A 237,471-nucleotide genomic window follows, 5' to 3' on the forward strand; every position below is an offset into this window, starting at 1 on the left:
ATTAGTAAGCAGAGAGGGACACATGCTGGTGCTCAGCTCACTTTCTCCTTTTACTCAGTCCAGGATCCCAGCCCATGGGATGGAGACACCTGTATTCAGGTTCTTTCCTTTCAGTTAAACCTTTCTGGAAACAGCTTCACAGAGGCTCACACAGACGTACAGGAACATGATTATAATCTAGTTGAGTTAACAATGAAAAATAACAATCACAGAGGGAGAATAAAAGCATGTGGGATGAAAGTATGAAAAATAATACTAAGAGGAAAACACAATAAAACCAATGCAGAGCCAAATGATTAAAAAAAAAAAAAAAACACTGAAAAGAAAAAGTCCATACAGGTTAGACCAGGATGGACTTTTTGCTAGCTAAGCCTTCTTGTAGTACCTGCTGTAACATGGCAGTGAAACCAAAGGCTTCTGTGTTAGGGTGGTGAGGCCTAGATGTAGCATGAATCTTAAAAGTTCTTATTAATGAAAGCAAACATGGAGCCAGGTATTGGGGTTAAAGCTGGAAGATCAGAGAAGCAGAACAAGCCACAGATACCTCACCTTGCCAGTGCCTCAACTGATCCAGTTCCCTCAAACTGGAAGCCTATGTGTTCTCATCTGAATGGATCTCAGCTGAACTGCTGCTAAAAGCCTAAAAGCTTAACCAGGCTATAGTTCCTCATCTTCACATCCTAAATACCTTTCTGCCTCCTGCCAGTACTTCCTGGGATTAAAGGCGTGAGTCACCATGCTTGGCTGTATCCTTGAACACACAGAGGGCCAGGCAGATCTCTGCCTCTAGAATGCTAGGATTAAAGGCGTGTGCTACCACTGCCTATCCTCTACGTTTAATATTGTGGCTGTTCTGTTATCTGACCCCAGATAAGTTTATTAGAGTGCACAATATTTGGGGGAACACAATACCACCACACCTAGATACCGTGTGATCCTGTGTGCCTGGCCATGAAGTATATGTCCTAGCTTATGTTCACATAAGCCTGATCTTACTCCGCTTCCTAGAGGCAGCATTTTCCAAATGTAACCTTCATCTGTGCATCAGAGCTCTCATTTCACACCATGTAAACCTAGCTCCCTGCACCTACATCCAAATCATAGCCAATTTCTGGGCATCAAACCAATTATCCCAGTCATGTTTATCCATGATGAGTACAGACCTGCAGATCTTGAGATATAAAAGTGAAAGCGCCAGACCTTTTCCTGCTAGAAGGATTTTTACTGCAAACTCACTGTTTTGTTTGTTTTGTTTTGTTGTTTTTTCAAGACAGGGTTTTTCTGTGTAACCCTGCTATCCTGGAACTTGCTCTGCAGTCCAGGCTGGTCTCAAACTCAGAGATCCACCTGCCTCTGCCTCCTAAGTACTAGGACTAAAGGCATGTGCCACCATGCCCCAGCTTATAAACTCTTCTTCAGGTGGCTCCCAACCATGGCCCTAGAGAGTAAGCTAGGACATGCAGGCCTTTTTCTCCAGCATCTACTCACTGTGTAGACCATATATCTCCCATCTTAAACTACATTTCTGTAGAGTATCAGATTATCTGTCTGAGGCTCTCCTTTGTTCTTTCTTAAAGCCCTGCAGAAGAGCATCCTCCCCTTTCCCACTATTTTATCTACTGCCCAATGTTAAGATTCATTGTTTATTTTACAAATCTAAGGTTAAACCTTTCTGTATTTCATGTGGTCTTTGTCTGATGTTCACAGTTCCACTCCTGTGTCTTCCTACACCGCTCATGTTCCCCTATGGTCAAGCACTTGATGATCATTTCAGATTTGTAAAGAACCCAGAAGCTCCCAGATGTCTTATCACCTTCTTATGCAATTCTTTTAAAAATGCATAAATGTCTCTTCAATTTTTCCTTTAATGCTGCTATTACTTCTCAGAGAGTACGATACTCTTCCTTCCCCCAGTGTCTGTCTATCTCATTTCACTAAGGAGAACTCAGCTTGGGCTCTCCTCCTTCATAGACTTTCCTTACAACTCTCAGCCCACATCCATCTTCTTTTCACCTTGCCATTATTTAATTACTATGCCATGTTTTTTTTATGCTTTAAATATTATCATTCACTCTATCCTACAATTTGATACTCTAATAAAGTATTTACTAATATATAATGAATATATTATTTCTTCAGGCAGACTGTAGATCTCTGTGGGCTGAGAGACCTGTTTTGAACTTTTTTGTACTTAGGGGTAGGAGTCACACATATACTGTGACATATAATTGCTTGTTAATTGGGATGTTCTGTTCCACTGATCCCTGAAGATATTTTCAGTAGAGTACTCCATGCTGGTTACATAAATCAATTAAAGTCAAGACAAATGTACCCACCATCCCATTTACAATTTCCTTAAGCCAGCTAGTAAAGATACAGGCCAAGTGAGGCCACAGGTATCAGTCGGGTGCTAGTTCTGACTAGGTTTCCATTTCTGCACTCACTCCACCATCTCTAGCTGGAACATGTTACTACCATGACGGTCATGCTGTTTTAGTAACACTAGAGTTCACATATAAAATGTATTACAGAACTCTGCTATCCCTCCAATTACTGTTCCTGCTCCTATTCCTATCCTGAACTCTCCACAAATTAGTGAAATTCACTTACTTCCTATACATTCAGTCAATCACACAACTGTTCAGATCGTGCAAAGTGTTGTTTAGATTTCAAATGATCGTGATGACTGTTTCTATGAAGATAATTATATCCTCTTGGTTGTAAACCAAGGAAGGTACAGAGCAGAATGAACCAGAGTTTGTTCATTCCAGGATCCCAGAGTCAACTGTAAGTTAAATCCCAGAAAACTACAGTTTATTAGATGAATTGTTACCACAAGACATTTCATTCTTCTAGCCAGAAGAAAGTCAAGCCAAGTCTGCCTTGATAAATGTATCCAGGAGCACCATATCCATTTTATGAGCATGATTTATAGGAGATTAAGTGCTAAGACACAGGGCCACTAATGGAATAAGAACTCCAAAAAGGAGATTTGTGTAGCATACACTCAGTGAGTAAGGCATGATGGAGGAGGTGGTGTTTTATCTGAAGTGTAAGATTAAATTAGGTATGGAGATGGGGGAAACATTCAAGGTAGGGGAGAGAATAAGTCTCATGAGTTTAAAGACAAGAAAAGAGAATATTCTTTTTGAAGCCAGGGGAGGAATTTTGCTGGTGAGGGTCAAAGTTTAGATAGCCAAGGTGTTTTACACTGTTCACATCTTCTTTGTTTAGTTGTGAAAGCTTCACACTGGACTTTATAATAAAAAAGGAAACTTGAGGAAGGAGAAAATGAAAACCTGCCATGTAGAAGAGCTTCTGGGCAGTCTAATTACTACTCCAAATATGCAGTTATGATCAAATTTCAGATACATTAGAGAGCAATGATATTAGCCACAGTAATACTTATAAACTGTGTAGCAAACTGTCTTGTTGATATACAAAACATTCAAAATATTGAGGGGATTCATCACTGTATCCAAAGAAGCCATTCAAGGCAGGGAGATGGATTAAGAAGTTCGACAAACAACGTAAATTAGAGGTAAATCAATTCCTTTATTTTCAGATGTTCTCAGACGATAAATGTCGTGAAACAGAATTGGGTTTCATATAGTTTCTGGGATCAACCAATCATTCTTCCTCCTACTTCTTCTTACAATGCTGCCTCAGTCAATGAACTCTGTACTCTGTGCCTTCCTTGGTTTACAACCAAAAAGATAAAATTATCCTCTTAGAAACAGTCATCACATTCATTTGGAATCTAAACAACATTTTGCATGGTCTGAACAGTGTAGATGTAACCGTCTTGTTAAATAAGAAACACAGCCAATTGCAGAGTTAAAAGCCAAGAGGTCAGAGCAATAGCAAAGAGCTGAAAACCTTACCCTGCACTGCTGCTGCTGTCTTTCCTCTCCACCAGAGCTACTTCTGTGTGTTTTTTCTCTTTTATAGACTTTCTGTTCTGCTTTCTCATTGGTTGTAGACCCAGCCACATGACCTCCTCGTCACTGCCTGTCTGTACAGACCTCCAGGTCTTCTATGGTTGGTATTGAGATTAAAGGCATGTGTCACCATGCTGGCTGTATCCCTGAACACACAGAGATCTGCCTAGCTCTGCCTCCCAAGTGCTGGGATTAAAGGCGTGCACTACCACCGCCCAGCTTCTGCTATGGCTTGCTCTGGCCCCAAGGCAACTTTATTGATATACAAATAAAATCACATTTCAATACAAATAAAATATCACTATAGAACAGTTGTGTGATTGGACTCATACTTCTCTATGGCAGTTCTATCACTTAGCATTGGTTAAGTGCCACATCAGCCAAGCTGTCCCCGTGTGCTTTCTTTCTTTTATTTAAAATTTTTCTTTTTTCTTGGGAATCCATCTCCCCCAAGACCCAGCTGTAGCACTCTTGGGCATATACCCAAGGAATACTCAATCATACCACAAGGGCATTTGCTCAGCTATGTTCATATCAGCATTGTTTGTAATAGCCAGAACCTGGAAACAACCTAGATGCCCTTCAACTGAAGAATGGATAAAGAAAATATGGTACATATATACAGTGGAGTACTACTCAGCAGAGAAAAACAATGACATCATGAGGTTTGCAGGCAAATGGATGGATCTAGAAAAAATCATCCTGAGTGAGGTAACCCAGACTCAGAAGGACAAATATGGTATGTACTCACTCATAGGAGGATACTAGATGTAAAACAAAGATGACTAGACTGCTACACAACTCCAGGGAGGCTACCTAGAAAATGGGACCCTAGGAAAGACACAGGGATCACCCAATGACAGAGAAATGGATGAGATCTACATGAACAACCTGGACGAGAGTGGGAGAAATGAAGGGCAAAGTTTGAGGGAAGGGAGGCTTGGGGGAGCAGGAGATCCCAGCTGGATCAAGTACAGAGAGGGAGAACAAAGAATGGTATACCATGATGGATGATGACCACATGAGAACAGGAGTGGGCAGAGTGCTGGAGAGGTCCCCAGAAATCCACAATGATACATCCTCTGTAGACTGCTGGCAATGGTCGAGAGAAAGCCTGATCTGACCTAGTCTGGTGATCAGATGGCCAAACACCCTGACGGTCGGGCTGGAACTCTCATCCAGGGACTGATGGAAGTGGATGCAGAGATCCTCAGCCAGGCCCCAGGTGGAGCTCCATGTGTCCAGTTGTGAGAAGGAGGGACTGTGGGAGCGTGAATTGTTGAGCCCAGGATTGGAAAAAGCACGGGGACGAAAGGCCAGATGAACGGAAGCACATGAATTGTGAACCAAAGGCTGTGGAGCCCCCAGCTGGATCAGGCCCTCTGGATAAGTGAGACAATTGAATAGCTTGAACTGTTTGGGAGGCACCCAGGCAGTGGGACCCGGACCTGTCCTTAGTGCATGAGCTGGCTGTTTGGAACCTGGGGCTTACACAGGGACACTTTGCTCAGCCTGGAAGGAGGGGACTGGACCTGCCTGTACTGAATCCACCAGGTTTAAATGAGTCACCAGGGGAGTCTTGGCCCTGGAGGAGATGGGAATGGAGGGGAGGGGATGGGGGGAAGGTGGGGATAGGTGCGGGAGTGGGGAGGACAGGGGAACCCATGGCTGAAATGTAAAATTAAAACACAAATATAATTAAAAAAAAAATTAAAATTTTTTTTTTCTTTTTTCATTTTACATCCCAGACACAGTTCTCCCTCTCTCCCCTTCTCCCGCTCCACCCCAACTCTACCCTCCATCCTCTCTTCAGAGAGGGTAAGGCCTCCCTTGGGGAGTCAACAAAGTCTGTCATACCAAGTTGAGGCAGAACTAAGTCCCTCCCCCCTGCATCAAGGCAGAGCAAAGTATCCCACCACAGGGAATGGGCTCCAAAAAGCCAGTTCATGTACCAGGGATAATCCTGGTCTCACTGCCAGGGGCCCCACAAAGAGATCAAGTCACATAATTGTCACCCACATTCAGAGGGCCTAGTTTGTAGTTGGCCCTCCTCCCACCCTCCCTTGCTGTATGCTTTCTCCAGGTATCCAGCCAAGGTCACTAGCACCCTCCTGTTTAGTGTCCAGATTCAACAGGTGACTGATTAACTTGTCCTGGCTGTTGGTAAAACCACTTTTGTTCTAGTGTCTATTGAGAGAAGTTGAGACTGGAAAAGGAACCTTAATAAAGTTTGAGAGAAATAATGCAGACCTTTAAACAATGTGTCATAGACCACAGTTTCTCAAACTGCTGTGGTGACCCCATGTGAAGTCAACTGAATGTTGGGGTGGCAAAAACCATTAGCAACAGCAAAGGGTTTTTAATATGCAATGACCAAAAGTTAGTTTAAAATCAAATGCATACTGAATCCGGGGTGCTCAGAGCACTGCTTGTTTGTGTTGTATCACATGACTTCATTGCAACCTTGGTTCTGAATACAACACGCATAGTTCACACTGTGTGTACTGTCCACCACTAGCCACAAGAGGAGATACAGATAGAAATATGTACTATTAGATAAGAAGTCAAATAAATGAGGCCTGAAAGTCATGAACTGGCAATATTTGTCAAAGTATTTCACTGGGCTAGTGTAGAAGGAAGCCAGACTATGGTGACAAAAAACCAAAAGGAACATTAGGGAAGCAGAGACAGTCATAGGTTATTCTTACTAGCAGCCTGACTATAACACAAAAATTTCAATAACCAGTAACCACAAATAGTTCCAAGGTTGGGTGATGTATTTAATTGATTATCTTATTATTCATTCATTGTCTCAAGCACATTTATGGCTGCGGAGAAGCAATAAGCAAAAGAGTAAGCATTTTAAAAATAGGTCAAGAGTATGACTGAGGAAACAACACCCAGGAGGAAGAGCATGAATTATTTCTTAGAGAGCTAGGCACACACAGAGATGAGTCCCTAAATGTAGAGATGAGTATCACACACTTGGTAGCTCAAGTTTATTTTGTAACATGAGGAGGGCAGGATTTGGGGCTGAGACATCTAGACACTAAACTATGTAAAGAGTCCTCATCCTCTTCTCATATTTTCTTTGAAATAGTCTATAAACCTTACTGATGTTACCTTAAAAAAAAGGAGCGTGTGTTTTATAAATAGAACACCCTCTTATATAAGTGACCTTTAGAGTTGCAGACAGCAAAACTGGACTTCTTTGTCCTGCACTCCATTCATCCTGATTTCCAGTCACAAGAGGAGATACAGATAGAAATATGCATTGTCTATGCTTGTGCACATATGTTGCACTTTTCAGGGTGATGACATGTGGAGTACCATCAAAGGAATCTTTTATGGTTGCATAATGAAAAATTCAAAAGCTGTTCTTTTTATTCATGCAGAAATCTAAGTTCATACTTTCAAACTCTTTAACTCAAATAATTTATGTAGGCCAAAATTCTTGGGCACATCCTACCTAGATAATTATGAGTTTTCAGTTTCCTACTCCAATCAGAACAATCTCATTCAAAGATGAACTTAGAACTCGAAGGTAATGATCTTTGTTGACTAGTGCAGCAAAAGGCCACTGGCTTCCATTTCAGGCTTCAGGATTCAGAATCTCTCTTGATGAATCCCGAGGGTCAATTGCATGTAGAGACCTAAACTGGATTCTTAATCTATGTCTTCTCAGAACTGGAAGGGAGAAAAGGATGTGGGCCAGAAACAGTTAAACACATAAAAATATCTAATCTCTACTTTGAGTTGTATTAACTGGTATAAAACACTATTTTAAATTTGTAAACAAATTAATAGCTCTATATTCACCAATTCTCAACTTAATCCCTTCCACACATATTAATCCATTTTTTTCTGTGTTAAGATTATCTTTTCTCAATATTTCCCAGGGCACTTGAATATTAAACTAGTTTTTTAAAGCTACAAAGGTATCCAATTCCTAAGGAGACTTGGGAACTTTCCTGACACATCATGAACTTATCGGACACCTAAGGAGAAGGTGTAAGAGCCTTATCACCTTGGAAACAGTGCTTTTGCTGTTAGTTCAAATTCTGTGACACTGCAGGAAAAAGTCAATGCTTAGCATTTTGAAACACACAAAACTGTATTGTAGTGCTGGAGAAAAACCCAGGGCCTCATCTTGCTAGGCAAGCTCTCTGTCACTGAGTTAATCCACAGTCCCTGCATTGCTTCACTTTAAGATGCAAGTAGGAGGAAGCAGATCAAAGGGGCTCAAGAGAAAAGCTGGTGAATTGTTTCAGATAATTCATTGTAAAGCAAGGAGCCTGGGTTGTGCAAAGCTGGACTCAACTGTTGCACAACCTATGTCAGTAGCATTTAGTCTTTTCTTCTCCATCTCCTCTGCATCCTTCTCTGTGTCCACTTTCTTCTCAACCCATCTTTCTTTCTTGATTGGGCAGTGCTGTACTTACTTCTATTCCTCCAACTCACACATGAAAAAAGAGAATTTCCAACTAAAGTCTTGGACTGTTGCCTCTAAACGCATAAGCTTTGGTCAAATCTCCAGCCCCAACCGTAAAGACAGTATGATACTTCAAGGGAACCTTTTGTCCTAATCACACACGAAAGTGAGTAAATGCCCCATAAGCAAAACTGACAGATATCTATCTAATGCTGCCTTCAAATACACTGAGCTCTCTAAAAAGGCAGGTAGATTCCTTGCAAAAATCTTATAGGAAAGCAGACTTCAGCTCACCTTTCCACCGAAACATCAGCGATTGAAACTGGCTGTGTATGTGTGGTAAATGCAGGTACAGGCAAGACTGACAGCTGTCTGGAAGCAGTGCTGGGAAGGAATTCCCAAGTCAGGCAGAGCTTAGCCGACATGACTCATAAGGTCACTTTTGACTCCACAATTCTATTATCCTCGTTAATTTCCCCAATTCAATTTGCAGTACAGGATAAACAAACCAGCCTAATTTGATCTGGAACCTCTGCAGGCTATCACAGGTCATTTAATCTAAAACACATGGCCCTCACCATCCCTGCATTTTCCAAAATCATCTAACAGACCTTGTCTTCACAAGACTCCATGTTATTGGTTTCACTGGTGGCTTTTTCCAGCCTCTTGCTTATTTGACGATTGCCTTTTATTCTCCTTTAGATTGGGGTAGAGGGAACATAAAAGAGTTTTCTCCTTTCTAAATTTCTCTTCTTAAGTCATATGAATAGTGAGTCCAGATTAATATTACATTGCTTACATATTTACTTCACAGTGCGGCTTTCTCTTTTCAGGTTTGAATCTGAGAAATTGGATACAGGCTATAGATAATCACAGGTCTGGAAAAGTCTACTAAGGCAAAATTTCAGAGATGAATGGTCAGATTTTAAATTGTGATATTAATATAATTCATAAAATAAATTTGAAATACTGCAACCTTGTTAGAATTGAGGTACTAAAACCACTTGAGTCCCATTCATTAAGAAATGTACCCATAGGCCAGTCAGATGGCTCAGTCACTTGGTTTGACAACCTGAATTTGATTCCTGGGAACCACATAATAGAAAGAGAGAGCCAATTCCCCAAAGCTATCATCTGACCTTTATACAGGTGCCAACACATGTACATGCCCCCCCTCACTCACACACATACACAAAATAAATTAAAATGTAATTTATAAAGGAAATACGTGTTAAAGTTATATATCTTAACATTCTTTACATATGCTTAACTAAAGTGTCTTCACGGTTGAAAGCAACTCCCATTGTGCACATGCTCCATTTAATTAGCAACTGCCATATTGCAGAATCCAGCTTTAAACATTTGGTTTTTCCAGTATATGTCCACATTTATAACTGATGCTATTTCTTGTCTTTTGCAGTGAATGTTGTGTCAATATTACAGGAATTTTGGGAAAGTAAGCAGCAGCAGAGAGCCACGTTTTCCAGTGAAGGCCTCGTGGTCTATGAGTCAATGCCCTCCTCTGGGCCTCCCTTTGTGAGCTACGTGACTCTCCCTGGAGGGAGCTGCTTTGGCAACTTTCAGGTAAGAACAGTCAGCCTCTGTTAGCAAAAGATAACCGGGCTAGAGCAGTTACCTTATTACAAAATAGCTGTGAGTTTTCTTGGATATAGTAAATAAAGCTGAATAATAGCCTCAAATATACTGGAAAAATCAGTCAAATGCCCCAATTTAAAAAAAAAAAAAAAAGAGGGGCTGGAGAGATGGCTCAGAGGTTAAGAGCACCAACTGTTCTTCCAGAGGTCCTGAGTTCAATTCCCAGCACCCACATGGTGGCTCAAAACCATCTGTAATAAGATCTTGCATCCTCTTCTATATACATAATGAATAAATAAATCTTTTTTAAAAAAAAGAAGTGATTTATATTGGAATGTGACCTGATACTTCTACAGAAAACAAATTTTTATTGTATAGCCTTTCATTTCCAAGATAACTGTTGCCTTTTCCTCAAAAAAAAAAAAAAATTGGAATAAAATTGTATAGAACTAAAAAAAACAGTGACAATGCCTTCCATCAGGGCCTTTCTATCAATTGAAAGGCTGCAGTACCATGATTTTGTGTAATTAAGTATTAATCAATTTGGTCATGCTTGTAGCATGTGCCTTTAATCCAGCACTAAGGAGGCAGTGACAAGTAGATCTCTATGAGTTCAAGGTCATCCCAGTCTGCATAGAGAGTTCTAGGCCAGCTAGGGCTACATAATAACTGTCTCAAAACTAGCTAAATAAACAAATAAATATTTATATAAAATATATAAACCAATGCAATCAGTCTACTCCACACCAAAGAATGGACCAACAGCAGAAAGTTGAGAGCTGAGATCAAGTACCTGTCTTTATCCCAGATTCAGCCTCTGTCTACTTGTAATCCCCTGGAAAACTTATTTAACCTTTCAATTTTTCCCAGCTTTGAGATGGGAAATATCCACAGGATTGGCCAGAAGTCATAGAAAGTACACTCTCAATGTGTTTAGCATGATATATCTGCTAGACTGTAGGCTTTCCAAATATCATTACTATAGTACTCAACCATTTTGTTACACTTTTTTCTCTTTGTGTGTAAATGTAGACATTTCTAATTGTATATTGATGCAAAGCATTGGTCTGTATTACAATCAGCATCTGGTTATCCAGTGAGTCACCAGGGAATATCAAGCATGCTGAGGATATGGTCTATACTCTTAGGAAATCAATGTAAAAAAAAAGTTGTAGTAATTATGGAGTTATATTCAAGGGTCACTGCAAGCACAAGCAAGGGAACTTCTAAAATTACCAGTCCTTCTTGTAAGTTCTCCTTTAGTACAATAAACCATCCCTCACTCAGGAACTAACAGCAGTGCTTCATTTCTGACATATGGAAACACAAAGCCAAGTTTCCTTCTAAGCCTTGGTAGCTAGAAACCCAGGTAAAAACTTTCAGTGTATGTATTTATCATGTATGTGTACAGGTGTACAAAACTCAATTTTTTAAAAGCTACCTTCATACTTGGTGTTATTTTCACCTATATTTTCCCTTTGAATTAATTATTTCACTCCATTTTATCTTATTACCTGATATATCTGCTTTATACTGTCTCAAATTCTTTGTACAGCAAGGGAAGATTATAATGTTTTTAAGCTTTTAAAACTTTTACAATATTTGTGTGTGCGCGCATGCATGTGCATGTGTGTGTAAATACATGTGCTTACATGAAGGTGGGAGAACAGCTTGTGGGAGTCAGTTTTTTCCTGGGTCTCAAATTCTGGTCATCAGATTTAGTGGCAAGCACCTTTACCAGCTGAGCCATCTCACTGGCCCAATAAATGCATAATTTAATAAACAGGCTAGAAAATCCATGCAGTGTAGATGTTAGGGATTATTGGGGAATGTAAGCTGAAGCTGAGGTGTACAGTTGAAGGTATTTTATCCATATGGGAAAGATAAAATGTTCTCATTATAAGGAATAGCATGTGCAAAGGCATACCAAAGGAGGAAACCTCAGCATTTTCAGGATTATCAAAGTGTAAGTGTGGGAAGAACTGTGGAAGATAGCATTTAGATACTTGGCCATCACACCTTGCAAAGGGGTACAGGTTCTATATTAAGTAAATCAGAACCCTGAACGTGAACAATATATTCAGATGTGTTTCCTGAAAGACTGCTCTGGAGGCCACATGAAGATGCTTTAGAACTAAATGAAGCTAAGACCAAGAGCGTCAGGAAGTGAGTGAGTCATGGACATCTACGGTGGTAGAGCTGCTTATGCAATGTCATCAACAGAGAACATAAAAGGACTTAAAGGTGGCTGGGAGTTGGGAGGTTGGGATAAAATCTCAATTTTATCTCTAGCTACTTGCCAAGATGAGGCAGCAGCAGAGACTCCAGAAGATGTGGACAGAATGGGTAGGTATGGGAATTTTGTTTAAAAGGTAGGGTATTTTTTGATACTGCATTTACCCATTAGTTTATTTTTTTAATATATTGAATATATTGAGTGTACAAGTAGCTTTCAGGAAAACTTTAAGGTCAGTGACATTAAAATGGGTCAAAACCCAGCAAATTTGATTAACAAAACCCAAACCTATGTCTTTGAAAAAATAAATCCAGGCAGTGATAGCACTCACATTTAATCCCAGCACACAGGAGGCAGAGGCAGGCTGATCTCTGTGAGTTCAAGGCCAGTCTGGTCTACAGAGTGAGTTCCAGGACAGCCAGGTCTACACAGAGAAACCCTGTCTAGAAAAACAAGGAGAAATGAAAGAAAGAAAGAAAGAAAGAAAGAAAGAAAGAAAGAAAGAAAGAAAGAAAGAAAGAAAAAGAAAGAAAGAGGTAAATAAGAAAGACGTCTCTTTGGAATTTCTGATTAATAAAAAATAAAATAGAAATTTTGAAAAGTTCTCGATACTTATAAGACAAGTCATACAGTCATAGGAGTATAATACAAGCATACTACAAAAAATCACTATGTTAAAAAAAAAAAAAACCACAAGGGATCTGTAGAAATGGCTAGGTGATGAAGAGAAGGAAGTGCTATTTCAATGGATATAAATTCAATTCCGATTACCCTCATCAAGTGACTCACAACCACCTATGACTCCAGTGGGATCTGATATCTCTAGCCTCTGAGAGCACCTACACTCACATGCACATAGACACACACACACACACACACACACACACACACACACACACACTCACTCTCTCTCTCGATTAAAAAAATAAAACTAATATATTTAAAAGCCTGCAGAAATATGAACCACTCACTTTCTGACTAATAGGAAACTGTATTATTTATAACTTTTTTCCAAAAATCATTTCCAAAGAAAAAATTTGACTAGAGAAGAAAACTGGTGGTTACCGTTATCTTATTGAAGTCTAAATCCCTCTGCAGCAATATACTATTCAGCAGTTCTCATCCAGGCTTTATCTCCTAGAATCCCTTTCCTGACACTGATGCTTTGGCCTAACTCCCCCACACCCCATGTCTGGATCTCTTCTAGTCATCCCCATACTCACACTGTGACCTAATAGTCAGTCCTCCTGCCCCACTTTCTAGGCCTCCACACAAAAATATTCTCCATGTATATGCTCTGAATAGTTTGTTGGAAACGGACTACCTCTTCAGATTTCCCAAAGAGGTTATTTGCTCTCTATTAACACCTTGTGCTAAGGTGATGTACGCCTGTGTTTTCTCTCTACAATAAAATATAGACGCTTCATGGATGGGACCCATATCCCTAAGACCTTCATAATCTCAAGCACTGCTGTTTTCACACAGTAACAGCCTAATAAATTATGTTAAATCAATACTCAAATGAATGAATAACAAACCCAAAGAACTTAAGGTTTTTACTCTTTTATGTAATCAGTAGTCTGCAAAGATATCCACTTAACTTTTCATGTAGGGCTACAAAGGCTCAGTAACCCTGAAATAAACTGTTGTGGATATCGCTCTGTGTAAATAAAGTTCTGAGACGCAGGAAGTATAGGCGGGACAAGAGAGAAGGGCATTTTTGGAAGTAGAAGGCTGGAGAGAGACACCGCCAGCCACTGCCATGAAAAGCAACATGTAAAGACATTGGTAAGCCACATGCCATGTGGCAAAGTATAGACTAACAGAAATGGGTTAATTTAAGATAGAAGAAGTAGATAACAAGCAGCCTGCCATGGCCATACAGTTTCTAAGCAATGTAAGTTTCTGTGAGCTTTCTTGGTTGGGTCTGAGGGACTGTGGGACTGGCGGGTAAGAGAGATTTGTCCTGACTGGGCCAGGCAGGAAAACTCTAACTACAGTAAACTAACATTATCTTGTTTGTATCTATGGCTAAAGTACTGGAAGTGAATCAATGAGAAATAATTGATCTAGGACCCCCTCATTCTCTCTAGATTTCATTTGTGCATAACTTTCCTCTCACTCGACTCTCATGGCCATGAATAACCAATGATGACTGTATTTGTACCCAGGCATGCATTATGTTTACAGTCAATAAATGCACTCATTATAATCTATCTAAAATGGAATGCATTTGCCACATAAAAATACTTCTCGAGACCATGAATCTAAGAATTTTAGTGCTCTTGTTTTTTTTTTAAGCTACTATGAGAATTATGAATTTTCCTATTGTCTCATAAATTTTGACTCAAATGATAGGACTTCCCTTAGGTGGTGGATCCAACATCCTCCTTGGGGTCTTAAAAAAAAAAAGAAAATGAAAACTCAGCAGGGAGGCCTCTGAATGACTTCTCTGATCATTTCAAAGTCTCCTTTTCCTTGTGTTTAAATCATCATAGTTTAAGGTTCTCAGGAGGATTGTTAACATCCTTGCTTTAAAAGATCCAGAACTTCCTGAGTCAAATAAATTTTGAAATGTGTTTGGGTGGTTGGCAACCCCTTAACACATTTATCCCTCCAAAACATAATTGGGGGAAAGAAAAAACAGGAAAGAAAAGAGGATTAAAAATTTCTTTAGAGATGATGTCTTACACTGTTTCTTTGTCAGTTCAAAAACCATCTTTAATGTTCTTTTTACGATATAACATTTAACCATGTTTTCCCAGCATCTGTCCTATAAGAGCCTGTGTGCTTCTTCCTGATATGCCTTTTCACATGACCCAATGCCACCCCTGTGCACCACAAATCATCTCATGATGGATTATTAATGCCAAGGCCATGTGCTGAAGCGTGGAGAAATCATTGTGCCAGAGTAGGCTTCTTGCTGTGCCCTGGACATCACTTCCAGTCGTGCCAAGCAATGCAAAAGACTTAAAATGGAGTGTGGGCTGGGTTACAGAACTAACCACACTACTTCCAGCAGTCTCATGAAAGCTGTGAGAAATCATGCTCATTCATTCAAAACAGTGGTATTCAGAATGATCTTTCGTTTTCTGACTAGTAAAGGGAAAGCTGTCCAAGGCTTTGATTGTCACAAGCTAACACTGTTTTTTATACAATGCACCTCTCATTGTAGTAAATGGGAAGCTTGTGGCCATGAAGACTAATTAAGAAATTTTCAGTTAATCTTGATGACACAGTCCTCCCCCAACAAAATGCAAATAGATGGGAGAGAGATAGGAGTGGGAGGGAGCAGTCCTTCCTTTTGTCAGACCTTCATAAATTACTATAGTATGAAAAAGAGAGGTGAAAATATGATACTATTTTTAAATATCTAAACAATAAACAAAACAACCTACTGATATGAAGGTTTTCCCCAGAAGTTACACGAGATTTGTGCATTCTGGGTGTATTTTCATTATATCTTTTTTTTTTTTTGTCTAGGAAGTTAATCCTTCTCTTGCCATACATCACAACCATGAAAACCAGAAGCATTTCCCAAATTTTACCATAAAAACAACTACAGCCACAATTCATCTTGCAGCCTCTCATTATGAGTGCAGAAAGAAAGCCATTCCTTGTTCCAGCAGCTGTTTTTTCCCTAAACCCAAAAGAAATCTTGAATATCATATTTTATATTTTTATTTAAAAAGTTTATAATCCAATTTCTTAAAAAAAAGTCCATGGTTTGGTCTTCTGTTTAGAATTGGCTAGGATAATTTGGAATTAAGAATAGTATTCTTGGATTGGAGAGATGGCTCAGAGGTTAAAAGCACTGGCTGTTCTTCCAGAGGTCCTGAGTTCAATTCCCAGCACCCACATGGTGGCTCACAACCATCTGTAATGAGATCTGGCGCCCTCTTCTGGCCTGCAGGGATACATGCAAACAGAACACTGTATAAAAAAATAGTATTCTTCTCTTTAGTAAAAGCAAATTTCCCTTATGCAATTATTTACATATATGGATTATGATGAATGAAAAATGTAAAACATTGATGTGATATTTTGATATATTTGAAATATGTCTAATTTATTAGGATATTATATTTTTCTTAACTATGTGGGGGCTATTGTTAAAAGTGTTTCATAGAAAATGAGCACCTGGGGTTGGGGATTTAGCTCAGTGGTAGAGCACTTGCCTAGCAAGTGCAAGGCCCTGGGTTCAGTCCTCAGCTCTGGCAAAAATAAATAAATAAATAAATAAATAAATAAATAAATAAATAAATTTAAAAAGAAAAGAAAGAAAATGAGCACCCATGTTCAACAATATAGTGTGATTCTAAGACCAGTTGTATAATTCCAGGTACATGAGGCTGAAACATTTGGCATCTCTACCAGCAGACTCTTGATTGGCTCCCTCAATCCATTTTTAACTCATATCTGGTTGTACTGGGTGGTTTTGTGTGTCAACTTGACACAAGCTATAGAGTCATCAGAGGAAGGAGCCTCAGCTGAGGAAATGCCTCCTTGAGTTCCAGCTGTAAGGCATTTTCTCAATTAGTGATCAGTCGGGGAGAGCACAGCCCATGGTGGGTGATGTCAGCCCTGGGCTCACAAGTCATGGGAAGTAAGCCAGTAAGTAGCTCCCCTCCATGGCTTCTGCATCAGATTCTGCCTCCAGGATCCTGCCCTGTTTGAGTTCTTGTCATGGCTTCCTTCAGTGTAGAACAGCAATGCTGAAGTGTAAGTCAAATCAACTCTTTCCTCCCCAACTTGCCTTTTGGTCATGACGTTTTGTCACAGCAATAGAAACCCTGAGACACTGGTGTTGTGCGATGGAGTGTACAGTAGGAAGCCAAAGAAAGAACACTCAGAGCAGATGAGCCTTTGTGAAGCTCTGTCTCTACACTTAATGTCCTCTAATTATTTTTGCCACTCTGCTTTTCAAAGTCATTGCTTATGAAAATACCTAGGGAAACTACTTTTACAAGTACTGTGCTAAGTACAAGGAAAATAGAAGTGTGGAATGTTGTTTTCTTTTACTTACTTAAGGTGATAAGCACACTTTACCTGTATAATCAGACACAAAAACATGTTTTATACTTTCATAAATTGCATGAGTCATCTCAAAAGCCAAGAAAGTAAAGGTATATTTAGATCACAATAAAAATCAGTTAATAAAATTGAGGTTTTCGCCATGACTGAGAGAATATTTAATCCGATCATGTGATTGACTAAATGGAACTGAAATGCTTTCTTTGCTAGTGATCAAATAAGCCTTCACCTTAGCATTCCATCCTCTAGACAGAAGTGAAGTTCCCGGCACAAAATCAAGACTATTGTCAGGCACCAATGTTCCTTTTAATCCTAAATATTTCTGTTTCAAACAAACAAACAAAAAATCCTTGGGTTTTGTTTTGTTTTCCTGACTTTGGAAGTAAGCTCAGATGCATCACACACCCAAAGATAGGAAGGTTAGTTATATATAACCCCATTCCATTGGAAAGGCATGCAGCTAATCATCAGTCTTTAATGCCCTGTAAGTGTCTTAAAAATGTGTACTGTTTTCAGAAGACCCTTTATTCCTTCTTCCTTAACTCTAATCTGCTTCTTCTCTTATTAAACAAAGTGAGTAGAGAGGCTTGACTTCCAGAGAGAATGGTAGCATATAGAGAAAGGAAAGCTTAGAGAAGACCCACAGTAAGCTGGGCGGCGGTGGCGGTGGCGCACGCCTTTAATCCCAGCACACGGGAGACAGAGCCAGGCAGATTTCTGTGAGTTCGAGGCCAGCCTGGTTTACAGAGGGAGATCCAGGACAGGTACCAAAACTACACAGAGAAACCATGTCTCGAAAAACCAAAAAAAAAAAAAAAGGAAGAAGAAGGAGACCCATAGTAAAACATGGATGTCAGGATATCTCCACAGGAGTCTTACAGCCCTTGTAATACACTGTGGGAAGATGTTCATCATCTTACTAAGGTGCTAAGCAGGTAAGATTGACTTTCTCTCCATCATCATCTCACATCCCTCTCACACAATCCATTTACACCAAAATTACTATAAAAATAAGCCAAAAGAAATATTTTTTAAGAATTCTCTTTTTTTAAGTATATGTGTGTGCATGTCTGTATGAGTGTTATGCCATGTGTATACAGGTGCCTTCTGAGGCCAGAAAAAGGTGTTGGATGCCCTGGAACTGGAGTTACAGGTGGTTATGAGCCATCTGATGTGGGTGATGGGAAACAAACATTGGTTCTCTGGAAGAGCAGCGAGTGCTCTTAACTGCTGAGCTACTTATCTCTGTAGTCTCCAAATAAGCCAAACATTTGAGCTTTGATTAATTCATCTTGTCTTCACGTAAACTTTAAAATAGAAAAAGATGAAGAGAGAGAGAGAGAGAGAGAAGAAAAAAGAAGGAAGAAAGGCTGAAAAGGAGGGAGGGAACCTTGAAGAAGCACAATACAGTTTGAGATTATAATAGTTACCAGGGACTTTGGTCTAGGTACATGTGTAGAATAGCACTTCAAGCAGAGGTAAACGAGGAGGGGAGCAGGTGGTTTATATTATGAAAAAACATTCTAACCTACCATATGCCTGAAATGTTCCTCTAAGTTGACAGGAACTGTTGAATTTTCCCTGAACACTGAACTCTCAAAGCAGTCCCCTCCCCCATGCCTAGCAGAGACCTCTGTTCTCAGCACACACAGGGACTGAATTGTCCCCACATACTTACTTGCCTCCAGCCTGACCTGCAGAGATGCTATTAACCTGAGTGATGGAAACTCAGCAGCATCTGGAAGGGGCAAATGCTAATACATCCACAACCAAATATATCGGAACACATGCAAATGTTCATGCTCTGACCTGGGAGGTCAAATCCTTAAAGAACTGAGAGCAGCAGGGCCTGGCTTGTGGAATTCTTTTTGTTGAAGGCTTGTTCGATGTCAGGATGAAATGGAGGTGTTGACGACACTGACCAGAGCCCACAGGCCATACACATAAACTCTCCAACTCACTTGCAGAAACTCAGACCACAGGTTGCAAAGGAAAAATGTTCTCAACCACTTGAATAACAGACATTACAACATTTAAGATTAGGACAAGAATTTTCACCTCTCACAGCCAGTTTATTTGGTTTGCCACTTGCAAAAATCTTAGTGTGGGAGAGCTCCTTGGGTACAATGTACTGTTGAGTGAGTCCTACCTAAATATTACTGATCTGTCCTTGACCCCATCGAACATGAATCTTTAACCTGAGTTCTCATGTCCTTACAGTCATCAGTAACACTATTACATTACTGTTATTCAAAACCTTGCCTTTTGGGCCTTTACAGCTCTCTAGCTACTATTCATAGGCACTAAGTAGAGTGTACTTAATTTGACTCTATAGATTTCAGACTGGAAGAACCTTGTTCTTAATCTTTAAAGCACATGGATGAATAATTGCAGAAAGTCTGTTAAGATGGAGTTAGGTTCTTTACCTTGATGTCTTTCCACATGCTTCCCAACAGAACCTACCATATCTAGGATATATGTTCAATAAAATCTTGTGTGTAAAAATGATGACTCAACACATGCCTCCTGCTTATTTTTTAAAATAAGTTATGGATAAAAATTAATCCATTGACAGATACTATGACAGTTACTCTTTATTCTGAATTGTGTCAGATTGACAAGAAGATGTCCTATAAGGAACACACCTATAAACAGTTTTTAAGTGTTTCCTAAATTATTAAAAATGATACTAATTTCTTATTAGGCATTTCACTTAAAATTTGTCTGTGATTACCAAATTTTATTTAAGTTATTTTAAGAATGTCTTTGCATTCTAAAAAAAAAAATGACTAGCTACTATTTGATTTGTAGACAACCTACAAATTAATCTTGATTACATCTTGACATTGTATAGTTTACCATAGAAGAAATAAAAACTCCTGAGAAGAAAATCAGAACATCAATGTAATTTAGAAAAGCCAGCAACTTTTAGAAGAGCTAGCAAAGAACTTTTTGAATATTGCTTTGCTTTATTCTTAGATAGAAATAGTTCTTCTGTTGGGAAACTAGCACTGTTCTATGCTTACAGCACAGGATTTACCATGAAGATAAGGAGGCTTCTACATAGGCTGGCTGAAAGCATTACATCAACATATTTTATTTGGATTTTTACATTGTCTTTCTTCTAATAATGGGTCTAGGGGCTTCAGAATCACCTGGAAGTCTTATTTAAATGCATTTTGGGAGGTGGGGTGCTGGGTCAGTGGATAAAGTATTTGTTGTAGAAACATAAGGTTATAAATTTGATCTCCAGTACCCACATTAAAAAAAAAAAAAAAAAAAGCCAGGCATGGACACATGTACCTATGATCCCAGTGCTAGGTCCTTGAGATTATTGGCAAGCCAATCTAACTAATTGATGATCTCTGATTTAGTGAAAGATCCTGTCCCCAAAAAATAAGGTGGGAGGCCAGCCAGCAAGATGCCTCAGCAGGTAAAACAGCTTGCCAGATGTTGAATCTCTGGGATCCAAGGCAGAAGGAGAGGGCCATCTCCCAAAATTTTCCCCTTACCTCTAAATGAATTCTCCAAAAGGATTGTCCTCTGGGAACATTCCATGGTATGCATGTGTTGAAATCAGCCCCCCCGACACATATACACACATACACATGACACATACATGTATACTGTTCACGATGACTCACCCATCTGAAGATATTTTGACTCAGTCAGTTTGGAGCTGGGAAATACACATATTTAACAAGTTACCAGGTAACAACAACATGAACATGAAAGGTTTTGAACTATTGGATTTGAGTCACTGGGTGGGTTCAGTGGGGATCTTTATTGGGTCATCTGTGAGATCCTACTGACTAGATGATGACCTAAACTCCAAAATAAAATACAAAGCCAAAAGGGGCTGGGCTTGGGAAAATTTTCTTATCCAGTAGAATTTGGAAATTTTAATGGAAATGACTTTTATTCTTAAAGAGTTACCAACTCCTTCTTAAAATTGTTGATCAATACTTATGTTACAACATTTAACCCCATGGTATCTATGAGGGCATATACAACCAGAGACAGACAAAATGATACTGTTCTTTGATCAAGCCATAGCCAACCCTTCTATCTCTGCCTTCCCCTACAGTCCAGAAAAGCAGAGAATAGGAAAGAGAACATTAAGGTGACCATCAGCACGTTGCCCTTCCCAATGAGCTACATTTTCTTCACTTTTTTTTTTAAATGAAATCAAGTTTGGAATCTTCTGTCAAAGTGAGCTGTGGAATATCAAAGTGAGAAATCTTTCTGGAGTACTATAAAGGTTTAGGGGTGGTATGTGACTTTAGCTAAATTTGAATTAGCAATCTTATGAAGTACACAATAAACTACTGGGTAGATACACTTGAGAAAGGATCTTTATTTGTTTACTTCTTAAGTCCCATGACCTTGGGATACATAACCTTTGTAAATTCTGTTTGCACAATTACAAAATAAGGGTAATAATAATACCAGCCTCACAGGATTGTTGTAATAACTAGATGTGATATTAACCATAAAATGCTTAGCACAAGGCCAAAGCACTCAGGGTCAGCAATAAGATCTCTGCTATTGAGCTCTCCCCCAAGAGTGCGCTAAAAAAATTCTCAGTTAGCTGAAGCAAGGAAAGCCTCTGTAATAGTTACCTTTTGTTGTATAACAAATTGCTTCAAAACTTACAAACATGTTCAGGACTCTGGAATCTGGGCATTTCTGGCTCACCACCTGCTGGAGGTGGCAGTCAGGCAGTCAAATTAGATGCTGTCATCGGGAGGTTGGATTGGGTATCCTTTGAGACTCATCGAGGTGGCTATTAACAACAAGCTTTTTTTCTTGGCATGTGCCTTTCCATACAGCTGCTCATATACATCAGCTAACTTTTCTTCATGCAGGTAATCAGAGAAAAGGCAAACAGGACCACGATAGAAGCCATGGGGTTTTTATAAACCAATATTAGAAAAATATACTGTCACTTCTACCATGTGCCATTGACTAAAACTGCTCTAGAGTGGAGAGGAGTGGGAAAAAGAATGGGCCAGTGAGGGCTTTTTGGTTTTTTTTTTTTTTTTTTTTTGTTTTTGTTTTTTTTTTTGACCCACCATTGCTTTTAAATGGCTTTCCCAAAAAATACAACATTCTGTGTTTTGTTTGTTTGTTTTTGTGGGGGGAGGGGTCATCAGGGAGGAGACTTTTTGTTTTTTCTTTAGTATTAGAAGGCATTAATGATTATAATAGTTTACAATCTACTATCAAATAAAAGACACCTGAGTAGTAAGACAAACACCTGAGTGGGGTCTGCTGGCCACTCACAAAGCATCTAGTTTCGAATGCCTAAAAAGTCCACAGATGACTTTGCTAAAGATTTTGACTGTTGAATATTCAAGCTCAGAACTTTCATAGAATGAAAAGGCTGAAAGCTGTCTGTGTGTATTAGCAAGTAAGAATGGTCAGCACATAAGGCACAGTTTACAGATCTGTATTTACAATGGAGTCTGGTGGAAAATTAGCAAGAATAAACCATACAAAGAAGTCTAATTCTGGCAGGAAGTTGCTCTGAAATAACATCATACTTCACTCACCCCCATCTGATGTCCTTGATAACCAGTTTGGAAAACAATAAAATGCCCTGTAACTTGCCATGTTTTATTTTCGTACAGTGGTTCCCATTGTTTGGTGGTTGACACTGAACGTGCCTGTTCTTACAGGAGCATCTGGACTGTGTGGTTTTGACACTCCAGCCAGACTGCAAATGAGCTAAACTGCCTGCCCAAGTACATGTTCCTATGGGTGAAAGGTTCTCCTTAAGCCTCTCAAAAGCAAAACAGGTGGCAGTAGCTGGCTCAGAAGAAAGCAGCTGGCTGACATTATGCACATTCTGAAGTGCTTGTCTTTCAGAAATATAAAGAACAACAGAAAGAAAAGTTCTTTGATGGATCAGAACTTATTTTATTTTATGTACTTTTTAACAGGCACACTTTCTCCCCATTGGAAGAAGAAGAAAAAAATCAAGTACTCTGAAACAATAAAATAAGTAAAGACAGGTGTCTGTTCTCACATCTTGAGATTAGCTGAGTCTCCCACCTTCCTTTTCCTTGCTTCTCTGGTAAAGGCCCTGCCTGTTGCCTGCTTGCCTGCCTAGGTATCCTTTGATCTGTGAGGCAGTGCCATGCGGCTATAATGTACATGCTGCCTTTGATCTAGTGCTTAGCTGCTCTTATTTAAGTGGATCGCTTCTTTTGACTGTGCAGTGTTTACTCTGTCTCACTCTTCCCCTCTCCCTGAAAGTTGGCTTCACTGCTGTTATTTAGACAGGCAGATATTTTTGTTTTTTGAGAATTTAAAACTGCTCTGACCTGAATCTTATTCCCTAAATTCTACAGTCCCAAAGCTCTGTTGTAGACTTTGTAAAGCCAAACTGCATTTAGGATGAGCTGCTATTATAGATGTTGTGTAATATTGGCAAAACCTTTCTTTATAACGGGAGTTTATTCTTTTCAAAGAATAACAAATGTATGCTACACATTGGCAAAAATGCTCATATCAGAGTCTAAATCCTTAGGAATAATTAGTCCAGGCTTAATATATTTTCATATTGCTGAATTAAAATACCATATAAAATATATAGGAATAGTACTTTTTAAGAAAAAGAAGTATATATACATTTTTTCTTGAAAGAATTTCTTGCACATTTTTTCAGGTGTTTTATTGATTTTCTACTGAGTTTCCTATGTTTCAGCCCATTATTCATTCAGTAAATTGTAATAGGCAGAGATGCAAAGAGAATTACATCAAAATTATGTAATAGGGTAGGAGCACAAAGAAAATTATGTAACAATTAGGGCATGCAGGTAGGAGACAGCAGGCAAAGATCAGCAAACAATTACATTCAAGTATGGTCAGTGCCTTCATCCTGGCTTGAGAGTGGTAGACAAAGCTTCCTGGGAGAGGAAGCATCTAAGCATTAGTAAAGGACAATTGACTCAGATCTCATGGCCCCGTGTACCGCACAAAATAAAACTGTATGTAGAAACTCTCTGACTTAACACAGATAGCCTAAACCTTAGAAGATGTCTAAGATTTGAAAGGCTTCCTATCTAAAGCTATACCAAAAACCTTTTGCTTATCATCCAACACTAAAGAGACCCAGCTACCCAACATCCACTGTTTTTCTGCACACATTTTAGAACTTCAGCTTTATTCATTTAAAGGTGTGTTTGTCATTTACCTTCACTATACCAAATATCTGAGACAATCTACTTTAAGAGAATAAAAGTTCATTTTTTTTTATGGTCTTAAAAATTCCATAGTCATTTGGCTCTTCTGCTTTGGGGCCTGTTGTGAATAAGAGCATTATGGCAGAGAGCATGCATGGTTGAGCAAAGCTGTTTTCCTCTTGCCAAACAGGAGACAAGAGAGAGGGAAGAGGTGCTGAGGTCCCAGTGTTTTCTTCTGGGGCATGTCTCTAATGATTTAACTTTCTCTCCTAGAGGCCCCGTTTCCTAAAAGTTCCACCACCTTCCATAAGCTGGAGTCCAAGCATTAAACTTTCTCTCCCTCTCTCTCTGTCTCTGCCTCTTCCTTTGTCTCTCTGTCTCTGTCTCTGTCTCTGTCTCTGTCTCTCTCTCTCTCTCTCTCTCTCTCTCTCTCTCTCTCACACACACACACACACACACACATACACACACACACCTTGCCCATTGTTTTAAAAGTCCTTTTAATTACTACCTTTTCCATGCCCTTATGGTACACAAGCACTGATCCTGGTTTGGACATTGTGAAGACTGTTGAAGCATACAAAAATCCCAAACACAAAAGTTTTTTTGGGGGAGGGGTGCAGTCAAAAGAAGTGATTACTTTACCTACATGATTGTTATACTAGAGAGTTCCTGCTATTTGGAAAGTTTGGAGACAGGAAACCTGATCTCAGGCATTCAAACTGGGTTGTGGACCTGGGAAGGAGAAACTAGGCTCTAAATGATACAAGGTGATAAGTGCCTGGAGACTGGGCAGAAATGTTAGTATAGGGTAAAGAGTGTTGCAGAAAGCACACAAGAAAGATTTTTGAATGCAATCCTAATTAGTCTTATCAATAAATACCCAGAGTCAGATATCAAGGGTGAACACTGAAAGATAGAGAAGCAGAGTGAGCCATACTCACTTCTTACCTCTACAAAATCTCAGACCAAACTGGGGGGTCCTGTCCTATGAATCCTCAAGCTGATTGGGGCAAGATTCTGTCTCTATATTCCTTATATTCCTGTCTCCACCTCCCAAGTGCTGGTATCAAAGGTTTGAGCTTCCATGTGCTGACATTAAAGATGTGTGCCACCACCGCCCAGCTCTGTTTATCTTTTAGACTCAATCTCATGTAGTACAGGATCTCCTTGAACTCCTGATCTTCCTGCTTCCTCCTCCCAAGTGCTGGGATTAAAGGTGTGTGCCACCACAAATGGCCTCTATAGCTAACTAGTAGCTAGCTCTGCCCACTGGTCTCCAGGCAAGCCTTATTTGTCAGAACACAAACAAAATATCATACAACAGGATTTGGGTTTTTCCTGTTGGGGGAAAAGAAACTTTGAGGCTGTGAAACTGAAAAATGAAGTGTGATCCTTGATACTTTTCCTATTCTTTCATACCATGCATCATTGTGTTTCTGAAAGCCTCACATACTAGGTAGTAGGAGCTGTGCATCAGAAAATAGCCCCCAAAGCTCAGGTGGATTAAATCTTACAAGCCTGAGCTGCCTGGCTACCCCCACTGACTTATCTTGGGCCTGGACTTCTTTTCACAAGACTAGTTTCCCACTGGGAACCTTAGTGTCTATAGCTCTGTGTTCATAGGAGCCTCTTGCGCAGCAGTCATATGTCTTAAATGCTCTAAGGGTATACGATTTTATTCTAGCTCTTATAGGACTTCTACCTCTCTCTGGACCCCCAAACTCCACACCAAAGTAGAGCTCAAAGAATGGGAATTTTTAGGTATTAGGAAAAGAGACAGAGTGAACAGAATGGAAGCCAGATACTCAGACAAGCCCATGTGAATAATGAGGGAAGCAGGCTTGGAGGATGGAGACTAACATTACATTGGGAGCACTGGAAAAAATATTTTAAAGTATTGGAACTCAAGCCCAGGCCTTGTGCATACTAAGCAAGTACTCTACAACTGAGCTAAAGCCCCACAGTCTCTCTAGCCTAGATTAGCCTCAAAATTATCATAGCTTCAGTCTTTAAAGTACTGGGATTATAGGGTGTTGTCACCGTGCCAAGCTTGAAAAAAAATGTATTTAATAAGTTACTGAACATAGGCAGACTGTGGCACCTAACGTTGGGAAAACCAAATGGGTTTGATTCCTACCCAAACTACATGAGCAAAGTATAAAGGGCAATCATCAAGAAAATCAGGCATCTATTGCTAGAAGAAAGGTTGGGAACAAATGCTGGAAAAGTTAAATGCATTATGTACTGACAGTAGTGTCCTTGCACTAACTGGTATGTCCTAACAACTATCATAATGGTAAAATATATGTGACTGATATGCTTTCAATGGAACATGATGATGTATCATGTACCATGACCATTCTTGGTGCTTTCTTCATATCAATTAATCAATTTCAACTTCAAGCTTGGTATTATTTTACTAAGTAGGACATCGAGGCACAGAGATGAATAATTGACTTGTTCAAAGACTTACATACTAAGAGATGAATACCGACAGTCTGAATCCAGAACCCATATAAATGTATAAGTAGAAATGCACAGAGGTCCACTGCTGCAGTGTTGGAATGACAAGATGCTGACTTCTTTTTTAATTTTATTTAAAATTTTATTTTTTAATATGGATATTTGTATTTTAATTTTACATATCAGCCATGGGTTCCCCTGTCTTCCCCTACACACACCTTCCTCCCAGCCCCTTCCCCCATTCCCATCTCCTCCAGGGCAAAGACATCCCTGGGGATTCAGCTCAACCTGGTAGATTCAGTACAGGCAAGTCCAGACCCCTCCTTCCAGGCTGAACAAAGTGTCCCCATATAAGCCCCAGGTTCCAAACAGCCAGCTCATGCACTAAGGACAGGTCTGGGTCCCACTGCCTGGGTGCCTCCCAAACAGTTCAAGCTATTCAATTGGCTCACTTATCCAGAGGGCCTGATCCAGTTGGGGGCTCCACAGCTTTTGGTTTATAATTCATGTGTTTCCATTAGTTTGGCTATTTGTCCATGTACTTTTTCCAATTGTGGTCTCAACAATTCTCACTCATACAATCCCTTCTCTTTCTTGCCAATTGGACTCCTGGAGCTCCACCTGGGGCCTGGCCAAGGATCTCTGCATCCACTTCCATTAGTTATTGGATGAGAGTTCTAGCACGACTGTTAGGGTGTTTGGCCATCCAATCACCAGACTAGGTCAATTCAGGCTTTCTCTCGACCATTGCCAGTAGTCTACAGTGGAGGTATCATTGTGGATTTCTGGGGGCCTCTCTAGCATTTTGCTTCTTCCTGTTCTCATGTGGTCTTCATTTATCATGGTCTGTTATTTCTTGTTCTCCCTCTCTGTTCTTGATCCAGCTGGGATCTCCTGCTCCCCTAAGTTCTCTTTCCCTCGAAACTTACTCTTCATTACCCCCACTCACGTCCAGGTTGTTCATGTAGATCTCATCCATTTCTCTGTCATTGGGTGGTCCCTGTGTCTTTCTTAGGGTCCTGTTTTCTAGGTAGCCTCCCTGGAGTTGTGAGTAGCAATCTAGTCATCTTTGTTTTACATCTAGTATCCTCCTATGAGTGAGTACATACAATGTTTGTCTTTTTGAGTCTGGGTTACCTCACTCAGGATGATTTTTTTCTAGATCCATCCATTTGCCTGCAAACCTCATGATGTCATTGTTTTTCTCTGCTGAGTAGTACTCCACTGTATATATGTACCACATTTACTTTATCCATTTTCAGTTGAAGGGCATCTAGGTTGTTTCCAGCTTCTGGCTATTACAAACAATGCTGATATGAACATAGCTGAGCAAATGCCCTTGTGATATGATTGAGCATTCCTTGGGTATATGCCCAAGAGTGGTATAGCTGGAAGAAGTCAAGCTTTCCCTATTTGCAGATGACATGATAGTATACATGAGTGACCCCAAAAATTCAACGAAGGAACTGGTACAGCTTATAAACACCTTCAGCAACATAGCAGGATACAAAATCAACTCAAAAAAATCAGTAGCCCTCCTATATACAACAAACAAACAGGCTCAGAAGGAAATCATCACCCTTTACAATAGCCACAAATGATATAAAATACCTTGGGGTTATGCTAACTAAGCATGTGAAGGACCTATATGACAAGAACTTTAAGTCCCTGAAAAAAGAAATTGAATAAGATATCAGAAAATGGAAAGATCCCCCATGCTCATGTATAGGCAGGATTAACATAGAAAAATGGCGATCTTACCAAAAGCCATCTACAGATTCAATGCAATCCCCATCAAAATACTAACACAATTCTTCACAGACCTGGAAAGAATAATACTCAACTTCATGTGGAAAAACAAAAAACCCAGAATAGCCAAAAGAATCCTGTACAATAAAACAACCTCTGGAGGCATCACGATCCCCGACCTCAAGCTCTACTATAGATGCTGACTTCTTTAATAACCATCTCTCTCCTTTCTTCTCAAGTGCTGCTTAAGCAGAGCAGAGGCCAGGCGGGATGCGGCTAAAGTGGCGCTCATCAACTCTCTCTTCAACGAGCTGCCCTCCCGAAGGATCACCAAGGAGTTCATCATGGAGAGTGTTCAGGAAGCAGTAGCCTCCACCAGTGTGAGTACCAAAGGGAGGCAAGAGGTGGCCTCTGTGAGAATGTGAGGACATTTAAGCAAATGTCCCATTTCAACAATATTCAGGTTAAATCTTTACCCATCTACCCATAAACGTTTAGCAATATGGATCCTTAGGTTAGAAATGAAGGTGGGACTGGCTCCCCATTGTGTATTTTGCTAATACTCTTAATATACCAGGATCAAAATCGATTAAGCTTCACTCTGAGGAAGATCACATGATCACACTGATTTCAATGTTTGCTTTTTGAGGACTATAGATATTTTTTAGGGTCCAAGAATGTATGCAGTTGAAGAATGATTGATAATCTAATGATAAACTAGCTCTAATTTTCCACAAACTTAACTAATTATGCTAAATATTTGAAGTCCTTACTGTAAATAATAATTCCTCAGCCAAGGTGAAGCCTTGCAGTTCATAGTGTTAAAAACTATGAGCTGCTTAGACAGCTCTGTGTGTTAGAATAATCATGGCTCCTACCAGTTTACATCATCTGGTGAGCTTTGAAATTTTCTATGACAGATACAATGAATACTTTGAGAGAAAAATGAAAACAACAAAATGTGTCTTTAAAAGGTAAATAGGAAAATTTCTCCACAATCCAGGACTAGATATTTACTTGTCCAATAAATGGCTGAGAATTCCTGTCTAATATTTCCAACTGTAAGCTACAGAGAAAATCTGGACCCCACCTATAACAGATGTTTTCTGTGTGTGCTTAAGGGAAGGAGTTTGAATCACAGAAGGGCAAACTCTGCCACTTTTCTTGTTTCTCCCCCTAATCCCCTTTCTTAGACAGGCTCTTACTATGAAGACCTGGCTGTCCTGAAACTCACTATGTAGATCAGGCTGGCCTCAGACTCATATCTGCCTGCCTCTGCCTCCCAAATAAGTGCTGTGATTAAAGGCCTTTGTGCCAGCACCCCCTCCCTTTTTTCCCTCCTGAGCTGAATTGACAGGCTCTGTCTTTCCAGGGCAGTTGCTCATGAAGGAGATGATCAGACTGTTGGGGACCCTTTCTCCTTATAAATGCTCTTATCACTTGGACAAGAGATGGGGCAGCAGGATAGTAGAAGCAGTAGCCTGGCTAGGAGAAAGTGGAGAGTTCTGCACTCTATCTGATCTGAAGATAAAAGGAAGTCTTTCTTTTCTGGTCCTGTAAATTACAAGTGCCTTAGAGGAAGAGAAGTCAGGAAAATGATGCCTGATTTATATACATGTGGAATTTACTTAGGGGCAGGAAAGGGCCCTCAATGTAAATGTAATTTGTCATTTTTTGTGTGTGGAAATTTCTAAAGAGAGAAAATATATATGGCTTGCAGGCTTCTGGGTGGATTTCCCCTAGGATATTTAAAAGGCCAACATAAATATTTCAGGAGCAGTGTGTTAATGTTATTGAATTCAGAGCTATTCATTTCCTGCTGCCTGACGCTGACAGTTGTTTGTTCAGTCTCACAACGTTGCTATTGCCCACCATCGTGGGAGTCCAAGCCCATGGGATACTGAGGGATGCCCGAATGCCATTCCAGAGCTTAGTGTCTTTCCTCACAACCAAGCTGAAAAAGAATCTCACTTCTACCTGTCACCCACCTTGTTTCTTAAATATAAAGTGGTCTGAGAGTAAAAAAGAATATATAAACCAATACCCGTGTTGTCAACAGCAGCTTATTATGAAAACTTCCCTTTAAGAGTCAAGCAGAAAAAAAGGAATGGGCCACAGGGCTGTGCAGTTATTTCAATTTGTATTATACAGTCTTGCCTGAAATCAGGCTAAGGTCAATGCTGTAAGGTTTCAGTAAGCCACAGTGACAGCCATGGAGAGCAGCCACATAAACATTAATGCATCATTGACAAGAAAGCCTTAAAAGAAAAACGAATTCTTGTTTTGGGATTATTATTCTATCAGCAGTTATACAATCTGCTAGCATTTTAAGCAAAAGCTACATTCAAGCTGATTATAAAACACCCTTTATTTGAGTCTTGGTGAGGTTAAGTATCTTATCCAAGAGCAACTAGATATCAATACCTTTAGACTAATGATAGGATTAGGTCCTATTCATTCAAAGAAGGGAAGGAATTATCAGTGACATTTTCTTTATTTGTTTCTTTTCCCAAGGGCACTTTAGATGATGCGGATGATCCCAGCACAAGTGTCGGAGCGTATCACTACATGTTGGAATCAAACATGGGGAAGACTATGCTGGAGTTTCAGGTGCCTAACTCCCTGTCAGTTATTTATTTAATGATCTAATCCAGAAACCTAGGAGATGTGCAACTTTTTATTTTATTTATTTTAAATAGTGTGTGTGTGTGTGTGTGTGTGTGTGTGTGTGTGTGTGTGTATGCACATAAGTTCAGGTGCCTGTGGAGGGCAGAGCATCAGATCTCCCTGGAGCTAGAATTACACTTAGCTACTGAGGCATCTCTCCAGACCCAAGACATGTAACTCTTATCATTAGCACTAGTATCTTCTGTTCCAACAATCTGTTTTTTAAAAATTTACCCATTTAGAATTCAGCCCGGTACCTGCATTTTAGCCACATTCACTAACCCAAATCAAAGAGTAATCATGGCACATTCTGCTCTCGTGAAGCCCCCTGCCTCAAAACTTCAGGGCCTCTGTCTTTCAACAAAAAAGGAGAACTATAAGGAATCTATATTTTTTCCAAACAAAACTATCCTCAAACAGAAGAAAATAACAGGGGAAAGAGGATGGCACAAGAGAGGAGACATGTTCATTTAAAACCATACAGACTAACATATGGTGTCTGTCACTTCACAGCTCTTAGAAACAGGTGAGTAATGCCCGTTTTACAACCCAGTAACACTTCGACAGGTCTTCAGAACTAAGATTCCCTTTAAACAGAATCAAATGGTTAAATTTTTGCTGTGACTGTCTCTTCCTTTATTACAGAAGTCAGACAAGGGCTTCCATGGGGGTACATTCAAAAGTATTACTTCAGGTCTGATATTTCTATTAAACAAGATGTGCCTCTTCCTCCTATCAGGGAGACCAACATTAGCAACATGTCATCGACATCTGACAAGCAGTAACAGCTGAGGGACTCTGTTACTTATCACACACAATCCTCAGTTTCTGATTTCCCATTTTTATGTAGGCATGAAAACAACACTGTTCCATCTCCAGTATATTGCTCAATAAATCACAGAAGATATTTAATACTATATTATAAACTTTTGCCTAACTGCAGGCCAACTGTTAAGTGTTTTGGGCATGTTGAAGATACACTCTGCTAGGCTGGATGGTTCACTGGGCTAACTGCAATATATACATTTTTGGCTTACAGATGTCTTTTAATTAAAATTGGCTTAGTCTATCTGTATTTATAAAGTATAAAATAACATTAATGACAATGATATTAGTATCTGATTCTTGTTTGATACTTTCTTTGGCATAATATTGAGTATTTGACAATTATTACTATAATTTAACCCCTATAACAGTCATATGAGGTAGTCGTTATTATCCACATGTTATCCAAGGAAGATTATCTTCACTTAGCAAATGGCTGAGCTCTAGGCTTTAGACCCATGCAAGACAATCTCTTTCCTTTTCTCATATATCTAATTCTTCTTATATACTGGTCTGGTTGGATGAAAATTCAGTAGTGATTTGGCAGGCAATGTGTGCCCCTCTAAACAGCTAAGCTTGAAGGAAGTAAAATATCCAATGACAGAAAACGAGCAAAAATTAATATGGAATAGTAAGTCTTACTCCTAGTACTTCTGTTTTCTTATGTTTGACTTCAGAAAGTAATCAGACTTACAAAATTTTGTGAACAAAAATGTTTGTCATGGTAAAACTTAATCTTTGTGTTGCAGCTAGTGCCTAAAGCCACTAACTTTTCTCTGTAGTGGATGAGGATTACAGAATAGGCTACCTGGTTTTAGTCTTTCTCCATTCCTTATCTCTAAATCTGTTTCTTCACTTGTGTATAAGTCTGAGGAAATATCAGTACTGCCCCATAGTGCCAGTGTGAAGGTGAACTAGGACATGATGTGAAGAGTCTAGAACAGCTTGGCACATAGTAAACTCTCCATGAAAGTTAAGGATGACTCCGAAGGATTGTGTTACTTGAATCATCAGAGGCTGCTTGATGGATGGATTCCCCCTGACACCTTTAGGTAATCATAAGCTTCACAAGAGGTTAGGTAGTTTCCTGCCAAAAATGCTTCACAGTCCCCTGCCTTATAATAAAAGGGGGAAACTATAAAGGATCTATTCCCCCAACACACACAATCTAACCCCAAGCATAGGAGAAAATAACTGGGAAAAGAATGGCAGAAGAGACAACACATGTACTTAAAACTATACAGACCTATGTGTGGGTGCCTATCAGTTTACATCTGTGAGTGTGCCCATTCTGAAACTCATTTCTATTGTCTGCAAAATAAAAAGTGTCATTTTATAGAGCCAAAGACCTGGACATTTATAAATAATCCAGAACAGCTCTTCTCATAAGGGGGAAAGTCATTTAGCTTTCTTCTTTAAGGAATATTCTTTAACTTCCTTTTTTATTTATTCTTTGTGCCTTTCACATCATGCATCTCAATCCCACACATCTCCCGTATCCTTGCATCTGCCCTCTGCCCCTGCATGCCCCCCCAAAACAAAATAAAATTTAAGAGAAAAAGAAAAAAGGGGGCAGAGGAAGAAAGGAAAAATCTTTTCACAGAAGCTGCATGACACAGTGGGTCATGCAGTAAACCCCTTTATTCATACATCTTTTGCCTTTCCTGGATCTCACTCTGTAGACCAGGCTGGCCTTGAACTCACAGAGATCTGCCTGCCTCTGCCTCCTGAGTACTGGGATTACAAGCGTGTGCCACCACCGCCCCGCCTTTTATCCATACATCTTTACACGCAGGCGTTCATAGCATAGAATTATTGATTTGGCTCGAGGTCCCTGGTCTCTGCTACACTATACACACTGGTTCCTCCCTGGGACTCTTCCTGGACATCTCGTTGCTGCCCTGTGCTGTGAAGATCTTGTAGCCCTGGGTTCTCAGGGCACCCTTCTCCACCCCCATTTGCCCACCCCAGCTCTAGCAGACACAGATGGGATGGGTGTTAGGGTAGGCTAACACTTAACCCTGGTTTGGGGCCTGAGTAGTTGCACAGTTGGTCAGCCCTCCAGCTCTCCCCTGTCTTCATCACCAGGGTGAGTTCTCCAGCTTTGCTCTGGCTAGTTCATCCTTTGTAACTAATTAGCAAGGGATCAGGTCAGCTCTCCCACCATCTCTACTGTGTTGCCCAGTCAAATGTAAGGGCCACTCTCCCACTGCCACCCCTGGAACAAGAAGTTGTATGTGATTTAGTAGCTATTTAAAAATGATTTTGGGGGTTGGGGATTTAGCTCAGTGGTAGAGCGCTTGCCTAGCAAGCACAAGGCCCTGGGTTTGGTCCTGAGCTCAAAAAAAAAAAAAAAAAAAGATTTCAAACATAGTTGGCTTAATCTACCAAAGCTGGTGATGTAAGAATAAAACAAAAACAAAGAACACCTCCTTCCAAGTACTACCAAAGGCTCTACTCAACCTCCCCTCAGTATCAACTTTAACCCTTGCCTTGCTGGTCTGCTTCCTGTGTGGTCTGTAGTAGGTATTTAAATGATGATCACTTAAATCACAATTTGGAAATGCTTCACAAAGGAGGCTGAGGGTAGGATAGGGACAAAGGAAAAAATAGAAGGCAGGGAAAACCCTCGGGTCAGGAGGAAGGACCCAGGGAGCCGAGTTTTTCCTTCCGCCTGCCTGCTGGGGCCCAGCAAGTTTTATAAGGTCTGAGCAGATGTCTCAGCTTGTGTCTACACATAAAGGGAAGTGAATACAGACTTGGGCTATTTCTGCAGAGGCACAATTCAGTGCTTCTCCCCATCCTGGGGGGTGTCACAGAGGAGCGTTTGGATGTAGGAATGGATGACTACAGCGTAAAAAAAAAAAAAAAAAAAAAAGACTGGGGTCTCCTGACTGCCCTTGGGTTTTCAGCGGGTCTTAATAGGCTTCTGCCTACCTTCACTTCTTGGGAGAGTAGAGCTGCCTGTTTTGAGGTAGGCTGACAGGAGAGAAACTGCTTGCTGTTAGGGGAAGGGACAAAATGGCAACCCGGCAGGCGCTGGGTCTTGTCAAGGTCAGATTCCAGGCAGAATTTGACTGAAGCTGGTTAATATATTTATTCTGAAGACTAATGCAACCCAAGGAAGAGTTGTTTATTTACATCCGTGCTAAATTCCCCAGGTCCCCTTTTAAAGCCTCATCCCATAAACAAATTTCCTCTTAAACTCATTCTCTTGGGTGGGGAGATGATGCCCACCTGTTTTCCAAGTTCTCCATTTACAGTGTTTGTTTTTCTTATTTCTGATAAATCACAGAGCCAAGCCAGTTTCCCAAAGTTCCAGAAAGAGGCAGTGAGCCTTTTCTCCTGCTCAAAGTAGCTGAACAGCCATTGTCTCTAATAGGTGAAACCAAGCAGGCTGTTTCCCAACAGAGCCCAGTTGTTGCAGGATTAAAGGAATTGAATGACAAAGTAAAAACAGGGAGCTGTAGACTGCGGATGGAAAGCAGCAACTGCAATTTTCCCCGCAGAGCAAAGAAAACACAGACTTTATTCACCATTCAGTTTACAATTTACTTTGATGATCAAGACCAGTTATATAATTTGTGGGGCCCAGTGCAAAATAAAAATGCAAAGGCCTTTGCTCAAAAACTGTTAAGCTTAGTATCAAACCAAGGGCAGTGCCTTCAGGGCTGCACAGACCTCACAAGTAAGAAGCCAGGCTTGATGCCAGTACAGATTCAGAAGATCCCAGACAAAGAGAGGAAAGTAATGCATCTGTCTTGGTACAAAAATGCAAGATGCTTTTAAAAGCTCGGTGATTAAAATATATAATATTATACTACAGTTTTTTAAAGCTCAAAATAAGAGCAAAAATCCCTCCTAATAAACAAAATACAAAAACTTAAGTTTTTTTAAAGTAAGTTTCAGTAGGTAGTCCAGGCTTGCCTTGAACCCACAGAGATCTACCTATTGCTGGCTCCCTAGTACTGAAGTTGAACATGTGTACTAACTGCCTGGTACAAAATACCAATTTTTAAAAGGTCCAGAATACTCAAGAATCAGTTTAAATCTTGCCTCACATACCTCACCCTAACAAACTAGCTTCTCACTTTCCTTTTCATTCTCCCCAGACTTCAAGATTAGACTATCCAACAAACTCCACAACATCTGATGGCAGGAACAGGCCATCATAGAGTGTCTGCAAGTTTCTGTACAAGTCAGGAATTATCAGGCACAAAGCCAGGATAAAAACCAGGCAACAGGAATCACGGTGAAACCAGAAAACAGTTCCTTACAGACATCCTCTGCAACATTGCATGGATTTCCCTTGAGTCTGACAGAGTGTAGAGGCACTGGATTAAGCACCAACTCAGAGAGACTCCCCTTTAATCCCAACACTTGGGAGGAAGAGGCAGGCAGATCTCTGAGTTTTGAGGCCAGACTGGTATACATAGCTGAGTTCCAGGGCAGCCAGAGCTATATAGTGAGACCCTGTCTCGAAACAATCAAAACAACAACTAAAAGAATTTGGTCTCATGAAAGGGAATAAAGAAGTGGGACAGGAAGTATGTATAATTAGGTGTACCTTATACGATGATGACAAGTGTTTCTACACAGTAGGGCAAAGCCTAGTCCAGGATAGAATGTGTAAGGATAAGAAGGAAATGTAAGAACCAGAGTCACACTGAGGAGGAAGTACTTTTAGACAAATTAGAGCAGCCAGGAAGTAAATGACCTTCCTCCCAGAGGCAAGAACAGTTCAAGCCTCTTCAGGAAACCTTTGAGAGATGAAGGTTGCCAAGGGGCATGAGAAGGATTTCTGATTCTGTTCACAGCATAACTGTGGATTTTCAAATTCTGGGTGATTTGCCAGGAGGAATGACAGCAGTGCATCTACAAGAGGCAGCCATAGGTCATAGATGAGAATGTGGCTCCAGAAGATTCCGAAGAAAGAAGAGTATACCCAAAAGCTGTCAGAGATAGAATCAAGAGCTATATGAGCAATAAGTTGTTTCTCAGACAGAATCACTTCAGGACAGTGCTAGGATGCCTACTAGAAGCTGCAACACAGGTCCAGCTTGTCTCTTTTGGTTGCCAAATTTACATAGGGACTGAGTATAAATCACTTGTAGGAGGCTTGCCAAGTATGTGCAAGGTCTTGAGTTTGATCTCCAGAATTGAAAGAAAATTAAATTTAAAACCAACTGCAGATTTGAGGTCGTGAGGAGTCAACTGAAGAAACAGAGTGACTTTTTTTTCTTCATTAAAAAAAAATAGAATAGGGCTGGAGAGATAGCTCAGGCTAAAATGCTTGCACACGGACAAAAGGACTTAAATTCTATCCTCAGCATCAACAGAAGAAACCAGACATGGTAGCTCAAAGTTGTAATCACAGCACCAGGAAGATAACTAGAGCTTGCTGGACAGTCTAGACAAATCAGTAAGCTCCAAGTTCAGTGAGACCTTGTCTCAAAAAATACAGTGGTGAGCAATTGAGGACACCCACTGTCAACCTCTGACCCCTACACTCAAGCATACTCATGTACACATACCCACACCCACATGAACACATATATATAACACACAAACAATATAATATGTAATATTACATATGTATAATGAGTGCAAAATTCAAGTAGAATTTTTTATATAAAATCAGAGAAACATCAAATATTGGCCTTTTATTACAACATAGATCCTGTTCTTTATCAAGGCATAGAGAATTCCTTTGCATTTTTGTGGCTACAAAGTATTGCATGAGTGGGTTTGAAGGGAGCATTGGGGAAGGTAGCAGAAATTTACCCTCCTGAGCAACTGGGAATACTTGGATGAGTGGATTGACAGGCACAGTGACGAGAGCCCACCCTATCAGGTGAGATTTAGTCTGTTGAAATGCTCCCGGTTTTTCTTGTTAGTGTAGTGATATGTTGGAGTGACATGCACAGGACCAGGGAGAAGAGGGGCTGTGACAGCGCAAGTCTCTGGGCATTGGATTTGGGAAGCTGAATAGTGGGATCATTGTTCGGTGTGGAAGGAGCAACTTGTTTAATATTTGTGTTGATTTTAGCTGACAGAAACAAATAGTTTTGCTTTTACTGCTTGCTCACTGTCTCCTGGGCTACTACTCTTATGGTGGAGTACAGACAAAGTGCCAAACTGGATCTTGGGATGAAAAGCAGCAGCACTAACTCCTAATAGAAGCTTCAGAGCTGAGATTCCTGCTACTCAGTCCTCTGATAACCCCACAGTTTTAAGATCCACCAGATAATTTTAACATGCCTGCAACCTAAGACTATGAGTCTCATGATTTTCAGAAGAAAAACATGTCCCTGAGAAAACAAAAGTTAAAACAGCCCATAAAAGACTGTTGTTATAAATAGTCAATAGCACATCTGTCTAGATGCTAAGTTTTCATAACTATTTTCACACGCAGAAAGTTCCTTAATTATATGGAGTTATTTTCCAATGATTATATGGTTGTGGTTTATGGTATTGATTCATAATTGACATCTAATTTTAAAAAAAAGAACAAAAACAAAATCCTTGAATAGGTGAGACACTGATAATTTCAGTGGAAAACTGCTAGCTGTGACCACATTAGGAAAATGAAAATGTTCAGCTTGCTGATCCTAGATCACATAGGGAAATGGGAATAGAACTGACAAGTTGTGCTCATTCAGGGCTAAAGACACAGAATGTGGAACTCTTTATTTTAAGGTGAATACAACCATACTGTTCATATTTTAAGGCATTCTTGAAACAGAGAGACTTCCTTCTCTTTTTAGGCTGGCTAAAATATCTTCCCCCCTCTCTCTGTGTCTCTGTCTTTCTGTCTCTCTCTGTCTCTCTGTCTTTCTGTATCTCTGTCTCTGTCTGTCTCTCTGTCTCTGTCTGTCTTTCTCTCTCTCCCCACCTTTCTCCTTTCCCCATGTCTCTCCTTTCCTCCCTCCTTCCATCCCCCTCCTTTTCCTGTGTCCTGAAAAAGTCAGGTAGATAATCTATTTCAGCTTGCTGACATGGAACTTTAGCATGGGAGAGTCTACTTTGGTTTGGTCCATTTTGATTCATGTATTGGAATGAGCTTGTTCCAAAGCAAATGGACTCCTATAAATTTTACATAGTAATATAGACATTTATTTTTCAGTTTAAATTATTAAATTTTCAGTTGTTTTCTTTAATGTCACCTAGTTACATGATTTAAAACCCAAAACCTTTTCTCCAGAATTCTGGAAAGGATTTCTCCCACTCCTTTCTCTCAAGTCAAACGTATTACCAGATCAATTTTGTTTTTTGCTTTTGGAGATGGAGATGCAAAGTTGGGTCCTGCATGCTAAGTACTTACTCTACCACCAAGTGAGACCCTCTATTACCAGGTTCTTTTGTATCTTGTAAGAACTCTTCTAGGTATTTACAAGCAAATGTATATATAGGAATCTTCTATTCTTTTAAAATAAAACACAAATGACACACCATTGTGAGCTTTTCTCTTATTTTAACAATACACTATAGATTTCTTTGTATAACTTAGAGGTTGTTAACATCCTTTAAGTATTCAGTGTTCAGTAATACAGATATATCATACATTAATTGTTCTCTAAATATGAACATTTAAAATGTTTCCAGTCTCTGGCAATTAAAAAATGATACAATGTATGTATAACATTGTTTGTAAGTTATTTTTCCTATGTTTCTAAAAGTAACTTTTGGGTGTACTGTAGCATGAATCTTAAATGGTCCTAATTAAAAAAAACAAACCTGGAGCCAGGTATTGGGGTGAATGCTGGTTCCTCAGCTGATCCTGTTTCCTCAGACTTGAAGCCTCTGAGTCCTTATCCAGAATGGATCTCAGCTGAACTGCTGCTAGAAGCCTAAAAGCTTAACCAGCCAAATGCTTCTAGTTTCTGGTCTTCACACCTTATATACCTTTCTACTTTCTACCATCACTCTCTGGGATTAAAGGCATGAGTCACCATGCTTGGCTGTATCCTTGAACAGATGGATTTCTGCCTCTGGAATGCTAGGATTAAAGGCGTGTGCTACCACTGCCTATCTTCCATGTTTAATATTGTGGCTGTTCTGTCTCTGACCCCAAATAAGTTTATTAGGGTGCACAATATTTTGGGGAACATAATACCACCACAGTGTACGATTATTTTAACGTATTTTTAGTGCCAAAAGACACTTGTCAACCATTTAGTAATTTCATATTGAAAGTAGGTAAAAGCAGCAGAATCAATGCACTTCTTCGGGGCCTTGGCACTCTGTTCTTTGGAAAGTCCCAAAGTTTCTGACAATACCACATATCTTGTTTCCTTTATTTCTCTGGGGTCAGACATGTCTGCTCAGTTCTTACTGACATTCATTTCTGCTTTAAGATCAATGACAGATGTTTGGATTTTGTAGGAACTGATGACCATTTTCCAACTATTGCACTGGAATGGAAGCCTGAAAGCCCTCCGTGAAACAAAGTGCTCTCGACAGGTGAGACTTTCTGGTTGAAACAGGTTAGCTTACTGAGGACAAGTTCAGGAGCTTACCAAACTTTGAAGAGGCTTCCTTTATTCAGATGCCTCTGTTTGTGTAACCACATCGACTGAAACTTCCTACGTTTATGCATGTCTTTGTTTTAAATGTATATTTACCTATTAAGTAAGAGCAGGGACAAGTGAAGAAATAGAGTCAAGGACTGCCACACACAAAGAATGTTGGTGCTGCATAGGATTGATCAGAACATCCATAATACTGAATGCAGAATGAAGCAACCATAGACAGTGTTGGGTTCTAAGTGAAGTGCTGAACCTACCTTTTGCATCCACCCTACCTGCCTCAGCTCTGTCCCCTTTTGCATTCTCCAGTATAAAAAGAAAGAGAATCTGTTGCTTCTAAAACCTCCTCACTAAAGACAGGAAGAATTGTTGCAACAAAAGTTCTTTAAAAGCAGGAAAAAGGATCATGAAGTTGGACACACTGGCATTTAGCCACCTTAATGTTTTTTGTTTGTTTGTTTAGAAATTTCTTCTTTGTTTTCCAGAAGCAAGGTCTCAGTATTACTTCATTACTTACAATAGGAACTCCTCCTCCTTTTAATACTAAGCATAAACTCTGTCCTGTGTGTTTAATGCTTTTTTCCTGTTGCCCTCTGAGATTTATCCTTTCTTTACCCATCGTTAGAACTTGAAGAACAATAGTTTATTTTTGAGAATTTCCTACTAAGAATTTGTATGAAGAGCTAAGACTCTGTAGTAGGCAAGATGAGGGTGAAGGGAGACACTGCAGACTCAGTAATTTCTAGTTGATCTTTGCTTAGAAAGTCTGGCTTTCAAAATGTCAAAAATGGAAAAGAAATGAGTAGCTGAAAATGGCTTTGCTATTTTTTCCTTTCCTTTGATTTTATGAAAGTCCTTTGAAATATGTTGGGTTAGTTATAAACACTTTTCCATGATTGTTTTTAATTTGTTAAGGTCATAAATAAATGCCATATGTTCCTGAAAATAAAAATAAGCAATGCATCCATTCCCCATGATCAAACATATATACAACAGCATGATGGATTGATATTTTTTCACAGAAGAAATGAAAGGAGAGGTTAATTTTTAATTGTTTGCAAAAGTAAAAAATAGTGTTACATAAAAGTATCCTTATAGTACTAATAATGATAATGCCTCCATTCTACAATACATTTTTGAAGTTCTTTCTGTGCTTATTGTAAGCCATTTGGACATTTGTCTTCCTTAAGCTAACAAAGTGTTTACTGCTCTAAAGGCAGTGGGACTGGAGAGGATGGAGCCAAAAATGAGGTATAATAAAGTCCACTTTATTTGGAGCATCAGCCAACTTATACTCTGAGGGTTGAAGAGTCACATAAGTAAAATGTACAATCACAAGGGCAAGGTGCATGTGGTGGATAAGCTGCACGTGGCAAAAATATTTTTTTCCATAGAGGCAATAGCTAGCTGTAATGAATAATCTGGAGTAAACTCACTCCTAACCACTACACCTGGGAACACATTCCAAGAACAATTTTGTGTTTTTGAAGAAACTGAGGTCACAAACCCTGTTTTGTGTTCTTGAAGTTCTCTCACAGCACTCAAAATTCCAACAGCACAGCATACCAGCTAGGAAGTAGAGTTGTGGATTTGAAAGTCTTGTTCTAAAGCCCCCTTGACTGAATGCTTCCTCTTTCCTGTAATAAGCATGTCCAAACCTCATTCTACCTCAATTTGTCTGTGTGGCTCCTTTCCTCTTTCTGCCTTGTCAAAGTCAATGGTACTGGCCCAAGGGTCCAGGGAACAAATGAAGACTTCTTTATACGTTGTTACACAAATACATTATTGTCATTCATAGTGCTATGTTTTGACCCAGCCTGGAATGACAGGTTTTGCAGGACTAGATTAGTCCACCATTTACTTTTCAGAAGAATGTTAATTGGATTTGGTTTTAGATTTTGAAAGCTAGAGTTGTTTGAAGGCCACATGACTGGGGAAGTATGACAGGCCTTGCACACATGTGCCTTTGTTTCTGTTTATTGACACTCTGAACTCTGTTTCTTGATCCTAGGAAGTCATCTCCTATTATTCCCAATATTCTTTAGACGAAAAGATGCGCAGCCACATGGCCCTGGACTGGATCATGAAGGAGCGTGAGTCACCAGGAATTCTCTCTCAAGAGCTACGTGCAGCCCTGGGGCAGCTGGAGGAAGCAAGGAAGGCAGGACAAGAACTACGGTTTTACAAAGAAAAGAAAGAAATCCTGAGTTTGGCCCTGACTCAGATCTATAGTGACCCTGACCCTTCCTCACCCAGTGATGACCAGCTGAGCCTCACGGCTCTGTGTGGCTATCATTAGCAAGACCAGGTCTCAGGTTTCCTGAGGACTTTCACATCAGGAATCTCATTAACAGAGGCTGTCAGAGACTTTAGTATGATAGTCACTACCTGACAGATGTACTGCTCCCTACTCATTCTGTTCACAGAATGGGGAAGTAGGAGTGGTTCAGACACCAACTTGCTACTTCATGTTTGTTTTCAACCATACCCTTAGTGGTTCTACTTCATAATGAAAGAATGACAATAGAACCGCTTGGAAAGTATTATTCAGGGTTTGACCCAATCTAAAGCCTAGTTGATATGTGCCTTGTTTCACACAGAGGTCCAGTGCAAAAGCCTCCAAGAAAACAGCAGCAGGACTAGGGAAGGCAGCATGTTAACATGTATCCCTGGCTGTCCTGGAACTCACTCTGTAGACCAGGCTGGCCTTGAACACAGAGATCTGCCTGCCTCTTCCTCCTGAGTGCTTTAAAGACATGTGCCACCACCACCTAGCTGATAACAACTTTTAAAATACATAAGACTAAATAAATAATACAGATTATTTGAAAATTGTACAATAGTCAGCATATTCTTGAGCACTCCTGAAAATTATGTTCTCATCATTGTAAAATTAGTTTTAATAACAAAATTATCACATATCATACTTCTCAGACAAGAAGAAATTAAGCTACATAACTGCTCTATTCCAATATCCTAAGAAGGTAATTGTGTGTAATGTTAGATAGATTTCATCTTAAAATGTTATTTTAACAAAAATTACATCACTGCCCATAATGAGGCTAAATGTCATCTAGAAGAGAAGGAATTGGAATTTTTATTTGTTTGTTGAATAAACTTTTAAGTAAAAGAAAATTTCTATTTAATTTTTTTTTTTTTACAAAATCTTTAGCATTTTATATCTAGCACATTTCTATATGTTGGCTGTGATCTTTGTATGTGGTACATCTTTTTTGTATTTGCAGCCTTTGGCAATGTCCACCTCAAAAGGATGGCATCTTATTACATGCAAGAACAGGGCTTGGGTGGGTCAACATCAAACTCACGTTGTTTTGTGATTATAACACTGTACAAATTCTGTGAACTGAAAATGATGGAAACTGATCTTTTTCTTGGAACAGTACCAGAAGCTTCAGCAAAAGTAACAAAGGTCATAGCCGTGGCTGGCCCCATCTAATAGCAAATCAACTTCAACTAAGACATTGTGCTAACAGAGCATCACAGACACATCTGTGACACGGGTACAGAGAAGCATGGGTGAGGAAAAAACAAACACAGCCTGTCCTGTTCTCAGTACTGCACTGTGGAAAGGGACTAAAGTAAAGGAGTCTCTAAGGATGTGGAGCCCAGAAGCTGGTTGTTATTATGAACTCCTTGAAAATCAGATAAAAGGCCACAGACTAGCTCATAGCAAAATATAACAATTTTCGAATTTGTATGGACCCCATCCTGAAATACATGGATTGTCCCAGAACATCTCTGACTCTTTAGTTTGGAACTCACAATTTTAGAAGCACATGTAGTCTTATATTTCACACCAGAGACCCAGTGTATCTTAGATCTAGCCAATAGACCCTACTTCTAAGATAACTACCATCATTCTGAAATAAAGAATTGTATTATTTGGGCAGAGAGTTTAATTTTTACAAAGTAAAAATATACCATGTTGTTATAAAAATACAAGACAAAGTAGTTACTAAATGTGGGCAACTGTAACAGAATATTACAGATTTAATAAAATCACTATCCCTCCAATATTCTGAATTTGGTTACTCACTTTTTCTAAAGCTACAGTTCATGTGTTATTTTGCTCTTAATATCAACTATTTTAGCAAAGGAAAAGAATCAAACCCTTAGTTCTTCACAGTGAACTTGATCACCTCAGTCTGGACACAAACAAATGGCAAAAACCCAAAAGTTTATAATTCTCCTGTTTCTTTAGGGAAAAATGTTTTCAGCCAAAAAAATTGTTGTAGTTGACTATAATCAAGATGTTTTAGAGTTCTGATTTTTATTGTGCAGTGCCTTTCTTTATAGCCAAAGCCTAAAAGAAAACAATCAGTTTCCTTACCTTTGACTATGTTCATCGGTAAACACTAGTCCAAATATTGTCACCTACTTATTTTGTGGTATTGTAGAAACTGAAACCCAGCCTTCCACACTAAAACTTAAAGTGAATGTTGTAAGAGTGTGCCGATACTGTTTTCATCTAGGGTTACAGTGTAATATAACTCATTTTCTCTTCCCCAGTGGTTTTGGTTATGTATGTAAAATACCCCAAAAGCTTTAAAAATCTTAGTCAGACTATTCCAAGGCTGATGCAATCAGACTTTTTGGGCACATGGTCCAGGCACCAGAATTGTATATATCTCTTCAGACAGTTTTATTTACAGCAAAGCTGACAGTACTGCTTGCTTTCTCTAGTCATCACTGGCTCAAATCTGTTACCTAACCAGTAGAGTCATTGCCCCACTTGACCTTGTACCCAAACCCAAATTTGGAACTCTTCTGGGCTATGTAGGAGTATATACTTTTTCTTAAACACATTTTTTTTCCTGTAATCCAGAACTAAAATGGGAAAAGTGTACACACAGACACACACATGGGGAGGCAGGAGTGAGTTTACATTATGACAGCTAAGAAACAGAAAAGAGGAATACAGGAAGATGCCATGGCAAAATACAACCCTGAAAGACACACTCTCAGTGACCTACTCCAATTGGTGTCCATGTCCTATGAACTTCCATCAATACCATCATATTATAAATCCACAAAGGCATCAATCCATTAATTAAGTCAGAGCTGTCATGACCTAATTATTCCTGGAAATTCCATTACAGACTAACCTAATCTCCTAGGTGTTTCTCAAATGCCTCTGCAGATCCAGTTTCTGTCCCAAGGTATATGTGAAATATATAATAGGTGAACCATCTACACAAGAATCACCTGAACCAACTAGTTCCTGGACTGTATTGCAGAACTATTGAGCAAATTCTAGGAGTTCTAAGTTATTTACTATTTCCCTTCATGCTTCTGACCGCACTTCAGTCTTTGATATTCTAGCCTAAAATTGCTTAATATATCCTTCACTAAGCAATGTAGCCCTGGTCTCTCAGGTAAGAACACAGAAAGAAGGATTTTCTGGAAGCTAGAAAGTAGCAGAAGGGGTAAAGAGTTTTTTCCTCTGAAAAGAGCAACTTGGCACCAATGATCAGTATTACTTTTAACCATCCTATTAGCTTATGGGAAAAATGCTCTTCTTTCAATCTAAGTAAACCTTAGTCACATTTTTGTACTGGAGCAAAGCAGGTGTTAGGAAAATGAGCAGAACTTTACTCTGAAAACTGTTGATTTCTAATGAGTGCTGGTTTTGAGTGGGAAATACCAGATTGCTATTTGCAGGTAGTTCCTAATTTTGGCATAAATTGTGATCCATGAGTTCATTTGTAAACAAGTTAATTCCACTCTGAGTGGTGTGTGCGTGTGTGTGTGTGTGTGTGTGTGTTTAAGCGCAAGATAAGAATTGGTGATAAGTTTTTCAGGCAACACTGCTTAACTACAGAGTACCTAAAATTTTGATCCATGAAACCTAACATGGGTCTGATAAACCAAGCAGTTGGGATTTAGCTCAGTGGTAGAGTACTTGCCTAGCATGTACAAGACCCTGATTTTGTTTCCAGATCCAGAAGGGAGAACAAGGAACAGCTGTGGGTATGTATAGGGCCCCCACACTAAAACACCTTCCTAGGTCTATTTCTCACTTCCAGATTGGTTGTCTTTTTTTCCTTTCCTCAACTCCCTCCCCCTATTTAATCATGGTTTCTTCTACCAACTTTCTGAAAACAAAGCAAACAAACAAAAGGTTTTTTCTACCAGAAAAACAAATCAGGATTTGACATCTCTCCTTACATGGTTTTTCACAGGTGTGCACACACATATATGCATTATTGCTCATGTTTCAGGATATAATTTCTTAAGTTTTGGGTCCATTTTCACAATGGTGCTTTCCTATTGCAGCAAGATGGTAGCCATTCAAATGAGTCATCCCAATTAGTTCCAGTCAAAGAACCAAGTACCACTGTGGTCTACGTTGATGGTTGTGTCAGACCTGTGTTACTTGTCTGTCCTCTAGAACCAGTGGTCAAGTCAAGCCCATCTAAACAGCTTAGACTAGTGAAAAAGGAAGAGGGCAAAAATATGGATTCCGTTACCAAAGGTAAAATGGCAACTTCCCAAGACATTTAAAAATAATTTCCTCCTCAAGGACCTTCAAAGACATCAGAAGCAATAGAAGAAATGCAGTCTCTCCAAGCAGAAATTGGGAAAAAGACTTCTGGGTAGACAAAAACAACAGATGTATACTATAAATACATTGTACCATTTTCAAATATCAATTCCTTCCTCAAAGGACAAACTGCCACTATTAAAGATGCTCAGAGGGGAAATCAAAAAATGCTTCTAGACCAATCACATAGGAATACATAGATGCCCTGAGGACTCCAGAGGGGATGTTGCTCTTTATATGTAAGAGTTATATTACTGTGGAAACCTAATCACTCTTAATAATCTGCAGTCACACTTCATATATCTTCAGAACTGATGAATTGGTGTTATGCAAGTGAGTTCAGAAAATTTCTTCTGGTTTGTTTCTGCTGGGCACTGGTTTTCATTATCAGTGGCTGCTAATGAGGCTTAATAAAGGGGAAAATAGCTATCCCAACAAGTGCAAACAGTTGGAGCAAAAATGCACGGTTCAATATCCCAAGACCCTTTATTCATCCCTATTGGAGACTGAGTGATTTAAAAACCTTAAGCATGCCTCTCTAACCTGTGAGTTATGACTTAGTCATAACATTACATGGGAAACAAGTTATTCTGAGGTGATCTATTGTGTCTACCTAGACATTGTACTAGATTTCATCAGTGATTTGTTGATGACACCTGGATGTAAGTAAGTAGAACAAAGCTGGTTTCCATAGAGAAAATTTGGAAACACAGATGATCTATTAAAATTCCAGATTAAAAAGAACAAAATGTTTTACCCCTTCAGTTAATCAGTCAAATGATATGGGTTATCATCTATATCTATCCATCTATCTACCTATCTATCTGTCTGTCTGTCTATCTATCTCTACATCTAAATATTATCTATCTAACATCTATCTATCTGTCGTTTACCATCTCTACCTATCTGTCTATTGGTTAAAAAAGTGGATCACAAGACCACTAGTGCAAATGAATTAAAAAAATAAGAGAGGAGACTTCAAGTATCATAAGTATCAAAATATAGTTTCTTTTTATCATAAATGATGACATTTGTTAAACACAGGGTTTAGTAAATTAAAGCAACTTTCCTTTAACTTTGCCTTTTATTTAGCACATTCCTATTGGCAACATGTTTGGGGTCTTTTTCCATTCCTCCATGTTAATCAGGGACAGTACCTCCTTGCCCAGTTTACCAACTGTCTGTGAAAAGCCAAGGGGACATGGCTAGCACTCTATGGAAAAAGGCTTCAATGGGCTATCTTGCCACATGTGTAGGTTCATCCCAGACATTGCAGGTATCACACATGTTGACAATAGGATTTACAGGGCCTAAAACAAATGGCTCTGAATAAAGAATAAAAAAATCAGAAACTATATACCCAGTTAGAAAAGAGCATGTCAGAGTTATGCCAACAGGCTCCAGTTGGCAGTCTGCTCTGGGGTAGTTTTTATTTATCATTTGCTATTTTTCTTCTTCATAATCAGACAACCTTTATTCTCCACACATCCTCTTCCTTCTCTCTCTCCCAAAACTTGTCACCATTATCCAACTTTCAACGCTCTTCTTTAAGTTTCATATTGTCAGCTATGCTCACGATGAAAATGATTGTTTTCCTGTGAATCTCTCCTTTTTGATTTACTTCATGAATTTAATTTTCAAAATTTCAGAACAGAATGTTTGGTCTTCCTCACAATACGTACAGCAAAACAGAAAGCTTTGATTCTGAGTCTGCAACATTATTTCCCTTCAAGCCCGAGAAGCTGATTCTTTGCTGGACTCAATCTTCAGTTTCTTTCTCATGTTGTCTAGTTACACATTCCATTTATTTGATTCAAACTACTTTGTAGTCACATTTAGAATTAAAGTTCTGTAGGACTAATCAAAGTAAATTGACTTTGAAGTAATAAAGACATTCCCATTTATGTTTACTCCCAATAAAGTTAATCTCTTTCATTTCCTTCCTCCCTCCCTCCCTCTCTCCCTCCCTCCCTCTCTCCCTCCCTCTCTCCCCCTCTCTTTCCTACCTTCCTTCCTCTGACTGTTCTTTTGGCTTATTATTCATTGTTCACAAGCAAAATTACATTTGTGTGTCATTTTACAATGACCTGGTTTGCTAGAAAAGTGTGCAAAACTTGTCTTTGCTCAATATGTTTTTGCAACTTTAAAACAGGAAGTCTTTTATATCCAATATATAGTTTATAAACCCAAACACCTGCCCCAGGGCCCTGCAACCCCGAGCATGTCCAGAAGACACCCAAACACCTGCCCTGGGACCCCAGCACAAATATGATGAGCAAATATGTGATGGAGAGATAGGAAAGATGGAGTATAAATATGTGGTGGAGAGATGGGGAGATAAAGCCAAGCAGAGCTGTTCGTGCACTGTGGAGAGAGGTGGAACTGGACATGTGTCGAGGAGCAGGTGGATATGAGGAACCTGTGCAGTCACCTGAGGTGATGTCAGGCAGGGCTACCCCCAAGGGCCATGTCTGGATGATCTGTGGTCCTACCACAGCCCAGGTCTGTGTTGATGTCTGTGGTCCATGTTGCCACCAAAAGCCATTCAAGTGTCCATGGTCTGGGCTGCTACCTGAGACCACGTTGATGTCCTGGGGTGATGCTGGTGCCTGGTAGCAGTGGCCATGTCAGAGGAACAGCAGGTGGCACCTGAGCTTCAGGAGTTCAGGGCACCAGAATGCAAGGCACTGGGGGGTGAATCTTGGATAGGCAAGGCTCTGAGGGGTTGGGCTCCAAAGTGTCTCTTGCTACTGTTGTCTTTTCATGTTTGCCACTGCCATTTTTTTCTGCTGTGGAATATCTTTCTGTATGATGTGATTATGGGTTGCTCCCATTGGCTGATAATTAAAGCTGTTTGACCAATAGCAAGACAGAATAAGGTTAGGTGGTACATTCAAACTGGAGATGGAGATGAAGAAGGATGGAGTAAGGAGAGATGCCAGCCCACTGCCCAAGGAGCAACAAGATGCCAGCAAACCAGTAATGCCATGGCCACATGGCAACATATAGATTAATAGAAATGGGTTAATTTAAGATGAAAGATATAGCTACCAAGAAGCCTGAACCACAGGCCGTACAGTTTGTAATCAATATTGAGCCTCTGAGTAATTATTTTATAAGAAGCTGCAGGAACGTGCAGGGGTGGGAGAGATTCTTCTGGACCAAGGGGCTGGGCAGGATGGGAGAAACTTCTGGCTACAGATTACTATAAAAATAATTTCCTCTTCAAGCTGTACTGTTTAACTGAAGTAATGATGTTATGCAATACTAGTGTTAGTTTGAATTGAACTTTGATGAGTAAGGATTTTAACAAATGTAGTCAGAGATTATGATAGAGGTTATTTTAGTGGAAAAATTAATATAGGTAAAGGTAGGATATAGTGTCCTCCTCCCTGCTCTTGATTAAAGCAGAGGCTACAGAAGATAGAAAACAGGACCAAGGAAGTGTCACACAGCTAGGACTTGTGAGTTTCTCTTGAGGAGCTGTTTAGACTATGGTTTGGGTTAATGATTAAGAAAAACAATCGAGTCCCAGGAGTTAGCTCAAATTCTTGTTGACATTGGGAAATGTGTTCATGGGTTTCAGTGTGCATCATAGCTAAAATAAAGCTTAAAATAATGACTTCATGTAACCAAAAAACAAAAAATTGGATAGTTAGTTAAGATAATTGGACAGGACTCTAAATCTAAAAAGTGAAACTAGTAACCTGTTTTTTTGGCAATTACAAAAACTACTGCCAATGTAAATGGTTATGGCTGAAAGGCTGCTGATCTATAAGAAGTCTAGAAGCTAAATCTTTAACTGTGTGTGGATTCTTGGGGATAATTTGTTTCTCACCTATAATATGTAAAATGTTTAGTCATGTAAGGGAAATGGGAAATACACTTTTTACTTGTATTGATTGTAATCATTCACTTAAGAAATAGAATGTAACCACACTATAATTTTTATATTGCTTGAAATATTTTGCTGGGGTATACAACTGTAAAAAAAAGAATAAAGAAGTAAGAAGGAAGTCATCAGGAAAGAAGAAGAAAAGAAACATCAAGGTAGAAAAACAGAACAGAAAAAGATAGAATAGAAGAAGCAACAGAAGAGTAAAATGAAGAACTAAGCTTTGGCTCTCAGAAAAGTCCTGGTGTGTCTGTTTGTCCAGTATTTCACCTACTCTGCATCTCTTCAGTTTCTCTGACTTGATGAAGGCTTGCCTGTTCATCAGCACCTTAGGTGAGATTCTGACTTTGTGTGTGTGTGTGTGTGTGTGTGTGTGTGTGTGTGTGTGTGTGTGTGTGTTTTCCCTTTTTTGCTAGCCCCACAGAATTAAGTTTTACTCCCTCAGAAAAAAAGTCAATGGAGTGATTACTCTGCTCCACGGCCCCTCCTTCAGTTCCTTAGCTGCTGAAGCCTGGTCTTTCCAGCAGAGACAAACTAATTTGAGTGGCCTGTGCTGCCACCTGAGGCCATGGTGATGTCCTGGCCTAGGCTGCTGCTGAGGGACATGTCTAGGTCCGTGGTTCTGTTGCAGGCAGGGTTTGCATTGATGTCCGTGGCCCATGTTACCACTAAAATCCATGGCGATGTCAGTGGTCTGGGCTGCTACCTGAGGCCATGTTAATGTCTGAGCACTTAGATGTCCCACCCCTGGATAGCTGCCACATTTAGGAGAGCTGACCCAGCCCCTTGCCACACAATGCTGGCAGTGAAGGGAGTAAGTAATAGGGAGCGGGCCTTCCTCTGGAGGTGTCAGCACTTGAAGTTGATCCTGCCCCTTGCTGGCTCTGGAAATACTAGCCCCTCCTTCAGTGGTCACACAGTGGGAGTCGAGGCCCTTCGAAGACTGATCAACTTCCCTATCACCCAGACCCAGATCCTAGGGCCTTGACTTGGCCCACGCCAACACCTACTCCATCTATGAGCTGCTGGAGCATGTGAAGAGGCCGGTCCTGTGGAAGCATAGGCACAGGATTTCCCTGACTCTGAGCAGCAGCATGGTATCTGAAAGTCTTGGGGATCCAGTGTCAATGGTATCGCAGAAGCCAGAGGCTTTGAACCAGACCAATTCATTGCAAAGAACACTTGCAAGTAAAGCTGTTTGGGCAAAAGGGTCTACTGCCGTGACACACCTCAGCACTCAATGCCACTACAACAAATGAGTGTGATGGTGAGGTGGGACACGGTGGTAGGAGTGGTACAAGAACGGCGACAGCTGTGACTGGTATGAGAGAAGGTTGTGATTGATAGAGGAGCAGGTCATCGCCCAGAGGGGTCAGCGAGATATATTATTTTTATCTTATTTTTTATTTATTTATTTATTTTCTGTTTGGGGGAGGTTACAAGGTTGGATATGGAAGGACTGGGAAATGAGTGGGACTGAAGTGCATGACTTGGCATTTCCAAAGAATCGATAAAAAATATTAAAGAAAAAATAATTTTTGTAGACCTTGACAGTTTCTCTGTCTTGATAGCAAAAATACTTCTTACATTCCAACAGTAAGAGAAGATGGTTACTTTGTGTTTTTCTATTTAACTTTTACAAAAAAGGAGGAACTTAGAACAATAATACATGTGCCAAACAATGTCACTTTCTGAAATTAAACCGAACTCTGAACAACTGCCCCCATTCCTGCACCAGGCTGAAAAGTCAGGGCTTTACAGGTGGCCAGTTCTCAGATGTGAACTCTGAGGTGCTCCAGTGTGTAAGAGGGAGAGGTTCCCAGAATCCCGACACAGAATGGAAAAATGAGAATCTGCTTTTATTAGCCCAGAAAGAAGGCAAATGCTCTGTTATGGGAAACATTCAAGCACAACAGGAGTTACAAAATCAGAAATTCGAGCTTTCAGCCTTATTACTTCCCCAATCAGATAGGCAGTGAATAATTATATCTACTACTGGAGAGAGTGTGAACTCTGTTAAAATCACTGTTTTGTCCTTTGACTCTAAATACTCACTTTGACAGATTTATCCTCCAAAAAACATCTACAAGTGCTTAAGGGATGTTTTTTATTTCATTGTTCATAATGGAAAACATTGAAACGTTCCTCAGCAGGGGGCTAAGTAGTTCATAGTCTATCTTTCCCTGTGCTGTCCACTGTGTAGAGATTAGTTACCATGTCTACTAGTCATTAATGTATAGCTTGCTTTCTGAGTACATAATAGAGTTTTAAAAAAGGAAATAAATGGCTTCAGTAATAATTTGCTATGAATTTGTCTGTGTGTATATGCATGTTTTCATGTGTGCATGGTGCATGAGGTCAACACTGAGAACGTGTGTGGAGGCCTGAGGTTGGGCATCTTCGCTGGTCACTCTCCACCACAAGGTCTCCCAGATGAAACCAGATCTCAGCATAGGAGTAGTCTAGTCAGCAAGCTTGCTCTGCGGATTTTTGTCTCCACCTTTAGAGAGTTAGAATGAGGCTGGTGCAGCAGCTGTGTTATACCCACCCAGTTTTTATGTGAGAGCTGAGACTCTCAACTCTCCCTCATGCTTGTGCAGTAGGCACTTGATAGCTGTAGTCATCTAGTCCTAGTAACAATGTTTCTGTGGGCACATGCAGAAATTACATCAGATGTATTGGATAAATATATTTTTAAAACTATGTTTACTTCTTTTCACCTTTAAAAAGATTCACTTTATTAGAAGTGTGTGTGTGTGTGTGTGTGTGTGTGTGTGTGTGTGTACATGATGTGTGAGTGTGATTTAAAGTCATTCTGCTTCCGCTATCTAATGTTCCTGTTGGTAAGGTGAAACCATAGCTGAACATCCTGTAGGCAAGAACATCTCATGTTTTATGAACGTACATTTAGAAGAAGGAAAAGGTCTAATAAATTTTAAACTACTTTATCTTGCTTTTTATAGCATGTTTACATATATCCATATAGCTCTGGCTTGCATTCATATTATTTGATATTCTATCTTAGTCATTTAATGTTATTTCATGTACACCTTTTCACTTGTTACTGTATTTATCAAACTTGTCCTGAATAGTACATCATCAGCAAGTTTATTTGCTCTTCAGAGGAATTTTGTTGTTTTCAGTTTCTGCTATCTTTAGAGGCACCATCCTGCAAGCATACTGTACAAATACTGTCTCTTCCTGATTTATTTTTTCAAGTAGTAATATCCAAACTCTAATATTAAATATATTTAGTGATCTTTTTATGACATATGTTTCATGTAAATTGACTCAGTCAGTCTTTGAAATTGCGATTAAGTAAACACTCAGTTAAAATGAAACTAACAACAAACGGTTTGAATATTTTTAAATCCTGAACATGTAACAAATACTTGGCATATATTACCAGATTACTTTTCAAAAACGGAGCCAGTTACATATGTAACATATGTGCTGTAACTTCGACACAATGCCACCATTTTAAGTCTCAGAATTACTGTGATTGCTGTCCTAATAGGCAAGTTCCTTCCTGAAGTTTTTACAAATACACTTCGCTATAAAAAGCAAAAATGTTAAACCTCAAAGCCCATCCTATTATCTGACAAAGAATCTACTCAGAAACTCAATTTACTTTGTTCTTCTGGTTTTCTATTTACACTAGTGAATTTTCATTCAACCAAAGGAAAAAAAATATGTGGACAATGTTCAGAGATACATAGAGCTGAGGGGCCATTATCAACTTTATATACAGGCAAAGACTTACTACTTATAGAAGTGGCCATTTAGAAATATACTACAATACACCCATATGGCTACTATTTCTGCAAAATGGAGAATCTATTCACATTTATTGTAGTTCTCTGTCTTTTTGAAGCTTTTTCTGAAATATATAAAGCAGCCACTGTCTTCTTCACATCCTTTACCCATAAACCAGATTTTGCTGCAACCAAAGGGACAGGGAAGATATGTATATTCTGTTGCTCTGCCCTTTAGAGGAAACTTGGCCTCTATTGGAGCTGTGTGGAAAACTCAAAGCACAAATATTAAACACCCCTTTCAAATGATACCAGCAATTTTTCCTGTCTGTGCCTTCTTTCCTAGAACCAGTCAACTTGGCTTTGCCATTGTATATTTTTGCTTCTAGTCTGGGTCCCACCAAACCATTATTCTGTGTTTTGGAATAATATCATGCAGATGTTACATAATTTATAACGGCCTTTATGTGTTCTTGTTCCTTACTCACAAAGGAAAGGGGTAGACCCCGAGAAGCCAAGCAGCAACATGAAAAGAGAAAGGTTCACATGGGTTCCATGTGCTGATTACATACTTAGTTTCCTTGGCAAGGTTGACAAATGATGTCTTCAGCCAGTATCTTGAGCCAATGTGTCATTAAACAAATGAGGTCCTTCACCCTCACAATAGATTCCTTGACAAGATTCACTCAGAATTTCCCAAGGAACAGTGACAGCTGTGAGATTCCTGCCCTCTTCTCTCTTTTCCTGTTACTAATGAGTTCTGATAGTCTGGGGCTTGAACTAAACTTTGAGGGCATAAAACAAAGTTGCTTTCTGAACATAAAAGAGTTTGCCCAAGTAATTAAAAAGAAAACTTCAGCATTATGATGCCCTAGCCAAGCAAACTGAGTAAAAGCTGGTACAAGAGAACCTTTCTGACTCTTTCTGACAAGAAGAGTCTTTTCTCCTCCTGGCAGATGAAGTTAGGTCTTTATTTATTTTATTTTTGATAATTTCACATGAGTACTGTATTTATATAATTTCTACCCCATATCCCCTCTAACTCTACCTGTGTCCTCTTCTCAAGTTAATGATTTCTTTATTATTGTTGCACATATGTGTATATATATATAAATTACTGAGCCCACTTTGTGTTGCTAGTATGTAGACATGTATAGTGCTGATCGCTTGGGATAGGATAACCTATCAGGGAGCTTGTCCATAAAGAAAACCTCCCTGCCCTTCAGCTGCCATTGATTGCCTATAGCTCTTTATCTAAGGAGGGAAGCTGTTATATTTCCAAATCCATGTCGGCATGCCAAATGGCATTGTCATTAAGCAGGGTCTTTTTCACCCTGCTATATCACTGAGATTTCTTGGGTACAGCTTCTCTGCTATGTCTAGAAGAGGCTGCTTAGCAGTAGGTTTACTTTCCATCCTCTCTTCTGTGGTTTTTTTTCCCTGAGCTTTATGTGTCATAGTTGAACTGTAGGTAGATCACTAGGATGGGGCCTAAGTCTCCCATGTTCACTTATTCTTTATATTTTGGTCTTTGTAACAGTGTCCACATGTTGAAAGAAAAAAAAAAAGCTTCTTAGGCTTACTAGCCAGGGCTATAGAGGCCATAGACCCTAAAAGAGAACCTACTACTGTAATTGTCCTCAACCAACATAATTTCAGAGAAAATTTATTTCTCAGAAGTATATTACATTATCATAGGCAAATATCATCTAGCACAGAAGGTAAATAGTAGTATGGTGTCTGTTTAAGAATTGCTTAATTTGGGGGGCTGAAAAGCTGGGAGGAATTGTTGCTATTGCAGGGGACCTGAGTTAAGTTCCCAGCATCCATCATGGTTAGGTCATAACTGTCTGCGATGCCAGCTTCAGGAAATCTGACGCCCTCTTCTGGCCTCTAGGGTAGCTGCACTTAAATCTTCACACACACACACATGAATAAAAAATAAAAAATAAATCTTAAGAGAGAATTTATGTAGCTCTCATTTTATATCTAAATTGTGATCAGTTACATACCTGTATCTACATAAAGGTATGCATATGGATTTATAGAAGAGGTCCTCCACTTGCATATTTGAAAGAGTTATATGTATAAAGATGGAGATGATTTGAAAGGCATATTTACCTCAAACTGAAGACAATTTACCATAGATTAAGGAGAAAGAAAGCTATATTAAAAAGTGACTATGATGAAATAAACACCTATTGCTTAACATTTCAAGTTTTTGAAATATTGACTCAATCATGCTCTAATTATGTGCAATACAAATGTTTAGTATCTTTTAAACTTAATCTTTTAAGTTAATCTTAAAAGTTTACTTAATATTTCCTAATTCTATTAAGAATCTATTTTATACATCTTTTTGTATTTTTGTCCTTTTGCCCAAAATAATAGTCAGGGTTAGGGTAACACTTGATAACTGTAGCAAATTTGGATTCTACAAATTGCATTTTATCAAGATGCAGTGGCATGAGCCATAATCCCAGCTTCTTAGGAGGCAGAAGCAGAGAGATCACTTAAGTACAGGAGATTGAGACCAGCCAGGACAACTTACTGAGACCCATTCTTACTAATAAATACAAGATAATTTTTAAAGTTAATTTTCTATTACTTGTAAAAATACATTTTACATGGGTTAGAAGTATATTTTAATGATAGATTGTACACTTAGTATGCACAAAACTGAGTTCAATTCTCAGAAGATATATCACACATATACACGATGCACATTTTTAAAATGTCTTTCTCTGGATTCTTAATTTTTAGTATATCTATATGCTACTGTTACACTGGTTCAGTTATTTAAGGCCAAATCAAAGATGTAACCATAGATTGTTATCAATGTGTTAGAAAGTAAAATCAAATTTCTATGTTAAACATGGGTGATATTCTTGTAACTATCATTATAACAAGCATTCTAATCTCAGACTTATTAGGCATCAGTCACAAAAATTATTAAGAATAGCATCCCAATTTCAGTGAGGAGCACTCTGCTTTTCTTAGGAAGTAAGAAAAGAAATAATCGAAGTACATTTGGTGTGCAATTGGTATGTAGGAAGTTTGCTGACCTTTCCCAAGCTATCTGATAAGATGTCATAGCTGATCTACTCAAAGCCACTGAATTAAACATTTCTCCCCCAAGCTCTTCACCTGTGGGAACCAAAGTTAAAGGCTTCTAGTTAACGGTTTGAGACTCTTAATTTTCTGTTTCTATTCTGTGTTATATGAGTTTGTAAAACACAAACACCTATTTCCCTTGCTTTACATGTGCTAATGCTTTATAATTATCAGAGTTTTTGCTTTTTAATAGCTCTGTGATGTCGGAAATACTGTATTTCCAATTATAGAGTGTGAATACCGTCAGAGAGAGTAAGTGGCTTGTCCAAAAAGTTCTGGATGAAACACAAAATCTGCACATTTCCAAGTGACACTGACATTATTGATGTCATATTTAATGTCTGAAGACCATTCTTAAAGCAAGACTATTCTCAACCACATCTGTCAATTCCATGGTTCTGTCCTGACTGGAGACCAATGAGCCATGCTATGAGCTTTCTGACACATATGTTAAATGTGGAGGAAATCAAATTGACATGCTGAGTCTTGCTCTGACAATTATCATTACCTTTTATTTGCACATTAAAATTCTTTGGAATAGTAGGACCTATCGGAGTTTCTGGTCTCCTGTCAAATCCATTCCCCATCACCAGCAGAGAAAGCAAGGTTACACACCACTTTCAGTCTTTTTCAATTTAGTTCATACAGCTGCACTGAAGAACTTTAAGGACTTAGAAGTTGGTATAAAAACTCTGCTGCTTCTGTCCTGGGAGAGTTCTCCAGGTTGAAAGCTACTGACAGAACCTCAAATCCTCAAGACAATTATGCAGCAGCTGCTCTTAGCTAGGAATTAGTTTTAAAGTATGCTTACAAGAGGAAGTAAGCAGTGGAAGAACATGGCCACACCTAGGGAGGCCATATCTTCATAGTATTCATGAAGCTGTGAACTTTGTAATATATAACTTCAATTATAATTTGCATTTTAATGATCACAGCTGTCATGTGGTGTAACTTTTTCTCTCCTGTTCTACAGATAAAAGCCAAATCTAATGGTTTTATGTGAATTTATGTAAGGTCATATGAATTGTCAGAACATAGACCAAAATGGAGTCACATGAGGATAATTCTGAGTGTTTGCTTGGTGAGAAAATTCCAAGAAAACAAGACAAAAGCTTTATGACCTCAGTTTCTTCAAAAACACAGAATTGTTCTTGGATTATGCTTTCCTGCCCCTCCCAGGTTAGTGGAGTTTATTTCAGATTATTCAGATTAGCATGGTTTTGTTCATGTGCAGTTGTTCCCCATGTGCACCCTGCCCTTGTGTTGTACACCTTACTCACGTGACTCCTCTTAACCCTCAGAGTATAAATTGGCTGTTGCTCTGAATAAAGTGGGATAGTGCGTGAGACTTTAGTCCACTTCATTTATCAGCTCCATTCTCCCAGGTCCCACCTGTTGCATGAATCTTAAATGGTCCTTAAAAAAACAAAAACCCAGAGCCAGATTTTGAGGTAAATGCTGAGGGATCAGAGAGACAAAGGAACAAGCCACTAGAGAAACTTCTCACCCCGCAACTCCATGAATCCTTTGACTGAAAGCCTCTGAGTCTTCAGCAGAAAGGTCTCAGCCAAAAGGGCACTCCAGCCAAAAAAGCTTCTAGTTTCTGTCTCCTCATGCCTTATATACCTTTCTCTGCCCAGCTATTTCACTTCTTTCCTAGTGCTGGGATTAAAGGCACGTGACTCCCAAGTACTGGAATTAAAGGTTTGTGCCACTAACTACTGCCTGGCTCTGTTTCTCTCCTAGACTGAATCAATCTCATGTATTCTGGGGTGGCTTAGAACTTACAGAGATCCAGATGGATCTCTGCCTTACAAGTGCGGGGATTAAAGGTGTGTGCCACCACCACCTGGCTCCTATGTTTAATCTAGTGGCTGGCTCTGTCCTTTGGTCCTCAGGCAAGCTTTATTTGATAAACAATATATCACCACACCCACCTCCAAGTACAGTGGATAAAAATTATAATAAAAAATAGATCTGGGATTTACTTCTCAGCCCAGTATGTACCCTGCCCTATATAACTGACATTATGTCCATCTATACAAGAGCCAAGAATAAAACAAGACTGCCGTGGCTGTACATGCCTAACTTGTGAACACAGTACAAGTTTCTTAATTCTTTTAAAGCTCCTTTGCTGAATATTCAAAATGAAAATACTACTGTCCTTTCATATTTCTTTTTCATGTGAAATGTAGCAATTTTAGGGTAATAAGAATAATGTATAATATATAATAGGTGACAGGTAAACCCAGTATTAAACTCCCCTCCATTAATAGGAAGAGTGGGGTCAGAATATTACCCCAAGTTTGAGGTCAGCCTGGGCTATACAATGAGTTCCAGGCCAGCCTGGAGATTAGATCTTATCTCAAAAAAATTACTTTCTCTAAGTTTAGCAAGATTATCAGGGCCAAAAGTATGTACTAAAACCCAAGACTAAAAGTACATACTCTCTTTTACTCATCCTATATTGGTACTCCCCACGGTTCTCTCTCAAAGTCGACATTATATTAAAGTTATCTGCTTATGCATTTTTATCCATTTTAGAGTATAAACGTCTCCATGCCTTATTCAGATTTGAATTCACAGTTCATAAAACTCATTAGGCATGTAATACATGTATATATTGGCAATCAAGGCTTGAGCAGTACTGTCCAGGAATGTTGATGAGTAAAGGCACTAACTCAAGAAAGCTGCCATGTTCTATTGCAATCTGGCTTGAGAAGGTAAGACCAATATTACATTCACTTACTCCCTTAATTTAATAAACATTCACTGAGTAATACAATGGTAGGCACAACGATAAACCTTATGAGCAAGGAGCTGAAAATACAGTGGGCGTCCAGGTTACTGTATGAAAGAAGATTATGCTGTAACTGTGGCATAGGGGTCTGGGGTTTTATAGAGGGGTAGAAGAGACACATCTGGAAAGCATTAAGGAAGAAAGGCTGATCTGAGCTGAGAATTTTAATTTTAATTTTTGGTCTTTCTCAGTAACTTGGGCTGATCTGGAAGTTACTATACAGCCAAGGGGGCTTTAATCTCATGGCAATCCTCCTCCTCACTATTGCCCCACCCTACCCCTACTCCGGGATTATAGAATAGGAGCTCTGAGTTGTCTTAATAAGTGAGGAGGAGTTTCCAAGGATGATTGAACTACAGGTTTTCAAAAACTCCACCCATGAAAGCATTCAGAGTTGCTGGCTTGTGATCTCTCTCTCTCTTTTTTTTTTTAAACAAATGTGAGCCCCATCAATTCAAAGTTTCCTGACTCAAGACATAATCTTGAGTAACTTTTTTTTTTGTTTGTTTTTTGAGACAGGGTTTCTCTGTGTAGTTTTAATGCCTGTCCTGGATCTCGTTTTGTAGACCAGGCTGGCCTGGAACACATAGAGATCTGCTTGGCTCTGCCTCCCGGGTGCTGGGATTAAAGTCGTGTGCCACTGCTGTCCAGCTTTGAGTAACTTCTTAAAGACAATACTACACATTCCAAAATACTAGCTACAGGTGCAGCCAAAGGCACTGATGTTCCCACCACTACCTGGGAATTAAGACTGACAAAGAATGATGCCAGGGTATCAGGGTGAGTTTTGGTCCCTCAGCCCTGTGGGACCACTGGGCTCCTCTCTGCTTCTGCAGTTACCTGAGATCTACCCTCTGGCACTCAGCCTGTAAAGAAAGCCTTCCTTAAGCTCTGGCTGCCTTAGTCAATGCCTAGAATAAGCTCTTTTCAGTCTTTTCCCCAAAGTTAGAGTCATGAGCCCACAATGCCCAGGTCTCAAACACCTGCCTCCTCCTTACTGACAGTATAACTTCAGGTCAGCACTCCAATAAAAGCCTAAACTGTGTCATAATTCTGGGTGAGGCTTAATCCTAGGCTTGTGTTGGGATACCTGCTCACAGGCAATGCTCTCTAAGTGCTTCATATTGCTTTTGTACCTTTTCTCTTCTCTTGACCTAGATACATGAATAATGCTTCATTGTTTTAAAATGGAGAGCTGTTCGAATAAGCCTATATAGTGTTTATGAACTACGGTGTTCATGAACTACAGTTATGGACTCTCATAGACTACTCAGTGTTGTAGGTTGGACTGTAGTTTAGTACCTTTTTAACACTGGGTCAGTCCTCAACACCTACTTAATTTAAAATAAATAAAGAATATTTAACATTTTATTTCTACTGCAGGGAGCCGTGCTCTACAAGCCTAGCCCAGTGTCAGAGTGATCAGTCCTCCATGCATTCATAATAAGTAAGCAACTAGCCAAAGTACCTCATTTGAAATAAAACGAATAGTTCTTACTCATGGAAGGTGCTGGCCTCGGACGTTACAGTAGACCTCAAAAGAAGGACTGTTAAACTTTCAACACACAGAAAACTGAATCTTAAAGACAATGGTGTTTTCTTCCCACTTAGGATCCTTAAAATAGTAACAGGCATGGAAAAAGAGACAATAAAAAGAGCAGGGCATGGTGGCACAGGCCTTTAATCCCAGCACTAGGGAGGCAGAGGCAGGTGAATCTCTATGAGTTCAAGGCCAGCCTGGACTACAGAGAGAGTTCTAGGACAGCCAGTGCTACACAGAGAAACCCTGTTTAGAAAAACCAAACCAAACCAAACAAAACAAAACAAAGAAGGGAGACCACTTCTTTCTTTTTAAAGCTAGACCTGTTAGCTAGGGATCCCCAGAGACTCCCTGTCATCCCACCTGAACTGCTGTAGTCACACAAGCTTGTGGTTGTACCCACCTTTTACATGGGTGTTGAGTAGCCATGGATCCCTATGCTTGCAACAGCAAGAACTCCTACCCACTGAGCCATCTCTTCTGTCCTTATGATTCCGTTTAGCAAGGAAAGAGTAGACCTTCTATGCTAAAGACTGGTGGAACCAGTAGTGATTTTTAAAATGCAATGTCCTAGTTTTAAGTTTTATAAAACACCAGGAATTCCAAGAGACAGACCCATATAATTTAAAACTAAACGAGAGGGAAAAAAGTTGTAGAAATAGACACTTTATTGACCCAAATATTAGCAGAAAGAATTTTAAGTAGTTAATATGTTCAATGAAATAGAGGAAACAATGGTAAATTAAACCAAAGTTAGCATTTACCTCTATACAGTTGAACAGAAATACTAAAACTGAGAGGACAATATAAGAACAAAGAGATTTAGATAATTTATAAGAAGATTAATAACCCAATTAATGATCTATAAGCCAGACCAATAGATACCTTCCAAAATAAAATAAAAATATTTTATGTTCAATATTTTATTTAAATTAAATTTCATAGATTTTTGAAAATTTATATCCCCTGAGCACATCCTTTTTGAGATGGTGTCTCTTTATGTAGCTCTGGCTATCCTGGAACTCACTATACAGGTTACTAGGAATTCAGTAATATAGGTAAATCAGGCTGGCCTCAGATTCACAGAGATCTGCCTGTCTCTGCTTTGCCGGTGCTAGGATTAAAGGTGTGAGTCACCCATGGTTAGCCTTCACAGAAGAAAATATTAGAGGCTTCGCATATGCTTCATGGTACTGTCTGCTTAATAGTTCAGATTATTACACTCCTCTTGTTTTCAATTATAAATACACTTCCTGTGGAGAGGAGTGCAGGACTGTGAATGACGTCCAGTTCCCGGTGTTGCTGGGTGAGTCTCCTGAGGCTTCATTTACATGCAGGGACCAGAAAATGAGTGACACAGAACAGTTGTTGTTGCTTTAGGCTAAGATGTGGATTTGTTCCAAGGAATAAGAAGGGTTTTTCTCACACCCAACTTTCAAAATAAAGCAACTGAATCTCTCTAAAAATAATAGCAACAAACAATCTATCACCAAAGACCAGGTATCAACTGAAAAAATAAACTTCTCCCTCTCAGTGGGTGGGAGTCAAAACCAACTGTCAGATTCACATTTCTGTTTCTTTTCTACTTAATTCAGTGTCCCTTCCAGTATGTTGGAATAGTCTGGGCTGCTCTAGGTGGCAGGGAAGAAAGCCAGAAAAAGCAACCTGACTGCTATGTACAGATGATAGGACCTGGACCCAACCTTGGACAGTCAGCCTCTTTCTCTGTCTTTCCCATCCTGAAAGTACATTCCTCTCTCCACATGCTCCTCTTTTGCCATATGAATGATTTCATAAAATAGAATATGGGATAAAATATATTTCAGGCTAATTTAAGCCATTACTCTCTTGGAAAAAAAAAAATCACCCAAAGGAGCCAACATTTAGTAGGTACGAAGAACAGATAGTGGTTACCTGGCAATTCTGTTCAACTTTAAAAGCTTTTTAAATGAGATTACTTAATGAGTTGAAAGGAAAAAAGGAACATCAGTTAGAAAATGAGTTTGTTTGTTTTCAGTAAGGAACAATTAGAGTAAATGGACCAGGTTTTTCAAGGCTATTATGTTTCATGGGCTCTATTTCAAAATTTCATTAAAGAATTCTAAGGAAATAAAAACTTCAAGTATCATTTTGTCCAAGATGAAGGTGCCTGAGATCCAGAGGAGGGGGAAAGTTAGAGCACATCTGCAGGAGTCTTAGAAGTTTCATGGGCAGACAGTGTAGGATAAAGCCATAAATATCAAGAGCAAAGCAACAGGGATTCTGGTTCCAAATTATACTCTAACTTGTCCATTAAAGCATCTTGAGAGAATATTAACTGCCTAGTTTAATAAACAGTAATAACAATGGTATAATGAATCTTATAGTTTGCAAAGCAGGTCTCTCTCTCTCTCTCTGTTTCTCTCTCTCTCTCTCTCTCTCTCTCTCTCTCTCTCTCTGTCTGTGTGTGTGTGTGTATGTGTGTGTGTGTGTGTGTGACTTGGATGAAATAATGGACAAAATGACAAACCTCCTCCCACTTCTTTCTTCTATTCTTTCCCTGTCCAAGGTGTGATTTTAAGTGAAACTCCATCATTTCCTTTTCTGCCCTAACAGCTCTAATATACTTCATTATGGTCACTATAATGAATTCATCTGTCATCTCTCACTAATTAGCAAAATTTAGTAGGTGTTTGTACTCTTGAAGGTAGTGTATTCATTTAAACGCACATTCACATTAGTCCTCTACACTGAATTGAAGGCAGAGTGTGGTAATAGACTTATTATTTAAGTTAATAAACTGTTTGGGGACATTGTTTTAAAATATTGATCTTATTTTGGAATTTTAGTGGCACACTGTCTAGACTGGTTCTTCTCAAGGTAAAAAAAATGTATTATTCACTTTACAACATATTTATCTACATTTTTCTGTACCTTCAAGTGAAAGATGAAAAAATGAAACAGAAAAATAAATAACATATTTTGGATGTTTTAAATTTTTTTCTGTTTTCTTATTTTTGGTTTTATTTAATTTTGCTTTTAAAACTCACCTATTTAAAAATAGGACTGATTAGTTAAACATCTGGGGTAAAGTGACACGAGTCCATTTCAGGAAAGGCCCAGCATCAAGAGACCTGAGGATATTGCTGAACAGAATGTTTGTCTGACAATTGTGTCTCAAAGAGGCTTTGCTACTCAGAGATACCTTTCCTACCCCTTCCGGTTTGCATTCCTCAGAGTCAGATTTCAGCTAAGGGAATGGAAATTAAATAAAGGTGCATTAGAGAACACACAGTCTTCAAATAACATGATCTCAAATTCATGAACTTCATCAAACATTTAGCCAGAAGTCTTCAAGAAAATACCTCTGGGTCAATCTTCCCAAGTTTTCACCTCAAACATAACATGAGCATCATACACAAATGATTATTACTCAGCAATGTGCCTGTGTACAATACTAAGTGTTTTCATAATAGTCTTTCTCATCCAAGGAATAAAACAAATAACTCACAGAAACACATTTTCTCAGACATGTTTCCATATGAAGATTGCTTCAATTTCTTTCTTTGGGCTTCCAACCTTTTTCTCAGTTGTTTATTACAATTGTTTCCATTAGTAAACATACTACTGAGTAGCTAGCTCTACAGCAATCTCAGAGCTCCTCTGTGTGTCTGTCATTTTTAGGTAAGAGCCACTCTATGAAGACAAAAGATACCATATCCCATGAGGAAACATAAACTAAACTAAAGGGAAGTACAAGTTTTAATCAATAGCATTTTAAAGGCAAATTACATGAAATTAAATTTATGTTAGTTTTATAACCATCACCCCTCTAAACCTATAAACCCAACCAAAACACACAGAAAAATAAAACAGAAGGAGAAAGGTAATCAAATACTTGATGTGAGGTCACTATGGGTATACCTTGGAAGGGGATATTAACACCCCAGTCCTTCATTCTTTCCTTGCTTCTTAGCTGCCATAAGGTAAGCAGCTTCTTCTGTCACTTGCTCCCCCACTAATGGCCACAGGCTATTAAACAATAGGGTCAACTGGCTATATCCGTAAACCTCTAGAAATGTGACCCAAAACAAAGTCTTCATCTTCTAACTTGATTTATCTTTGGAATTTGTTATACAGTTGCCTAACATACCATTATATATCAGAATCCTGTCCAAGACTCACCACACATGGTATCCCTTTGTGCTTAAGAATGCAAATTGTTTATATGTGAAAGTTGGAACTATATGTAATGTTTCTACTGGACATTAGTTTTTTATGTTCCAAAATTTCACAAATTACTTAATGAAGTACTCAATAATTATAATTGGAGTATTATCATAGCTCTTATTAAATTCCATTGAATAAAGTCCAACGTTATAAATTTTGTACATGTTTCATGTTTGTCTTTTTCAACACTCAAGGAAAGATTGAGGTTGCTGGTTTCCAAAGAAGGTTCTTTGGTGGTATAAGGACGCGACCTATTATTTGGAACCCATTTATGTGCCTGTAAAGCAGAATCCCTCTGTCAAAGGTCCACAGATTTATAAAGTGACAATGTAATTTTCCATGATTCTAGAAAACATTCAGAAACTCTGAAGTCTTTTTTACTTGCTGGAAGTTGACTTTTTTGTTTTGTTTTGTTTTTCGAGACAGGGTTTCTCTGTGTAGCTTTGTGCCTTTCCTGGAACTCACTCTGTAGCCCAGGCTGGCCTTGAACTCACAGAGATCCGCCTGGCTCTGCCTCTCGAGTGCTGGGATTAAAGGTGTGCGCCACCACCGCCCGGCAGAAGTTAACTTTTTAAAGGACTCCCAATATGTATATCAGTTAGTGACTGTGTGAGTACTGACATAATCAAGAATGCATCATTTTTGACCCGCCACACTAGTGGAAGCCCATGAACTGTGGACTGGTGGCTGTGGAGCCCCTACGGGACTGGACTAGGCCCTCTGGATACAAAGACGGTTGTTAGGCTCAAACTGTTTGGGGGTACCCAGGCAGTGGGGTCAGAATCTGTCCCTGGTCTATGTTCAGGCTTCTGGGAATCCGGTGTCTGTGGTGTGACACCTTGCACAGCCTTGGTGCAGTGGGAAGGAGCTTAGACCTGCCTAGGCTCAGTGTGCTGGGCTCTGCTGTCTCCCCATGGGAGACCTGGATTTGGGGCATGTGGGGATGCAGGGAGGCTTGGGAGAGAGGACTGGGGGTGGGAGGAGTGAAGAGGAGGAATCTGTGATGGTATGTGGAGTGAGCAGAAAATTTCTTAATAAAGAAATAAAAAAGAATGCATCATTTTAAAATCTTGGAAATATTGCTCCGCCTACCCAGTGGAGTTCGCCCTGACCAAACTGCCCTAAGACAAAAATGAGAGAGAGCTCATGGATTATGAGAAGGGTTTACTGTCTGTAGAAAAAAAAAAAAAAATTCTAGCTACCACTGACAAGTGTGAAGTTCAAAAGGAAAGGACCGCACATATCTCCCAACGCAAATGATCATGAAAGATACCTTTTGGCCTTTCAGAGTGAAGCCACAGTAAGCCAAGCAGGGATCAATTGCAGGTAGGAGACAACAGTCTACTCTTTTCATGCAGAAAAGATCTAATTCAGGAAATCTTGGAATAACTAGAAGAACAGGATTCCCAGCTAGACTGGATTTTAGAGAATGATTTTCAGAGTAACTCCGATAAACTAGTGCATTAAGGGAACTGTGCATTAGTACTTCCTGGAATGGGAACTGCTGGATCCAGGATCTGACTACTTAAGTTGAAATTTTGAGAGGGCTGGCTGAGATGATCCAGTTTCAAAGACTACTTGAATAAGGACTTGAGATAAACCCTGAACTTTGGCAGTATGGATAACAAAGAATTTTTCCTAGAATTTGACAATTAACCCAAATTTTTCCTTTTCAGAATAAAGATACCTTCTCCCATACCCAGCAGTGAAGAAGCTGCCTCTGCACTGTGGGTTTCAAAAACACCATACCTTGAGGAAATAACTGAGGGAATAAATTTGCCCCTTCAAAACTTTAAACTCTAAATCATTCTGTATCTGCTACACTTGGACCTGCTACAATGAATGCTCCCTGCTCATTCTTCCCTCCTTTCTTAACTCAGTCTGGGCACAAGTCTTGGATCTGTACAACTAAGCAAAAGAGAATTAAATTCCTCAAAAAATTACAGCATCAAAAGAAAGTGGGGAAAGTGGTTTTTAACTTTACCTGGGAACTCTTAGTGTTCTCATTTGTATCATCAGCCACTAAGGGCAGGGCTTAGCTGTGACAATTCCTCAATCTAATTCATCAGCAATTGCCCCCTCTCTTACAGTTAAATTGTATTTATTTATTTAGTGTGTATGGTTCACAGTGTGTGTGGAGGTCATGAGAGACTCACTCACTGGCTTGGAATTCTCTACATAGGCCATGCTGGCTGACCAAAGAGTGCCAGGGATCTATCTACCTGTCCCTGCCTCCTCTGCACTGGGGTTATAAACATATGGCACCATACTCTGCATTTTCTACTGGATTCGGGGGACCGAACGCTAGTCCTATACTGGAAAGGCATGCACTTTATTGAGTGAATATTTCTTCAGCCCAAATATTAAATTTACTAAACAAAACCTAGATAGAATGTACTGATGTACTAACATTAAACATTATGTTACCAGTGTTAATATTAAAAGCAATAATAAAAGTAGTTTTCGAGTATAACTCAGGGGTGCAGCTTATTGTTGGCATGCATGAGGCCCTGGGTTCAAGCTCCACCAATTAACAACAAGAACAGGAGGAAAGCCACACTGTCATTCTTGTTTGATACCATCCCCATGTACAGGCCATTTTTCCTCCAGGAAATTCTCACGGAATGGCCTGTGCTCTGTGGACAACCTTTCCTGGACATTGTGATGTGCTGTTGACGGAGACCCCATCAGCACAGCACCTAATTACTTCCACAGGCAGGCTGCTCCAGCTCGCAGCAGAGCCCTGGGGGAAAGGCTCACCTCCTTTGCCTTAAATTCCCTTCAGCATCCCTTTACAAATATGGTCAACTGTGAGCCAAATCCCTGGCTCTGCCTATGTAAAGGCACTTTCTTCCCTTGGGCAAAAATTGCCAATCTTAATGGGTTCCAGCTGTTGCATGGTTGGTTGCCTGTTCAGTCAGCCTGCAGCTTGTTGTGGCTTTTCAAAGGGCTCCTACCAGGCCTGTGGCATGTCGTCCACCCCGCCCCCCATGCAGATGGTGAAGCTACCTTTGAAAACGTGGTCCTACCCAGTTGCTGAGCATTGCCTCCAAGGGAAAGGAAATGGCTTCTTTCCGCTGCCTGGGATGGCCAGAGAGCTAGGGAGCTCAGGTTACTGGATCACTCCGGAGGCCGGCACCGGAAAGCAGGCCTGGATCAGCTCGATTAAGGTGCCTGTTTCAACTGTGCAAGCTGGACTCAGAGGACTGGAGACAGCAAATTTTCGTCTGTAAATCTCCATAGCTCTTGGGAACTTTCACACTCCAGCACATTATAAGGTGAAAATCCTGTGGACATTTGGGCCTCATAGAGAAACGATCAGCATTCGATACTCACAGCACAGAAAACAAATGTGTATGTGGAGAGAGGAGACAGGGCAAGCATCGAATTCTGAGTTCAAATTATGTCTAGTTTCTCACTAGTATTGCCATGTTGTGGTAACTGGAAGATTCATATACCAGTTCCACCCCGGTTGTGGAGTATCACTTGAATCAGTGAACGTCACTCTTTTTCAGATTTAACTGACATTTTAACTCTACACAGCTGAATTTCTTAGAAAACTTAAGATTATTCACACTCTCTCTCGTCTCTCTCTCTCTCTTTCTCTCTCTCTCTCTCTCTCTCCCTGTCTCTCTGTGTCTCTCTAACACACACACACACACACACACACACACACACACACACACACACATCTTTAGTTAACTAAATTATTTTGTTTCAATATGAAAAAATATGCATGTTAACAATTGTCAATAAAATGACCTAAGGGTAAAAATTTCCAAGCTAAGCCATCTAGTCTGAGCGCCCAAAACTGTCAGTCCTATCCCTTCTCTGCCAGCAGAAAACTAGGTTTTTCAGGGAGAAGTAATTGAGTCATAATCTCAGGAAATGAAGAGAGTGTGCATTGTTTTGGACACTGGGCAGCAGAGGTCGTTGCTTTAAACCAGGAACTATCACACAGGACTGGGAGCACAGCTTTCACAAGAAGGGGCCAGACCCTTCAACTGTTGCTGCCTTCAGAGATTCTGAGCCAAGTTCTCACTGCAGCCTTGATCATACTCCACAGACGCAGCTCCTGGTCTTCAGCATGCCATGTGAACTGTAGTTCTGTGTTATAAATGCACTGCTCCCATTTCAGGGTTATCAATTTTTCCCAAACCAGACCAACATGAACATGCTGAAGCAAAGTAGCTGGACATCCAGAAGATGGCGGTGGAAGGATGCGATTAGATAGTAGAATTCTTATTGAGTAAGTAAGTTAAGCAACACCATTTTATAGCTAAATCATGTTGCAAGGGCTGGGGAGCCTGACAAAACAAAAGGGCTCCTATGGGGATCCTGGAAGCCATCCTTCTGGGTAGTTCTTTTTTGTGCCTAATCAAAAAAAAAGGGGGGGGGGTTTCCTGGAGGTCTGCTTTAAAAATAGCAATAAACTAATGTGCTCAGCTAGTTGGTACTAATTCACAAAAGCTTTTTCTGCAGTTAAATGTGTTTATATGTATTTATAAATAATTTCCTTAAAGCGACAATGTGGCCATCATTCTGATGAATTATCTGTAAGGGCCGGAGCCTCAGGCACTTAACAAATACCTGGAGGAGTTCTGAACCCAGGCCGGTCTGCAGAGTACCCTTCGGGCTATCGTGATTCCCTCAGTGTAGCATTATCCTTCCTTCAGCCTATACAACTGACTCCCACCTAAAGCCACTATGTCAATGTTTTAAAAAGTGAGTTAATTACTCATGTGCAAAATAATCTTCAAGATCCCCAGGCAGCCTGACAAATAATAACACTTATATTTTGGATATAGTACTTCACAATCCTCTTTAAGTGTTGATCTCAGCACTCAGTTTTAATCTTATCGATTTGCTTGCTTGTTCTCTGTCTTCTCACAGATTCTCAGATGTAGACTCCTATTTCCTACTTCCAGTTTGTGGTTTGGATCTTAAATTCCCCAAAGGCCATGAGCCTATGAGGAAGAGAACCATTTAGGTGGTGGGACCTCTGTAAAGAAAGTTAGGTCATTGGGAACATTTTTTTTTTTTTTTTGAGATAGGATCTCTCTGTAGCTTTGGAGCTTGTTCTGGAACTCACTCTGTAGGCCAAGCTGGCCTCAAACTGACAGAGATCTACCTGTGTCTGCCTCCCACGTGCTGGTATTAAAAGTGTATGCCGCCACCACCACCCGGGACATATTCTTTTTTCCTTTTTTTTTGGGGGGGGGAAGAACAAACTTTTGTTGATTTATTGATTTGTTTATTTATTTATTATTAAGATATTTTCTTTTCATTTTACATACCAACCACAGATTTCCCTTTCATCCCTCCTCCCCCCCCCTAGCTTTTCCCCCCAACCCACCCTCCACTCCCACCTCTTCCAAGGCAAGGTCTCCCATGGGGAGTCAGTAGAGCCTGGTGCATTCAGTTGAGGCAGGTCCAAGCCCCTCCTCCCTGCACCAAGGCTGCACAGTGTTCCATCATAGGCACTAGGCTCCAAAAAGCTATCTTGTACATCAGGGACAGTTCCCGATCCCACTGCTTGGGGGCCCCTTAAACAGTTCAAGCTAAACAACTGTCTGACCTATCCAGAGGGCCTAGTCCAGTACTACAGGGGCTCCTCAGCTATTGGTCCACAGTTCATGTGTTTCCACTAGTTTGGTTGGTTGTCTCTGTACATTTTCCTATCATGATCTCGATGTCCCTTGCTCACAGAATCCCTCCTCTCTCTCATTGATTGGCCTCCTGGAGCTCAGCCTGGCACCTGGCCATGGATCTCTGTATCAGCTTCCATTAGTCACTGGATGAGCGCTCTATGATGACAGTTAGGGTATTCAGCCATCTGATCACCAGAGTAGGCCAGTTCAGGCACTTTCTCAAATATTGCATAGTCTAAAGTGGGGTCATCCTTGTGGATTCCTGGGAACTTCCCTAGCACCCTGTTTCTCCCTTATTGGTGAAATTATTAAGGCCACTCCACATAGTTAAAAGGGACGTTTATTTTGTGGGGTAACTCACAAATGAAGGGGTAGGTTGCAGGGTCTGGCAAAGGTATAGCGCAGTCCAGCGGTGTTCTCTGGAGAACTCTGCTCAGTCTACCTCCAGCGTCCAGGGTCCCGGAACCAAGAGAGAGAACTCCTCTCGATCCTTGGTCTTCTGCTTCCTCCTTCGCCCTGCCTTGTGGACGTGACCATTACCGAAGCCTCAATGGGGGTTGTCTTCATTTATCATGGTATCTCTTTCCTTGCTCTCCCCCTCTGTCCTTGCTCCAGCTCAAACCTCCCATTCCCCTGTGTTTTCATCCCCCATCCCTTGCCCTCCATCACCCCCCACACACACTCCCAGTTTGCTCATGTAGATCTCACCTATTTCTCCTTCACTGGGAGATCCATACTTCCTTCCTAGGGTCTTGCCTGATAGCTAGCCTCCCTGGAGCTGTGGGTTGCAGTCTGGTTATCCTTTGCTTTACATCTAGTATCTACTTATGAGTGAGTACATACCATGTTTGTCCTTCTGAGTCTGAGTTACCTCACTCAGGATGACATTTTCTAGTTCCATCCATTTGCCTGCAAATTTCATGATATCATTGTTTTTCTCTGCTGAGTAGTACTCCATTGTGTATATGTACCACATTTTCTTAATCCATTCTTTAGTTGAGGGGCATCTAGGTTGTTTCTAGGTTCTGGCTATTACAAACAATGCTGCTATGAACATAATTGAGCATGTGTCCTTGTGGTATGATTGAGCATTCTTTGGGTATATGCCCAAGAGTGATATTGCTGAGTCTTAAGGGAGATTGATTCCCAATTTTCTGAGAAACCACCATACTGATTTCCAAAGTGGCTGTACAAGTTTGTACTCCCACCAACAGTGGAGAAGTGTTCCCCTTGTGCCACAACCTATCCATCGTAAGCTGTCTTCAGTGATTTTGATCTTAGTCATTCTGACAGGTGTAAGATTGTATCTCAGAGTCATTTTGATTTGCATTTTCCTGATGACTAAGGATGTTGAGCAATTTCTTAAATGTCTTTCGGCCATTTGAGATTCTTCTTCTGTTGAGAATTCTCTGTTTAGCTCTGTAGCCCATTTTTTAATTGGATTGTTAAGTATTTTAATGTCTAGTTTCTTGAGTTCTTTATATATTTTGGAGATCAGCCCTCTGTCAGATGTAGGGTTGCTGAAGATCTTTTCCCATTCTGTAGGCTGTTGTTTTGTCTTATTGACTGTATCCTTTGCCCTACAAAAGCTTCTCAGTTTCAAGAGGTCCCATGTATTAATTGTCGTTCTCAGTGTCTGTGCTACTGGTGTTATATTTAGGAAGAGATCTCCTGTGCCAATGCGTTCAAGGCTACTTCCTACTTTCTTTTCTATCAAGTTCAGTGTAACTGGATTTAAAGAGTATATTGAGGACTCAGGTCTCTGCCTCTCTCTTTCACTTCCTGGATGTCATGACATCACCAGACTCCTCTGTTTTGAATTCCCACCCTGGTCATCTGCCTCAACCAAAGGCCCAGAACCACATAGTCATGAAACCATGGACTGAAACCTCTGGAAACCTGAGCTAAAACAAAATCGTTTCTTCTTTAGTTGTTTATCGTAGGTATTCTGTCACTTTGATGGAAAGCCATTTAATAGCTTTAGCAGCTACCTTAGGCCTAAGGCAACCAGCCTCAAGCATCTACTAATGGTCAGAATTCTCATGGAAACCCAGCTGTGTTTGCACGATTTGAGGGGCTCCTGAGGGGCCCCACATTAGCACCCCTGTTTTGCCTAACACATAAGGATATATCACTTACCCCATGCTTCTCAGCTTGGCCAGGTCATAGTTTAGCACCTGCAATACCAAGTTGGTGTCTGCCATGGGACCTGTCGTTCATTTATACTCAGTCTTCTGCAGGGTCAAGCTTAACCTGTTATTCTGTCTTAGTCTTTTTCCTTAGACCTATATTTCTGGCATCTCTAATATCTGAAGCTATGACGTGAATAACTGAGTCTCCTGAATAGGAATAGCCCAAACTCCCGATTCACCTCTGCAGGAATAGCCCACATTGCTGACTTTGCAGGAACAGACCCCACTGCTGACTTCCTGCTGCATCTTGTCTCATCTCTGTCTAGATCTCCTAGAATTAGGCTTTTAGTTATATTGTTTCTTTTCCTTTCTTTTTTTTTCCTTTTTGGTTTTTCTAGACAGGGTTTCTCTGTGTAGCTTTGTGCCGTTCCTGGCTCTCACTCTGTAGCCCAGGCTGGCCTCAAACTCACAAAGATCCGCCTGGCTTTGCCTCCCGAGTGCTGGGATTAAAGGCGTGTGGCGCCGCCGCCACCGCCCGGCTTATATTGTTTCTTTTAGCAATGTTTGCTTCTTCCTTATATCTAGCTCTTTAGAATTATCTCCACTCTCAGTTGCAAGCCTCATGCTAGCTCTTCCTTCTTCCCTCTCTGCTTCCTGTTCCCAGAAACAACCAGCAATGTCTTGTGCTGGAAGAAAACCAGAATATGCTGCATGACCAACCACAGAAGGGAATCAGCTGGCATTCGTTTTTACCTCTTTGGTTGCCTGTGAAGTGATGCTCTTGTATTTCATGCTTCTCCCATGTAAGGACGAAGTGCTTAGAACACATCCTACATGTGTTTGATATCTTTGTAACCATCTGCTTTATATTCTTTTCTTCTAGGTTTTTCCAGTAGAGGTTGTGTCTCTCTATGACTAGCCTGTCATGCACAGACTGAGAATTAACAAGGACCTATAAAGGCCTACTGGTCTTATTTGGTTTCCACAAAATGAATCCATTCATGGGCATTGTAAATATTAATTCTGTCCTCTAGAGTTCTTGAACACAGCATTTATATATATATACAGTCAGAAAACTGCTGCAGATTTGTTAAGAAGTGAGCTACCACAATAATGCTGAGAGAAATTTAAAAATTTTTTTTAGAATTTTTGAGATTAAAATTAATATATCTCCTTTCCCTTTGACCCTCTAAACTGTCCCATATACTACCCCCATGCTCTCTTTCAAATTTATGGCATCTTTTTTATTAATTAATATATACCCTAATATATATTATCCTAAAAATAATATATCCTAAATATAACCTTCTCCATCTGCACAATGCTGTTCAGAAGTAGGTTTTCAGGGCTGACCATTTGGTATGGGGTAACCACTGATGTGCTCTTCCCTGGAGAAGACTGTTTCTCTTACTCTCCACATCCCTTAGTTGCCTGTAGTTCTTTATGTAGAGTTGAAGTTTCATGGGACTTTCCCCCATTCACTGTGGCATGTCTACTAATGTCATCCTTGTTAGGCTCACAGTTAGGCAGTCATGTTGGTGAGACCTTATGGATGTAGCTTCTGATGTTACTAGGGACACAATCTCACACTAAACTCACTGGTCCTCTGGTTCTTACAATCTTTCTGTCCCCTCTTTTGCAGTGTTACCTGAGCCTTAGGTGCAGGAGTGTTTTGTAAATGGCTCTGTTGGACTGGAGAAAGATTGTTTTCTTAAGCAAATACAACAGAATTGTACTCTGAGCATTACTTTTGGCTTTGGACAAAACAAATAACCTAACTTGGTCTTTGTTTTTCTTGTAAAATAATGGGAAGAGGCTAGAAAGTTAAGCTATATCCAAAGTCAAATTGAATGTAAAAAGTCAACCCTTGAACTTAGGCAAAAGGCTAAGATGTGATTAAACAGCCTATGATTTGGGAATCACATCACTACAGAGTGCACTTCACAGTACCAGTTACAGTAATATCAGCTGCTGTGCGTAGCATATCAGAGCCTGCTAAGTACTTTTCATGGAAGCCCTATGAGGTGGTGCCTCAGAGATGAGAAGACTTCAGCTTTACCGCAATGCACCATCACTTGCCATATGACCATAGTGTTGGTTTACATTTTTAAGTTTTTCTGTTAATGAAATTTAAAAATTCCATTAAGGTTTGTATAGACAAATTAGGAACAATCCCCATAGTGTTACATAAGTGTGTTCTTGGAGCTTATTCCTCCAGAATTCATGGCCACTTTCTTTACATCCTGTTTTTCTAAGATGCTTCCATGAAAAGTGCCATTGAAAGTTCCGAGCTGTATGGCTCATAAAATCTCTCCCATGCATTCACAATTACTGAGTTTCAGAGTCCTCATCTTTGTCCAGTGAAGTAGTGAAGTTAGATTTTATTGGCATTAAAAAAATAACATTAGCCCTTCAAAGAAAATCTAGTCCCTCTCGATTAATTAAAAATCGTCCTTATTTCTGTCCTGGTTGTTTCCCCAACACCCCACAGTCAACTCAACACAGGCTAGAATTATCTGGGAAGAGGAACCTCAACTGAGAAAATGTTCCCATCAGATAACCTGGAGTCACTGTCAGTGCCACCTCTGGGTGGAGATTCTGGGTTGTGTAAGGAAGCAGACTGAGCAAGTAGGAGGGAGCACGCCAGTAAGCAGCACTCCTTCATGGCGTTTGCTTCAGTGCAGGTCTTCAGATTCCTACTTCAAGTTTTGGCCCTGACTTCCCTCACAGCAGGAGTATGATCTAAGAGCTGCCAGGCAAAATAACCCTTTCCTCTCCAACTTGCTTTTGGTCATAGTCTTTAATACATCAATAGAAACCTAACTAGGACCATTTCTAATGTTTATTCCATATGAATCTTTTATAATAAATTTACTCCTCACTTAAATAAAACAACATTTAAAAAATATCAGTGTAACTGGTTATAGTATGGGGCTATAAACATTATAGATGCTCGAAAATCCTTAAAATGCAACATTTTGTTTTCAGTTCTATATTTCTCCAGAAAGTCTTAAATGGATCTACGGCCCAAAAGATGCCAATAACTGCTGATTTAGATATGATTATTAAATTAAGGGACTCTGAGTGCCATTGTTTTTCTGCTTCTTACCACCTAATGAATTTTCATATTTGACGAATTTGCTATGAGCAGTGATACTTGCATATTATTTGAATTAGTTTCTGGATTTTTCTTTCTTTCTTTTTTTTCTTTTATACAAAAAAAATTAAAGATGAAAAACATTAGGAATTTGTATGACGAGACAGATCTGGAAAAGGTTGATTCTAGTCTCCAGCTGGCTGCATCTGAAACTGTTTAGTTTTTTTTTTTTTCATTGTTGCCAAGCAATTCTACTTGGCATTACTAATAACTTCCTGAAGCTTAGAGCTCCTTTCTCAGTGTTAGGATTTGTAATAACCAGCTTTGTAGCAACTGATTATATTCAATTTTTATAATTATACTCACTGATAAATTGTACATATTAATATTGCATTTGCTACTGTGACAAAGTACTATGGGTTTCAGTGGTACATTCATAAAAATCCCTAAATTCCTGTATGCTTTTGAGGGTCCTTGTGATTCAAGTGGGACCAACCAGAAAATCCAAGGTAATCTCCTTGTTTTCAGGTCAGCAGATTAACAGCCTTAATTCCATCTGCAAACTCAATTCTGCTTTGCTATGTCAGGTAATAAATTAACAGGTTCTGGGATAAAGCATGTGGATGTCTTTAGGGAACCATTTGCTTATCACAGAGTAGTGCTAAATCTTAATCAGAAATAGAAATGAGAAGGCTGAGGATGCTGATCAGTGATACAGCATGTACTTAGGATGTGTGAAGCCCTGGGTCCAGACTCCAACACCAAAGAAGAAGGAGTTGAGTCCAAACTATACCTCCATAAAACAGCAAAGTGACAACATTTTTGCTTCTTCTCTGCAAATATTTCTGTGCTTAATTTGGAATCCGTGACAAACTGAATTAATAGGAATAGTTGCTACCTAGGAATGCACTTTTCTCTGAGGGGTGGCATAAAAATTTCCATCTATATATATCCTGTGACACCATAAAAATGACAAATTCAGTGGGCTGTAAACACTAAATAAAAGAATAATGGGCTATTAAGATAGCTCTGCTGGCAAAGGCATCTGTGGTCAAGCCAGAGGACCTGAGTGCAATCCTTGGTACCCATAGCATGGAAGGGAGAAACTGACTTTTTGTAGTTTGTTTTATTTCTTCCCTCAGTTTTCTGCCTCTGTTGACCCAATTTGGTGCAATTAACATTTATTTTACTACATGTGTATTCTGGCATTTTTTAAAAATGTGTTTTATAGTTCACAAAAAGTATACAAATTAAAAAACAATATGTGTACATCTGCTTAATAACCCTTCATTGCTGAAGAGCAATCCATGACTTCTAGTCTGCCTTTGTCTACATCAGGCTGAAAAAGATTTGAACACTTGTGGTACAGTAGACATACCTAGGATTCCTTAGAGAAGTCTTTCTCATCCAAAAGTGGCTGCCTAATTATGCTGTTCTCAAGCATTAAGATGCACAGTTGTCACTATTCCAAAACAGACCCAGGAGGGCATAGGTTGACATATGCCACAAACAAGAGAGTATAAACCATAGGTAAGAGTCCTTTATGCATTGAATCAAAAAGTTGTGAAATACTCAAGTCATACTCACTGAGCATTTTATTATCTTAACAGAGAAATGAGGGGCTTTTTTTTGTTGTTGTTTTTGTTTTTATTAAGAGGTATCTTGGTGTTTTTATTAAGAGGTATCTTGGCTAGCCAGGTGTGGTAGTGCACTCCTTTAATCCCAGCACTGAGGGAGGCAGAGGCAGGAGGGTCTCTGTGAGTTGGAGGCCAGCCTGGTCTACAGAGTGAATTCCAGGACAGCCAAGACTGTTACACAGAGAAACCCTGTCTCAAAAAATAAAACAAACAAACAAAACACACACACACACACACACACACACACACACACACACACACACAGAGAGAGAGAGAGAGAGAGAGAGAGAGAGAGAGAGAGAGAGAGAGCGCTTAGTTATGAGGAATAAACATCTATTCAATGAAAATATGTCATTTATTGGAAGAAAAAAAGATATTTTGGAAAAGTGAGAAGTATTCTCAGGCCTTAAGGGTTATCCTATCCTACCAGGTTTCCTGACATTAAGACAATGCTTATTAAGTTTGGGTACAGTGAGTAAATGAGTAATTGGTAGATGAAGAGACAGAAAAGCATCAGAAATCAAAGTAGATGATCTCACTGGCTCTAAGTTTGCCCATGCAATCTTAACTTACAGCTGTACTGATCTGCTTACATGTATCATTTCCACTTGTCTATTGCTGATAGATGTAGATGAATGCTCTATTGTGGTTCTTCTATGTGATGTCTGGCCTATCCATTGATCTGTTATGGAGTTCCTGGAATGTGGGACTTTTAGAGCTGAATAAGGAAAGTCTCAGGTAAAAAAGCATTCTTTCCATGCATTGCCTTGGGGCAACTTACAAATTAACTCCATAAATTTATACTCTTGTAGTCCCCTTAAGTTAATTCATTAATTCTGCCTGTGGCACAATGTCATGACATTTAATGAACCTCATTGGGTCAGCACAAATTGGTTTGTTTCCCCCACACCTGGTTTGTCTTCCTGGTTCAATCAGTCTTCACTGAGTTACAGTAAAAGCTATAGGCAGATACAAAACCCATCCACAATTCAGTGTATCAAGTTCTCGAGGAAGGGGCTATTGAAGTACTATGGACACTAATAATCCAGAGATGTAACATATTGTCCAGATGTTCCCAACAAAAGTAGTTGTCTGGGATAAGGGAAAGGAGTGAGGAAAATGGTGGGATTGCTGGGTACCCTGAGATCACCCTCCTGCCCTTGTTCTTCTCTCTTCTTTCGTCTCCTATTATGGATCACCATGGGTGGCACCATTCCTTCAGCTGGGAGTCTGAACTGTGTGAAGAGGAGAAAGTGAGGGCAGGGTAAATGTTCATTGCTTGCTCTCTGCATACTATTACAGATGTAATATGATCAGTTGCTTCAAGCCCCTGCTTCCTTTACTTCCCACCACAGTGGACTTCACCCTTGAACTATAAACTAAAATCAACTCTTTCTCTCCAAGCTATGTTGGCCAGGATATTTTATCATAGCAAGAATAAAAGAAGCTAAGACAATATGCAAAACTCTTTTGGGGGAATCCTGGCTCACAACTATTTTCCTGGCTCACAGTTATTTTCTTAGCATCATTGTTACTTTTTACTATGTTGACATTTTTGCTGATAGTGTAAAATCACCGCTGGTTAAAGCTACTGGTGCTTTAGAATGAGTTAGACAGCAACACCAAACCATACTAGTAGTTGTTTTATTTTTCAAAAACATGTAGTAATAGAAAGAAAGAAGAAAGAAAGAAAAAGAAAAAACAGATGGGTATATAGTTCTCCAAGCTATTTTAATTTTTCTGTAAACCTAAAATGTTTAAAATAAAATTTATTTAAAAAAATATTTGTTTTTTTTTTTTTTTTTTTTTTGTTTTTTTTTTTTTTAGTACAGTAGCAGCTATTCAAATCTAAATCGCCAAGTTTGTGTATTTTAAATGTTTTGCATAGTGGACTGGAAAATACTTACAGCATAGTTGTTTCTATTCATTTCTGAAGCAAATGATTACATAAGGGCATTTTACTTGCACAATTAAGATGTGATCTGAACTAGTCAAAGAACACTATTACTAATTGAAAGAACACTAACAAATCATGCTTTCTCAATCATCAGTATTGAGTGGGTACTTTCTCACAAAATAATGAAATAATAACATAAAAGATGTTTCCTGTAAAAGATGCTCTGCACTAAGGAAATGCAAATTAGAGGGATGATATTGAATAGTCAAATGTGAAAACAAATGGAAGCCCCATAGGGAAAGGGTTAAACAAACTGCAGTGTACTTATACTGTCCAATGGTGTCTGTCAAAAGAAAGGCATGAATGGCTGAAACTTGCAACCACTTGGATGGCTCTCAAGGGAACCACGATGAGTGAAAAGAGCAGAGATGGGTCACATACTGTGTAACCACTTTTTGATACTCTAGAAATCAAATTATAGATTGAAATCTGATTAGTTTTTGCTAGAAGTTAGGTTATTAGGGGAGAGGTAGAGATGGTTTCTATAGGTTGGTTATCACTATAGTTACATAAGCCTACACATGTAATAAAAGTGACACCCTGTACTACTGTCAGTCTCCTTGCTTGGATATTGTACTGTAATTATATAAGTAGTTATTAGACAAGATCAGGTGAAGAATGTATAGGATCCTTCTTGCTCCATCTTTGCAATTTCTTGTGAAACTATAATTATTTTAAAATAAAAATTTAAAAGCCTAAAAATGGAAACAAGCACTGAAAATACAGCTTAGTTTAGTTGGCAGAGTGCTTATTTAACATGCATTAATCCCTGTGTCAATCCAGCGCGTTGCACAAACTGGGCATGATGGTGCATGCCTACAATGCCAGCACTGGTGAGATGGAAGCATTTGAATGAAAAGTTCAAGAAGGTCTTCTTTGGTTACAAAGCTAGTTCAAGGACAGTCATGGCATTAAGGAGAGTAGAAATTGAGAGAAGGAAGGAAAAGAAAAAGGAAAGAATTAATCTTGGTACTTTAAGAGACAACATTTGTCTCTTATGATAACATTTGTACATCTGTTACTATATACAGACAGCTTCTCATGGTTACATCTTTTAATACTGTATAATAAGGGTAGTGACATTAGTGTGACTTTCTTTTTGATGATATAAAGAAACTAATAGCCAAATGGAAGATCTTCATAATTCTGAACAAACCTATATCAATCTATACTAATGACTAGTACATGATATTTCAAAGTGTTAATGAGTAGCAAGTTCAGTTAAAGTCTTTTGACATGCCAATGGTCTTTAAATAGAAGACAAAACATTCATTGAAATGACTTCATATTCCATTAATATTGCAATTAGTCTTTCAGATTTTATAGCTTGTGGGTCTTTGGTGATCCACAAGGAATATTAATAGTTATCTGAACCCTCCTTATCCAATTGCATATTTATATGAGGCTGGATCTTCTTTTATAGTTCAACCAAAAAGTACATGTAACAACAGACGCATGAAGAAGTAGATGTGAGAATCCAGCTGCCTTCCATTAGTTCAGACATTAAAAGAGACTTAAAAAAAATGTAAAACAATAGCTTTTTGTTTTGGAAAATGTAGTTATTTGTCATAGAATGTAATTTATGTTAGTTGGTAATCAGATTCTTCTGTTATAAAATAAGTTTCCAATTCAATATTTTTCAAAATCTTAGTTTTAATTTCAAATAGGGTTAGTATTAGTCCTAATGAATATAAATAAAATCTTACTGGTGTCTTCCATAATTTGAAGAGTGTAAAGCAGTACAGAGTACAGAGTCTAAGAATTGTTGTTCTGCTAATTGTAATTTTAGTTTTTGTTGAGATATAATTCACACACTATAAAATGTGGATAAGGTATAAAATTAAATAGTTTTGAGTTAATAAGACTGTAAAATCATCACCTGTGTCCAATTCCAGAAACATTTTCATCACCCTATAAAAAAATCCCATGCTCATTAAAAATCATTCTGCATACACCTCCTCCCTCCATCTGGCAGACACAAATCTGCTTTCAAATGAACAGTTCTAAGCAATATGTGGGCTTTTGTGTCTATCTTTTCACATTTAGCACATTTCTTTAAAGGTTCATCCATGTGGTATCATTCTTCCTTATACTGGATCTACATTATTGTCTAAATACAAGCATTTGACATAAGTTTTGATTTGTATTTTCTAGTGACTAATGATGTTCAGTATTATATGTTTAGTGTTTATTTGCATATTTTCTGTGAGAAAAATGTTAAGATTCTTTGCCTGTTTTATTCTTTAACTTTTTTTCCCTTTAAAAATTTTGTTATGTGTATTTGGTGTTTTCCTGCACATGTCTGTGTACCAGATGTTCACAGTGTCATTGGACGTCAGAAGAGGGTGTTACATCCCTCCCATGACACTGGACATACAGATGGTTGTGAGTCATCATGTGGATGCTGGTAATCAAACTCCCAAAGTGCTCTTAACCACTGGGCCATTGCTCCAACCCCTCTTTGCCTGTTTAATCTGGGTTATTTTTTCATTGTAGAGTTCATTATGAAAGATTTGGAAATCTTTTCTGGTATTCTCTGTTGTTTCTTCATTTTCTTGAAAGTGTCCTTTGGTTCAGAAAGTTTTTAATTTTGGTGAACTTTCTTTTTACCTATGTTGTCTTTCTATTTATGCTTTCATTGTTATATATTAATAATTGTTCCCTAGTACAAGGTCATGAAGTTTATTTCCATTCTTCTAAGAGTTTCATAATTTTAGTCATTAAAATTGTGGTTTTGATCCATTTTGAATTAATTTTTTATGGAACACTAGAAAGTGGTCCTAATTTATTCTTTCACATGTAGCTATCCAGTTGGTGCAAAACTGTTGCTGAGAATTATTCCCCATTGGATTGCCATGGTCGCCTCATCAAGAATCATTGTCCTTAAATGTAAGGGTTCATTTAGGGTTTTCAGTATGTGCTGTTGACCGATCTGCCTGTCCTACATTATGCCAACTACAATTTTATACTGAGGTTGAGATCATGTTAGTCTAAGTCCTTTGTCTTTCTCTTAACTCAAGACTGTTTTGGCTTTTCCAGATTTTTCGAGGTTCTGTGGGACTTTAGGATCAGTTTGGCAGTTTCTACAAAGGTGCCAGGTAGGATTCTGATAGAAACTGTATTGACTCAGGAGATCAATTTAGAGATATTTTCATCTTAACACTATTCAGTCTCCCATTTATGGGCATACAGAGCATTTGCATCTATCATGTTCTTTATCTGAGCAATGTTTAATAGATTTCAATAGACAAATCTGAGTAGCCTTCTTTTCACCCTACCCCTCTTCTTTGTTATGGTACTAGGGATTGAATTCTGGACTACATTCACATTAAACATGGACTGAAGTAATAGTCTGTGGGATTAATTTTAAAGTTCATACTAATATTGTTCAATTGTTAGTGTTTAAAAATAATACTGCCTTTATATACTAATGGTATCCTCTGCAAGCTGTTATCCATGATAGGTTTATATTTAGATTGGTTGTGGAGGCCCACAAAGGTTTCCTAGTGAGATCTGAGCTTACTTTACCCATCAGGCTGCATTAGAAGATTGCTTGACCATGTGTGTAGTCACCAGGTGATTGGAAAGGGTCTGTACTTGGCTGTGCTAGGGGGAGTTCTTTTGCTCCACCCCTTGGCATTCCTATAAATAGCCCTTTAGAAGAGACAGAAGGGGCTGGTGGATAAGGACCCAGGACCTCCCAAGGCTATCCTTTGTTTCTGTTTCTCTCCCCTCTACCCTATCTAATATCTCTTATCCCTCTCTCCTCAAGAGTTCCCTGGGGAAAATGTGGAAGCTGGGCTCCCAGCCTGGCTCCCACAGTTGGTGGGTTTGCACTTTAGGGTTTTTGTTATACGTATAATCATGTCATTTGTAATGAATAGTATTTGGTATGTTGTTTTCTAATATTCATACCTTTAATTTTTATTGACATAATTTCTTGAATAGTACTTTCAAATGATGCTGGATAGAAGTAGCTAGAAAAGACACCTTTGTTTCTTATGTTAAAGGAATACATTTCATTTTTACAGCACTAAAGATAATTTTAACTGTGAGTTTTTCATAGATTCCTTTTAAAAGTTGAGGAGGATCTCTTTTACTACTAACTTGTGTTTTTGGTCATCAAATGCTTTGTTAGCATCTGGTCAAATGCATGGACTTTGTATTTAATTCTTAGTATGATATATCACATCAGTTGGCTTTTAGATGCAATCCATCCTCTCACTTCTGGTATGTCTTTGTAGTGATGTGTAATTTTTCATGTATGTTGATTTTAATTAGCCATCACTCCTCCATTCAGTATTTTTGCACCTGTATTTATAAAGGATATTTATTTACCTTTACCAAGGGCACTTATCTGCAATGTGTGTGTGTGTGTGTGTGTGTGTGTGTGTGTCTTTTACAGTTATCTATGCAGTTAATTATGCTGTATCTTTCTTTGCTTTGGTTTTACTACCTAGAGTCTTTGTATTTCAACACAAAAAGTCCTTCTAGTGATTCATATACAATAGCTATGCTAACAACAAACTCTCAATTTTTGATCATCTAGAAATTTTTTCCCTTTGTTTTTGAAGAATTGTTTTGTGGAGCATAATTTTTTTTTTTTTTTTCTGTCACACTGTCAATATGTCATTATACTAGTTTTGGTCTCCATGGTTTCTGGTGAGAAACAGCTACAGTCCAAAGGATTTTACCATGTGGAGGTTACTTCCCTCTTGTTGCAAGACCATGTTCTGGGATGTAGTGACCCCAAGCCTGCCCAAGCCTATCTCCTTCAGAAAACCCCCTGGCCCCACCCTGGGAAGGTATCTCTTACCCAAAGTCTGAGTGTGCTCAGGGATTATAAGTCAAATTTCATGTTATCCTAGAAAACCGTAAGAAAAATCCTTGCTAATATAAAGATATAACAAGTTTTCCTCATAATAAATACTTAGTGGCTTATAAGAAATGACTCCAAGGTATGACCAAAATACAAAAGACCAAAAAACTAGCCTTTTAAATTGTGGGGCAAATTTTGTTGAACTCCTGACATATTGGCCCTGTGCATTTGGATTATGACACTGAGCCACAGTGCTCTAAAGGAGAGAGACATTTCAAGTTCAAGGTGTTCAGAAGTGAGGAATCAGCAAGTTCCACAGATATCAATAAAATAAAAGGCACAAGAGTTTGAAGCTGAGGGTAAATGGTTTACTTCAAGCTAATTCAAACTACTTTAGGAAATGGAGTTTTAAAAAACCTAGTTAGTAAAGCTAGTATTTATTCTTTTATGGCTTGTCACACATTATAGCACACCACATTGGTGGTGACAGAGTTGGAAGCTCCTGGCATTATTGCCTCCCACAGAGACAGTGCTATTTCAGTGCAATGCACTTTATCCAACCACATACAGAAAAGGGCTGCCCTTGCAAGGTCATATTTGGATCATTTAAATTAGCAGTAAGTTTAAATCATTTAATTTAGCTTCAAGCTCAACTTTACAGTAATGTACCGCTTTTTTTGACTGTGGATTCAAAATAGGGTAATTTTTTATTGAAGTAATTCTCTTCCAAGATGCAACTGTACATCATCTGCCTCTACGCTAGATACATATAAATTAAATATGTTATGTGAGATTTTAGCTAAGGTGTAATCTCTGGTACCCTTAGTCTATAAAATGGTGTGGGGACTAGATCATTCAGAAGGTTCCTTCCAGTGCTAGCAATCAGAGATCCTAAGACATTTGGCCAATTTCTCTGTGTATGACATAATTTTCAAACAATGTTTTCTAGCTAGAATCTGATTCTTTTACTGATTAAAAGCAAATAAGTTGCATAGCCATCTCACTGGCCTGTTTTCTAACTTATAATACTCTCTCAAATAAAATATAAGCAAATTCAAAGCTTAAATAGGCAAAAAGAAAAATATACTAGACTTTATTCCTATAATTTCCTAGTCATTGTATAACCTTATTCAATTTACAGGAATTATTTCCTTTTGTTACAGGATGTTAACATACAGACATTTCAGGAAGCAGCTGGTACTTGTAATCATCAGAGTTGAATTTATACTTTCTGTGATGGGTAGAATGTTTTTATAGAATGTTACAGTTCTAGATGTTTTTATCTCATGTTAACACTCCTGCAAGGTAGGTAGGTGAGAAGTATCCTAGCTAGTGGAACTAAAATTATCTTTAAGTAGGGAATAACAGGTGTGAAAGAAGTCCTGGTTCTGACTAGTGTCCCTCTGTCCTGAAGTTTTTCAATATTATAATTTCTTCAAATCATGACGGTTTGTTAACCATGTGGTAACAGCAATATCTCTATAATTTCTGCTGAAATAAAAAAATTTAGACACCCTTGAGATAGACAGAATATCAAGACAAGGCACTTACTGTGCAAAGCTGCACATGGCAACAACATGCATGGAGAATGGACATCAAAAACAAAAAGGCTTCCCATTTCCAAGATTCAGCTTATATACCAAGAACTTGTCACCTTAGTAAGTAATATACTGGCACCCTAGGTTTGTCCTGCCCTTCTTTAGCCTTTTATAAATACCCAGACTTCCGTTTCAAAATATAGCCACCTGGAGCTTGTCAACAGTTTAATTTTACTTGCATTATGTTCTTTTATAAAAATGAGTGGGAAAAATTGAAAATTACTGTAAGTAAAGGTCTTGAATATAACTCAGCTCAGCCCAAAACAAAAATAATGTGGTCTCAAAATTGCATTTAACCTCAACTAGACTTTGACCAGTTAATTGCATGTCATACACAAAGGAAAATAAAAGCACATAAGCACAGGCATTGGAAACTTACCACCAATTACCAGATTGGGAGGGGTGAATGAAATTAGTAATTGAAAGGGATGTTTTTGCTCTGATAATAAAACACCACTCTGTAGCATATGTCAACTTGTTCAATCCACACACAATCCTAAGTAAACACTGGAGGCTTTGTGTGAGTTGGAAGAGGGGAGACTTTATGAAAGAATCAAAGAAAAGCAGGCCAACATTAAATTAAATTCTTCTGGGCCATGATTTTAGGGAGAGGTTTATCAATCTCATTACCCCACCCCCCAAATCTAGTGGAATTAAGTGTTCTTTACATGTCTGAATTTTAGTCCAATTATTGTTGATATCTATGAACATAAAACATGTAGCCAGTTTTTAAAAATAAAAATCCTTGCAATTTCTGAGCATTCTGTAAATACTGGCAATGATCATAATTTTCTTTTTAAAAGGGCACAGCATAAAAGCTTTTTAAATTCCCAGAACAGGGCTCTGGGTCAGAATTGTAAGACTCATTAGATTTGCCTTTAAATGCCCAACATTAAACTCTAAAAATCACTGTAAAAGAAAACTAGTTTCCATTCCTGTATCTGGAAACCTAAAAAAAAAAAAAAAAATCCCAACTCTTATTCAAGACTTTCTGTGGATATAGCTCTGTATAAATAAAATGCTAATTGGCTAGTAGTCAGGCAGGAAATATAGGCGGGACAAGCAGAGAAGAGAATTCTGGGAACAGGAAGGCTGAGTCAGGGGTCACCAGCCAGACACAGAAGAAGCAAGATGTAAAAGTACCAGTAAGCTACAAGCCATGTGGCAACTTATAGATAAATAAAAGTGGGTAAATTTAAGATATAAGAACAGATAGCAAGAAGCCTGTCATGGCCATACAATTTATAAGTAATATATGGCAACAGCTCTGCTGGAACTCAGAATCTGGGATGAAATACAACACATATTCCGTCTAATTAGATGAATCCACAGTGTTTGTATTTAAATACTTTATTTTCATTTCATAAAGAAAGCAAGTGTTTGCAGTTAAACATGCCTTTCAATCAGTGCTGGTCATATGCAAAACAAGTACAAAGAAAAATAAGCATTTTCCCTTTACAAGTAAAACAACACAATTTGAATATACAATATTACACATACATACTATTTTCAAGATTTTTCACAAAAGACAGGTTAGAACACAAATTTAGAATTCTACCCACGAACTCGGACTGAAGGAACTGAAGGTTTCTACTGGTGTTTAAATTAAAAAAAAAAAAATAATACCTTTGTAAGTTTCCACGTAGTTACTTTCCAAAGTATTTGCAAGAGACTCTTCCTCACAGCCACAAGGAACACTTGGCTTTAATCAAGACAGCCAACTGTAGTTTGTCTCAATGTGATTTGCTGCTGAAGGCAAATGCTCCAATTATGTAGCAATTCTCATTTCACACACACACACACACACACACACACACACACACACACACACACACAGTGTATTATTGTACTGATGATTTATACAGCCGAACTTCTGGAGCATTTCTTTGAGCTAAGCCATGACCTTTACTTCCTTTGAAGTATTTCAAATTAAAAACGGTTCAAAAATATAACTAATGACTACCATGACTAACTCAAAAAAGGTGGCCCTTTCTCTTTTATTTATGATCAAAGGTAAATGTGTCATGAATAACTTTTCCTACAGCAGCAGGTATAAGTAACAGCAATATTACTAGATTAATTTTCCAACACATTCCTGAGTTTGATATGGTAAATAACACTTCTTTGAGAATTTCTAGGAGTCCTATCTATCACTCAGTGTTTCTTAAAAAGGATATGGCAAATCTTCCTCATGGACTATCAACTAACAAAATGTAAAAACAAAACAAAGCTACAATGCAGGAAGGACAGGGAGGGTATGCAGGCGCATTTTCTTCGATGCAGACAAACGTGTAGTCCTAACATTTACCATGTGGTGGTATAAGAACGCCAATAGCAAACACACAGGCTTGGGTGCAGAAGATGCACACGGAATCACAAAGTCGACTGGGATGCAGCTTTAGCTTAAATTTGTGAGTCCAACTTAACAGCATCTAACAACAGCGAAGGTGCTGGAGGCAAAAGGAAAACAGAATAGGAATGGTTCAGTTAATAGAGAGCTGGGGAAAGAGATGCAGCCACACAAAAGAGTTCTGGGTAAGAAGGGGCAAATTTGCCCTGCCATCTGTGGATGCTCTAAGATAGAAAAGGCTAGCCCCTGAGGTTCTTTCACCATCTCAGTTTAAAACAGCATTAGAATTGCTGGGTCTGATTAGTTTCCACAATGCAGCCATATATGAGTGTCTTCTCTCATCTTATTTACTGCATACTCATTGCCACTGTTCGACATGGAGACACAAGGCTCCACTTCTAGTCAGGTGCCCAAGATGTAATGAGCTTTTGTTTTTCTCCTAGGTGCATGTTAAAGGGAAACAATGACAGCAAGGGAGAAAACTGAAATGTATGTATATACATTTGTATCTTCAAGGATATATCCTAGAGAATAACCAGAATAAAAAAAAACTGCACTAGTTTCTGCTGAGTGAGGACATATGCAAGAAAGGATGCGCTCTACCATATTATGAAACTAATTTTCATTATGCCTGTTATAGTTAGGCAAAGAACTAAACACAAGATGAAATAAAAAAAAAACAAAACTATTTATGCTAAGGATAGTCTTCTATCAAAATATAAATCCAAAACAATTAAGTAAAAAACACACAACTGCTCTACTCACTGTTGCCAATACAGGCATAAGGGGAAGGGGAGAATGGGAGGTATGTCATACACCAATCCTCAATTTTGATTAGGTACCCATTTATCCATGCAAAGGATTAGGAGCCTAATCAGTACCATGAAAAAATATATTTTAAAAGCATGCACTCTATCTAACCACTACCTATCTAAGCAGTCCTCCCTCCCCTCCACTAAAAAAACCCCGATATAAAATTATTGCCTCTATAGGCAATGAGGAAAGGGAGCAGGGGACAGTTATCATACGTCTGGACCTCCATGTTTCATTATATATCTACAAATCCCAGACAAGAACTGGTGCTATGTGGAATAACATATAGAATATAGCAATTATTTATATACATCAAAATATATGTACACCCAGACCCCCCAACAAAGCAACGAAAGGTAAGTAAACAAAACATCTAGTCTACCACTGCCCACCAGGCAATGAGGGATAAGGGAGTGTGGAGAGTTTTCATAGAATCAATCTCAATGTTCATTAAATACATATAAAAAAAAATAGTCACGCCAAGGACCAGGTTCAAAATGAAGTTAACATCACAAGGCATTACAATGTAATACATACATATATAAAATATATACGTACATACATGGTTACCTTTTTCTCTAACAAGCTGTGTTATAAGCAACAAACAGACAAAACAAGAACCCAAGCCCACAATACTCATACACTACTACAGTAGGCACAGGCGATAGAGTGAAGCTAAGATGTTCCATGCCTCTGGGTATAGACTCTCACTTCCTTTGACAGTAAGTTCAAACACAAAAGCAGATTGGGAGTGAAATAATGAAATAACTGACAAACTTTTAAATACATTTAAAAAAGTAAAACCCAGAACTCTTTCACCCCATACTCCCATGCCAAAGCTACATAACTACTCTATAAGCAATTGCCCAGACAGGCAATGAGGGAAGGGTATGGGGAGATTTTTCATAGAATGAACCTCAATATTCCTTATGTACCTAAGTGTCCACAGACAGATTTAGGTACAAATGAAGTAACAACAACAACAAGATTAAAAAATTTCTATTTACATTTTAAAGTATATACATACCCACCCCTCTGGGTGGAACAGAGTTAGAAAATCTATGCTACTCTACAACCATTGCCCACAGAGGCAACGAGGAAAGGGGAAAGAGGAAGTTTTCATACATCCGGACCTCCACGTCTCATTAGGCACTTATACGCCCATGTAAAGGACTTAGTACCAAATGAAATAACACAGTATAGTAACAAAATTATCTACATTTGTAAGAGTATATCTCCTGCCCTTAGTCCCCCCTAAAGCTAAGAGAAAAAATGAAAATAAAATCCTTCCCAAATCGATGGAACAAGAACACTAGGACAATAAATTCAGAGCTCCATGGTTTTTCAGAAACTGGTTAAGTCCAAGTTCAAGACAGGTACCCAATGGAATGCAGTGACCACGGAACAAAAGCACATAGCAAAATCACAGTGAAGGCATATGTTAGCCCACCTCCAAAGCACTGCCTGTGCTACTTGACACTCACTGCATGGCCAATGTAAGAGAGGGAAGAAACCTCTTAGAGAGATCCCCAACTTTCCTCATAAACCCACCGAAAGGACAGGGAAAGCAAGGAAGTAAAATGCAGCAAAGCATGTATATACACCTAAAAAGTATATACTCTTACCCCCAAACTACTTTTCCAGACTAGCAAAAACCAACCAGCCAAACAACCACCACCCAAACCCCAAATACAACTTTCAAAAAACTTAAACTAATTTAATAATTATTGCACCCCAGACAATAAAGGAAAGGAAAAGAGGCACTGTTATACATCTGAACTCCACTGGTACCTTCCACTCTGAGCATCCAGTGAATTAATACAATACAGTAGTAAGAACATATAGACAGACATTAGGTACACGTCCCTGCACCCCCCACACTCCACTCATACAGCTATTCTATTGGCTATTGCCAACAAGCAATAAGAGGTGATAAAATGTGACTGTTTAATCTAGTCTTCCACATTTCATCAGGTATTTTCACATGCATTTCAAGGGCATAGGACCAAACAAAATTAGTAACAAAAAGTCATAGCAAACACTACTCTGCTCTCTTCCAAACTCTCCCTAGCAGAACAATTAATTATTGCCTTAAAGGGAACAAGGAAAAGGGAAGACTCTGTCATACTTGATCATAATGATAATTAAGTTATCTATGCAAAGGAACAAGTCTAAGCGAAATACATAAAAAGTAGAATTGCATTTATAAATGTGCTTGAAAGGATGAGAGGCAACCTAAGTTCCTAAGACTAGAACAAAACAGTAGGCACTATTACTATTCTGTTATTGCCAATGCATCCACGTGGACTTGCATGGTTATGCACACGTCCACAAGAATGTAAGGAGGGCAGCATTAAGTCCCAAATAGCAGCAAAATTATTTCTACACACTTTTAAAAGAAGTTGCCTTGCTCCTTCTTGAAACCCACCACATCCTTTCAAAAATTAAAACCAAATTACTCTATAGCTGTTACCTACAGTAGGCAACATGGGAAGAGGAGAGGTTATCAGAGAGCAGTATTCCACTCTTTACCAGGACAAAATTTGTAAAATTAAAATATAAAAACATAAAAATACATGTGTATGTTTCAAAAGTATATATCACCTGCCCCCCAAAAGCACCCACAAACTCTGTAAAAATCAAGCACTTATTCTGCTAATTATTGCCCAACCAGGAAATAAGGGATGGGGAAAAGAGTAGCTCTGTTATACTTTGAGACCTCTACTTTTCACTTTGTACTTCTTTGATATTTCAGAGATTTAAGAACAAAATAAAAGAACACAAAACCAGGCACACGCACACACACACACACACACACACACACACACACACACACACACACACTGTGTTTCAAGAACTATAAATGAAAAAAGACAGAACATTTCCAAAACAGAGAATTCATTTTGTATAAATAAAAGTAAGGCAAGGGTGTGGGAGCTACATTATAACTATGATCCCAATTCTTAAGAGGCCTACATAAACCAACCCACTCTTATGTGTGAACTCAACCTGGGACTGCAGTCCTCAGCAATGGTGCACCTGAGAAGTACTGTGCCATCCCTCAAACCCTCGAACACATGGTCTTATATGAGTGCTCAGCAGTCTGGTTGAAGATTACCATTCCAGGTGCTTTAGATTAAGTAAGCACCTTTAAAATCCAATGCAACAACGGGCTATCAGTCATGCAACAAATACAAGACTTAATGTTAATTTCTTGCTTCCCAATAATCAGGAAGAATTGTTTGGTACCCAGTAAACCTGATGCAGCTGGATTTGTTTTTTTTTTATACCCAGGACTCTTCTGGAAGCTTTTGTTCTAGTGGTGGCTAAAGTCTCATAAAATGAAAACACAAGTGGCAAAGAAAACCAGTTAAGTAGAACCTGTGATAGCAAGAAAGTTTGTAAACACGGAACACTGACAAACACAATTTCATTTTTAAAGACAAAATGAGACAGAAGGCACAAGTTTCTGGGGGAGAAACTGCCACTACTTTTTATTATAGTTAACTCCATATTAGCAGAATAAAATCTCCTCCAATTCCTAACTTTCAGATCTCCAAATCAATTTTTTCTTCCAAATCTAGATTTCCAATTCAATTTTTCCTAATAATCAAGATGTACCTTTCACATTATATTCAAGTACACCCTTTCTCTGTAGTGAGCAGAATGCTCATTCAATCACTACCCAATGATGTCAGATATTTGTGTGCTTACACCAAAAGCATAAGCTGGCCTGGGGCCTCAATCTTTCTTCCTAGAAGTACAGAAGGCAATGTAAATTTAGGAGGAGGAAAATCTGAATGCTACCAATATACTTATCAGAGTATAAATGCTACCTCTCAGCCTTATATTCTTAACTTTGAGTTAGCTATAAGAGGTCGCACATAACAGGCTAACAAAACATGAAAACTTACAGAATTTTGTGGGGAAATTAAGAGGAGGCCTATCAAAGTTAAAAAACAATTGAGATGAAGATTATAGGTAAGACTAAAAATATTATGGCTCCCGTATCCTGGGAATGAACATCTTCTGATAGCAGTGAATCAAGAATTACCTTTCTTTCTTTTTTTTTTTTTTTAAAGCACATATCCTCATAAGGCTTTATTTACAACATCACACACCACATACATTCACATTCATACATGAAAAAAAGTGTTATTTAAGACAAGATTTGCCATATGCAGAGTTACATAGACTTTAGGATCAATGCCAAGATGGGCAGGTAAATCTCAAGACTGAACTGATCTTGAGAAGTAGCAAAAGTTAAATTCTGTATCAAAGTAGAATTTAGTAATACAACATGGTAAAAAAAAAAAAAATGTCAACTAAAACCCACCAGAGTATTTTCCCTTCACTCTAAAAATATAAAACCCCCCTACCTTCAGTATCAACTAAACTATCACTCATTTACCAAAAGCACAAAGGAAATAAAGATCTACAATTAACTATTTCACAAAGATATCAAGATGATTCTGTGATTCTCAGGAATAACATTTTCTACTCAAAAACACAAAAATGTTTAGAAAAGACTAAATTGGGAGCAAACAGTAGGTTTAAAGCAGGCTATTTTCAGCTTGTCAGCCATTAAAATTTTGTTATATAAAAATATTTTCATAAAATAAACTATAACTTTGTATACAGCTCCACATATTCTAACTTTACAACAGCCAAATAAAAAAGTGGCCTTTCTATGGTCTGACTCTGTGGAGTGTTTTCAGTGTTCACAAATGAGTAATTCTTTTTTATGTACACGGACAGTTTTCAAACAAAATATAGAATTCTCATGAGTTATTAAGAAGAAAACTTCTCTCCTAAGAATCAAAGAAACATAACAATCTAGGAATAAGTCTGCATAGCTCAAAAAAATTCAAGTACAATATTTCTCCTTCAGAAGGAGTGAAAACGCCCGCATTCTGCTCTGGATACCCTCCGTCCCTTTTCCTTTGTTTGAGCCTTGGCCACTCTGTTTAACGTTAGTTTGGCCATAATAAAAGAAAACAAAGCTACAGTTTTTTTTTTTTTTTTCAACTAAACAAAAGCACTGTTTTTAGCACTGAAAAAAGAATTCATAGTCCACCATATTTTCAACTTATTCCTTTTCCACATTCTCATTGTCCCTTTAAGGTGCTATGGTGAACTTCAAAATAAAAAGCTTTAATTTCTTGAGAAATGCTTCTAATACACACTGTAACATAAAGTAAAAGCACACACATGAGTACAATTCACACAGTAAAGGGTATGATTTGTTAGGTCAAAAGGCAACTTAAATTACATTCTTGGTGGGAAAGTAATGACAAAAATACCAGTGCTTAACAGAAAGCTTGCCAAAAGCAAAGAAATAGTCCTCTACAGCAGAAAATCTACCTAAGCAGGACTAACCAGGTGTATAGAGTTGGGGGGTACTGGAATTCATGGATAAAATAACTAACATTAACTCAATTCAGAATACCTTCCTACAGTAGCGCCATAAAGATGAAGCAGAAAGTGTGAAATATTTGGAAAACTGAAATTTGGGGCCTGTTTGTTCAACTGTCCAAAGAAACAAGAAAAAATCTTTAGAACCTGATTATTCTACAGGGAAAATTATAATAAAGATACAGACCTTTTAAAGGACCCCCAATCAGGGCAGACCTGCACACCTGAGGTCAGTTGTCTATAGCTGCATCATGAATGCCTTTGTTACTGGACTCTTCCAGGCTATCACATTCCAAGTGCATTTATCAATAAGAATCAACAAACAACTGGCCAATCAGCAACCCTCAAATATGGTGGTTCTTATAGCAGACTTTCCTTGGTTGCACTATGTCAGCAACTCTCTGGACACTAATAAATAGAACAGAATTTCAAATATGACTTTTTTCTCCATTTGTGTGTCCAAAGAAAAATTACGCATTGTTTTTGTAGATGGTTGGTATACAGGTGAATATAATTTTGTAATAAATAACTACTTACTGCCTAAAGACATTTCAGAAAAGACATGAAAAACACAATTGGGCCCTGAGCTAACTAGAATTCCTAACAGTGCAAACAATTCAGTAGCAGGCCTGCCTTCACTTCAACTTTTGCAAAAGCAGCAGAGCCGTGGGCACCGGAAGGTCAGCCGTGAGTGCTACAGCCACAAGGTCAGAGTTTTCAGATTCCTCGACATCCACTGGATATTCAGCTGAATAACTTCCAAAGCCTCCTGGACACACCGAAGCTGCAAGGTTGCCTCGGACTGATTTTCAAAGAATGCCTGGACCTGCAAGTTCCACAGAGAAGCATTTTAAACAAGGAAAGGTTGAGGCTCCCAGATCAGCCTTCTGAAATGTTTTAACCTTGTGATGGTGGTTCCACGGTCTGACACCTTGGAAATAGCAGACCTATACTTTAACAGCCAAAGTATTTGCATTGATCAAGTGTGATAAAAACTGAAGTGATTTTAAAAACAAAACCAAACTTTTCTTCACTGCCATGTCTGTTACTTCTTTCCTTATTATTTCTTAAAATAGAAAAAAGAACTCTGAAGAAAAATGAATCAATCTAAAATTAGGCTTGAGAAATAAATTCACATTTTGAATAGAATTCCTCAAAATCATTTCATTACTACTAAACTATTTGTATTGATGAGACAGCAAACAGAGCTGAGAATGGCACCAGAACTTCAGCTCCTTGCTATACATGCAACCATTTAACAATAATCTCAATGCAGAATCATCAGCATTGATGAAAAAAGACAAAAGGGACTGAAATTAGCATGAAGAGACTCCATTGCACTTAAACAGAGCAGCCTAAGGGGAGAGGCATGCAGTTTCCCTACTAGCATTTTGTACAACCAACCTCAGACAAATGTGCCTTCGTGGAAAACAAGTGAGTTGATCCAGCAACAATACTTTGTATAGTATAGGAGCCCAGATGGAACCTGAAGAAACACAAATATTAAGAGAAAAAAGAAGCAGCTGATGATAACCAAAGCACCGTTCTAGGGCATGAAGGAAATGCTTTAACATAAAGACAGTGAGGTTTTCCTCTTGGAAATGCAGCCTAGAAGTTGGGGCATCTTTACATACTTACTGTCGCTGGGCAGGAAAGGAGATGGGTGCTAGGGGTATTCAGAAAGAATTTTAATCTGGTTCTCAAAAATCATCTATACCCAGAAAATTCATTATTGCTTTAAGAGAAGAAGAAAGCACCTACATGTGCTCCCTAGCTGACTGCGATTTCTTAACTGATATTTTGGCAATCAAGAAATACTTCTAACACATATAACTAAACAACTATTCTGAAACAGTCCATGGCTATGCTAGGATGCATAACTTATCAGGTGTCCCTGGCCTTGATCAGTGTTTAAATAGACACCACAGCTAAGTGCAAGTGGAATGCTTTTAAATATAGAGAAGCTGCTGTTTAAGAAGTGTTTCCCGCCGGGCGGTGGTGCCACATGCCTTTAATCCCAGCACCTGGGAGTGAGTTTGAGGCCAGCCTGGTCTACAGAATAAGATCTAGGATGGGCACTAAAACTATACAGAGAAACCTTGTCTTGAAAAACATAAACAAAAAACAAACAAACAAAAACAAAAAAAAAAAAAAAAAGAAAGAAAGAAGTGTTTCCCTGGGGCTGGAGAGATGGCTCAGTGGTTAAGAGCACTGACTGCTCTTCTAGAGGACCTGGGTTCAATTCCCAGTAATTACATGGTAGCTCATAACTGTCTAAAACTCCAAGATCTGACACTCCTCACACAAACATATATGCAGGCAAAACACCAATGCACATAAAATAAAAATAAATAAATTAAAAAAAAAGATTTGATTATTTGAAAAGAAAAAATGAAGTGCTTCCACACTTAGGACAAATCATTACCCAGGGAGCCTTTTGCAAATGCACTGCCTGAGGATATGAAATTCAGTCATTCTCCAGGAAACTTACTTATGTACAAGCTTATTCCAGTTTTCTTTAACAAAATCCCATGCCAGCAAGTGTCCAGGAAAGTGTCTGCCCACTGTTCTGATGATAAGTGACAACTTCTGTGTTCGGATGATATCACCATTAAGGCTACTTTTCATTAACCTGAAGAAGAAAACAGATTTAGTCTTCAAAATAATTGTTTTTGAAGTGATGACCAAACTTGTATTAGCACTGGGTTCCAATATAAACTCTTTATTAATTCAAGATAAATCAGATTGGACTAGGCTAAGATTAGTACACAAGTTAAAATCTGTCAATTGTTTGGCTCACCATGATACACATATGTTGTTACATAATGATTTATGATATATCAAGAAAAACTTCTGCAACTTACTATAATTTTGGAAACTAGTATATTTTCTGTTTTCTCAGGTCAGGAATACTTAGCCTGTATACTTCTGCATGTAAACACCCAGACTTAACTGATACTACTAAAAGACAAAGAAAAATAGTACAAAATGAAGAGACCTAAGAAATATTTTCATTTTACTCTCTATGTTCAGGTGCCGTCTGTATATTTATAATGGGAGTTTATAGGTCAGAGGCTAGCCTTTGCTTTAGAGATAATGCTTACTTACAGAGTATAATTTAAAAAGTAGGTCTGGGCTGAGGCCAGGGATATTTCTGGGACACTGTCAGGATTTAGCTGAATGAACTATGTAAATGAGAAGCAATGAAGCTAAGATGCTCCCTCTATCCCTGGTATGGCTTTCAGTGTCTATGTCCTAAAGTGCTGCATGTACCTTTAAATTTCCCTTGGACACTGAGCCTTTAACTCGGCCTCTTCCTGTTCTCTCTGCCAGTTCTTACTGACTTTCTTTTACCCACATGAAGCCCCCATTTCTAGGCTAGGTAGTTAGACATTAAGAAGTATGAGCAATAAATTCATAGGAAGATAGAATATATAGACTTCTATAGTTCTCTTTTTCAGAAGTATTTACATTTTCAAAGTGACAGCATGAACAGATTAATAGTATATAGTACCAGCAGGTTTAGCACATCATGCCAGGGGAGGACAACATTTCCCAGCAAAATGTGGATGTGGTTATGAGTATTAATATCTCCAAATCTCTCAAACAAAGTGTATTCTGCACCATCTGTTAAGGTTCAATCCCCAAGATGAAGTCTAGTTCATGCAAACTCCTGCCAGCCCTGTCCAAGTCAGGTCAAGGAAGAAGCGAGAGTGAGCACTCAAGACAAAATGGGCTCCTGTCCTAAAGAGCAACGTGCTTTTATCTCTTGGTTTCTTTGTATCATGTCCTTTGAATGGTTCCATACCAGTAAAGTTTCTGCACATCCTCAGAGCTGGCAAGAGCTTCAAGTATTTTATTTTTTTCTGCTTCACAGCCCATGGATGAATACATGCTTAAGAGGAATGACCAGCCTTTCTCGGTTCTTGCTCCAACTTTGAACACAGTGATCATGACATCAGTAGGCAGGCTACAAAAGCGATAATGAAACATGAGAATAACAAGGAGAAACATCTGACTACAAAGGCAAGGAGCTGACTGGTCGTGTTTCTAGGTTCAGGTTAAATAATAATTGTAAATCTTCATACAGTTTAGAGAAATAAGTAAGAAGTCAATTCAATGATTGCTACTTTCCTATAGTTATGACTTTAAGAACGTAAGTTGAATTTAAAATAATAATTATTTACTGAGAAGACACATGCTTGCATACTGGAGAGGGACAGAGGAAGGAATGAGACACACCCCTTTCTCTGTAGGCATTATAATACAGTGTGCTAAGTTTCATGGTATAAATAGAACAGTAAATGCATATTTGGAGGCAGGGTCTAAGAAGGGGATGAAACACAGCCAACTGCCTTTACTAAGATCTCAGAGATAGGAAAGATTTCAGAACCTTACTCAAATTCCCTGTATCAACTTTTCAAATGATTTTAATCACTGCTATATATAAGGAACCTGGAAAGAATTAATCACATTCCAAGGAATTTCTCCCAACTGATCACCCCACCAGTTATTTCACTTCTAAATTAAAGGAGACATCTATCATACTCTGAGAAATATCTGTTATCAAAAATCTCAGAACATCTGGGTTGTGAAGATAGCTCCATCATCTAAAGTACTTGCCACACAAGCAGGAGAACCTGAGCTCAGTAACTAGCACCCAAGTGTATAATCGAACTGGGTATAGGGCATGTACTTGTGATTCCAGTGCTGAGGAGATGGATACAGGTGGATAGAGATCAGTAATAGAGCATTTGTTCAGCAGGTGTGAGATCATGAGTTAGATCCTCAGCACCACAGGGGAAAAAAGTTTTAAATACAAACAAAACAAAGCAAAAAAAACTAGGCCATATATGAAAGTGCTTATTTTAATGTCAGCACTCAGGAGGCAGAGGTAGGCCAACCATAATGAGACCCCATCTCAAAACCAAACCCACCAAATAAAACCAGAAAACATGTGTTAGCAAGGTTGTAAAAAAAACTGGAATGTTTATACTCTGTTGGTGGAAACATAGAATCTCTTAATTACTAAGGGAAACATGATATCATGAAAGTCCTTAAATATTAAAAGTGGAATGCTAGGGATAATACTTCAATCAATACAGTGCTTGCCAAGAAAGCATAAGTACTTGAGTCTGATCTCTAGAACCCACATAATAAAGACAAGGGGTTGGCATATACTTGAAATCCCAACATTCAGGAGACAGAAACAGGCAGATCCCAGGGGATCTCTAGCCAGCCAATCTAGATTATTCAGTGAGCTCCAGGCCAATGGAAGCCACTATCTCAAAAAACAGTGTTTCTGAGGATTTGACACTGAAGATTGTTTTCTGGCCTCCCTACACATGGATACTCACACAAACACACATATATGCATATGGTAAAACAAAACAAATGATAAATTCTCTATGATCCAGCAATACCACTCTTGGATATATACTAAAAGAATTTAAATCAGATTTGCAAAAGATAATTGTATGCTCAAATTCAGGGCAGTAATATTTACAATGTCAAGAAGTAGAAGCAATTCAAATTTCATGAGAAAAAATTCATTAAATATGGCACGTGCATACAGTGGACTATCATTCCTCCCTTCTTTAGGAAATAATGAATGGAAAGACCCATTCAAGTCGATGTGCACTTCACCTCTGAGTTCCATTCGATGCCATCCAATCGTCAAAAAGCTTTGTGGCCACAGTGGTACAGTTCTCTAGTCTGTGGGCACAGGCAAATTCCAGCAAGGCTGACCGAAGCTCTCGCATGGATGGCGTGCCCTCATCAGTCCAAGTCTGCTGCTGGATTTGGTTCTGGAGTAGTTTATAGACTCTGTTCTACAGAGATGAAATATAATCATAATGGTATTAATAATAATTCAATCGATCAATCAGGAAATCAGTACAACTACATATCTTTTCTCCAAGATTTACCCAATAAGGAAAAATTACAAAATACTACTTATTAACTATTAACTGACACATAAAGCCCACATTTAACTGATATAAAACTACCCAATAACAAAGCTAGAGACAAATAGGACTTACGCTGTGAAAATCGCTCTGTATAAATAAAATGCTGTTTGGCCAGTGGCCAGGCAGGAAGTATAGGCGGGACAAGAGAGAAGAGAATTCTGGGAAGTGGAAGGCTAGGGGGGAGACACTGCCAGCTGCTGCCATGAGAAGCAACATGTAAAGACACTGGTAAGCCATAAGCCATGTGGCAAAGTATAGATTAATAGAAATGGGTTAATTTAAGATAGAACTAGATAACAAGAAGCCTGCCACGGCCACATAGTTTCTGTGTGTTTACTTGGTTGGTTCTGAGCATCGGTGGGCCTGGTGGGTGAGAGATTTGTCCTGACTGTGGGCCAGGCAAGAAAACTCCAACTACAGACTTAGAAATGCTACAACTCAACTCAGGAAGAGTTGATTGTGTCTTCACTACAGAGAACCTTTGTTCTGTGTGTACTTGGCTAAAAGCTACCTTCCTGTCTAAAATATCATCCATAACTGCTGGAATTTCTTCACCTGATGACTTTTGAATTGGCAAATCCATAAAGAAAAGAAAGAATACACCATTATTAACTACTTATTGGCTTCCCCTCCACCTCCAATCTAACTATATAGCCCAGGGTGGGCTTGAATGCACAATTCTCTTGCTGAGATTACAATATGTCACCATGTTCTGCTAAAATACATTTCTTTACCAATGATTTAATGTTTAAATAGTTTCAAATCCATTATTAAAAGTGTATTTAACATACCACTTAATTTGAGGTCATAGAAAATTAACCTACCAAAATTTAAAAGAAAATGAGGTCTCTAGGGAATAGTATAGTCTATATTCCCCGTTTTTAATGTAAAAACATCAAAGCTACAGAAAAATGCAAAAATAGATGTATAGTGTACATCCAAATATTATTCATCTAGATTTGTCAGTTTCTAATTCTTCATTTTTGCATAGATAATATGTATATACTTTTTTCATTGCAGTTCAATTGTTTGTAAATTATAGATACCATGATATTTCATTTATATATACTTAGTTTACATGTGATCAAAATACCCTATGGACAATTATTCAATATCATCTGCTATTCTTTTTTTTTTTTTTTTAAGATTTATTTATCATGTATACAGTGTTCTGTCTGCACATATCCCCACAGGGCAGAAGAGGGCGCCAGATCTCATTACAGATGGTTGTGAGCCACCATGTGGTTGCTGGGAATTGAACTCAGGACCTTTGGAAGAGCAAGCAGTGCTCTTAACCTCTGAGCCATCTCTCCAGCCCTCATCTGCTATTCTATCCAACTCATTATTACAGTTACTTCTGAATGAGAAGTTGTTGTGAAATATATGTGTATCATGGAATCAGTAACCCCCTTTTTCATCTCTTTCTTCTGCAGAAGCATAAAAGCTATTCAGTATGTGCAAGTCCTTCCATGTTACAAGTTATTGTGCACCACGGAGGGAGAGGATACACAAGGTTTAACAACACTGTAAGAAACATGTACGCAGAAAATCCTAGGGAGTTACAACTCTCATATAAAATGCTCAGTTGCTTTTTTTCTCTGTAAAGAATATCTTCAAGCTATAAATAAGGAGGATCAAATTAAAAAAAAATAAAAAAAGACAGATGTCCCCTTTCCTCAGCATCTCAGCACCAGCAAGTTCTTCATTATCACCACCACCATCCTACCTGTCTGGCAACTTCTATGTCAACTTGACATAGCCTACAGTCATCTGAGAGGATAGAACCTGAGAAACTGTTCCCATAAAATCTGGCTATAGGCAAGCTAGTAGGGCATTTTCTTAATTAGTGATGAGAGCTCACCCCATTGTGGGTGGCTGGTTGGTCCTGGGTGCTATAAGAAAACAGGCTGAGCAAGCCATGAGAAGCAAGCCAGTTAAGCAGCACTCCATGGCCTCTGCATTAGCTCCTGCCTCCAGGTTCCTGAACTATCTGAGTTTCTGATTTTCCTCAATGATGGCCTATTACCTGGAAGTGTAAGCAAAAAAAAAAAACCCACTTTCTCCCAAGTTGCTTTTGGTTGTGTTTCATCATAACAACAAGAAACCCTAACTAAGACACTACCTCATCCCAATCATAGAGTATCACAGATGAGTTATGAAAAAAACATTTAATTCCCAAAATTCAGCTTAAGTTCTTTCAAAAAATTATGCACTTCTTGAAGAACACTGTCCATCCTAAAGCCAAGAAGAATTGGTACAAGAAATTCTCAAAGCTTGAGATAACACATCAACTTGTCTTTGTTTGTTTGAAGACAATGAAACTAGATACCTTGTGGCATTTTGAGGTGATAGAGCTTGAGACTTACTGGGAGAGCATGGAACCAGAAGATACTCGACATGCTAGCTGTCAATGCAGGACATTCCTATTGGCTCATGAGACTGTATTGGTTCCTGCTATCTTTGACTGACTGATCCATTCAATAACATAAAGACAGCACTATCCCTGACTGCAGACACAGGCCCTAAGCTTGCTGCTTTTGTCCCAAATGAATGGAGAATCAAAGAACATTTAAAGGTACTTATAATAAGTAACAAGGAAATAATGTGTGGGAAAGTTACAGTTTAGAATCCTATCTTCAAAAACCTCAGTGGAAAGACAGCAACACAAGAAGAAATGGCACTTTGGAGCACTGGAGCAGAGAAAGCTAACACCTGAAGATGCTTAGACTAAGCTCTCAGGACTCACACCTCACAATCAGAGAGCATGATTCTGTTAGTCTCCTTATACCAAATGATTAGGAGAGATTCCCAAAATATTTTAAGTATATTTGAAAATATGATAAATATTTTACTAACATAATTCTATTTTCATAAAAATCCTGCTGTTTTAAATGTGACTATTTAAAAAAGTGATTCAGGTCATGTTTTCAATATTACTTATATTAATGAGCATAGCAGATGCTTCAAGTTGCCTTTTTCTCTTATAAAATGAAATATACTTTTCATATGGTTTCTAAATTAACCTTTTGAAGTTAAGGTAATCAAGCAACATGATCTAACACTAATTTCATAAAAAAAATGGCAAGAAGAGGAAGGGAATAAAGAGATGTGTCACATAAGCTACCAACACTGTATATGCAATAAGATGCAACAACAGTAACAGAATTATTTTAAGAATAGAACAGGAAGAGATGCTGACACTTGGTATATATTACATTTTGATTTACTGCTTTAATTTTACATCGATACACTCAGGGAGGTTCTTTCCTAAGTTAACAAGGTTTTTAAAAGTGAACTGTCAGTTTTATTGCCAAGGTTTATCCCACCAATGGTTCATATGTAAGAGAATGACAGATTTGTAAGTTATAAAACAGGAATTTGGCTAAAACCAGACATCAACTTCAGGTGTTAACAATTTAACACAATTCAAATGTACCTCCAGGCCCTACCTACCACACCACAGTATATTCCACAGAATACTGTATACATCACGTATAGCTTTCATAACAAAATGACAAATACTGTATACATCACGTATAGCTTTCATAACAAAATGACAAATATATATATATATATATATATATATATATATATATATATTTATTTATATATATATATATATTGTTCTGGTTATAATGACATAAATATTAAACAGGCATCAATATCAAATACTAATACATTTGAATATTGAACTCAAAGGCTTGGAATGCCTGCTATCCTACTTCCTAACTACAAAGTGGTTTCAGTTTGAAAGTTTTGAAGCTATCTAAATCCCCTAAGAATAAACAAGAATTTTAATGTTTACCTCTGTTATGAACTAAAGCCAACTTGGTATTTAACTACAAATTTAAGGTGTTATAGCATTAACAGGGTCCAAGTCTTAGAAACAGACACTAAGCCTCCCATCTTTACTCATCAGTTCCCTGGACCCTACTCTATATGTTCCAAACACCTGAAACCATAGAGGATGAAGATGTAACATGAAACAGGTCAGTTGAACACCAAAAAGAAAATATTCCAAAGACCCAATTTCAACAAAGGATAGCTTGAGATAATTATCAAGTGCATCCCAAGAGTAATCTTAAATAGAATGGAAAAAGGTGCATGGAAGAAGGGCTTCTGCTACCACGAAACTAACTAGCCAGATAGCTTTAAAATAGGCAGACATTCTGCTTCCTTTTAGGGTATTTTTCAAACCCTTCAAATCAGTGTCCTTCAAGAGTGGTAAAAATGAGTGATGTGCACTAGTCTTGTCTGCACTGACACCACACTGAGTAGTGCACCTTCACTCAATTCACATAACAGTATTGGGAACAGTGTCTCTGTAGATATAACCACGTGAAAATGAAGCTATACAGTGTTACTGTGGGCTCTAACCTAAGGGGTGGTATATCTATGACAACTGGCAAACTGGGGCACAGAAACACAGCACAGTGCCTTGTCAACAGAGACAGGAGAGGAATGACGTGGATTTAAGCAAGGAATGCCAAGGACTGCTAGCACTCACTGAAAGCTAAGGGAAGAGCAGGTAGTCAGTATATTATCCCTTACAAGACATTCTACCTCCCAACACCTTACTTCTGGCCTCCAGAGGCATAATAAATAAATTCCCACTATTTCTGTACATCAAGTTTGTATTAACACATTAAGGCAATCCTAGGGAACTAATATATCACCTTAGTTATTGCTGAAGTATCAAAAGCAACAGCTGAAGATTAGGAGACTGGTCTTAAGGTAAAGTCTATTACTGAGTGTAAGATTCCTTTAAGAGCTTGTGCAGACACTGCTATCTACCAGCATCATTACTGATGGGAGAGTAGTCAGCAACAACTTTCAGTACAAACATACTGCATTTTATAAAGACCACTAGCAAATTAATAGGTCATCTACTTTCTAAAAGACCTTATTTGAATGTTGTGTGTGAAAACAAAAGAGGATTCCCAGAGACCTTTTACATGGTTCCATGTGATAGCGTCAAATGTCTGAATTCTGATATTCAAACAATACTATTTCACATAAAAGCTTTACCAACTAGGGATCAGAGCTGCAAAGATGGCTCAGAGGTTAGGAGCACTAGCTGCTCTTTCATAGGACGCAGGTTCAGAGATGGCTCAGGGATTAAGAGCACTGGCAGTCTTCCAGAGGTCCTGAGTTCAATTCCCAGCAACTACATGGTGGCTCACAACCATCTGTAATGAGATCTGGTGCCCTCTTCTGGCCTGCAGTCATACATGGAGGCAGAATGTTGTACACATAATAAATAAATAAATCTTAAAAAAACAAACAAACAAACAAACAAACAAACAAAAACCCCAAAAAACAAAGAACTGGCTGCAGGCAAGCCTGTAGGGCATTTAAAAAGAAAAAAAAAAAAAAGCTTCACCAACTCTTCATTGTAAGTGTTGACATTTTGATTCAGAGTGGAGATTTTTTACAACTAGCAAAATAAAGAAATTGGAATATAACTGTTTGTTTGTTTAAGGCATGTTAAGAGGTGAATAGAATTGTGAATAACAGCATTAAAGATAGGCCACAAGAAAAAATGAAAAAAGGAAGACTTACCACTAATCTTGAGGCCAGGTCCATGTGTCCTAGTTTTTCCAAGAGGTTATAGATGAGGCCTGTCTGGAACAGGGCTTCAGTGATGGGTGCAGTGTGGGTCTCATTTCTAAGATAATCAATCAAATCAAATGCCATCCGAAGAGGCACTTTGCCAAGGCTAAAGAATAAATGAATAGGGAATGTAAATTTGCTGAGATACACATAACTTTATGTACATGGAGGGAAACTTTATAGTGAGCCAGTGAGTTCTGCAGACAAGAAACTTAAGTTTACAGTAACATTAAGCAAAGTTAGACTCATCTAATTATACTTAAGTGGCTCACAGGTAAAGATGTATTTTAACTTAAAGATATACAACAGCTCACTTTTGGGTCCAGAAGTCATCTATTATTTGCCATTGACTCAGTAAAAGCATCATACTGTCTTAGAAAAGACAACTACTATTGATTTTACTTACTAATTACTTCTATTTACCACATGATTGGGAGTGGCATACTCCCTATCTGAATCAGTATTTGATTCAGAGTCAGTATCTGAATCGTATCTGATTCAGAGTAACAGTATCTGATTCAGAATATCTGAAATCAGAAAACAGACAAATTTTATTTCTTGCTATAGTCAGTCTGCCACATTTGTTGAGACAATGTCCAATGTGAGTTTACAGTGAGTACCTTTTAAAAACTAAGCAGTTAGGCTGTGTGGGGTGTTGCACGCCTTTAATCCTAACACTCAAGAGGAAGAGAGGTGGATCTCTGTGAGACTGAAGCCAACCTGGTCTACATAGCCAGTTCCAGGCCAGCCAAGGCTACACAATGACATCTTTGTCTCAAACAAACAAACAAACAAACACACACACTAGGCAGTTTGTAGAAGGTATAGCACTAATGGCTGGAAGGACATAATGCTATGTCATATTTAAAACACATGTCAAAATTGGAAAGTAATAATGATGGGTATTCTTTGCGTTTCTAGACCTAGAATCAATCTAAATTTGTAAACTATTCAAAAGATACCTTTACAAAAGACTATTACCATTTTTGGCTTTGGGCTTCTATAATGTGCATGGTGGCTGGGGAGGCAAGCCACACACATATAAGGAAGGATGCTCCAGTCACTAGAGATGCTATTCAACCAATAGATTAGCAATTAGCTTTAGGCAGAAGCCAACTACTTCTTGAAGATAATTCTCTCATGAAATAGTCTGAAGTTTGAATTCCTACAATATTTTTACTGAATAAAATATATCCTGCATGTTGGTATCCATTCTTGAACTCATAGTTGATCATGTTTTATACTATCTATTTATTCAACATGTTTATAGCTGATGTTTCTAATAAATACATTATAAAATCTCTGAAAGCGATGAACATGCCTTACATTTTCTAAATCCTCTAAAAATGAACCCAATAGTCAATATATACTTATTATTTCAAACTATTTTCTGAATTGTTCTTTACTGCAATAACATCTTTAAAAAATGACAATAATGATTTAAATCAAGCATACTTTACCCTGCAAGTTCAAAGATATTATTTATGAGGTTGGCTCGATCTTTGTCACTCAAAACATAAGGATCTCTCTTTAACTGACTGATTAGAGCTCCCCAGTCATCATCAGCATAGTGAACAATGTAATAGCCAGTCATGTTTGTATTGACTTTGACCCACTGCACTTGTTCTGTAAGATTGATGATATCTAAAAGAGAGGAAAAATTAAAACAAGAGAGAAGATAGTAGGAGGCTTCATTTTTTTCAAAGTTAACAAGGCATATTTTCACATCCATAATTCTTTTAAGAAACTAAATGCCTATGTGCTGGTACAGTATGTTTCACATTAATGAAGATTGCTGCTCACTCATTTAAACATTATTTATTCATTATACATTATTAGCTCTTGGATAGGCACTGGAGATCAAATGATAAAGAGAGCAGAGAGACCTGTTTTTATGGTCTAATAAAAACACCTAGATACAATATCACATAAGTGTCACTGGTGGAAAAAGAAAACACACCATTCCATGGAAGCACACAGAAATATTTTACTCTGAAGGGTCTGGAGAGGCTTCATGAAATAAAAGATGTCTAAGATGTCATTATTTTAAGTGACTTCAGAATACACAAGTCTTAAGAAAATATGAATGGGAGAGGGATGGGGATGGGAGTAAGGGGATGATGTGCTGAGTGGAGCAGCAGCTAAAACAGTGTGTGCACTATACAAAAGAGGTCCCATCTCAACTTTTGTCTTTTACCACTAGTAAAGAAAAAAACAAAGTCCTTTAGAAAAGGACTATCAAAGGCTATCAAAATAAACATTAGAAAAAGCTTAAGGTTTTGCTAGGTAGAAGTTAAGAAATAGTTGAGTTAAAATAACATTATAGTGCCAAGTACTTTTTTAAAACACATATATACATACGTGTGTGTGGTTTTTGTTTTTTTTTTTTGAGAAAACTGTTAAAAATGCCTATGGATTTTTTTGGGGTGAGGAGAATGTGCAAACAAGGAACTGACTACAAAATACACTGAAGAATTTTCAATATGCTTAAAATTACTAATAAAAACAGTTTTTAAAAGTTGACAACAGGATGTAGGTACAGCAGCAGAGTCATGCTTGGAAGGACCTTGAGATGATTTGTTGGAACAAAAGCCCTATGTGCTCACTGATCCTTCACCTCTAACTTCTCAGCTGATACAGCGAGGTACAAATCCTTACCAAATGAAAAAATAAATAATGACTAAAGTTATTACAAACAGTTTTAAACTACATTAAAGTCTGAATGATATATTATCTTCTGATCTTAAAAGTATATCTTTTTTAAATTATAAATATAGTGCTGGAGACCGTGGGAGTATACAGCATATGGCAATTGATAATTCAGGTGTCATCCCACCAGATGAATAACTTTCTGATGTAGATAATCCCGTCAAGCAAGGCCTACAGGACCACAGACTCTGAAAACCGGTTGCTTGTGTATGAAATTTTTCTCATATGCCACTTCATTTCTTTCCTAAGAACTACTATGGGTGTTTTTCCACTGCTTGTAATGTTTATCTCATGTATATATTCCATCTTTTGGGCACACATATAGCTGTGGGTGATCAGGAAGATGATTTCTGTTTAAGCTATATAATTTTGATGAATAAAAATAATACTAGGATATTTTTTCATTATTCAGACTGACATAGGAAAGTAATAGTATTCTCAGTCACAAAGACAGCTAATTTGAACAAATTCAAAGCAAATGGATTGCCCCTGGAGACAAATATACAATGACAAAATCCCAGGTGTTTATTGCTGATTCAAGGTCAGACTTGAAAGCAACTTTGGTACACATAACCCCCTGAAGTAATGGACTTTCTTCCCTACCACTCAAGGTTCAGCTAACTGTTATTCTTAAATCTTCAATTTCAATGGCACTTTCTGCCTGCAGAAAGAGCTGCATGCATGGCCAAGCACTACTCAATGGCCAGTCCGTGTGACATCCCCAGCCTAAGAGAGACTATGTGACTTATCTTATGTTATGAGAATGAGTCAGGCCCTGAAAATATAACGTATAATTGTCCAGAGTTTGGCTGTGAGAGGGGGCTAGGTAGAGCTATGTAAGGGGCTGTGTTGAGCTATGTAGAGAGCTGCTGTGTAAAGAGCAGGATGTACTGAGGGAGCAGAGGAGAAAAGATGAGTACCTAGTTAGAAGAGAGAGCAAGAGAAAATTTCAAATAAAGGGTTATTTCAAGATGAAATAAAAGAGAAAGTTACCATTAAAAAATGTGTTTCCTTATTTTCCCCTCAGAAAAAGTCTAACCCTCAGATAGATAAGAATTTTTCTTAAGCCCTCACTGTATTTGTGGATTTTTTTTTTTTTTTTAACATATCCTGGTGCTGATTGGAGGCTGGCTCCCCAGTTATCAATAAAAAAGTAAACTAATCTAAAAACAAATGAAATGAGTGGAGTATATTTATTTTCCTATACTTGTTTTAATTAATGTAGTATTTCCTACAGTTGTCCTACATGTATTGATGTTCATCCTGTATCTTTACCTTGAAGACTTCCCCCACCCCTTCATTTCCATTGTCTTCATATGCAATGTTCAAATATCCAACTTTCCATTTTAGGACTTGTCCTACTCTAGCCTATCTCCTATTTTAAAACATCATTTAAAAATTTTCCCTATAATAATACTTGTATAGTGAATTATTTTTATACAAAGTGCTTTAGAAACATATTCTAAAATGAAAGATATATTAGTACATGAAGTTTTATTTAGTTTGTCAAGCTCAAAAGCATGAATTATTAAAATTTATCTGATTCCTTTTATTACTCTAATTTTGCTGATATTTTGGATGTTATGAAGATGGAAATGTTTCTAATTATGTCTTAATAGAATTGTCAGCCTTTTTCATTAAGACATTCAATATTAATTTCTGTTTTATTCTTAATATAATAACAGGTGGGAAAGATATGTTAGATGAAATAAATTCATTTCTTTTTCCAGAGAAGTACGGAGTTCTGGAAAATATTTGTGATGGAAAAAGTCATGGTTCCAGGTTAGGGAAAACAAGCTTTTAACTGATGAGTATAATGGTATAATTATCTAACTCCAAAAGTACCAATATTTTCTGTTTGGATTAGCAAGCTCCATAATGTCCTATGGAGCTTTAAAAGACAAACTCTCTGAAAGAAAGACTACACAGTCCCATCTCTACTGACCTAAAAATAAATGACAAGCATGGGAACTATTTCATTGGATAGGTTTAGGAAATGGCGAAATAATGATTACTTTCACTGATGAGCACATGCTATACTACAAATGTGGCCAACTCCACATAGTAGAGTGAAGGAATGAATCTGGGAGTATATTTCAAATTATTACTGTCATTAAGTTGCCAGAACATAAGCAACACAGCCAACAGCAGAAGAAGAGAGGAGAATTATCATTTAAAGAACAGCATAGTAGTACCTTTCTGAGTAAACTAGGATGCAGCACCTCAAAACCATAGTTATCAGAAAATAATCACTTCATACATAAGGGACCTAACTGGTTGTCAGCTCAAATGTAAATGAGATGAAATGACTTTTATATATTTTTAATTTATTATAATCATTAACAGATTAGCAGTTCATTTTTCACAGTCTATTGTATAATAAAGAGTGAGCAATTTAATATTAAATGGCAAAAACCCAGACAAAGTAATCAAATTGTGATTTTAAAAAACCATTTGTCAATAAGCTATGAAAATCAACTACTGTTTTATAAAGAAATATTGAAGTCCTGAAACAAAAAACTACATTAGAAAGTTAGAAAATATGACATCAAGTCCGTTCCAGGGGTTACCACAGTACCCAATTTACCTGCACTCCATGCAAAAAGCCCTCCCTTCCCTGTACCACTTCCTTTACTCTTTATCATACTAAGTAAGAAAATAGACCAGATAACAGCACATGAAGATATGGTAGTAAATCACCTCCCCTTCTTTTTCTTTCTAATTGCTTTTCCTTCCAATGATACATCTTTTAGTTTCATAGCAATATTTCTGGTATGGCCATACACTTTTTCAGAAACATAAACATTTCTAGTGAAAATTAAGTATCTCCTACAGTTAAAGACATTAGGTTTGGAAAATAGATAACAGAAAGGTAGGAAGGACAAGGTAGAAAATTTTAGTGTAAACTGAAAAACGATCCCCTTTGCCTTGTTATCACACACAACAATTATTCAAAAATAATGTGTATGGGAAAGGGTGACGAAGATACTAATTGAATATAACTATTACACATGCTTGAACCAGCAAGCTAAGCCCAAAGCCCTACTATAGACTTAAGCAACCAAAGAGGATCCTATAGTGCAGCAATGTATGAAATAAAATAAGCCTAAAGTCATTTTCTCTGCTACATTTTGAGGATAGAAAAAAAATGTAACCAATTTGAGAGAAATTACTATTGGGGTATCAGCAGCCAAGGAGATCCAACTGTCCTTAGGGTCAAACTTTTTCGAATAAGAGCAGAGTATTTTCAACACGCAGTCTTAAATCTAAGCTGGCAGAAATGAAATCAGCAACAGCCACAGAGAACTACATAGTTACTAACAGCATATGCTGCTTATATCAAATTGGGCCAGTTCCAGTCTCGGATCCAACAATTACATTCCTTTTTGTATATACCCTTTTACTATGAGTCTTTTCTTTTCTTTTTTTTTCTTCTCCTTCCCATCTCCCAGAGCCAGGAACTAAAACCTGCGAAACTGTGACGTGAACTAAATCTTTCCCCGCTTTAAATTATTTGTTATTCTGTTACAGTAACAAAGAGTTGACTAGTGTAAGGAATAAGTAAATTGGAGCTGTTTTATTCAGCATGAATCTCAAATATAGTGTACCACACTCACATATAAACAGAGCTTTTTAAAGAACAGAAGCAGATCTCTTATTGTCTATTTCTAATACCAGCAAAAAATTAAATACTATTAGGAAGACTGCAAATTTCCTTATTGGCTCTTTTTAAATGATCTGTTGTATTTAGACTATACTGCTATGGAATAACCATTCTGTACATTGTGAATATGCATTACTCTCATTGGTTAATAAAAATCTGATAGGCCAGTTGGTAGCTAGTATAGGCAGGACAGCCACACACAGAGGACTCTGGGAGGAGGAAGGGCGGAGTCAGGAGGGACATCAGCCAGCTGCCGAGCAAGCAGGACATATAGAAAATGAGGTAACAAGCCATGAACCACATGACAAAGCATAGATAAGAAACATGGGTTAATTTAAGTGTAAGAGTTAGCCAGTAACAAGCCTCAGCTGAGCATTTATAAATAATATTAAGCCTCCGTGTGGTAATTTGGGAAGTGGCTGTGGTTAATTGAGAAAACTCTGCCTACACTAAACTTCTGGATGCATAGAGGGGAAGGGTGTTCTTCTTCCTTGAGTACCCCTTTAGGAACTCTAATGTTTAGAGTTCTGTTTCACCAGGGAAGGCAGCACTTTTCACACATTAATCAAAGAGATGATGGAATCACTTTCTTGCTCCCAGGGCTTGAAATGTGAGACTGTCATGTAGCTACTGTGACTCTTCTGCAGTGTGTGGTAAAGCTGCAATGAAATGGCACATTTATATATTGAAGCTGATAGCTTCCACTGATATCATACAATACAGAAGAATAACTTAGTTTTCAATACCCAATACAAAAAGTAATAATCTTCAATTTTGAGAAGCACTGATAAAAAGGAAAAAAAAAAGACAAAATGGGGGGGGTAATCTTAACATCTGATATTTTATTAGGGAATATTTTTAATAAACACAATGATGAATCATGGGTATAAAAAATGAAAGACTGTCAATTAACATATATATGCTTTTAAAGGCAAGATATGGAAATCATGTGTACATGATTTAAAATAAAAATTTTAAAAATGATAAAGAAAGCACAAGAGAACTTATGATAACACTAAAAGACTATTTCCATAGTCTATGTAACGTGGATACACTTGCCTTAAAGGTTCTTTAGTAAGGGCATTAGTAATGTTGTCTAACATGGACTTAGCACATGCCAGATATTATTTAAGGTGCTCTATATAAATAAACTCTAAAAATCCTTATCACAACCCTATTTTAGAATAGGCTCAGAGCCAAATACCTCATCTAAAATCCAGTTAAGTGGTAAATGGGAGAGCCATGGTATGAACCAGGCAATTGGGTTTCACTCACCTATCAAAATTGTAGATTTTAAAACAGACCCAAATCTAATCAAGGACTTTTCCTTTTTCATAAATCTAAAGTATTCATGGCTGATTCTCACAGAACCTAACAGTCTTATGTTCTTTTGGGATGTAAATATAACAATATATGTGTAGGTATCACAGATGTATTGCACAAATGGTCAGAAATTATACTTCAATAGTTTTTTATGGACAGCTTATGGGTAAACATATACAGACAATTGTCCCTTGTCTGAAAATCCTGGGACCAGAAGTATTTCAAATCTGGGAGCATTGTACATTTTCTACCATTTGCACAGATTTTACTGGTAGAACATTCTTAACCTGGAAATCTGAAACCATTTTTGATTTAAAAATCAGAAATATTTTGAATGTTGTGTATATACTTTTTCTTGCATTAGTTATAACCCTTTTCCTTTTTTTCTTTTTATTAAAATAGAAAGGGGGAAAAAAAAAAAAAGAACCCAAACCTACTGTTTGGTTCCATGGTTAACCATACAGGAATCCTCTTGGGGTTAGAGTGAACAAATTTGTGTACCATATCCCAGGAAGCAATTCTTGTTATGTAAATAAGAGCATTTCTGTTGCATCAGGTTGCAAGTAATTTTGATTAGCTGTACAAATCTACCATTCTGTGGCTGTAGTCAGGTAAAGAGGAAACCCATGTTTTCTTCCTAGGAATGCTTTTTAGAGTTTGGTAGAAACTAGGACCTGCATATACCTCATCTGTGCTATCACTCTCCTGTTGTGGGATAATCTTTTTGTACACTGTGAAGATGTGTCTCTGCCAAGACACCTTCTGACTTGTTTAATAAAGAGCTGAATGGAATAAATAAATAAAGGAAGGAAGGAAGGAAGGAAGGAAGGAAGGAAGGGAGAAAGAAAGTTGTAATGAAACTCAATTAGGAATACTCAGCTTGTATCATTGATTTATTATCTCCTTGTAATGAAAGTACCTTGTTCTATTTTTCATCAACAAAACTGTACTTGTTTTGTGGGATAATCTTTTTGTACACTGTGAAGATGTGTCTCTGCTAAGGCATCTTCTGATTGGTTTGATAAAGAGCTGAATGTCCAATACCTAGGTAGGAGAGGATACATAGGACTTCCAGGAAGAGAGAGAAACTGCAGAGGAGGGGAGAATCTGAGAGCCAGAATATTTGCCAGGAAACACAGAGGAAGTTGGACGTACTTTACTGAGTAGAAGTCACGAGCCATGTGGCAGGGCATAGATTAATATAAACAGGTTAATTTAAGTGTTAAGAGTTTGTTGGGAACAAGCCTAAGCTAAGGCTAAGCTTTCATAATTAATAAGAAGTCTCAGTGTCATTATTTGGGAGCTTGTGGTCAAAAGAAAGTCCAACTACATACATGTCTACACGATATGTTCAAAAAGCATTTACTATAAAGCTAGGTCATAAATCAACCTTTATTATGCATATAAATAATCTATGAAATGCTTGTTAAAATGCACTGGCCCCAGGCTAGCCCTTGAAAGTAGATAACAACACTTTAAGTAAGTGCTCTGGTTCTTTTACTTATTTTAAAACATAAAATATTTACCCAGGACCTAAAAATAAAACATTGCCAAGATAGTCTCTACAATTTCTTACATCTAAAAGCCAATTCTATACATATAAAGAGTTAGTCTTATTGTAGTCAAATGTTAATTATTTATGACACTAGATTAGAGAATGAACACACTGGAAATGTAATCTATTATTTGCCTTATGGTCCAACTTTTAAAATTGCATTAATAGAATTTTTTTTATTAGAAAGGTATTAACTATTGTCACACCTGATTTCTTGTCCAGTAGTGAAACTGATCGATATTCTGAATAGTTTCTTCCATCAGTGACATAGGATATTGGAATATGCCAAAGGTAGCTGCAAAAGTAAAACATTGGAGAGTTAGTTAGTTCTCTTCCTAATATTTCAGTTAGTTATTCAGGACTTGGTTTGTGATAGCAACCGAAAGTTTCCAAACTCCTTCTAGAGAGGAAAGACCTCATCAGGTTTCACAAGAACGATGGTTATAAAACATCTAAAATCCCTATACCTGAAGGTGGAAATGACATGGGCTGGGAAGGAAGAAGGATGATACCTGGTATCTGCAGCCTGAATTTCTGCTTGCATGCTTAGAAAAAATCTTTCTTGTTGTAGAAGGAGCTGGGTCCCCTTCCTCTGGACAGTCACCAATGGGAATCCTTTCTGTAGGGTCCAGGTTTTCATCATTTTCTTTACATCTAGTGTTTTGTTTGTGACCTAGTCAATTAACAAGAATTAATTTTGCTTAATGATAAAATTAGTTTAAAAGTTTTAGTTTGATTTGCCTGTGTCTTTTCCTCTTTCCCTAATGTACTCCATGAAGATCACACAGAATTGATGCTGAGTTGAGTTTACATTTTTCATCAAGCAAAGTAAAACAAACTACCTTAGAATATAAATGAGTGTTACATAAGGCATTAAGAGTACCATTCTGAAAAGCAGCAGGTATGCTAACAACAAGTAGAGTTTAACATTAGTACTATGGATTCATAGAAGATGTAAGTGCACTTTCAACCCACAGCATTACCACTTCAAAGACACAACTAGTGAGAAGTATTATAGGATAGAAGCAATGCAACTCAATCTTGAGAAGAAGCAAGTCCATACCCCTCTTTATTCTCCTACTCTGCTTTTTCAGTGTCTATCTTTTACTTTTTTTTATTTATTCTTTTTTTTATTATTATTATATTAGTGTTTTAATTTTACACATCAGCCATGGGTTCCCATGTCCTCCCCCTCCCGCACCCACTTTATGTCCATGCCCTCCCCTCCATTTCCATCTCCTCCAGTTGCCAAGACTCCCAGGGGATTCATTTAAACCTGGTGGATTCAGTACAGGCAGATCCAGTCCCCTCCTTCCAGGCTGAGCAAAATGTCCCTGTTGTAAGCCCCAGGTTCCAAACAGCCAGCTCATGCACTAAGGACAGGTCTGGGTCCCACAGCCTGGATGCCTCCCAAACAGTTCAAGCTATTCAGTTGTCTCACTTATCCAGAGGGCCTGATCCAGCTGGGGGCTCCACAGCCTTTGGTTCATAAAACATGGGCTTCCATTCGTTTGGCTATTTGTCCCTGTGCTTTTTCCAATCTTGGTCTCAACAACTCACTCTCTTATAGTCCCTCCTCTTTCTCGACAATTGGATACCTGGAGCTCCACCTGGGGCCTGGCTGATGATCTCTGCATCCACTTCCATCAGTTATTGGATGAGAGTTCCAGCACGACTGTTAGGGTGTTTGGCCATCTGATCACAAGACTAGGTCATATCAGGCTTTCTCACGACAATTGCCAGCGGTCTACAGAGGATGTATCATTGTGGATTTCTGGGGACCTCTCTAGCACTCTGCCCACTCCTGTTCTCATGTGGTCTTCATTTATCATGGTCTGTTATTCCTCGTTCTCCCTTTCTGTTCTTAATCCAGCTGAGATCTCCTGCTCCCCTAAGCTTTCTTTCCCTCAAATCTTGCCCTTCATTACTCCCACTGTCGTCCAGGTTGTTCATGTAGATCTCATCCATTTCTCTGTCATCGGGTGATCCCTGGGTCTTTCCTAGGGTCCTGTTTTCTAGGTAGCCTCCCTGGAGTTGTGTAGCAGTCTAGTCATCTTTGTTTTACATCTAATATCCTCCTATGAGTGAGTACATACCATGTTTGTCCTTCTGAGTCTGGGTTACCTCACTCAGGATGATTTTTTCTAGATCCACCCATTTGCCTGCAAACCTCATGATGTCATTGTTTTTCTCTGCTGAGTAGTACTCCATTGTGTACATGTACCATATTTTCTTTATCCATTCTTCACCTGAAGGGCATCTATCCAGGTTGTTTCCAGGTTCTGGCTATTACAAACAATGCTGATATGAACACAGCTGAGAAAATGCCCTTGTGGTATGATTGAGCATTCCTTGGGTATATGCACAAAAATGCTACAGCTGGGTCTAGGAGGAGATGGATTCCCAATTTTCTAAGGAAGCACCATATTGATTTCCAAACTGGCTATACAAGCTTGCATTCCCACCAGCTGTGGAGGAAGTTCCCCTTGCTCCATATCCTCTCCAGCATAAGCTGTCTTCTGTGTTTTTGATCTTAGCCACTCTGACATGTGTAAGGTGTATCTCAGAGTCGTTTTGATTTGCATTTCCCTCTAATTAGGGATGTTGCAATTCCTTAAATGTCTTTCAGCCATTTGAACTACCTCTGTTGAGAATTATCTGTTTAGTTCTATACCCCATTTCTTGATTGGACTGTTGGGAATTTGATGTCTAATTTCTTGAGTTCTTTTTATATTCTGGATCTCAGTCCTGTGTCAGATGTGGGGTTGGTGAAGACCTTTTCCCATTCTGTAGGCTGTCGCTTTGTCTTGTTGACCGTGTCCTTTGCTCTACAAAGTTTCTCAGTTTCAAAAGGTCCCATTGATTGATTGTTTCTCTCAGTGTCTGTGCTACTGGTGTTATATTTAGAAAGTGATCTCCGGTGCCACTGCGTTCAAGAGTACTTCCTACTTTCTCTTCTATCAGGTTCAGAATAACTGGATTTATGTTGAGGTCTTTGATCCACTTGGACCTAAGTTTTGTGCACGGTGACAGATATGGATCTATTTGCAGCCTTCTACACATTGACATCCAGTTATGCCAGCACCATTTGTTGAAGATGCTTTCTTTTTTCCATTGTACATTTTTGGCTTCTTTGTCAAAAAATTATGTGTGCATAGGTGTGCGGGTTAATGTCAGGGTCTTCAATTCAATTCCATTGGTGCACATGTCGGGTTTTATGCCAGTACCAAGCTGTTTTCACTATGGTCGCTCTATAGTAGAGCTTGAGGTCGGGGATGGTGATGCCTCCAGAGGTTGTTTTATTGTACAGGATTCTTTTGGCTATCCTGAGTTTTTTGTTTTTCCATATGAAGTTGAGTATTATTCTTTCCAGATCTGTGAAGAATTGCGTTGGTAATTTGATGGGGATTTGAATCTTTAGATTGCTTTTGGTAAGACTGGTCTGATTCTCAGGAAGTGGCTGGGGTCTCAGGGAAAATGGGTGCGGGGGCAGGGTGTGGAGACTGCAGGGTCTGCCTGCAGTCCAGTGTCTATCTTTTAAAGACCCAGTCTTGGGCGAGAGCTGGAAAGTTATGTCAGTGGAAGCTGCAGAAAACTCTAGTCCCTTAACCAAGGCTCTTAGCGAATGACAGTAAACTCTTTGATGATCATAGAACTTATTTCCCAAAAATACATTAACTTTTCTGCAAAATCTAAAATCTGATGTCTCGGGCTATTAGACCCTCTAAGGCTCACTACATCCAAGACATCAGGTATCAGTGATCAAGAAGTGGTTTACAAAAAATGGTCTCTTTAAAGCAAGAAGATTAAGTTTATGATTCAGCTTACTTTTCTGGATTACACATATATGTAAATTCAAGCCTCCATAACATCATAAAACCTGCATTATTACATCATTAAGGAAGGCTCTACTATATGGCTGCTTAAAATACAAACGTATGGGACAATGTTCCCCAATTTCATAGAGGTATTAATCTTATCTTTCTCATGGCTCTGACTTATTTATTTCAGGACTAGAGGCTGGGAAGAAAAGCAAGGTATTTTGATAACTTTAAAGAAGAGACTAATGTACAAGTTTAATATGGAGGTTGAAAAAAATGAGAATCTTAGGAACTAGGCTGGGATGGGACAACATCATTATTTGCAGTGAGCGATATGTTCCAAATGTCACAATATATATGAATGGGAACCAAGTAAATGATCACTCTCAACTGAAATGCCAACATATGATTGGGGAAATAATAATACAGAAGCAAGTGTTAGGTAATAAGAATTAATTCCTTCTCTCAAACAGAACTTAGTAGGGAAGTTCTATCTTCTAGGCAGAAAGTTAATACTGGAAATACCACCATTCAGAATGGGCAAAGCAAGAGTAAAGGAGACACATGCAAAGCAATGGCTCCTGGCTCAGCATCCAGAAGACTCCAAAACTATGTGTGATGTCTTCCTGCATGTATGTGGTTTTCTGAGGCAAATGACAAGAACTTTTATCAGATTCTCAGATATATCTGTGATCTTGAAGAACACAAAGAACCACCAATTTAGATCAGAATAATAAACCCAGAAACCTATGAGGATTTGTGCAGCTAACATAGGTATATAGGCAAGCTAGGTTCACACACTGCTCTGAAGAATAACTTTTATCTAATTACACTGCTTGTTAGACAATGGAAGTGTAACACAATCCAAAGAGACAAACAACTCAAGGGCAGTATTTAACTCAGGGTAGTCATTTTGTGATTTATCATCATCTGAGAGGGATCTGGGCCCCCAACTCAAGAGCTTCGTAAGGCTCCATATAGCACCATTAACTGAAGGTAGAAAAACTAGAAAAGATATAGGAAAATAAGTTTTTGCAAAAAAATCAAGTATCAGAAATATGTAGTATTCATTAATATTGAGAAAAAAATTTTCCTTATCCAACCAACAAAAGGAATGGAGATTATCGTACAGAACAATTACGGCTATCCATGGCCAGATCACCTTTTTTTTTTCCCAACAATAAACAGTATTTTCATTTCTTGACTTTAATAATAAATATATATATGCTAAGCTCTATCTTCTCTTTCTTAAATAACTATCATTGGTACCATTTATATGTGTGATAGAAATATAAGCAGAGGACCTTATAGTTTGTAGACAGGATTGAATTATCCAGGTTACTTACCTCATTAAAGCTGTCCCAGAGATCATCGTTTTGAATGGATGCATAACTGTGATTATGTAGATAAAGAATGATAGCATGCTGAAACACATCTTCACTAAGGTAAGTTTTCAGCATCAACAAGAGAGAAGCTCCCTGTCCAAAAATTGAGAAAAAGAGGAGAAAATAACAGATTATTGCAAGTCATAGAATCAAGAATCTAAAATTGAAAGTGCATTATGTCTAAAACATGTGATTTCATATATACAACAAGTAATAATATATTATTAGTCTTGTTTGCACACATGTAGACCATGTTCAAATACAATTATTTAAAGATATAAACATTAACAAAGGGAGTCAGATTCCTATGCACAATAAATCTACCACGAGCCATTCTTTGTGGCCTATCAGTGTATTTTGCTGTTATCATGTCAATATTAAAATGGTCAACCTTTGTGTATTTTTAATACAAACATGACAAATCCATGGCATTTCTTCTCCCACCTCCAATGCTTAAAGTGCAAGCTGTATCCATGTACATGCACTGAGAAAGACACAATTAGTTAGCAGAGCTTTCAAAATCTCTCTACTGGTAGTAATTACATTCTAATTTTAGTCTCCCATGTTGCAGAAATAATCAGGATCTTTCTTGTTCTGGACAATGTCTATACTAATGAATGTACAGAGAAACAAACAAACACTGATTCCATAACTGGACTTGTAAGTATTCAGGAAATACTATACCCCCTCACACAAGTTACCTTTCTAACCAGGAATCAACTACCTGTTTGCTGTCTTTTCTGAATTGAGAGAGAAGTCACTTTGCCCTATTTGCAAGAGGTGAGTGCCTGGGGTTATAACCAGAGAGGCAACTGCCCCTGGGTCCCACCACTGGACACAGGCCATCCCAGGAGGAACTGCTCAACATGGCCCCAGTTTCCGGCCAATAGGCGGGCTCTGCGGGAAGGCTCCCCTTTAACAAGACTGCAGGCAGACACTGCAGTCTCCACAGTCTCCCATCTGGACAAAATAAGGAGACCCCAGGGACTTCCTGAGACTCAGAGTCCAGCCCCCCAGGTCCTATCCAGTCAGCATTCTCATCTGGACCAGCGCTCCAATCTTGCCCAGAGCGTCCATCTGGACCAGAGAGAGGCTCCCTAAATCTGTCAGCTCTCTCTGGACCAAGTACACTGATAAGACCAAGAACGAACCCAAGAGGAGATGGACAAACGTCAAAGCAGAAGTACATACAACAAAATAAAGAGCAATACAGCATCACCAGAACCTAGCCCTTCTCCAACAGCTAGACCTGAACATCACGGAATGGAAGAAGAAGAAGAAGAAGAAGAAAACAACCTTATAAGTAACATCATGAAGAGGCTAGAGCCTTATATAGAAGAAATCAAAAATAAAGTAGAGGAACAGACAAACAAAAAATGGGAAGAACGCTATTAAAAACTAGAGGAAAGGACAATTAAAGCAGAAGAAAACAATAAGTTCTTGAAAGAAAATCAGGAAAAAGCAAGGGAGACAATCCAAGACCTGAAGAGGGAAATAGAAAAAATGAAGACACTAGCAGAAGGAATGCTGGAAATAGAAAATACTTCAGATGCAAGTATAAGCAACAGAATGCAAGAGATGGAAGAGAGGATCTCTGGTGTTGAAGATACATTAGAAGAAATAGATTCATCAGTCAAAGAAAACACTAAAACCAACAAAGTCATGACCCAAAATGTCCAAGAAATTTGGGACACCATGAAAAGACCAAACCTATGAATAATAGGGATAGAGGAAGGAGAAGAATACCAACTCAAAGGCACAGAAAATGTATTTAACAAGATCATAGAAGAAAACTTTCCCAACTTAAAGAACGAAATGCATATGAAGATACAAGAAGCCTATAGAACACCAAACAGACTAGACCCCCCCAAAAAAGTACCCTCACCACATAATAATTAAACAACTAAACATACATAATAAAGAAAGAATATTAAGGGCAGCAAAGGAAAAAGGCCAAGTGACTTATAAAAGCAAGCCGATAGGAATAACACCTGAATTCTCAGTGGAGAATTTTGAGAGCCAGAAGGAAGTGGACAGATATAATGCAGACAATAAGAGAACATGGATGCCAGCCTAGACTAATATACCCAGGAAAACTTTCAATCATCATAGATGGAGTGAACAAGACCTTCCAAGACAAAACCAGATTTAAACAATACTTATCCACAAACCCAGCCCTACAGAAAGCACTAGAAGGAAATTCCAACCTAAGGAAGGCAGAAACACCCATGAAAACACAGGCAATAGATAACACCACAGCAGTAAACCCCAAAGAAGAGAAGTACACACACACTACCACCAAAAAATACAAATAATAACAGGAACGAACAATCACTGGTCATTAATATCCCTTAATATCAATGGACTTAATTCACCTATAAAAAGACACAGACTAACAGAATGGATACGAAAGCAGGACCCATCTTTCTGCTGCATACAAGAAACACACCTCAAATTCAAAGACAGACACCTCCTAAGAATAAAAGGCTGGGAAAAGACTTTACAATCAAATGGTCTTAAGAAGCAAGCTGGTGTAGCCATCCTAATATCCAGCAAAATAGACTTCAAACTAAAATCAATCAAAACAGATGATGAAGGACATTACATACTCATCCCAGGAAAGATCCACCAAGATGAAGTCTCAATTCTGAACATTTATGCCCCAAACACAAAGGCACCCACATATGTAAAAGAAACATTACTAAAGCTTAAATCACATATAAAACCCCACACATTAATAGTGGGAGACTTCAACACCCCACTTTCACCTCTGGACAGATTGGCCATATTGAAACTTAACAGAGACATAATGGACTTAACTGATGTTATGGCTCAAATGGACTCAATCGATATCTACAGAACATTCCACCCGAACAAAAAAGAATATACCTTCTTCTCAGCACCCCATGGAACCTCCTCTAAAATGGACCACATACTTGGCCACAAAGCAAATCTCAACAGATACAAAACAATTGGAATAACCTCCTGTGTTCTATCAGACCACCATGGTTTAAAGTTAGATTTCAACAACAGAAAAACTACAGAAATCCTACAATCTCATGGAAACTGAATAATGCTCAACTGAATCACCAATGGGTTAAGGAAGAAATAAAGAAAGAAATTAAAGACTTCCTAGAGATCAATGAAAAATGAATACACCACACACCCACACTTATGGGACACTATGAAAGCAGTGCTAAGAGGGAAATTCATAGCGCTGAATGCCCACATAAAGAAGCTGGAGAAATCTCACGCTAATAACTTGATAGCACACCTGAAAGCCCTTGAACAGGAAGAAGCAAAGTATCCCAGGAGGAACAGATGCCAGGAAATTATCAAATTCAGAGCTGAAATCAACAAAATAGAAATAAAGAGAACAATACAAAGGATTAATGAAACAAAGAGTTGGTTCTTTGAGAAGAACAACAAGATGGACAAGCCCTTATCCAAACTAACCAAAAGACTCAGAGAGAGCATCCAAATTAACAAAATCAGAAATGAAAAGGGGGACATAACAACAGACAATGAGGAAATCCAGAGAATGATGCAGTCATACTTCAAAAACCTCTACTCCACAAAACCAGAAATTCTAAAAGATATGGATAATTTTCTGGATAGGTACCACATACATAAGTTAAATCAAGACCAGGTAAACCATTTAAATAGTAAAATAACCCCTAAGGAAATAGAATCAGTCATTAAAAGTCTCCCAACCGAAAAAAAGCCCTGGATCAGATGGTTTCAGTGCAGAATTCTACCAGATCTTCAAAGAAGACTTAATACCAATACTCTTTAAATTGTTCCACACAATAGAAGCAGAAGAAATATTACCAAACTCCTTCTATGAGGCTACAATTACCCTGATTCCTAAACCAAACAAAGATGCAACAAAGAAAGAGAACTACAGACCGATCTCCCTCATGAACATTGATGCAATAATACTCAATAAAATTCTGACGAAGAGACTCCAAGAACACATCAAAACAATTATCCACTAGGCTTCATCCCAGGGATGCAAGGGTGGTTCAACATACGAAAGTCCCGTCAATGTAATACACCATATAAACAAACTCAAAGAAAAAACTACATGATCATCTCACTAGATGCAGAAAAGGCATTTGACAAAATCCAACACCCCTTCATGATAAAGGGATTGGAGCAATCAGGAATACAGGGAACATACCTAAACATAATAAAGGCAATCTACAGCAAGCCAACAGCCAACATCAAATTAAATGGAGAGAAACTCAAAGCAATACCACTAAAATCAGGAACAATGCAAGGCTGTCCCCTCTCCCCATACTTATTCAATATAGTACTTGAAGTTCTAGCCAGAGCTATGAGAAAACATAAGGAGATTAAGGGGATACAAATTGGAAAGGAAGAAGTCAAGTTTTCCCTATTTGCAGATGAAATGATAGTATAGATGAGTGACCCAAAAATTCACCCAAGAGACTGATACACCTAATAAAAACCTTCAGCAACATAGCAGGATACAAGATCAACTCAAAAAAATCAGTAGCCCTCCTATATACAATAGACAAACAGGCTCAGAAGGAAATCAGAGATACATCACCCTTTACAATAGCCACAAATGATATAAAATACCTTGGGGTTACTCTAACTAAGCATGTGAAGGACCTAGATGACAAGAACTTTAAGTCCCTGAAAAAAGAAATTGAAGAAGATATCAGAAAAATAGAAAGATCTCCCCTGTTCATGGATAGGCAGGATTAACATAGTAAAAATGGCAATCTTACCAACAGCAATCTAAAGATTCAACGCAATCCCCATCAAATTACCAACACAATTCTTCACAGATCTGGAAAGAATATTACTAAACTTCATATGGAAAAACAGAAAACCCAGGATAGCCAAAAGAATCCTGTACAATAAAACAACCTCTGGAGGCATCACCATCCCCGACCTCAAGCTCTACTATAGAGCGACTGTAATAAAAACAGCTTGGTACTGGCATAAAACCCGACATGTGCACCAATGGAATTGAATTGAAGACCCTGACATTAACCCGCACACCTATGCACATATAATTTTTTGACAAAGAAGCCAAAAATGTACAATGGAAAAAAGAAAGCATCTTCAACAAATGGTGCTGGCATAACTGGATGTCAATGTGTAGAAGGCTGCAAATAGATCCATATCTGTCACCGTGCACAAAACTTAGGTCTAAGTGGATCAAAGACCTCAACATAAATCCAGTTATTCTGAACCTGATAGGAGAGAAAGTAGGAAGTACTCTTGAACGCAGTGGCACCGGAGATCACTTTCTAAATATAACACCAGTAGCACAGACACTGAGAGAAACAATCAATCAATGGGACCTTTTGAAACTGAGAAACTTTGTAGAGCAAAGGACACGGTCAACAAGACAAAGCGACAGCCTACAGAATGGGAAAAGGTCTTCACCAACCCCACATCTGACAGAGGACTGAGATCCAGAATATAAAAAGAACTCAAGAAATTAGACATCAAATTCCCAACAGTCCAATCAAGAAATGGGGTATAGAACTAAACAGATAATTCTCAACAGAGGTAGTTCAAATGGCTGAAAGACATTTAAGGAATTGCAACATCCCTAATTAGAGGGAAATGCAAATCAAAACGACTCTGAGATACACCTTACACATGTCAGAGTGGCTAAGATCAAAAACACAGAAGACAGCTTATGCTGGAGAGGATATGGAGCAAGGGGAACTTCCTCCACAGCTGGTGGGAATGCAAGCTTGTATAGCCAGTTTGGAAATCAATATGGTGCTTCCTTAGAAAATTGGGAATCCATCTCTCCCAAGACCCAGCTGTAGCATTTTTGTGCATATACCCAAGGAATGCTCAATCATACCACAAGGGCATTTGCTCAGCTGTGTTCATATCAGCATTGTTTGTAATAGCCAGAACCTGGAAACAACCTAGATGCCCTTCAGGTGAAGAATGGATAAAGAAAATATGGTACATGTACACAATGGAGTACTATTCAGCAGAGAAAAACAATGACATCATGAGGTTTGCAGGCAAATGGATGGATCTAGAAAAAATCATCCTGAGTGAGGTAACCCAGACTCAGAAGGACAAACATGGTATGTACTCACTCATAGGAGGATACTAGATATAAAACAAAGATGACTAGACTAGACTGCTACACAACTCCAGGGTGGCTACCTAGAAAACAGGACCCTAGGAAAGACCCAGGGATCACCCGATGACAGAGAAATGGATGAGATCTACATGAACAACCTGGACGACAGTGGGAGTAATGAAGGGCAAGATTTGAGGGAAAGAAAGCTTAGGGGAGCAGGAGATCTCAGCTGGATTAAGAACAGAAAGGGAGAGCGAGGAATAACAGACCATGATAAATGAAGACCACATGAGAACAGGAATAGGCAGAGTGCTGGAGAGGTCCCCAGAAATCCACAATGATATATCCTCTATAGACTGCTGGCAATTGTCGTGAGAAAGCCTGATGTGACCTAGTCTTGTGATCAGATGGCCAAACACCCTAACAGTCGTGCTGGAACTCTCATCCAATAACTGATGGAAGTGGATGCAGAGATCATCAGCCAGGCCCCAGGTGGAGCTCCAGGTGTCCAACTGTCGAGAAAGAGGAGGGACTGCAAGAGGGTGAATTGTTGAATCCAAGATTGGAAAAAGCACAGGGACAAATAGCCAATGGAATGGAAGCCCATGTTTTATGAACCAACGGCTGAGGAGCCCCCAGCTGGATCAGGCCCTCTGGATTAAGTGAGACAATTGAATAGCTTGATCTGTTTGGGAGGCACCCAGGCTGTGGGACCTGGACCCAGACCTGTCCTTAGTGCATGAGCTGGTTGTTTGGAACCTTCTGGTTACATAGGGACACTTCGCTCAGCCTGGAAGGAGGGGACTGGACTTGCCTGTACTGAATCCACCAGGTTTAAATGAGTCCCCAGTGTTTTCTTGGTCCTGGAGTACATGGGAATGGAGGGGAGAGACTGGGGTAAGGTGGAGGTGGGTGTGGGAGGGGGGAGGACAGGGGAACCCATGGCTGATGTATAAAATTAAAACAGGTAATAAAAAAAAAGAAGTTAAAAACCATACGGAAAAAAAAAACACAAAGATTATAAGTCCAGATGAATTTAATAGCTACTCCACTCAGTTTTCACTCTGTAGTTATATTTATTCTATAAATTTAAGCATTTTTATTCTCACTAGTCCATTTTTTTCCTACATGAACTTTCTCCTTTATAGTACATTATTCCCATTAAAAAACACACACAGTTAAACATTTACATAATTGACTCTCTACTTTTCCTTAATTTCATGCCTCTCTTCTAGTTATCACACTAGTTCTCATTTATACTAAAATTCTACAGTCATCTACATTTGCTCTCTTCCCATGTTCTTTTATACCACAGACTAACCATTACTCCTTTAGCAATATTATAACCAAGGACACTGGTGAATTTTCTGGTGTAGGACCAATCCCACATCTCTTACTCACCTTATCAATAATGCACTGATAGCAGTTAATATGACTGATTTCCCATTCCTGCTTGAAAGTCTTTATGCACCCAGCCTTGGGATTTCACCTCTAATTCAAAGCTATAGTCATGTCTTTTTTACTGAATCTTATCTTCCCATTGACTAAAGTTTGGTGTGCCCTGTCATTTGCTCTTTAGAGCCTTGAGCCTCTTTTTTTTTTTTTTTTTTTTTGACACACGGTTTCTCTGTGTAGCTTTGTGCCTTTCCTGGGACTCACTCTGTAGCCCAAGACTGCCTTGAACTCAGAGATCCACCTGCCTCTGCCTCCCGAGTGCTGGGATTAAAGGCATGTGCTGCCACTGCCCAGCAAGCCTCTAATTTTTGCCACCTAAATTTAATTTATAGTTGTTCTCAAATCTAGGGGCTTTAACCCCTTGATTTATATATCTAATTAAATTTTACTTCTGTATTCCATCCAGACTTACATTCAACTGTTGTAGAATTTTATTTTAAGATGTGTTACATTTGTTTACGCTGTAGAACATTGTTTAATGATGCAAAGATGTGTTGCATTCTTTTATGTTCTATTTGTTTAATTGTGAAGCTGTGTTACTGTGCCTGTGTAAAACACCCGATGTTCTAATAAGAGCTGAACAGTTAACAACAAGGCAGAAAAACATAGAAAAGACAGGTGGGGCTGGCACGTAGAGAGAATAGAAGGAGAAATCTGAGAGGAAAGAAGAAAAGCAAGAGAACAAGGAGAGGAGGGCTCTGAGGCCAGCCAGCCAGTCATCCACGGAGTAAGAATTATTGTAAGATTAAAGAAGTAAGAAAAGGAAAAATCCCAGACGCACAAGGTAGATGGGCTAATTTAGCTAATTTAAAGTTAAGAAAGCTGGCAAAAACAAGCCAAGCTAAGGCCAGGCATTTATAATTAGGAAGAAGCCTCCATGTGTGACTTATTTGGGAACTGGGTGGTGAAGCCCGCAAAGAGCTAAGATCAAAGAGCAAAAACAACCAACAACAGTCAACTACCTATTTGGTATCTCCACTTGTATGCTTGATATACATCTCATACTAAACAATTCAATTTTCTTTTGCCCCAATTCTACTTATCCAGTAGTCTTCTCCATTTCAGTAAATGACAATTCTAATTTCTTGTTGGTGAGAGAAAACTTTATTATTATTATTATTATTATTGTGTGTGTGTGTGTGTGTGTGTGTGTGTGTGTGTGTGTATGTGTAAATGTGAAGGCTGGAGGATAGCATTCAAGAGTTTATGTTTGACTCCACTCATACATTCTACATATAATCTATCAGCAAATGCTACTAGATTTCTTTTGTAACACATTCCAGGTTCAACCATATCTCATATCTCATCACAATCATAGTCCATCCATGACAACTACCTAATCAGTCATCAGGACTTCATGTGATGTTAAACATAGGGCATAATTGTTAAAACAGTAAGAAATAGCATGATACTTCCCTGATCAAATGTTCTTTTTCACATAGAATAAAAGGCCCTTATTATATATTACACTTCACAATGATTTCGCTTAATAATTCTGTTGACTTCATCCATTAGTTTTCCATTGCTTATTCTATTTCAAATACCCTGCTCCTACATTATACTTTGTAGTGGATAGCCATCCCAGCATTGGCCGGGAAGTTCCAACCGGTAATGGTCACGCCCACAAGGCGGGGCAGAGGAGGGAGCGGAAGACAGAGGATCAAGAGGAGGTCGCGCGCTTGGTTGCGGGACCCTGGACACTGGAGGTAGACCGAGCAGAGTTCTCCAGAGAACACTGCCGGACTGCACTATACCTTTTGCCAGACCCTGCAACCTACCCCTTCATTGTAAGTTACCCCACAAAATAAACCTCCCTTTTAACTACGTGGAGTGGCCTAAATAATTTCACCAATAATACTTGATCATGAAAAGCAATCTGTCATCTTAAGCTGTGTGGAACTTCCTAACACCAGTTCCAGGTTAGATGCAGTACTAAAAGAACTCACAAAACTCAGCTGATAGGCATGCTCATAATTATAATCTAATAAAATAAAAACATTCAAGGCAGAATCATCTGAGGAGTAGTTACATGGGTGAAGTCTAAAGGAAGCCTTTGGTGCTATATGGTGTACACTAATAAACTTGTCTGAGGATCAGAGGACAGAACCAGCCACTAGATTAGATATAGAGGTCAGGCAGTGGTTGCACACACCCTTAATCCTACCACCATCCAATCTCTGTTAAGGTCAAGGCCACACTGGATACAGAGCCAGGCAGTATTGGCACACATCTTTAATCACAGTACTGGGAAGCACTCATGCCTTTAATCCCAGGAAGTGACATGGCTGAGTAGAGAAAGTTATATAAGGCGTGAGGAGACAGGAACTAAGGCAGTTCAGCTGAGACCCTTTTGGGTGAGAACTCAGAGGATTTCAGTCAGAGGATTCATGAAGTTGGTGAGGTAATAGGTGGTGGCTGTGACTTGCTCTGCTTCTCTGATCTTTAAGTTTTCACCCTGATATCTGGCTCAGAGTTTTAATTATAAGACGACTTAGAAATTTGAACAACAGAAGCTAGGCATCCATCTTCCTGAGCCTTCTCCTAGTAGACAGGATGTACTTCTTTCCTTTAGCAAGCTGTGTTAATGTATGGAAAACTGTTAACCAGGGTCACTATTTAAAGAAATTCAACATCCAAACTTCTTTTTTTTTTTTTTTTGATCTTGGATTAAAGGGTTGGCATAGAAGTACTTTCTGATTTGCATATATCCAAATTCCCGAGCTCCCAAGGAATAGAAGACATTTAGTGTAATGACGTTTTTGGTATAGCTTAGGCAAAGTAAATAATTTTCATCAACATTACAAACTGCCCCCCAAACCTGGACTGCCAAATACCAGCTAAGGAAGGAATAGCCTTTTAGGTTTACTGACCATTCAGGTATGGGTTTTAGGTAAGCTAACAAAGGCCAGTTCTAACACTGTGACAGTAACTCTTTTCTGCAAACAAGGTCTATATACTTTAATTAGTTCTCCCTAAAATATTTGTCCCCAGGAGCCCATAAGCCTCATTCTCAAATGGGTTACAAATATTCCCTCCCTACTTGTGGCCTTCCCCAACTATGCTATATCAAATGGCAGTTTTTGTTATTCCCATTTCTCTTCTTTCTTTCATCTCATATAGTGCCTATTAATTATTTTATTTATCTAATATCTGCCTCTACATTTGAACCATGAAATGGATACCCCAAAGAAACATTGTCCACTTGGTCTCCTGAAGAATCTCCAGTGTCTAGAACAGTGATTGGCACATGGTACTTTCCAAACCGGCTAATGAATGAAACCTCACAAGGTAAACTGTGTCAGTGGCTTGGTGACTATGAAGAACAAATATTTGTCAAACACACTTCCTCAGCCATTTGTTTCTTCTTGAACAAAATACTAAAATTATTCTGTATTCTATTTTTCTCAATAATGTTTGACATTGGCCAAATTTCCAACTGTAAAATATGTTAGTTACCATACTGTCGGGGATTAAGTATGCTACTGATCTCATGATCAGAAGGCATGAATTCTGGTTTTAGAAGATTGGTGTCAGAGCAGTTATAACATGTCTTGGAATAACAACTTTATTTAACCTCTGTATAGCAACAGAAACACATTTTAAACTTTTCCTTACTGACCATTCAAATATGGGCTTTAAAAATCACTCTAGTAAAAAACTGGAATACAGTACTTTCATTATCCACAGGGGATAATTTCCAAGACACCTAGTGGATGCCAGATACCACAAAGCACAAAACTTTACATATGCTATGCTTTCCCCTACAATACAATTTAATCTATGAATTAGATAATACAATAGTAATAATTATTAATAAGATAAATAATTGTAAACAATAACTGTAATAAGTCATGTGAATGTAGTCTCTTTCAAAATATCTTATTAATAAATATATTAGCTAGACAGACCTATAATTTTTCTTTTCTTATAAGGTTAAGAACTTTGACCTAGTCACTTAAAGGAACTACTTCATACCTTTGCTTTGGTAATAAGACAAGTCTTGTGCATTAGGGATCACTCAATGAATAAAATAAGAATTACTTGACCATAGCCCTAATTGAGTCAGTTAATCTGATAATTGAGATGGTACTTAGCAGTGAACAGGTGGGAAGCATACACAACATGAGCTTTTCCCATAACTCAGAATGACATGCAGTTTAAAATTTATGAATTGCTTATTATTCGACCTTTACTTTTAATATTTTTCATAAGATGGTTAATAATAGGTAATTGATGCCACAGAAAGTAAAACTGCAGATAAAGGGAAATTAGTGTATATATTTTTAGACCAAATTAAACTCCCAATTTCTTGTTACAAGTACTATAATTTCCTTCCTTCCTGATGAAGGCTTGAATCTGAAAAGCACTGCCTTTATCTGACTTACCCTGTTACCAAGTCCTTCAAGTTCCAAACCTCACCTTATTTTAAATCTATTCTCTTCTCATTGTTATGACTACTCATCTCAAACATCCACCACTGCATGTCCGATGTCCAGTGCCATGTCCTATTTTTGTTCTCTTCCTACTGGAATCCACTTTGTAAACTGAATCCAATCTCAGTTTTCTAAATATCAAGTTTAATCAAATCAATATTATATTTAAAAATACCCAGATTTCTCATGACACTCAGGACCTCCTGCAGCTGAGGCTCATGCTCCCTTTACCTTCCTAACTCACTCTGGCCCCATCTCTTCATAAATGTCCCAGCTGCCATCAGCACTCCTAGCTCTTCTCTGCAGAGAGCACTATTCCATCTATGTCCCACCCTGTGTTCTCAGAGGCACTTCAAACCTCATTTGTCTTCAGAGCATCTCTTCAGCATGCATAAATTCTCTGTCCTACTTTAGCATATACAACTTCTCTTGCTCTTCCACATGTATTTACCACCCAATTTTGAGCCTTTTGATGACATGGGTTCTCTTCTCACATGTTCAATGTGGTTTCTTCTCTATCTAGCACAGGGATTTACTAGCCAAGTAATCTGACAACCAAATATAAAGGGCTAATCAGGGAAAATAAATAGATAGATAGATAGATAGATAGATAGATAGATAGATGCATGGCTGATCAGTTTTAACACCGCCCTCTGAGTAACACTGACACCATACTTCCTCTGTTCCCCAATCTGCTCAGATCCCAACAGAGCTTCTATTTCCATCCATAAACCTGGTGTTTATGTCTCACAACCTGAAGGGTAGTAGTAATTGTCAATTATTAAAATAAAATTTTTAATTATTTTGGTGATCTTGATTCTGGAAAATATCTCAATTCTGAGTAATACAATGAAGGGCTTTGCTCAGGACCTTCTTTTCTCAGGACACATTCTACTTGTAGATCAACAGAAAACTAACTTTGAAAGATGAATTCTCACAGGATCTGCTTCACTAGTCACATTGACTAAGAGGGAGACAGAGAAAGAAATGTTCACAAAAATTAAGACAAAAATTTAAACAGACTTTTACATCTTTAAAATTTAAACAGTTTAAACTTTAATAGGATACTCAAATAAGCAGTACTTATTCAATTTTTAATAAGGATTAGGTTGTTTGCTGACTTATAAAGTGAGTTTAAAGTCTATTAAAAGTATATTTCTTAGCTGGATGGTAGTGCGCATGCTTTTAGTCCGAGCACTTAGGAGGCAGAGCCAGGAGGATTGCTGATATCACAACCAGCCTAGTCTACTGAGAGAGTTCCCGGATAGTCAGGGATACACAGAGAAACCCTGTCTCAAAACAAACAAACAAACAAACAAACAAACAATCACATTTCTTTGTGCACAGTAATACCTTAAAATAGGAAAGAGAATCAAACATCTCTTCTATTTGTTCTGAAGACTGAACAGATGATGATATTGGATGGGATGAATTCAAGGAATCTTTCCTCATGGTTTTAAATCGAGCATCTAAGAAGTCTTCATACTAGCAAAAAAAGTAAAGTAGTAGGAAGTCATGACCAGTATAAAGGCAATCATAGCATTTATATAAATTATGCAAATTGCTACAAAATGAAAAAACCTGCGTTCACTAAATTTTAGCATATAAACTACTGAAAATACAGTGTGTGAATATTCCTTAAATTTAAAACTGCACTTAGAATTGAGGGACATGAGAATTAACATTTGCAAAAGAAGAGTATAACTGTAGAATTAAGAATATACAATTAACAAAAGCAAATTTCCAAATCTGAATATCCAAGATAAATATTCAATGAAGATTAAAGTATATTTTTAAAAGTTGAAACTTAGGACAGAAACTTGGTCCTTACCTTGAGTTTCTGTTAAAACAATATACAATTCTTAGTTAAGGTTATTTTAAAGAAAGTACAATCAGTCTGAAAGCATAGAGAGAGGGTTCAGCCAAGAATTCCCCTAGAATGTATATTAGAATTTTAAGCATTCTGGGCACCCCCAAGTGGTGAAACTGTGTATTTCATCGCTTAATTACGTAGCACACATGATTTAAACTACCTACTTAGTATTCTAACTAAAAATTACTTGCAGTTTTAATCAAGCCCTATATACAGAAATGTTAAACCTGAAATTCTCAAAAGTATTACTGCAAGTACCTGAATAATGTCTGTAAGGAGTCTAACACCAAGTCACAGAATTTTAGGGTTGAAAACATTTCTATGTGGGAGGTTTTCCTACAGTTTGAGGGACCCAAGTTTCGTGCTTCCCCCTCTCCTTCCCAATAATGCTTGAATTATTTCAGCAATATCTGCCAAATTATGGCTTACTATGAACAGCTGTGAGTACAGGAAATATCTCCAAACTCTAATGATACAACTCACAACATAATGATTCTCTATAACAGAATAGTATTCAAGATTTTGAAACAGTATGATGTGTGGTTTGTATACAGCAAGGAAAACTAATTAACTAATTAATTAATAGCAACTTGCATGTAGTTTAAAAACTGTTGAAGGAATGCACTCAGTGACAACATGAAAAAGCAGTACTGACAGCGGTCTTCATTTCATTTCGCTTAATACAAAGATTTTTAAGTTTTTTTAACAAAATTTCCAATTTTATCTAAATTCCTTCAAACAAAAGAACTATATTTTTAAAAATGTAACAGTTAAAATATTCATCCTAAAGTAAAAAATATGATCATACATAACTATTTCAATGTTCAATGAACTACATCAATAAGCAAGAGTGTGATTTTAATTGTAAAATCTCCAGAATTATAGATTTTGCTATAGCTTTCTAAAAAATTTTCATTACCTCAAATGCATAGAAAATATATGGTAAATATAACTCATAACCTCGATATTCCTGCCTCATAGGATAAAGAAACACAGTACTTACACTGTTGAGCTCTTTGAATATTTTTTCCACAGAGAAATACTCCATGAAAGTCGCAAAGCCTTCATTTAGCCACAGGTCATTCCACCACTGCATTGTAACCAGATTACCAAACCACTGTAGGAAAGACAAGCTAGTAACTAGCATGACATGTATATTCCCAGGAATTTCTTAATTGGATTAGTTATCAGGCTAATTACAGATAATCAAATTAAAATGTCTTAAAAATAAACTATATCCAGAGCAATTAAAGACTTATTAAAATTATACAAACTGTACCAAAAAAATAAAGGATTTTAAAAGTTGTATAAACTTATTTTAGTAGTAAAATAAAAACTTCAACATTTTACCTTAGCTGAATGGGAAAAGCAGGAAAGACTGTGAATATACTTATTTATTAAAATGTGTATGAATTTTTTACATAAAATATACATCAGATTATATAGATAATGACAATTTTAAGCTGTTTCATTAAAGTGAGATTTCTTAGATAATGAAATTATCTGATCTAATACCAAGTTAGTAAGGTTATTTTCATATATATATGTATATATATATATGCACATATATATGTAATTATTCATAACAACTAAAGATTTTCCTATTGTCAGAGGGTCTGGATTTCAGGTTTCTCTTCCATTATCTGAGTTCAAGGCACATGATTCACACAAGATTCAAGTAACATTCCTATAGAAAGCTGGCGCGGGCATACACACACACACACACACACACACACACACACACACACACACACACACACACACAAAATCAGAGAAATCTTTAAATGCTTTCTTATACATGGTAGTAAAAAGAAGGCATGAGGTAAGACACCCTCCTAGGTCTCTTTGGGGTATGGAAAGATGGCTCAGCAGTTAGCACTTGCCCTGCAATTCTGAGGATCTAAGTTTGGATCTCAGCACCCATGTAACAAGCCACCATGTGATTCTTCACAAACGTCGGCAATTCCAGCTCCAGGGAGGTACAAACGGGCAAATCACTGGGGTTTGTGGGCTCCCAACCTCACTAAATGTGAGTTCTAGGTTTAGAAAGAGACCCTGCCTCGGGACAGGTAGAGAGTGGTGGAAGAGGGCACCTGATGCACTTCTGTCCTCCACATGTGCTCTCACATGCTCATACACTCACATGGACAGAACATACACAGACACACACTCAGATGCGCACACACACATGCACACGCACACACACACAAACTTCTTTTTAAAATACCTGCAATATAAAGTGGTCATAGGGTATACAAATTTATCAGTGTGGTCTGGGGTTTATTTCACATCAGTAGTAAAAAATAAGGTTATTACTACAATAAAACAAAACTACTTTTGAGAGTTCAATCATTTCTTTTTCTAAGATACTATCTTAAAACAGGAAGATGAGTGATAAGCCCTAAACAAAAGAAAAAAATAAGAGAAACAGTCTAAGTGGTAATGAGTGTCTCAGAAATAACAGGATTAAAAAAAAAAAAACTCACAAAAGACAACTTATCTTCCAGCCTATTTACAGCAGTAAATATATGCTTCATTTATCAGCTTGCCAAGAAGTTTTTGCAAGGGTCACAGAGTCATCTACAGATGATGTTTGAGACCAAGTTAACTGGCCACAGTACTTTCTAGTCTTCCTTCATGTACTGCCACTTCACAGTTTCCCAAAGCACACCCTACACTGAAAAGCATCTCATACCTAGGGCACAACAGAGATAATATTTTGGGAATGGGGATATATATGGACAATTCTTTTCTTTTTTAATCTTATACAAAGAATTTCTTCACTCTATATGGGAAAAGCTCCTTCTCTCACATTAATAGAGAACCTAGTTCTAGCAGGAAATAGAAAAAGAAATTTGGTCCTGACAACTGTGATTCAAGAAGTTGGGTATGAGCCACACAGCTATGATCTGGTACTTAGGAGTTGGGGCAGGAGAAATATGAGCTACACAGTAAGAAGGTTTTGTCTTAATAAAGAAGATGGTGTAACTGAGGGAAAAAGTTCTATCCTACAAGGTTACACTGAGCAGCTGGTAGTTGCCAGATGTGATGCAGATATGTATTATAAAGGGAAAAATGATATTCCAGGGTTGGAGAATTGAGATCAGTGGTAAAGTACTGTCTAACAAACACAAAGTTCTGGGCTTGGTCCCAGCACTGGGGTATAAAAAAGATAATCTGAGGACACAGTTATTCTTCAAGGTTACCATTTACTAGCTGTGTACGTTTAAACAAGTCATTCCTTAGAGCTGAGTCTCAGTTTCTATACCTGTAAAATGGGATTACCACTCACCTTAGGACATTTGTGAGATGAGACAATGGATGTGAAAATGACTTAATTATGAAGCTCTAACATATTATTTTCCCTTGATCATTAAGTTTGTATTTAAAAAAGCATATTTTTTATATAATAGCAACACTAAAACCATATAATAGTAATATAATTAATATTATACAGGTGTTTACTAAAACTCTAGAGCTTTACATGTAATGCACTGGTTGGTAATACCTGATGAGCCAGCTCATGAGCAATGATTTTAGTAACCAATTTTCTATCTGCTACTGAAGAACTGGCATTGTCATACAGAAGAGTCTCTTCTCGGAATGTAATCAGGCCCCAATTTTCCATTGCTCCCGCTTCAAAGTCAGGAATGGCCACCAAATCTGGACATAACATGAAAGAAGAGATCAACTTCTCATCTACGGAACTCCCTAAGTCAAGATACTTTACCAAGTAAAGACAATGAAATCTTCCATGATATTTAACACACAGAATCTTCATTTTCCTCGATCTACATGCTCTGTACCTGGCTGTCAGCTAGCTGAGGAAGACCTGACCAAACCCTTTTATGATCAACTGATATAGATATAATAGGATGAAAGGGTAGATTAATGAACTTACTTCTAAAGAGCAACAACTTGTTTAAAAATAGACAGGTAATCTTCAAACACTTCAAAGGTCTACAGAATATGGCATTTAAAATATTTTTAAAATTTAGACTTTCTGGACAGTGACTCCTGGCAGCACCGATTTACTTCAGAGAGGAGGATGGGCATTGAAGACACTTCATATAGAGTTTATCTTCACCTTGACAAAAATAGCCATTTGGGCAAGAAACTGTTCTTGCCTGGACTGCTTGATTGACTGGACGTACAGGACCCATAGAAAGGTGACCACTAAACTTTGCTTGACAAAATGGTCCTTCAGGTTCCTGCTTCACAGAGGAAACTGCCAGACATTCTAGAGGACACTAAAAAAAGTGACCAAGAGACTCTAGCCCTGTGGGCTGAAGACAAATGCCCCAACTTTACAAAGGAACGTTAGGTGACTGTCCAGGCTGCCAGCTGTCTCTGTCTACCCTACAAGACTCCCGAAAGTTACTTGCATCCTTCTCCCGGTTCTCAGGTAATATTATACCCTTCTGAGGTCTTTGATGTAGTTAAAGACTAGATAGGTATAATTTTCCTTAGTTATGATAAAAGATAAGTTAGATATAAAACCTTAGACTCATAAATATAGGATAGATAGAATATTAATTTTGCCAAAACAAATAGACTAGATATTGTAACTATAATTCTTGCTTGATAATTGTTTTGTTATATGTAATTTTACTATGTAAAAGTTAAAACCTTCCTTTTTAAAAAAAAAAAAAAAAAAGGAAAAGTACTATAGATATCACTCTGTATAAATAAAATGCTGTTTGTCCAGTGGCCAGGCAAAAAGTATAGGCGGGACAAGAGAAAAGAAAATTCTGGGAGGTGGAAGGCTGGGGCAGAGAGACGCTGCCAGCCACCGCCATGACAAGGAAGATGTAAGGTACAGGTAAGCAACGAACCAACTGACAAAGTATAGACTAATAAAAATGGATTAATTTAAGATAAAAAAAACCCTAAATAACAAGAAGCCTGCCACGGCCATACAGTTTATAAGCAATATAAGTTTCTATATGTTTACTTGGTTGGGTCTGAGGTCTATGGGCCTGGCAGGTGAGAGAGATTTATTCTGACTCTGGGCCAGGTAGGAAAACTCTAACTACAATCAACAATTCCACGGTCCCTTAACAAAGAAAAAAATAGCCATTTCCCTGACAATGAATCAAAGTAGAGTAAGCAAGACAAAGCCAGGTCAAATCTCATTACATCCCTCAGAACCAGCATCACACTGAACGGAACTTCCATCTTCTTACTTTCATGGGCTCCTGGTATGTACTTTTTAATTATTTGAATCAAAAATTTCTTGGAAGTTGGTCCAACTCCAGATGGAGCCCTAAGCATAGTCCTACAACTCCATAAACTTGTAAGTTATATATGTTCAGAAAACTTAGGGATTGTAAATAATCTTAACAAATGTAATTTTTACAGCATTAACAATGTTTCTTGGTTGTTTTTTAAATAATTTTGGCAAAAAAATCATTTGTAAAGCAAATCTTCATTATAAATTGCAATAAAAATCAAAGCCTCTATTAAATTCTTACCCAATTTCTTAAGTGGGTATTGAATTTCAAAGTAATTTTCATAAAACTCAAGGAGCTTTACAGTTGTGTCCAAGGCATGGTGAACTTGACCAATCTTTTCTGGTACAGCATATATAGAAACCTAAAGAGAAACATAATCCATGATATAAAGACAGGTAAAATTAAAATGCTATGGCACTCAGCTATGCACTATTAGGACCAGCAAATTCAAGAAGTGCATACTATATGAGATCTTTTCAGATGGAAACTCTTGCTTATAATTCTTCCAGCCACACAGAACAAGTCAGCTGTATCCATACTTGCACAAAAGAATTACCAAGTATTTTAATTTTTTAATGTTTTACCAATATCTCAAATAAACTACTATGGTATATCTGAGAGCAAATAATAAACACTATCCTATCAAATTTGACATTCTTGTACTCCTCTGACATAGAAATGCTCTTATTTATGAACATGAAGATGATGTGTTATCTGCAGCATAAAACTAAGGTGTTAATCCTTTCGGCACATAGTACTGTGCCTGTACTCCAGTAGGCACTAAACACATATTAGTAAACAAATCATCAGTTGTTGGCTTGCTTTTATGGATCATGTGATATAAAAAAAATCATATCATTATATACCCTCACTATGATTCGGGTCGCACTTTGCCCATTCACTTCAGGCTACACACTCAGGAAAAAAGCACATATTAAAAAAGCACACAGGTTGCTTAAATACCTATGTTTTCTACCTATCATTTGGTAGATAAATTCATAGTTTAAGTACATATGATAGGATTATAAAAGAAACTGAAATTTGACCAAGGGATGCAATTACTCTCAATCCTAGAATCCAATTAGAAGAAAGCGTAATTTAGGTATTTTTCTTTCTTTCTACTTTTTCTTCTCCTTAAAAGAATATGTGCAGCCTGGCGTACAGAGTGAATTCCAGGACAGCCAAGGCTACACAGAGAATCCCTGCCTTAAACAAAACAAAACAAAACAAAACACAAAAACAACAAAAACAAAACCACGGGCTTTTAAGTTCTTAATACACAAACATCATGTGTTCATTATATTTATACCACTCTCATTCCAATAAATAATAAAACAGTAGAAAATAAGCAAAATGAAAAGTAATACTCAGCAGAAATATTTTTTGCCATTTTGTGATCTGAAGGATTTAAAATATGGCCCCATGCATATTAGGCTAGCACTCCATCACTGAGCTATTTCTCAAGGCCGCTTTCTACTTTCATTTGGACACAGAGTCTCATTAAGTTCTTCAGGGTCAGTCTTGAACTCATTTTGTAGCTCAGGCATGTCTTGAACCTGTGATTCTCCTGCCTCAGCATCCTGAGTAGGTGGGATTACAGGTCTTCACTACCATGCATATAAGGGAAAAAATGTTTTAAACAACATTTTGGGTTGGGTAAGAGAACACTGATTACTACTGTATGGTGGTTTGCAGTACAGCTCTGTGGTACAGGAGGAAGTTAGCAAGCCCAAGGCTCTGGGTTGAAACTTAAAAAAAAAGATTAAAGAAAAAAAAAAGGAAAGGAAACAAACAAACAAATATCTTCGTCATGGTCAAATGAAAGTCTACTGGCAACTAGGCCTTAATAGCTATAGCCTAAATGCTTTCTTGCCATCTACTGCTAGGATCACTTAAGAGATTCTGTAACTACAGCTATGAAGATCCCTGATTACTCAGAGCAAAAGGTTCTTTATGACTGAAAAACAGAGGATTTGGTAGGTTTAACCTGTCTGTGCCTTAGAGGAATAAAAACAAAAACTAGCTAACAAAAGCAGGACCAAACCTTATCACGCCCATGAGAAGTAATAACATGGCCTGTAGGATCTAAAGGACACACTTGCCTTCCAAAACAGGTTAACTAAACACATTACAGATAGCATGAATTCCTAACATAAAGAATATACTGAGTCCCATCCTAATGACTAATTAGATGAACTAGAAGGGAATGGTATCAAATGTGCAAAGTGTACCAGGATGACTGAAAGATAATGGGATATGTTCTGGCTAGTTTCATGTCAATTTGACACAAGCTAGAGTCATCTGAAAGGAAGGAGCCTCAATTGAGAAAATGCTGCCAGAAGATCCAGCTGTAAGGTATTTTCTTAATTAGTGATCGTTGGGGGAGGGCCCAGCCCACAGTGAGTGGTGCTTTCCCCAAGTTCTATAATAAAAGCAGGCTGAGCAAAGCCCATAGACACAAACTAGTAAGCAGCATCCCTCCATGGCTTCTGCATCAGCTTCTATTTCCAGGATCCTGCCCTGTTTGAGTTTCTGTCGTGACTTCCTTCAGTGATGAACAGTGCTGTAGAAGTGTAAGCCAAATAAACCCTTTCGTCTCCAGGTTTCTTTGGCCATGGTGTTTCATCACAGCAATAGTAACCCTAACTAAGACAAGATATAAATTATTTTTGAAATTTTGAACAAAAACATGTTTATGAATAAATTAAACTTATAGCTATATTGATAATACTGTTGAGGGCTCTAGTTGAATGCTACATGTCAGACGCAGTACTCATATCTGACTAGTTAAACTAATTCTATCAACTAGCCCATCTATAACAAAAACAAAAGCAGGAAGAAAGGAAACAAAACAAAAGCCTCAAGAGAAGCATGAAGCAGTATTTTTCACACCTGGCCTACAATTTTCCAGGTAATGCTGACATTCCTAAGAAGAAAAAAATCAATTCTTTCACACCAAATGGATCTTTCACTTTCTAATCAAAAAGATAAGTTTAAGGAATAAAAACTGAAATGTAAAAGGTAAAAAAAAAAAAAAAAATGATGGGAAGAGTGTTACTGGTATTGAACCTAGGGCTTGGCTAATGTCCAGTGAACTGGATTATATCCCTAAATCCTGTTTTTCCTCCGAGGCTTTGACATTAAAGCAGTCTTGAGTAATAAATAGGGCATGTATAGTAATCTACAGTTATTGATAAAAATCAGTTAAGTAGTATAATTCTACCTCTTTATTCCTGATTCTTGTTAAACAGACCTATATTATAAAATAGAAGCTGGATTTCAACATCTTAGAATAACAAAAATTCTTCACCTACCTTCCAAGTTTTGGACTTCTGGTTGCAACACCTACACAAGTTACTGATGTCAGCACTATACAGTGGTGGAGAGTAAAACTCCCTCTCACTGGCACCCTAGGTCAATCACTTAACCTTTCTGAGACACTCTCTCATCAGAGATATGGGAATAAGGCTGTGGCCATCTTTATTTCATAAAATAAAATGTTTATAAACGAGTTCCTAGCACAATTGCTAACACAAAGTATGCCCTATCCATTTCCTAATTTTAAAAAAAAGGAGAAAAATAGTAAAACTATTGTTTATTCACACTGCTAAAAAAAACCATATTTACTACTAGGCAGTACAAAAACTGAGATTATATCTCTTGATATGCCAAAGATTAAATGATACAGTTACATATGGAAAAAGAGAATGTATATTCTATCTATGCATATGTATATATGCATATATAATACACATATACATGTAAATGGAATTTCTTTTCTGTGTGTGTCTGTATATATTTACAGTCCTGAAAAAATGAAGTGTAGAGGGGATTAGAATTCAGTCTCTTCCAGAGATCAGAGCTAGTAATTATCAAGAAGCGATTCCATACTAAAGACATATTCTTGTTAAACTGTGCTGCCACCTAATACAGATGAATATAAAAGCCTCTGCCCACCACACAAAAAAAGCTATGTGAAACACTTTTTCTTGAACTTTCTTCCCAACATCAAGCATACATGAGGCTGGGTCATATATATGATAATGAAATATGTCACTAGGAGTGATGGAAGAATTCACTCTAGAACTGAAAATATAGCTGAGCTTATAAAGAAAGGTCTTAAATATCAAAATGATGAATTTTAATGTAATCCTACAGACAATAACAAGCTAGCATGGCAGATGGGGAGCAGGCTTGAAAAGGTAAGTAAAGAGAAAGTAAGTACTTAAAAATAACTCTTCTCTATCATCAGTGTTTATATCTCTACTATAAAAAGTTCAAATCAAACAACTATTCATACATGGATACTAATGACAAATAAACAAAAAAGCCTTATTAAAACACAAATTATGAGAAAATGGAAATAAACTAGGCCCTTAAATTAAACAATCTTACACATAAACGCAACCAGGACTTGCTTCTGGTTTTGGAGATTGAAACTAGAGTCTTTCACATGCTTAGAAACACTGCTGATCTTAGCCCAGCACCTAAAATTTTTTAAAGATTATTCATCTCATTTTTACAGCTAATTTAATATGATAATGAATAGCCACACAAACTACTCTTAAAGTATAGCAAGCAGAGATGCATACATTTTATTTTAGTTTAAACCTAAAGAGCAATATAAGGCTACTGACCATCATATTCTACAGCATAGTTCTAGAAATATTGGTATATTGTATTATCTTACTATAATCCTATTACAAAATAGGACACTTTAAAACTATTGACTTTCAGGTATAAAATGAATAGCAGTAAATGAGCGTTAAGTGCTGTGGGATATTTGATCACTCTGCAACATCCTGAGACTGTGTTAATAAAGTAACCTTGAATGAGGGGGTGGAGCCAGCGACTAGTTGACAAGAACTAGTCAAGAGTATATGGAGGACCCAGGATGCAATAGAGGCACAGGAAGGAATAAGGAGGGACTTGGAGATTCCAAGGCTTTTTATACTTCCTTTTTGGTCTAGGAAGTGTGGAGAGAAGGTCAGCTAGACACTCCTCTGCCACTTCTTTGGTCTATCAGGTTTTCACCCCAATACCTGATTCCCAAGTCTTTATTGGTAATAGAACAACTTACATAAACACAACAGTTAAGTAAGAATAGCATTTCTGTTATAAAATATCAGAATCTGATCTAAAAGCTTGTCTTCATAAGGCAACTACCAAGAATCATTAAAGAATTCTACTTAGTTTACTCTAAATAGACTTTCAGACAATTAGTACACCAACATACCAGGGTTCCATTTACATCCTGAGTCAGGTTCCTCATCTCCCCTACAATGAAAGCAACCAGGTATGTGCTCATTTTCACACTTTCAGAAAACTCATCCTGAATAAGTCCTTCTTCTGTACGGACCGATGACTTCTATAGCCAAAGTAAAAAATAAAAAGATGACAGCTCTGGAATTAAAGCAATCAATGACAAATATACTAAGAAACCAAAAATGTATGTAGATAATAATTGCATATTTTAATCTTTCAGCACAAATTTCTACAGAGCAAAGCCCCTTGTTTCAGTTTCTTCTACTACCCTTGATCAAGAGGACACACCGAGTACAATGAGAACCCCACCATGGCTCGCAAATTACAGGGAGCAGTGGCTTTTGTCTCTCCATTTAAAAATGCAAATCCTTCCCCCACCCCAGAACCTTAGGATAACTGACTTCAAGAAGGAATTGCAGCTAAGATATCTTCTAACATGACCTAGTGCTCCTTGGAGGACCCCCAGGAAAACTTAGTGGAATCAAGTGTGTTAGGCCACTAGAAGTCTGCAACAGACTAAAGGTAGAGAAATGCCAGCAACTCTCAGGATTTCCCAACCATGAATCAGGCTATGCTTTGGGTTATTAGATAAGTAGGTGCCTATCTCTTTAAGAGACTGATTAAGGTAAAGAGTTTGGCTATGAGTAGGGTTATGGCAATAAATGATCATGCTGTCTACTGTCTATGGGGGTAGACTGTATTACCTGCTGGCTGTGGCTATTTCTCACCCCTAGTTACACAGGTTCTAGAAAGCATCACATAGATCTCACAAAGCCATTCAGGTAGACACAAAAGGAACCCCAAGTTCTGTTTAGCATAAAACTCCTCTGGTGTTATCCCTACTACCTCCCATGCAACTAACACTCAAGAAAGAGGCTCCTGTATTTGTTGTCCATTTCCACATGACAACAATCCAAAGTTTCATTTGCCAAAACACCAAGAATAATCACAATTCCACATTCTCAACACTGCTTAGAAAAGCAAATTCATTATGTCTTGAGTAGTTTACTGTGTTTGTACTAGTTCATAGTGTTAGTATTTGTGCAACTGTAGAGCAAGAAAACACTTCACACCTCCTCCCCATGCATTCTAAATCCTGCAGGGTCTTTTCCTTCCTCACAGCTGACAAATTTTTCCATTTGTATTTAACTATTTCAGTAATATATACACAGATGAATCTAAATATTCCTACTAACAGTACAATAAAGAGGAATCCAACTGTTCTCAGAGATCCATCCAGAGATTTGACCTTCATGTCACAGTACCTTAGGCATATTGGATAAAGCAGTGTGATGCTCATTCCTTTTAATCTTGATGATAAATGTGGCTTTAAATTCTGGTTCGTCAAAACAGGGAAATGCAGATCTTGCTGCCAGAGGTTCAAACTGAGTTGCTGCAAAGTACCTAAAAACAAATAGAAATTCAATATAATAGTTACTGAGTGTCTACTAGAGAGGGCACCCTGCCAAGTACTAGGGATATGAAGACAAATACAATCCAGATTTTAAGCATTTAAGTAAGATAGACAGAAGTCTAGAGTGGAGAGACTCTTCTAACAGGCTTCAAATCACATCCTAACAGTGGAAGCACATTAGTAGGAACAAATGGCATAAAACAAATTCTGCTGGAGTTGAAGACACTGGAGAAACTAGTACAAAATCTGAATTGGTCCTTTAACAGCAAGAATACTTGATAAAATAAGAAGGGGAAAACAAACAAACAAACAAAAAACAAAAACAAATAAAAACCACTTGAGAAAGAAAATAGCATAAGGGAAGAAGGCAGTATGTATCTATAAGCTGGGGCAACTGCTGAGTGTGGTGTGATTCACAAAGGTAGCTTCTTAAAAGAGTTTTCGACATGAAGTTCATAAGGATGATTTGCTGGGGATGATTCATTGGTAAAGAAAACATTGATTGGTCAGTAGCCAGGCAAGAAGTATAGGCAGGACTAAGAGAGAGGAGACTAGAGAGAACAGGAAGGCAGGAGGGAACACTGCAGCAGCCACCAGGACAAGGAAGATGTAAGGTACCAGTAAGCCATAAGCCACATGGCAAAGTATAGATTAATAGAAATGGGCTGAATATAAGAGTAAGAGCTAGACAATGGTAGGCCTGAGCTAATGGCCAAGCAGTTAAAATAATATAAACATCTGTGTGTTTATTTTATAAGTGGGCTGTCGGAATAACAGGGCTTGGCAGGGGCTGGAGAGAAGGTCTCCAGCTACAATGACTGTCATTAACTGCTACTAAAGATCTAGGTTTGCAATACTGAATCTTAAATTTACAAAATTAACTTTCATGAAAATATAAAAGCAGCTGTTCGGGACTGGAGAGATGGCTCAGTGGTTAAGAACACTGGCTGCTCTTTCAGAGGTCCTGAGTTCAATTCCCAGCAACCACATGGTGGCTCACAACCATCTGTAATGAGACCTGCTGCCCTCTTCTGGCCTGCAGGCATGCATGCAGGCAGAACACTGTATATACCTAATAAATAAATAAATAAATAAATAAATAAATAAATAAATAAATAGATAAATAGATCTTTGTTTAAAAAAAAAAAAAGCAGCTGTTCTTTAACAGTATTCTGCTTTCCTTTTTATTTTCAGAGATAAACAGAAAGGATGTTCTCCTTTCTACACCACAACAGCAGCAGTTAAGACTATAATACATACAAAGAAACTGAATTACAGGTCATGTGAAAGCACAAAAAGAAACAAGGGCTAATGGTAGATTTTTTAATCAAGGAAGAAAACTGATCTTCACATGGAAGACCACACAGAGTATCAGGGCAAGTGCACCTCTCTTGTACCAGCTTAAATACCATTCATAGGCACTCTGGTCATGGCACCCTCTGTTCCTAGGTCCTTAGACTCCACTTTTAGAAGATAAGCAGAAAAGAGAAAATTCGATTTGGGGTCTACACTTATCAGCCATATAACTCTGTCGTGTCTGTAACCTGTATCTCAGTGTTTTTATCTGATATATTAGGATTGAGACAGGATTCCCTGCATCAAGCCCAGAGTTTTGTCAGATGCATACTACTAATACTAGGAAACTACAACTCTTTCCCACACTTAAAATCATTTCGTCTTCCCTGATAAGGATGGGCCCAGAAAAGGCAGAGTGAACTTCATGATAACCATTTCTAACTGCCAACGTTCTTACATAGTAAAAGGAACAGGATAAAGTCTCATTATATCTCTATTACTCACATTAGAGGACTTATTTATGGATAAAAATTACATCATAATGTTCTTCCCTTGGTTTGAGACAGTCTTTTTTTGAGATAGGATTTCTCTGAGTAGCCCTGGCTGTCCTAGAACTCATTCTGTAGACCAGGCTGGTCTCAAACTCACAAATATCACCTGCCTCTGCCTCCCAAGCTGGGATTAAAGTGTGAGCCACTACCCCCTAGTTGAGACAGGATCTTAAATAGCCCAAATTGGCCGCATATTCACAATGTATACATATACATGTACGTACACACACACATACACAATCTTGAACTTCTGATCCTCCTACCTCCCAAGTACCAGGGCTGCACATGTGTTCCATCATGCCTGACTATATATCCTAACATTCTAAGAAAATCCAAACCAAACTAAAAACAAAACTTAAATTATTGTTAAAGCAATATAATAACTATCTCACACAAATGTCTCTGAGAATACTGCTTTCTGAAGATACAATGTCTTCTCTAGTCTGAATACTCGATGCCTGTTCTTTCTTTGTGACTATGTTTTGTTACAGCATTTCCTCAAGCATATTTGAAGACAAGAATTAGCTGGGAGTTGAGTAAGAGAATCCTAAGCAATGGCAAAAACAACGTGCAAAAAAAAAAAAAAAGAAGTGTGAATTGGGGAAATAGTTCAATACAGTGCTTAAGAAACACATAGGTTTGAGTTCCCTCTCTGCCAGACTATTACTGTATGTACCTTTGCCCTTGGCTATTATGAATATATTAGCATTTCTTAGTGAGTTTGACAAGGTAGAAGACTAAAGAAACATAAAATGCTCTGAGAAGTCTAGTGTTTTAGTTCCCAATAAGTATTGGCTACTGTTATCCTTAGTTTTAGGAAATACAGAGTTCAACATGATAGGAGAGTAAGGGCTGTGAGAAAAAACAAAGGCCAGATAATGAAGATCTTCAAACTGTTAGAAAAAGAACTAACTGCAAAGGACTGTACCAAAGGCCAGCATGACCACCTCTACTAATGGAAACAAGTGCAGAGATAAGAATAGGCATATGTAACAGTATGGAAAGTAGGTAAAGTTTTCTGACCACAAGCAGTGTCTATTCAAAGCATCAGACATTATGATTTTCCAGGCAACAAGAGCGTTGGTGGTATAGTGGTAAGAAAAGCTACCTTCCAAGCAACAAGAAATACATCCCCCTAATCATTTTATCAGTTTAAACATTTATTCTAATTATAGCAGGAGTAGTCTCCAGCAAAATTGTAAGATACACACCCACACAAAATTTCTTAGGATTAATAGTTTCCAGACTCACCCGAAGGTAAGAATGATTTAAACTTTTATCCTCTATCGAGATAGACAATCATGTGGGGACTTCGCTGTTATTAACAAGCAAGTAAATAAATTTACATTCTGTTTGTTCCAAATTTTCAGTTCTTTAGTTCTTAGTTTCAAGGACCCACATTTTTTTTCTAGCATGTACCATGACTCAATCCAGCCCATGTCAAGAACTGACACATGCTTATACTAAAACATCACTGGATTCCACTGCACAGCATTCATCCTTCCCATTATGTACCAATAAGTCCAAAGATTCCAGGGAAATAATCAGATTAGATGAGATAGTTCTGGGGCTTGTCTTAGAGTTCTCTTTGCAATACTACGTCACTATTTTATAATGTGCATGGTGTGTCTGTCTGTCTATATGTCTATCTATTTCACTATCCATACATGTGGATCATTCTACATACAAAATGTACAATGCAAATAGGGTGAGAATACTGTACTTCCTAAGGATAACAGAGATTACAAACCAATAACTAAAGCTAAAAACTCCAAGGATGCCATTACAATCACAAATTTGTGTTTAATTTTAGATAATCATTCAACAACTGAAATATACAGACAGCTTGCTATTTGTTTAAAAAGTATATATATATATATATATATATATATATATATATATATATATAATGAATATATATGACATTCATAATAAGTAGAGATTACTAAACTATAAACCATATATTTCAAATTCAAACTACCAGTATAAAACCTTAAAATATATGTGAAAACCAGATGCACAATTTGATGTAAAAAGAAAATTGTAGCAGCTTTTGATGATTCTTAATTTCTAATAGAGAGCTACAGCCTTGTACCAAAAAATCCATTTAGTATTTGAGTGTTTTTTGATGACTGAGAAAAAATTTTTTTTCTATCATTTGACAAAACCTAAGAAAGAAATATCCATTCTATAGCTAATTAAATGTCTTTTGGGTAGAAAAAAAGAGCTAATATGTTCTTTTTATTTTCAGTTAGTGAAATTACTCTTTTAAAAATGTTTTTTCTTTCAATGAATCAAAAATAAAAAAACTCTGAAACATTGAACAAAACAACAATATATTAATATATATTAGCCAACTGGCCAGTGTCAATAATTCTTAAACTGGTCTACAGAGTATTATGAGTACACTATGTAAGAATGCTCTACTAACATACAGCACATATAAGTAGTCTTTGTGCACAGAGATGACATTACCATTATTTATGAATATTCCATAGTAACGTACCCTACATTTTTCATAAAACCCATGTATGATATGACTATGAAGATTAAACAGCAAAGTATGATCCAAATAGGCTGTGGAACACTCTTAGATTCTGTATCACTTTTTTTTTTTTTTGAGATGTGATTCTTTCCTATACTTTTAAAGATTCCATAGTCAAACTGGCATTTTAAAAAGGAAACCAGTAAAGATTAAGGACACTAAGAATGATATGTATGTATGCCACATTTTACACCATCTTTCTCCAACTCATCAAGTACCTCCTAAAATGTCTGCCTGCCAGCAGGATAGCCTGTACCACTCACTCTGCTGCTTACAACTTCAGGGAAGGATGACACTATTCATCCCATAAAACATGAAAAGCTCAAGGGAAATTTGTTAGTTTGTGATAGAGAATAAATCTTCTTTCATCCCCTTCCACTATACACTCCTATTTTCTTCCACCACAATACACTCCAAGTTATGCCTAAGACAATAGTATATTCTTCCATATAACCATTCTATTTTGCACATAGCTTCCTAAATTTAAAAACATGTAAAAACATCTATGGTGTGAGAAAAAGGGTCTGCACTGCGGAAGTTACATGCAGAAGAGCATAGAACAAGAACCATTTAGGAGGTTTACATACTTTTTCTCATTACTTTTATCTGTGTAGGAGATGCCATAAAACCCATAATAAGAGTTAGATATATTTGCCGAATACTCTATCTTCAAGGTATAATTGTGTCCTGTTAGAAGGGCTTCAGGGGCAACAATGGCGATTTGTTCATGATATGGATATTCCAGGATTTCAACTTGTTTTTCTTGACTTGAAACTGCTGACATAAATGTCACTCTTGAAATATTATGTCCTGTGCTATGGAGAATGATATTCCACGTGGCTTGAAGAGCCTGAAGTGAAATTGTCACAGAGCCCCTGAATGTCATTGAGGTTAGGTTTGGGTGTAGGCTAAGTTCATAGCGCTGAGGCATAATGGCAGTGGGAAGCCTAATTTGTGCCCATGGAAACAATTTCCCATTTGTGGCAATTGGCTGAATTAGTCCTGTTGACTGGTTTTTTTTGTGGCAGCCTTCTTTGGTAAAGGTACATCTAGGCAGTAGATAAATCACCATAATTACAGAGACAGCAACCACGATGACAAAAACACAGACCACTAAGGTCCTAGCAGAGGGCACTGAACAAGTCCCATCTGGACTCTGCCTGTAGCCTGTTGTACTGTTTCGAAGGCCTGAGCTTCTGTTCATGAAGGACATGCCCAGCAGCTTTGCAGATGACTCATAATCCTCTTCGTCCTCATCCATCTCATGCTCACCAAGACCTCGTACCAGTAGCCTTGAACCCCGGGGCTCATATTCCACTTCATCGGGTTCCAGAGGATGTAAACAAGGTTCTTTGGCTAAATCTACCACGTCTGGTTCTTCTTCAAACATGCTGTTTTCAATCATATTCCTTGGAAGCTGGAGTCGATCTACAAAATTAAGACATAATGATAAGACAGAGGTGGGGGTGCGCTCATAATACAATGTTTCTTGGAAACACCAAATTTAGTGAGTTTTTTAAATCACTAAGATTTATTTCCACCTTAACACTATTTGAATTAAATAGAGGCTTTATGGCATTCTTGAGTTGTTCATTAAAAACCCAAGTACGTATAAAAAAGCATACTACAGTCATCAACCAAAAAAAAAAAACTAGTAAATAGGCTAATATTAAAGAAAGATGGTATAAAGCTAATCGTTTTTCTGTCACAGATTTTTTTTCATTGTTAGCGGCCACTAAGTGCACAAAAATATTCTGATAGTGAAAAAGAATGGCTATTGTGCCTGTATAGAAGCTTACTGAGATGTATCTAGATTTGAGGCCTGGCTAATTTTGGTGTGTGATATTTATTTTATTTGAATTTGTTTTCTTTTAATAATGAAGGTATAATTATAATTTTTCGAAAACAGCTGTGATTTTATACTACTTTCTTTATACGGTCCTACCCAACACCCTGGGTTCCAGGCTTGACTTTAGAGGATGTCACTCTGGCCATCTTTGCCTGTGTCTGTCCCTAAATAGCTAGGACTGAGTGGAGTCAAAAGGACTGCAGCCAACGCCTTTCTTCTGGGGTCTGGACACTTGAAGCTCAGATTTTTTGGCCAAATATTGGAAACCAAGTTATAAGGCCTATGTGGGTCTCCTTTCTATGTCCCATTCTCCCTTGGGCAAATTACAAATGGGTTTACCTGCTTCTAGGCTCATCAAGAGAATGGGTTATTGTTTCCTTCAGGTAAAGGATGTTTCTGCACCATAGTAAACTGAAAGATTACTTAAGAAATTTTGGTAAGCAAGAAATAGTAACATAGACAAAAAAAATTAGAAAACAGAGCAAACTACAGTTCAAACACCTGTTTTTTCACTCTTCTGTAACTTTCACAAGTACAACATTTCCCATCCTTAAAAACAAAACAAACACCATGAGTGCCAGCATATCTTGAAGCACTGGGAGCTTTTCTGAGCTATATTTACCCCATTTGCCAAGAATCGCTGAAGAGAAAGATCTCAAAAAGCAAAGGGATATCTATCAATAACTTAGATTTGGGACGTTCAATTTTTTTGTATTTTTTAAAAAAATCACATCTTGTAAGGGATTTCAAGATTTTAACAAATTGAAATCATCTTTAACTTGTTCTCACAAGGTACTTTACAATTAACATTTCTAATTGTCACAACAGTTCTATAAAGTAGCAAAAATTAAGACATGAAAAAAACAAACAGAAGTGGATTAATTTAATTTCAAAGTCATATAGATATTTACTTGTGTAATTGATATTTGAGCCCACATTCTAAAAAAAAATTATATCAAACTTTAATCTTAATATACTGAATCTTCTGACCCATGTTAGTTTAGTGAAATGGAAGAGTTTTTAACAATTTGTTATCTGACAATGAAATTATTAAAAATATTATTCATCATCAGTAGAACAAAACTGACATTTAACTACTTAATACTTAGGAAAAAGATAGTGGTCAATAAAAAGGAAACAACAGTAACTCCTAACTCACACAATAAGAGAACTGCTAATATCAGAGTAAGGTTGACAACTGTGCTACTCGAGGGCAGAATGAAGACCACAACACCCATATTAAATTGCAGCTTCTTACAAAGGTAGACTCCTTCCCTCCTAGGTGTGAATTTCAGGAAATTACCCAGTGACCTTCATGCATGTAAATTTCAGAAGAATTGATCAGATCATACAAATACCAGTCACACTAGTCCTGGGTGTGCCCAGGACATAGCAATCTGTTTTACACATCTGAGAACAAACCAGATTATTATATTGCATTCTCTTCCCCACAAGTCTTTTTTCCTTAGTTCCTTCTGCCTGGATGTCATGATTTCCTCTTTCTACCTTCATTTACTTTGATACACACCTGTTATTGTATAACTAAACTCACTATTACATTAATCAAGAAAACTCACCCTTTTTTCTTTTTAAGAGTAAGCTGTCATTCATACTTTTGTGCACTTCTGACTTTGGAAACAGAAACTTGAGTAAGACAGTCAACCATTTTCTACTTCTCCACTCTGAATTTGGTAAAATATTATGCTACCTTAAAAAGATTTCTTTGAATAAAACTTCTACTTATTTATAGGTGTGGATTTAGCAAAGTAGCCACCTACCCACCTCCTATGAATGGTGTGTGTAGAGAACAGTGGTTACAGTATCTTGTCTCTTAGAATTTGGTGTCCTAAGCTTCCAAATAGTGCCCCATATTGCCTTGCGATGACTGGTGTCAATGGATATTGGTTTGGGGGTTGTATTAGTTACTTTTCTGTTGTGATAAACATCGAGAACAAAATCTACATAAGGAAGAAAAGATTTTTGGTTTTTTTGTTTTGTTTTTGTTTTGCTTTTGGTTTTTTGCTTAGGATCCAGATAGTTAAGAGTCCACTTTAGCAGGTAATGTATGACATGCCTGCAGGAGCAAGAAGCTTGCTGACTACATTTCCATCCACACACAGGAAGGAGGGAAGGGGAGGGGAGGGGAGAGGAGGGGAGAGGAGGGGAGGGGAGGAGAGGAGAGGGGAGCAGAAAGTGGGGTGAGGCTATAAACTCTCAAAGCATGCCAGAGAGGAGAGGAGGGGAGAGGAGAGGAGGGGAGAGGAGGGGGAGGGGAGCGGAGGAGAGGGGAGGAGAGGGGAGGAGAGGGGAGGAGGAGGGGAGGAGAGGGGAGGAGAGGGGAGGAGAGGGGAGGAGAGGAGAGGAGAGGAGAGGAGAGGAGAAAGTGGGGTGAGGCTATAAACTCTCAAAGCATGCCCCAGTGATATATTTCCTCCTGCAAGGCTCAACCTCCTCAAGGTTCCATAACCACCAGAGAGCACCACCCAGTGGGGACTGAGTGTTCAAATACATGAGCCCATGGGGGTCATTTCTCATCCATAACACCACAAATGTTCATTCTATTCATGCAGTTTCACATTGAAATGTTGTTAAAAATTTTTTGTAAGCTCTTAATAAGTTCTTAACCTTTCTGATGTGTTTAAGCTCCTATGAGATGAAATTATGCTCCTTAAGCATTTCACCCCAAGCCAGATGCAGAAAACCATGAGCACTGTTTATTCAGTAAATGTTTAACTTAACTATCACTGGGTAGAGAGAGAATCAGCTTAATATTAGAGCATTCCCATTCATCAACTAGGATCCATCAGAACTTTTTGAGTCTGACTGTTTTCTTAGAGTTTCTGTAGGCCAATCCTATGGAGGCATTTTCTTTATTAAGAGCCCTTCTTCCCAGGCAGAGGCAGGTGGTGCTCTGAGTTGGAGACCAGCCTGGTCTACAGAGGGAGTTCTAGGATAGCCAGGGCTACACAGAGAAACACAGTTTCTTTCCTTTATTTATTTGTTTGTTTATCTATTTATTTATTCTTTAAAAAGATCCTTCTTCCCAGATGACCATACTTTGTGTCAAGTTGATATAAAAATTATCCAGCATTATAAAATGACCTGTTTAAAGCCAAGGAATATTTAACAGTTGAGCATTTAATATGTCCTATCCTCATCAAATCTGAGAATTGGCCAGTCAGTAATCTGTCAAAATGCAGATAACTTATTTTTATTATTAAACACCTCATCAGATTAATATTTACATAGAACTTTACTCTTTTGGTGGTAAAGCAAACCAAACAATCTGCCATATTTTACTGAGTGTTACAAGCACACAATTCTGATATATACAATTCTTTCCATTTAAATACCAACCTGGGGAAACCCATTGTTATTCCAGGCCATTCAAAGACAGCACTTTTAATCTGTTTTTTCTTTTAATATAGTCTTGAATCTTAAGTCAATATACTTTAATTTTAGCATAATTATAAGGTTACTCTATACTGTAATTAGCCTTATTCCTTCTAAGAAAGCACTTTCAATCTGTTTTTTTTTTTTATGTTGTCTTGATTCTTAAGTCAATATACTTCAATTTTAGCATAACTATAAGGTTACTCTATACTGTAATTAGACTTATTCCTTCTAAGAAACAGTATAATATTATAATATAATATATAACATACATTATATATACAGTATAATATATATCATTTTCTCCTTCCCTTTCCAAAAATAAAAGAAACAAACAAAAAGAAAGTAAAGTTTCACATGTACATATATAAATGGTAAAGGTGTAATTTAACTGGAGTACAAATGTATTTTCTTGCTTAGCATGCATAAGTAGCTTGATATGTAACAATTCATATTATAAACCTTTCACATTTGAAAAATAAAACAAACAACTAGTAGCATATTTTCTTGATGTGTTGGCTGTGAGCCTGGCCTTTAAAAGCTCAACCATCTCTCCAGCCCAGAAGCAGTGTTTTCTAAAGCTTCCTAAAGCTACACATAGACGCTGTCTGTAAACCAACAAATCCCTAGTTGAAATTTCACTTCTAAATAACATGGATCTATGTGGCTGTAATCTAAGAAAATTGAAGATGTTTCTATCCCTCTGATACTCTGCCTAGACTCAACATTTATGGACCAGATCTAAACTGCAAATTGTTTATTATCCATCTGTGACAGGACAGTCATAGAGAATTAGCTTCTAAAACCTTTTATTACAATCTGACAGAATAATTTCATGTCTGTTGAACTCAATGCTATTTAAAATGAGACTTATTTTTGCATATCTTTTAAATTTTTTCTAATAATTCTTTTTTATATAATCAGTAATGGATTAAACATTTCAACAAAAATCTAAATACAAAAACAAGACACCCTGGGTAGTTTGGGTCAGATAATCTGAAAGCAATGGGTCTGGGCCATGGCAGTCCAGATGAAGAAGTCTTAGACTATGATGGGGTGGGGGAGGGCAATCACATGACAGGTAGGAAGCACACAATGATGCTCCTTTGGGTTGGATGAACCAGTGGGGTAGCAACACAGAGGGAAATCTGCATCTATCAAGTCCCACGGATATACTTCAGCTGGGAAAACTGAAGGGAGGAAAATCAGACCCTGAGATTGAGAATACAGGTTTTCAGTCTGTCTCTTTGTAGTTCATCTATCTCCCTAACCCTTTGTGTCACCACCCCCGACTCATGAGAGAACGCAATGGCAGTAGGGTAAGCATAGCATATGAACTGTGATATATTTAATATGCTTGTCAGCTAGTTAGAACCATTTAGTTAACGGCATTATATAGAGTTATAGTTTCATGTTCAGATGAATGCTTAAATTTTAGCTCTTTTACTGACTACTACAGCAGAAACAGGTTACTTCTCCTAGTCTCAGTTTCCTTACCTACAATGTAGACACCATGACTTTATAAGACTGTCGTAAGGACTATGGTAGTGAGTCTTGTGCTCAAAGGAAGGATGGAGACAAATGATTAAGATTACTAAATTGTAATTTAAATCACACAGTGGCTGAAACCATTCAAAGGGAGACAAGATTCACACAGTATCAGTTTCTAAAAGTGGACAGAGGAAAAAAGGCCACACAGGAGATTAAGAAAGATGAGATGAGCAAGCAAGAAATCAGGAGAGTAGCATGCCTGGAACCAACTGTAAGGTTTCATAAGGAAAGGGACTGACAGCTAATGTATTAGAAAGGTCAAGTAAAAACAGGACTGGAAATCTCCTCCCACTCCCTGCAGCTGGCAATTAAAAAACCAGGGACTTTTAAGATGTGCTTTCAGTGGAAAGATGGGAATGCAAGTGCTATTCCAGTCTCCTAAGGAAGCAAGGCACAAATGAAGGAAAGGGCTGCACACTGTTCTTTCAAGGTACATAGCTGTTAGGAAGGAAAAACGCAGGATCAGTGTTATATGTATGTGTGTATATGTGTAGGTATGCATGTATGTATCTATCTATGTGTGTGTGTGTGTGTGTGTGTGTGTGTGTGTGTGTGTGTATAGTTTCAGTAGAAAGTTAAATCCTTTTGTTTTTGTTAGTCTATGTTTAAGGTAGAAGCAACTTAAGCATGCATTGCTATGGGAAAGGAAAAATAAAGAAAGATAAAATGTGGGTGTGGAGGTAGAGCTGAGGGAAAACACAGGGGCATTATCTCAGAGTGATTGAGAGAGGTCACAAGAACTCCAAGGAGGATGATCATGACTAAGCCACTTTTCCTCTGGACCTGAGGACTGAAGGTAAATACTGAGAAGAGTCACATCCCCAAAAAGAGATCCACAGACAGCCTCTGTGGACTCTGTGACAGGAGAAACACGTCCATATGCCCCGCACAAAAGGCGAGGATGGAGAAGGTGAAGACACTGGGGAGAATGATAGAAGGGGGTCAAGGAGCTGCCTCCGAGCAGGGCATTGCAGAGACATTTACACAGCCCAGTGCTGACCAGGCCTGGCATAGAGAGAAAGGATGTGTATTTTACCACAATTAAAATAGAAAAGTAGACAAAAATTAAAATTTAAAGAAACAAATCATGACTCCAGAGCTCCAATAAGCAGGGAGGATGTGGTAAGAGGCCAGGGGAGGTATACAGGGGCTGCTAGCAAGAGAGTGACTAACTGAGGTGCAATTTGGAGGTCAGGACAAAATGCAAACCCTGACAACACAGCAAAAGACTTGGATTAAAAGAAGCAAACTTTCCACAGATACAATCCCTTTAAACAGTCATCCCATTTTCTGAGAAAATGAAATCGTATGTATTTTTAAATTAACAAGCCCAAATCCCCCCCAAAGCCTAATTTAAACAAATTTCCTTGAGCAGAAACAAGGCTTGTTATATTCAAATGAGGCTGTAATACTTAATAAGCATTGCACTGCTTCTGAGAAACCCCCACCATGACCTACTGATATACAGCTAAATGCTGTAAACATAGAAAAACATTTATAAAATATTCTAGACTATCTCCAGCTGTAAACTTTATTAAAGTTCCTTTAACTCAGTGTGTTTCTTTTGTGAACAAGTGGGTATATGGCTGGAGATATGAAGCAAGACAATTGTGGAGAAATGATTCAGCCCTGAAGGAATTAAGATTTACTTTTCCCAGCTGAGTGCAGTGGCATACACCCCTTGGTCCTGCTACTTCTAAGGCTGAGGAAGGAAGATCACCCCAGGAGTAGAAAGTCAGCATAGTAAACACAGCAAGACCCTATGGAAGTAAGGGAGAAAAAAGGAAGGGAGGAGGGAGGAAGGGAAAGAAGATATGCTTTTTTCTTATAAGCTACCACTATAGTTAAAGTTCATTTCAACACATTAAAATTGCTGTCCCAATCAGACAAAACTGTTGTTGGCACTAAACTGTGCTTCCTCTTATAATCTATTATTCATCTACACAAATGATACAAGTGTTTTTCACATACTGGACAACAGACAAATCAAGTAGGTGACCTCTAAGGAAAAAAAAAAAAAAAGAGATGCATATTGATGTAAATTGAGGATGGGTAATTATGCTGATCCATTTCTGACTCAGAGCAAGACCATTATTGCCTCCAGGCCAGACTGTTGATAACCACAACTAAAAGTGTTTCAGAGCATGGTGACTTGAAACACTGCTTGGCTGCCCACCAAAAACCCCACTTCCATAAAAAGCAGCCCCCTAAAAATGTCTCTAGACAGCTTCTCTTGCTATTTTCCACCGTAGTTGTACTACAGTGTATCTAATAAACTCTACTTCAGTTTTCCTTTCTTAGTGAATTCTTTATCTATCTAAGTCACAAGATTGTGACCTTTGTTCCACACAGTAATGAGCCCCAAATAACTCTCGTTCTCTGCCTTGGGATAGATTTTCCAATAGTAGAATGGCAGGCTGGAGTCCCAGTAGAACAGGACTGGCAGACAGAGACTGAGGCAGGGAGAAAGGGAGCTAAGTACTAGGGACCACAGTCTTACACAGGATTTCCCGAGAGCCCTTTGTCAAATACAGCACAGACCCCCATAAAAGAGGGGGGCAATATCCCTGAAAGGAAACAGAAGCACCAGATCAAGCAATATAGAGAAATGCCAATGTACAACCCTGTAGTATGAATCTTAAAGGTTCTTATTAATAAAATCAAACCTGAGGCCAGTTATTGGGGTGAACACTGGAAGATCAGAGAAGCAGAACAAACCACAGCTACCTCACCTCGCCAGTTCCTCAGCTGGTCTTGTTTCCTCAGACTGGAAGCCTCTGAGTCCTCATCCACAATGGATCTCAGCTGAATTGTACTGCTCCAAAGCCTAAAAGCTTAACCAGTCAAATGCTGCTAGTTTCTGGTCTTCACACCTTATATAATCTTTCTACTTTCTACCATCACTCCCTGGGACTAAAGACTGGATTTCTGGGATTAAAGGCATGTGCCTGGCTGTTTTTAATGTGGCCTTGAACTCAGAGATCCAGAGGTATTTCTGTCTCTGAAATGCTAGGATTAAAGGCATGTGCTACCACTGCCTATCCTCATGTTTAATATGGTGGCCGTCCTGTTCTCTGATAAGTTTATTTCGGGGAACACACAATATTTCGGGGAACACAATACCACCACACAACCCAGTCACAGCAAAGAGAACTCATTTGACATCAACTTGAAACACTAGAGTGTAGAAATCACAACCTCAAGTAAGGTCTACTGTATACCCATACTAAAAAGTCTAAGACCAAGCACAGGAGAAAAAGAATTTGAGTCTTGCTAAGTTAGCAAGAACTGAGAATAGCCCTGAGATAAAACTAAGCCTATAAGCAAGTGATCAGCCAGTAACTAAGTTGCCTTTAAAATAATACCACATAGAAAAATATGAACAAAACAAACACAAAGCCTCTACAACATGTCTTCAGTACTGTCCAAAATGTAATAAGAAAATCACTAGTCATTAATGACACAAGAAAATGCGACCCATAAGAAAACAAAAGTTAGCTGCTGCACTTAACTTTAGAACAGCTGCTGTAAATATGTTCCAAAGAATAAAGGAAACTGGCTTTAAAAAGTAAAGCAGAGCCGGGCGGTGGTAGCGCACGCCTTTAATCCCAGCACTCGGGAGGCAGAGGCAGGCAGATCTCTGTGAGTTCAAGGCCAGCCTGGTTTACAAAGTGAGTTCCAGGAAAGGCGCAAAACTACACAGAGAAACCCTGTCTCAAAAAAAAAAAAAAAAAAAGTAAAGCAGAGGACTATGAGAACAGAACAGATAGAAATTTCACCAAAATAACTGAAACTAAATATAAGGAGCAGAGGCCGAGGAGATGGCTCAAAGGGTAAGAATAACTGCTGTAAAACCATAAAGACCTGGGCTTAAATCTCCAGCACTCAAGTAAAAAATGTGGACATGATCCCATATTCCTGTAACCCCAGCACTGGGCAGAGAAGACACTGGGCTGAACCCAGGAGCTTGCTGCCGGTTAGCCTAGCAAAAACTGTGAGCATCAGGTTCAGTGACAGAGCCTATCTGAAAGGAACAAGGCAGGAAGCAAAGGAAGACACCAAGCATCTTCCTATGGCCTCTGCACATGCACATATGAATACACCCTGTGGTGATGTGAATAGGAATGACCCCCATAGACTCATGTGTTTGAGTGCTTGGCCCACAGAGAGTGGCACTATTAGGAGGTGTGGCCTTGCTGGAAGAAGTGTGTCACTAGAGGGTGAGCTTTGAAGTCTGTCACTTCCTGTTGCCTGTGGATCCAGATGTAGAACTCCCAGCTACCTCTCCAGCACCATGTCTGCCTGCACACTGCCATGTGTTCTGCTGTGACAATAATGGACTAAACCTCTGAAGTGTAAGCCAGCCCCAGTTAAATGTATTTCTTTATAAGAATTGCTGTGGTCATGGTGTCTCTTCACAGCAATAAAAACCCTAACTAAAACACACCCCCTCTCCTCCAAAACACACACACACACACACACACACACACACACACACACACACACAGATTGGAGAGGGGAATAACAGGCAATTAGGTAACTGCAGTACTGACATGTTCAATAATTAAAATGGAAAAAAAAAACAATGAATGGACTTAAGCAGCTGGAAATAGCAGGGAAAAAAGCCATATGAACTTGACAGGCCATTAAAAATTACCAATTTAAGGAACAAAGGGATAAAATATTGAAGAAAAATGAATACTCCATCAGGTATTTTATGGGTTAGTATCAAATATTGTAACATAGGTTAATAAGAGCCCCAGAAGACTCATGTGAAGATGAGACAGAAAGAAGTATTTGAATAATAGTTAAAATTTCCTAAGTTTAATAAAATGTTAAGAGTATCCACAAGAAGAATAAATTTTTAAAAAGGTACTAGTACACCATGATCAAATTGCCTAAACAAAAAGAAGCAAAAACTCTTTAAAGAAGTCTTAAAATAACACATTATCTTTAAGAAAAAAAAAAACAACACTAAAGTCTTGCAATAGCTGGGCCAGCAAATAATACAGCATTTTTAAGAAGCCCAGAGTAAAACTATGACATCAACTTTGCATCCTATCCCCAAAGACTGCATCATTCAGAAACAAGGGTAGTATGCAGGTACTTTCAACATAAATGAAAGCTGACAGAATTCATCTCAAGCAATTACATACTACAAAAAATTATAGAGCAGACTTCTTAGAATGAACAAAAATATTAGATATATAGGAAGATATATAGACATCAGACATATTAGATATATAGAAAGATGGAAATAACATCAGAAATAATGAGTGTTAAAAATAAAAATATGTTCTTTATCTAATATGCTTAAAGTAAGAAATAACATTGTAAATATTTGTTATTTGCAAACCATGTAAATAAAAGCTGCAGGATGGATGGTGATTAAAAGAAGTGGGGTGAAGACATAATGGAAACAATCAAAAATTCAAACAGTAAATTATTAGACAATTTCTAGGTATTTGGGGAAATAAAATCCCCATACAATCCACTGGTTAAAGAAACCACAAGGAATTTAGAAAGCATTTAAAATTTCTAGGGTTTTTTGTTTTGTTTTGCTTTAAATGCCCGTGTTAGAAAAATGGTCAAAACTAGTAACAGAACTTTTCATTCTAAGGAGCTAGAAAGACTAACAAATCAAGTATCCTGAGAGTAGAAGAAGAAATAAAGAAGAGCAGAAACCAGCACAACACAAAACAAAGCAAGCAGGGCTCTGCTTCTAACACTCCTCTTCTAAGAACTGGCCTAAAAGTCCACACATCTCAAACACTGGCTCTTCTCCAAGACCAAGTGTTCACTTCTCCAAAGTCTCACCCAGTTAACTAAAGGCAAATCAGAAGTCCTGGGCTAGAGACAGCTTCTGTCCTTTCAAAGAATTCTGGCAAACAAACAAACAAACAAACAAACAAAAAAACCCACCTCCTACTCCCTACTGGCCAGGAAAAAGCTCTCATCCATCTATATATTTTAATTTTTGTACCTTTTATTTCTTTAAAGGAAATGTCTTTCACATGTTTATTTAAAATTTTAACTGTGTAGTTCTGAATATGAAAAGGGCAAAGGGGCTCATTTGTGTAAGCATCTGCTTTAAAAGTCTTACTTCATTTCAGATAACCATAACTCTGATTCTCCTTTTTGCAAAAATATGACCATCCTACACAGAAATTTAGGTTACAGCTATGTGTGATAGCACCATTGCTCTGAATCTCAGAGACCCATTGACCAAGCTTATATATAAACTAACTAAATCAGTCCTTGTCTCAGCTGAGCTTTTAGAACTCCACAAAGCCGGGCGGTGGTGACACATATCTTTAATCCCAGCACTCGGGAGGTAGAGCCAGGCGGATCTTTGTGAGTTTGAGGCCAGCCTGGTGTAAAGAGCAAGATCCAGGAAAGGTGCCAAGCTACACAGAGAAACCCTGTCTAAAAAAAAAAAAAAAAAAAAAAAGAACAAAGCACGCAGCACGCACAGGGCTGGTCTGTTTGATAGAATGTGAAACCACAGGTGCTACAAACACGGGAAGGGTGCATGGCTACACAGCACTCCTCTGCTCCTACTCTACCTCTTAGTCTCCAATGACATACACCATTCCCCTTCTTCAAAATTATATCAGTCTAATGCAATTTTCATATCTCTAGTTTTTCCAAAATTAATCAACTATTTTTAGAATACTCCTTAATTTTTTTGAAAATTAATACAACTTTTTTTATAATTAATTATTATCTTTTCTTTTTTTATTTATTTATTACATATACAGCATGTGTGACTGCAGGCCAGAAGAGGGCACCAGAACTCATTACAGATGGCTGTGAGCCAACAAGTGGTTGCTGGGAATTGAACTCAGGACCTCTGGAAGAGCAGTCAGTACTCTTAACCTCTGAGCCATCTCTCCAGCCCTAATACAACTATTTTAAGAATACTCCTTAAATGACTATACCATAAAATACAAGATATATAATTCTTAGGAAGAAAAGGATAGAAATACTATGGCAAAGAACTGTTACAGGCCCTGAAAATTAATAACCATGATTTCCACAGATATTACTGTCACATAATCCACTTTCTCTCTATAGTAAACCTCTGGTCAATCAAGAAAAAAACAACTTGAATTTTAGTAAACTTCACGTTGTTATTCTAAACTAATCCTACCAACTTGAAAGATTATCCAGCACAGGCTTACTTCCTGGTAACCACTGTACATAGAGTTTTGTTTATAATTAGACTGTGTGATGCTAATTATATCAGTAGCCCTGCCAATGTTCTATGGAGGATACAAGGAGAGTCGAGAGTTATTCCAGAATCATGAATCACCTCCCTCTCCACATTGCACACCACTAACCACCTGTCAAACCTGGAGACTGGAAATTGTACAGGGAACTGGACTATATGGCCTTTAGAGTTTAGGATGGAATACTGAGTCCAAAATCTGCACTGTAATTACTTTTAGAATAATGAGTGCACTTTAATACTTATGACTTCTTTCTTATTATTAAAAATTGAAAGAAGCAAGATTAATAAAATTCCAAGAGCTAGTTTACTCTGTAGAACAGGGAATTTTTCTATTAAGTAACTGTACTTAAAACATTTTGCTTCACTCACATATAAATCTTTGAGGGAGAGATTCATGTCATTTCATCTTGATAAATGTGCCTAAAAGGGGAGAAGCCTGCAATAAACATCTGAAATAAAAGTAGCATCCAACACATTAAAATTAAGTCATAATTAATGAAGATTACCCTGGTCTATGCATTAACTCTTCAAAAACTGACCTTAGGTTTACTGATACTCAGACAATGATGGAGTTCACATATGAGTTATGAGGTTAACAAGCTCCTTTAACACCTACAATGGGGCCAAGTCTTAAAGAAGGCCTAGGAATACTTCAGGGATTATGAGCAGTAGCCACATTTCATTTCTACTGGACACCAACTCTTGAGATCATTGCTAAGATGTAGTTTGCATCCCATTAGTAGATAAATTCATTAAAACAAAAAAGAATCCAGAAGTCTCATTTTTTTCCTTGGGACCTACAAGCACCAAAACACTGATTTCTTTTAAGATCTACAACAGTGTTCACGTAAGACCTTAGTGACTATGGATTTATATAGTTGTTTCTGGGGATTTCAATGTCCACATTTCACGCTTTAACTCATCTGACCTCCTAGGCATTTGCCCAACAGCTGCCTTGACATGAACGATGCTACACTTGTTCCTAACATCCCTAGGGACTGGGTGTACCTAAAGCTATGCTCATTTTCCTTTATATAACAAAAAAGGTAACTTGCAGCTAGTCTTACAACTACAATTTGTAACTTTATTTAATTCTCAAACTTTTCTGTTTAAAATAACAGAAAGGGCAGCATTACAGACACCAAGATAATTTACCAACTTGATATACTGAGTCAAATTTCTACCATTTGCAAATTATTTACTGTATTACATGAAGAGCCTATTTACAACTTCTAATTTCTGTAGTTTTGTATACTTTGAGCAGAAATTAATACTTCTGTACTACAGAGAAGCACAAAGATGAATTCCTAGCTGGTTTAATTTTACAGCTATGAAACATATTTTAAGCATCTATGTAGGAAAGCATTTGAGATGAAAAGAAATCGGCTAGAGAACTGTAGGACACAAAGTATTAGCAGTGGCTGGAAGCTCTGCAAAGAGAACATAAGGGATCAAAGGTAGAGGCAAGAAACATCTGCAGCATACATCAGTCCTTAGCAGCATACTGCAATCCTTAACAGAAACACACAAAAGAGGGGGAAAAAGAAAAAGTAATTTCCTGTAGAAAAAGGAAGAAAGTTTCCACCTGAATAAACAAGATGAAGTACTTCAATCAGCAGATGCATACACTAGAAAAACTTTTAGTCAATTAGCCAACATAGCAGCTATGTCTGTACATTTTAATCTGTAAGTAAAATGTTAAGGGAAGATTTTCTTATGGCTTATATTTTTCACTAGCTTTTAGAAATTTCTCTTTAACATGATCTCAACACAACAAACCCAGCTTGGCAAAGTTATAGCTACTGATAAGCTTATACCAGGATTCTTAAATTCATGTCTCATCAATACATATCAAGTTCTAAAATGTGTTTTAAACCAAGTAAGTCCACAAGAGAAAGTATCGATTATGCAGGGATATGTTCGAGAATGTTTTTACACACACACACACACACACACACACACAGAGAGAGAGAGAGAGAGAGAGAGAGAGAGAGAGAGAGAGAGAGAGAGAGAGAGAGAGGCCTGCAAGATGGTTACTGTGTAACAACACTTGCTGAACAAACCTGAGGACCTATTTGATTCCCAGAACCCATGGGATTCAATGGATACAATGGCACATCCATGGCAAATGGGAGGCAGAGACAGGAGAGTCTACCAGAGGCTGGTGGGTAAAATAGTCTAGATTGCACAATCCAACAGTAATAGCAAGAGTCCATGCCTCAGTGCTTCAACAAGGTGAAAAGAGATAACTGACTCCTCAAAGCTGTCCTCTGAACTCACACTTAGGCTGTGATACATGCATGGCTGCATTCACACACACATATCATGCATAATGCTAACACTTTCACACAAACAAAATGGTAGTAAGTAAACTTAAAAAAAAAAAAAAAGAAGAAGAAGAATTGTTTAGGGCTGGTGAGATAACTCAGTAGTAAAGGCACTTGCAATCAAGCCTGATGACCAGAGTTTGAACCTGTGTCCCACAAGGTGGAAGGATGGAACCAAACCAATGCATACAAGTTGTTCTCTGACCTGCATATGCAACCTCTACCCAATACACATACAATAAATAAATGTAATAAAAGTTTTAAGCAAATGTTTATAGCAGTATTCTCAAAAAGCAAGAAAGGAAGGGAGGAAGGGAGGGAGGGAGGGAGGAAGGGAGGGAGGGAGGAAAAGGGAAAGAGGGAGGAAGGGAAGGAGGGAAAGGTAAGGGGAAAAGGGAAGGAGGGGAGGGGAGGGCAAAAGACTGTACTTATCCTATTTATTCTTACTATAAATATCTGGAACTGGGTACTTATAAAGAAAGAAAAAAGATTACTTGGCTCACAGTTTTGGATCTTGGTGAAACCAGAGAGCATGTTGCTCTGATGAGGCTCCCTTGAATGTATCACCTCATGCTGGATGGCACTACAATGGCAGGGACACAAAGGAAGACAGGAAGACAGCCAGAGCAAGGGGATGTCAGGCTCACTTGTTCTGTAACAACCTCTCTGCAGTGCCAACCCATGATTGCAGGAAAAATACATTATTCCCTTCCAAGGACAGTGCCCTCAGTCACCTAAAAGCCTCCCAAGTTCCACCTCTTAAAAGTTCCATTACCTCCTAACGACACACTGGGAAACAATTCCTAAGAATCTCTGAACCTTTGGTGGGCAAATCATAGAACAAGGCTAACTGTTTAACAGCAGCAGGTGGGTATGCTCATATTTAATACAGTATTATACAGACAGATAATATGTTTACCTTAAATAAGGAAAGGTATTCAAAATACAGCTTATAGAAAAAAAAAAGCAGGTTACAGAATTTTAAATAAATATGTATCCAATAAAATACAATGTAAATTAAAAAAAAAACATATTAACTGTGGTTATTCCTGAGAGATAGAGCTTGGGTATGCTGGACATTTTTATTTCCCAATTTTTCTTTATATGTAAATGAAATAAACTTTCACACATGTAAAAACAATGTTTTAAATATGCAAGATAGAAAGTTAGTGAGTAAATAAAAAAACAAAACAAAACAATATTGTTGGCTTAGAGAGAAATCAGGAAACCTGGATACCAAGATAGTATTTGCTATTTCTCTTTTGTGAGATCTCTTTTTAGGAAGTGGGATTTTATCTTTACTACTTAAATTTTTATAGTCCTTGTAATGTGGTTTAATAAATGAAATAAAGCAGAAAGATTTTGGCAGAATTTTTAATGCTAGGCCTTGGGAGGCTGTGTAAACTTTGCTATTCATTACTACTTTTACAGCTCTATGAAAGGGAATCTAAGCTAGCTTCCTTGTGGGTGGGGGAACCACATTAAAAGACATCCAGCCAATAGCCAGCATCCACAGCCAGATGCACAAGTGAAGCTATCTTAAAAGCACCTAGTCTCAAGTCAGGCAATAGCCAATGACCGCTTAAGAGTGACTTCAGACAGGAAGAGCGGAAGAAACACTCACCTAAACCCAATCCAAACTACTTAGCTGAAGAATCTTTAGCAAATAAAATGGTTCTTGTTTTAAGTCATAAATTTTAGAAATTCTATGTAAAAACATATGATCTCCTTATTCATTATATAGTATAACCAACAATATTTCAGTGATCTTATTTTCTGAGGACTCAAGCTCTACCACTGAGCTACATACCCCTGAATTATTCTTACAGAACAATTTATCCCCAAAGATGAAACTTAAAGCACACTGTACATATCAGTTTACAGTTCCATGGCACATCTGAGACGGCAATGCACGCAGGCCTCACTGTTACTTCAGAGTCAACTCAGAAACAGGAAAGAACAGAGCATTTGTCGTCAGGGCAATTTGCATTCTGCAAACAAAGACTCCTGTATACAGATGTGGGCTATCATCCTACGCCTAAGGAGTGTGATGTATACGACTTCACTATTAACAAGGCTGCCTTACCACCCTGCAAACAATGATGATGAGCAGCAACACTTACCAAAGGCTCTCTCACATAACACTGGGCTGAGCAACAGAAATAACACAGGATAGCTAAGAACTTCTCTGGACACAGACATTCTGCCACTTCCTAAATTTACTGTCTTACCAAGCTGAGGCAATAAGATGGATTTTCTGCCTCTCTCATTAAAATTAAGAAGTTAGAACTGGGCATGTCGGCATATACCTCGTAACCCCAGCACTTGGAAGGCAGAGGCAGGTGGATGTCTGAGTTTGAGGCTAGCCTAGGCTACATACAGAGTTTGGATTCTGGCACAACAACAAACAAACAAAAATCTAGTGTCTCCTGTACTGAAACTTCAAGTTTGCTGTTAGAAAACTAAGTGCTGTTGTACGAAAACAAACGCTGGGATCTTAAATAAGCCTTTAAAGAGAATCCTAAGAAATTTCATGCATAAAACAATTACATTTGTTAAAGGCTATTTACTAAAAATGACAGGAATAAAACATATTTTTATAAATAATCATTTTTATTTTTGAGATTATAATTACATTATTCTCTCCTTTCTATTCTTCCCTCAAAACCTTCACATGTACCATCCTCTACTCTCTTTCAAATTCACAGCCTCTTTTTCTTTGTTGATTATATAGATAAACAAATACACACACTCCTAAATATATAAATATAACCTGCTCAGTCTGTAAAATTTAAAATCTCTATAGGAAGATGGAAGTGAAACAATTCAGTCCATGCAGGCTAAGCATAGTGATTCTGAAAGCAACCACTTTCTCAGAGTCACAGGAAATGGTTACACAACCTCAGAGCAGTCATTTGTTTTTGTATCACAAATATTTTTTTCAAATAATTAGATATCTTAGAATAAATGGAAGCAAGTCCATTCTGATATTACAAGTTACTTCTGCTTAAGATATTCTTATTCCTTTTTTAAAAAGTAATGGGAACTCACATTTTAATGAATTTTCATACTTTTATACTAAAATAAATTCTTAAAATCTAATCAAAGATAATCACAGTAAGAGTGCTGTGGGATGTCTTTATGCTGTGGATATGTACGACTCCCATTGGATATTAAATAAATCTGTTTTGGCCTATGGTAAGAAAGCTTACAGCCAGAAGGGAAATCCAAGCAAAGAGGGAAGAGGGTCAGAAGCAGATGTACCACCCAAGGAGCAACATGTAATGGGACACAGGTAAAGCCACAGAACACATGGCAATACATAGATTAATAGTTATGGATTATTTAAGATGAAAGAGCTAGCTAGCAAGAATTCTTAGCCATAGGCCATACAGTTTATAATTAATATTAAGCCTCTGAGTGATTATTTCATAAGCGGCTACAGGACTGTGGGTGAGAGAGATTTGTCCCAACCATGGGCCAGGCAGGACACAGGAAATCTTTTGACTACATTAGCCGTACCAACTTGGGGCTCTCAAATTTCCATTAGGCCTGAAAGAGTTTAAAAACGGCTTCTAACCACACAATAACAGAGTCAAAAACAGCTTCCTATTTATGTCTCTAATGCATGTGGGCCACAGCACAGAGATGCTGCAGCATTCAGGGTGGAACACAGCCTGGTGGATTCCCACCTCGGTACACAGAGGTGTCTCCAAGTGGTGCAGCACGCTGCATGGCGGATTTGGCATTCACTCACACAGACAAAAAAGGGTCTCTGGGACATCTGCATGCTACCTGGTGGCAGCATGGACTCCATAGCTGGCAGGGTAAGCATGACTCTCCTGGGTACCTCTGCCATGTTGGGAAGTAAATGGGGTGGAGTCAGCAGCCAAGGCTGCTGTGTTGGTCCAAGCTACATAGTTTAGCAGTTTAAAATCTCTCCTGGTGAGAGAAGGATTATAGATTCACAATGAGACAGATTCAGATAGAATAAAACTCCAAACGGTTTACATAGGCTTGAGAAAGAGAGAAGAGAAATGATATAGTCATAAAAATAAAGTCTTAAAAAATAATATATAAAAATATAAGCCACAAAAGAATAGAAATTACATAAAGAATCTTCACACTGCATATTATTATATTGTTTTTGGTATTTTTAACTGCAGAAAGACATTTGATTGTAAAGGCTATTCAATTAGATCAATATGTATATTTTAAAGGTATCTTGACTTCAAAATTTATATCTAACGATATGTTACTTTGGAAAAGAGGTTCTGCTTTTCTTTCTACAGAAGATGAGAAGCTGTGGATTCCTTCTAGGTTAATATGGTTCCATCAAGGAAGACTCCCCTGAGAGGTCTCCAGATGATCCAACATCCAAAACAGCTTCAAAGCAATTGGTTCAGAGAATACAGCCTCACAGACTACTCCAGTCAAGACTTGATCAGATTCCTAAAATTTTCTTTTATGTCCCCATAAGACTACCAGCACCTCCAATCAGCAGGAAATAACCTAGAAAACTAAACCCACATTCCCAAAAATTGGATTATGGATGTTTGTCTTCATTTAGGGGTTAGTTACAAATTATTATTGGTCATAGTCAATCTCTTTCTAAAAGAAAAAAGGGGGATATGATATACAGATGATAGGATGAAAGGGTAGATTATTGAATCTACTTTTAAAGAGCAACAACTTGTTAGAAATGTTTTATATTGCTACAGATTTTGGTTTACTGATAGAAATTTAAAGTTAATTTTGTTATATTATATATATATATATTCTTGTTTAAGATATTATGTTTATGCAACTCATTTAAAACTGTAATATATAACTGAAAAATACAAAATGATGAGTCATTTATGATAAACTTGTAGTCATATTAAGTTTTTTAGGTATACACAGATAAATTTCAATTAGTTGGGTAATCTTCAAATACTTCAAAGACCTATAGAATATGGCATTTAAAATGTTTAAAAACTTAAGACTTTTCTGGACAATGAAACACATCTTCTCCTGGCTGTACCGATTTACTTCAAAGAGGAAGATACGCATCAAAGACACTCCATATGGAGTTTATCTTCTTCTTGGCAAAACTGGTTATTTGGGCAAGAAACTGCTCATGCCTGGACTGCTTGATAATATGTTGTATAAACTGGACATACAGGACCCACAGGAAAATGAGCACCGATTTTGCCAAAAAAAGGCGAAATGGTCCTTCAGGTTCCTGCTTCGCAGAGGAGACTGTCAGAGAGTCTACAGGACAGGGGGAAAAGCTATTGAGAGACTTTAGGACTGTAGGCTGAAGATGGATGCCCCAACGTTGCAGAGGAACTTTGGGTGACTGTCCAGGCAGCCAAGTATCTCAGTAATTTCTAGAATGTATGGAAGTTGCTTGCAATGCACTTCTTGTTTACTCAGATAATATTCTATCTTTCCGGGGTCTTTGATATATTTGAAGACTAGATAGTTATAATTTTCATTGGTTATGATAAAAGATAAATTAGACATGAAACTTTAGACTCACAAATATAGGATAGATAGAATATTTTCTTTAATTTTGTCAAATACAAATAGACTAGATATTTAACTGTAATTCTTGCTTGATAACTGTTCTATTATATGTAATTTTACTATGTTAAAGTTAAAACCTTCCTTTTTGATTAGACAGAAAAGGGGAAGTGCTGTGGGATATCTCTGTATAAGCTGTGAATATGTGTTACCCCAATTGGCCAATAAATAAAGCTGCATTGGCCTAAGGCAGAGCAGGATGGAGCCAGGCAAGAAAATCCAAGAGAGACAGTGAGAGGAGAAAGGAGAGTTCGGGGAGACACCAAGTCACCATCAAAGGAACAACATGTAATGGGACACAGGTAAAGCCACAGAACACATAGAGATACATAGATTAATAGCTATGGATTAATTTAAGATGAAAGAGCTAGCTAGCAAGAATTCTTAGCCATAGGCCATACAGTTTGTAAGTAATATTAAGCCTCTGAGTGATTATTTTATAAGTGGCTGCAGGACTATGGGTGAGAGATTTGTCCCGACCAGAGGCTGGGCAGGACACAGGAAATCTTTTGACTACACAAGAGTGAGACTTACAAGTAAAAACTAAGCAACAAAGTTCAATACCAATCTCAGACAAACTAGATATGATGGGGGGTTGGAGGTGTTAATATCTTTAGAAAACACTCATCCTATCACAGTTGATGTTTTAGAGAACAAACTACCCATTATTTCTTTTTCTCCTGTAGTACTTGTTGATTTCTGAAACAATAAAATAAGTATCTGGGTGAGATACTACAAGCTAATGTTTTCTAAGTGATAAACGCCACAAAATTCTTAAATGTCTGTATAAAATCTTTTAAATATATATTACTATTTTCAATTTCTTTTTCTTTCTTTCATAAGCCTCATTCCAATTAACAACTTAAAGCTTATAGAAAATCATTCTTCACTGATTTTGCTATTTAAGTATTCTTTAGGCAGGATTTCACTCTTGGTTCAGGCTGGCCTTGAATTCACTATGTACTCGTGGCTGGCCTCAACCTAGCAGTAATGCTCTTGGCTTTGACCTTGGCAAAGATTACTAGTACTGAAAACACTGGTAGGAGCCATATGCCATAGTTTTTTGGTTTTTTTAAGTTTTAGTTCAGATTTTATTTTTCATAGCACTAAATTACTGTAGCTGTATTTTTTCAGGGGATTTATAATTTGGTTATGATTTAGAGTACCAGGTAACAAGCATTTCTTATACTTAAACTATAAGTGACAGTCTATGCAATCTTGTAATTATAATATTCTTTAAATAGGTTGTATTAAAATACACTGAAATATACATTTATTACTACTTATTACATTAGAGTCATATATAAGATTTAAATACAGAGGAAATTCCTGTCACCATTTTCTTTATCTTTCCAGGTTCAGGCACAATTCCTGGGTTTGTTTCTACCACCATACCAAAACCAAAAATAAAACAAAACAATACAACAACAATAAAACAAAAAACCAAACTCTACACATTACAAAAGTTAAAATGAAGATTTCAGCAAACTATTAAATTAGGTGAGTATCATTACTGTGTGGCTAATTTGGCTAAAGTGACTAAGGATCAAATACTGGTGTCATATAAACCAAGTCACAATAATCTTAATAGTCGTATCTCTTCCTCAATTCTATACATAGAATATTTCAACAAAACACAGAGACAGTAAAAAATTAACTATATAATAATCATGAAGAAAAACAGACTCAATCCTGAAGAAACAATTCTGTGCTCAAAGAATCAAATCAGGGCTGGAGAGATGGCTCAGAGGTTAAAGAGCACTGACTGCTCTTCCAGAGGTTCTGAGTTCCATTCCCAGTACCCACATGGTGGCTCACAACCATCTGTAATGAGATCTGGCGCCCTCTTCTGTATACATAATAAATAAATAAATCTTTAAAAAAAAAAAAAAAAAAGAAAGAAGAGATTATAGAAAGTAATATAAAAAGGGCATGGCTTGCCTTTTGCAGCTTTGAAGATGAAAAGGGGTACAGGAGCAAAGAAATGTAAGTGGACTTCAGAAGCTGGGAGACTGAAGGCCCATGGCTCCTCCCCAACGCCCCAGAGAACATTACTATACTGGCAATACCTGGGTAAGACATGTGGTGGATCTTACATACAGAATTATAGGAGAGTAAGTTTGTATTTCATTCTCTAATCTGTGATCATTTGTTATGGTGGCAACAGAAAATTAGTAAACTGCTATACACAGCATATCCACTTTTGCAGCTGGTCAGCTCCCCACTAGTATCCAGGGCAGTAGGTGGGAGCATATCCAATGTCAGAAGTGACATTTCCAGTCATACATGCTTGGTATAGTTATTAGGTAATTCAACTAGCTTATGAAACATGAAGAAATCCATTCTGACAAGTTGGCTGAAATCTTTGGAAAAGTTCAATAAAGGGAAGGTCCTAAAACTATTCTTGAATTAGGTATGAGACAACTCTAAGAGACTGGGAAAACTATTAAACTAGACAAGCTTTGCCCTCAGATTGTATCATAGCTGTTCACAGTTCACTTCACCTTACAGTAGTTAATGGAGACAAAACTTGGCAAAGCAATCTACATGAGGATTAGGTTCTCTTTCCTTTGACCATTCTGCCCTTAGGACAGGAACAGTCACAAAGTAGTATGCTGGTGCCAATTAGGTAAAATTTCATTGAGTCTGATATTTCTATATAGAGAAACCAGGAAAAGTAGTCTCTAAAGGCTACAGTGTTGACAGAATGCCAGGGGGAAGAACCAGAGAGACATTTGTCTATGAATCTACAAAAAAATACAGAATAACCAGAGAACTGTGTATATGTAGCATGGATCAAAACTGCAATGTATCAATGTGCATTAGTGTCTATTACAGCTTGCAGTCGCTGTTTCTCTTACCACTCTGACAGAATGCCTGACAGAAACAAAAGAGCATTGACTTTGGCACACTGTCCAAAGGGATAATCATGAGCAGAAAGGCATTGTGACTCAAGAGTGCTCCACTAGTGACAAGAGGAGTTGGAGCAAATGTTCACAGAATGGCATAGAGGGTGTGGAAAGCAGAGCTGGAACAAGGGCCAGGCTATAACCTCAAAGTCTCACCACTAGTAGCCAACACCCACCATCTACCACCATGTCCAGAAGGTCCAATAATTTCCCAAATCATCACCACTAACTGAGGATCAAGTGTTCAAATATATGAGCCTATGGGGAATATTACATTCAAACCATACACTACTACAGCAATTGCCACAAACCTGAAAAGCTTATTGGAACAACACAAATTATCACCAAGTTCTAGAAGTCCAAAATGGGACTCACTGAGGCAAAATCAAGTTGTTAACAGTACTAAGATTCTTCAAAAGGGTCTTGGAAAGAACTCATTTCCTTATCTTTTCCATATTCTAGAAACCGCATCCAGCAAAGGCCAACTGAGTCTTTCTTATACTGTATCACACTGATATTAACACTTTAACTACTCTTTATGGTTTCAATGGGCTCAAGTGGATATCCTGGGTAATCTCTTTTAAGAGCTGACAAAAATGTTTATGTTTTGTGAGTTTTTTTGGAAACAGTGTTTCCCTATATAGTTCTGGCTTACCTCCTGAATGCTGGAATTGTAGGTGTATTCCACCATATTTGACATAATTGTAACAACTTTAACTCCCTTTAATTATTACCCTAATTTACTACCACACTCCAGGATCAGAACAGGGAAGTGTTTGGGGACCATTATTATTATCCCTGCCATGCAAAAGCTAGGAGAACTGAATTGACTGGAACTGCTGTCCATGCAAAATGAAACAGGTCTCAAGAGCTGAATCAGAGCAGATTGACTGACTGCTAAAACAAAAACAGTGAAGCTCTCCAGAGGACTAAACCAGACACTGAATCTACACTGCATAATATTAGCAACCTACAAGTCACAATCCAAAACTACTTCACATACAAAGTATTGAAAAAATGTTAATTTTCTTTGTAAAAGACAATCAAGACCTGATGGAACTTTCAGCTTTAAGCTGTTGTTATAACTTTGATCTGAAATAGAACAAGATGCGATAAGTGAGAATAAAAGTTTCAAGAGAAAAAAAATTTAAGTTAAAAATTTTAATTGAAGAAAATTCTAAAATTAAGAGAAAAAAAAAAAGCCCCAAAACCAAAAACCCTGAGCAGTATATGTGTGGTTAAATGAGAACGCCCCTCGCCCTTGGCTGAAGTCTGTGTACTTGGTCCCCAGTCGGAGGCACTGTTCGGGTAGGCTGCAGAGCTGCAGTCTCAAGGGAAGATCCCTGGGGTCTGCTTTGATGTTTAAAAGACTCACATTCCAAGCATTCTAAGTGAGGTTTAATATTCTCTCTCTCTCTCTCTCCTCCCCACTCCACCTCGCTCTCTGCTGCCTGCAGTTTAAATGCGATCCCTCAGCTTCTGTTCCAACCTCCTCTGCTGCTTGCTGCCTGCCACCTCCCAGCTATAAGAGACCCTTCATCCTCTAGAACTGCAAGCCTAAAACCCTTTCCTTCTGTGAAGTGTCTTGCTCATGGTATTTATCACAACGACAGACCGTTAAGTAACAGTCTAAAAAAATGGAGTGATGTCAAAGGGAAGAGATTCAGAGCCCCAGATTTTATTTATTTATTTATTTATTTTTATGAAGCAACAAAAACTGAAGGGAAATCTGTGAGTTATCTATGTTCAGAACAGATAAACATTAAAGTTGCCATTGTTGCCTCTATTGATCACTCTTCATACAAGTGTGGCAAATACCTGGCAGAAACACTTAGACAGTTTGCTTTAGCCTGGCATGGTCCAGAGATACAGCTCATCATGCCAAGTAAAAAACCTAGGAAATAAACAAATATTAACACCTTCAGCATAATGCCAAATGGGCTAAAATACATGTAGTTTGGAGTTCCAGAATAACAAGAAAAATATTACAGTAAAAATTATCTGAAGAAACAGCAGCCCAAGACCACAATTATAACCAACAGCATACATTTACAAGTTCAAGAATCTCAATGAAATGAAAAAAAATGTGAAGTGTGACTAAGCGTCCCAGCATCTAATACTGTTATTGATATGTGCACATAAACACATATACCCACATGAACACATACACATATACACCACACTCACAGAAAACTATTATTGCATATTTGTATAAATCCATAAGTACATATACATATATTTATTATTATCTCATATATGCAGAATATCTGAAAAATTCTTATCACTCAGAAAGTCAACAATGTAATCTAATTTAAAGAAATGTCAAAACATACAGCCATTTCCAAAAGAAGCTAAAATGGCCAAACATTTAAAAATGATTGGGGGCTGAAGGTACTTTAGTGGGTTGGAGCCAAGGGGAGCCAAAAGTCACATCATGCAACAGATCTCACATGAAGGGTTTATGGGGTGGTTTATTAGAGGTTGCCTCTGAGCAAGGGTGGAAGGAAAAAAGAGAGTGAGGAGAGAAGGCTCTTGCTTCTTCTAATGGGACAGAGCACATGCATATAGGGAGAGTGCACAAGTTTCGAATTGTAGTGGTTGATGATGACTGTCCTGCTGTTGCTTGGTCCCTGAGGGCAGGCCAGTGGGAATGCCTGAATGTTAACAATAATTCTATGGCATAATTTAAAAGTTATTTTTAATTCTGAGCCTGTGGCTGTTTCTAACCAGTATTTATCCGTTTATACTTGTTTTTATTGTCAAGGATAAGGAATGCTCACACTTCTGATTTTAAAAAAAAGTCAAGAATATAAACTATAGTCTATACAAACTAAGGTCTAGTTTGTTTCTTACGAATTTATATTTTTAGTTAAAAAAGAAAATACCAAAATACAACTGGGTGAAAGAAAACTTTCAGATCCACAGCAAAGACTCATGAAAATCACAGAAATGGAAGAACTGGACACCATGTGTGGCCACATATTATTTGCCCAAACTTTATGCTCCATAAACAGAAAGCCAATATCAGAAGTAAATACTCTTTGCATATTGTCTTATTTAATGAGATTAAATGAACCTTAACAGGCCTCATAAGTTTTTGTGTGACAGTTACGTGGGTGGTGGCACGGTTAAATATTGCTGATATAAAGAAAGAAATTAGTAGTTTGGACTTAAGCAAGTTTTATGTGGTAAAATTTTATTAAATTTGCTCTGAGAGAAGGATATTACAAAAGATTTCTGCTTTTCTGTGATCGAAACTTGTTTCTGTTTATACGTGACTGACATTTTACAATAAAACACTAGTCAGGTATTAGATGAAATTAGCACAAAACTCACAGGAATATCCTCCTCTTGCCACAGCCAGCCAAATGGGAATTATAATTTTGACAAAGTATTGACAAATTAGCTATCTGTACTAGGGAATATCTAACCCCACAGGCTAGTCCCAGCTGACCTGGTTAAGCTCAGGACAAAACTTGGGATCACAGATCAATCCTAGTTATTTATGGTGCAGAGAACCTGGGGGGGGGGGGAGGGAGGGGGAGGGAGAGAGGGAGAGAGGGAAAGGAAGAGAGAGGGATAAAGAGAAAGACACAAGACACAGAGAGAGGGAGAGAGACAGAGAGAGACAGAGAGAGAGACAGACAGACAGAGAGAGAGAGACAGAGAAAGAGAGAGACAGACAGAGAGAGAGAGAGAGAGAGAGAGAGAATGAATGAATGGATTTTGGTTCTCTTAAAGGCCTAGAACATTCTGTGTGAAGAGAGGTATGACACAAAGAACTTTTTTAGATCACTCTCCATACCTGATTCCGTATTAGGACATGTAGAAAAGAAAAACAAATTTAAGAATAGAGATCTTTAATTTACAGAAACCCCACTAAGATAAGCCAAAAAAAAAAAAAAGAAAAGAAAAGAAAAGGGCTAAGAAGTAAAATGATAATATATGTTCTAAGGAGTTGGAAGTCTGAGAGTGCTGGGGAAGGAGCAGCATGTTGAAACTCTGTAGATATAAACAGAAACAAGAATAACAATGAATTAAAATAGTATTCTTATTCTGTGTGTGTTGAATTAAATCTCCCTAAATTCTTTTTTTAAAACAGGGTCTTATTTAACCCTGGCTGGCTTGAGGCTTGCTACTTAGACCAGGCTGACCTCATGCTTGCACAGTGATCCTCATGCCAAATGCTGGTATCAGAGGTGTGCACCAGTGTGTTCTACTAATTAAGGTTTAATAAGGCCATGAGAGAGGGTTCTGAATCTGACAGAAATGGTGTACTTAAGAAGAGAAAACACCAAAGCTTGCTTGCTTGCTCCACATCTGCAGAAGAAAGTCCACTTAAGGACACAGAAAGAAAATGGATGTCTACAAACAAATAAGAAAACCCTCATTAAACTCTAACTATGCTGGTATTTGATCTTGGATAAACCTCAGAACTACAAGGTAATTAATCTGTTGTTTAAGTCATTCACTGTGTGTCATTTCATTACAGGAGAAAAAAGAATATACTGCCTCTCCTCCATTCTAATATAAGCACTCCACAAACACAGAGTAATGGAGGCAGGAATGTATGGAAACTTCAGGGAGAATTCAGTAGTGAAATCAGTCTTCATATCACATATCACAATGTACATTTCAACAATTTATAGGAACTATTTTTGTGGTGCTATGTAGTGACTAAGGTATTGTTTTGGCTGTGTTCTCAAAATGTCACCTGATTTTTATCATTAGATTAACACCAAGATAAAAATGCCCTCCAATTTTTTTCATCCTGAGTAGTCAGGGATAAAATTCATGCTTTCATACCTTAGTTCAAACTCAACTAATGAATTTACTAATCATTCCATTATATTACTGACATCTTTGCCTCTCCATGGCCTTGATACCTGGCATATGGATGTGTTTCACTTTGCAGAATTTGGAAAATTGAAATATGTACACCATATCATCGATACTTATTCGGGATTTCAATGGGCAACAGCTTTGAGTTCTGAAAGGGCTGATTCTGTAATCACTCATTTGCTAGAAGTTATGGCCATCATGGATATACCTGCACAAATTAAAACTGGCAATGCTCCAGTATATGTCTCTGGTAAAATGAAACAGTTTTTTGCTTATTACCATAAAAAGCATATTACAGGTATACCGCATAATCCTACAGGCCAAGCAGTTATAGAAAGATCAAACAGAACTCTAAAGGATATGTTAAATAAACAGAAAGGGGTAAAAAAAAAAAAAAAAAACAGAAACAGACTGCATAATACTCTATAAACTTTTAATTTTCTCAATGCTAATGAGAAAGGAACAACAGCTGCAGAGAGACATTGGATAATAAAAAAAAAAAAAAAAAAACTACAGAATTAAATCAGCCTATATACTTTAAGGATGTGCTGACCTCAGAATGGAAACCAGGATATGTGTTATGTTGGGGACGAGGTTTTGCTTTTGTTTCTACAGGAGAAGATAAGCTGTGGATACCATCAAAATTGACAAAGGTTCGATCTGAACAAGAGAGACCTCTTAATTAGAAGAGGCGATAATTCATCAACCAGCTAAGACCCCCTGAAAGGTCTCTGATGACACCATGGCCCAGATTATCCAACATCCAGAACAGTTTCAAGGCAACTGGCTCAGACAATACACCCTCATGGACTACCCCATAATCCTAAAATTTTCTTTATGTCCCCATAAAATTACAGAGTCCTCATCCAGCAGGAAGTAGTATGAGAAGCTACACCCAAATTCCCAAATATACCCAGCTGGCTTGGGAGATGGAATTGGCTCACTCCTTCTCTAAAACCAAGCACATTACTAAAACAAAAGGTTGAGAGAATCTTCTGTCCCATATCAGAAGAGCCCTCTGATGTAGGACAGAGAAAAACCAATATTTTTATTTAAAACAGGTTGACTATAAATGCAATCTCTTTCTAAAGAAGAAAGGGGGGCATGATATAGGATATAGATACGATAGGATAAAAGGGTGGATTATTGAACCAACTTTTAAAGAGCAACTTGTTTAAAATGTTTTACATTGGTATAGATTAGTTCATTGATACAAATTTAGAGTTGATTTTGTTCTAATATATTTCTACTCTTGTTTAAGGTATTATGCTTATGTAACTCATTTAGATTGCAATGGATAATTAAGAAATACAGATTAATAATTAGTCTTTTATGATAGTCAAACTTATAGTCATGTTAAGTTTTCTAGGTATACATAGGTATAACTCAATTAGGTAGGTCATCTTCAAGCACTTCAAAGTCCTACAGAATATGGCATTTAAAATGTTTTTAAAATTTAGACTTTCTGGACAGAGACATGTCTGCTCCTGGTATCACCAATTTACTTTAGAGAGGATGGGCATGGAAGACACTCTATATGGAGTTTATTTTCTTCTTGGCAAAAATAGCCATTTGGGCAAGAAACTGTTCTTGCTTGGACTGCTTGATCAACTGGACATGCAGGACCCATAGGAAGGTGCCCACTGAACTTTGCTTGGTGAAACTGTCCTTCAGATTCCTGCTTCACAGAGGAAACTGCCAGACATTCTAGAGGACACAGAAAGAAATGACTGAGAGACTCTAGACCTGTGGGCTGAAGACAGATGCCCCAACTTTACAGAGGAACTTTGGATGACTGTCCAGGCTGCCAGCTGTCTCTGTCTACTCTCGCAAGACTCCTGAAAAATGCTTACATCCTTCTCCCATTGTGACGGCCGGTTTCCTGACTTCCTCCCAGGGCGGAGCCCTGGGTTGTTTATCACATAGGCTCTCCTGCTCAGATGGCGCTGACTTCCTCCTAGGGCGGAGCCCTGGGTTGTTTACCAAGTCGGCTCTCCCGTTCAACTCCGCCCAGTAACAGCAATGCACCAATCCCAATCCGCCTAGTGTATCAGGCCAGCAGAGCACGCCCACATCCTGCATAAAAAGCCCGTCAACTGCCGTGGTCGGGGCCCCTCACCCCCAGCTCTCCCTCAACCAAGCAGCGCTTCAGTAAACTGTGATTGGAGAAGAATCCCTGTGTCGTGGCTTTCTTCCCCGCTGGCCGGGGCTCGCCGCAGCTGGTGCCGAAACCCGGGAAACTTGGACACCGGGAATCTTAGACACCGAGTGAGGGGTCAAAGAGGATTCAGAACTCAACACACGGAGCGGTGACGTCGTTAAATCCCAGGTAAATTGGGAACCTGCGACAAAAGCAGGGTTAAAGGAAATCCCAGGTAAATTGGGAACCTGCGACAAAAGCAGGGTTAAAGGAATTCCCAGGTGAATTGGGAACCCGCGACAAAAGCGGGCAGGTTTTTGCTCTTCTCTGTAAAGAGAGAGCGGGAACAAAGGGCTAGTCGATAGACTTTTGGAACTGGTTTTTGTGTTGCAAACAGAACTGTTTAAATGGAAAAGTTTGGGTTTTCTAACTAGGCTTGAGACTTTGCTTTAAAAAATATATATATATATATATATATATATATAAAGAGAAGGGAGAATTAATATTCTTTAGTCTATTTAATTTAAACAAATATTTTTCTCTCAGGTATGCTGACTGCTGGGATTGATCCGCTTGTGTTTGCTCTAGTGTTCTTTTTTATGGTAATTGTTGTTCTTTTCTGCTGTTTTTTCCTACGCAATGTGAAAATTATTAGGGAGGGATGCAAGGCACTGATCAAACACCAGGACAGTCTATCGGAATCGGATTCTAAAGGAGAGAACTTGAGTAGGCCTAAAAAGAAGAAAGAAAAGAATAGAGAAAAGGAAAGTAAAGAAAATAAACAAGAAAAAGAAAAAATTTTAGAAAAGAAAGGGAACTCCTTATATCTAGTATTAAAAGAGTTTGCAAAACTTGATTTTTCTGATGGTGAGTTAGACCCTGATAAGGAGAAAGATTTAGAGGAAGCTGCCGCTGAGTACGAGAAAGAAAGATATGGGCGGCGGCGACCCCCTCCTTATAATGTTTCTGCTGGGATGAATGTGGGACCAACGGCGCCTTCGGGACCACGCCCGTCCCCGGCACCACCTTCGTGTTTGCAGACAGGTGGAGGTTGCCATCTTATCAGGAGGAACACCTGGGCATGATTAGCTTCCGCGTTCCCAGTTTTTGAAGACCCACAAACAAACAATAGGTATCATGACCCTGTGCCTTATAAACAATTAAAGGATCTGGTGGAGGCTGCTCGAGCCTACAGAGTAACAGCTAGTTATACTTTAACCTTGTTGACTAGGCTCACTACACAGGCTATGACTCCAACAGACTGGTTTGAAATAGCTAGAGCATGTCTGTCTACAGGACAGTACTTGGATTTCAAATCTATAGTCACAGATAGAGCTCAGGCACAAGCTAGAATTAATCTTCAAAATAATCGACCGCAGTGGACAGCTGACATGCTACTAGGCCAAGGACAATGGACTGTGAATCAGATGGCATATCCTATTGAAGTTTATCAACAAATAAATGACATTTATTCTAAGGCTTGGAAGTCATTACCAAATAAAGGAGAGGTTTCAGGGAACTTAACTAAGATCATTCAAGGACCCAATGAACCTTTTTCAGATTTTGTAGCTAGAATGTTGGAGGCAGCAGGAAAGATATTTGGGGATGTAGAAACAGCTATGCCTCTGGTTCAACAATTAGTATATGAGCAAAGCACAAAAGAATGCAGAAGAGCTATTACCCCGTGGAAAGGAAAGGGATTGGAAGCTTGGTTAAAGGCCTGTAGAGAGATTGGAGGACCGCTAGCTGCGTTACGAGTGAATTAAGGTTGAACTATATATATCACCATACATGTTAATTCGAATGATTCTGTAAAGAGTTTGTGTTGAGTTGTAAGACTGGGAGAATTGTGACTATGTATAGCAATATTTATGTTAACCTGTTAATGGTAATGATGAAGCTAAGGGATTCTTTAAGTTTGCAATTGTATTAAGTTTTGGTTTAAACAGTTGTCCAGTTATCTTTTAGGCAATTGGACGGGAAGAGCAAATTGATACCCTTTGGCAGATTGCCCAGCTCGGCTGTCAAGAATTCGACAGCCTGATGGAACAACTGAGGGTGGCTATCGTCACGGTGAACTCGACCCAGGTGGACACCGGACTGGCAGAGGGATTAACTTCCTGGATTTCTTCTGCCCTTTCCCTGTTTAAGGAGTGGGTGGGGGTGGATATATTGTTGGCATGTTTGGCGCGATAATCTTAGCGGGATTTGTGTTGGTGTTGTTCTTGCTGTGCCGCTTAGCCCGAAGTCGCAGGCTGGAGAAGGTTGCAATTGCTAGAGCGCTGGCAGCGTTGGAAGCAGGCAGTTCTCCCCAAGTATGGATAAGCATGCTCAAAGAAGCCTAATACAATGCCCTTGCACCTGGAGGCATTTTGCCATTGCACCCAGAGGGATTGTAGATGGTCTTCGGAGTTATTGGGCTTTTGCACTGCCTTTGCACCTCCGAGGGTTTGTCCCATTGCACCGAGGGTTTGTCCCATTGCACCGGAGAAGGAATGCTTATCTAGCCCTAGGCCTCCCTTGATCGGTCCACACATCATGAGGTGGGGACCTGAACGGGAATAAGTCCTCTATTCTCCATTACTAAACAAAAGGGGGGAACTGTGACGGCCGGTTTCCTGACTTCCTCCCAGGGCGGAGCCCTGGGTTGTTTACCAAGTCGGCTCTCCCGTTCAACTCCGCCCAGTAACAGCAATGCACCAATCCCAATCCGCCTAGTGTATCAGGCCAGCAGAGCACGCCCACATCCTGCATAAAAAGCCCGTCAACTGCCGTGGTCGGGGCCCTCACCCCCAGCTCTCCCTCAACCAAGCAGCGCTTCAGTAAACTGTGATTGGAGAAGAATCCCTGTGTCCTGGCTTTCTTCCCCGCTGGCCGGGGCTCGCCGCATCCCATTTCTCAGGTAATATTATATCCTTCTGAGGTCTTTGATGTAGTTGAAGACTAGATAGTTATAATTTCCTTAGTCATGATAAAGGATAAGTTAGATATGAAACCTTAGACTCACAAATATAGGATAGATAGAATATCTCCTTTAATTTTTCCAAATACAAATAGACAAGATATTTAACTGTAATTCTTGCTTGATAATTGTTCTGTTATATGTAATTTTACTATATTAAAGTTAAAACCTTCCCTTTTGAAAAAAAGAAAAGGGGAAGTGCTGGGGATGCTGTGAATGTGTTGCTCTGATTGACTGGTAAATAAAACACTGCTTGGCCAGTAACCAGGCAGGAAATATAATGCAGGCAGGATAAGGAGTGAGGAGAATTCTGGGAGGTGGAAGGCTGAGTCAGGAGAAGCTGCTAGCTGCTGCCACCATGAGAAGCAAGATGTAATGTACCAGTAAGCCACAAGCCATCTGGCAACTAAAAGATTATAGAAATGGGTTAATTTAAGATATAAGAACTAGATAGCAAGAAGCCTGAGCCATTAAGCCAAACAATTTAAATAATATAAGCATCTGTGTGTTTATTTGGGTCTGAGCAGCTGTGGGCCTGGATGCGACTGGAGGTAACTCCAGCTACATGGCTTGCTATCAACTGCTACAATATAGCTTCACCTTCTTTAATCTTTTTCATAAAGCCATATCAAAGGTTGTGTGAGACCTGCTCATGCCTTCTTATCACCTCTCTGGGATATTAGAAAATTCAGTTCTAAAAGCTAAATATAATTGGTTGGGTATAACAAATCTTTCTCTGTCCCGCCAGCTAGCTCCTAAGTAATGATGCAGAGACTTCTTATTAACTATGAACACTCAGCCTTAGCTTAGGCTTGTTTCTAATTAGCTCTTATAACTTCAATTAACACATTTCTTTCCTCCTGCATGTCCTGTTGGTGCACTCCAGATGGTGACTCCCCTTCTTCTTCTCAGAGTTCCCGCTTTCCAGAAGTCCTGCTTATACCTCCTGACCATTTACCTTTTTATTAAACCAATTACAGTGACATAGCTTTACACAGTGTAATCAAATATCTCACAACAGCTGGGGACTGATTTTGTGGCTCTCTAATGAAGGGCAAAATGTCCCCATTAAAGTCCCTAGAAGGCCTCACAGTACCACATGAAGAAAAATTGATTTAACCACACTATTTAGGCCTCAAAGGGACAACAGCTCTCTAGCCATGGAATAAGTACAGAAGATGAGAAATGGAAGAAGAAACTACTGGGTCTCTTTCTTTCTTTCTCTTTCTTCCTTCCTTCCTTCCTTCCTTCCTTCCTTCCTTCCTTCCTTCCTTCCTTTCTTTTTTCAAGATTTATTTATTATATATAGTATTCTGTCTGCAAGTATGCCTGAAGGCCAGAAGAGGGTGCCAGATCTCATTACAGATATTTGTGAGTCACCATGTGGTTGCTGGGAATTGAACTCAGGACCTCTTGAAGAACAGCCAGTGCTCTTAATTCTGAGCCATCTCTCCAGCCCCCAACTGGGTCACTTTCCAACTTCAACTTCAAAATTTTTTTCAGAGAAAGAAACTCCCTACCCCCACATCACATTCTACCTCTCAAACACTGAGAAAGTGTTTTATTAAATACTGTCTTCATAGGATCTGAAGTTCAACAAAGATCAATACACACATTTCACTGAAAAGGGAAGTTAAGTGAACAATTAAGAATGTTCTAAGCAGGGTGTGGGGCTCACACATGTAATCCTAGCACACAGGAAACAGGATTGCTGAAAGTTTGAGGCCCACTTAGTCTAGACAGCAAGTTCTAGGCCAGCCAGGACTATACAGTGAGATAGTCTTCCAAAAAGCAAAAAGATCCTTTTCTGTAGAGAAGTTTCTAGGAAAAGGAAGAGGAAAGACAGACCTCTAAATTAAAAGAATACAAATCAAGTTTTCTGAAGTAATCTTAATCTAAAATAACAATAAATATCCAACATGTTTGGAACACTGTTAGATGACAATCAGAGTAACAATATACATAGAATTGTGGGTCTGTTTGTTTGAAACAGGGTCTCAGCATGTTGCCTTCAAACTAGAGATTCTCCTGCCTTAGCCACTGAAGTGCTAGGATTACAGACATATGTTTCATGCTTAACTAAAAATTATGTTTTTATTTATATGCTGTATGTAATTAACAGTTCCTGTATGAATAAACATATACATTTTTTATACTGAGTCAAACAAATATTTATAAGCATTTAACAAACAAAATCCTAATAATGTAGCATCTCTGCATTTATAACATACCACTTATGCTTTTTCCTGTGGGAAAGTCTAATCTCTTTCCCTTAGTTTCTATACTCTCTCTATTCCCCTGTAATTAACCTGCACAGCCACCCAATACTTACAGAAGAACAACCCTATGGTGACATTACGTTCCTCAATATATTGTGAACACTAATAAACTTATCTGGGGTAAGAGAACAGAACAGCCTCTAGACAGACATAGAGGCCAGAAAATGGTGGCACTCACACCTTTAATCCTAGCATTCCAGAGGCAGATCTGCCTGGATCTCTGTGAGTTCAAGACCACACTAGAAACAGCCAGGCATGGTGATTCATGTCTTTAATCCCAGGAAGTGATGGCAGAAAGGTATATAAGACATGAAGACCAGGAACTAGAACTGGTTAAGCTTTCAGGCTTTCAAGAAGCAGTTCAGCTGAGATCCATTTGGATAAGGACACAGAGGCTGAGGAAACAGGCTTGTTCTACTTCTCTGATCTTCCAGAGTTGACCCCAGTACCTGGCTCCAGGTTTGTTTTTATTAATAAGACCTTTTAAGATTCATGTTACAACATCCTTCTTAGTTCCTGGTCAAAATCACTTAGCATTTGAGTTTCTTAAGTTCAAAATATTATCTCTGGTAAGAAAAACAAATAGAAAACAGAAAAACAGATCCAAATCCATGGTAGGGTAGAGGTAGGGAGGTAAACTGCAAAATTCATAATGTATTCCAGAGCCAAAACTGCTGCCAAGTTACAGTCATTCAGCAAAAATACTAAGATGTCAGTCACAAACATAAGCACAAATTAATCAGTAAAACTAGTTTACTGAGCCTCTTGTGAGGAAACATAGCAAGAGAGCTGCTCTGAGCCTGATATTACAAACACTTGTATCTCTGATATCTGAAAAAACGCAAGCCTTAATGCTAGCTGATAAAGTACATTGACGTATCGTTTTATAAAGACCACTCTTTTGGTCTATTTTAACTCTACCTATAATATAAACTATATTTAAAATCTAATCTAAGATTAAAGTAGGTTCTACCTCTACTGAATAATGAGGTATTTCACAGTACATTCACTTGAGGGAACCAAAAAACCTACCTACACCAGAACTTGAAGTGGGGATGAAGGGTTTCTCTACTTTTAGGCCACAATTCCCAAAAAGTGGTACAAATCAGTAAAGTATTAAACAAGAAAAATAAAATTCATTCCAAATTTTTCAAAAATCTCACTATGGCTGGTGCAGTGATTTGAATGAGAACGGTTCCCAATAGGCTCAGTATCTGAATACTTAAGTTACCGGCAAGTGGAACTACTGGGAAAAGATTAGGAAGTGTGTCCTTGGAGCAGCTGTGTCACGGGGATGAGTTTGAGGTTTCAAGAGCCCAAGCCAAGCCCAGTCCCTTTCTTTCTGTCTGCTGTCTATAGATGAGGATATAAAGTTGTCAGACACTGTTCTAGCACTACGCCTGTCTGCTTCCCATCATGATGATCAGAGACTAATCCTCTAAAACTGTAAACAGGCCTCCAATTAAATACTTTCTTTTATAGAGTTGCTTTGGTCATGGTGTCTTTGCAGCAACAGAACAGTGACTAAGACAGCTAGAACACAATCAAACTACTATGTTTCTTCAACCACTGCTCATAACAGAAAACGTTGTAAAAATCTGTATAAAACTTAGTTTTTAAGCGAAAAACAACATCCTGTAACATCTTTAAGTTAAAAGTTACTGGCACAAAGAGAAGCCAGAATTTGAATGAAGCCATCTGAATTGCTCACCATAACACTATCTTGTGCAACAGTCTTACAAATTAAGATGGATGGATTCATAGACAGAGTTTCATGAAGAATAAAGAAAAATATAAAACTAAATGAGCTTGAGAGAAGAGTTGTGAGAAGGGATCCATAATTCTCAACCTGATAGTGCTCAAGGAGAATCGTTAGCTTGGGCTCATAGCCTTTTAAAAAGATACTCTTGCAAGAATGTAAGCTCTCCAAGGACAGGAGCCAGGACACAATTCTGCCTAGTGTCTGTATTTAAGAACAAAGCTTGGAGTAAGTTAAGATATGGTAAAGACAGAAATTTATGTTTTAATTTGTGAAGATATCTTTTTATAATATTTAGAAAATAGACACAAGCAAAAAAACAAAAAAAATGTAAAATATTTGTCTATTAAGTAAGACCAGCAGAAATGGGGTAAAGGGTAATTGTGTGTAATAAAAAGGGTAAACACATCAAGGTATCTTATATACGTGTATGAACTGTCATAATGAATTCCATTATTTTGTATAATTAACATACAGTGCTAAGAACCTTTGTTAATTCAGGAAATTTAAACAGCATCTAAGAATTTGTATCAAAATTTAGTTCTATGATCAGTCAGTCCTAATGGGGCATCTTTATCAACCTTCCACCTCTCATCCGCAGAAGAAGAGGCAGAAAGAATGAAGAAGAAGAGCCTGGGAATGATGCTGTGAAGTGACATCTTCAGGACATGGCAGAGCTTCTCAGTTGTAGGAACATGTACAAGATCAAGCCAGTCAAAACTCTAGCATGGATGGGGGTAGGGGAGCTCCCAAGGCCCCATATCCAGTTTAGGAACTATTGTTAGCTGATAGCTACTGGGAGAGATAGGGCCATTTTTCTTTGGAGGGGTGGATACTGGAAGGTTGTGTATATTCCAGTGAGGGGTTATGCCCATACTTAGAAGGGCATTACTAACTAGAGTCAGTGAGTTATTGGGGAGGGGGGGTGGAAGATGAAGAAAGGGGAGGAGGGTTGGAAGAGTTTGGAGTGAAGGAGTGGATGTGATCAAAATATACACTGTAGACATGTATAAAATTCTCAAAGAAAAAATAAAAAGTATTGTTTTAAAAATTTATATTAGAAAGGATGCTTCCTGGGCAGTTCCTGGTAGTTTTAAAACAAAGGATCAACCTTAAGTTTGATGCAATTATTAGATACAAAGTTAAATGATAAAAACAGTCTGGTTTTCTTGAAAACTAATTTGCTAGGCTTAGGTTGATTTTATCTAATATTAATCAAAAATTTAATGTTTTTAATTTTTCTCATTACCTTGTTTCTTCACTGTCTCCTTTTGAAGCTGTGACCATGCTCATGAAAGCCAGCTTCACATCATAGAACCAAATGGCCTTAAGAGTTGCTCTTATGGGAGAGTCGGGGGAGATTGATTTCATGATAGTAATTTTCCAAGATTTTGTAGTTCATCACCAAGTTTTCATAATTTATACTGTAAACTTTTAAAGATATTTATAATTATACTTTAAGTTTATATAATTATAAAATTAGAAATATTAACCTCTGAAGATGGAATAAAGGACTGGATATAATGTCATTTCATAATGGATTTTATGTATTCTGAAACATGCCATCCTACATATCAGCACTCTGTTTTCTGAGATTAAAGCCTAGGGAAGTAGATTTCAGGATGAGTAACAGGAGAATTCACTTACAAATACCAATAATGGGATCTATAAGGGAAATGAAAAACATTTCAATGTAAACAAAAAGCTCATATCAGAAAATATTCCAGTTGGTGAATAAATTTGCCAGGTCCAATCTCAGATTTTACCAAGTAATTATTTTGCAGATAATCTTTTGAAATACTTTTTTGTGATAAGTCTCTGAAATACTTTCCATCTGATTCATCAGACTAATAAAATACAAGTACATAATAATCTTAAATCACTAAAGCAGTCATTTTTCTCACCAATTTACAACTATCTGTAGGCTAGTTTTTTTATTTAACCCATTAAAATAACTGTAATTAAAAAGCTAAGATTGTAACCACATTTTTTAAACTAATCAATCACCGCCATTCAATGTATGAGTTCTTCAATTTTAGCATTTTTAATATCTAGTATTTTAGTATTTCTAAAAACAGCAATTAATTGAAACATAAATGTGTGCTCATCTGCAATGAACAACTAGACAGGTTCAAAGTTAATAGCATCATAGTAAATCTGTCCTTATTGTACTTCAAGACTCTCTTATTTAGAGTCAATGATTTTCTGCATGTTACCACCAACTGGAAAATTTACCAAACCTCTCAGTAATCACTGTATAAGTAAAGGTGCTGTATAAGAGAATAATACAAATACACTTCTCATCCCCACTGAGCAGCACCCAATCCTCTATGCTTAGCCTAAACTGTCTTCCTAATATAGCCACCCACTCTAGATACTGATGAGACACTATCAGTGACCCCAAAGACGGACAGAGCATCCAGTTCAAAGAGCAGAAAAATTACTGCTACTAAGTATATAGATAGGCCAGCCAAAGCTCCTATACAAAATCTTGGTAAATCTGGATAGAGCAGTTCTTCCCATCAAGTCTCAAGGGCCACGACAACTTTCCCTAACCAAACCACAGAACCTTTTTTGGTAACCAAAATTGGATAAGCATTATACTATCTTCATATCACTGTATCAATACTGCCTTAGAATGGTCTTCCATGCACTCAGCTCTCCCCAGTCTGTACTAATAATCTCCACGCAAGTTTTCTCATTCCTAGGATGATGAATGTTCTAACAGTTGTTTTAAAATCTTCCAAAGTAAGCTTCCGCTGTAAGAAACGCCATGCCCCCAGCTAGAGAGATAACTAAATGAGTAAAAACACTTGCTGTACAAGCATGAGAACCTAAGTTTGACTCATCAGAATCATTCCTCCCTCTAAAAAAGCTGGACATGGCCATGTGTGCCTCTAACTCTGCAGGAGGAAGACAACAGGATCCCCAATACTTGCTGGGTGCCAGCCTAGTCATAAAACATGGTGAACTCCAGGTTTAAGGAGAGACCATCTCAAGGGAATTAAGGCAGAGACTGATAGAGGACAGTAAAACACACACACACACACACACACACACAAGCACAAGACCAATGACCAGAGCCTCCTTTGCAACTGGGAATTTCCTTTATGATACTTGAAGCAGTTGCCTGGGAAACACTTTCACAGAGCCATCATTTGCGGTAAGAAAAGGGAATACACCAACCCAAGGAGGTGACTTCTCATTGCATTCTCCATTCTCCAGTCCCTCAATTGAAGCAGCTTTCCCCCTAGAAATAGTGGAAAACTTCTCTAACTCCCTTCATTCCTCATCAGTTGGCCTCCTCCAGTAGAACCCTCTAGTTAGAGAAAAGTTTAGACCTCTCAATCTGCAGAAGTACAGATAAGTGAGTCAAATTTTGTTTCAGTGACTACATTCTGGAAATATGTGGAATGCCCAGGAGGCCTTTCATTAAGCAGTACATATGAGAAGGAAAAGAACTTCAAAGGGTCTCCTATAATTAAACTTAACACTCCATTGTTTTTGGAAACTTCCTTGCAAGCCTCAATTTTATTTGGCAAACGGCTTGGTTCCTAGTTTAGATGCTAAGGTTTGAATTAAAATCAATCAGCTTTTTGTTCAATCATAAGCACCAACAGCAAAGTGAAACAAACCAAGCAATAAGAACAGAAAAGATTGCTATCAAGGTGGAAAAGGATGACTATAGTCTTGTCTATATTTTATTTTCTTCAAATCCAGAATATTCTGGACAGTAAATAGTCCTACCTCAAAGTGACCGCATTTTTCTAACTAGAAGAAAAGAAGGTAGTACAGCTAAATTCCTAGCAAATGTTTTCTGTTTCCTGCCAGCACCTGCATTCCTTGAGGATGACCCTTCAAGGGACACAACGTCTCTGTTCTTCCTGTTGTTACTTTCAGTGCTCCACACTAGAGCAACAAGTATCATTCTCTGTAAACATCACTAGATACAAAAAGTTATGACATTAGAAGGCTCCAAAATTTCCCACCATTCATACTCCTGGTTTTCCATTAACAGAAAGGATATCTATTGGGGGCGGGGAGGTGGTGGTGGTCATCAGGTCCTTACCAAAAGCTTAGCATCAGAAGCTCAACTCTAACTCCATACAGTTTTCCAGACATCAAGGAACTGACGGAACACAGCTGCATCACACACAGCTTAACTGCCAGGAACCACTGTCCTAATCTGGCTTTATTCCAAAATCCAGGGTAATCTTGGTTAAGTTTTGGAGAAGATAAAAATGCTGTTTTCTAATAGAGATGATATGTGACATTAGTGAAATGTAACCTTGTTAGTAACCAACATTATATAAACAAGTTAGAAAACAATGAACATCTCTGTCACAATTAGAGTATTATCTTAGACCAAGTTGCAATGCTTTGCCTTTTCAATATTTATGCATTTTATCCTAGCATGAAAACAAAATTAAATTATTTCAATCCATTTCTTATTTGGGCTAGCATCATCTGATGATATGTTTGTGAAACATAGCAGAAAATCTACCTCTAAAGTAAGAATTTAAGAGAGGCTGTATGACTGAATTACTGAGCATGAAATCACCACTGGATTTTCCATATGATAACCCCTTTTCTTTTTGGTTCTATCTCTTTCAGATTGAGTTCTCAAAGATCACATACAGATAAATGACAGTCATTGCTGCTGTGGATATTGCTCTGTGTAAATAAAGTTCTGATTGGCCAGTGGCCAGGCAGGAAGTATAGGCGGGACAAGAGAGAAGAGAATTCTGGGAGGTGGAAGGCTGGGTGGAGAAAGACACCGCCAGCTGCCGCCATGACAAGATGTAAAGACACTGGTAAGCCACGAGCCATGTGGCAAAGTATAGATAAGCAGAAATGGGTTAATTTAAGATAGAAAAAGTAGATAACAAGAAGCCTGCCACAGCCATACAGTTGTAAACAATGCAAGTTTCTGTGTGCTTTCTTGGTTGGGTCTGAGCAACTGTGAGACTGGCGGGTAAGAGAGATTTGTCCTGACTGGGCCAGGCAGGAAAACTCTAACTACACATTGCTGTAACAGTTTCTAAAATATGCTGTACTTGGTTCTGTCTTAAGACACTTTTGAAAATATCATAATAGCAAAGAATTTTTCTAACAATGCTTCCTAGTTTAAACTGGACTACTTTCTAGCTACCCTTTCTACCTACTTTTTATGATGCTAGACGGCCCTTGATTTCTTTTTTTGTTGTGTTGTTTTTGAGGCAAGGTCTCACTTCATAGTCCTGGCTGCCTGGAGCTTACTATGTCAACCAGGCTGGCCCAGAACTCATAGAGGTCCCTCTGCCTCTGTTTCCCTGAGTGCTGGGATTAAAGGCATGGGCCATCATTCCTGGCTAACCTAAATTTCTATATTAGATTTCCCCAACTGTAATTTAAGAGATAAGGCAGAAAGGGAAAACATACACCCAATTTAATTCATGTCCCATTACAGAAAAACTTTAATTAGAGATTTCTTTAAATTCACCACAGAACAAAAGAAATGTATGGGCATATATGTAAATGTACATATAAATGGTACATGGTAAAGCTCTCATTTTTAAGATGATACTATATACTTGTTTTTAGAAAGATGCTCATATCTATAAAACAACTGTTATTTAGAGGATAAAGAGATGGCATCACAATTTCATACTGCTTTACAACTTATACATTGATAATTTGTTGTCAAGACTTTACATTTTATAAACTTAAAAACACTTTCAATTGGATACCAACCTAAAAATAAATAGACATAATTCTGAAAGACAGGAGGTCTCCCTTGTTTAATTATGTACTAGTGTACAGTAATAAAATTATTTGTGTGGAGGTGATATAATTCATATAAAAATGACAACCTCTACTAGGCTTTTGTTATGGCACTTCAATATATCAATGATTTCCCAACCAGTAGATTTACTTGTAATCACACCACAAATAAGAATCTGTTAGCAAAACATATACTAAATAATAACAGAAAATTAATCCATCCCTATGTTTGTAAAGTCTGTATTTGTTTTACCTGATAAACCTCCCCAAGCTCTCTTTGACTGAATACTTCTAGTAGCTTCAAAATGCAGTCAGAGATTTCCAGACCTGACCCTGGACCTCTCAACCAGATTTTGCAATTGAGCCCCAACTTTTAGCATGTCTTAACACAAATTTAAGTTATTATGAAATATCCCAAACAAATGAGGACAGAGGCATATGGACATCAAATAATTAGCTGTCTTAATCTAGTATCCATCTCAGAAAACCTGGAGAGTTTCCATCAACCTTCTGCAGTGTGGTGAAGGCCAGGTCACTACTCCTAGAGGATTTTGAATAGGACAACGCAGGACAAGGCAGCTACTGTCAAACCAATCCTAAGTACTAGTCAACACATTCCTCTACCCATAAAGTCTCCAGAGAACCAAAGCCAGACTGGTCTTAAATGTGGTAACAGTTCCTTTCAAGGTCAAGGCCAAAAATATTTCCTGAGTCAAATAGAATTCCTGGCACTCAAGTACATCCTTATAGGCCTTTTCTAGAAACATGAATTTTAAATGGGTTCCAGGAGTTATTAACTGGACAGATGAACAGAAGACACTTAACACATGAACCCATTGCATTACCAGGAGCAGAGAGCCAGGCTCAAGAAGATGAGCCACACCAACAAACAGCACATTTCACAGAAAATAGAGAAACTACAGAAAACACCACAGAAATCAATAAGTACTAAAGACTGCAATGATAAGACTAAATTCATTTATCTTACAAACTTATAGGTCGTTGAACTATTGGTAGTATTTTAAAGAAAACGCTGGGTCCAGAGTTACTGAAATTGTTCTTTATTGCATACCCATACTATCTCTTTATGCAGAGACATACAAAAGCATGTAAATGAGAAAGATTTACTAAAAGAGAATCAATGTATAACAAAAGCCAGTATTAAGCTTGATAAATTAATCCTTCAATCACACATTCTAAGATGATAAAACAGTCTGTAAGAGACTACCTATAGAATTACATGTACATGCTATGTAAATACAAAAATATAGTTCCCATTATATAATACTATATTTGAAGACACTAGAAAATTCTACAGCAAAAACTTTCAAAAGTTTTGAAATACCTAGTTCACCTTAACACCTGAAAAGCACCTTAATTAGCAGTATCCCAGGTGTTATTGACTTGTATGTTGTAGTTCCTATTTTCCTTGTGAAATGAGGACAAGTAAGACCTTATGAACGCAAATGACACATTGCCAACAGTCTCCAGCATCAACTGTGAAAATCTGGTAGACAGAAAAGATTTGGAATTCAACTTCCCGTATGAAAGTTGAAACTTTGCCTCTTTATTTTGTTCTCTAGGATTTTTCCACTGTCCTCCCAGATGAGATAATTTGCAAATATTTCTAAAGGCTGATATCCTATGGGAGAAAAGATTTTAACTTTAAGGTGTGAGAATGTACTTTAATTCTGTAGGGGAAGGTTCAGTAAATCAACCAGCTTTAAATCTGACTCATTCTTGTGTAGACATTGTTTTCATTTGGGTGAAATTTCATATTTAAAATCCTACAAACAAGGGGATCCGAGAATCCTGCCTAGAAGAAAGAAAAAGCCTTGGAATATCTATTTGCAAGGACCTAAAACCTGTTTTAAGCATTCAAGTACTAGATGGTCTTCATGGTGCCTTTCAGTTCAAATCTTCTCTCGGTAATTTTACCATACTATTCTTGGAGCCTTGGTAATTACAAATAGAACACAAATGAGAAAGAAAATTCAGAGTTAAAGCTGTCATTACTAAACCTATGTAAACATTGCAGACAGAAAGATGGCAGGAAAATAAAACAATCTGAATTAGGGAAAAGGAGAACATAATGAGTAGGTCACAGTCCCAGGGATGAAGTTAAAAGGAGAGTGGACAGAGTGGGCAACGTCCCCCCATTCCCTTAAGTGGCAAGCAACTCACCCAAATAGTAATACACTTCTCTCCTACTAATTTGATTTTCCCCTTACCTGAAGCAACCAACCGCACTGGAAATACATGACAACTGCAAAGTGGATCCTCTAATTTCAGTATGTCCTATTGTTTATTAACAGTTTTCCTACTTTACATCCTAATATAAATTCACATAGTTAACATCATAAAATGGTGGGACATCTCACCCCTACATTGTGATTCCAGCACTTCTGGACCAGACAAAGCTGTGGAGTGAAAGTCTGTTGCTGTTTTCTGGATGTAGGCTGCTTTGACTTTCACCCCCTGTCACCTAATGATAGAAGCACTAATATTCAATGGATCTCCGACAAGGAGACCAATATCCCCAGCTGGTAAAAAGCTTGGTCGTCCGGCGGAGTGCTTCAGCAGCAGCAGCAGAGAGAAGCGTGGCCATACGGGGCGGCACCTTCGCCGCACGGAGCAGTACCAGCCAGCCTCCGGTAAGTTTCCTTCCCTGCGAGGCACTAAATCTCGCTGCCAGCCCGGCGGCCCTACCCCGCCCTATTACGGAAAGGAGTGAGAGCAGCTAGCTGAAGGACGGGCGGACAGCTCCAGGCTCCCGTGGCGAGTTGGCTTTCTCCGGCGCGCCGCTCCTCAGAGCAGCGGCCGCCTCTCCGGGGACAAACGCGGTCGCCAACTTTGCCGCCGCCCCCTCCTCCGCACAAACATCCCAAACTTTGCCACCGCCTCACCTGGCGGCTCGGTGCTAGCCCCCGGGAGCGGGCTGACCTTCACGCCCGCCCTAAGCCGGCCCTGGCCCCTCTGCGGCCCCCAGCTCTGGGAAACCCCTGGGGCGGGGACACCCAGCAGCCCGATCCCCGAGCCACAGTTGACCCTCTGGACCCTGAAAGCCCAGGAATCCGAGCCTCGGGCTAGCCACTCACCATTGGTAAAGGGCTCCATCTTCGCCCCGCCGCGGGTCCTCACAAGCCAAGCGCCCCAAGCTTCCTACTGCGAGAGCTGAAGCGGCCCAGCCGACTGAGCATGCCCAGCGAGGCCTCCGAGGACTGGCGGGGAGGTGCGGCGAGGGGCGGCGCCGCTCTGCCCAGCGGCAACAACACCTTCGTTCCGGGTTTTCGCAACTGCTGCAAAAAGACCCACTGAGGCGTGGACTCAGCGCGGCGCAGCGCAACCCCCGGCCTACTCGGCCAGGAGGCGGGGGAGGACCGTGCGGGGCGGGGGCGGGGCCTTCGCAAGCCCCGCCCCCCGCGGCATACTTGGGGCCGCGGAGTTCTCAGTGCCGCAGAGCGGTACCCCGGTTCCAACAACTAGTGCACCTACTGCTTCCGCCTGTGTTCCGGGTGCAGCAAGCCCAGCACTGAGCCGGGAAACGCGGCCGGTGGGTAGCGAAGGGGCTGTCGCTAAATTCGCGATCTGAAAGCAGGACAAGGTCAGGGATCGTCGGTCTCTGCGGCGGGCTAGACCCCGGGACAGAGCTCTTCCTCACCCCTGGAGCGAGCCCTGCGGCGCTTGTCCGCAAGACTTCCTTCCAGAAGCCGAGCGCCTTGCGGCTGCTACTGCTGATACAAAACAACCCCTGATCCGAGGGCGGGAGGGAGGGGCCCCGGCCGGTTGTTTGCTCTTTGCTTAGGACTGGCCTAGAGATGAGAGCAGATCACAAAACCTGGCGCGGGATACAGGAGAACGGACTGTCCGTGAGGAGATTGTGGGCAGAGGCCCGCCAGCCTCGTCTCGTCCTAACTCGACACTTGCGAGTCCCTTGCTCACAGCCAACCGGGCTCCAGGCTTGGCCCCGCAGGGCTAAACCAGAGGAAGCTAAATTTCCCCTTCCCCCAGCACTTGCGCCATTGCCTCGGGCCCGAATCCCCATAGTTTCCGGTGACAAAGGGAGGCAGCCCCCACTAGCTTAAGCGACCCCTAAAGACTGTGCAGCCCAAGAGCCCCCGAGAAGGCTCTCAAAGGGGTTTGCTCTTCCCTCTCCGATTGCCGGGCGCCAGCACCCGGAGGTGAGGCATCTATTCCTCCGAGCAGCACCAGTCACAGCTCCTCTGCTCCGCCCTCCCCCTCCCAGGGCTTAGCCTCGGCCGCTGAGGCGACTTGGCTTGGCTTGGGCCTCACAGCGCTAGCCAACTGTCACACACTCCACCCAGGGTGTCAACCCTGGCGTCTGGTGCAAACAAACCTGGGCTTGCACAAATATCCTGGGCAAAAGAGGGGGGGCAGTGATGTTCAACCGATAAGGAAATTCGAATTAACGTTCTAAGAAGTAACACCGAAGTACAATATTTTTAAGACGTCAATACTCCCTACCCACTCCTGATTTACAACGTCCTATGAATATCAACTGTACTTGGAGTAACCCTAAACTAATTCTGGGGCGACATCAACATGCCCGTCCTTTGCTGGACCCTGAGGCCTTCATGAGGCTCCTAGAAGTGGCCAAGTTTCATTCAGCATTGTTAACCATTCCTTTATGAAAGATCCTTGCAAAAACTGTTCCGCAGCTTGGTGTTTTGTTTGTTTACTTCCAGTCGTTGTCTTAGCTCAAATGTCACCCCTGCTGAGAACCCTCTGGCCACACACCTAAAACAGCAGCAGTAGACTCTATAAAGACTTCCTTCTCCTGCAGGTTTTCAGAGCGCTCTTAGCTGTCAAAAGCTAATTATTTATCAGCCATCCTCTTAAGAATGCAAATTCCTTGGGGCAGCCTTTTGCCTTTTTTAGGGCTACGTGTCCTAATTCCTAAATATTTTAAATAACTACAATAAAGTGTTTAGAGTTCTAATATACAGCCCATACTGAAACCTTTCCAGTGAATGTCTTTCCAGTAAATGTCTCCAATGGTTTCGTATGTGGTCAATACAGAGAAAATGTTCATCACATCATATCTCAGTACTGCTTTGGTCTTTTGTGTGAATGATAGGCTGAGCCCTTAGGCTGGTCCCTATCTCAGAGTTATCCAGAACCAAAACTAGAAAGTGAACCATAGAAACTCTTGTGTTCATGGATTTTGTTGAAATGAGCCTGGTTCACCTTAGTATTGCTTAAATAAGAAACTCCTCCCTATTAGGTCATTTTATGTTCCTTTGGTGTTATTTCTGTTGCCAGAGCACTCAGTAGCAGAGATATTTAAAACTCCACAGCTTGTTAAATCTCACCTCACCTGTAAGCTACAGTCTATCATGCTTTTAAGTGTGAATCACATTATCTTGGGTTTTGTTTTAAAGTTTTCTGGCTCTGAAGACTGTGGTAAAGTATTTCACAATTTGCATTCATAAATTTGAGAGAACCAAGAGATTTCCTTGACAAGGGGTCTATCTCTTTACATCTCTTGCATATAATCTCTACTATTTAGGAATTCAAGCAAAGGCACTGAGGACCATTTAGCCTTAGGACTTTGTTTTGCAGGCAAACAGTAAATAAAACCAACATATTTCAGGATCCTGCCTAGCCTTATAGGGCTAATAGCGAATTTTGTTCTGTCAAATACTGTTTTATATTTGACTTTGTAAAGTCTTTTTGAGGGAAAATGATTACAGGTTTTTGCTCTTGCAGTTTATTATGTTTCTGTCTTTAATATTTTCTTTCTTCCACACAGATTCACCTTTTTATTTTAAGGGTCTAACACTTGAGGTTATTAAAAGTTACTATTCATTATCAGAGGAGGCAGGGTGACATTATCTAATACATTCATCTTATTTGATGTCATCAATGTATACTATTTAACATTTAAATTATAATACAGAACAAATATTAATAGCTTGAAGTGAAAAAATATTAGCACCATGGATAACTAACATTTGTTTATAAAGAAACAAAAAATGGGAGCATAAATTATTACAACCAATATGGAAAATAATAGAGAGCATCCCCAGAATACTATATAAAAAGGTCTGTACTAGGATCTGGCTGTACTGTTTTTAGATGTATATCCAAAGTAAATTCTGTTTTTCAAAGAGGTCTCTTAACACCCATGCTTTTTTGCTAAGATAAGAAATTGAACTAGATACTCAACAATAGTTGAATTGTTACATTTACACACACACACACAATGAATACCACTCAAAAATAAAAAGAAATATCCTATGATCTATAGCAAAATGGTATTGTGGAATATTTGTTTAACTATGTAAAGATGTGTTGCTGTTTTACCTTGCCTGCCTAAGGCACCTAATTGGTCTAATAAACAGCTGAATGGCCAATAGCAAGGGAGGTATAGGCAGACTTCTGCACAAGGAGAGTAAGTAGGAGGAGGACTTTAGGCTCAAGGGAAGAAAGAAAAGAGATACCAAGGAGACTCCAGGGGCCAGACAGACACAGAGGAAGCAGGAAAGTGGGACATACAGTATAAAAGAAAGATAAAAAGCCCTGGGGCAAAATGTAGATGAATAGAAACAGGCAAAATTATGTTAAAAGGGCTAGTAGTAGGAGCCTAAACTAAGGCCAGTCATTCATAGTTAATAAGTCTCTGCCTTTCCCAGGACTATGTGTAAATAATCTACCTACTCTCATCTCTCATTCCCTCACATACTTAAATGAGGTGTGGATTGGCTGATCCATAGTAGATCAGGTACTCTATTTTGATTTTTAAAAATTACCATATCTGTCATAATCTAGATTGTTGATTCTTCTTTATTTAAAATTGGAATAGTTTATTTAAATGGAAAACATTTTTATTTCAGCTGAAAAATTCAATGTCATAGGTTTTAGTATGTGCCATGCATCACACAAGGGAGTTAGTGTCAATGGCTGCAGTCTGTAAGAGTGCATATACATAAATGATAATTTATATTCATGTCAAATTTGCACACATTTTAAAGCATTATTTGTTTCACAATATTGAATAAATGAAAGATGCTGCTTCCTAACAAAAAATAAATGGCCATTGTGGGATTACCTGCCACTCTGAGGTCTGGTATCTTACTGCTCCTGTAACCCACTGGCTGCACACAAACTACATTAACTGGTGATGTTTGAAGTTATATAAAATTTTAAAATGTTTATAAAAGCAGAATAATCCAAAATAACACTTGAAGAGCTCTGATATTAGCAAGAAGATTCATCCAATTTTAAAAGGTGTTTATCAGGAAAGAATAGATACCTACTAGTTCAGCTGCTTTGGACAACAAAATGCAAAGCCCCTGAACCAAAATAATTTAAAAGGTAAATGTTAAGTTTCAAACCCGGGGCAAACAGTTGAGGTGCCTATTTAACATACCAAAGCAGTTCTGGCTGCCAGGTTCTCCCAGCATCCCTCAGTCCCTACCTGTTACAGGGTATGGCTGGCATACCAAGACCCCCTACCCTGAACTTTCCAGCCCAGGGGTTAACTGCCCTTCTCCAAGAGGCTCTTCCCTATATAATCCAGACATTTTGCTTACCCTGTTTAGGACCTTTGGCTTCCTGGATGCTGCACCTGGTTCCTCTCTCCTCCTACATGGCCCAACTCAGTCTGGTCATGTCCTGTTCCATGTCCATGTCCAGATGTCCCTACCTCTTCCTTTTATCTACAATAAACTTTCTACTCCACCATACCTAGGAGCAGTCATGTCCTTTCCTTCCCTGTTTATTTTTTACTTTTCATTCAATAAGAAAATCTGTCATTACACAGAAGAATTCCAGAGACTTGTTGATCCTCAGTACAGCTCCACAGCTTCACCAGGAGCCCAGCTGCTCATTTCTACTCTTTCATCAGAGTGATTGATTTTTCTGAAAGAAAGTCTCACTGTCATGCGGTCCAAATGGCAGAAGCTGCAAGAGGGAAGGCAGAAGAAGTGACTTTCTCTTTCAGGTCCCTTTTTTGAGAACAAGAAAACTTTCCTCAGAAACTCCTGAGAATTCATATGTCTCATTTGCTAAATCTGTATTTTGTACATTTCTAAAGAGACCACTAGAAGTGAAAAGGTATCTTACACAATAGTCTTGAAGGGCTGAGGTTAGAGTTTACCTTTTTTGTTTTGTGTAAGGGAAGGGTGAGGTTATTTGAATATAAATTCAAAATTTATTTCCACTAAAGGTAGACATATTTTAATACTGTTTTTGATCATTTTTTGTCCTATGATACTTGTACAGAAAAAAATTAAGATAGGGTGTCTCAAATGCAATATAAAATTGCACACAATAATATAATATAAATAAACAATACCATTAAGATTACAAACCAATACATAACATATGATTAGACCTTGAATTTTGATATAATGTAACTACTAAAAATAAAAAGTAAATCTAGCTTTCAGGGTTTTGGTTGTGAGCCTAGCCTTTAATGGCTGGGCCATCTCTCCAGCCCAAATCTAGCTTTCATAAGAAGCATCAGTGTTACTTTGCTAGGACTACTTTTTAAGGCCACTGAAATCTGCATGACCTTGTGGAATTTGTCGTATCATACTTCTAGAGGATATAAGTTGAAGTTCCAGGTATTGTCAAGGATAGGTGCCCTTGGAAGGCACTAGGGAAAGATGTGTTTTGGAATTGGCAGTTTCTTGACTTGATAGGATAACCCCTGTGTGTAGCAGGCTTTCTTGGACTGCCAGCCCCCAAATCATGACACAAAGACTTATTAGTTATGAGTGCTTGGCCTTAGTTTAGGCTTGTCCCACCAGCTCTTATAGCTTACTTTAACCTGTTTCTCTTCATTTTGCCTTGGGGCTTTTTACCTTTCTTTCCTTCCTTATGCCCTAATTTCCTGTTTGCTCCATGTCTGTCTGGCTGGTGACTGCCTGGCTGGCTGGCCACAAGCGTCTCCCTCTATTTCTCCCTCATTGTCTCCTCCTTTCTCCTCTCAAGCCTAGATTCCTACTACTACTTATTCTTTCTGTCCTCCAGTCCCACCTATCCCTCTACTGCCTAGCTATTGGCCATTCAGCTTCTTATTAGATCAATTAGATACCTTAGGCAGACAAAGCAACACATCTTCACATAATGAAAGAAATGCAGCATAAACAAATGTAACACATCTTTGCCTAGTTAAAGTAATATTCCACAAAACCTGTGTTCACAAGGTATTCTCCCCAAATGCACATGTGTCCACATTTCCCCCTTCTTAGAATGATTCCAGTCACATTAGTCTAGAGGACCAATCTACTCTGCTCTGACCTTAAATTAAATAATTTTAATCTTTAACAATTCTACTTCAAAGTAAGATCACATTCTGAGATATTGAGAATTATGATTGTAGCATTAAAAATTGAGAGGAAACTATTCAACTCCTGACATCATTATTAGAGAAATAAAGATGAAGTTAAGTATCAAAATAGATTTCACTTCAAAGAATAGCATTAAGCCATGAGTAAAGAAACTATAGAAAGAGAGAAAATGTCTGCAAATCATATGCTTTACAATAAACTTGTATCTAAATATATAAAAACTCATAATTCCATAATAAAAGTATTCATATATTCATTCCTAAACCACTGAAACAACATAATGCTGCCAGTATGCACATGGATATAAAGCTATCCACTGTAGAATGGGCAGCCTCTCAGAGGCTACATCCTAAGAAAACTGACTCTCTTTCCTGCAATAGCCATAAAGTATCAATAGCTCTTCAGCCAGGGTAGCGACTTTGCAAGCCATCCTTCATACATGGTGAATCTTGGCAAACTTGATTCTTGTATAGGCCTGTATAGGCCTTTTGCATGCAGTCACAGCCCCTGTGACTCCACGTATGCAATGGCCCTGTCATATCTGGGTAATGCTGTTTCTCAGCAATCCTCCACCACTTCTGGCTCTTATAGTCTTTCACCTCTTCAGATCATCATTGAGCCTGAGAAGAAAGGAGTGCAATTATAATGTCCCACTTAGGGCTGAGCACGACACAGTCTTTTATTCATTGTACTTTTAGCAGTTGTGACTCTCTCTATTAATTACCATCTACCCCCCCCAAATGGCAATTTCTACTATACTCATCTAGCAGAATGAACAGTAGTAGGTTCTCCCCTAGAGCCTGTGACCTACCTAGCCAGGATTTTTTTGCCAATTAACAGATAAAGGTCCATCTTGTGGAGTTAGCCTTAAATACAATCAGAAAGTACTTGTTTACTCTCAAAACATTATTGACACTATTGTACCAGTGGGCGTATCTTGCCAGGCCAGTAGTTATTGTAACTCAAAGGGTCCATAGCTAGGTAACACTGATGATTACCTTACTTCTCCAGTAGTATGTATAGCACCTTCCAGCACCATGAAAGAAAGTCAGTAGGGATGACGCTTCCAGGCCAGTACCAGTTTGATTTCCCTGTGTCCTATGACTCAGGGATATGGTGTCTTCAGTAGTATGGTCTTACCATCAAGTTCTAGAGGATGACCAAAAGTGATGACAATATTCTGTATTGTCTTGGGGGTCTTTGGGACACCAATGTCCTTCAACTCAGAGAGAGACAACCTGGAACCTTACTCTAGTCAGAATAGCCTAGATAAAAAAAATAAATAACAACAAGTGCTAATGTTTGTGCTGGGGGAAAGGGAGCACTTATTAACTGCTGGTGGGAGTGTAAACTGGTACAGCCACTATGGAAATCAGTAAGGAAGTTCCTTAAAAATCAGAAATAAAACTAGCATATGACCCAACATATCACTCCTGACATACTCCCCAAAGACTCTCTATATTCTATAATAGAGATACCTGCTCATCCATGTTTGCTGATGCTCTATTCACAATAACCAGTGAAGAAGCTTCTTAAAATATATACATTAACATATCTAAAATGTTTATATGGACTTACGCTTTGCAGAAAGATAATGCATCTCTCACTTGGGATAGGCTGTCACACAAAAGCTACATTATTTGTTTGTTTGAGACAGGGTTTGTCTGTGTAGTCTTGGATGTTCTAGACCTCACACTGTAGACCAGGCTGTCTTCAAACCTGTAAAGATCCCCCTGCCTCTCTCTGCCTCCTAAATGCTGGGATTAAAGTTGTGCACAATGACCACCTGGCTCAAAATCTGCATTTTATTGGTGGTGATTATGCTGGTGGCATTCAGTTAACTATATACAGTTGTATTCGTAGGGACTTAAGGGGCAGCACAAGACTGAAGTTGAAACTGGTTTCCAGAGGCCAGTTCACAGAGGCCAAATTCTGCCTCTGCCACTTCTAACCTGTGTAGCTGAGCAAGTTGCTTCAAACTGATTATTTAAATTGATGTCCTGAGGAATCCAAGTTTGGGTGTTGAGTTAGTATTAGATCTTCAGTGAAACTTGACAGTCTAGAAGAGGCCTAGGTAGTCTAGGAGTGACCAGAAAAAATGGGCCTAGTTCTGGCAATGAAAACAAATCATAAGACAAATGTTAGAAGATATAAAAACTTTTTTTTTTTTTTTTTTTTTTTTTTTTTTTTAGGAATGACCTCTAGCCAGAAGAATTCCCTAGCCATTTCCCAGGCTTTCTTGATTTTTGAGTCATAAAAGAGTGTTCTTTTTTCTCAATTCAATTTAAAACATTAGTGATAGATTAGACTTTCCAAATTCAATATCCTACAAAGCAGGTTTTAAAGGGGAATACAGTTTTTTCTTTTTCTTTTTTTTTTCTTTTCTTTTCTTTCTTTCTTTCTTTCTTTTTTTCTGGAGCTGAGGATCAAACCCAGGGCCCTGCGCTTGCTAGGCAAGTGCTCTACCACTGAGCTACCAACCCTGGGAATACAGTTTTTAAAGGTAAGAAATATGTTCTTTATATCTTTTCTGACTACTTCATAATGAGTTTACAGTATAAATTGGGTTATTGTTTGGACAACTAGAGGGATATCTTATATACTGTTGTTATGGGAACTTCTTGCAGAGGAATGCATCTGAAATATTATTGAACTTAAAAAACATGGCATAATTCAAGAGTAAGATACAGGAATTATGTGATTGATATCTAAAGATCAGAATTGCCTAGTCTTGTACTGAAAGTAGAAAACCAACTTATCAACCTGAAAACATGGGAGATAATTGAAATATCTGAGGATAGTAGAATAAATTAGCAAAAGATCTTGAATTTATGTTTAGGAACTAAAATTTACAGTAATTGAAAAATAGAAATTTTTTCTGTATTTTAATTAAGTTCACAGTTCTCAGACTTTCTAAGCTTTCATCCCTATAAATATTAGGAAATCGCTTGACTTAAATCCCGACAAATGATCTAGGTTCTTTTTTTGTTTTGTTTTGTTTCTGCCAACTTCCTTACTATGCTGCAATGTTGTTTATGAGAGATCAGCACTTACAGGGTCAACACTGTGAACTAATTTCTATCCTAAGGAGCTCCTTATGTAAAAATGTTAAACATATATAAATTAGAATATAGATTATGATGGCTTCTGGGAATATTCTGGACTAGGTTCCCTGTTGAATCTCTTGCTAAAAATGAAGTGTAAATTAAAGTTTGTTTTGATATATTGATGCTCTGAACTGTTAGCATAAAATCACTGTGGGTCAAATGAAGACAGACATGGGAGGGAAGGAGCCATCTGAAGCTTCAGTTTTCACTTTGAGAATGCTGGGACAAATATCATATTTCAGGTCCTGCCCAAGTTGGGGACTATAATAGAAAATGAAACTGAGATATAATGAGTCTGCTTACAACAGACTTGTATAAAACTAAAGAAAGAGTCAAAGGTCAAAGGGACTGATGGTACAAGTTTAGGTCCATCAGAGGAAGCAGTACTTTTCATGTCAAGTAAAACAATAGGTAGAAGATTAACATCTGGTGCTAATAAGTATAGGGTCGAAGGAAGCAAAGAAAGTGAGAGAACACTGATCTTAGTTAAAAAAAAATACAGCACAACCTGTTAAAATATGAGTTATATAAAATGCACATGTACTTTAACATACAAAAGACACTTTTTCCGTGTTCCTTTTCTCCTTTTTCCCCCAATGACTGAGGGACTAGATTTTGATGAGATCAAGGTATCAGGAAGCAGATAACCTAAAGCAGTCATCTTTCTCTGTCCCTGAGGGATTAGTTTCATACCTCTGACAGCACTAAGATTCAAAACAGATTAGATAGGTAACACCCTCCACTCCTGCCCTGAAATTCCCCAGCTTCCTTCATTGTCCAAATATGATCAGCAGTATATTGATTCAAGTTTTCATGAAACTAATTTATATCATACTGATTTGTTAAGTTTACTACCTGTATGTATATATAGGACTTCTTTATTAAAAACTATCTTATTCAAAAGGTGAAGAAAAGAATTGAGTGCCTTAAATGGCATGTCAGTATTAAGCTATGTTCTCCCCATTCACACCAGGCTCAGAGAACATCCTGGAAGAGGGACAGAAAAGAGTATAAAGGACAGAGGATGGAGAGGAGCACTATGAAATGCTGCCTTTGGGACACAATATGGCCATTGCACCCATGAACAAACTCAACTATGGTAACCTGCACAGACTCAAAGCAACAAAATCAGTAAGCATTCCAAGAGGCAGCACTAATTGAACTTCGGGTTACTAACAAAAAAGGGGAAAGACATGAAGGAGAAAGGGAGATGTGTCAAGGTTCTGGGATTTGGGGTGAGAAGGGGAAGTTGAAGGGTCCTGAGGAAAATGGAAGGGTGGGGTAGGATTACATATGACCAAGATGCACTGTTTACATGCATGAAATTGTCAAAGAATAAATAAAAGATAATATATTAAAATAAATTTTAAAATTCTGACAAAAAAGGAGTAATTTTTCAAACACTGTTATTTTTCACCTAGGAAAATTGTGCCTCTTTGTCATTATCCTGTTAACTTTGACTCCACAGTTCATGATGGAGGACCTAGGGCATCACCATTAAATAGAACTATAATACATTAATTTTTCTGGTAGTTATATTAAAAATTACCTGGTAAACATAATTTTAATGTTTTATCCAACCTAAATACATTTTAAAAATTAATTCAATGTAAAAAATTAAGAGAAGCATCTGAGTATCAGAGATCATGAGGTCCCCTGAACAGGTGAAGAAATGCTAAAGCTAAGCTACAAAATGTGATGCTACATTTAAATATCTACATTAAATAATGGTTTAATCTAGAATATATAGTTCAGTCTAACTGCAACCTTCAAAAGATTTGTTAAAAGGCAATAGTTTATGAATGAAAGTTATATAGTGGGTGGGCATCTTCTTTGTCTTCTCTATTTCCATGACTGCAAGTTCAGCTGCTTTAGAGACAGCTTCAAAAGTCTAGTCTTGGGTCTCTTCATAGCTATGAGACTTGAGCAACAAAGTCCCCAGGGCTTACTTGATAAACCTGACATTTTGAGTCTAGAAATTTTAGATGTGGTGACAAAGTCTTTCGTTTCTTGATCTTTTCTACCAGATTTTTTTCGTATATGATAAAAAGTATCCAGTTAACGCTGAGTTAAAGGTGGAGAGAATTTAAATATTTATATCTATGTCTATCTACCTTTGTATCTCTCTCTCTCTCTCTCTCTCTCTCTCTCTCTCACACACACACACACACACACACACACACACACACACAGAGAGAGAGAGAGAGAGAGAGAGAGAGAGAGAGAGAGAGAGAGAGAGAGAGAGCACATTTATTTATCAATTTTCGCTTAGCAGCAAAGTGATTGGGAAAACTCTAGAATACTAAGCAAGGATAAAAATCAATTATAATTAGAAAAGAGTGACACAGTGTATGGCGATAGAGAAGATTTCATGGAGGCACACAGCTGTAGTTATCTAAATCTACTCAGACCTATTATCTTGCAAACTTACTTTGAAGAGGACTATTGAACTGGCCTTCCTGCACTCACTATGTATCTGTCAGATCAAGAGGATAACTGGGCCCAGGCAGCTGAGCTGCTGGTAAGTTGAGTGGTTGTTTGTTATTGTTTGTTTGTATTGAGACTTACTGGCTAGACAAAACATCCAGAACTCTATGATAAGTATTGCTGGCATGTTCTCTACCAATCAAATACTAACTTTTTGTTGTTGTTTCTTTGTTTGCTTAGTTTTTGTTTTTTGTTGTTATTGTTATTCTGAAGGCAGGGTTTCTCTGTGTAGCCCTGACCTTCCTGGAACTTACTCTGTAAACCAGGCTGGCCTTGAACTCAGAGATTCACCTGCCTCTGCCACCCAAGTGCTAGGATTAAAGCCACATACTAACTTAAATACTAACCTGGAGCAAATTCTTCAGAATGGTAACATTCTTCTTTAGCTATTTAATATTTTTGGTTTTGGTTTCTAGAACAATTTGGAAAATACCCAGCTGTGAGCCTTGCACCACAAGAGGTTCAAAGAAGAATTTCACCTGAAAAAAACATTTAAAATGGCTGCCATGTTTTACAAAACACAACTTTTTCCAAAAGATTTCAGAACAGCTTGAAAATTATATACACAAGTACAATCAATTTTGTGCTGACCTGTATAAGATTGCTTTCTTGTTTGTGCATAATTACTATTTTACTTTATTTTTACATAATAAAATTGGTTATCTTACAAGTGAGCACTGTGCATGAAGTGAAGTAGCTTATTTATCCAAGTTGCAGAATATATGATAAGCTGGGATTTTAGATCTGGAATTCCAAATTTGCTTACAGGATAATTTCAGGTGTAATGTAACAAGTCTATAAAATATTAGAGTATGAGAAGATGTAAAACAAGACAAATTTTTTAAACAAAAACAACTAGAATTATTGACTATAGTAATTCTATTTAAAAGACAAATATATTTCCAAACTTTAATATGATCATCCTTGTATCATATGCAATATGAATGAAATATAAAAACATCATTATGTCATATAGTTTCAACTGTAATGCTATGAATACATATTTAAGAGGTTACAATCTACCTGTTCTACTCACTTGTGTGGCATTTGGCAATCAACTTTTTTCTTCAAATAAAATGAGAACTTTGAATTAGATTGAATACAAATTTACTTAATTCTAAAATTTAGGCTTTTTTGGAATAGAAAGTCACAAACTTTCTGCAACTTATCCTTAGAAGAAAAGTGAGATGTGCCAGAGATGATGATTCTCACAGCAAACAAGCCCAAGTCAAATCTGAAAAAGCAAACTTACAGATTTAAATAACATAAACACTGGCCTGATGTTATTTTATCACATCATATATTATTTATATTCAGTACTAGTAAGTACATGATAAATTAAACATTACAAAAATACTATTAATTAATGTAAAATAACTTATTAGGTAAAATCCTGTATTTATGAAATTTATCAAAATGAAAATGTGGATGAAAGATTTTGGAAAAATATGATTCCATTATTCAGAAGTATTACTATTTGTTATATTTAAAAATAGTATTCTCTATTTTTTTTTTAAAGGATTTATTTATTATATATACAGTGTTCTGTGTGCATGTACACCCACAGACCAGAAGAGGGCACCAGATCTCATTACAGATGGTTGTGAGCTACCATGTGGTTGCTGGGAATTGAACTCAGGACCTCTGGAAGAACAAAGCAGTGCTCCTAACCTCTGAGCCATCTCTCCCACCCCCAGTATTCTCTATTTTTATATAACCTTAACAATAAAGTTTTTTAAGCAAGAAATTGTGTGTGGGGGGGTGGGCACATGTGCACCAAGGATCACCCCTTGGGCCTTGCACACACTAAGCAAGTGCTCTGCCACTGAGCTATATGCCGAACTTTCAATATACATGTTTTTGTTTCTGAATTGTCTGTGTGTATTATGATAGAATGAAGAAGATTGGAAAACATGAAATAATAAATAACATAATAAACAGTCTATCTATTTTATTCTTATGTACTTATGCTTAAAAGGTAGAACTTATTATGCAAAGTTAAAAGCACACGATAAACAATATGTGCTATTATCTCCTGTCTGCATTTGAATATAGCATCTTATACACTTCTTCATCACATTTTGGATAACATGAATTTTAAATACCGTTTGTGGGTGGGGGTGTGTTACTTGGTTGAAGTCTCATTCACAGCCTTTTACCTCAACATTTTATACAGAGAACATCAAGGAATCCAAGCCAACTAAGGTCCCCCTCAAGATTCAATACTTGATAGGAAGGGCTTAATTTCCAGTTACAAAGGAAATCTACAGCATTGCAGGAAAAAAATCTCACCCTTTCAAAGCACAGTCACAATCATGGAAACAGTCAAATCAGCTTTTATGAGCCTTTAAAGAAATATACATATGTATATCATAGCTCTGCATTTAAAAAAATAAGTAGTTTCCATTTGGTATTATGCAGATGTCAGTTCCTTGAAGTCCCTCTAGGTGCACAATGAAAACTGTGCTCTTGGCTTAGAGCTGCTTGTTAGAACTCTGAATTTTCTTTCTAAGACATGAGAAAGGAAACCAAGGGCCATGCAGTGCCCAGTTGTCTGGGCTGATGGCCGAAACCATGTTGATGTCCATAGGCCTTCCTGCTGCAGAAGTCATGTTGATCTGAGTGGCCTGTGCTGCCAGTTGAGGCCATGATGATGTCCAGGTCCATGGTTCCACTGGAGTCTATGTTGACGTTTGTGGCTCATGTTATGACTGAAGGCTATGGAATGCCTGTGGCCTGTGCTATAGCCTGAATCCATGTTGATGTGACTTATCTTCACTATCACCAGACCATGCTGCAATGATGGTGTCTGTGGAATGTACAGCAGAGGGCCCTGTTGATGTCCATTGTCTGTACTGCCACCAGAGACCATGCTGTGGTCTTTGGCACATGCTGATGCTGGAGACCATGTGGATGTCTGTGGTCTGTGCTGTCTTCAGAAACCATGTGTAAGTTCATGAGCCATGCTCCTGCAGGCCATAAAGGGCAAAAAAGCTACTTTTGCCATGGTGTTAATGACTGCAGACTCACAGCTGAGGAAGAGGGACATAGAAGGCTTATGTGACAGCCCAATCCCCACATCCTCCCATCCCCACCCCCACAAAAGTAACAGGCTAGACAGAGAGTCACCAAAGAGAACCCTTAAAAATCATGATAAGGATGCTAAGGTATAGCTTTTCACTATTGATGGCTTCTGGTGGGGGTTGGGAAGGACTCCATTTTCTTTAAGGGACTGCCACCAGGAATTTGACCACAATCCAGTGAGTATATGAGCAACACAAATCGGACTTGTTTTATTTTTTCTTCTTCTTTTTTTGGGGGTGGTGGTGGAGCATTAGGCGGCGGGGGTTGGGGGGGCAGACCTGGAAGACTGAGAGGTGAGTGTGCTCTAGATTCATGATGTGAAATTCTCAAATAATCAACAAAAATATTAAGAAAAAATGACAAAGGAGTAGAAACAGGAATATTGGGGTGCTAACTAAAACAGATAAGGCAAATCACACAGCTAGCCGACATTTCTCACTGTTTTATATATAAGTTACAAATGACATTTCCAATTTGGATGAAGGATGGCTGAATGACCTAGTAGGGAGAAGAGAGAGACAAAAAGAGATGAGGGAGAGAGAAAGGGGAAGGGAGGTATAGTTGGAAGTTTCTCCAGCCCTGCCCCTGCCCTGAAGTTGGGACAAATCTCTCCTGCCCGGTCCTGCAGCTGCTCAGACCCAAATAAACACACAGAGGCTTATTATTAATTATGAACTGTATGACCATTAGCTCAGGCTTATTATTAACTAGCTCTTACATTAAATTAACCCATAATTCTTAATTATGTTTAACGACATGGCTTGGTACCTTTTCTCAGTTCTGCCTTGTCATCTTGCTTTCTCTGTGTATGGCTGGTGAATCCTGACTCAGCCTTCCTCTTCCCAGAATTCTCCTTGTCTGCTTATCTCACATATACTTCCTGCCTTACTACTGGCCAATCAGCATTTTATTTATCAACCAATCAGAGCAACACACATCCACAGCATATAGAATGACATTTTGCAGCAGAGAGGGAGGGAGACAATGACAGAGAGAGAGGAGAGAGAGAAAAAACATTCTTTATTTAATCTGATCATGACCACTCTATTGAGAGAAAGTTTGGTCTGGGTCTAGTAACATAATGGAATAGGCACCAATTCTCCCAAAAGTTGAATCCCCGGGTAAAACTTGGAATCAATCCAACATCAGAAGCAGGTATAGTCCAGAAACTTGGACTAGGTTTTCTTCCAGCTGCCAGGAGTCTGAGATGTGGGGGTCTCCTCCACAGGGGAAAAACCAGATATTGGCCTTTAGAATGAAGCTAGATCCATATCTCTAACCCTGAACAACAATATCAATCTAAAATGGATCAAAGACCTTAAAGTAATACACAGAAATGCAAAGCTGTTAGAGGAAAACAGGCAAAATACTTCATGATGCAGATATAGATGAGGACTTTCTGGAAATGACTCCAACAGCTCAGGAAATAAGGCCAAGAATTGGCAAGGGGAACTGAATAAAACAAAAGGCTTCTGCACAGCAAAGGAAACAATCAGCAGAGAAAATAGAGCTTAAAAATGGTAAAAAACAAAACTTAGCTAACTATACATCTGAAAGGGACTAATATGTAAAGTCCACATAGAACTCTAAAAATTAAATGTCCCTTAAGAATGCTTAACAGAGCTGGGTGGTGGTGGCGCACACCTGTAATCCCAGCACTCGGGAGGCAGAGGCAGGCGGATCTCTGTGAGTTCGAGGCAAGCCTGGTTTACCAAGCGAGTTCCAGGAAAGGCACAAAGCTACACAGAGAAAACCTGTCTCGAAAAACCAAAAAAAAAAAAAAAAAAGAATGCTTATCAGTAAGTGGGAACATGAACTGAACATAACTCTTAAAACAGAAGAAATGCAAATAACCAGTAAGTAAGTATTTGGGGAAAATTTTTTCAACAGTCTTAGCCCACAGGAAAATGCAGATTAAAACTAATAGATTTCATTCAACATATCAGAATGGCTATATTTAAATATTAATGATATTTACAATAAATACAAACAAGGATGTGGGAAAAAAGGGAACATTTACATGCTGTTGGTGGGAATATAAACTGGTATAGCCACTATGGAGACCAGTGTTGAGGTTTCTGAAAACTGAAGACAGAACTCAGATATGATTTAGCTGTACTACTCCTGGTTAAATAACTGAAGGATTTTAAGTCAACATACTAAATACTTATATATGTAACATAGATGCTCATCAACAAATGAATACATAAGGAAAATGTGATAAACACATGTCATTTTATTCAGACATAAAGAAGAATGAAAATATGTAATTTCTAGAAACATAAATGAAACTAGAGAAAGTTAAGGGAAATAAGGTAGACTCAGAAAGACAAATATTTGCATGTTTTCTCTTATACATTGAGTCTACTCAGGCAAGTAGAAGAGGTTTATGGAAAGGGGGGTGGAGTAATGAAAGGGGAGGCAAGAGGGAGTGATATAATATAGAAGAAAGACCAAGTGTGATTTTTTTTGTCATATACAAAATCTGTGCACACAGATATACATATAAGTGTATGTGTGTGTATGTGTGTGTGTGTGTGTGTGTGTGTGTGTGTGTGTGAGACTATTTTTAGGGAGGAATGTGACAAGTGAAAGGGAAGGAGGGAGCAGAGAAAGTATGAGGATGAATAACAGTGAGATGTAATGACGTGAAAATGTCATGATGAGACTCATTATCTTCTGTAATAAACAAGTTAATTAAAAGTATCTTCTTTTGTTTTGTTTTGTTTTTAAAACAAAACTGACTTTGCAAAGTAGGCCAACTATGTTTGATGCATTCTGTGTCATTAGACCTTTCTAGCTGAGGTGTAAGCCAAGCAGCAGAGCAGGGGTGATAGAATTGAAAACTACGTTTAACTCAACTAGTTCTTTCTGGCCTTTTGTTGTCTGTACTGAGATAATGCTTTTTCTCATTACAGTCTCATCCCTCCCTTTGTACTCAGGCAGGATAATCTGTTGCAGTTTTAAAGCCAGAGTTCATTGAGAATTTGGGTTAAGATGGCAGGGGGTAGGGAGAGCATTTGTTATGTGCTTGAGGGATACTTGACTGCACTGGCTTCATGCAGCTGAGTCATCTGCATGGTAGAACATACATTAGGATTAAATACATACTTTTGAAGGAGATGAGAGAGGAGAAAATTGGACAATTTTCTTGGACAAAATTCCTGGCTAACTGTTGACCATTTGGGTTTCTGGCAATTAGGTGAAGAAGATATGCCAGGTCCTAAATCTTTCCCTCCAGTAATAATTCAATTAGCCTGTAGAAATAAAAAACCAGCATTCATTTCACAGCAGTTGTAATATACATGGGAATTCACTTATGTCCAAATATACTAAAATAATAGAAAGAGGTATATTAATGTTCAATAAAATACTATGAATGTCTATTATTTAATATTTTGAATGTGCCAATTAAAATTTTCCTTTTAAAAAACATAATTTCGGGGTTGGGAATTTAGCTCAGTGGTAGAGCGCTTGCCTAGCAAGAGCAATGCCCTGGGTTTGGTCCTCAGCTCTGGTAAAAACAACAACAACAAAAACAAACAAACAAACAAACAAAAAACCCACATAATTTCATTTAATTGTTTGTCTTAGAGTTTCTATTGCTATTTCTAAACGTTTTCAGCGGTTTAGTCCATTATCATCATGGTGTGACATGGTGGCATGCAGACAGACATGGTGCTGGAGAAGGAGCTGAGGGTCCTAAATCTTGGCTTGCAGGCAACAGGAAGTTGTCTGAGACAGGAGGCACAGCTTGAGCACATATGAGACCTCAAAGGCAACCACCATAGTGATGCGCTTCCTCCAACAAGGCCATACTTACTTCAACAAAACCACACCTTCTCCCAATAGTGCCACTATCTGTAAGCTTATGGGGGCCAATTACATTCAAACTACCACATTGTTGTTTGAGAGACTTTGAGGTTTTGAACAATTAATTTTATTTCAAGGAACTAGACACAAAACATACCATTTACCTATTGTCAATCATAGGGCTAACAGAGAAAATATCTGTTCATAATTCACATTTTTTCCAGAAGGTATGGTTAAATCCATTCAAATTTCAATTTGATGACTTACAGCTTTAAAACTGGTAGCTGAGGAACTTGAGTGAGTAAAAGCACTCGTTCATACAGAGAACCCGGGTTCAACACCTAGCAACCACATGGTGGTTTATAACCAGCTGTCTATATATACAATTCCAGGAGGTCAGATTCCCTTTTAATGGCCTCTGTGGTCATCAGGTACACATGTGTTGTCCAGACATATATGCAATCAAAACACTCACATGCTTAAAATAATAATAAAAAAATTAAGTAAAAAAGTAAATATGGTCACTGAGATTTTAGTGATTATGTGTCAGGTTACTGTTAATAATACAGATAGATTAATGAACTTATTCCATCAACTTTTCTTGAAACTTGCTGGTAGACAATGTGTACAGAATTGTGTTTTTTCAGCACCTGATAGTGACCATTCATAGTACCATAGTAGGTAATTCCATCCTGTTGACTTCTGTGTAACCACAGAACATACAGTCTTTAAAACATGTGTTGAAATACTGTAATATTGAGCACAAAGAGAAGAAAAAGGTTTAATGAATGAAAAACTGTTATTTCAATTTTAGGTTATAATAACAGAATCAGCCCCAAATTATTCCCAGTGCCTCATGTATTAGAAATTATTTTTTCTGTTTAACACTTGTAGATGGAGAGCTTCTCTCCAGGTCCTGCCAAGCCCTATTAGTCCAACAACCCACTTATAAAATAAACACACAGACATTCATATTATTTAAACTGCTTGGCCATTAGCTCAGGCCTACCATTGTCTAGCTCTTACTCTTATATTTAGCCCATTTCTATTAATCTATACTTTGCCATGTGGCTCGTGGCTTACCAGTACCTTACATCTTGTCACGGCAGCAGCTGGCCGTATCTCTATGCCTTCCCCTTCCACTTCCCAGAATTCTCCTCTCTCCTTGTCCCACCTATACTTCCTGCCTGGCTACTGGCCAATCAGCATTTTATTTATACAGATCAATATCCAAAGCACTTCCCCTTTTCTTTTTTTTTTTTAAAGGAAGGTTTTAACTTTTACATAGTAAAATTACATATAACAAAACGATTATTAAGCAAGAATTACAGTTACAATATTAAGGAAGATATCCTATCTAGCTTTTATTTGTGAGTCTGAGGTTTTTATATCTAACTTATCTTTTATCGTAACTGAGAAAATTATAACTACCTAGTCTTCAACCACATCAAAGACCTCAGAAGGATATAATATTACCTGAGAAATGGGAGAAGGATGCAAACAACTTTCAGGAGTCTTGCAGGGTAGACAGAGACAGCTGGTAGCCCAGACAGTCACCTAATATTCCTTTGTAAAGTTGGGGCATTTGTCTTCAGCCCACAGGGCTAGAGTCTCTCGGTCACTCTCTCAGTGTCCTGTAGAATGTCTGGCAGTTTCCTCTGTAAGCAGGAACCTGAAGGACCATTCTGTCAAGCAAAGTTTAGTGGTCACCTTTCTATGGGTAATGCATGACCAGTTGATCATGCAGTCCAGGCAAGAACAGTTTCTTGCCCAAATGGCTATTTTTGCCAAGGTGAAGATAAGATATGAAGTGTCTTCAATGCCCATCCTCCTCTCTGAAGTAAATCGGTGTTGCCAGGAGCAGACATGTCTCATTGTCCAGAAAGTCTAAATTTTAAAAATATTTTAAATGCCATATTCTGTAGGTCTTTGAAGTATTTGAAGATTACCTAACTATCTGAAATATCTCTATGTATACCTAGAAGACTTAACTAACATGGCTACAACTATGATTATCATAGATGACTAATTATTAATCTATTTTTAATTATCCATTACAATTTAAATGAGCTATATATACATAATACCTTAAACAAGAGTAGAAATATACACACAGTATAACAAAATTAACCTTAAGTTTGTATCAATAGACTAAAATCTATACCAATGTAAAACATTTTAAACAAGTTGTTGCTCTTTAGAATTAAGTTCCTTAATCTACCCTTTCATCCTATTATATCTATGTCATATCCCCTTTTCTTCTTTAGAAAGAGATCACATTTATAATCAACCTGCTTTAAAGAAAAATATTGGCTTTTTCCTGTCCCACACCAGAGGGCTTTTCTGATTTGGGACACAAAAATCACTTAACCTTTTCTTTTAGCAATATGTCTGGGTTTAGAGAAGGAGTGAGCCAATTCCATCTCCAAAGCCAGCTTGATAATTTTGGGAAATTTGGCGTAGTTTTTCTTACTACTTCCTGCTGGAGGGGGCTGCTGTATCTTATGGGGACATAAAGAAAATTTTAGGATTATGGAGTAGTCCGTGAGGGTAAACCTCTGAGCCAGCTGCCTTGAAACCATTCTGGATGTTGGATCATCTGGGCCATGGTGTCATCAGAGACCTTTCAAGTGGTCTTGGCTGTTCAAACCTGATGTATTTTAATCTGGAACAAATCCACAGCCTCTGGCTTTCTGTGGAAACAAAAGCAGAGACTCTTTTCCAAAGCAACATAGCCTTATATCCAAATTTTGAAGTCAAGGTACCTTTAAAATTTACATATTTGTTTAATTTAACAGCTTTTGTGATCAAATCTTTTTTTGTAGTTAAAAATTCCAAAGACAACACAAACCAGATTCTCTGTGTAATATCCATCTTTGTAAGAGTGAAATGCCTCTGTGGCTGCTGGCTCCGCCCACCTCAGCTTCCCAACATGGGGGAGGTACAGTTTACCGCCAGCTGTGGGTCTGGAGCCATGTGTATCATCAACTATCAGAAGCAGTTCTATCAAAGCAATGCATAGTCCAGAAACCTTTTTTTTTTTTTTTTTAAACTAGCAAAGGCTAAATCCACCATGCAGCAGAGTAAAGTGCCGCTTGTAGATTCCTCATTCCTGCTGCACTGCAGGTCAGATGCACACACCAGGAAGCTGCCATAGTAGCTCAAACAGGTGGGCTGCCACTAACTTGAGAGAAACAGCTAGGAAGCTGTTTTTAGTTCCATTTTAGAATCTTTTTTTTCTCAGGTTTTAGGTGGAAACTCTAGCCAACACTTTGGGCACCATTTGTAGTTGGAGAACTTCTCTCCAGGCCCCGCCAAGCTCTATTAGTCTAACAACCCACTTATAAAATAAACACACAGACATTCATATTATTTAAACTGCTTGGCCATTAGCTCAGGCCTACCATTGCCTAGCTCTTACTCTTATATTTAGCCCATTTCTATTAATCTATACTTTGCCATGTGGCTCATGGCTTACTAGTACCTTACATCTTGTCATGGTAGCAGCTGGCCGTATCTCTATGCCTTCCCCTTCCACTTCCCAGAATTCTCCTCTCTCCTTGTCCCACCTATACTTCCTGCCTGGCTACTGGCCAATCAGCATTTTATTTATACAGATCAGATCAATATCCACAGCAAACACTCATGGGCATTTTTATGTAATTTTATTTTGCAAACTATTTGTTTTGTAACAACATGTTAGCAATCACAATAATCATAGAATTTTAACCTACCCTGAGATAAAAATCAAAAGTTTATGGATCAACAAGTAAGAAAGACTTTTTTCGTGTATAAAAGTACTAGTTTGTACAAATTTTGTCATATATCCATCTATTGGTACAACATAGCTTTAAAAAGATTATTAAAATTTAATGTCATATTAAAAGATTTTTTGAGGTAAGTCTAAGGCATTTTACATTTCCTAGCCGTTTTGTTGCCTTATCTGGTGTTAACTAGTTTTTGTTCTAACTTACTATACCTTTTTTTTTCTTTTCTTTTCTTTTTTTTTACTAAGTATAGATAGGACAACATAATTGGTATTCATATTAAGAGCTTAGAAAAACAACAGAGCAATGGGGAAAGGACTGGAAATATGTATCTGTCATGAAGCTACATCTCAGCACAAAGAGAGTTGTTACTGTGCTTTTTTAAAAAGAAGAAATAAATCTCTAGAAAGCTAAGCCATTTTTGGAGACAGGATTTAAGCCTGTGATACTGATGTACACTGTACTGAATGAATGTAGTACCCCGAGTGCCACTGGACTCATGACATAATGATTATGGATATTACTACCCACATTGTTTAGGTTTGGGTGATTATAAATTATAAATTTAACAAAATTGGTAACCAATGCACTGTAAGTTCCTTAATAGCAAACACATAGTTGTCTTGTCCATGTCTTTATCTGTGGTGGTATTGTGTTCCCCAAAATATTGTTCACCCAAATAAACTTATCTGGGGTCAGAGACAGAACAGCCACAATATTAAACATAGAGGATAGGCAGTGGTAGAATATGCCTTTAATCCTAGCATTCCAGAGGCAGAAATCCATCTGTTCAAGGATACAGCCAAGCATGGTGACTCACGCCTTTAATCCCAGGGAGTGATGGTAGAAAGCAGAAAGGTATATAAGGCGTGAGGACCAGAAACAAGAAGCATTTGGCTGGTTCAGCTTTCAGGCTTTGGAGCAGCACAGTTCAGCTGATATTCATTCTGTATGAGGACACAGAGGTTTCCAGTCTGAGGAACTGGCAAAGTGAGGTAGATGTGGCTTGTTCTGCTTCTCTGACTTTCCAGCATTCACCTCAATACCTCACCTCAGGTGTGATTTTATTAATAAGAACTTTTAAGAGTCATGGTACATCTGTTGCCCAACGTTCGCTTGCCTGTGGCATTGTAGGCCCCAGCTCAGGCCTGAGCTACACTCTGCCAGTTGTGGTGGCACATGCCAATAGGAGTTACTGAAGGAGGCAAAGGCAGGAGGATCAGAGTTTGAGGCTGACCTAGGAGACTTGCTAAGGAGAAGTTTTGGCCGGGGCCAAGCCACAAACAGTGGCAGTGAGACCATGGAGGCAGTGACTGCTGCTCTGAGTTGCTGGCTTCTTCTCATCATGTTGGTGACTGTGGTGATACTGCTACCTGGGATGAAGGGTTTACTGTTGCTTGTTCAGAGAAGAATTGCCAGGACCATCGTGTTACAAGAAAGCATTGACAAAGGTCAGTTTGGAAAAGTTTGGTGAGACAAATGGTGGGGAGAAATTACTGTGAAGATTTTCTCTTCTAGGAAAGAACATTCGTGGTTCTGAGAGACAGACATTTATCAGACTGTGATTGCTCCAAACTACAGAGGAGGCACAAAAAAAAAAAAAAAAAAATCTAAAGGTAACCATGACCACACCTAGCAGTGACTTTGAAATCTTCAAAAGGATGATGGGACTCCACAATGATGATGCCACATGGACTATAGTAAAGCCATTAAGCTGATTAACACCATGGAAAGATCAGCTTTGGACTACAAACTGCTCAGGACAATTTCAAGATTGCTAGCTGAGATGATCCAGCCTGACAGACTACTCGAACAAGGACTTGAAACAAGCCCTGCATTTGCCTATTATGCAGAGCCTGGACAAATCATATATATAGCTAACTCTCTTAGGACTTGACAATTTAACCCCAAAATTTTTCTTTTCAGGATTCCCCTAAAGATGTCTTCATCCCCAGAAAGCAGGAAGTAATTTTAAGAAAACGACGCCCATATTCCCAAGAGGTGGGGTGGCTGTGTTTTGATCTTTCAATGGCTTATGGATAATTGTTATTGTTTATGATGGTTGGTTACAAGTTGTTAATTGTTAATGGTCAGGAAAAAAGCTGAACAAGAAGATTATATTCATAGGTTTTGTTTAAAAAAAGAAAAAGAAAAAAGAATATAGATATGAGGTAGATATGAATCTACTCTGAGAAAAAAAGATAAAGAATAATAGGATAAAGGGCTTAGCTCATATAGCTATGCTTAGCTAACTCATGGGAAGCCTTAAAATGATTTTTCTGAATTCACAAATGCATGAAGCAATCAACATGTGTAAATAATTCCATCATCAGGAGTCATAGTAGCAGTCTTGTGGTTTGGGGAATTGAAACCTCTATAACATATAATTATGAACTGTTGGAATAATCTTTTTGTACACTGTGTAAAGATGTGTCTTTGTTTTACCACACCTGTTTAAGGTATCTTCTGACTGGTTTAATAAAGAGCTGAATGGCAAATAGCTAGCTAGGCAGGAGATGGTAGGCAGAGATAGGAACTCTAGAAAGAATCTGAGGCAGGAGATTCGACAGCCAGATGTGTAGGAAGTTGGACATACTGTACTGAGGAGAGGTAACAAGTCACATGGCAGAACATAGATTAATACAAACAGGTTAATTTAAGTTTTGAGGGCTGACTGGGAACAAACCTAAGCTAAACCCAAGCTTTCATACTTAATAAGGAGTCTTCTGTGTCATCATTAGAGAGCTAACTATAAAAAGAAAGACCCATTACAATGAAAAAAATTTATCCAGAATTTGTTCATAATATGTTCAGTGGATTGAACCCCCATCTACCATAGATGGGCTATTGAAGATTAAGATCCTTCTCTCACAACTAGCATTAAGACCTACTGATAGTATTCCATTGTGTGATGCTACATTTTGTCTCACTAAAACACATTCAAAGAAACAAAGAGAACGATGTTTTTTTCTAAAATATGTTTCAAGCTTAGATTGCAACCACCAGAAAAGTCCCAAATGAGAAAAAATAAAATTTCAATTGCTTTCCTTAAGGAAATTCAAGCTGGAAGGGGTTGGAGGGGAGAGTCATGGTGCACGCCTTTAATCCCAGCACTCAGAAGGCAGAAGCAGGTGAATCTCTGAGTTTAGGGCCAGACTGGTCTACAAAGGGAGTTTCAGGACAAGCAAAGCTGTTACACAGTGAAGCCCTGTCTCAACTCCACCTCATTCCCAAGAGAGAGAGAGAGAGAGAGAGAGAGAGAGAGAGAGAGAGAGAGAGAAGGAAAGAAAATTCCAGATAGAAGTTCAAACAACTCACTGAGATTCAGTTATATAGGGAGACAAATTATGCTATTATGCTAGCACATTCTAGCAACCTGGCATGGAAACAATTAACACCATTGCATTCCATGGCTCCAATTTGTGGGAAAAATCTATTTATAAAAAATTCTTAATTCACAAATAAACTTTATTTACTAAAATATTCTATACAATATGACTATAGAGACAGGCTTTTTAAAATAATCATGTGTTGGCCAGAAATTAAAGCTTATACTGAAACATTAGAGGTGCTACAACAACTAAGCTAAATTGTTATAATCATTGATCATTTGGGCATCTTACTGATTATAATCACCCCCTAGAATCAATTTTACCATTGTATCAATTCTTCAATGGCTCAAGCTATTTGTTTCCCATTAAAGTTGAAACATGGGGCCTAGCATTGCCTTTGGTATTGATTGTTAAGGAGAATAAAGACAGATTTTAAAATACAAGATTTTTTAAAAATTATTTCACAAAATCTTAGTGTGTTTTAATTGTGTGTGTACTTCACATTGTTATTTCTAATATATTTTTGTCCTTAAAGAGTATAACTTGTAGAAATTTAGTTCCCTCTGAATAAACCCCCCTGGCTACCTTCTTCCTATTGCCCTGCCATTGTTTCCTACCTCTTCTCATGGTCATTGCTTCCCAAGAAATGTTTTGAGCACCCACTCTGTGAGATTGTGGAATGGGATGTGTAACTCTTACCATTTTTTGTTTTCATCCTTACCAAGAGGCTTCAGAACTACTATCTCGCTCAAGCAAATAACTTTTCATCAAAGGAAAAGAATAGGACAGAAATCTAGAGTTACTTTAATTTTCCTTTGAATTCTATCTACCTGGAGAAAACCTTAATTGCTTTCTGGATACAAGTAGTGTGATGTAGGTCACAAGCCAACTTCAAGACAACATTAGAAGCATCTTCTTGCAGACTGAGCTAACCCTCATCACCCCAACTTTGTGAGTCAATCACTGGCTGAAAATATTGGAGAATATAATGCTGCAAGAAACAGGAAATGGTTAACAGAGGCGACAAATTTAGTCCTGATCACGCTTACCCTGAGAAACCTAATTCTGAACTTTCTGAATGAATCTTTCCTCAAGCTTAACTTTTTCTGGCTTCTTGCCCAGCACACCAACACAAAACAGAATTTTAAGATTTGAAAAAAAAAAAAAAAAAGGCAATTTCCTGTCTGAGAGAAGACCAGGAGATATATGATGAAAATCTCCATTACTAAATACTTTGCTGTGATTCTGGAAGATTTGTGGTATCCAATTCTTAAGATTAGCTATGACAAACAAAGAAGCTATTTAACCATTATGTACTAGGGTGTTGGTTGGGCTATCAGCCAGTGGCATCAGCTTTTCACTGGTTTATCTCCAAGAAGTTTACACAGAACACACTGACTCTTGCCAGTTGCCTTGGCACTGTGTATTTGCTTAACAAATATTTTGAAAGTTATACAAACCTTGAAGTTTTCAGTGACATCTGGAATGTTGTGTCTGTCCATCATATAATAAAACATCTCTAAGTAGTTCAGTAGTGAAGGACTACTTGTTTCATGCTAGAGATAGTAAGTTAGTTCAAGGGCTTTGCCCAGGATCAACTTTCCTTCACTGAAGTCTAAAATAAATGTAGGTGGTTTGTACATATTCTTACAGTTCTTAATATTCTTAGTCTTAAAGTATTTATACTTAGCACAGTAACAGGAGTTCATTATAACCAGACTGCATAGTTTGAATCCTAGCTTCATTACTGACTAGCTATGTGATTTGAGACAAATTACCTAAGCTGTTGTGTCCTCTACCTATTGGTGAAATTATTAAAGCCATTCCACGTAGTTAAAAGGGAGGTTTATTTTGTGTGGTAACTTACAAGGGATAGGTAGGTTGTAGGGTCTGGCAAAGCTATGGCACAGTCTGGTGGTGTTCTCTTGAGAACTCTGCTCTGTCTACCTCCAGTGTCCAGGGTCCAGGCACCAAAGAAGTCCCTCTCATCACAATCCTGGGTCTTCAGCATGTTCTCTCAGCCCCACCTTGTAGGTGTGACTGTTACTGAAACTTCAATGGGGGTTGGGACTTCCAGGCCCAATCTGGAATGGCTACCCACTACACTCTACTCTCTCCCTAAACAATGGGGAGCCACAAGGAGCATCTTCATAAGTTTGCTGTGGAGATTAAATGAATTGATATTTTAAAAACACTTAATGATGCCTAACACACAGGAAGAGGTTAAAAAACAAGCACCACCTAGTTTTAACATTTAGTACCAAAAAGATATTTAAAAAATTGCATATTTATTCCTTCTTATTTCATTTGTGTGTTTGAATTGTTCCTATAAGCAAATTTAAAACTTTGAGGACAGACGTCACATCACACACATGCCTCCCTCCCCATAGTTGCCCTTATAAAATAGAGAAGGAATCTGAATAAACCCTCCACCTTCCTTAGCTTTTAGTTACTTGTTCTCAGTAGACTTTAAAAATTTTTAATTTGGGAAATCTCTCAGTTAAACAAGACATTAGCCTCCTTGGCTTTGTTGTAGATAATACCATTGGATTATGAGTTATGGTGATAATGATTGCATTAGTTACTTTTCAGGGACTTGAATGACATTTTTGTTGAACCATAGACTTCTTACCTGGGCCTGTGTAGGTGCCATTTGTAGATCAGGAGGCTGAAATGTTATCTTTATGCATATTAATATCAGTTTCTGAATTTGTGTCCCATGAGGAGATATGAGGTTTGATTGTGCTTACAGGGGCCACTAACTTCACCATGATCACCTTTTTCTAAACCAAAGACTACTCTGCCTTTCTATCCCACCACTGTGCCGTAGTTCCATCTTCCAGGGGATAGGCTTGAGACTCATCTCCAACACCAGCACTGGGAATAAGTTCTTTGTCTTCTGCAAAACCCATTTCAGTGCTTTGCAGTGGGAAAAAAAAGGCCTAGTTTGCTAACACTTAATTCTATTAGAAAAGTAGTGATCATCATTGAGAACAAAACAGATGTTTTCCCATCTTAGTACTTAGATTCTAAAGTTACGGTGTCTCTATACTTCCTTTTAACAAGAATGCTGCGGCTGGTCAGTAGTAGTGCACATCTTTAATCCCAGCACTTGGGAGGCAGAGGCAGGCGGTTCTCAGTGAGTTCAAGGCCAGCCTGGTCTACAGAGCGAGTTCCAGGACAGCCATGGCTATTACACAGAGAAACCCTGTCTTGAAAAACAAAAACAACAACAATAAAAAGAAGACTGTGGTATCTCGTTGTGGAGGAAATAAACCGTTATCTTCTTATAAAGTGGTTCTCAAATGACATTTTTGGATTTGTTTCTTTAGAAAATATGGCAGACCACACAGAGCATATGTCTGAGCCCTCTGTCTTCAGATGAAAATTTGGAGAATTTTTCCTGTTTGCTGTAAAGCCCCATGTCATTGTGATTAGAAAAGTAAGGCCACAGCCCAGCTTAGTATTTTTTCTTTTACTTCTTTCTAGCTTCCATTTTCTCTTTTTAGACAACAACTTAAGATTTTACACGTTCAAAGCAGGAAAGACATGATATTCTGCAGTCCGTGATCTACTTGTATATGATACAATAGTATTTAATTGGAGTTGAAGACCTACAATGCACTTTTCTATGTTATTACCACTCTTTCTCTTCAGCACCTGATGCTTCCAACACTTTGTATTAGATAATGCGTATGGGAATAACATCTGAGGCTTATGGGGAAGGTTAGATAAAACTTCACATTTTATCCAGTGCTGTGCTGTCTTTCAGACAACTTTGTCTGCTCAACATTATTATTACCGGAGTTTTAAAGACGTTTTAGATAAAATAGTTCAATAACTTTCCCAACTCAGACAATATGAGAAGAGGTAGTGTTTATTCACCTCTGTTTTACCCCCAAACTTTTATTCTTTAAATCTGTCTGCTTCATAGAGGAAATATTATTTTCCCACAAAGCATGGAAATCTGTAGTGTTCTTCCCAATAATTTTAAACTGTACACACATTTAGAATAAAAACACAAAAGGAATTTTCGTACTGCTTGAAAAATTGGATTCAGTTGGCAGAGTTGTCAATATTCTTCACCTTTTCCAAGCTTTAAAATTTAAATCTACCAAGCCTACTTCCTACTCAGCCCACCATGCCATATGCTCTTATGTAAGATAGTGTTTTTCCTATCTCAGCCCCCATGTGACACCATATTGTTCTGAGGCCTGTGGAACTGAAGATTCACTCCTCTCTGCTTTCTAGCTAAGAAATACTATTGTGCTGATAAATCTCAGTTGAAAGATTTCCTACCAGCTACTTTCATTTGGTTTGATCTAAATAAGCATTAAAAGGACACAAAGCATCACTCTGAATAAAATGAGTACATTACAGTATTTCTCAAATGAAAACAGTTTATAGTATTCAATATACAACCAGAGCTTCAACTTTTCCCCCCTTTGGCAATCTTGAAACCTGCCTTATTCTATATATTATTCTGTTTGTGATAAGCAAAAATGAAGGAAAACTTTTTCTTTCCCAGAAAGTCTGAAGAGGAACAAATATAAACGAGTTCTTCTTGCTCTATTTCCTACCATTCTATGTAAAGCAACAAATGGCTATGCTCTAGGCTAACACCTTATTTAAAACCAGAAATGGCAGTACTGATTCTATTCTTCTTAGACTAGATAGGTATTATTTGAGGTCAAGCTCAGATGACTACAAGATGAGTGAGACAGGCCACTGTGCATTGGGACTTCCATGCACAGGAGACGCAGGCCTGGCCTGAAGGGTTGCTAGCCAACTACATATTTGTCTGTGTTGGCCTGTGGGAATAAACACCAACAGTTGTCAAATTTATCTTTTAGATGTATCTCAGAAGTCATGATTTATATATAAAGTGTTACAAATTTGAAAATGTTGAGTTAAGTCTATGTAAACACTATGTTTGCTAAAAAATGTCTCATTGTTAAGTAGGATTTGGCTTTGTAAGAAAGATCCACATTGAAAATTTGATTTGAAATCTAGCATATCTGGTCATGAGATAGGCGTTTTTTTTAGGAAATCAGATGACATTTTGCAATACCAGCTAGAAGGCATCATGAATCAGAACCACTCTGCCTTAGGTCTTAGAAATGTGTGGTTCTGGTTCAGCTATCTGATCAACTGGCCCCATCCTTGCCCCGAATAGTAGCCATGTGATTCCGTATTGAACTTCACTCAACTAGTCCCTTCAGGTAAATCCAGAGTATCTAAGAAGAGAAAAAATGGATTAGGCATTTCACTATTAATATGTACATCAGAACCTTCATCAAAACTGGTGGGTTTTTTTTATGGGTTTGTTGTTCTTTTGAGACAAGGTCCTCCAAAGTACCTTTGTAAGTGTAAATAGGTGACATGTTTTTCCAGTTTTAATTATGGTGAAAGACTCAGTTTGAGTCTGAAGTTGTGGTAGAAAATCTTTCAGATTTGATTGGTACTGAGAGGTGAAAATTAAATTTTATTATATGCCAGGAATGGTGGCACACACTTATAATTCCAAAACTTGGCAGAAGGATGAGGAATTCAGCTAAATAGTGAGATCAAGTCCAGCCTAGGCTATATGAAATTATGTCTTAAAAAACTGAAACAAGTTTATGTCATTATATCAGATATTTTCAACATGCTAAACATTATAGTAAGCTGTAAAATTTAAAGTGTTTCAACCACTCTGTGAAGGACAGTAATCATTGAAGGTAAGATGAGAAAATTGAAGTTCTGAAGAAATTTTAAGGTTTCTGAATGTCACAAATCAAATAGGTGACAGATTGAGGATTTCGATCCAGACTAATCAATTCTGAAATTATCCTTTCCCAGTAAATGTTTTTACTTCATGAAATCCACAAAAATGTATTACTGGGCATAAAATGACATAATACAGCAATGTGTCATTTATTAGCATAAATATAAAGCTATGTACAAGTATTTAAAGAACAAGACAGTTGCCACTGAATAAAAAATATATTTTGTAGCTGAAGAGTATTGTAACAAGTGATGGATGAGTGACACTCTCAAACAAATCTTTCATCATTAGGTTTGCTTATAGGCTCTCCCCTCCAAATAGCTCCAAACACTCTTAATTTCAGGACTGAAATGTTCATTTGCATATTAGCTCATTATATGTCTTATATATTAGAATGTATCTGTGAATCTTATTTGAGGAACTTATTGAGTAGGTCAATGGGATATGTCACAGGTATCTGCATTAGAGAGTAAAGAACATAATAGAATGAATGAATGGCGATTCCAGACTGAACAGGCTGTGGAAGGCACCTAAGAACCAACCCTTCACATTATTGATGTCATATATGAATTATATGGGCTCAGAATAGCATATCCTTGAGCAGGTAAGATTTTCTTTCATAGTAGTTACGTATCTGGACTTGACCTCAAAGCCCTGCATGTCAATTGCTTGTCCAAATCTTGTAACAAATCCTATTTTTTACAATGGAAAAATATTCAGTGCTCTTTTTATATTTTCAAACCTCTGACAGCTTGGTGTTGATTTAAATAGCTAAGCCAAAGCTGTAGGAAAAATCCATAAGATGAAAAGAACTAATTCCAGTATGACTTTTACCTTCCTTCTTGTTCAGCAGAACTACTTCCCAACTGCTAAACATTGCAAGTGGTCCTATTACTTTACTGAGTGTAAGAGAGCCAGGCAGAGTGAAACAGTATAGACTGGAGGACAGGGCTTCAGTTCCTTTTCTATGGCCCTACTGTAATAAATAGCAGAAACTGGATTTTTTCCAATTTCTAGTAGCTTATAAAATATGTTTCCCTTATTAAATTAATATATCTTTGTTTTAATAATCACTCACATGTAAAAGTACGTGTTCGACCACCCTGAAGGATATAGAGCATAAAAGGCCATACCCATTTGTCCATAAAATGTTGAATGAAAGGGAATAAACCTATATACTGAAGGGGCAGAATAAGTAATCTATGTGTGACTCTAAGAAGTACAGATAAGAAGAAAATGTATAATCTTTACACAGAAAGGTAGTTGACCACCTGGATATTGCCAGCACTTAGTGAATTAAGTCATGGACTGGTCTTGACTCTAAAATGAAAAGTGGCTTTTTTCTTACTATGCATGTATATCCAATATGGATTGACATCATAATCATAAGGTAACCATTTGAGTTCTTTAAATACTGCCCCAGATAGAGGGATATACAGAGTATTATAGGAAACACTTTGATTATGAGTCCTTTATGGATTTGAACACTTATGACACTTTTATTTACAGAATTATGATTTCTGCTTTTACAACATTGAAACAGATATTAAATTTACTAGATTGCATTACTGGGTTATAAGCTCTTTGGTACAGATTGCATAAGGACACATAGAAAAGAGGAAAGACATACATGTGTAGGAAAGTTCTGTAAGAATTTCTCTGAGGTTAGGAATATGTAACTAATTTAAAAAAAACCTAACATTCTCTCTATTAAAGACTTTGATTTCCTTCCAACTCTCAGATTAATTGTAGAATGATTAGATATTTAAGTTCCTAGAAAAAAAAAACCAATTATAAGAGCCAGCACAGTTTCACTTAGATTATTTCATTTTAAATTAACCTCATTTATCTTATTAATAGGACTAATAGATCAAATAAATGTAGAAATGTTTCTTGATCTCAGTATTTTAGAAGGTTTTCTCATGATGGGGGAAGAACAAGGTGACAGTATAAGTAGCTATATTTTCTTTTTTGCTATCAAGAACATTATGTGCTTTCAGACTTACAGTCTACTGTTTTGAAAAGGGAACAGGAGACTGTAGCATCCAAGCTATTACATAGTGATACTTTTTTCTCTAATGATATTTTTTTTTCTCTAAGTTTCATAAAACTTCCTAGGTGAAGGCCAGTCACAAAACTTTATGACCTAGACATCAGTATAATACAATCAAAATATAACCAACCAGGCTATGTATCTGAATAGAGACTCCGAAAGCTGAATGAAATTAAGAATGAGTTTGTTGACTAAAGTTTGTTTGCTAAAGCTCATTTAGGCCTCTGATTCTTGCATAGAAATGGCATCCTACAGAGTTGCCAAAGGATCTCAAAGAAAACTAACAAAATAATAAACAAACTGAGATGAGCAAGCCAAATCAAAAGAAGAAAAACCACCACCTCTCCTGCAGGGCCCTCCATTCAGGACCCTCTTTGAACACTCCTTTCAGAAAGTGTTCCTATTGTAACCTGAGTGAATTCCCATCTCATTCATAAACCACGGGTGGGATTGTCTTTCTTCAGAGTCTGTGTAATCATCATTTCTTTGCCGCTTCATTCTCCTCCAGGCAGGTAAGCTAAAACAAGTATCTTTGGCAGCTAAAGAGAGAGGAGACACTCCAAAAGAGATCAGAATCCTCCATGTCCTTGGATGCCAAAGACCAAGCTTGAGTAGGGAGACCAGAAGAGTCACAGGGTATACCTGAGATATCTGAATTCATGGTGGCCATCTTATGACTGCTCTGCAAATGAGAGGAGCAGAGCTCATCTGTGGCAGAAAAAGCCAGCCTAGAAGGTGCTGAAAGGGAAAGCTTCTCCTGGTCCTTTTCAAAACAAACATATAGCCGCTATCCTGTACTATAATAACTGATTCTCATGAGGAGACTTAGGAGGGAAATGACTATCATCAGAGGGTTTTCCAATATTTCAACAGAACAGTTTTATTTCAGGAGTGTGTTGTGAAGAGCAAATTCTCTGCTTTCCATGATTTCTAGTTTCTATCCCTGATGATGCTGAAACCCTTTGAAAACCATAACTTAGGGTATTTCCTCCATAAGCCTCTGTAAGTTTTGCCTTTTATCTACCCTTCACTCTATCTGCACTCACACCTAGTTGAAAAGATAACCTTTCCTCCTTGAAGTGTTTCAATACTCTCTAAAGGTAAGGAAAATATTAAGATCAAGCCTCCAGATAAGCCAGAAAGACACCATTGAATCCTAACAACATACATGTTTTAACATTTTTTAGAGCCTAAAGCACGCCACAGTAATAACAAGTCAAAAAAAAAAAAAAAAAAAGCTTTGAGCTAACATATTTTTAGCTAATAGAGGGCTGTGGGAGAGTTAAATTATGACAACAATAAAATATAGTATTACAAGTGACCATTTCTTCTTCTGTTGACATTGTTTCATGGAAAATTGAGTATTCTTTCCCCACTAGTTATTTAGAAAAACAAGGGGGGCCACTCTGCATGCCATAGACATTTTCAGTCATCCAAAAGACCACATCCCTTCTTCTTGTCTCCTTATACTTACTGGGTTATTTGTCGTCTTACAATCAGAATAACAAATTTTACCAGATATAAAATGACCTTCTAAAATTACTCTATAAAACAAGAATAAAGCATTGCTTATAGGTATCAATAATTAGCTGAATATGCATTAGGCATGAATCTACATTTATTATCATGATTCTATGAAAATATAATTCATGTAGACACTGAGGAATACCAAGACAAGATGAAGTACATTTTAAACTGTGAAGTATTATGCAAGTAGAAAGCAATGTTATTACTTTCCCAGAAACACAAAACTGTCTTTTTTCTTATTTATACATAAAAGGTATTACTTTGTTGTGTGTGTGTGTTTGTGTTTACTAAAACATTCAGTATGGTTAGTAGCTTTAAAGAAAGAACTGGTGCTTTGGAAGGACCTCAGAAGCTCAGGAATTGAAAGGGAGCCATCAAGTTGGACTAATCACTCAATTTACTTTTCTATCTGATGTAGTAAACTTAATTCTCTGGGGCTAGTAAAAAAAGACACACACACAAAATCTCCAGCATGTGAGGATTTCACCTAGGGTCCTGATGAATGGCAAACCTTCAGCAGGTCAGAGAACCTGAAGAAGAGATGCAGAGTAGGCTAACTACCAGATAGACAAACAGACACACAAGGACTTCTCTGAGGGCCAAAGCTTAGTTCTTCATTTTATTATTCCTTCTGTTGTTTGTTCTAGTCTTTTTTTTCTGTTTTGTTTCTTTACCCTGATAATTCCCTTCTTTCTATTTCCTGATAGCTTCCTTCTCATTCCTTCCTGATGACTTCCTTCTTTTTTTTTTTTTTTTTGAGCTGAGGATTGAACCCGGGGCCTTGCGCTTGCCAGGCAAGTGCTCTACCATTGAGCTAAATCCCCAACCCTTCTATTTTCTTTATTTTTTCTCTTGCAGCTTATAACCTAGAAGAATCTTTTGAGCAATATAAAAATTACAATGTGGTTACACTCTATTTTTAAGTGAATGATTACAATGAATACAAGTAAAACACAACATGTTTCTTATTTTCCTTACATGATTAAACATTTTACATATTACAGGTAAAACAAATTATCCCCAAGAATCCACATACACTTAAAGATTTAGCTTCTAGACTTCTTATAATCAGGATTCCTTCAACCATAACTATTTACATGGACAGTAGTTTTATAATTGCCAGAAAACAGGTTACTTAGTTTTACTTTTTATATCTAGAGTCCTGTCCAATTATCTTAACTAACTATCCAATTCCTTGTTTTTTTGGTTACATGAAGTCAATTGTTTAAAACTTTGTTTTAACTATGATACACACCAAGACCTGTGAACACATTTCCCAATATCAAAAAGAACTTGAATTAACTCCTGGGACTGAATTGTTTTCCTTAATCATTAACCTAAACCATAGTCTATATAGCTTCTCAAGTAAAACTCACAAGTCCTAGCTATATGACACTTTCTTGTTCCTATTTTCTATCCTCTGCAGCTCTTGCTTTATCAGAGGCAGGAGCAACACAATATTCTACCTTTATTAATTTTCCCACTAAACTAACATCTGTCATAATCCCTGACTACATTTGTTAAAAACCCTTAATCATCAAAGTTCTATTCAAACTAACACTGTTATTGTATAACATCATTACTTCAGTTAAACAGTACAGCTTGGAGAGGAAATTATTCAGGAGAGACCACAAAACAAGTATTTTGACAAACTTCCCTAAATGATCAAAGACCAAAGCTAAAAATATGAGTAAATGGCATTGTAATTGAAGATTTGGTGGGTACAGGCACAGATGTAATAATAATTTCACCAAAATCTTGGCATCTATATTGGCTTCTTCAGGAGGTAAATACTCAGCTTCTAGGGACTGGAACTTTATCTGATGTAAAACAAAGTACAATGTGAGTCAAGTGTGTAGGGCAGGAAGGACAGATAGGAAAATTAATGCCATATGTGGCTAACATAGCAAAAAAAATTATGGGGATGTGATTTTGAAAAACACAGATTAACATTCCTCCAATCACAGAAACAAATCATAAAATAAAGAATGCTTCTGAGAGAAATATTCAAAGATATTATCAAGAATTATCACCAACTGTTCAGGCTGTACATAAGCAGCATACAGCAGCTGTAGGTCTTTCAAAGGTACCAACAGCCCTACCTTTAAAATGGTTAACTGACAAACTGTGTGAGTGGAACAATGGCCTTTGGCATCAGAAAAATTACAGGAAGTAGAAAAGCTGGTACAGGAGCAGCTAAATGCTCAACACATTGAAGAACTGACTAGTCCTTGGAATTCTCCTATATTCGTTATTAAAAAGAAATTTGGAAAATGGAGAATGATAACAGATCTGAGAGCTATTAATAAGGTGATCCAGCCAACAGCTCTTTACAGAAAAATAAGAAAAGTGGCTCAAAGCCCTTATGATTGTGTTGAAAAAAATCAGAATTATGTGCTAATCTCATGGTATTATTAGATTTTTTTCA

The 237,471-nt window shown here is 38.2% G+C and overlaps 2 protein-coding genes and 1 long non-coding RNA gene across 4 annotated transcripts in view; 2 read left to right on the forward strand and 1 right to left on the reverse strand.

Annotated features, from left to right (window-relative positions):
* Lix1 (limb and CNS expressed 1) overlaps nt 1-43,372 on the forward strand; it is a 53,592-nt gene extending 10,220 nt beyond the window's left edge. The window contains exons 2-6 of the mRNA XM_036168974.1: nt 9,794-9,957; nt 28,884-29,024; nt 31,159-31,254; nt 40,522-40,599; nt 42,676-43,372. Of these exons, the coding sequence (XP_036024867.1) occupies nt 9,794-9,957; nt 28,884-29,024; nt 31,159-31,254; nt 40,522-40,599; nt 42,676-42,963 (767 nt within the window). The 3' untranslated portion in view covers nt 42,964-43,372. The remainder of the gene's footprint in view (nt 1-9,793; nt 9,958-28,883; nt 29,025-31,158; nt 31,255-40,521; nt 40,600-42,675) is intronic.
* Nucleotides 43,373-93,872: 50,500 nt separating this feature from the next.
* Nucleotides 93,873-200,545, reverse strand: LOC118570282 (leucyl and cystinyl aminopeptidase). Its single transcript, XM_036168680.1, has 18 exons — nt 199,885-200,545; nt 152,798-153,638; nt 147,670-147,808; nt 146,376-146,507; nt 141,380-141,500; nt 139,414-139,568; nt 136,909-137,022; nt 135,386-135,517; nt 122,012-122,143; nt 117,357-117,517; nt 117,051-117,139; nt 109,054-109,237; nt 107,543-107,699; nt 101,658-101,842; nt 99,820-99,981; nt 98,503-98,643; nt 97,416-97,497; nt 93,873-96,837 (listed from the first exon to the last, which is right to left on the reverse strand). The coding sequence occupies exons 1-18, from the start codon at nt 199,901-199,903 to the stop codon at nt 96,706-96,708; spliced, it is 3,078 nt and encodes a 1,025-aa protein (XP_036024573.1). The 5' UTR covers nt 199,904-200,545; the 3' UTR covers nt 93,873-96,705.
* LOC118570283 lies at nt 199,682-212,992 on the forward strand. Of its 2 annotated transcripts, none has more exons than XR_004943174.1 (4): nt 199,682-200,339; nt 210,187-210,344; nt 211,652-211,734; nt 212,117-212,992. It is a non-coding gene; the product is annotated as an uncharacterized LOC118570283 (long non-coding RNA). The 2 variants fall into 2 exon arrangements; XR_004943175.1 differs by lacking the exon at nt 199,682-200,339 and adding an exon at nt 208,533-208,609.
* The last annotated feature ends 24,479 nt before the right edge of the window (nt 212,993-237,471 follow it).

Source organism: Onychomys torridus, chromosome 19 (assembly GCF_903995425.1).
Source record: "Onychomys torridus chromosome 19, mOncTor1.1, whole genome shotgun sequence".
In the NCBI taxonomy this organism is placed as follows: Eukaryota; Metazoa; Chordata; class Mammalia; order Rodentia; family Cricetidae; genus Onychomys; species Onychomys torridus.

Coding starts and splice junctions, on each gene's coding strand:
- LOC118570282 (XM_036168680.1), bottom strand. Junction 141,501..146,375: donor AGGATGTAAATGGAACCCTG/GTATGTTGGTGT, acceptor GTTTCTCTTTAG/GTTTCTATATATGCTGTACC. Junction 101,843..107,542: donor ACCTGGCCTCAAGATTAGTG/GTAAGTCTTCCT, acceptor TCATCTCTGTAG/AACAGAGTCTATAAACTACT.